The following is a 265,980-nucleotide window of genomic DNA, read 5'->3' on the forward strand; positions in this document are numbered from 1 at the left end:
TCCCATCACTGCAATCAGTGCGATCACTCCCATCACTGCGATCACTCCCATCACTGCGATCACTCCCATCACTGCGATTGCTCCCAACACTGCGATCACTCCCATCACTGCGATCAATCCAATCACTGCGATTACTCCCATCACTGCGATCACTCCCATCACTGCAATCACTCCCATCACTGCGATCACTGCAATCACTTCGATCACTCCCATCACTGCGATCACTCCCATCGCTGCGATCACTCCCATCACTGCGATCACTCCCATCACTGCGATTACTCCCATCACTGCGATCACTCCCATCACTGCGATCACTCCCATCACTGCGATCACTGCAATCACTTCGATCACTCCCATCACTGCGATCACTCCTATCACTGCGATCACTCCCATCACTGCGATCACACCCATCACTGCGATTACTCCCATCACTGCGATCACTCCCATCATTGCGATCACTCCCATCACTGCGATCACTCCCATCTCTGCGATTGCTCCCATCACTGCGATCTCTCCCATCACTGCGATAACTCCCATCACTGCGATCTCTCCCATCACTGCGATCACTGCGATCTCTCCCATCACTGCGATCACTGTGATCTCTCCCATCACTCCCATCACTGCGATCACTCCCATCACTGCGATCACTCCCATCACTGCGATCTCTCCTATCACTGCGATCACTCCCATCACTGCGATCACTCCCAGCACTGCGATTACTCCCATCACTGCGATCACTCCCATCACTGAGATCACTCCCATCACTGCGATCACTCCCATCACTGCGATCACTCACATCACTGCGCTCACTCCCATCACTGCGATCACTGCAATCACTGTGATTTCTCCCAGCACTGCGATCACTCCCATCACTCCCATCACTGCGATCACTCCCATCACTGCGATCACTCCCATCACTGCGATCACTCCCATCACTGCGATCACTCCCATCACTGCGATCTCTCCCATCACTCCCATCACTGCGATCACTCCCATCACTGCGATCACTCCCATCACTCCCATCACTGCGATCACTCCCATCACTGCGATCTGTGCCATCACTGCGATCACTACCATCACTGCGATCTCTCCCATCACTGCGATCACTGCGATCTCTCCCACCACTGCGATCACTGTGATCTCTCCCATCACTCCCATCACTGCGATCACTCCCATCACTCCCATCACTGCGATCACTCCCATCACTGCGATTTCTCCCATCACTGCGATCACTCCCAGCACTGCGATCACTCCCATCACTGCGATTTCTCCCATCACTGCGATCTCTCCCACCACTGCGATCACTGCGATTACTCCCATCAATGTGATCACTCCCATCACTGCGATCACTCCCATCACTGCGATTACTGCGATCACTGTGATCACTGCAATCACTCCCATCACTCCCATCAGTGCGATCACTGCAATCACTGCAATCACTGCGATCACTCCCATCACTCCCATCAGTGCGATCACTCCCATCACTGCGATCACTGCGATCACTCCCATCACTGCGATCACTCCCATCACTGCGATCACTCCCATCACTGCGATCACTCCCAGCACTGCGATTACTCCCATCACTGCGATCACTCCCATCACTGAGATCACTCCCATCACTGCGATCACTCCCATCACTGCGATCACTCACATCACTGCGCTCACTCCCATCACTGCGATCACTGCAATCACTGTGATTTCTCCCAGCACTGCGATCACTCCCATCACTCCCATCACTGCGATCACTCCCATCACTGCGATCACTCCCATCACTGCGATCACTCCCATCACTGCGATCACCCCCATCACTGCGATCTCTCCCATCACTCCCATCACTGCGATCACTCCCATCACTGCGATCACTCCCATCACTCCCATCACTGCGATCACTCCCATCACTGCGATCTGTGCCATCACTGCGATCACTACCATCACTGCGATCTCTCCCATCACTGCGATCACTGCGATCTCTCCCACCACTGCGATCACTGTGATCTCTCCCATCACTCCCATCACTGCGATCACTCCCATCACTCCCATCACTGCGATCACTCCCATCACTGCGATTTCTCCCATCACTGCGATCACTCCCAGCACTGCGATCACTCCCATCACTGCGATTTCTCCCATCACTGCGATCTCTCCCACCACTGCGATCACTGCGATTACTCCCATCAATGTGATCACTCCCATCACTGCGATCACTCCCATCACTGCGATTACTGCGATCACTGTGATCACTGCAATCACTCCCATCACTCCCATCAGTGCGATCACTGCAATCACTGCAATCACTGCGATCACTCCCATCACTCCCATCAGTGCGATCACTCCCATCACTGCGATCACTGCGATCACTCCCATCACTGCGATCACTCCCATCACTGCGATCACTCCCAGCACTGCGATCACTCCCATCACTGCGATCACTCCCATCACTGCGATCACTGCGATCACTCCCATCACTGCGATCACTCCCATCACTGTGATCACTCCCATCACTGCGATCACTCCCATCACTGCGATCACTCCCATCACTGCGATCACTCCCATCACTGCAATCAGTGCGATCACTCCCATCACTGCGATCACTCCCATGACTGCGATCACTCCCATCACTGCGATTGCTCCCAACACTGCGATCACTCCCATCACTGCGATCAATCCCATCACTGCGATTACTCCCATCACTGCGATCACTCCCATCACTGCAATCACTCCCATCACTGCGATCACTGCAATCACTTCGATCACTCCCATCACTGCGATCACTCCCATCACTGCGATCACTCCCATCACTGCGATCACTCCCATCACTGCGATTACTCCCATCACTGCGATCACTCCCATCACTGCGATCACTCCCATCACTGCGATCACTGCAATCACTTCGATCACTCCCATCACTGCGATCACTCCTATCACTGCGATCACTCCCATCACTGCGATCACTCCCATCACTGCGATTACTCCCATCACTGCGATCACTCCCATCATTGCGATCACTCCCATCACTGCGATCACTCCCATCTCTGCGATTGCTCCCATCACTGCGATCTCTCCCATCACTGCGACAACTCCCATCACTGCGATCTCTCCCATCACTGCGATCACTGCGATCTCTCCCATCACTGCGATCACTGTGATCTCTCCCATCACTCCCATCACTGCGATCACTCCCATCACTCCCATCACTGCGATCACTCCCATCACTGCGATCTCTCCTATCACTGCGATCACTCCCATCACTGCGATCACTCCCAGCACTGCGATTACTCCCATCACTGCGATCACTCCCATCACTGCGATCACTCCCATCACTGCGATCACTCCCATCACTGCGATCACTCCCATCACTGCGATCACTCCCATCACTGCGATCACTGTGATTTCTCCCAGCACTGCGATCACTCCCATCACTCCCATCACTGCGATCACTCCCATCACTGCGATCACTCCCATCACTGCGATCACTCCCATCACTGCGATCACTCCCATCACTGCGATCTCTCCCATCACTCCCATCACTGCGATCACTCCCATCACTGCGATCACTCCCATCACTCCCATCACTGCGATCACTCCCATCACTGCGATCTGTGCCATCACTGCGATCACTCCCATCACTGCGATCTCTCCCATCACTGCGATCACTGCGATCTCTCCCACCACTGCGATCACTGTGATCTCTCCCATCACTCCCATCACTGCGATCACTCCCATCACTCCCATCACTGCGATCACTCCCATCACTGCGATTTCTCCCATCACTGCGATCACTCCCAGCACTGCGATCACTCCCATCACTGCGATTTCTCCCATCACTGCGATCTCTCCCACCACTGCGATCACTGCGATTACTCCCATCACTGTGATCACTCCCATCACTGCGATCACTCCCATCACTGCGATTACTGCGATCACTGTGATCACTCCCATCACTGCAATCACTCCCATCACTCCCATCAGTGCGATCACTGCAATCACTGCAATCACTGCGATCACTCCCATCACTCCCATCAGTGCGATCACTCCCATCACTGCGATCACTGCGATCACTCCCATCACTGCGATCACTCCCATCACTGCGATCACTCCCAGCACTGCGATTACTCCCATCACTGCGATCACTCCCATCACTGCGATCACTCCCAGCACTGCGATTACTCCCATCACTGCGATCACTGCGATCACTCCCATCACTGCGATCACTCCCATCACTGTGATCACTCCCATCACTGCGATCACTCCCATCACTGCGATCACTCCCAACACTCCCATCACTGCAATCACTGCGATCACTCCCATCACTGCAATCACTCCCATCACTCCCATCACTGCGATCACTCCCATCACTGCGATCACTCCCATCACTGCGATCACTCCCATCACTGCGATCACTCCCATCACTGCGACCACTCCCATCACTGCAATCACTGCGATCACTCCCATCACTGCGATCACTCCCATCACTGCGATCACTCCCATCACTGCGATCACTCCCATCACTCCCATCACTGCCATCACTCCCATACCTCCCATCACTGCGATCACTCCCATCCCTCCCATCACTGCGATCACTCCCATCACTGCGATCACTCCCATCACTCCCATCACTGCCATCACTCCCATCCCTCCCATCACTGCGATCACTCCCATCACCGCGATCACTCCTATCACTGCGATCACTGCGATCACTGGGATCACTCATAACATTCCCATCACCCCATCACTCCCATCACCCCCATCACTACGATCACCCCCATCACTTCCATCACTCCCATCACTCCCTTCAACCCCATCACTGCGATCACTCCTATCACTGCGATCACTGCGATCACTTCCATAACTCCCATCCCTCCCATCACTCCCATCACTGCGAACACTCCTATCACTGCGATCACTGCGATCACTTCCATAACTCCCATCCCTCCCATCACTGCAAACACTCCTATCACTGCGATCACTCCCATCCCTCCCATCACTGCGAACACTCCTATCACTGCGATCACTCCCATCCCTCCCATCACTGCGATCGCTCCCATCACTCCCATCACCCCCATCACTGCGATCACTCCCTTCTCTCCCATCACTCCCACACTGTGATCACTTCCATCACTCCCATCACTCACATCACTCCCATCACTGCAATCACTCCCGTCACTGCGATCACTCCCATCCCTCCCATCACTGCGATCACTCCCATCACTCCCATCACTCCCATCACTCCCATCACTCCCGTCACTCCCATCACTCCCATCACTGCGATCACTCCCATCACTGCGATTTCTCCCATCACTGCGATCAATCCCAGCACTGCGATCACTCCCATCACTGCGATTTCTCCCATCACTGCGATCTCTCCCACCACTGCGATCACTGCGATTACTCCCATCACTGCGATTACTGCGATCACTGTGATCACTCCCATCACTGCGATCACTCCCATCACTGCGATTACTGCGATCACTGTGATCACTCCCATCACTGCGATCACTCCCATCACTGCGATTACTGCGATCACTGTGATCACTCCCATCACTGCAATCACTCCCATCACTCCCATCAGTGCGATCACTGCAATCACTGCAATCACTGCGATCACTCCCATCACTCCCATCAGTGCGATCACTCCCATCACTGCGATCACTGCGATCACTCCCATCACTGCGATCACTCCCATCACTGCGATCACTCCCAGCACTGCGATCACTCCCATCACTGCGATCACTCCCATCACTGCGATCACTGCGATCACTCCCATCACTGCGATCACTCCCATCACTTTGATCACTCCCATCACTGCGATCACTCCCATCACTGCGATCACTCCCATCACTGCGATCACTCCCATCACTGCAATCATTGCGATCACTCCCATCACTGCGATCACTCCCATCACTGCGATCACTCCCATCACTGCGATTGCTCCCAACACTGCGATCACTCCCATCACTGCGATCAATCCCATCACTGCGATTACTCCCATCACTGCGATCACTCCCATCACTGCAATCACTCCCATCACTGCGATCACTGCAATCACTTCGATCACTCCCATCACTGCGATCACTCCCATCACTGCGATCACTCCCATCACTGCGATCACTCCCATCACTGCGATTACTCCCATCACTGCGATCACTCCCATCACTGCGATCACTGCAATCACTTCGATCACTCCCATCACTGCGATCACTCCTATCACTGCGATCACTCCCATCACTGCGATCACTCCCATCACTGCGATTACTCCCATCACTGCGATCACTCCCATCATTGCGATCACTCCCATCACTGCGATCACTCCCATCTCTGCGATTGCTCCCATCACTGCGATCTCTCCCATCACTGCGATAACTCCCATCACTGCGATCTCTCCCATCACTGCGATCACTGCGATCTCTCCCATCACTGCGATCACTGTGATCTCTCCCATCACTCCCATCACTGCGATCACTCCCATCACTCCCATCACTGCGATCACTCCCATCACTGCGATCTCTCCTATCACTGCGATCACTCCCATCACTGCGATCACTCCCAGCACTGCGATTACTCCCATCACTGCGATCACTCCCATCACTGCGATCACTCCCATCACTGCGATCACTCCCATCACTGCGATCACTCCCATCACTGCGATCACTCCCATCACTGCGATCACTGTGATTTCTCCCAGCACTGCGATCACTCCCATCACTCCCATCACTGCGATCACTCCCATCACTGCGATCACTCCCATCACTGCGATCACTCCCATCACTGCGATCACTCCCATCACTGCGATCTCTCCCATCACTCCCATCACTGCGATCACTCCCATCACTGCGATCACTCCCATCACTCCCATCACTGCGATCACTCCCATCACTGCGATCTGTGCCATCACTGCGATCACTCCCATCACTGCGATCTCTCCCATCACTGCGATCACTGCGATCTCTCCCACCACTGCGATCACTGTGATCTCTCCCATCACTCCCATCACTGCGATCACTCCCATCACTCCCATCACTGCGATCACTCCCATCACTGCGATTTCTCCCATCACTGCGATCACTCCCAGCACTGCGATCACTCCCATCACTGCGATTTCTCCCATCACTGCGATCTCTCCCACCACTGCGATCACTGCGATTACTCCCATCACTGTGATCACTCCCATCACTGCGATCACTCCCATCACTGCGATCACTGTGATCACTCCCATCACTGCAATCACTCCCATCAGTGCGATCACTGCAATCACTGCAATCACTGCGATCACTCCCATCACTCCCATCAGTGCGATCACTCCCATCACTGCGATCACTGCGATCACTCCCATCACTGCGATCACTCCCATCACTGCGATCACTCCCAGCACTGCGATTACTCCCATCACTGCGATCACTCCCATCACTGCGATCACTCCCAGCACTGCGATTACTCCCATCACTGCGATCACTGCGATCACTCCCATCACTGCGATCACTCCCATCACTGTGATCACTCCCATCACTGCGATCACTCCCATCACTGCGATCACTGCGATCACTCCCATCACTGCAATCACTGCGATCACTCCCATCACTGCAATCACTCCCATCACTCCCATCACTGCGATCACTCCCATCACTGCGATCACTCCCATCACTGCGATCACTCCCATCACTGCGATCACTCCCATCACTGCGACCACTCCCATCACTGCAATCACTGCGATCACTCCCATCACTGCGATCACTCCCATCACTGCGATCACTCCCATCACTGCGATCACTCCCATCACTCCCATCACTGCCATCACTCCCATACCTCCCATCACTGCGATCACTCCCATCCCTCCCATCACTGCGATCACTCCCATCACTGCGATCACTGCGATCACTCCCATCACTGCCATCACTCCCATCCCTCCCATCACTGCGATCACTCCCATCACCGCGATCACTCCTATCACTGCGATCACTGCGATCACTGTGATCACTCCCAACATTCCCATCACCCCATCACTCCCATCACCCCCATCACTACGATCACTCCCATCACTTCCATCACTCCCATCACTCCCTTCACCCCCATCACTGCGATCACTCCTATCACTGCGATCACTGCGATCACTTCCATAACTCCCATCCCTCCCATCACTCCCATCACTGCGAACACTCCTATCACTGCGATCACTGCGATCACTTCCATAACTCCCATCCCTCCCATCACTGCAAACACTCCTATCACTGCGATCACTCCCATCCCTCCCATCACTGCGAACACTCCTATCACTGCGATCACTCCCATCCCTCCCATCACTGCGATCGCTCCCATCACTCCCATCACCCCCATCACTGCGATCACTCCCTTCTCTCCCATCACTCCCACACTGTGATCACTTCCATCACTCCCATCACTCACATCACTCCCATCACTGCAATCACTCCCGTCACTGCGATCACTCCCATCCCTCCCATCACTGCGATCACTCCCATCACTCCCATCACTCCCATCACTCCCATCACTCCCGTCACTCCCATCACTCCCACCACTCCCGTCACTGCGATCACTCCCGTCACTCCCATCACTCACATCACTCCCATCACTGCGATCACAGTGGTTACTGCGATTATTCCATCGCTGCAAACACCGTAATTACTGCGATCACCGTGATTACTGCGATCACTCCCAGCACTGCGATTACTCCCATCACTGCGATCACTCCCATCACTGCGATCACTCCCAGCACTGCGATTACTCCCATCACTGCGCTCACTGCGATCACTCCCATCACTGCGATCACTCCCATCTCTGTGATCACTCCCATCACTGCGATCACTCCCATCACTGCGATCACTCCCATCACTCCCATCACTGCAATCACTGCGATCACTCCCATCACTGCAATCACTCCCATCACTCCCATCACTGCGATCACTCCCATCACTGCGATCACTCCCATCACTGCGATCACTCCCATCACTGCGATCACTCCCATCACTGCGACCACTCCCATCACTGCAATCACTGCGATCACTACCATCACTGCAATCACTCCCATCACTGCGATCACTCCCATCACTGCGATCACTCCCATCACTCCCATCACTGCCATCACTCCCATACCTCCCATCACTGCGATCACTCCCATCCCTCCCATCACTGCGATCACTCCCATCACTGCGATCACTCCCATCACTCCCATCACTGCCATCACTCCCATCCCTCCCATCACTGCGATCACTCCTATCACTGCGATCACTGCGATCACTGGGATCACTCCCAACATTCCCATCACCCCATCACTCCCATCACCCCCATCACTACGATCACTCCCATCACTTCCATCACTCCCATCACTCCCTTCACCCCCATCACTGCGATCACTCCTATCACTGCGATCACTGCGATCACTTCCATAACTCCCATCCCTCCCATCACTCCCATCACTGCGAACACTCCTATCACTGCGATCACTGCGATCACTTCCATAACTCCCATCCCTCCCATCACTGCAAACACTCCTATCACTGCGATCACTCCCATCCCTCCCATCACTGCGAACACTCCTATCACTGCGATCACTCCCATCCCTCCCATCACTGCGATCGCTCCCATCACTCCCATCACCCCCATCACAGCGATCACTCCCTTCTCTCCCATCACTCCCACACTGTGATCACTTCCATCACTCCCATCACTCACATCACTCCCATGACTGCAATCACTCCCGTCACTGCGATCACTCCCATCCCTCCCATCACTGCGATCACTCCCATCACTCCCATCACTCCCATCACTCCCGTCACTCCCATCACTCCCACCACTCCCGTCACTGCGATCACTCCCGTCACTCCCATCACTCACATCACTCCCATCACTGCGATCACAGTGGTTACTGCGATTATTCCATCGCTGCAAACACCGTAATTACTGCGATCACCGTGATTACTGCGATTATTCCATCGCTGCAAACACCGTGATTACTGTGATCACCGTGATTACTGCTATTACTCCATCGCTGCGATCACCGTAATTACTGCGAGCGCCGTGATTACTGCGATTACTCCATCGCTGCGATCACCGTGATTACTGTGATCACCGTGATTACTGCGATTTCTCCATCGTTACGATCACCGTAATTACTGCGATCACCATGGTTACTGCGATCACCGTGATTACTGCGATTACTCCATCGCTGCGATCACCATAATTACTGCGATCACCGTGATTACTGCGATTACTCCATCGCTGCGATCACCGTAATTAGTGCGATCACCGTGATTACTGCGATTACTCCATCGCTGCGATTACCGTGATTACTGCGATTACTCCATCGCTGCGATCACCGTAATTACTGCGATCACCGTGATTACTGCGATTACTCCATCGCTGCGATTACCGTGATTACTGTGATCACCGTGATTACTGCGATTTCTCCATCATTACGATCACCGTAATTACTGCGATCACCGTGGTTACTGCGATCACTGTGATTACTGCGATTACTCCATCGCTGCGATCACCATAATTACTGCGATCACCGTGATTACTGCGATTACTCCATCGCTGCGATCACCATAATTACTGCGATTACTCCATCGCTGCGATCACCGTAATTACTGCGATCACCGTGATTACTGCGATTACACCATCGCTGCGATCACCGTGATTACTGCGATTACTCCATCGCTGCGATCACCGTGATTACTGCGATTACTCCATCGCTGCGATTACCGTGATTACTGTGATCACCGTGATTACTGCGATTACTCCATCGTTACGATTACCGTAATTACTGCGATCACCATGATTGCTGTGATCACCGTGATTACTGCGATTACTCCATCGCTGCGATCACCGTAATTACTGCGATCACCGTGATTATTGCGATTACTCCATCGCTGCGATCACCGTAATTACTGCGATTACTCCATCGCTGCGATCACCGTGATTACTACGATCACTGTGATTACTGCGATTACTCCATCGCTGCGATCACCGTGATTACTACGATCACCGTGATTACTGCCATCACCGTGATTACTGCGATCACTCCCATCGCTCCCATCACTGCGATCACTCCTATCACTGCGATCACTGCGATCACTGGGATCATTCCCAACATTCCCATCACCCCATCACTCCCATCACTCCCATCACTCCCATCCCTCCCATCACTCCCGTCACTGCGATCACTCCCATCCCTCCCATCACGCCCATCACTCCCATCATTGCGATCACTCCCATCACTGCGATCACTGCGATCACTGCGATCACTGCGATCACTCCCATCACTGCGATCTCTCCCATCACTCCCATCACTCCCGTCACTGCGATCACTCCCATCACTGCGATCACTGCGATCACTCCCATCACTGCGATCACTGCGATCACTCCCATCCCTCGCATCACTGCGATCACTGCGATCACTCCCATCACTGCGATCACTCCCATCACTGCGATCACTCCCATCACTGCGATCACTGCGATCACTCCCATCACTCCCGTCACTCCCGTCACTGCGATCACTCCCATCACTCCCGTCACTCACATCACTCCCATCACTCCCACACTGTGATCACTCCCATCACTCCCATCACTCCCGTCACTCCCGTCACTGCGATCACTCCCGTCACTGCGATCACTCCCATCACTGCGATCACTCCCATCACTTCCATCACTCCCATCACTCACATCACTCCCATCACTGCGATCACTCCCGTCACTGCGATCACTCCCATCACTACCATCATTCCCGTCACTCCCATCACTGCGATCACTCCCGTCACTGCGATCACTCCCATCACTCCCGTCACTCCCATCACTGCGATCACTCCCATCACTGCGATCACTCCCATCACTCACGTCTCTCCCATCACTGCGATCACTCCAGTCACTCCCATCACCCCCATCACTGCGATCACTCCCATCACTGCGATCACTCCCATCACTGCCATCACTCCCATCACTGCGATCACTGCGATCACTCCCATCACCCCCATCACTGCGATCACTCCCATCACTGCCATCACTCCCATCACTGCCATCACTCCCATCACTGCGATCGCTCCCATCACTCCCATCACCCCCATCACTGCGATCACTCCCATCACTCCCATCACCCCCATCACTGCGATCACTCCCATCACTGCGATCGCTCCCATCCCTCCCATCACCCCCATCACTGCGATCACTCCCATCACTGCGATCACTCCCATCACTGCGATCACTGCGATCTCTCCCATCACTGCGATCACTCCCATCACTGCGATCACACCCAGCACTCCCATCACTGCGATCACTCCCATCACTGCGATCACTCCCATCACTGCGATCACTCCCATCCCTCCCAGCACTCCCATCACTGCGATCACTCCCATCCCTCCCAGCACTCCCATCACTGCGATCACTCCCATCACTGCGATCACTCCCATCACTGCGATCACACCCAGCACTCCCATCACTGCGATCACTCCCATCACGGCGATCACTCCCATCACTCCCATCACTCCCATCACTGCGATCACTCCCATCACTGCGATCACTCCCATCACTGCGATCACTGCGATCACTCCCATCACTGCGATCACTCCCATCACTGCGATCACACCCAGCACTCCCATCACTGCGATCACTCCCATCACTGCGATCACTCCCATCACTGCGATCACTCCCATCCCTCCCATCACTCCCACACAGTGGTCACTTCCATCACTCCCATCACTCACATCACTCCCATCACTGCGATCACTCCCATCACTGCGATCACTCCCATCCCTCCCATCACTCCCATCACTGCGATCACTCCCATCCCTCCCATCACTCCCACACAGTGGTCACTTCCATCACTCCCATCACTCCCATCACTCACATCACTCCCATCACTGCGATCACTCCCATCACTGCGATCACTCCCATCCCTCCCATCACTCCCACACAGTGGTCACTTCCATCACTCCCATCACTCCCATCACTCCCATCACTCCCGTCACTCCCATCACCCCCATCACTCCCATCACTCCCATCACTCCCATCACTCCCATCACCCCCATCACTGCGATCACTCCCATCCCCCCCATCACTCCCACACAGTGGTCACTTCCATCACTCCCATCACTCCCATCACTCCCGTCACTCCCATCACCCCCATCACTCCCATCACTGCGATCACTCCCATCACTGCGATTTCTCCCATCACTGCGATCACTCCCATCACTCCCATCACTCCCACACAGTGGTCACTTCCATCACTCCCATCACTCCCATCACTCCCATCACTCCCATCACTCCCACACAGTGGTCACTTCCATCACTCCCATCACCCCCATCACTCCCATCACTCCCATCACTCCCATCACTCCCATCACCCCCATCACTGCGATCACTCCCGTCACTTCCATCACCCCCATCACTGCGATCACTGCCATCACTCCCATCACTCCCATCACTCCCATCACTCCCATCACTCCCATCACTCCCATCACTCCCATCACTGCGATCACTCCCATCACTGCGATTTCTCCCATCACTGCGATCACTCCCATCACTCCCATCACTCACATCACTCCCATCACTCCCATCACTCCCATCACTCCCATCACTCCCATCACTCCCATCACTCCCATCACTCCCGTCACTCCCATCACCCCCATCACTGCGATCACTCCCATCACTCCCATCACTGCGATCACTCCCATCACTCCCATCACTCCCATCACTCACATCACTCACATCACCCCCATCACTGCGATCACAGTGGTTACTGCGATTATTCCATCGCTGCAAACACCGTAATTACTGCGATTACCGTGATTACTGCGATTATTCCATCGCTGCAAACACCGTGATTACTGTGATCACCATGATTACTGCGATTACTCCATCGCTGCGATCACCGTAATTACTGCGATCACCGTGATTACTGCGATTACTCCATCGCTGCGATCACCGTGATTACTGTGATCACCGTGATTACTGCGATTTCTCCATCATTACAATCACCGTAATTACTGCGATCACCATGGTTACTGCGATCACCGTGATTACTGCGATTACTCCATCGCTGCGATCACCGTAATTACTGCGATCACCGTGATTACTGCGATTACTCCATCGCTGCGATCACCGTAATTACTGCGATCACCGAGATTACTGTGATTACTCCATCACTGCGATCACCGTAATTACTGCGATCACCGTGATTACTGCGATTACTCCATTTGCTGCGATCACCGTGATTACTGCGATCACCGTGATTACTGCGATTACTCCATCGCTGCGATCACCGTAATTACTGCGATCACCGTGATTACTGCGATTACTCCATCACTGCGATTACCGTGATTACTGTGATCACCGTGATTACTGCGATTTCTCCATCATTACGATCACCGTAATTACTGCAATCACCGTGGTTACTGCGATCACTGTGATTACTGCGATTACTCCATCGCTGCGATCACCATAATTACTGCGATCACCGTGATTGCTGCGATTACTCCATCGCTGCGATCACCGTAATTACTGCAATCACCGTGATTACTGCGATTACTCCATCGCTGCGATCACCGTGATTACTGCGATCACTCCTATCACTGCGATCACTGCGATCACTGGGATCACTCCCAACATTCCCATCACCCCATCACTCCCATCACCCCCATCACTACGATCACTCCCATCACTTCCATCACTCCCATCACTCCCTTCACCCCCATCACTGCGATCACTCCTATCACTGCGATCACTGCGATCACTTCCATAACTCCCATCCCTCCCATCACTCCCATCACTGCGAACACTCCTATCACTGCGATCACTGCGATCACTTCCATAACTCCCATCCCTCCCATCACTGCAAACACTCCTATCACTGCGATCACTCCCATCCCTCCCATCACTGCGAACACTCCTATCACTGCGATCACTCCCATCCCTCCCATCACTGCGATCGCTCCCATCACTCCCATCACCCCCATCACTGCGATCACTCCCTTCTCTCCCATCACTCCCACACTGTGATCACTTCCATCACTCCCATCACTCACATCACTCCCATCACTGCAATCACTCCCATCACTGCGATCACTCCCATCACTCCCATCACTCCCATCACTCCCATCACTCCCGTCACTCCCACCATTCCCATCACTCCCGTCACTCCCGTCACTCCCATCACTCCCATCACTCCCATCACTCCCATCACTCCCATCACTCCCATCACTCCCATCACTCCCGTCACTCCCATCACTGCGATCACTCCCATCACTCCCATCACTCCCGTCACTCCCGTCACTCCCATCACTCCCATCACTCCCATCACTGCGATCACTCACATCACTCCCATCACTGCGATCACAGTGGTTACTGCGATTATTCCATCGCTGCAAACACCGTAATTACTGCGATCACCGTGATTACTGCGATTATTCCATCGCTGCAAACACCGTGATTACTGTGATCACCGTGATTACTGCGATTACTCCATCGCTGCGATCACCGTAATTACTGCGAGCGCCGTGATTACTGCGATTACTCCATCGCTGCGATCACCGTGATTACTGTGATCACCGTGATTACTGCGATTTCTCCATCGTTACGATCACCGTAATTACTGCGATCACCATGGTTACTGCGATCACCGTGATTACTGCGATTACTCCATCGCTGCGATCACCGTAATTACTGCGATCACCGTGATTACTGCGATTACTCCATCGCTGCGATCACCGTAATTAGTGCGATCACCGTGATTACTGCGATTACTCCATCGCTGCGATTACCGTGATTACTGCGATTACTCCATCGCTGCGATCACCGTAATTACTGCGATCACCGTGATTACTGCGATTACTCCATCGCTGCGATCACCGTGATTACTGCGATCACCGTGATTACTGCGATTACTCCATCGCTGCGATCACCGTAATTACGGCGATCACCGTGATTACTGCGATTACTCCATCGCTGCGATTACCGTGATTACTGTGATCACCGTGATTACTGCGATTTCTCCATCATTACGATCACCGTAATTACTGCGATCACCGTGGTTACTGCGATCACTGTGATTACTGTGATTACTCCATCGCTGCGATCACCATAATTACTGCGATCACCGTGATTACTGCGATTACTCCATCGCTGCGATCACCATAATTACTGCGATTACTCCATCGCTGCGATCACCGTAATTACTGCGATCACCGTGATTACTGCGATTACACCATCGCTGCGTTCACCGTGATTACTGCGATCACCGTGATTATTGCGATTACTCCATCGCTGCGATCACCGTAATTACTGCGATTACTCCATCGCTGCGATCACCGTGATTACTACGATCACTGTGATTACTGCGATTACTCCATCGCTGCGATCACCGTGATTACTACGATCACCGTGATTACTGCCATCACCGTGATTACTGCGATCACTCCCATCGCTCCCATCACTGCGATCACTCCTATCACTGCGATCACTGCGATCACTGGGATCATTCCCAACATTCCCATCACCCCATCACTCCCATCACTCCCATCACTCCCATCCCTCCCATCACTCCCGTCACTGCGATCACTCCCATCCCTCCCATCACTGCGATCACTCCCATCACTGCGATCACTCCCATCACTGCGATCTCTCCCATCACTCCCATCACTCCCGTCACTGCGATCACTCCCATCACTGCGATCACTGCGATCACTCCCATCACTGCGATCACTGCGATCACTCCCATCCCTCCCATCACTGCGATCACTGCGATCACTGCGATCACTCCCATCACTGCGATCACTGCGATCACTCCCATCACTGCGATCACTCCCATCCCTCCCATCACTGCGATCACTCCCATCACTCCCGTCACTCCCGTCACTGCGATCACTCCCATCACTGCGATCACTGCGATCACTCCCATCACTCCCGTCACTCCCGTCACTGCGATCACTCCCATCACTCCCATCACTCCCACACTGTGATCACTTCCATCACTCCCATCACTCACATCACTCCCATCACTGCGATCACTGCGATCACTCCCATCACTGCGATCACTGCGATCACTCCCATCACTCCCGTCACTCCCGTCACTGCGATCACTCCCATCACTCCCATCACTCCCATCACTGCGATCACTCCCATCCCTCCCATTTCTGCGATCACTCCCATCACTCACATCACTCCCGTCACTGCGATCACTCCCATCACTGCGATCACTGCGATCACTCCCATCACTGCGATCACTGTGATCACTTCCATCACTCCCATCACTCACATCACTCCCATCACTGCGATCACTGCGATCACTCCCATCACTGCGATCACTGCGATCACTGCGATCACTCCCATCACTGCGATCACTGTGATCACTTCCATCACTCCCATCACTCACATCACTCCCATCACTGCGATCACTGCGATCACTCCCATCACTGCGATCACTCCCATCACTCCCATCACTCCCACACTGTGATCACTCCCATCACTCCCATCCCTCCCATTTCTGCGATGACTCCCATCACTCCCGTCACTCCCATCACTCCCATCACTCCTTTCACTCCCATCACTGCGATCGCTCCCATCACTCCCATCACCCCCATCACTGCGATCACTCCCATCACTGCGATCAATCCCATCACTCCCATCACTGCGATCGCTCCCATCACTCCCATCACCCCCATCACTGCGATCACTCCCATCACTCCCATCACTGCGATCGCTCCCATCACTCCCATCACCCCCATCACTGCGCTCACTCCCATCACTCCCATCACTGCGATCACTCCCATCACTGCGATCACTCCCATCACTGCGATCACTCCCATCACTCCCATCACTGCGATCACTCCCATCACTGCGATCACTCCCATCACTCCCATCACTCCCATCACTCCCATCACTCCCATCACTGCGATCACTCCCATCACTGCGATCACTGCGATCACTCCCATCATTGCGATCACTCCCATCACTGCGATCACACCCAGCACTCCCATCACTGCGATCACTCCCATCACTCCCATCACTGCGAGCGCTCCCATCACTCCCATCACCCCCATCACTGCGATCACTCCCATCACTGCGATCACTCCATCACTGCGATCACTCCCATCACTCCCATCACTGCGATCACTCCCATCACTGCGATCACTGCGATCACTCCCATCACTCCCATCACTCCCATCACTCCCATCACTCCCATCACTGCGATCACTCCCATCACTGCGATCACTGCGATCACTCCCATCATTGCGATCACTCCCATCACTGCGATCACACCCAGCACTCCCATCACTGCGATCACTCCCATCACTGCGATCACTCCCATCACTGCGATCACTCCCATCCCTCCCATCACTCCCACACTGTGATCACTTCCATCACTCCCATCACTCCCATCACTGCGATCACTCCCGTCACTGCGATTGCTCCCATCCCTCCCATTTCTGCGATCACTCCCATCACTCCCATCACTCCCATCACTCCCATCACTCCCATCACTCCCATCACTCCCGTCACTCCCGTCACTCCCGTCACTCCCATCACTCCCATCACTCCCATCACTCCCATCACTCCCATCACTCCCATCACTCCCGTCACTCCCATCACTGCGATCACTCCCATCACTCCCATCACTCCCGTCACTCCCGTCACTCCCATCACTCCCATCACTCCCATCACTGCGATCACTCACATCACTCCCATCACTGCGATCACAGTGGTTACTGCGATTATTCCATCGCTGCAAACACCGTAATTACTGCGATCACCGTGATTACTGCGATTATTCCATCGCTGCAAACACCGTGATTACTGTGATCACCGTGATTACTGCGATTACTCCATCGCTGCGATCACCGTAATTACTGCGAGCGCCGTGATTACTGCGATTACTCCATCGCTGCGATCACCGTGATTACTGTGATCACCGTGATTACTGCGATTTCTCCATCGTTACGATCACCGTAATTACTGCGATCACCATGGTTACTGCGATCACCGTGATTACTGCGATTACTCCATCGCTGCGATCACCGTAATTACTGCGATCACCGTGATTACTGCGATTACTCCATCGCTGCGATCACCGTAATTAGTGCGATCACCGTGATTACTGCGATTACTCCATCGCTGCGATTACCGTGATTACTGCGATTACTCCATCGCTGCGATCACCGTAATTACTGCGATCACCGTGATTACTGCGATTACTCCATCGCTGCGATCACCGTGATTACTGCGATCACCGTGATTACTGCGATTACTCCATCGCTGCGATCACCGTAATTACGGCGATCACCGTGATTACTGCGATTACTCCATCGCTGCGATTACCGTGATTACTGTGATCACCGTGATTACTGCGATTTCTCCATCATTACGATCACCGTAATTACTGCGATCACCGTGGTTACTGCGATCACTGTGATTACTGTGATTACTCCATCGCTGCGATCACCATAATTACTGCGATCACCGTGATTACTGCGATTACTCCATCGCTGCGATCACCATAATTACTGCGATTACTCCATCGCTGCGATCACCGTAATTACTGCGATCACCGTGATTACTGCGATTACACCATCGCTGCGATCACCGTGATTACTGCGATTACTCCATCGCTGCGATTACCGTGATTACTGTGATCACCGTGATTACTGCGATTACTCCATCGTTACGATTACCGTAATTACTGCGATCACCATGATTGCTGTGATCACCGTGATTACTGCGATTACTCCATCGCTGCGATCACCGTGCTTACTGCGATCACCGTGATTCCTGCGATTACTCCATCGCTGCGATCACCGTAATTACTGCGATCACCGTGATTATTGCGATTACTCCATCGCTGCGATCACCGTAATTACTGCGATTACTCCATCGCTGCGATCACCGTGATTACTACGATCACTGTGATTACTGCGATTACTCCATCGCTGCGATCACCGTGATTACTACGATCACCGTGATTACTGCCATCACCGTGATTACTGCGATCACTCCCATCGCTCCCATCACTGCGATCACTCCTATCACTGCGATCACTGCGATCACTGGGATCATTCCCAACATTCCCATCACCCCATCACTCCCATCACTCCCATCACTCCCATCCCTCCCATCACTCCCGTCACTGCGATCACTCCCATCCCTCCCATCACTGCGATCACTCCCATCACTGCGATCACTCCCATCACTGCGATCTCTCCCATCACTCCCATCACTCCCGTCACTGCGATCACTCCCATCACTGCGATCACTGCGATCACTCCCATCACTGCGATCACTGCGATCACTCCCATCCCTCCCATCACTGCGATCACTGCGATCACTGCGATCACTCCCATCACTGCGATCACTGCGATCACTCCCATCACTGCGATCACTCCCATCCCTCCCATCACTGCGATCACTCCCATCACTCCCGTCACTCCCGTCACTGCGATCACTCCCATCACTGCGATCACTGCGATCACTCCCATCACTCCCGTCACTCCCGTCACTGCGATCACTCCCATCACTCCCATCACTCCCACACTGTGATCACTTCCATCACTCCCATCACTCACATCACTCCCATCACTGCGATCACTGCGATCACTCCCATCACTGCGATCACTGCGATCACTCCCATCACTCCCGTCACTCCCGTCACTGCGATCACTCCCATCACTCCCATCACTCCCATCACTCCCATCACTGCGATCACTCCCATCCCTCCCATTTCTGCGATCACTCCCATCACTCACATCACTCCCGTCACTCCCGTCACTGCGATCACTCCCATCACTGCGATCACTGCGATCACTCCCATCACTGCGATCACTGTGATCACTTCCATCACTCCCATCACTCACATCACTCCCATCACTGCGATCACTGCGATCACTCCCATCACTGCGATCACTGCGATCACTCCCATCACTGCGATCACTGTGATCACTTCCATCACTCCCATCACTCACATCACTCCCATCACTGCGATCACTGCGATCACTCCCATCACTGCGATCACTCCCATCACTCCCATCACTCCCACACTGTGATCACTCCCATCACTCCCATCCCTCCCATTTCTGCGATGACTCCCATCACTCCCGTCACTCCCATCACTCCCATCACTCCTTTCACTCCCATCACTGCGATCGCTCCCATCACTCCCATCACCCCCATCACTGCGATCACTCCCATCACTGCGATCACTCCCATCACTCCCATCACTGCGATCGCTCCCATCACTCCCATCACCCCCATCACTGCGATCACTCCCATCACTCCCATCACTCCCATCACTGCGATCGCTCCCATCACTCCCATCACCCCCATCACTGCGATCACTCCCATCACTCCCATCACTGCGAGCGCTCCCATCACTCCCATCACCCCCATCACTGCGATCACTCCCATCACTGCGATCACTCCCATCACTGCGATCACTCCCATCACTCCCATCACTGCGATCACTCCCATCACTGCGATCACTCCCATCACTCCCATCACTCCCATCACTCCCATCACTCCCATCACTGCGATCACTCCCATCACTGCGATCACTGCGATCACTCCCATCATTGCGATCACTCCCATCACTGCGATCACACCCAGCACTCCCATCACTGCGATCACTCCCATCACTGCGATCACTCCCATCACTGCGATCACTCCCATCACTGCGATCACTCCCATCCCTCCCATCACTCCCACACTGTGATCACTTCCATCACTCCCATCACTCCCATCACTGCGATCACTCCCGTCACTGCGATTGCTCCCATCCCTCCCATTTCTGCGATCACTCCCATCACTCCCATCACTCCCATCACTCCCATCAATCCCATCACTCCCATCACTCCCGTCACTCCCGTCACTCCCATCACTCCCATCACTCCCATCACTCCCATCACTCCCATCACTCCCATCACTCCCGTCACTCCCGTCACTCCCATCACTGCGATCACTCCCATCACTCCCATCACTCCCGTCACTCCCGTCACTCCCATCACTCCCATCACTCCCATCACTGCGATCACTCACATCACTCCCATCACTGCGATCACAGTGGTTACTGCGATTATTCCATCGCTGCAAACACCGTAATTACTGCGATTACCGTGATTACTGCGATTATTCCATCGCTGCAAACACCGTGATTACTGTGATCACCATGATTACTGCGATTACTCCATCGCTGCGATCACCGTAATTACTGCGATCACCGTGATTACTGCGATTACTCCATCGCTGCGATCACCGTGATTACTGTGATCACCGTGATTACTGCGATTTCTCCATCGTTACAATCACCGTAATTACTGCGATCACCGTGGTTACTGCGATCACCGTGATTACTGCGATTACTCCATCGCTGCGATCACCGTAATTACTGCGATCACCGTGATTACTGCGATTACTCCATCGCTGCGATCACCGTAATTACTGCGATCACCATGATTACTGTGATTACTCCATCACTGCGATCACCGTAATTACTGCGATCACCGTGATTACTGCGATTACTCCATTTGCTGCGATCACCGTGATTACTGCGATCACCGTGATTACTGCGATTACTCCATCGCTGCGATCACCGTAATTACTGCGATCACCGTGATTACTGCGATTACTCCATCACTGCGATTACCGTGATTACTGTGATCACCGTGATTACTGCGATTTCTCCATCATTACGATCACCGTAATTACTGCAATCACCGTGGTTACTGCGATCACTGTGATTACTGCGATTACTCCATCGCTGCGATCACCATAATTACTGCGATCACCGTGATTACTGCGATTACTCCATCGCTGCGATCACCGTAATTACTGCAATCACCGTGATTACTGCGATTACTCCATCGCTGCGATCACCGTGATTACTGCGATTACTCCATCGCTGCGATCACCGTAATTACTGCGATTACTCCATCGCTGCGATTACCGTGATTACTGTGATCACCGTGATTACTGCGATTACTCCATCGCTGCGATCACCGTAATTACTGCAATCACCGTGATTACTGCGATTACTCCATCGCTGCGATCACCGTGATTACTGCGATTACTCCATCGCTGCGATCACCGTAATTACTGCGATTACTCCATCGCTGCGATTACCGTAATTACTGCGATCATCATGATTGCTGTGATCACCGTGATTACTGCGATTACTCCATCGCTGCGATCACCGTGGTTACTGTGATCACCGTGATTACTGCGATTACTCCATCGCTGCGATCACCGTGATTACTGCGATTACTCCATCGCTGCGATCACCGTATTTACTGCGATTACTCCATCGCTGCGATCACCGTGATTACTACGATCACTGTGATTACTGCGATTACTCCATCGCTGCGATCACCATGATTACTGCGATCACCGTGATTACTGCGATTACTCCATCGCTGCGATCACCGTAATTACTGCGATCACCGCGATTACTGCGATTACTCCATCGCTGCGATTACCGTGATTACTGTGATCACCGTGATTACTGCGATTTCTCCATCGTTACGATCACCGTAATTACTGCGATCACCGTGGTTACTGCGATCACTGTGATTACTGCGATTCCTCCATCATTACGATCAACGTGATTACTGTGATCACCATGATTACTGCCATTTCTCCATCGTTACGATCACCGTAATTACTGCGATCACCGTGATTACTGCGATTACTCCATCGCTGCGTTCACCGTGGTTACTGTGATCACCGTGATTACTGCGATTACTCCATCGCTGCGATCACCGTGATTACTGCGATTACTCCATCGCTGCGATCACCGTAATTACTGCGATTACTCCATCGCTGCGATCACCGTAATTACTGCGATTACTCCATCGCTGCGATCACCGTGATTATTGCGATCACCGTGATTACTGCAATTACTCCATCGCTGCGATCACCGTGATTACTGCGATTACTCCATCGCTGCGATCACCGTGATTACTGCGATTACTCCATCGCTGCGATCACCGTGGTTACTGTGATCACCGTGATTACTGCGATTACTCCATCGCTGCGATCACCGTGATTACTGCGATTACTCCATCGCTGCGATCACCGTGATTACTGCGATTACTCCATCGCTGCGATCACCGTGGTTACTGCGATTACTCCATCGCTGCGATCACCGTGGTTACTGCGATTACTCCATCGCTGCGATCACCGTGATTACTGCGATTACTCCATCGCTGCGATCACCGTGATTACTGCGATTACTCCATCGCTGCGATCACCGTGGTTACTGTGATCACCGTGATTACTGCGATTACTCCATCGCTGCGATCACCGTGATTACTGCGATTACTCCATCGCTGCGATCACCGTGATTACTGCGATTACTCCATCGCTGCGATCACCGTGATTATTGCGATCACCGTGATTACTGCGATTACTCCATCGCTGCGATCGCCGTAATTACTGCGATTACTCCATCGCTGCGATCACCGTGATTATTGCGATCACCGTGACCTCTCTCAGCTTTCAGAGAGCAGAGAGAATTGGGCTGATTGTTACTATTGTGTTTTAACAACTTTGCGTCTTGCAGCATATTTAACCAGCCCTGACAGGAAGAGGTGTGTAAACACTGTGTACTTAATGAAACATCACAGCGATATGGAAAGGTGTGATTAAACAGCACTAATATTAACCTGTGCAGATGCGATTGTGTTATTGAGCCAGATAGCAGGTCCAGTGCCTAATCGGCCCATCATTCCTCTGCTGACTCCATCCAATTAGACCCCACTCCTTTCCCCCCAGCCCCGGTAACCTTCCCCCACCCCCTGGTTCTTCCACCAGCCATCATAAATTTGAAGTTGATTGTGGGACAGGAGGAGGGACATTCTGGCCCAGCGTGTGGCTGGGATCTGGAATGCGGTGCCGCGGAGTGCGGAGGAGGGACATTCTGGCCCAGCGTGTGGCTGGGATCTGGAATGCGGTGCCGCGGAGTGCGGAGGAGGGACATTCTGGCCCAGCATGTGGCTGGGATCTGGAATGCGGTGCCGCGGAGTGCGGAGGAGGGACATTCTGGCCCAGCGTGTGGCTGGGATCTGGAATGCGGTGCCGCGGAATGCGGAGGAGGGACATTCTGGCACAGCGTGTGGCTGGGATCTGGAATGCGGTGCCTCGGAGTGTGGAGGAGGCAGATTCCATCGAGACTTTCAATCGCGAATTGGATTATTATCGGAAAGGGAACAATGTGCGGGGAGAAGGTGGGAGAACTGAATAGTCTCATTCGGAGAGCCAGGATGGCATGATTGGCCAAATGGCCTCCTTCTGCACTGTCACTTCCTGGAATCATAGATCAGTACAGCGCAGAAGGAGGCCATTCAGCCCATCAGGTCTGGCCCTTTCCTTCCAGTGCTGCATATACTGATTTACTAACACTGAATTTACCACTTTCAGGAAATAAGGCCATCCAGTTTAGTAAAGTCCCAGATGACCACAGGCTGCTTTCCCCTTTGAGTGGGGGGGCGGGGAGGGGGGGGCTGACTGGTGGTAGTTTAACCCAAGGGTCACCACACCTCTGGTGAGGGACAAGGTTGAGGAGGCGGGACCTTCAGGAATAATCTCAGCCGGGACGGGAATTGAACCCGCGCTGCTGGCCTCGCTCTGCATCACCAACCAGCTGTCTAGCCCACTGAGCTAAACCAGCCCCCAGTTTAATAGTAAATTGTCAAGTACACTGCTCTGTGAAATGTAAATAGTTTATAAAAATAAGCAAGATCTATGCAGGAAAGCATAACATAAGAAGCAACAAATATAGAGAAGTGATATGTGAGAGAGCCTATCAGAGAGGCTGAATTAATTGCTTCACTGAAACGTTTCATCAAAGACATTGGTCTTGGAAGCGAAGCAGAATTATCCTCACACGACAATCACTCGCGGCCATTACAGTTTCATGAATTGACAGTCAGAGCAATCTTCCATTATAATTCTGATAACATTGTCTACACGGTCTAAGTTGGACTCTACTGGACGCCGCGATGTCAGGATCCATCAATGGCACTGAACAAATATCGTCACCGACTACCATGTAATCGGAATAGAGCGGGGAAAGGCAATCTCCAAATACAACCACCTTGCAGCTGCCCACTGTGTCTCCAGGGGTCCCCCCCTCACCTGTGAGTCAGGAGGTCGGGATTCAAATCCATCTCCAGAATGGGACCCAAGCTGACCGTGCAGTGTATTACTGAGGGAGTGCTGTACTATCAGAAGTGCAGCCTTCTAGGTGAGGTGTTCACCTTCTAGATCAGCTGCCTGTTTGGGTGACTGTAAAACGAGACTGATCTCTGCTGTCCTGAAGCCAATAGTTATCCCTCAACCAACATCACAAAAACAGATCATTAACACACTGCCTTTTATGCACAAGTTGCAGTCCACAGTGTTCCTTACATTGCAGTTGTGGCAACACTTCCAAAGCTCTTAATTGGCTGTAAAGGACTTTGTGAAAAGTGGGATAGAAACACAAATCTTCTGTTGATTGAGGAATAAATATTGGTCAAGGGAACACCTTGCTCTTCTTTGAATAGTGTCATGTCTGCGTGGGTTTCCACCGGGTGCCCTGGTTTCCTCCCACAGTCCAAAGATGTGCGGGTTAGGTGAATTGGCCGTGATAAATTGCCCCTTAGTGTCTAAAAAGGTTAGGTGGGGTTGTGGGGTTACTGGGTTACGGGCATAGGGTGGAGGTGTTGACCTTGGGTAGGGTGCTCTTTCCAAGGGCCGGTGCAGACTCGATGGGCCGAATGGCCTCCTTCTGCACTGTAAATTCTATGATTATATGATTCTATGACAGTGGATCATAGCCCCAAATTATGTATGGACATATTGAGCTTTGAAATAAGACGTGTTTTTAAAGAAGGACACACAAGCTAAAAGTGGCTGAGGTGGCAAAGTAGTCACTTGCTGGAGTTCCAATGTGGATTATAGTCAGTCCCAAGAGAGACAATGGAATGCCACACTCTTTTTCAGACTGAGATGTTTCAAAGGAAGATACAGTGCAAAAACTGAACTGTATTCTCCTGCGGAGATAATGGAATTGGATTATCATCTCAGCAGAAACCATCTCATGTGAGTTAAATCCCAGACATGTTTATGTTTTTCTCCTTCCAGGAATACACAAGAAAATGGGTTAAAAACCAACTGAACCTCTGGTCTCTGTGTGCTAGTTTTATGTTCTAGTTCTGCTAGCTCGTCTGTGCTGTGTAGGCCACAGTTGAGGAGCATTGACTAGGTACCCCTTCTGCTTGACGGTAAAAAGTGTCTCCCTGATTATTGGAAGCAAGTCAGCAAAGCCACAGTCAAAAAGGAAGAAGGACTTCTCCTTTTCAGCTAACCTGCAAAACCAAGAATCTGCAACCATGTGTGGTGCGCGCGTGTGTGTGTGATTTTATTAGTTTCTTTCTTCAACTCAAGCAGCATGGCTCCTTTTAATTTAGTTCTCCTTTTAGTTCATTTGGACTGCGAAGAGGTATCCATGAGGGAAGGGATCCTTTTTAAATAAACCTTGTTGTGACCAACCGAGAGGACAGAATAAAGGAAGGGAGCCAGTTGATCCGTCCTCACCCTCCTCATCCAAATGACAACATCTACAACAATGCAGCACTCCCTCAGTGCTATGCCAGAAATAACAGACTAAACTTTACACTCAGAATTTGAGGTTCAGGCTTGCACTCGTCACCTTCCAAAGACAGGAGTATTTCCCACTGCGGTGTGGCTGACAGTCACGTTTAACCTGCTGCAACAATATTGTCAAATCTACCCAATTAAAATGTTGCAAAAGCAATGAAATGAAGTTGAAGTTATTTCCTATCCTGCTGTTCAGAGATAGGTGCGTTCTTTGATGTGTGAAATTTTCCGGTCGCTTAATTAAACCATTTCTTCCTAACATCTCAGACTGCCGGGCTGAGTTATACCCTCGTCAGGGCAGGTCTTGCACTGTCTGAGAGACTGGCCTTTTGCAATTACTGAAACATTCTGCTCCATGTGCTGGTTGCTAACCGACCGGTTCCCCCTTTTGGTGATATATTCACACAAAGGCATCTTTGTTTTGGGAGGATTCCCCCTCTCTGTGAAATGGCTGAAGTTTTAGTTGCTGTGATGTAGAATTCAGACACTCTCTTGGTGCGGCTCCCTGTCTCTGAACCGGTTGTGCTGGGTTCTGGGGTCTGCCCCCCTTCCTAGGGGGCTAGGTCAGCGCGGAGCGGTTTCCGCAGCTCCAGCTGGCGCGGCACGGCTGGCACGAGATGGCGCATGCGCGGGGGGTTCCCGTCTCCGCGCCGGCCCCCGGGCAATATGGCGGAGCCCTGCAGTGGTCCGGCGCGGAGGAATATAGGCCCCCGCGGAACCAGCCCGCCCGCCGATCGGCGGACCCCGATCGCAGAGCAGGCCACCGTGGAGGCCCGCCCCCCCCCCCCAGGGTCGGATCCCCTCGCCCCTCCCACCAGGACGGCCCCCCCGCACACAGAACTTCCAGGTCCCGCCGTATGGGACCATACATGACCCACGGCGGCGGCCACTCGGCCCGTCGGGGCCTGGAGATCGCCGGGGAGGGGGGGCCGGAGATCGCCGGGGAGGGGGGCCGGAGAATCGCCGGGGGAGGGGGGGCCGGAGAATCGCCGGGGGAGGGGGGGCCGGAGAATCGCCGGGGAGGGGGGGGGGGGCGGAGAATCGCCGGGGAGGGGGGGCCGGAGATCGCCGGGGGAGGGGGGGGCGGAGAATCGCCGAGGAAGGGGGGCCGGAGAATCGCCGGGGGAGGGGGGGGCCAGAGAATCGCCGGGGAGGGGGGGGCGGAGAATCGCCGGGGAGGGGGGGCCGGAGATCGCCGGGGGAGGGGGGGGCGGAGAATCGCCGGGGAGGGGGGGCCGGAGAATCGCCGGGGGAGGGGGGGGGGCCGGAGAATCGCCGTGGAGGGGGGGGGCGGAGAATCGCCGGGGAGGGGGGGCCGGAGATCGCCGGGGGAGGGGGGGGCGGAGAATCGCCGGGGAGGGGGGGCCGGAGAATCGCCGGGGGAGGGGGGGGGCCGGAGAATCGCCGGGGGAGGGGGGGCCGGAGAATCGCCGGGGAGGGGGGGGGGCTGGAGAATCGCCGGGGGAGGGGGGGGGCCGGAGAATCGCCGGGGGAGGGGGGGCCGGAGAATCGCCGGGGGAGGGGGGGCCGGAGATCGCCGGGGAGGGGGGGCCGGAGATCGCCGGGGAGGGGGGGCCGGAGAATCGCCGGGGGAGGGGGGGCCGGAGATCGCCAGGGAGGGGGGGCCGGAGATCGCCGGGGAGGGGGGGCCGGAGAATCGCCGGGGGAGGGGGGGCCGGAGATCGCCAGGGAGGGGGGGCCGGAGATCGCCGGGGAGGGGGGGCCGGAGAATCGCCGGGGGAGGGGGGAGGCCCGGAGATCGCCGGGGGAGGGGGGGCCGGAGAATGGCCGGGGAGGGGGGGGGCGAAGAATCGCCGGGGGAGGGGGGGCCGGAGAATCTCCAGGGGAGGGGGGGCCGGAGATCGCCGGGGAGGGGGGGGGGCGAAGAATCGCCGGGGAGGGGGGGCCGGAGAATCGCCAGGGGAGGGGGGGGGGCGGAGAATCGCCAGGGGAGGGGGGGCCGGAGAATCGCCAGGGGAGGGGGGGCCGGAGATCGCCGGGGAGGGGGGGGCGGAGAATGGCCGGGGGGAGGGGGGCGAAGAATCGCCGGGGGAGGGGGGGCCGGAGAATCGCCAGGGGAGGGGGGGGCCGGAGAATCGCCGGGAGACGGGGGGGGCGCTTTCAAAGGCCCTGACCGGTGGGCCCCAATCGCGGGCGGGAGAATCGCTGGGGGGGGGGGGCCGGAGAATGGCCGGGGAGGGGGGGCGAAGAATCGCCGGGGGAGGGGGGGCCGGAGAATCTCCAGGGGAGGGGGGGCCGGAGATCGCCGGGGAGGGGGGGGGGCGAAGAATCGCCGGGGAGGGGGGGCCGGAGAATCGCCAGGGGAGGGGGGGGGGGCGGAGAATCGCCAGGGGAGGGGGGGCCGGAGATCGCCGGGGAGGGGGGGCCGGAGAATGGCCGGGGGGAGGGGGGCGAAGAATCGCCGGGGGAGGGGGGGCCGGAGAATCGCCAGGGGAGGGGGGGGCCGGAGAATCGCCGGGAGACGGGGGGGGCGCTTTCAAAGGCCCTGACCGGTGGGCCCCAATCGCGGGCGGGAGAATCGCTGGGGGGGGGGGGGGCCTCCGCCAGCGGCTGCCGGCCGGCGCGGTGCGATTCCTGCCCCCGCCAAATCCCTGGCACCGGGGAATTCGGCAGCAGGCGGGCTGGGATTCACGCCGCCCCCCGGCGATTCTTTGACCCGGCGGGGGGTCGGAGAATCTGCCCTCTGTGTCCGATTTTGGGTGCGTTTAGTGGGGTGTTCCTCAGAGATTGAAGCGCCGAGAAACACCCACCTACTGAACGCCACTTTGCCGTTTATTTTGGCCTCGGGGAGTTTCTGCCGAGGTCGCACTGAGTCACTTCCTGCTCGCAAGCCCAACAGGAAAGGCTCCTCGCAGATCAGGGGTGGGGACCATTTTGTCTGGCTGCTCCCGACAATCTCATCATTGGCAGTGCCCACCTGGCACCCAAGCACTATGGCACTGCCACCTTGGAACCCTGGCAGTTCCCCTGCCAGTCTGGCAGTGCCACCCCATCTCCTGGCAGTGCTGCTGCCAGAGTGCCTAGGCAGCACTGCCAGTATGCAAGGCTGGCAGGTCCAATGACCCCGGGTGCCAGAGGGAATGCCAGGTTGCCACATGCCCTGTCCCTGACCACCCGGGGTATCTGATGGGCAGCACAGTAGCACAGTGGTTAGCACTGTTGCTTCACAGCTCCAAGGTCCCAGGTTCGATTCCCCGCTGGGTCACTGTCTGGGCGGAGTCTGCGCGTTCTCCCCGTGTCTGTGTGGGTTTCCTCCGGGTGCTCCGGTTTCCTCCCACAAGTCTCGAAAGCCGTGCTGTCAGGTGCATTGGACATTCTGAATTTTCCCTCTGTGTACCCGAACAGGCGCCGGAATGTGGCGACTAGGGGCTTTTCACAGTAACTTCTTGCAGTGTTAATGTAAGCCTACTTGTGACAATAAAGATTATTATTATTATTAATGGCCTGGGAAACCCCCCCCCTCCAGGTGCAAGTTTGTGGAAACCAGTACTAAACGGTGCCCTGGTGAGGGGTCTCCCCGGTGAGGGGTCTCCCTGGTGAGGGGTCTCCCTGGCGAGGGGTCTCCCTGGCGAGGGGTCTCCCTGGTGGGGGTCTCCCTGGTGAGGGGTCTCCCAGGCGAGGGGTCTCCCTGGGGGGGTCTCCATGGCGAGGGGTCTCCCTGGCGAGGGGTCTCTCTTGTTGAGGGGTCTCCCTGGGAGGGGGTCTCCCTGGCGAGGGGTCTCTCTTGTTGAGGGGTCTCCCTGGCGAGGGGTCTCCCCGGTGAGGGGTCTCCCTGGCGAGGGTTCTTCCTGGCGAGGTGTCTCTCTTTTTGGGGGGTCTCCCAGGCGAGGGGTCTCCCAGGCGAGGGGTCTCCCAGGCGAGGGGTCTCCCAGGTGGGGGGTCTCCCTGGCGAGGGGTCTTCCAGGCGAGGGGTCTCTCTTGTTGCGGGGTCTCCATGGCAAGGGGTCTCCCTGGGGGGGGGGTCACCCCGGCAAGGGGTCTCCCCGGTGAGGGGTCTCCCTGGCGAGGGGTTTCTCTTTTTGGGGGGTCTCCCTGGTGGGGGGTCTCCCAGGCGAGGGGTCTCCCGGGCGAGGGGTCTCCCTGGCGGGGGGTCTCCCTGGCGAGGGGTCTCCCGGGCGAGGGGTCTCCCTGGGGTGGTTTCCCTGGTGGGGGGTCATCCTGGCGGGGGTTCTCCCAGGCGAGGGGTCTCCCTGGCGAGGGGTCTCCCTGGCGAGGGGTCTCCCTGGTGGGTGGTCTCCCTGGCGAGGGGTCTCCCCGGTGAGGGGTCTCCCTGGTGGGTGGTCTCCCTGGCGAGGGGTCTCCCTGGTGAGGGGTCTCCCTGGTGAGGGGTCTCCCTGGTGAGGTGTCTCCCAGGCGAGGGGTCTCCCTGGTGAGGTGTCTCCCAGGCGAGGGGTCTCCCTGGTGAGGTGTCTCCCTCGCGAGGGGTCTCCCCGGTGAGGGGTCTCCCTGGTGGGTGGTCTCCCTGGCGAGGGGTCTCCCTGGCGAGGGGTCTCCCCGGCGAGGGGTCTCCCTGGTGAGGGGTCTCCCTGGTGAGGGGTCTCCCTGGTGAGGTGTCTCCCAGGCGAGGTGTCTCCCTCGCGAGGGGTCTCCTAGGTGAGGGGTCTCCCTGGCGAGGGGTCTCCCCGGTGAGGGGTGTCCCTGGTGGGTGGTCTCCCTGGCGAGGGGTCTCCCTGGTGAGGGGTCTCCCTGGTGAGGGGTCTCCCTGGTGAGGCGTCTCCCTGGTGAGGTGTCTCCCAGGCGAGGTGTCTCCCTCGCGAGGGGTCTCCTAGGTGAGGGGTCTCCCTGGCGAGGGGTCTCCCCGGTGAGGGGTGTCCCTGGTGGGTGGTCTCCCTGGCGAGGGGTCTCCCTGGTGAGGGGTCTCCCTGGTGAGGGGTCTCCCTGGCGAGGGGTCTCCCTGGCGAGGGGTCTCCCTGGTGAGGGGTCTCCCTGGTGAGGGGTCTCCCTGGTGAGGTGTCTCCCAGGCGAGGTGTCTCCCTCGCGAGGGGTCTCCTAGGTGAGGGGTCTCCCTGGCGAGGGGTCTCCCCGGTGAGGGGTCTCCCTGGTGGGTGGTCTCCCTGGCGAGGGGTCTCCCTGGTGAGGTGTCTCCCAGGCGAGTGGTCTCCCTGGCGAGTGGTCTCCCTGGCGAGGGGTCTCCCTGGCGAGTGGTCTCCCTGGCGAGGGGTCTCCCTGGCGGGGGTCTCCCTGGCGGGGGTCTCCCTGGCGAGGGGTCTCCCAGGCGAGGTGTCTCCCTCGCGAGGGGTCTCCTAGGTGAGGGGTCTCCCTGGCGAGTGGTCTCCCCGGTGAGGGGTCTCCCTGGCGAGTGGTCTCCCTGGCGGGGGGTCTTCCTGGCGAGTGGTCTCCCTGGCGAGGGGTCTCCCTGGCGAGTGGTCTCCCTGGCGAAGGGTCTCCCTGGCGAGTGGTCTCCCTGGCGACGGGTCTCCCTGGCGGGGGTCTCCCTGGCGGGGGTCTCCCTGGCGAGGGGTCTCCCAGGCGGGGGGTCTCCCAGATGAGGGGTCTCCCAGGTGAGGGGTCTCCCTGGCGGGGGTCTCCCTGGCGAGGGGTCTCCCAGGTGAGGGGTCTCCCTGGCGGGGGTCTCTCTTGTTGAGGGGTCTCCCTGGCGCAGCCATTCAGTCCTGGATGCTGGGAGATTTCTGCAAACGCATATTTAAATGAACTGAGTTCCCCAGTGAGGGCGAGATCCAGATTGCGACATCTCGTAAGACCCCAGCAAATCCCGCTAGGCGTTTTGAGCATTGCAAATCTCAGGCAAGGCCTCCTGCGAGATTCAGCGGCCTTGTCCCTGATGTGTTGGGTACTCTGCTACACAGACGAACCAACACAGTTCCGAATGGTACAACTCAGTTTTATTACTAACATATATTTACAGGGGTAAACTGGTTACTGAGGTTCAATCATAACCCTAGAATCTGTGGACCTATTCCTAATACTATCTTGTAGTGGCACTCAGCACATGGTGGATGTCTGAGTGGCTTGCTATGAGCTCTGTGCCCTCAGCTGTCTCCTGCTGGAATGAGTGGGAAGTGTCGTGTTCCCTGTTTTGTACTGTGTATGCTCTTGCCTGTGATTGGCTGTGGTGTTGTGTGTGTGTTGATTGGTCCGTTGCTCTGTCCATCAGTATGTATGTGCTATGATGTTTACCTGAATATCATGACAGTCCCAACACCAAATTGGGCGCAGCGAATGTGGTGGTATGTATTAGGGGTCATGTGGGACCTGTGAAGCCGAGATGCTATTGGCTGACAGATCCCGGGTCCTGGTTGGATCTGCCGACTTCTGGGTTCGCCCTGAAGGCGGAGTATAAGAACCCAAGCTTCTCCCCGCAGCTTCATTCTATTGCTGAGCTGCTGGGGACAAGCATCGCTTAATAAAGCCTGGATCGACTTCATCACTTCTCGTCTCTCGTAAGTCATTGTGCGCTACAATTTATTAAGCGAGCTTAAAAGACTATGGAGCTCCGGATCGCCCCGGAATGCCTGCGGATCAGCCCCCACGCAGCGAACTCGGCAGCAGTATTCAAACACTGGCAAGCATACTTTGAAGGCTACCTCCGAACGGCCCCCGGCCGGATTACAGAAGACCAGAAAATGCAGGTCCTGCATTCGAGGGTAAGCCCGGAAATTTACCCTCTCATCGAAGACGCAGAGGATTTCCCGACGGCGCTCGCGTTGCTGAAGGACATCTACGTTCGGCCCGTTAACCAGGTCTACGCGCGCCACCAACTCGCGACGAGACGGCAAAGTCCCGGAGAATCGCTAGAGGAATTCTACGCCGCGCTGCTAATTTTGGGACGGGGCTGCAGCTGCCCGCCGGTGAACGCGATCGAACACACGGACATGCTAATTCGTGATGCATTTGTGGCAGGTATGAACTCTCCCCAAATTCGCCAAAGACTTTTAGAAAGAGAGTCGCTAGGACTCTCTGAGGCACGGGCCCTTGCAGCCTCCCTTGATGTGGCCTCGCAAAACGCCCGCGCCTACGGCCCCGACCGCGCGGCAGCCCCTTGGGCTCCGTGGACCCCCGTCGTGACAAACCCCCCCCCCTCGCAAGCTTGCACAGTTAAAGCGCCAGACCATCCCGGGGGGGCCCGCTGCTATTTCTGCGGACAAGCGAAACACCCCCGGCAGCGCTGCCCGGCCCGCGCATCTATTTGTAAAAGCTGCGGCAAAAAGGGCCATTACGCGGCAGTGTGCCGGTCCCGGGGGGTCGCCGCAATCCCCGGAGAAGAACGAGGACAGCACATCCCAAACACCCCCCAACCCCCCCCCCCAGCGCCCATGTGCAACCCGCGGGCGCTGCCATTTTGGGTCCCGGGCACCACGAGGGGAGGATGGGTGCCGCCATCTTGTGACCCCCCAGCCACGTGTGATTCATGGGGGCGGCCATTTTGTCCACCCCCGACCACGTGCGATCCATGGGGGCGGCCATTTTGTCCACCCCCGGCCGCGTGCGATTCATGGACACCACCATCTTGGTTGACAACAAAGGACCCCAGCATCGACGGCTCCGCGGGGTCCGAAGAAGACGCCGTGACACTACTACCACGACTGGCTTCGGTGACACTGGATCAATCGCGGCCCCGGACGCTCCAGACGAAGGCAACAACGGTGCTGGTCAACGGACACGAGACACCATGCCTGATCGACTCCGGGAGCACTGAAAGTTTTATTCACCCAGACACGGTAAGACGCTGTTTTCTGACCATCCATCCAAGCACGCAAAAGATTTCCCTAGCTGCAGGATCCCATTCCGTAGAGATCAAAGGGTTCTGCACCGCAAACCTAACGGTGCAAGGGAGGGAGTTTAAGAACTACAGGCTCTACGTTCTTCCCCAACTCTGCGCGCCCACATTACTGGGATTAGATTTCCAGTGTAACCTGCAGAGCCTAACATTCCAATTCGGCGGCCCAATACCCTCACTCACTATCTGCGGTCTCGCAACTCTCAAGGTTGAACCGCCGTCCTTGTTTGCAAACCTCACCCCGGATTGCAAACCCGTCGCCGCTAGGAGCAGACGGTACAGCGCCCAGGACCGGATATTTATTCGGTCTGAAGTCCAGCGGTTGCTGAAGGAAGGCATAATCCAGGCCAGCAATAGTCCCTGGAGAGCCCAGGTGGTAGTAGTAAAGACCGGGGAGAAGCAAAGGATGGTCGTAGACTATAGTCAGACCATCAACAGGTACACGCAGCTAGATGAGTACCCTCTCCCCCGCATATCCGACATGGTCAATCGGATTGCCCAGTATAAGGTCTTTTCCACCGTGGACCTCAAGTCCGCCTACCACCAGCTCCCCATCTGCCCAGGTGACCGCAAGTACACCGCCTTCGAGGCAGACGGGCATCTATACCACTTCCCAAGGGTCCCATTTGGCGTCACGAACGGGGTCTCGGTCTTCCAACGGGAGATGGACCGAATGGTTGACCAGCACGGGTTGCAGGCCACATTCCCGTATCTCGACAACGTAACCATCTGCGGCCACGATCAGCAGGACCATGACGCCAACCTCCAAAAGCTCCTCCAGACCGCTAACGTCCTGAACCTCACATATAACGAGGAAAAATGCGTTTTTAGCACAAACCGTTTGGCCATCCTGGGATACGTAGTGCGCAATGGAGAAATAGGCCCCGACCCCGAACGCATGCGCCCCCTTATGGAATTTCCCCTCCCCCACTGCTCCAAAGCCCTGAAACGTTGCCTGGGTTTCTTTTCATACTACGCCCAGTGGGTCCCCCAGTATGCAGACAAGGCCCGCCCCCCAATACAGACCACGACCTTCCCCCTGTTGACAGAGGCTCGCCAGGCCTTCAGCCGCATCAAAGCGGATATCGCAAAGGCCACGATGCGCGCCATCGACGAGTCCCTCCCCTTCCAGGTCGAGAGCGACGCATCCGACGCAGCTCTGGCGGCCACCCTTAACCAAGCGGGCAGACCCGTGGCCTTTTTCTCCCGGACCCTCCACGCCTCAGAAATCCGCCACTCCTCAGTGGAAAGGGAAGCCCAAGCCATAGTGGAAGCTGTGCGACATTGGAGGCATTACCTGGCCGGCAGGAGATTCACTCTCCTCACCGACCAACGGTCGGTAGCCTTCATGTTCGATAATGCACAGTGGGGCAAAATTAAGAATGACAAGATCCTAAGGTGGAGGATCGAGCTCTCCACCTTCAACTATGAGATCTTGTATCGTCCCGGAAAGCTGAACGAGCCGTCCGATGCCCTATCCCGCGGCACATGTGCCAACGCACAAATAGACCGCCTTCAAGCCCTCCACGAGTACCTCTGCCACCCGGGGGTCACTCGATTCTACCATTTTGTAAAGTCCCGCAACCTCCCCTACTCTGTAGAGGAGGTCCGTACAGTCAACAGGAACTGCCACATCTGTGCAGAGTGCAAACCGCACTTTTTCAGGCCGGATAGAGCGCACCTAATCAAGGCTTCCCGCCCCTTTGAACGCCTCAGTTTGGATTTCAAAGGGCCCCTCCCCTCCACTGACCGCAACGCATACTTCCTGAACGTGGTGGACAAGTACTCTCGTTTCCCCTTCGCCAGCCCCTGCCCCGACATGACAGTGGCCACAGTCATTAAAGCCCTTGGCACCATATTCACACTGTTCGGTTGCCCCGCGTATATCCATAGCGACAGGGGCTCCTACTTCATGAGTGACGAGCTGCGCCAGTTCCTGCTCAGCAAGGGCATAGCCTCGAGCAGGATGACCAGCTACAACCCCCGGGGTAACGGGTAGGTAGAGAGGGAGAACGGCACGGTCTGGAAGACCGTCCTGCTGGCCCTACGGTCCAGGGATCTCCCAGTTTCCCAGTGGCAGGAGGTCCTCCCGGATGCTCTCCACTCCATCCAGTCGCTGCTGTGTACCACCACTAACCAAACGCCTCATGAGCGCCTCCTTGTCTTCCCTAGGAAGTCCTCCTCCGGAACGTTGCTGCCGACCTGGCTGGCGGCCCCAGGACCCATCTTGCTCCGGAAATATGTGCAGGCGCACAAATTGGACCCGTTGGTCGAGAGGGTTCACCTTCGCCACGCGAACCCGCAATACGCCTACGTGGCGTACCCCAACGGCCGACAGGACACGGTCTCACTGCGGGACCTGGCGCCCGCCGGAAACACACACACACCCCCGACACCGATCATCCCCTCCCTGCCACCGGCGCACCCTGCGACCGCCCCCTTCCCGGGGCGATCGGTCCTCCTCCCGTGCCCGCCCAGGAGTAAAACAGGAACAAACAGCGAAACGCTCCCGGAGACGACAACGCCCGAGCAAGCACCTGCACCACCACCAGGGCTGAGGCGATCGACGAGGAAGACCAGACCGCCCGCTCGTCTCGGGGAATCCGTGTGACACCAAGAATGTTGTTGTAATAAAAAAAACAAAAAAAATTTTTTTTGTTCATATTGCAAACAGTTCTCACAAACTTGTACATAGCCCAGTGTAGGGCTAAAGCTGTAGTAACATTGTCTGAAATTTGTTCCAGGGCCAGCCTTGTAAACCCCTACCACCATGCGAACCACCACCCCGCCGGGTTCCTTTTTAACAAGGGGTGAATGTGGTGGTATGTATTAGGGGTCATGTGGGACCTGTGGAGCCGAGATGCTATTGGCTGACAGATCCCAGGACCTGGTTGGATCTGCCGACTTCTGGCTCCGCCCTGAAGGCGGAGTATAAGAACCCGAGCTTCTCCCCGCAGCTTCATTCTGTTGCTGAGCTGCTGGGGACAAGCATCGCTTAATAAAGCCTGGATCGACTTCATCACTTCTCGTCTCTCGTAAGTCATTGTGCGCTACAGCGCGGCCATTAAATCGCATCCGAGATCCTGTGTCGGGTTCGGGAATGTAGAGCATTTCCCGCTGTGCAGACCAGCGAGGAAGAAATGGCAAATCCTCTGGCCTAACCGCGTTAATTACGCACACGTGTGTTTATGGCGTGTTCTATGATGGGGCTGGCCTGAGGACATGTAGTTTGCCATCCTATCTGGGCGCCATATTGATAAGCCGCCCGCCATCACTGCCCCACCATCGCAGAAAGAAGGTGGACCTGCTGAAAGTGACGATCGATCTCCAGGAGCATTCTGAGGCCGGATGATAGACCTCCCGAGGGACACTGGATCTGGATCTTCTGCCTGTAAAAACTCCCCCTGCCCGCTGTCTTGTTCAGCTGAGTCCCAACGACAGCAAGTCACGTTGTTCCAAATGTTTTCCACGCCGGCGGACAATCAGGGTGGGGTTGCCAGGCCCTCATCTGTACCCCATTAACGGGATGCAAATAATTTTCACGCCAGCCTCGCCTGGTTTTCCGACTCACTATGGTGGGCATCAGGAGAGGATCTCGCTGTAAATTCACGGCAGCTTTGAACCCGCCGGCGGGACCTGTGCAGTATTCCTCCCGCACACTCTGAGGGACAAGCCAGGGAAACAGATATAAGCAACCGCCTTGTCGTCCTTTAGGTTCAGGAAGGGAATTGAGAGAAAAGTCTGGACTGTGCTGCCTGAACGGCCAATGGAAGTACATTCGACAGTAATATCCCAAAAGGAATTGGATAAATACTTGAAAAGAAACTATCTGAAGGGGGACGGGGAAAGAGTAGAGGATCTCGAGCTAATTGGGCTGCTTTTCGTAAAAGATGGCATTGTGGTGATGGGCCAAATGGCCTGCTTCTGATCTGTGTGGTTGGATGGTTCTAAGTAACGTGGCCCAGATTGCTGCCCACATTGAACAAACCAACGCATTGAAATGAATGCAAGAATTTTGTTCAATGTCAACCCACAATGCATCAATATAATTCGAGCCCTTGATTTATGCTACATATTTAGGGGGAAAAATAATATTAAACATATTACTCTGAGTCTGTCAGCATTAACAGACTTTGATTCAGCTGTGATTTATAGCAGGAGTGCTCAAAGGGTTTCAAATATTGGAATATGAAAGCCTTATTTAAAATTGATGGATTCTCTACCTTCTACTTGCCTAATCAGGTGTTCGGAGTTCATTTGTTGTTTTGTCAAACTCCTCGTGATTTATGAGGCATGATATTAGCACTGTTGAAAGTTCTTTTGAATTTCTGCTTTGTAATTTTCCGATCTTCCCCAGGAGCTCGGTAATAGAATTATCATCAGTCCAATTATCCACCTCTGTGTTCTTGACCGATGTAAATCTAAAGCAGTAGCTTTAAGTGTGCAACTGGAGAAGAGCAAGTCATACATTATTAATGCAGGTCCAGGCCACAGAGACTGGCACCGTGTGCACAGAACTTCATGACTCATCTTTGTGTCTGCTCGATCTGAAGACAATTCGACTTCTTGTTGTGAAATGAGATGCTGTCATGTACGGGATATTGGGATTAGCTGATTAGAGAGCGGTGATAATTGCACACCGTTCATTGGTTCGATCCCCCCTACGGAATCAATCAACTTTGCCACCGAAGCACATTGGGTAACATTCTCCTCCCCTAAGCTGGGGCGTTATGTGTACAAGACCCACTCCAGGCGGACACTCCTACAGCAATACTAAGGGAGTGCTCTACTGCTGGAAGCACTTTCAGATGACGATCGCAGGTCCTGTCTGCCACCACAAGTACACTTAATGATTGCATGGAGCTGTTTGGAAGCAGAGTTGGGGAGTTCTTCCCAGTATTCCAGGGTGAAAATTTGTCCTTCAACAAATATCGTTACAAAAAAACAGCGGGTTATCTGGTCGTTAGGACTGTCTGTCTGTGGGAGCTTGCTGTACAGTTGGCCTCTGTGTTTCTTACATTACAACAGTGGCCACACTTCAGAAATATTTCACTGGTTGTAAAGTTCCGCAATGAAAATAGAAAATGCTGCAATCCATGTGGTGTAGGTACACCCACAATGCTGCTAGGGAGGAAGTTCCTGGAATTTGCCCCAGCGGCAGTGAACGAAGAGTGATATATTTCCAAGTCAGGGTGGTGAGTGACTTGGAGGGGAACCTCCAAGTGATGGGGTTCCCAGGTATCTGCTGCCCTTGTCCTTCTAGATGGTAGCAGTTGTGACTTTGGAAGGTGCTGTCTAAGGAACTTTGGTGAGTTCCTCTGGCCCAAGTTTCCGATTCTCCCCATTGTACTAGATCTCCCCAAGTCACTGACTTCAATTTCTTTTAATATGGACAACTGCTCTGGCAGTTTCTCTAGTCGATCTGAAGGGGTTTTCTGCACCTTTGGAGGAGATTGAGGATTTGAGTCCTGTGGGTGATCTCTCAATCACTGCTGGACAGAAACAGAATTTGTAAATGCCTCAGGTGCACCAGTCGTGTTGTCATCTTGCGTCTTTTGAGGAACACAGCATCATAGGTTATCATAGAATTTACAGTGCAGAAGGAGGCCACTCGGCCCATCGAGTCTGCATCGGCTCTTGGAAAGAGCACCCTACCCAAGGTCCATACCGCCACCCTATCCCCATAACCCAGTAACCCCTCCCAACACTAAGGGCAATTTTGGACACTAAGGGCAATTTATCACGGCCAATCCACCTAACCTGCACATCTTTGGACTGTGGGAGGAAACCGGAGCACCCGGAGGAAACCCACACAGACACGGGGAGGATGTGTAGACTCCGCACAGACAGTGACCCAAGCCGGAATCGAACCTGGGACCCTGGAGCTGTGAAGCAATTGTGCTAACCACAATGTCACCGCGCTGCCTCTCTGGTCTGTTCAGTTGAGTAGATGATCACTTTGACTGTGTAGGAGGTTGTTCTGTGTAGAAACCAGCGCCGCCTGTTCCGTTTCATCTGTTTAGATGAGATAGCAGTGTGCATGTGGTGTCTGTTCAACCAGATGTGCACAGCGAGCTTGGTCTGGGATCCAGAGTGGCTCTCCGTTGGCCGAAGGTCTGACACGTTGCGCGCTTTGAGACATTTGTCAAAGTTTTACATCAGGATTGAATGATGCACATTCTCCTTCTCCCGCACCACATCCAAGTCACCAGCTTCATGCGTGTGTGGGAGAGTAGGGAGATGGGTTCTCCATCTGCCTCCCAGGAGGAGCTCAGATGGCACTGAACCGTTTTGGACTGGGGTTGGACAATAGTTCAGCAGTGCTGTGTGTACGTCATTGTTCTTCTGCAGTAATATTTTCACATTCCGCACACCTCTTTCAGTTTCACCATTGGGTAATGAGGGTATCTTGATGAGCTGATCATATGAACAAATCCACATGATGTTGTGACCACTTTATTGTGTTCATTGGCTGAGATTACAAGATCGGGGATTCCATGTGTTGCCAATATCTCCTTCACTCAGAAGTTTAAACCTGCTGTATGCTGGACCTTCATCAATCTGGAGCAGCATTCTACCACCACCAAGAACGTCTTACCCCTGTGGTCCTGATGGAAAGGAAGATGACATCAATGGTTCTCTTGTCACAAAGGCAGACATCTCTTTAGCCCTGGGCATTAAAGGAACCTGCCGATACCCCGATAACAGATCGATTTTCGAAAGGCATCAGGCACAGCCAATCCCATCGATACCGTCCTCCAACCCGGGAATCAGAGACAAATCCATTTTGGTGATGTCGTTGACTTTCCGGTTGTCTATACAGACCGGGTTGTCCCATCCAGCTTAGGGACTAACACGACTGGTAAGCTCCAGCTACTCTTACTCACTCAATGAAATGATTCTCCAACCTGCGTTGGATTTCTGCTTCATTCTGAGCCAATCTCTGTGGGTTCAGTCAATCCGGATGCTGTTTTATTGGGTTGGAGTCACCTACGTCTATATCATGTTCAGTTAGTGTAGTGCGTGCATGTGTCACTACACATCTTTGGGGTAGCCTTGTGAGATCTTTTCAGTGCTCTTCTAAGTATGCAAACTCGGTATCTAACTCTTCTAGTATTTGCTAGTCGTACCACAGGAGGGTCGCTCTGTGAACTGTCGATCTCTTCCTCTGCCTCACTCTTACTATACCCCTCCTTTTCCACTACTTCTACCACCTGACACGCTGGTTCCTTCCTAACGTCTTCCCTACAATGCTACTTGTTCAACATCTTTATGTGACATAATCAGTCCGTTCTACAGTCTGGAATATCTATTGGGGAAGTGACCTCGCTCATCCTCCTAACTACCTGATAGAGCCGCCGAATTTCACTTTCAGAGGTCCCCCCTGCAAAGGCAACAGCACCAGAACCTCATCTCCAGCCTGGAATGGTCTGGACCGGGCATGTTTGCCTGCCCACATTTTCATTCTTGCCCCAGAAACATGTAAAGCTCTCGGGCTACCTGACAAGCTCCTGTGGGGCTTTCCAGAAACGTGGACACGTAATCCAACGCTGAGGATTCATCTTTATATTTCAGAAACCTCTCTTTCATCAACTTTAATGGACCCCGTACGTCACAGCCACGGACCAGTTCAAATGGGCTAAACCCAGTCGATTTGATGGAGAATCCCTGCTGGCAAATAGTAAAAATCCAATCCCTTGCCCCAATCTCTTGGATATTCATGACAATAGACCCTAATCATGGGTTTGAAAGTCTGTTGATGTCCCACCAAAGCTCCCTGAGGTTGTGGGTGACAGGCGGTTGACTTTAATTGCTTGATATCTGAACTATGAATTATGCCCTGGGAAATCTTAGACAAGGTTGGAGCCCTGGGCAGATTGTACTTCTCAGGGTGTAAAACTGCATCAACTTTCCCACAACTACCTTAACTGTAATTGTTCTTGTTTCCGGAAATCGGGTGGTCATATCCATGACCTTAAGAATACCCTCCCTTTGTTTCAGGCAATGATCCAACACAATCTACCAATATCTGACTCAATGATTCTTCGAAAACTGGTATGGGTATTAAAGGTGCTGTTTTTTAAATAAATTTTGAGTACCTAATTATTTTTTTCCAATTAAGGGGCAATTTAGCGTGGCCAATCCACCTACCCTGCATATCTTTGGGTTGTGGGGGCGAAACCCACGCAAGCACGGGGAGAATGCGCAAACTCCACACGGACAGTGACCCAGAGCCGGGATCGAACCCGGGACCTCGGTGCCGTGAGGCAGCAGTGCTAACCCACTGCACCACCGTGCTGCCCACAAAGGTGGTGGTTTAATCACATGTTGTGGTTTATCTATTATCTGACAGTATGACAGGTTGTACATAATTGCACTACCATCCCTATGCAGTCCTGGCCACGGAAAATTGCCTGTTGACTGATGCCCGAGTTTTTTGAATTCTCACACATCCTGCCATTGGTATCTCTTGTTCCGCTCGTAGTATTTCCCTGCGACATTTGAACGATACCACTCTCTGATGAACAACCACCCAATCGGCGTCCACAGGTTAATGAGGATGTCTCCACTTCCTCATCAGAACTCCGTTCTTAATGTAACAGCTGTCTGGAAACCTCCAGCCCCAAGCTCTGTGAGGGCTGACTGTGCTAATCGATGTAACTCCGGGTCTGCCTCCTGGGCCTCAGCTAATGAAGTCCCATTCTCAAGGACAGTTTTGGCTATTCTACCATCCGATGGTAGTGTGACTTCCATCTCTTGTGGTGGACTTTGTTCAGCCATTGTCCTGGTCACCACACACAATGGAAAAACATCTGGAAACCGTTCCTATAACTGTTCTGTCTCCTTATCTTCCCTTGAACTTTCTGTAATCATGGGTGAAGCTACAACAGTCACTCCTGCCAAATCATTTCACAAATATAAGTGTACTCTGTCTACTGGTAACTTCTCAACCACTCCATCAGCCACTGAGCCTGATAATAAATCACACTCCAATCATACTTTATACAATGGAACAGGGATATAATCTCCACTATATTCCCTTCACTAACACCTTGGGTGGGATTCTCCGTTGGCTGAAACCGAAATCGGGAAATATGATTGGGAGGAGAATAGGTTCCGACGGCAAAACTGTGGCGGGCGCCAATTTGACGGCAAATCGCAATTCTCTGTCACCTCGACAGCGCCGTCAATGAGGTCTGGAACGCATTTACAGTAAACACCGTTTGCATATCATTAGAGGGCCTGACCCGGTATCCCCCAGAGCCTACGCGATTCTCCGCCTTCGATGGGCCGAGTTCCCGATGGCCCAGTTCACTCGTGCTTTTACAAATCGTGCGTCTTGGCTGCTGAGGGAGAAGGGGGGGTGCGGAAAGTGCCCAACATCTCCTGGTTCTCACTGGAGCAACAGTCCGCCCTGTGGTATTCTCCACTTTTAATTTCCTTTTCAGAATCCTGTTCATGAACCCCAAAAAGTCCCCTGGGCTTTCCTTGCAACTTCCAACATGCTGAGCAAATGTGTCCCACTTTATTGCAATGGTGACTCTGAGGCTTTTGCCCACTCCATTGAAGGTGCCATTTTATCAAATGCCATGAAGATCGCCTCTTTATCCTTCTCCCCAAATTTAGATAGTGCCTGTATAAACTTAGTAAGAAGTCTTACAACACCAGGTTAAAGTCCAACAGGTTTGTTTCGATGTCACTAGCTTTCGGAGCGCTGCTCCTTCCTCAGGTGAATGAAGAGGTCTGTTCCAGAAACACATATATAGACAAATTCAAAGATGCCAAACAATGCTTGGAATACGAGCATTAGCAGGTGATTAAATCTTTACAGATCCAGAGATGGGGGTAACCCCAGGTTAAAGAGGTGTGAATTGTGTCTTTAACCTGGTGTTATAACACTTCTTACTGTGCTCCCCCCAGTCCAACGCCGGCATCTCCACATCATGTATAAACTTAAGCATACCCCCTTTGACAATGGGTCCTCCAGACTCGAAACATTAGCTCCCTTTTCTCTCCACAGACGCTGTCAGACATAGTGAGATTGTCCAGTATTTTGTCTTTCAGATTCCAGCCTCCGCAGTAATTTGCTTTTATCTCAGCAAATGCCCATTGGATCCGGTTCTCGGGTTAGCCTCCCCTCTCGCTCTGGCAGCTCCCCTTTCATTTCCAGAGCTTTAAGCTGGAACGCTGTTTTCTGCTCCTTCCTCTAATTCCATGTCCATTTTTGTAAATTCCCTCTCAGGCTCGAACCGCAACTGAATCCCCTCCAGCTCGGCTTCCCCATCACAATGAGCCTCTGATGCTACACTACCCGGACCACTTGCTTGTGAGCTCTCCTGTGTTTCTAACAGTCCCGAGCACTCAACTAATACATCGTATATCTCTGCCATCATCGCTTTTACTGGCACCTCTACTTTTAATTCACTTCCAATTCGATTAACTTGTCTTTTCAAAGCCCTTTTAAAGAAACCAAAGGCAGGTCATCCACCTGAAGAAAGGTTTAAGCAGCCACAGTCATCCTATTACGCTATTACAAAACTGGTGCCTCTTTAATATATACTGTACCCCAGATTTCCACTGTCAACCCTTCCAATGATCCCAGGAACCCAGCCGCAGACTATGACACAACGCCCTGGGCTAGCGCGCGGTCAATTCCAGCTCCACTTGACCCAGAGTCGCAACACAGGTGAAATTAGATTTTATTCAAAATACCCGAGGTCCTTGGTTCTGTCCAATTAACTACAGTCACCAGTAACTTTAACACAAGTAACCTTTTATTATGTACGGTATCATAATTAAACTGACAGAAAATATAACTATCAACTATCCCTTCCTAACTTGCCTCACGCTCTCAACACACACACACACACAGACAAACGTCACAGACACACACACACGCACACACAAACGTCACAGACACACGCACACACAAACGTCACAGACACACACACACACACAAACGTCACAGACACACACACACACACACACACACAAACGTCACAGACACACACACACAGACAAACGTCACAGACACACACACACACACACAGACAAACGTCACAGACACACACACACACACCCAGACAAACGCCACAGACACACACACACACAGACAAACGTCACAGACACACACACACACACAGACGTCACAGACACACACACACAGACACAGACAAACGTCACAGACACACACACAGACACAGACAAACGTCACAGACACACACACACACAGACAAACGTCACAGGCACACACACACACACACACAGACAAACGTCACAGACACACACACACACAGACAAACGTCACAGACACACACACACACAGACAAACGTCACAGACACACACAGACACACAGACAAACGTCACAGACACACACACACAGACACAGACAAACGTCACAGACACACACACACACACAGACAAACGTCACAGACACACACACACACAGACAAACGTCACAGACACACACAGACACACACACAGACAAACGTCACAGACACACACACACACAGACAAACGTCACAGACACACACACACACACAGACAAACGTCACAGACACACATACACACACAGACAAACGTCACAGACACACACACACACCCAGACAAATGTCACAGACACACACACACACAGACAAACGTCACAGACACACATACACACACAGACAAACGTCACAGACACACACACACAGACACACAGACAAACGTCACAGACACACACACACACCCAGACAAACGTCACAGACACACACACACAGACACACAGACAAACGTCACAGACACACACACACACACACACCCAGACAAACGTCACAGACACACACACACAGACACACAGACAAACGTCACAGACACACACACACACCCAGACAAACGTCACAGACACACACACACACAGACAAACGTCACAGACACACACAGACACACAGACAAACGTCACAGACACACACACACACACACACACACAAGACAAACGTCACAGACACACACACAGACAAACGTCACAGACACACACACACAGACACACACACACAGACACACACAGACAAACGTCACAGAGGGGAAAGGGTGATGGAAAGGGAAAGAATATAAAAATAAAAATAAAGGATCTTTGATGCACTGGGATGGCTTCCAGTCTTTCTGATGTTCAGGCTTTCGTTTTGGTACTTCTTCCTCCTAGACCTGAGATGGTTTTCTCTGATAAAGTTGTCTACTTTCTCTGCAGACACATCATCATTTCAGGTTCATAGCAAAGGATGTGCCCGGCACTCACTTCTTGTTGAACAATAGAGCAGTTCTTTCACTTCAGCAAGCAGGAGGGAGAGAGCGTTCCTTTCACTTCCAAGGAATAAACACTTCTGCCGCATTCCCTCAGAAAGCGTCCCGCAGGAACCAATCACTGACCATAGTCAGGCAGAACACTACCCCTGACCAACCCACCTGTTGCCAGTTAACCAACTGAACCCATTCCCTCCACAAGCGGTTCCTAAGATCCACCCAATGCTGAAGAGCTTGGCTTCTATAATAATCGTAGTCTTTATTCGTGTCATAAGTGGGCATACTTTAACACTGCAATGAAGTTACTGTGAAAAGCCTCTAGCTCTTCTCTCCCAAACACGAAACCTGTGAACAGTGTCCTGGCAAACAGGCTGTTTCAACTTTGAGTCTTCTGCTCAAGGGCAGAATCCGATGATGTGTCCACGGACCAAGATCATTCAACAAACTAAACGGGAATAAAGGAAACAAACAGAAAGGACTCCAACAATCTTCCTGTTAATGTAAATATATTGTAACTGCTACATTGCTTATCATTTGTTTTAAGTGGAGCAAGAACAACACAGGCCGTGTTTAAAGCTGACATTTTGAAAGCAAAACATCCTGTAAATGATGGACGCGATGCAATGGCCACGGTGCACCAGAAAAGCAGCTCGCCGCGGACAGTGTGGGATCTACCCGGCTCGCAACGCCTCGCGAGTTCCAGCAAGACCTCGTGAGACGTTGCGATGTAAATGCCGCCCATTGAGGGCAGGATCACCTTTTGGCAAATCTGTATATCAGAGCGTGACAGCGAGTCTCACTCTAATGTGCAGACTCCCGAGGTGCCTGAAGCTTGGGGATCTATCCCACTTCGCCTCGCAGACCTGGGGCGAGCCCCGTTCAGTGCTGGTCTCCACAAATGAGGACCAGATGGAACTGCACTTGTGGGGGTCTCAGAGTGGATTGGAGGTCCCCAGCTGCAAGCCCTTCGGACAGTGTGGTGCCCTGGTACTGCCAAGTTGGCATTTTCTGCACGTGTGATTGGGCAAGGGGTGCCCAATGTGGGTATTGGGGGGGTTGCTGTGGAGGGGGTTGCAGGGGGGGACCCCTCCCCTCCCATGGGGGAGGGACCCCTCCCATAGTTTGTTGAGGCTTGGGGGGCCAGAGATCGCTTTGGGGGCCTCAGAGATCGGGACGTGCTGGGAAGCACATGGCTAAATGCACTCGCTAGGGAACTTTGTTTCCTTATGGGAGAAACTCGCCCGATAGTTCCATTGATGCATTTTCATTCAATATTCCAATAATTTCTAAATTATTTAAAATGCACTGGTAAGTGGATTGTTCTCATTTACAAGCTGCACCTATCAATGATGCACTGTCATCTGTCCTGTTAAGTCTTTCATGAAGAACACTGACATGGTTTTTTGGGAGTTGGGGGCTGCACAGTCGACTGGCAACATCAACTGAATATAATCAACACTCTTATTCAGGCAGGGCCTCCCCCATCTATTGGACCATTGCATAATCACACTGCTAGCCCCTGATAATGGGTGTCATTATTCCAACCATCACCGATGCAGGGCTAATGGGTCCAGAATTTCCCAGAACAGATTCATCACCTTTCTCTGAGAGTCAGCCGACTTTATGAACTCAGCAGAATCTCCCCTCAATTCGATGACTCTCTCACGAAGTTCGGTAACACTTCATGGACCTTATCCTTGCGGTATGTTGGGGTGAGTATTTCCTGCCACAGTGGATTAATTTCCCTGATTTAACTTTCCTGCTGCCTTCATCAGGAGAACAAGATGTTAAACAAGGGACGGGATTCTCTGACCCCCCACCCCGCCGGGTCGGAGAATCGCTGGGTGGGTGGCGTGAATCCTGCCCCGCCTCTCTGACGCCGGCGGCCGAATTGGCGCCGGTTTCCGGGTGGGCGCGGGGATTGCGCCGCGCCGGTCGGGGGACGTTGGCAGTGCCCCCCCCCCCCCGGCGATTCTCCGGGCCCCGTTGGGCCGAGCGGCCACCTGTTTTCGGCCAGGTCCCGCCGGCCTGGATTAGACAAGGTCCATACCGGCGGGACCTGGTTTGAGGGTGGCTTGCGGAGTCCTCAGGGGGGTGCGGGGGGATCCGGCCCCGGGGGAGGCTCCCACGGTGGCCTGGCCCGCGATCGGGGCCCAACGATCTGCGGGCGTGCCTGTGCCGTTGGGGGCACTCTTTCCCTCCGCGCCGGCCTGTGTAAGGCTCCGCGATGGCCGGCGCAGAGAAGAAACCCCCTGCGCATGCGCAGGAATCACGCCAGTGGTTATGCGCATGCGCCAGACCACGCTGGCACTCCTATGCATGCGCCAGACCACGCTGGCACTCCTATGCATGCGCCAGAACATGCTGGCGTTCCTCATGCATGCATCGGCCGGCGGAGGCCCTTCGGCGCCGGTTGGCGCGGCCTCGCCCCCGGATATGTGGAGGATTCCGCACCTTCCGGGCGGCCCGACGCAGGAGTGGTCCACGCTACTCTTTGGCGCCGGTACCGCCCGCCCGCCAATTGCGGGAGAATCCCGGCCCAAGATCTCCAATGTTGCAAGCAGTGCTCCCGATCAGCCTGCTCCATACTGTGAGGGCTGTTGCCCAATTTAAAGGACATTCACTTCTCAAGGAATTGAGACACCAATAAGGTCCTGAGGACAACTGTCCCTGAAATAAAACAAATAATGTTTCATCTCGGATTCTAAGTAGGTTCCCTTGAAAGACATCGATCATCAGCATACAATCAAAACTGGATGGTGACTTTTCACAAATTGCACATTAACAATGGAAATGTACTAAAAACATCTTGGGCGAAATTCTCCAACCCGCCCCGCCACATTTCTGCCCCGACCGGCCGGCGGGAGTCTCCGTTACACCGGCTGGTCAATGGGGTTCCCCATTGTGGGGCAGCCCCACGCCGTCGGGAAACCCCCGGGCGCCGGCAAAACGGAGACTCCCACCGGCGGAGAATGATGCCCCAGAATTCACTGTCTGTTTTACTCCAAAGACCAGAAGTATTTAAACATGGAGAAAGGCATTCACGTTATGCTGGTTTTCTTAGTCTTGGAGTCAAACATTTACATGCAATTAGCAAACTCCAAACCTTCTTCAGCCAGAGGAAGACACTTGAACCTTTGGTGATCCCGGATCAGCTATCCATTAAGCGTCAGACCCGGCCTTCGTTTCCAGGAACCGGGAACAAGATGTTTAAGGGTATCTGATATCTCACCAACAGTTAGAACAACCCCAGAGGAATTAACCAGCTGTGCGTTTGCAGTGATGAAACTCAAATGGACATGGCAATATAAGCATGCAATAATTCTGCCTCACTCGAATACGACTTTGTGCATTGTAGGGGGTAAGTCAGTGCCCCGACAGGATGGCGTGCCAGCTGATTCGGCAGGAGCAATGGCACAGGAGGTCAGCTGGTAGGGTACAATGTCACGTCTGGAGAAGATTAACCTACGCTGCCTCCTGATTGCACTCAGCACAGAGTCTGCGCGTTGATGATAATTAGCAGGTACACCAAGCTTGTATTTGTGGGCCAATCCTGCATCGTGATCTCTCGGCCCATTTTCAGGAGCGAGGCAATGTGGTTTTCTTTGTTTCTGGCACTGACGGCCTAGTGGTGGCGTTGCGGTGCTGCCAATGCAGTTATTAACATGAACTGTGTCAGTTAAAGCGCCGAATTCAAAGAAGCGAGAGGTTGAAGTGTTGGGAGGAGTAAGAAAAATGTCTGAATAACAAACTCAATTCCATACACAGTCAGCGCAGCGTCATGTGAAATGGTCAGACATCACATGGTGGCTGCAGACATATTCCAAGCAATCCACAGTCTGTCTGACCGTCACATGTCACTGAGACAAATGGACATTGATTTTTCAATAAGGCAAAAACCCTAAACCACCTTCTCCACAGTGATCCCTTTCCTCAAGAGAGCCCATTTCTCGTTCGTGGTTGGCACTCAATCCATCTCCTGCATTACAGGCATCGCAGCCCAGCGTGAATAAAACACATTACACTGCTGGAAAAACTGATGTTCTTCGTTGGTCAAATGATTGTCAAGAAATATCTTCGTTCTCTGGAAGCGCATAATAAGCTTCTTCATGTGGACAGCTTTCTTTCATTATAACTATCGGACTGCAGTTATGGCCTGATCTCGTTAGGCAGCAGGGCTAGACTCCTGCAGGGTTATCAAAAAATGTGGCTGATTCCGGGCGAGAGGACCCTTCAATGCAGAGTTCAGCACACAATCCTGAATGTCAGTACTCAGGGAATGTTGCACTGGCAGAGGGTCAGTACTGAGGGAGTGCCGCACTGGCAGAGGGTCAGTACAGAGGGAGTGCCGCACTGTCAGAGGGTCAGTACTGAGGGAGTGCTGCACTGTCAGAGGGTCAGCACTGAGGGAGTGCCGCACTGTGAGGGTCAGCACTGAGGGAGTGCTGCACTGTGAGGGTCAGCACTGAGGGAGTGCCGCACTGTCAGAGGGCCAGTACAGAGGGAGTGCTGCACTGTGAGGGTCAGCACTGAGGGAGTGCCGCACTGTCAGAGGGTCAGTACTGAGGGAGTGCCGCACTGTCAGAGGGTCAGTACAGAGGGAGTGCCGCACTGTCAGAGGGTCAGCACTGAGGGAGTGCCGCACTGTGAGGGTCAGCACTGAGGGAGTGCTGCACTGTGAGGGTCAGCACTGAGGGAGTGCCGCACTGTCAGAGGGCCAGTACAGAGGGAGTGCTGCACTGTGAGGGTCAGCACTGAGGGAGTGCCGCACTGTCAGAGGGTCAGTACTGAGGGAGTGCTGCACTGTCAGAGAGTCAGTACTGAGGAAGTGCTGCACTGTCAGAGGGTCAGTACTGAGGGAGTGCCGCACTGTCAGAGTCAGTACTGAGGGAGCGCTGCACTGTCAGAGGGTCAGTACTGAGGGAGTGCCGCACTGTCAGAGGGTCAGCACTGAGGGAGTGCCGCACTGTCAGAGGGTCAGTACTGAGGGAGTGCTGCACTGTCAGAGCGTCAGCACTGAGGGAGTGCCGCACTGTCAGAGGGTCAGTACTGAGGGAGTGCCGCACTGTCAGAGGGTCAGTACAGAGGGAGTGCCGCACTGTCAGAGGGTCAGCACTGAGGGAGTGCCGCACTGTGAGGGTCAGCACTGAGGGAGTGCTGCACTGTGAGGGTCAGCACTGAGGGAGTGCCGCACTGTCAGAGGGCCAGTACAGAGGGAGTGCTGCACTGTGAGGGTCAGCACTGAGGGAGTGCTGCACTGTCAGAGCGTCAGCACTGAGGGAGTGCCGCACTGTCAGAGGATCAGAACTGAGGGAGTGCTGCACTGTCAGAGGGTCAGTACTGAGGGAGTGCCGCACTGTCAGAGGGCCAGTACTGAGGGAGTGCCGCACTGTCAGAGGGCCAGTACTGAGGGAGTGCTGCACTGTCAGAGGGTCAGTCCTGAGGGAGTGCCGCACTGTCACAGGGTCAGTACTGAGGGAGTGCTGCACTGTCAGAGGGTCAGTACTGAGGGAGTGCTGCACTCTCAGAGGGCCGGTACTGCGGGTGTGCTGCACTGTCAGAGGGTCAGCACTGAGGGAGTGCCGCACTGTCAGAGGGTCAGTACTGAGGGAGTGCTGCACTGTCAGAGGGTCAGTACTGATGGAGTGCCGCACTGTCAGAGGGTCAGTCCTGAGGGAGTGCCGCACTGTCAGAGGGTCAGTACTGAGGGAGTGCTGCACTGTCAGAGGGTCAGTACTGAGGGAGTGCTGCACTGTCAGAGGGTCAGTACTGAGGGAGTGCTGCACTCTCAGAGGGCCGGTACTGAGGGAGTGCTGCACTGTCAGAGGGTCAGCACTGAGGGAGTGCCGCACTGTCAGAGGGTCAGTACTGAGGGAGTGCTGCACTGTCAGAGCGTCAGCACTGCGGGAGTGCCGTACTGTCAGAGGGTCAGTACTGAGGGAGTGCTGCACTGTCAGAGCGTCAGCACTGAGTTAGTGCCGCACTGTCAGAGGGTCAGTACTGAGGGAGTGCCGCACTGTCAGAGGGCCAGTACTGAGGGAGTGCTGCACTGTCAGAGGGGCAGTACTGAGGGAGTGCCGCACTGTCAGAGGGCCAGTACTGAGGGAGTGCTGCACTGTCAGAGGGTCAGTACTGAGGGAGTGGTGCACTGTCAGAGGGTCAGTACTGAGGGAGTGCTGCACTGTCAGAGGGTCAGTACTGAGGGAGTGCTGCAGTGTCAGAGGGTCAGTACTGAGGGAGTGCTGCAATGTCAGAGGGTCAGCACTGAGGGAGTGCTGTGCTGTCAGAGGGTCAGTCCTGAGGGAGTGCTGCACTGTCAGAGGGTCAGTACTGAGGGATTGCTGCACTGTCAGAGGGTTAGTACTGAGGGAGTGCTGCACTGTCAGAGGGTCAGCACTGAGGGAGTGCCACACTGTCAGAGGGTCAGTACTGAGGGAGTGCCGCACTGTCGGAGGGTCAGTACTGAGGGAGTGCTGCAATGTCAGAGGGTCAGTTCTGAGGGAGTGCTGCACTGTGAAAGGGTCAGTACTGAGGGGGTGCTGCACTGTCAGAGGGTCAGTACTGAGGGAGTGCTGCACTGTCAGAGGGTCAGCACTGAGGGAGTGCTGCACTGTCAGGGGGTCAGTACCGAGGGAGTGCTCCACTGTCAGAGGGTCAGTACTGATGGAGTGCCGCACTGTCCGAGGGTCAGTACTGAGGGAGTGCTGCACTGTCAGAGGGTCAGTACTGAGGGAGTGCTGCACTGTCAGAGGGTCAGTACTGAGGGAGTGCTGCACTGTCAGAGGGTCAGTACTGAGGGAGTGCTGCACTGTCAGAGGGTCAGTACTGAGGGAGTGGCGCACTGTCAGAGGGTCAGTACTGAGGGAGGGTCGCACTATCAAAGGGTCAGTACTGAGGGAGTGCTGGACTGTCAGAGGGTCAGTACTGAGGGAGTGCTGCACTGTCAGATGATCAGTACTGAGGGAGTGTCGCAGTGTCAGAGAGTCAGCACTGAGGGAGTGCTGCACTGTCAGAGGGTCAGTACTGAGGGAGTGCACACTGTCAGAGGGTCAGTGCTAAGGGAGTGCTGCAGTGTCTGAGGGTCAGTAATGAGGTAGTGTTGCATTGTCAGAGGTTCAGTACTGAGGGAGAGCTGCACTGTCAGAGAGCCAGTACTGAGGGAGTGCTGCACTGTCAGAGAGCCAGTACTGAGGGAGTGCTGCACTGTCAGAGGGTCAGTACTGAGGGAGTGCTGCACTGTCAGAGGGTCAGTACTGAGGGAGTGCTGCACTGTCAGAGGGTCAGTACTGAGGGAGTGCTGCACTGTCAGAGGGTCAGTACTGAGGGAGTGCCACACCATCAGAGTGTCAGTACTGAGGGAGTGTGGCACCATCTGAGGCTCAGTACTGAGGGGCCCTACTCAAGCCCACCCTGGCCCTGGGTCACTGTCCGTGTGGTTTGCACATTCTCCCCATGTCTGCGTGGATTTCACCTCCACAACCCAATGATGTGCAGTTTAGGTGGATTGGCCACGCTAAATTGCCCCTTAATTGGAGAAAAATTATTGGGCACTCTAATTTTTTTTTAAAGTTTCTCTCTGGTTTGAGAGAGTAGAATGGGTAAGAGTAGGTAAATTGGGATGCCAAACGTGAGCTCTGCTGGTGATGGAATAGTTGCACTTCAAGGTATCATTCTCAGTTATAACATTGCAATGTGTAGATATTGCTTAGTCTGTCTCCATTTCAGAATTGGAATTTCACTGTGCAAATCATTTGTTCAATTAGACCGTTAGATCTAGGGTAATGAGGAGGAGAAGTAGTCTGATCGATATTCCACTTATCAAACATATCCAGAAATGGCTTCCCAATAAATTATGGACCGTTATCTGTGATGATCTTTCCAGGCAATCAAATAAACTGAAAATTGCACGACAGTTGGTCTTTATGTATTTTGCAGTTACAGAATAATGGGGTACTTGGGAAAGTAGTCAATGGCAAAATCAGTGTCGTGCACTTGAAGGAGGTTGGATGTGATGTTGGAAAAGGATGGGTAGGGTCTTTGCGTGAAATCGATGGTGCTTTGTGCTGACTTGATAAATGCTCTTGACATGCGTCACATTTCTTGACAATGACTTCAACGTCATCTCTAGCGAGACGTATCGTCTGATCTATGCCATGTGTGAGTGATGCCATTGTTGAAGAACATCAGGTCACAAAGATTCTGGTATGATTACCTGTTTGTCTTTCAAAATGGCTCCCCAGGAGATGCCTGACTTCTCCCTGTGAAGCCAAAATGGTCTCATGTGTTTGTGGCCATCCTTCAATGAGTTTCTGCAGTGAAGATTCTTTCGGCATTTCTTCTTGTAGCAATTCCGTTGCACAAAATATGGTCGGCACAGTAGCACAGTGGTTAGCGCTGTTGCTTCACAGCGCCAGGGGTCCAGCTTCGATTCCCAGCTTGGGTCACTGTCTGTGCGGAGTCTGCACGTTCTCCCCGTGTCTGCGTGGGTTTCTTACGGGTGCTCCGGTTTCCTCCCACAAGTCCCGAAAGACGTGCCTGTTAGGTGAATTGGACGTCCTGAATTCTCCCTCTGTGTACCCGAACAGGCGCCGGAGTGTGGTGACGAGGGCATTTTCACAGTAACTTCATTGCAGTGTTAATGTAAGCCTACTTGTGACAACAATAAAGATTGTTATTATCATTATAAATGTGTCAGATCAATTGATAGACTTGCACTCTCCTGCAAGCGTAATGTTGCAGCTCCCTTGCAACTGCAATTTTGTTGACACATTCTAGATATTTTGATGTTAGGTCATGGACTGAGGCGATAGTAGCTTCTGATGTTGGTCTGACTCATTCCGTGGATTGTCACTAGGGCGAGTTCACAACCTGCAGGTAGATCTGCGATCACTGGGCCTTTAGCCTGCACCATATGGAACATCTGTGGCACCCATCAGGGCTGACTGGACACCGACTCCGAGTTAAATTTTACTATTTGAAACAAACGAAAACACACGTCAGCCCAACAATGTGTTCAAAAAATAAACTGCTGGCTTCCCTCAAAAGTGGAATAGAGAAATGACAAGAGAAGGTTCTAGAAAATAATCACATGCAGATCCTTCCATATGATTGAAATTTTATTGGAACTGATTTTAACATGTAAACCAACTGCAGCTGAGTGCTTCAAGCTTCTGTGAAATGTCTGCCCTTCCCTGCTGGGTTCCTGAGCCACGGTTTTGTAAGTTTTTGAAAGTCTGTCGAATTGATGTCCATTAATGTGTTTCGATGATCTTAGCTGCTCTGGGTACATAGCTCGTAAAGGATTCACTGGAGGATGAGAGCGAGGAGAACGGGTTATCTTCAGAGCAAAGCCTTTGACAATTTGTGATTCACTGTTCACTGAGAAACCCTGAGCCACTCGTGACAGCCCCAGGCACTGGCACACGTTCATTCAGGGCCCCTGGATCTCAATGAGCCGCCAATCTCATTGTCTCTAGTCAAGCTTCTCTTCCCCCTGCAACATTGAGAGCTTGACCTCCTCGATACCCGGGGCTGGGGTGATTGGGGTAAGGTGGGAGGATCTGCACCATTTTGCCTTTCCAACCCAACGTGAGATGATGCACATTGAACTGCAATATAGTGACAGGTTAACGTGGGACACATTGCAACACTGTGGGCATATGTCACTCTGGGAGTGCTGCACTGTCAGAGATGCACCACTCCTTCAATGAGACATTAACCCAGGTCCCGGTATTATGTGGTGCATGTGAAAGATCCCACAGCATTTTGGGAACGAGAGCAGGGGCGATCTTCTCAGTGGGCTGGGCCAACAAGCAACAAAACATATTACCTGTTCATTCCCCATTGCTGTTCTGTGGGATCTTGCTGTGCACATGTTGGCTGCCGCATTTCCCACATTACAAGAGGGACTACACTTCAGAAAGTACTTCATTCCCTGTGAATCCCATCAGAAAATCCGGAAGCAAAGTGTCCGCCTGGACTTTGTGCTCCAGAACCTGGAGTGGGTCTCGAACCCTCAACGTTTGGTTTCAGGTGGATGTCGCCCTGGCGGCTGAGATGCAGGTGACATTTGTAACATTGCACAGTATTTACATCACAGAAACAGGCCATTCAGCCCAACCACCCTGTGCTGGTATCGTTGCTTGACATGAACTTGCTCCTATAATGTTCTTTGATTATGTTTTGAATCTTGACGTGGTAGTGTCAACAAAGAACATTAGACTTTGTTTTACAACAAAACTATTTATTATTGACACTACACTAAATGATTACTACAATGTCTAAGATTAATACAGTTGGAAATAATGGTCTAACACTAACTTACACTAAGATACTACACAGCTACTCTAAAATGCGACTGCTCTCAACTCCTGACTAACACTTATTCTGGAACACATGGGGCAGGATTCCCTGACCCCCCGCCGGGTCATAGGGGCGACGTGAGTCCCGCTCCGCCGCCGGTTTTCTGGAGGGGCGGGGATCGCGGCACGCCGGTCGGGGGCCATTGGCAGTGGCCCACCCCCCCGGCGATTCTCCGGTCCCCGATGGGCTGAGCGGCCACCGGTTTTGGGCCAGTCCCGCCGGCGTGCATTAGGCCAGGTCCGTACCGGCGGGACCTGGCTCTGAGGGCAACCTGCGGAGTCCTCGGGGAGGCGCAAGGGGATCCAGCCCCGGTGTGGGTGTGGGGGGGGGGGGGGCGCACGGTGGCCTGGCCCGTGATCGGGGCCCACCGATCTGCGGCCGGGCCTGTGCCGTGGGGGGACTCTTTCCCTCCGCGCCGGCCTCCGTAAAGCTCCGCCATGGCCGGCGCGGAGAAGAAACCCCCTGCGCATGTGCAGGAAACACGCCAGCGGTTCTGGGAACACGCTGGCGCTCCTGCGCATGTGCAGGAAACACGCCAGCGGTTCTGGGAACACACTGGCGCTCCTGCGCATGTGCAGGAAACACGGCAGCGGTTCTGGGAACACGCTGGCGCTCCTGCGCATGTGCAGGAAACACGGCAGCGGTTCTGGGAACACGCTGGCGCTCCTGCGCATGTGCAGGAAACACGGCAGCGGTTCTGGGAACACGCTGGCGCTCCTGCGCATGCGGCAACTCGCGCAGGCCGGCGGAGGCCCTTCGCCGCCGATTGGCGCGGCGCCAACCACTCCAGCGCCGGCCTAGCCCCCGAAGGTGCGGAGGATTCCGCACCTTCCGGGTGGCCCAACGCCGGAGTGGTCCACGCCGCTCCTTGGCACCGACACGGCCCACCCGCCGGATATCGGAGAATCCCGGCCATGGTGCATCCGGGTCACATGTCTGCATACTCGCATCACCTCCTGGTCACATGCTAGAACTACAACAGTAAAACATACAACTTATAATACACATACACATGATGATCTACTCATATTATATACAGATGATTGTCTACCTATCATCACCCCCCCCCCCCCACCTTTTATCTCATCCTATCAGTAAACCCTCTTGTTCCTTTTCCTCCTCTTGTGACTTCATTCAGCTCCTCCTTAAAATGAAGTTAAGTCCTAATAGAGCGATGGTAGAGTAGAGATGGACAGGCAGAGCCAGCCATAAGAGAAGGATCATTGTTTGCCATCTCAATGTTTTCTTGTTGCAAACAATTACAACATTGGTCACCTGATCAGAAGTTGAAGATATTGGGATTTGGGGATGGGTGGAACCAACTTTAAATTTCCAACTTTGTTACCAGATGACACAGTCCCATTTTCCCATACAAGACTCCTGTTGGACAAAAGCCTCACACTCGCAAGTTTCAGAAAATGTTCAGTTGCGACTGACTGCAGCTTGAACTAACAACATATCTGGCCTTGCATGTCACCTGGGCACAGTGGATCTCACATGGTTTCCACGATGTAAATGCGGCACGGTAGCACAGTGGTTAGCACTGTTGCTTCACAGCGCCAGGGATCCAGGTTTGATTCCAGCTTGGGTCACTGTCTGTGTGGAGTCTGCATGTTCTCCCCGTGTCTGCATGGGTTTCCTCTGGGTGCTCCAGTTTCCTCCCACAGTCCAAAGATGTGCGGGTTAGGTGGAATGGTCATGATAAATTTACCCAGAGTTAGGTGGGATTGCCGGATTGCGGGGATAGGGTGAAGGTGTGGTCTCAGGTCGAGTGCTCTTTCCAAGGGCCGGAGTAGACTCAATGGGCCTCCTCTGCACTGCAAATTCTATGTTCGGAGAGAGCAATTATGCAGCTTTGCTGTTCTTGAGTTGGTCTCAACTACCAATACCCCAGGTTAAAGTGTGCCATTTACAGGCTGTCAAAGTGGGGAAAAAGCTCAATGTTTCTTTCTTTTTCCCAGCCTCTGGGTCTGCACTGTTCAGGAAAAGCCAAGTGCGCAACACTGAGGACAGCAGGTATCCCCTCGTTAGCTGGGTCAATGCGCCAAGGGAACCATACTCTGAGAGATAGTTGTGTTAAACCAATTAAAGTTTTGGTTCGATGAATCACTTGTTCGTTTGTAAATAACAGCCCTGCTAAATGATCAGTTTTGATGAGATCTTTGGAAAATTGTAACTCTCAGAATTTCCTGCTTTTCAAGGCATTATCAACGGCAGCCATGCCTTCAGCTGCCTGGGGCCATAAGCTCTGGTATTCCCTCTGATCTACCATCAATTCACTGCGAGACTATGAGAACGAGTGAACATAAGGCTTTATTATCCAGGAACTTGCCTGCCAGTGTCTGCTGTACAAATGAGTGCCGCCCACAGGTAGCAGGCCTATATATTGCCCCGAGGTTCTAGTACAATACCTGGAAGTAGATCGTATTACCATTTCCTGGCCATAGGTCACAGTACTATGAGGGCAGCACGGTAGCATTGTGGATAGCACAATTGCTTCACAGCTCCAGGGTCCCAGGTTCGATTCCGGCTTTGGTCACTGTCTGTGTGGAGTCTGCACAATCTCCCAGTGCCTGCGTGGGTTTCCTCCGGGTGCTCCGGTTTCCTCCCACAGTCCAAAGATGTGCAGGTTAGGTGGATTGGCCATGATAAATTGCCCTTAGTGTCCAAAATTGCCCTTAGTGTTGGGCGGGGTTACTGGGTTATGGGATTGGGTGGAGGTGTTGACCTTGGGTAGGGTGCTCGTTCCAAGAGCTGGTGCAGACTCGATGGGCCGAATGGCCTCCTTCTGCACTGTACATTCTATGATAATCTATGATACTATACAGACAGCTCATATTCAGGTGAATCCATTCACCACACCCTCCCTAAAGGTCTCCACCTTGCTCTCGCCTCCTTAAAACCCATCTCTTTAGCCAACCCTTTGGTCACCTGACATAATACCTCCTGATGGAGTGGCGGTGTCACATTTGTTTGACAATGCTTCTTTTTTAAAAATAAATTCAGAGTACCTAATTATTTTTTTCCAATTAAGGGGCAATTTAGCGTGGCGATCCACCTAACCTGCACATCTTTGGGTTGTGGGGGTGAGACCCACGCAGTCACGGGGAGAATGTGCAAACTCCACACGGACAGTGACCCGCGGCCATGACCGAACCCAGGGCCTCAGCGCCCTAGGCAGAAGTGCTAACCACTGTGCCACTCTGCCACCCAACTTGACAACGCTTCAGTGAGATATTTGACCAACTTTAAGGTTATATCTAAATGCAAATTCTTGTTGTCTTTTAACGATGGGGTTGTAAGATCCTACGCCAACAGATAATTTGGTAAAACAATCAATGCAGGGCAAGTCACATTAACATGTGCACAGACTCCAGGAGGTGGCCAGATTCAATTTGAAACCAATGGAAGAATATCTGGCCTTTTTCTGGCAGATAACTGTGTCGATGTGTAATTGCTGGCTATGTACACTGGGTGGCACCATGGAGCTGTCTCGATGCCTGAAGCTGCAAACCATTGCTGGGGAAGATTCTGGGGAAGAGATTGTGTGCATGTGTAGCTTCCTTGTTGGACACACTCCTCTCCAAGCGACTTGGGGCAATTTTGCCTCCCTATTTAAAATTGCCGAAACGTCTCCTGGACAAAATAGGCGGCATTCCACACCCACACTGGGAGTGGGACAGAGCAGGACATTGCAGAGGAAGACAAGCTTGTATTTTAGTTGTTCTGTTCATGACCACCAGTCTGGAGGTGTTTTACAGCCAATGAAACCATTGCGAAGGGAAGCCACTGCTGTAATGTCGGAAATGTGGTAGCCGGCACACAGCAAGATCCCACACACAGCCATGCGATGTTGACCAAACAATGTGCTTTAGTGATGTGGGTTTAGGTGTCAGTATTGGCCAGGACGGATGTGGACTGGGGGTTAACTGGCCTGCGCACCTTTGAAATAATGACTTGGGGTCTTCCACGTCCGCCCTGAGCAGGAAAACGAGACCTCGAGGTAATCCCTCATCCAGTACATGGATTGTCAGCCTGGGTCTTTATGCTCAAGAACTGGAGTCGGATTTGAACCCAGAACTTCCTGACTCAGGCCAGGCTGCTGCCACTGGAGCTGGTTACTCTAAAGCGTCTCACTCTGTACCCACATTGGGAGCAGGATTGGGATATAACACTATAAGTGCCAATCTGTCAATCATGTTCATAGCTAGCGCCTATACCTCCTCAGGAAACTAAGGAAATTCCACATGGCCACATTGACTCTTACCAACTTTTACAGATGCACCATAGAAAGCATCCTATCGGGCTGCATCACAGCCTGGTATGGCAACTGCTCGGCCCAGGACCGCAAGAAACTTCAGAGAGTCGTGAACACCGCCCAGTCCATCACACGAACCTGCCTCCCATCCATTGACTCCATCTACACCTCCCGCTGCCTGGGGAAAGATCCCTCCCACCCGGCTTCCTCACTCTTCCAACTTCTTCCATCGGGCAGGAGATACAAAAGTCTGAGAACATGCACGAACAGACTCAAAAACAGCTTCTTCCCCACTGTTGCCAGACTCCTAAATGACCCTCTTATGGACTGACCTCATTAACACTACACCCTGTGTGCTTCATCCGATGCCGGTGTTATGTAGTTATATTGTATACCTTGTGTTGCCCTATTATGTATTTTCTTTCCATGTACTAAATGATCTGTTTGAGCTGCTCGCAGAAAAATACTTTTCACTGTACCTCGGTACACGTGACAATAAACACATCCAATAATGGGACTCCCAGTTGGAAACTTTAACTCCTAAAGGTTAATACCTGAAACAAATGGATGCCTTCATTGCTGTGGTTAGAATGGTGACCAATGAATGAATGCTTCTGCAAATTAGCACATCGGTTGGACCAATCTTGCTTTCTGGATCTGACAATATGTACAATGGTCAGGTGCAGCCCAGTGCCCCAACTTAAGGCACAACTTATATGTGCTCACCCCAAGATCAGTACTTTGCTGCTTGAAACGTATTTTTGCAGTTTATTCGTTGCTAATTTATTTCCTCTGCAGACTGCTTGGGATCAGAGGTAGAAACCGTAATTCAAAATGTCACGTAAAAGCGGGAAGACTGGAACTGTAGCTGGTGTACTTAGAGAAGATGATTGTATCCCAACATTCGTCTGGACTTCAATAAAATACCTACAGGCTGCTTTCACGAGTACCAATTCTGACATAAATTAAAAAGCACTGTGCAATTAACAAAAGTCGCTGCTAACTGTTCACATGTGCCAACAGTCGTTTGAATGGAGTCAGAAAAAATACTTCAGCAAAGGAAATTGCCTGAACGTTGTTTACTTCACAGATGATTTCGGGTCAAAGGGATGATTCATTTCATAAAGATGCAAGTTAAAATTTAGCCCACGTGTCCTAACTCTCTAAATTGAATATCTCATACATAACTCGCCTGAGTGAAAGGTGATGGAAACAGATTCAGTAGCAATTTTCAAAAGGGGATTGCACAAATAATTCAAAAGGAAATCATTGCAGGCAATGGAAGGCGGGGGGGGGGTGCGGAGAGCAGGGGGGGGTTGGGATGACTTGGCCCTCAGAGAGCATGATGAATAAATGGCTCTCTGTATGAGTGGACTCCTCCAGGAACCTATGAGATAACCTCTCCCTTGTTCCAGCTGTTGGGTTATAAGTTGCGGCTTTGGCTCAGGTGGCAACGGTGCAGGTTTTAGCAACCTGCTGTGCCTGACCCCTGGGTGAGAAGGCATCACCCCTGTGCCCCACTGGCAGCGCCAGTCAGTGCCACCACCCACCCTCTCCACAGAATGACCAGCTTATTAAAGCCAAGGCTGACAGGTTCTTGATCTTAACCATTCCATTGAACGGTCCACACAGGACCAGCAGCAAGGGGCCCCCAGGGAACATTAGCCCTAAAGATTCGAATTGCACCAGCTATTGGGACCCATATGTCCCTTTTTAATGTTTGATTTAATTTTCTACGTTTTCGTTTAGTTAAACTGAAGTCCACCCGCAATGTCTTGTTGGGTTCAGAGCTAGGGTTGGATTCCTGGGGGAGGGGTGGTATTTTTATTCAGGATCTTGCAACGTTTAATAAATTTCTCCGAATGGCAGATGTTGTGAGGGAGGGAAATAGAAAGGACGGAAAGATGTGAAAGCTTCATAGCTCTAATAATAAAACCAAAGGCGTCATGAGAAACCTCACATCAGACAGTCAAACTACCGTTTGGAAACACTGCAGTAATAATTACGCTGTGGCACTGTGCAGGGACAGTTAGCGGGCTTGCTTGAGGTGAATTTATTGCCAAATGTATTCAAAGACAGGCTGCTAACCCTTTTATTATTTTCTTTCTGTTTCAAGACCGTGTGATGTTTTGCAAAACTTCAGTACCAGCTCTTCAATCCATTGGGTCGGCCAGATGTTTCAGGAGCTGTGAGCTTGCTGCCTTTACAAGGAGCCACTGTTCACTGTGTGTTTTGATGGAGGTTTAATCTCAATCCAATAAGACGGTACGAGTGCGCGTGGACTCATTTGACCTTGCTGCTGATCAACAATAGGGTGAAACTAGAGATAAGTGTGAGACAGAGGGAGAGGCCCAAACTGTTACAATTGGTTTTGGAACAGGCGATAGCGGAGGAACAAAGAAAGACAAAGGCTGGGTTTCCAACCGGTGAATGACATACCGACTGTCAAAAGAAACTGGGGGAAATCTTGGCGGAAGAGTTTTCTAATTGAGAGAGCGATGAGCGATGTTCTCCGAGAGCTGAGGAGGTTAAGGGGAGATGTAATTGAGACGTTCAAAGTTGATGGAGTTAACACAGAGAGGACGATTACACTGACGGTAAGGGTTGGGAAGCGGAAGGCACAAATTTAAGATTGTTGGTGAAAGATCCAGAAGGGGCAAGAGGGTTTTTTTTTCACACCACGGGCTGTTGTGACCTCTTCCAGGTGCTGCCTGAAAGGGCGATGGACGCAGATTCAATTAGGAACTTTCAAAAAGGAATTGGGTAAATAGTTGAAGAGAAAAGGTTTGCAGGGCTGTGGGGAAAGAGCAGGGGGAGTGGGGCTATGAAAGATGCTTTGGAGGTGAATGGGCACAGAGATTTGGTAGGTTGTGTGCACCGACAGCTCCTTGACAGGTTACCACCCACAGGGGATGGTTCAGACAGCACCCCCACCCTCCGCACCCCCCTCCCCACCCCGTGGCAACAGCTGCCCACCCACCCCCTCCAACCAGGGACATCAGGCACTCCCACCTTGGGAAGGAAGCCAATCACCCACTTTAATTGGCTTCCTCCAGAACTCCCACCCTGTGCCTTTCGGACTCGTGCGGAGTGAGGATCCCAACTCGGTCCCTCTTCCTGAAAATGTTTCAAGAGAAGATTCTGCCCATCGAGCAGCCCCTCCAAGAGATTTCACAATTGGAGAATATTCCATCACACTCCTGACTTGTGCGCTGTCGGCGGTCGACAGGATTATACACCCGGAATTCTGCAGCCATTGGGATTCTCTTTTCCCGCTGGCAGCACACTCCCGCCTCCGAATTTCCTGCGGCGTGGGGGGGCTTCAACGGGAAATCTCATTGACAAGCAGCGGGAAGAGAGAATCCTTGTGCCAGCGAACAGTGCGAGGCCGAGAACCGGCTGGGGGCCGGAGAATCCGCCCATATTCTGCTTTATATCAAGAGTGTGTATTCTGGGATTACATTCAGACTGTGGGCACCATTCTCGTGCCACGTATCGCTCAAGCGAGAGCACAACGTAGCCGGAGAATCCCGGGGCAGAGTCCTCCAACGGGCCACCCAACTGCGTCCACCCGCCAGAGCAATCACCCAAGTCCCGCGAGATGTCAGAGGCGGAGTTCCGCCCAAAAGGGACAGGACTAAAAGGCACACACGGATGTAGGTCTTAAAGCTACTTACGATCTACCTGCCCGGGGTCCACTGGCCTCCGTTGATTATCCAGGCTCCCCAGGGAGGCTACAGACGGGCGCCGATCAGTACTGATCCGCACAAATGGAAGCCAGACGGTACAGCACTCGCGTGAGTCCCCAAGGGGATCTTAAGTGCTGCTCGACCTTGTTAGCGAGGGGCTGGCGAATGCAGTCCCGGTGAATCAGCTGGCGAGCCTTCATTTGCGGCGAGAAGCCCGTGGGTATTTGTTAAGTGGACCAATTAACATTGAATAGCGTTGCCGACCTCATTGGGCCAGGAAGCTTGTGGCAATTCCTGCTCACTACCACACTTAGAAATCTTTCCAGAGAATCATGCCTTAAGTGTCATGGCATAGGGGTGGGAACCTCACCGGCAGAGCAATCAGGCAACTACCTGAAAAAGCCGACACAAATTTACTGAGAACATTTTGGTGGAGAATTGCGCTCCACGGACGTCCGCCGGGTGATCGGAGATTCCGGCCCGAGCTCAGTGGAGTTCTCCATTGTCAGCGTCTCGCCCATCATGTTCTGGTGGCGGGCAGGGCGAAGGAATCCAGCCCCTTGTCTGTACTCTGGGATCACATTAGGACAATGTGTGTACACTGGGATTACATTAGGACAATGTGTATACACTGGGATTACATTAGGACAATGTGTATACACTGGGATTACATTCGGACAATGTGTGTACACTGGGATTACATTAGGACAATGTGTGTACACTGGGATTACATTAGGACAATGTGTGTACACTGGGATTACATTAGGATAATGTGTGTACACTGGGATTACATTAGGACAATGTGTGTACTCTGGGATTTCATTAGGACAATGTGTGTACTCTGGGATTACATTAGGACAATGTGTGTACTCTGGGATTTCATTAGGACAATGTGTGTACTCTGGGATTTCATTAGGACAATGTGTGTACTCTGGGATTTCATTAGGACAATGTGTGTACTCTGGGATTTCATTAGGACAATGTGTGTACTCTGGGATTACATTAGGACAATGTGTGTACTCTGGGATTACATTAGGACAACGTGTATACTCTGGGATTACATTAGGACGATGTGTGTACACCGGGAATATATTAGGACGATGGGTGTACTCTGGGATCACATTAGGACAATGTGTGTACTCTGGGATTACATTAGGACGATGTGTGTACACCGGGAATATATTAGGACGATGTGTGTACTCTGGGATTACAGTAGGACAATGTGTGTTGTTGCTAACTTTCCGTAGGTTCAATTGCTCTGTTTTATTACCTTAGTTCTCGAGTCGCCAGGTATCTTTATGATACCGCCACGATGTTCAAGTCCGAGTAATGATCAATGACCCAATACACCGATTAGTATGATTCAAATCAAAGCACATTTATTATACACAGTAATCGCTACTCATGCACAAATTCTACGTCTAAGCTACTTCTACAACTAACAGGCCTATACTTAACTTCGGACTGGCCCACCAGGTCAGGGGAACAAATGGCGTTTCGTTCGTGTTCTGAGTCTGCGGGATTCGAAGTTGGTACGGATTGGTAGCTAGGAGCGCCTATCTCGTAGCAAGCGTTGAATTAAGACTTACTTCGTTCGGTGGTCACTGCACTGGTCACGGTCAATGTTGGTTCGTGTTACTGGGTGAACTGGGCAGGACGAAGAGGTGAAGAGAGCGATTTGAACTTGGGGCTTAACTCTTATAGTCCCCAGGGGCTTCCCGCCTTTCGGGGCGGACCCTGTACCTGGTCCTAAGTGATTGGACTTTGTCCCAATCGTTTGGTTCGATTTTCTCCAATACTGGAGCGGTTCCCTGATCGATGGGCGGTCCTGAGGTGCTCATTCACCTCCTTTGTATTGGCTCCTGCTGGTGCCGAGGAGTCTGGCTTTGCTTTGTGTGTCCAAAATGTTACTTATTGTTCCCGGGGATTGCTCATCAGTATGTAGATGGCTGCTACATTGTTATGGTGATGGTCGCTGGTATCGATGCTGTCTGGCCTCTTGCAGAGTTTTAATACACAGCAAACCTGCACCTGCCGGTTTCTGTTTTTATTGGCTGACTTTCCCATCAGCCTTTGCCGTTCGCCATTTAAAATCAGGAGTTGGCCAATTTAGGTGACTACAGTGTACACTGGAATTACATTAGGACAATGTGTGTACACTGGGATTACATTAGGACGATGTGTGTATTCTGGGATTACATTAGGGCAATGTGTGTACACTGGGATTACATTAGGACATTGTGTGTATTCTGGGATCACATTAGGACAATGTGTGTACACTGGGATTACATTAGGACATTTTGTGTATTCTGGGATTACATTAGGACAATGGGTGTATTCTGGATTTACATTAGGACAATGTGTGTACACTGGGATTACATTATGACGTGTGTTTACTCTGGGATTACATTAGGACAATGTGTGCACACTGGGATTACATTAGAACAATGTGTGTACTCTGGGATTACATTAGGACAATGTGTGTACTCTGGGATTACATTAGGACAATGTGTGTATACTGGGATTACATTAGGACAATGTGTGTACTCTGGGATTACATTAGGACAATGTGTGTACAGTGGGATTACATTAGGACAATGTGTGTACACTGGTATTACATTAGGACAATGTGTGTACACTGGGATTACATTAGGACAATGTGTGTATTCTCCGATTACATTAGAACAATGTGTGTACTCTGGGATTACATTAGGACAATGTGTGTATTCTGAGATTACATTAGGATAATGTGTGTACTCTGGGATTACATTACAACAATGTGTGTACTCTGGGATTACATTAGGACACTGTGTGTACAGTGGGATTACATTAGGACAATGTGTGTATTCTGCGATTACATTAGGACATTGTGTGTATTCTGGGATTACATTAAGACAATGTGTGTACTCTGGGATTACATTAGGACAAAGTGTGTATTCTGGCATTACATTAGGACAATGTCTGTACACTGGGATTACATTAGGACAATGTGTGTATTCTGGGATTACATTAGGACAATGTGTGTACACTGGGATTACATTAGGACAATGTGTGTACACTGGGATTACATTAGGACAATGTGTGTATTCTGGGATTACATTAGGACAATGTGTGTACACTGGGATTACATTAGGACAATGTGTGTACACTGGGATTACATTGGGACAATGTGTGTACACTGGGATTACATTAGGACAGTGTGTGTACTCAGGGATTACATTAGGACGTGTGTTTACTCTGGGATTACATTAGGATAATGTGTGCACACTGGGATTACATTAGGACAATGTGTGTACTCTGGGATTACATTAGGACAATGTGTGTATACTGGGAATACATTAGGACAATGTGTGTACTCTGGGATTACATTAGGACAATGTGTGTATACTGGGAATACATTAGGTCAATATGTGTACTCTGGGATTACATTACGACAATGTGTGTACACTGGGATTACATTAGGACAATGTGTGTACTCTGGGATTACATTACGACAATGTGTGTACACTTGGATTACATTAGGATATGTGTTTCTTCTGGGATTACATTAGGACAATGTGTGTACACTGGGATTACATTAGGACGTGTGTTTATTCTGGGATTACATTAGGGCAATGTGTGTATACTGGGATTTCATTAGGACAATGTGTGTACACTCCGAATGCAGTACAGAGGGAGTGCTGCACTGTCAGAGGCTGACACTCCGAGTGCAGTACAGAGGGCGAGCTGCACTGTCAGAGGCTGACACTCCGAGTGCAGTCCAGAGGGAGTGCTGCACTGTCAGAGGCTGACACTCCGAGTGCAGAACAGAGGGAGAGCTGCATTGTCAGAGGCTGACACTCCGAGTGCAGTACAGAGGGAGAGCTGCACTGTCAGGCTGACACTCCGAGTGCAGTACAGAGGGAGTGCTGCACTGTCAGGCTGACACTCCGAGTGCAGTACAGAGGGAGTGCTGCACTGTCAGAGGCTGACACTCGGAGTGCAGTAAGAATTGAAAGCCGGGCCCTACCTGCCGTTTTTGGTTGTCCTAAAAGATCCCATGGGCAGGGGAATTGTACCTGGTGTCCTGGGCAATCTCTATCCCCCAACCAAGATCACCAAAATCAGATGATCTTGTGGTTGTATTGCTGTTAATGTGACTTGCTGTGCAAAAATTAACTCCTGTCTCTCCTGCGCACTTAATTGGCTGTAAAGGGCGTTGGGGCATTTCGGGGCCGTTAAAGGTGCTGTAGAAATCCAAGTCATTCTTTCTTCTCTGGAATTCGCTGGTGGTGAGGAACATTTTTAAAAACATCCAAAACAGGAATAAAAATTAAATTCACCACCTTACCCCAGCGTGTTTCATTAGATCAAGAAAGATGAAACAAATAATTATTACTAAACCAGGACAAAAAGAAAACATTTTTTTTAATGTTGACCATATGGGAATTCAATGCGCAGTCACCATTTTAAATGTGCTTTTTATTTCCATTAAGTGAGTATTTTTAGCCAAACAAAGATTTGCAATAGGCAGTGGAGAGAGGGGGCAACGCCTTCACATCAAATTTCACAACTAGACTTCAGATGCAATTAATACGGAGAAAAACATGAAGATTGGATCTATCTTTAGTTGAATAATGAAGTTTATGGGCCAATATGCTAAAGGTGTTTCTTTGTGTTCATTCATGAGATGTGGCAATGCCAGGTGCTGTTGCCAAGTCCCAATTGGTCCTGACCTGGGCCGGGATTCTCCCCTACCCGGCGGGGCGGGGGGTCCCGGCGGGATGGAGTGGTGGGAACCACTCCGGCGTCGGGCCGCCCCAAAGGTGCGGATTTCTCCCCACCCTTAAGGGCCAAGCCGTCACCTTGAGGGGCTCGCCCCGCGCCGGAGAGGTCGGCGCGCCGTCGGCCGGTGGGAAAGGCCGGGGCCGAAAGGACTCCGCCGGGCGGTGGAAGTCCGGCGGGAGCGTCAGCGGCTGCTGACGTCATCCCCGCGCGTGCGCAGGGGGGGGTGGGGTCACTTCCGCATCGGCCATCGCGGAGGCTGTGGCCGAGGTGGAAGGAAAAGAGTGCCCCCACGGCATAGGCCCGCCCGCGGATCGGTGGGCCCCGATCGCAGGCCAGGCCACCGTGGGGGCACCCCCCTGGGGCCAGATCACCCCGCACCCCCCCCCCCAGGACCCCGGAAGCCGCCCGCACCGCCAGTCCCACCGGTAAGGGAGGTGGTTTGATTCATGTCGGCGGGACTGGCATGACAGCAGCGGGACTTCAGCCCATCGCGGGCGGAGGGTCGGAGAATCCCGCCCCAGGTATTTACTAGAATGAAACAAAGAGAAAGATTGGACAGAGTTGGACTGTTTGCAGATTGACTGAAGGTATCAATGGTCCCATCCCAATACAATTCCCCGTGACGACTGCAATGGTGGATTGTCACATGATAGAAACTCCTGAGTACTTGGAAGGTTATAATGCAGAGTCAGGACATTATCCTCAACCACTAATGGGAATGACACGAATGGAAAATAAACCCTCCATCTTAAAAACATTGGGGAGATTTGCTTTCAGTGCTTTGAAAAGGTGCATGAGCTCGCTTCATTGATTGTTGCATCAATGGGAAGGCAACCAGCCCACAGATGTGGGCAATTCTCTCTCTTCCACTTTGCTTCTTTTTGGAAGCAAATGAATTGTACAGCCGCCTGAGAGTGAGAGCAATAGGTGTTGACTATTGCGGTACAGGTTACCTGATGCACCTGGAAGGATCCAGGCATTTAAGGCCTCCAGTGAGCAGTTGGCACATTTGCCCAATTACCTCCTGGTAAGCCTTCTGAGGCACAGGCGGTCCAATAAATCTAAGGAGGTCCTCCTGGTCTGTAAGAGCTGGAGACTATGTACAGAGATAGGGAATGTGTGCCTGACTCGAAAGCTTTTCTGTTATGTTCTTTGTTGTAGCTACAAAGAGAAAGAATCAGAGGTTGCCCATGTTGAGTTTGTATAACATGCTGCAAGGGGGTTATTCACAAGGTGCTGCTCAAACAGGGGACAATGGTGAACTCCACGAAAGCCAGTGAAATGATCCAACGATATCATTGCATAACACCTGACATTGCACCCAGCCAATGGCGTTACTCTGATACATATCACTCCTCCCTCTTTACTCCTTTAGTGACCCTGGCATTTTTACTTAATCAAACACTTTAACACAGATCTGACACATTATATCATAACTAGCCTTCTTATGTTACAGATACATATGTACATTAGTTAGACAATCTCTTGGGTGGATGTCGTTCTTGTTTTTGCAGAACACGATGTTCAGGATCTTTGCTCTCAGGGGTACTGGGAATGTCTTCCTGTACACTGTTCAGTGTTTCACCTGGTGAAACCAACTCAGGAACTGTCTCTGGTTGATTCTGTTGTAACAGATTCGGTCATTTCAGCAGTTGTAGTCCTCAAGTCGAGTATGTCACTGTCCATACTTCACGGTGTAAAGATCTGGTACAGATTCTGTACTCTCATTATGTGCAGACAATAATTGGTCAGCGTGCCAACCCCAAACCCATTCATCCTCAGATTGAACAGTATATGAATTCGGACCTGTTTTGCTGAATACAATTGCTGGAATCTATTTTTCGCCTGAGGTGTAATTAGTTGTGAGGACATGTTTCCCAAAGACCCTTCCAGCCACTTGCATCTAATGTTGTTTCCAGACTATCTCTGAAGTTGGAGGTGAATTAAAAGCTGGCACTGTGTGCGTAGTTACCTTTTGAACATCAGTATAGCTGGGGAGTTTTGTGTTGCTGAATGCGCAGTGTTTCTGTATGTCATTAGAAAGCTATTGACACATTTAAGTAGAGAGCATTTATCCCTCTAAACCTTCACTACATGTTTGAGTGATTGTGGGCGGCACGGTGGTGCAGTGGTTAGCACTGCTGCCTCACGGCGCTGAGGAACCGAGTTCGATCCCAGCCCCGGGTCACTGAATGCACATTCTCCCCGCGTCTGCGCGGGTCTCACCCCCACAACCCAAAAAGATGTGCAGGATAGGTGGATTGCCCCTTAATTGGAAGATAAATGCTTGAGTGATGATGACTGGATTGTAGGGGGCAGGTTTGACATGGTGGGTGCCACACCCCTTTAGGTCGTCCTCGAATTGGGCTGATGTGAACTGAGCACCGTTATTGCTGAAGAGTTGTTCAGGTCGCCCAAATAGTGCAAATACCTCACCAAGCCTTTCTATCGTCTGTTCCATAGATGCCGATTTCATGATGGCAAACTCCGTCACTTCGAATGTCACCAACCACGAATAAAAACATGTGTCCTTCGACAGGTCCCACATAATCAACATGGATTCTTTGCCAAGGCCTGGAAGGCCATTCCCACGGATGCAAAGGATTGCCACGACCCCACCTTCTTCTCTATTTGGGCATCCAACCCTGGCTACCAGAAGTAGCTTCTCCCAACTCCTTCATTCTAACCACACTGGGATGACACTCATACAGCTGTTCCAGGATTCTACTTCATAGACACGGCGGAACGATTACTCTAATATCCCACAACAATACTCCATTTTGTACTGTCAGCTCAAGATGCCTGGTAAGACAGGGTTTAAGGTCTGGATTCTTTCTGTTCCCTGGCGGTAGAGTGCCTTTTTGAATCTTGTCCAACACCTTATCATAGAATGTCCAGTGCAGATTGAGGCCATTCGGCCCATCGAGTCTGCACCGGCCCTTGGAAAGAGCACCCTACCCAAGCCCACACCTCCACGCTATCCCCATAACCCAGTAACCACACCTACCTTTGGACACTAAGGGGTAATATAATGTGGCCAATCCACCTAACCTGCACATCTTTGGACTGTGGGAGGAAACCAGAGCACCCGGAGGAAACCCACCCAGCCAAGCGGAGAAAGTGCAAACTTCACACAGTCACCCAAGGCTGGGATTGAACCCGGGACCCTGGAGCTGTGAGGCAGCCATGCTAACCACTGAGCTACTGAGCCGCCTGTCACCAGATCTGTTCGGGTAAGTTTTCACACCTGTGAAGATGTTACTCGAACATTTTCCACATGAGACAGATAGAATATATTGTTGAAATGTTCATCAGATTCGTGTTTATCTTTTTGGTCTTGTTGATCTAACAATGGCAGTTTATACAAAGTGTCCATGTTCACGCGCTGTTCAGACCTACGATATTCAATGGCATTGAGTGCCGACTTGATTAATGGCAAACATTGTAATCAACTAGCAGCGAGCGAAGGGATACCCTTATGCGGGATACCCTCATGCGGCCCAAATGTGGTTGTTAAGGGACGATGGTTGGTCCATGGAGTAAATCATTGCCAACTAAATAATGGAGGAACCTTTGAATACCCAAAATGATGCTGAGAGCTTCTTTCTCAAGTTGAGCATAGCTGGACTCAGCGCTACTCAACGTCCTGGAAGTAAATGCTATTGATCGCTCTTTGCCTGGAGGCATTATATACGAGAGAACCCCATAGCGTCTTGCATCGCAAGCAAGTTGCAGCCTCAGTTTTGGGTTATAATGGACCAATTACTTTGATTTCTGTATTTTGTTTTGACACTTTGGTAAGCATCCTCATACATACAGCCTTGTGGCTAAATGCAAACCTTCCATAGTAATTTAATAATCCAAGAAAAGACCGAGTCACCTTCTGCAGTGGTGGATCTGTGAAATTATCTTAGGTTCTTTGTGAAGACCGTCTTAGTCAATGATGAGTCCAAAATAGAGAATAGAAGATTTTAAAAATTGGCACTTCTCTTTCTTGACCCTATACAGATTATGCAGTTGCAGCCTCGCGAGAGGAGCTTCCATCATTCAAACCTGTCATCAAAATGTCACCCAGGTAGCACTGCACACCCGATAGCAACTCAAGATTTGATCCCTAGATCGGTGGAAGAGAGTCGGTGCTGACATCCCAAACGGAAGCCTCCGATACTGAAACAGACCCTTGTGTGTTACTGTGGTCAATAACAGTTGAGACTCAATAGCAACGCTCATTTAATAATAATAACCTTTTATTGTCACAAGTATGAAGTTGCTGTGAAAAGCCCCTAGGTAGGCATTTGTAGATCGGCTTGGGAGAGTTCAATTGTGCTAAATATTTTGGCCGCCAGGGGGCCGGCAAAATGATCTTCTTTTAGTGGTAGAGGGAACCGATTAGCCCATCATACAGAGTTTTTAAAATAAATTTAGAGTACCCAATTAATTTTTTTCCAATTAAGGGGCAATTTAGCGTGGCCAATCCACCTAACCGGCACACCTTTGGGTTGTGGGGGCGAAACCCACGCAGACACGGGGAGAATGTGCAAACTCCACACGGACAGTGACCCAGAGCCGGGATCGAACCTGGGACCTCGGCGCCGTGAGGCAGCAGTGCTAACCACTGCTCCTCCATGCCGCTCAACACATATTACAAAGTTGATGGGTGGCACAGTGGTTAGCACTGCTGCCTCACAGCACCAGGGACCTGGGTTCAATTCCGGCCTCGGGTGACTGATTCTTATTAGAAGGTAAAATAAGAGACCCCACCCCTCTTCACAGACATAATCCCTCTTCACAGACATAATCCCTCTTCACAGACATCACCCCCCTTCACAGACATCACCCCCCCTTCACAGACACCACCCCCCCTTCACAAACATCACCCCTACTCCCTCAGTACTGACCCTCTGACAGTGCGGCACTCTCTCAGTACTGACCCTCTGACAGTGCTGCACTCCCTCAGTACTGACCCTCTGACAGTGCAGCACTCCCTCAGTACTGACCCTCTTGACAGTGCAGCGCTCCCTCAGTACTGACCCTCTGACAGTGCGGCACTCCCTCAGTACTGACCCTCCGACAGTGCGGCACTCCCTCAGTACTGACCCTCTGAGAGTGCAGCACTCCCTCAGTACTGACCCTCTGACAGTACGGCGCTCCCTCAGTACTGACCCTCCGACAGTGCAGCACTTCCTCAGTACTGACCCTCTGACAGTGCAGCACTCCCTCAGTACTGACGCTCTGACAGTGCAGCACTCCCTCAGTACTGACCCTCTTGACAGTGCAGCACTCCCTCAGTACTGACCCTCCGACAGTGCAGCACTCCCTCAGTACTGACCCCTGACAGTGCAGCACTCCCTCAGTACTGACCCTCTGACGGTGCAGCGCTCCCTCAGTACTGACCCTCCGACAGTGCAGCACTCCCTCAGTACTGACCCTCTGACAGTGCAGCACTCCCTCAGTACTGACCCTCTGACAGTGCGGCACTCCCTCAGTACTGACCCTCTGACAGTGCGGCACTCCCTCAGTACTGACCCTCTGACAGTGCGGCACTCCCTCAGTACTGACCCTCTGACACTGCGGCACTCCCTCAGTACTGACCCTCTGACAGTGCGGCACTCCCTCAGTACTGACCCTCTGACAGTGCGGCACTCCCTCAGTACTGACCGTCTGACAGAGCGGCACTCCCTCAGTACTGACCCTCCGACAGTGCGGCGCTCCCTCAGTACTGACCCTCTGACAGTGCAGCACTCCCTCAGTACTGACCCTCTGACAGTGCAGCACTTCCTCAGTACAGATCCTCTGACAGTGCACCACGCCCTCAGCACTGACCCTCTGACAGTGCGGCACTCCCTCAGTACTGACCCTCTGACAGTGCAGCACTCCCTCAGTACTGACCGTCTGACAGTGCGGCACTCCCTCACTACTGACCCTCTGACAGTGCAGCACTCCCTCAGTGCTGACCCTCTGACAGTGCAGCACTCCCTCAGTGCTGAACCTGTGACAGTTTGGCACTCCCTCACTACTGACCCTCTGACAGTGCAACACTCCCTCAGTGCTGACCCTCTGACAGTGCGGCACTCCCTCAGTACTGACCCTCTGACAGTGCGGCACTCCCTCAGTACTGACCCTCTGACAGTGCAGCACTCCCTCAGTACTGACCCTCTGACAGTGCGGCACTCCCTCACTACTGACCCTCTGACAGTGCAACACTCCCTCAGTGCTGACCCTCTGACAGTGCGGCACTCCCTCAGTACTGACCCTCTGACAGTGCGGCACTCCCTCAGTACTGACCCTCTGACAGTGCAGCACTCCCTCAGTACTGACCCTCTGACAGTGCGGCACTCCCTCAGTACTGACCCTCTGACAGTGCAGTACTCCCTCAGTACTGACCCTCTGACAGTGCAGCACTCCCTCAGTACTGACCCTCTGACAGTGCAGCACTCCCTCAGTACTGACCCTCTGACAGTGCAACACTCCCACTGACCCCCTGACAGTGCGGCACTCCCTCAGTACTGACCCTCTGACAGTGCGGCACTCCCTCAGTACTGACCCTCTGACAGTGCGGCGCTCCCTCAGTACAGACCCTCTGTCAGTGCGGCGCTCCCTCAGTACAGACCCCCTGACAGTGCGGCACTCCCTCAGTACTGACCCTCTGACAGTGCGGCACTCCCTCAGTACTGACCCTCTGACAGTGCGGCGCTCCCTCAGTACAGACCCTCTTTCAGTGCAATGCTCCCTCAGTACTGACCCTCTGACAGTGCGGCACTCCCTCAGTACCGACCCTCTGACAGTGCAGCACTCCCTCAGTACTGACCCACTGACAGTGCGGCATTCCCTCAGTACTGACCCTCTGACAGTGCGGCACTCCCTCAGTACACACCCTCTGTCAGTGCGGCGCTCCCTCAGCACAGACCCCCTGACAGTGCGGCACTCCCTCAGTACTGACCCTCTGACAGTGCGGCACTCCCTCAGTACTGACCCTCTGACAGTGCGGCGCTCCCTCAGTACAGACCCTCTTTCAGTGCAGCGCTCCCTCAGTACTGACCCTCTGACAGTGCGGCACTCCCTCAGTACCGACCCTCTGACAGTGCAGCACTCCCTCAGTACTGACCCACTGACAGTGCGGTACTCCCTCAGTACTGACCCTGTGACAATGCAGCACTCCCTCAGTACTGACCCTCTGACAGTGCGGCGCTCCCTCAGTACTGACCCTCTGACAGTGCGGCACTCCCTCAGTACTGACCCTCTGACAGTGCGGCACTCCCTCAGTACTGACCCTCTGACAGTGCGCACTCCCTCAGTACTGACCCTCTGACAGTGCGGCACTCCCTCAGTACTGACCCTCTGACAGTGCAGCACTCCCTCAGTACTGACCCTCTGACAGTGTAGCACTTAGAGAAGCAAGGGCTACGTTACAATCTGAAACTTGCGAAATCCTATTCCTATCATATGAGACTAAATACATTTCCTGTTAACGCCTTGAGCCTTTCCCCCAGAATTTCTGTTGACTTTATTTTCGGTGTTGGGGCATGGGCCTGTCTGGAGATGTGGACAGTTGGTCACTTTGGTCACTTTCCCGCAGCATGGAGAGCAGCTCTGGTGTAAAGCACTGCCTCGCTCAGCCAGTTTGAGGGCCGGTTAAGACCAGCCATGAGGGCAGGCCTTCCTCCTGAAGAAATCGCAAGTGAAGCAGCAGGAATCACAACCTGGCAGCTTGATGGCCTTTTGGGCCGAGTGCCTTTATTCCCAAGGTAAACCCAAATATGCCGACTGCCATGGTGGAAATTGCTACCACAATTGCGGGATCAGTCATCCAGACCTTTGCATCACTAAATCCAGCAATATAACCATTGCGCTATTATACTCTCCATGTGTAACAACTTTCATTCAAAAATGTATTACTAATCAGAATATCGGCCGTCAATAGGAATTCAGCAATAAAGCTCAATTAGATCTTTGTTCATCATATGTTATTATGTTTTTAAATGTTCTGAATGAATAAACATGGATGGTTTGACCTAAACAATTTCACCATGTGTTATTGTTTAGCTTGCTTCAGTCTGGATCTCATTTTCCAGGTACAATATCCCATCTGACTGCATGTCCTTGCCTTTTATCAGAGTCATTATTAACCCAGTGGACAGAGCCCTTGATCAGTTCACATACATCAAAATAGATTTAAATTTTCAGGAGGATGAACAGCAATAAATGCAGATGTTCCTCGGGATAACTGAACCCATCCTGCTGGGATGGATTAAATGCAGATGAATGTGACAGGACCTGTATTTAGTTATTGAGTATGGTTGTGGATAGTACAGCACAGAAGATGGCCATTCGACCCATCGAGTCCATGCTAGCTCCTGGTCCAGTTCATCTCACTTTCCTGCTCTTTTCCAAGATCCCTGCAATTCTTTCTTCCTCCAATCCAACGTTCCTCACTGAAGCATCACGCGGGTTCTGGGCCATTCTGCTGATTGTGTCAGCCCTCTTCTCAAATGTTTTGCATCGTGATCGCTTGATGTTAAAAGTTGAGATAAGATCAGGGAGCCACAAAATGCTAACCCCCCCCCCCCCCAATCCAAACACATTCCTCTAGTGAGTCGGAAGTTTAGGATAGGTTCTTTGTGTGCGCCGTGTTGGAAAAGTTAAAAGAAAAAGGTTCTTGCCAAAGAAACGCAGTGTGGGATTAGAATCCTGAATGAAGTGCACCAAGATTCCGAAGAACAGCCCCAACAATTTAGCTCTTCAATTCTGTCTGGGGCACTCTGCAGATGCTGATATCAGTGGCACCTTGATTAAGCACAGAATGGCCTCAGATCCAGGGTTACAGACAAAGTCCATCCAACTCAAATGTGTCATAATATACACCAGTATATCATGGTGCAGACACACACACTGATGGACACACAGCAGGACCAATCAACACACACAACACCGCAGCCAATCACCAGTGAGAGCACACACACTATAAAGATAGGGGGCATCAGAGTTCCCGCTCATTCGAGTAGCAGCTAGCTAGGGGGACAGAGCTCACAGCCTGTAACACAGACATTCACCATGTGCTGAGTGCATCAACTGGTTAGGACAAGGCAAAGGTCTTTAGTTAAAGCTAGTATTGTGTTAACCCACAGTGAGAGTACGTTAAACTGTTAATGACTCAATAATAGTGTTGCACTATTTCAAGTGTTGGTGACGTGTATGTGTTCCACAGATCCAGAGCGCCCAACACAACAAAACGCAAGGATTGTGGACAAAGACTTCGACAGTCCCATCAACATGCTCCCATCACGAGTTACACTTCTTCCACCGAGCTGGGTTTGGTGTTGTGGAAGTCAATTCACAACACCAAACCCAGCTCGGTGGAAGAAGTGTAACTCGTGCTCAAAATGGAACCACTTTGCAGAAGTGCGAAGGTTAAAGAATAGGACTTCACCAGTTCAACAGCGGAGGAGTCTTCCTGAGAGAGATTTAAAACGTACGCGTGCCATCATGTCCAGTAATGGCCCAGGTCAGTTTAAGGAATTCTCAGTCGAGATGGCAGACGCTCTGTGTCACTTATCGATGTTGGTTCAAAGGTACCTGTTCTGAGAAACAAACTTCAACAAACCATCAAACTTCTGATGATGTAATGAATCCGATTTGTCAATGTTCACAGTTCCGGTCACGACAAAAGCACCACCCTAGACAAGTTCATGTTTTATAGAGGTAAATGCAGAAGCTTTATGGGGGCAAACCTTTTCGATAGGCTTATATTCAAACTTGAAGCCACCACTGGAGGGCAGGTGAGCACAATCGATGACACAGACTATCCATACAGGTATATCCATACAGGTATATCCACACAGGTATATCCATACAGGTATATCCACACAGGTATATCCATACAGGTATATCCATACAGGTATATCCACACAGGTATATCCATACAGGTATATCCATACAGGTATATCCATACAGGTATATCCATACAGACTATCCATACAGGTATATCCATACAGGTATATCCATAGTTATATCCATACAGGTATATCCATACAGACTATCCATACAGGTATATCCATACAGACTATCCATACAGGTATATCCATACAGACTATCCATACAGGTATATCCATACAGACTATCCATACAGGTATATCCATACAGACTATCCATACAGGTATACAGATTGGGAAACAGATTTTGGAAAGGTGCAGAAGTCACAGGGTAGTAGTCATGGGTGACTTTAACTTCCCAAATATTGAGTGGAAACTCTTTAGATCAAATAGTTTGGATGGGGTGTGTTTGTGCAGTGTGTCCAGGAAGCTTTTCTAACACAGTATGTAGATTGTCCGACCAGAGGAGGGGCTATATTGGATTTAGTACTTGGTAATGAACCAGGGCAAGTGATAGATTTGTTAGTGGGGGAGCATTTTGGAGATAGTGACCACAATTCTGTGACTTTCACTTTAGTAATGGAGAGGGATAGGTGCGTGCAACAGGGCAAGGTTTACAATTGGGAGAAGGGTAAATACGATGTTGTCAGACAAGAATTGAAGTGCATAAGTTGGGAACATAGGCTGTCAGGGAAGGACACAAGTGAAATGTGGAACTTGTTCAAGGAACAGGTACTACGTGTCCTTGATATGTATGTCCCTGTCAGGCAGGGAAGAGATGGTCGAGTGAGGGAACCATGGTTGACAAGAGAGGTTGAATGTCTTGTTAAGAGGAAAAAGGAGACTTATGAAAAGGAGGCTGAGGAAACAAGGTTCAGACAGGGCATTGGAGGGATACAAGATAGCCAGGAGGGAACTGAAGAAAGGGATTAGGAGAGCTAAGAGAGGGCATGAACAATCTTTGGCGGGTAGGATCAAGGAAAACCCCAAGGCCTTTTACACATATGTGAGAAATATGAGAATGACTAGAGCGAGGGTAGGTCCGATCAAGGACAGTAGCGGGAGATTGTGTATTGAGTCTGAAGAGATAGGAGAGGTCTTGAACGAATACTTTTCTTCTGTATTTACAAATGAGAGGGGCGATATTGTTGGAGAGGACAGCGTGAAACAGACTGGTAACCTCGAGGAAATACTTGTTAGGAAGGAAGATGTGTTGGGCATTTTGAAAAACTTGAGGATAGACTGGTCCCCCGGGCCTGACGGGATATATCCAAGGATTCTATGGGAAGCAAGAGATGAAATTGCAGAGCCGTTGGCAATGATCTTTTCGTCCTCACTGTCAACAGGGGTGGTACCAGAGGATTGGAGAGTGGCGAATGTCGTGCCCCTGTTCAAAAAAGGGACTAGGGATAACCCTGGGAATTACAGGCCAGTTCGTCTTACTTCGGTGGTAGGCAAAGTAATGGAAAGGGTACTGAAGGATAGGATTTCTGAGCATCTGGAAAGACACTGCTTGATTAGGGATAGTCAGCACGGATTTGTGAGGGGTAGGTCTTGCCTTACAAGTCTTATTGAATTCTTTGAGGAGGTGACCAAACATGTGGATGAAGGTAAAGCAGTGGATGTAGTGTACATGGATTTTAGTAAGGCATTTGATAAGGTTCCCCATGGTAGGCTTCTGCAGAAAGTAAGGAGGCATGGGATAGTGGGAAATTTGGCCAGTTGGATAACGAACTGGCTAACCGATAGAAGTCAGAGAGTGGTGGTGGATGGCAAATATTCAGCCTGGATCCCAGTTACCAGTGGCATACCGCAGGGATCAGTTCTGGGTCCTCTGCTGTTTGTGATTTTCATTAATGACTTGGATGAGAGAGTTGAAGGGTGGGTCAGTAAATTTGCAGATGATACGAAGATTGGTGGAGTTGTGGATAGTAAGGAGGGCTGTTGTCGGCTGCAAAGAGACATAGATAGGATGCTGGGCTGAGAAGTGGCAGATGGAGTTTAACCCTGAAAAGTATGAGGTTGTCCATTTTGGAAGGACAAATATGAATGCGGAATACAGGGTTAACGGTAGAGTTCTTGGCAATGTGGAGGAGCAGAGAGATCTTGGGGTCTATGTTCATACATCTTTGAAAGTTGCCACTCAAGTGGATAGAGCTGTGAAGAAGGCCTATGGTGTGCTCACGTTCATTAACAGAGGGATTGAATTTAAGAGCCGTGAGGTGATGATGCAGCTGTACAAAACTTTGGTAAGGCCACATTTGGAGTACTGTGTACAGTTCTGGTCACCTCATTTTAGGAAGGATGTGGGAGCTTTGGAAAAGGTGCAAAGAAGATTTACCAGGATGTTACCTGGAATGGAGAGTAGGTCTTACGAGGAAAGGTTGAGGGTGCTAGGCCTTTTCTCATTAGAACGGAGAAGGATGAGGGGCGACTTGATAGAGGTTTATAAGATGATCAGGGGAATAGATCGAGTAGACAGTCAGAGACTTTTTCCCCGGGTGGAACAAACCATTACAAGGGGACATAAATTTAAGGTGAAAGGTGGAAGATATAGGAGGGATATCAGAGGTAGGTTCTTTACCCAGAGAGTAGTGGGGGCATGGAATGCACTACCTGTGGAAGTAGTTGAGTCGGAAACATTAGGGACCTTCAAGCAGCTATTGGATAGGTACATGGATTACGGTAAAATGGTATAGTGTCGATTTATTTGTTCTTAAGGGCAGCACGGTAGCATTGTGGATAGCACAATTGCTTCACAGCTCCAGGGTCCCAGGTTCGATTCCGGCTTGGGTCACTGTCTGTGCGGAGTCTGCACGTCCTCCCCGTGTCTGCGTGGGTTTCCTCCGGGTGCTCCGGTTTCCTCCCACAGTCCAAAGATGTGCAGGGTAGGTGGATTGGCCATGATAAATTGCCCTTAGTGTCTAAAATTGCCCTTAGTGTTGGGTGGAGGTGTTGAGTTTGGGCGGGGTGCTCTTTCCAAGAGCCGGTGCAGACTCAGGGGGCCGAATGGCCTCCTTCTGCACTGTAAATTCAATGATAATCTATGATTAATCTAGGACAAAGGTTCGGCACAACATCGTGGGCCGAAGGGCCTGTTCTGTGCTGTATTTTCTATATCCATACAGACTATCCATACAGGTATATCCATACAGGTATCCTTCCAGCAAACCTAACTGTATGATAAGTTTTACAACACGCCAATCGAGTGAATTCAGTGCAAAGATTCTGACGAGCTGGTTGTTGCAGGGTTCCAACCTGGATCATTAAGAATGTGGGATTTGGGAGCAGCCGAGATTCCTCGGACACTGTCAGGTCTCAAAGCCACCATCTGCATTTCAGACTTCCATCTTTTTGAGGGGGTTTGAGGCCTCTGGCTCCAGGGACTCCAATGTAAAGTTGTGGGATATTGGAAGAAAGGGTTGTGTAATGACATACAAGGATCACACAAAAGCAATGCGTTGTTTTAGATTTAGTCCTGATGAACAGTGGATTGGTGCTGTCGGGGATGCTGAATTCCAACAGAATTGTCACCCTGCCCGCATCAACACGTCAATCTCACCATTTCCGGAAATGCTTGTGCCAGGGTCACAGGAGCTGGAATAACTAGAAACAGACAGTATCATTGAACAAATCAACCCCTCGCCACGGATATCTACCCTGGTCATTGCACAGCACAAAATCGGTAAACTGAGACTGTGGTCAATAAAGCGATCATTCTGGACAAGTACCCACTTGCTGTGATCCAAGAACTATCAGCATTTCAGGATCCAGCCCTGACTGAGCTGGATATGCAAATGGAGCTGTTCAGGTAGCTCCAGCAGAACATCTCCCAGCTTTTGCTACTTGTGAGGCTGCATTCCATCCTAAGGGACATTCTGTGCTGCTGAGGTCAGCTACTTTCCAACATCACCTCATTGACCGTGAAAGAAACGAAGCAGAACGCGATCGACAATGATCAGCTCTCACCACACAACTTGATGCTCAAAGGACCAATGCACATTCGTGGCATCTGAACTTGCCTAACTGGTGTGCAGAGTGACAGCGGCCGGAGTAAACCCGACACGGGACAGCAAAGTTATTCATGTGCTCCTGACCACATCTAACATGGGAGAGTTGGCATCGATCCTGTTGACATTAATCCTCAGCACTGCCAACTTGTATCACAAATTCGTTCCCAAGTGCACAGATGTCACGGAGCCACTTTGGAAGCCGCTGCGCAATAATGCCCAATGAGAGTGGACAATCGCACAGCAAACACTGTTTGTTATTTAAAGGTTTGGATAGAATCTCCACCAGCCCCTCGTGCCCTGTGCTCGTGAACATTGGCTCATGGATCTGTACACTGATCACCAGGCACTGACTAGATTGCTAACCCACGTCAGGATCTAGTCATTGACCTCTACACACAGATGGTCAGATAGTCTTCACAAGTTGAACATTCAAGGTGCTGCAACTTGCAGGTTTACACAATGACATGTTGATCAGTAACAGCACTGACAGCGTGAGGGACAGTGAAACAAGTTGCAACATTAAAGACAATGGGATCACATGATTTCGCACACAGCTATGAATCTTGTTATGAAGAGGAACTGAAAAGTAAGACGATACCTAAAAATCAAGCGGTCTTCTGAAATAGAAGACAGGTTACAGAGTGTGGAATGAACTCACGTTGTTTGGGGATGACTGTATTGACGTAGAATTCCAGCAATTATCTGGAAAGTTCTACAGCAACACCTTTCCATCTGGTCTGTGAAGGACAGCAGAGTGTTATTCAGGTGAAACACCAATTTGGTGGTCAGCAATAGATCACCACTCAGTGAGAAATCTGTTAATCTGTGTCTCACTTCTCTACGACTGACCCCAGAATCATGGCACTCCTGGTTTGAGAAGTGCCAGTCCTGGGCCCCAACCATCTTCAGCTGCTTCATCAATGATCTTCCCTCCAACATAAGATCATAAGTGGGGATGTTCGCTGATGATTGCACAAGGTTCCAGACTGTGACTCGTCACATACTGAAGCAGTCCATGTCCAAATGCAGCAAGACCAGGACAATATCCAGGCTTGGGTTGACAAGTAGCAAGTAATATTCATGCCACACAAGTGCCAGGCAATGACCATCTCTGACAAGAAATCGCCCCATGACATTCAATGGCATTATCATCACTGAATCCCCCAGTAGCAACATCCATTGACCGAAACTGAACTGGACTAGCAAAATAAATACTGTGGCTACAAAATAAGGTCAGAAGCTAGGAACCCTGCAGTGAATAAATCCCCTCCTGACTCCAAAAAGCCTTGTCCACCATCCACAAAGCATAAGTCAGGGATATGATCGGATACTCTCCCTTGCCTCAGAAAGTGCAGCTCCAACATCATTCGAAGCTCGACACCATTCGGGCAAAGCGATCCGCTTAATTGCACTCCCTCCACAAACATTCACTCCCTCCAACACCAACACACCGTGACAACAGTCCTTCAACAGCACCTTCTAACCCCGTGACCTCTATCATCCATCAGGACAAGAGCAGCACCACCTGGAGGTTCCCCTCCAAGTCACTCATCATCCTGACTTGGAAATATATCGGACGTTCCTTCACTGTCGCTGGGGCAAAATTCTGGATCTCACTCCCTAACAGCACAGTGGGTGTACTAACCACATGGACTGCATCGCTTCATGAAGGTAAGTCATCACCACCTTCTCAAGGGCAATTAGGGACGGACATTAAGAATGCTAACCTAGCCAGCGCTGCCAACACCCCAAGAAAGGATTTTGGGGCTTTTCACAGTAACTTCGTTGAAGACTACTTGTGATAATAAGCCATTATTGTTATTAATTAATTAAACCAAAACCCCTCAGAATCAGTGCTTGATGTTTCGTGATTAGTGGGCGGCAAGGTGGCACAGTGGTTAGCACTGGCGCTTCACAGCTCCAGGGTCCCAGGTTCAATTCCAGCCTCAGGTGACTGTCTGTGCGGAGTCTGCACGTTCTCCCCGTGTGTGCGTGGGTTTCTTCCGGGTGCTCCCGTTTCCTCCCACAGTCCAAAGCCGTGCAGGTTAGGTGGATTGGCCACGCTAAATTTCCCCTTAGCGTCCAAAAGGTTAGGTGGGGTTACTGGGTTACGGGGATAGGGTGGGGGTGTGGGCTTAAATGGGGTGCCCTTTCCAAGGGCCGGTGCAGACTCGCTGGGCTGAATGGCCTCCTTGTGCCCTGTAAATTCTATGATTCTATCTAGATTGCAGACATCCCCATAAATTCTATACCCATCACTTCAGTTATTGACATTCTACACAAGTTGTTTACACAATGGGGTTTGTCGGAGATGATCACTGCAGACAATGGACCAGTTTGTTTCCAGTCCATTCGTAGAGTTTCCAGCAAGTTATGGAATTCGTCACCATCTGACATCGCAATACAATCCGTAACTGAATGGTGGCATTGAACGCCATGACAGGGCGGTAAAGAGCAGTCTGAAAACTAGCACGGCAGAGGGGAAAACATTTAAACAATCCATTCACACCCTCCTTCTCACAAGTCGATCCAGCCCACACTCTATCCTTAAGGACACCAGTAAACCTGTGATAGGTTGTAACCTTTGCATGACACTAACCATTCTTGGGCTGTCACGTCCAACCAATGCGAATGAGAGAGCAAAAGCACAAGAAACCGCAAAGTGATGATGTAAAGAAACAGCTACTTCAACAGACACTGAGGTAAAGACCACGATTGAAGTCGGGAACTGGGTTTACATAAAATGGCCAAGTCACATCCACAAATTTACATCATCTCCATTTGGACCAAAGTAGATCAACGCTTCTCAGTGGGAGTGGGATGCAAGATGCTGGATAGCGAGCAGACCAGGAGAATTTGAAGACTGTAATTATGTGGATACATCAGTGAGCGACTGTGATGTTGACCATCCCCTTCATCAAGTTGATCTTGCAGGACCACTTCTTCCCCTCAGCATAGTCATCAGAGACCGTCATATCTCAAAGACTATTTCTGTATGTTCGTTTTCTCTTGAAAAATGACTCAATGTACAAATGTTTGTTGTTTAGGATGGTTTAGGTTAAAATAACGTCGGCAATTTTACAATGAGGAAATCATGCCGTGTTCAATTGTTTTGTTTGAATATGTGAGTCCGTTTACTATTGATGCTCACTGATTGTGGTCTGGGTGTGGACTCCGAATAAAGTAAACAGAGAAAAAAATGAAAGCTAGAGCTGACACATGGAGTAGACATTTTAAAGCACTGAATAAAACCAATTAAACTCACACACAAACTAAACTAGTGTCATCTCTGCATTAGCCCTTGAGATATGAAATATACAACAGGTTTGGTTATTAAATATTCATTAGGGTTTAAATCAGGGTTCAAACTATTAAATGAATCGCTACAGCATTTCTTGATGTGCGCCAGTCTAATTCCACAAAATGCAAACTTGCATTTGGAGGTAGGGGAGGATGATAGTACTGCTAACTATCATGAAGCAGATTGTCGACACAATAGGATGTTTACATGTACAGTAAATACGTTTATTATGGGTAGACTCAGCACAGTGAACATGCCAGTCAAGCAATGAGGAGATATTCATTGCTTGAGGTTTATACAGTTGAAAGCATTTTATTTCAGCGACTGTCAATAAAAGTTGTGCTGAGGATTATACATTGTAGCTCCGCATGGAGTCACACATCTGGGACAGTCTTTCTGGAATGTATAATAAAAGAAAATAAAAACGCCTTAAATGAACAGTCCTCTTCCTGTGTTAGAATGTCTTCTTTCATATAAATAGACGGAACAAGTCCCATTCTCCACCTGTTCAAGCAGGGACTTCCTGGTTGTTTTATCGAAGTTATCATTTTAACGGCGGCTTGTCGGACCAATCGGTCTCCACCGACCTTTGTAAACATCATCGATGTGCCAAACTCATTCCATTCAGCTCAAACGGGGGGGAAACGACAAAACAAAATGTCTACATAAAACAAAGCTTGTGCACGCTCTGTCTCTCTCTCGCTCGCTCTCTCGTTGCTTGCCGCTGATACGGCCAATAGTAGCAGCACTGCGAAGGTGTGTGGTGTGTACGAGGGTGGAGGGGCTTGATGCACTTTGTAAATAAATGGGTCTGTCCGTTTACTGGTCAGAGTTCTCTGTAGCTTGAAGGACGGCGTACTGTTTGTGATCTCTGGGTCTGGCCCGCTTCCGTTTCCTCTCACCCCTGCCTTTTGCTTTCTTCTGCTTTCGCTCTGCATAAAAGGATGAATGAAAAATAATTAGAAGGGTTAAACTTCCTTGCAGGCAAAATGTGGATCTCCGACCATTTAGTCAAGGTGTTCCTTTCACCTTCCAAACCCGTGACCTCTACCATCCAGAAGGACAAGAGCAGCAGATACCTGGGAACCCCACCACCTGGAGGTTCCCCTCCAAGTCACTCACCACCCTGATGTGGAAATATATCACCGTTTCTTCACTGTCGCTGGGGCAACATCCTGGAACTCCCTCCCTAACAGCACAGTGGGTGTACCTACACCACATGGATTGCAGTGGTTCAAGAAGGCAGCTCACCACCACCTTCTCGAGAGCAATTAGGGATTGGTAATAAATGCTGACCTTGCCTATACTCTGATAATAATTCAATAAAATAATAAATCTTAGCCAAAATACACTCAGAAGAACTTAGCTACAGAGAAATCAGTTCTATTCTAAATACTACAGACTCACTGGATGTTGAAGGTTGACAATCAAAGCCAACTTTCACTTTGGTAGGATACCGGACCAGACCCCAACTTCTGTCAGGATACCGGGTGAAAACCTCAAACAACTTTCTATTTGTAAAACTGGAGGAAAGTATACTTTACCCCAGGAAACTCCGACCAATTGGTACCTTTATGTTAAAACAAACTGAATTTAAACACAGAATTAACCACATTATCAGTACAGAAATAACTTTATAATTATTAAACAATTTTAAACAAAAGAAAAAATGTAACATACTATCTATAACCATTACTAATTCCAATGAAGCAACCCGATCCAGTTCAAATGCCACTTATAAATAAAGTTCAGAAAACAGGTTACTTGCTTAACTGTGCAGATCTTTGGAGAGAAAGACCCTTTTCAGGAATAGCCTGAAAATCCTTCTGTCTGGTCAGACTCTTTTATTCAACATAACAGCATTTGGCAAAACTGCAAACAACAAGCAGACCTGGCTCCTCCCACTAATTACATCATCTGTATCCCACTAAAGGTGTTCCTTCATCGGCCTAGCTAGGACGAGATCCAATCCCTCATAAATTATCTACACTCCAGGGAATCTCCAGCAATCAAAACAATATCCCATTAGCTGCCTGTCTGTAAACAAATGGTTAAAAAATCAATCGTTACCTCACCTTTTATGACTCCTTAATTACAGCTTTAGTAGACACATTGCCTGTATGTATTTTAAACTAGGGTTTTTAATAACTTTACTGCCACGAATATGAAATATGAAATATAATATATATCAATTTCTACATTCATCGCAACTTTCTGATACAACGATCAGCCTATTTAGTGAGAATCAAGCTGCGGCCTTTCAGTCCGAAGTGGCTTAGGAACACATATGTGGTGAAAAGTCGGCCAATCCAATTGGACTAACTTTACGCACAACCAAGGAATGGACCAAATCTGATAACTTTAGCACCAATACTAAATTGCTGATGTAACAACATCACAAGATGTTTCACTTTCTCTGGCCATCTCTTTTTACGTTTCTTTTCTCATTCCGTTCCCCTCCAGCCCCAGGAAGTTATAAACCACAGTTCCAGCCCTTAGGTAAACGGGCAAACCAGATGTGGCAGGTCAGGAGTTAAGTGTCGGCTAAAACAGCGTCAGCGGCACTCGGCACAGCACTGGACTGACCGTTAGCTCCCGGGGTGGCCAATTTGCAGAACATCTTTGTTACAGTAAATCCTGACCCTCAGCTCCCAGCAGTCTGTCGTTCTAATTCTACACCTTGCTCTCACACTGACATCTGCTGCAATGTTGTAATGGAGCTCCACGGAAACGTGAGGAGTAGGCCCTCATCTTCCTGGGATCCTGGAACCCGGAGTTCGCGGATCTGCACCCGGAGATCGCGGATCTGCACCCGGAGCTCGCGGATCTGCACCCGGAGCTCGTGGATCTGCACCCGGAGCTCCCGGATCTGCACCCGGAGTTCGCGGATCTGCAGCCGGAGCTCCTGGATCTGCACCCGGAGTTCGCGGATCTGCACCCGGAGCTCGTGGATCTGCACCCGGAGTCCACGGATCTGCACCCAGAGCTCGTGGATCTGCACCCGGAGCTCGCGGATCTGCACCCGGAGCTCGCGGATCTGCACCCGGAGCTCGCGGATCTGCACCCGGAGCTCGCGGATCTGCACCCGGAGCTCGCGGATCTGCACCCGGAGCTCGCGGATCTGCACCCGGAGCTCCCGGATCTGCACCCGGAGCTCGCGGATCTGCACCCGGAGTTCACGGATCTGCACCCGGAGCTCGCGGATCTGCACCCGGAGCTCGCGGATCTGCACCCGGAGCTCGCGGATCTGCACCCGGAGCTCGCGGATCTGCACCCGGAGCTCCCGGATCTGCACCCGGAGCTCGCGGATCTGCACCCGGAGTTCACGGATCTGCACCCGGAGCTCCCGGACCTGCACCCAGAGCTCGCGGATCTGCACCCGGAGCTCCCGGATCTGCACCCGGAGCTCGCGGATCTGCAACCGGAGTTCACGGATCTGCACCCGGAGCTCGCGGATCTGCACCCGGAGCTCGCGGATCTGCACCCGGAGCTCCCGGATCTGCACCCGGAGCTCCCGGATCTGCACCCGGAGCTCGCGGATCTGCACCCGGAGCTCGCGGATCTGCACCCGGAGCTCGCGGATCTGCACCCGGAGCTCGCGGACCTGCACCCGGAGCTCGCGGACCTGCACACGGAGTTCGCGGATCTGCACCCGGAGCTCGCGGATCTGCACCCGGAGATCGCGGATCTGCACCCGGAGCTCGCGGATCTGCACCCGGAGCTCGCGGATCTGCACCCGGAGCTCCCGGATCTGCACCCGGAGCTCGCGGATCTGCACCCGGAGTTCACGGATCTGCACCCGGAGCTCGCGGATCTGCACCCGGAGTTCACGGATCTGCACCCGGAGCTCGCGGATCTGCACCCGGAGCTCGCGGATCTGCACCCGGAGCTCGCGGATCTGCACCCGGAGCTCGCGGATCTGCACCCGGAGTTCGCGGATCTGCACCCGGAGTTCGCGGATCTGCACCCGGAGCTCGCGGATCTGCACCCGGAGTTCGCGGATCTGCACCCGGAGCTCGCGGATCTCCACCCGGAGTTCGCGGATCTGCACCCGGAGCTCCCGGATCTGCACCCGGAGCTCGCGGATCTGCACCCGGAGTTCGCGGATCTGCACCCGGAGTTCGCGGATCTGCACCCAGAGCTCCCGGATCTGCACCCGGAGCTCGCGGATCTGCACCCGGAGCTCGCGGATCTGCAGCCGGAGGTCGCGGATCTCCACCCGGAGCTCGCAGATCTGCACCCGGAGTTCGCGGATCTGCACCCGGAGTTCGCGGATCTGCACCCGGAGCTCGCGGATCTGCAGCCGGAGCTCGCGGATCTGCACCCGGAGCTCCCGGATCTGCACCCGGAGCTCGCGGATCTGCAGCCGGAGCTCGCGGATCTGCACCCGGAGCTCCCGGACCTGCACCCAGAGATCGCGGATCTGCACCCGGAGCTCGCGGATCTGCACCCGGAGCTCCTGGATCTGCTCCCGGAGCTCCCGGATCTGCACCCGGAGCTCCCGGATCTGCACCCGGAGCTCGCGGATCTGCACCCGGAGCTCCCGGATCTGCACCCGGAGCTCCCGGATCTGCACCCGGAGCTCGCGGATCTGCACACGGAGTTCACGGATCTGCACCCGGAGCTCGCGGATCTGCACCCGGAGCTCACGGATCTACACCCGGAGCTCGCGGATCTGCAGCCGGAGCTCCCGGATCTGCACCCGGAGCTCCTGGATCTGCACCCGGAGTCCACGGATCTGCACCCAGACCCCCCGATCTGCACCCGGAGTCCACGGATCTGCACCCGGAGCTCCTGGATCTGCACCCAGAGCTCGCGGATCTGCACCAGGCGCACAGCGGTCTCTGAATCACGCTTCATGGGCGTGATTCTCCGTAGCCAGCGCCGATTTTGTAATCGGCGATCGGGCGGAGAATCAACTCCGACGCCCAAATCGGGGCCGTGTCGGTTGTGCGCCGGTCAGCCCTGCTCCTCCCACTCCTACATGGTAACATCGTGTCGCGCGCTGCTGCAATGATGTTGGCGTGTCATCGGCAGGCCCTGCCACAATGCTCCGCCCCGATGGGCCGAGTTCCCGACGGCGCGGGACACGTGTGGTCTCAGCGGTCAGGTACCCGGCTTGCCGGCTGCGGACTGTCGTGCACCACCACACTCGGCCAGGATCCATGACGCTGGCCGGGGGGGGGGGGGCTTCCGTGAGGGCTGGGGGAGCTGATGGGGGGGTGGCCATGGGGTGGCCTTGGGGGTCGCGGATGGCGGGTCAGGTCCGCGCACGGCTGGCACCATGTTGTACGGCGCAACCGATGCAGGTCGTCACCGTGCGCATGCACGACCAGAGACCCGGCCAGTGTCCAGCCGTTTTCGGCAGGGGAGCCAGGGATTTCACCCGGCGCCGCTGCTCGCCCATCACCAGTCCCAGAGGGTCAGTGACGATTTGTGCATCGTAAAACAGCTGCGAATTCTCCGTTCAAGCCGACACTTAGCCGCTGGAACGGAAATCCAGCTCCACGTTTCCCCTCAGACAGGCGAGTGAAATTTTTAATTGGGAACAATTTCCCAGGATGTTGTATTTTTTACAGAAAAGTCAGTTCAAAATCGGTCAGCTGAATTACTGACATCGGTTAAATCATCCCATACATGAACCAGCCAGACAGCTTTTCAATCAGACTCAAACCACTGCGTGGACAGGAACAAAGTAGCATCAATGAACCCCACCATCAGTGACACTTATTAGTGTGTTGCATTTAACTTAATATCTGGGAATGAATGCGAGACAGACACAGTCCATTAAAATAACTTTTAAATAGAGATCAGAGACTTCTAGTTTAAGGATGAGGATCCCACTGCACGGTCCCAGTTATTGGACGATTATCTTGATACCGATTTAATGAGCAGTGAAGCGTGGTCCCCACCTTTGAACGAGGAGGAGCTCCCCTTTCGAACGAGGAGGCCTCAGAGAATATGAATACTAACCGTAGCTGGAGAATATGTTTAATAATCAAGGATAAACCCTGCTAAGTTTGCAAATGATACAAAGGTCCGGAGAGGGATTCTCCGACAACCCCCCCCACCGGGCGGGAGAATCGCCTCGGGGGCCTGAGGCAGTGACCCCCCCCCCCGGCGATTCTCCGCTCCGCAATGGGCCGAGTGGGCGCCCGTTTTTGACCAGTCCCGCCGGCATAAATTAGACCTGGTTCTTACTGGCGGGACCTAGCTCTGTGGGCGGCCGGTGGGGTCCTCGGGGGGTCGCGGGGGGATCTGGCCCCTGGGGGTGCCCCCACGATGGCCTGGCCTGCGATCGGGGCCCACCAACCTGTGGGCGGGCCAGTGCCGCGGGGGCAACCTTTCACTCCGCGCCGGCCGCTGTAACGGTCCGCCATGGCCGGCACGGAGAAGAACCCCCTGCGCATGCGCTGTGATCACGCCAGTACACGCTAGCGCTCCAGCGCATGCGGCAACTCCAGCCGGCCGGCGGAGGCCCTTCGCTGCGAGTTGATACGGCGCCAGCCCCGCCGGGGCCGGCCTAGCCCCGGAAGGTGCGGAGGATTCTGCACTTTCCGGGCGGCCCGACGCCAGAGTGGTTCACGCCGCTCCTCGCCGCCGGGACAGCCCGCCCCACCAGGTAGCAGAGAATCCCGGCCCTGGGGCGGGAGTCTCCGATCCGGCGCCGGTTTGGAGAATCGCCGGGGGGGGGGCGCGAATCCCGCGACGCCGCTTCAACGCCAGGCCGCCGATGCTCCGACGCCAGGCCGTGACGCCGGTTGGGGCCACTATGCACACCCCCCCCCCCACCCCCCCCCCCCCCCGCGATTCTCCGCGCTTGACGAGCCGAGTGCCCGCCGACTCCCGCCGGCGTTGTTCGCATGTGGTCCTACCCGGCGGGACCTCGCCGTTTTGTTTGCGGAGACCATCCTGGTTGGGAGGGGGAAGCGGGTATCTGACTCCAGGGGAGGGGGGGGCCTACACAGTGGCCAGGCCCGTGATCGGGGGCTACCGATCGGCGGGCGGGCCTATTCCATGGAGGGGCCTATGTTCCTCCGCGATGGGCCCTGTAAGGCTCCGCCATATTGCCCGGGGGCCGGCGCGGAGATGGCAACCCACGCGCATGCGCGGATCCGCACCGGCCATGCTGGGGCCCATTGGGGGATCGCTGCTCCTAGCGGCCAGATGACGCCGTAGTAAAACGCTCCAGCGTTTACGACGGCGTCAACTCTTAGCCCTATTATCGGAGCATCCCGTCCCTGTAGAAGGATAGGTAGTATTGAGGAAGTAGGCAGGCTGCAGAAGGATTTGGACAGGCTAGGAGAGTGGGCAACGAAGTGGCAGATGGAATACAATGTGGAAAAGTGTGAGGTTATGCACTTTGGAAGGAGAAATGGAGGCATAGACTATTTTCTAAATGGGGAAATGCTTCGGAAATCAGAAGCACAAAGGGACTTGGGAGACCTTGTTCAGGATTCTCTTAAGGTTAACGTGCAGGTTCAGTCGGCAGTTAGGAAGGCAAATGCAATGTTAGCATTCATGTCGAGAGGGCTAGAATACAAGACCAGGGATGCACTTCTGAGGCTGTACAAGGCTCTGGTCAGCCCCATTTGGAGTATTGTGAGTAGTTTTGGGCCCTGTATCTAAGGAAGGATGTGCTGGCCTTGGAAAGGGTCCAGGGGAGGTTCACAAGTATAATCCCTGGAATAAAGAGCTTGTCGTATGAGGAATGGTTGAGGAGTCTGGGTCTGTACTCGGAGTTTAGAAGGATGAGGGAGGATCTCATTGAAATTTATAGGAATCTGCGAGACCTGGATAGAGTGGACGTGGAGAGGATGTTTCCACTAGTCGAAAAAACTAGTACCCGAGGACACAATCTCAGACTAAAGGGACGATCCTTTAAAACAGAGATGAGGAGGAATTTCTTCAGCCAGAGGGTGGTGAATCTGTGGAACTCTTTGCCGCAGAAGGCTGTGGAGGCCAAATCAGAGTGTCTTTAAGACAGAGATAGGTAGGTTCGTGATTAATAAGGAGACCAGCGGTTATGGGGAGAAGGCAGGAGAATGGGCATGATAAAAATATCAGCCATGATTGAATGGCGGAGCAGACTCGATGGGCCGAGTGGCCTAATTCTGCTCCTATGTCTTATGGTTTTAGTTCACATTTCCAGCACCTGCAAGATTTTGCTGTTGTGTTGTAAGGCACAGCACCAAATGATTAAGGATTCATAGACTATTGCGTCAAAACCTACGCTGACTTGTGAAAAGTCAGACTTTAAAAAGACAAGGTACATGGGAATAATTCATCCCTCAAAGGGTGAGTGTTTTATGGGGCCATTAATGGTTTAAAAAAATCACCCCTCGCACCCTCTATTCGAATAGTAATGTATTCAGTTGCTCAATGTTTGATTATGTATGTCTGTTGATTGTTCGCTGTGCTGATAGTCGCGCCTGGCTGTGATTACAGAGAAACTGAACTAAACTGAAGCAACAAAACTGGAACCATGTGCACAAACTTTAAATAAACCCCTGCACACATAGAGGATTGCACATCACCGAGGCACGAAGTACAATTAACATTTACCATAGAGTGACCCATTAACTTGTCTGAAAGGATAGATGCAGGGGCTTAGCACAGAGACACAAGCTTAATGCAAGCTGTTGTAGTAATGTTGGAGCAGGGCTGCCAATTTGCACACAGCAAGATCCAAAGGCCAGGTTTTGTGATGTTGATTGAAGGGTAGATATTGGCCAGGGCCCCAGGGAGAAGTCTCCTGCTTGTCTTAGAAATAGTGTCATGGGATTTATACATACGAGAGCGCAGATGGGTCCTGAGCTTAATCTCACATCCAAGGGACGGCACCTTCGACTCACTCAGTATGAGTGGAGGACAGCTGGATGCTGGGAAGTGACAAATTGGATAAATTGCAAACTTCATGGTAGTGATTTAGGGCCGTAGAGACTGTATCGCTCAGGCCAAGGCTCTGTCACACAGGTCAGAGTGCCAGCAAGATTCAATTCAGTAAGGGCGAGAAACAAGGACATGTGGCATTATGCACAGCAAGCTCCCACAACCAGCAATGTGGTAAATGAGCCAATAGGCTGTTTTAGAAGTTGACCAAGGAAGGAATGGTGGCAACGACACATTCCTGCTCTTTTAATTCTGCCATGGAATCTTTTATATCCACTTGAGAGAAGCCACGGCCTCCATTCCACATCCCCTGAATGACAGCAGGCCCTGCAGTGTAGGTGCTGTAGTCACTGCAGTGGGGCGTGCAGCCACTTGCAAAAAAAGAATATGCTACTCACGGCCACGGCTGCCATCTATCTGCGAACTGCAAGGAAGGATACATTGATCAGCAAGTCTTTATTCCCATGAGGGTCAAATTGACAAACGAGGATCTTGGACAGCACGGTAGCACAGTGGTTAGCACTGTGGCTTCACAGCGCCAGGGTCCCAGGTACGATTCCCCACTGGGTCACTGTCTGTGCGGAGTCTGCACGTTTTCCCCGTGTCTGCGTGGGTTTCCTCCGGGTGTTCCGGTTTCCTCCCACAGTCCAAAGATGTGCAGGTTAGGTGGATTGGCCGTGAGAAATTGCCCGTAGTGTCCAAAAGGTTAGGAGTGGTTATTGGGTTACAGGGATAGGGTGGAAGAGGGCTTAAGTGGGTCAGTGCAGACTCGATGGGCCGAATGGCCTCCTTCTGCCATTCGTTCTATGTCTTCTCTTCTCTCGGTAAAAAAGTGAGCAACTGACACAAATGTGAAAAAGACAATGTTTCCAACTGGGGGGATGACCAAAACTCGGATCTTTTGTGAAACAGCAGCACATTTCTAACTTGCTGCATTGACTGAAAGAACAGTGAGTGGTGTGGGACCCATGTAATCCGGGGCAGCTTCAGTGAGCACGTTTCCATGGCAGTTAAATGAATGGAAGATTTTTCAAGCACATGGGTTCAGGGTGAAGACTGACAACACCAGGTGATTCACAGGATGCTCCCCAATCTCAGAAAGAGAATAAATCTGTTGGTGATTCTTTGTGAGAAAAATTCACCCCTGGGATGAGGCTACCATTGGAACCAGCACCTTCTGCCTACCCCCTAGCCACCCCGAGAAGACAATGATGATCTGCCCAATACAGTGGAGGACTTTGATAGACAACATCAGAGGGCAGTTAACCATGTTAATGTGACTGGAGCAGACTGGGTAAGATTGGCAGGGTTTTCATACCCCTTTCCCCCCACCACCAATCACCTCCCCCCTCTCCCCCCCCAACCCCTCAGCCCCCGTCACCAAAAGGGACATTAGTGAATTAGCTGTATTTAATTAACACCAAAAACACAAGCTGACAAACCATTAATCAACCCACATTGCACAGACTGTAGCAGTCTCCAACCGGTAAGGTTTACAGGAATTCTATGTAACAATGCAACGGAAGCGATATGCCATCAATAAACACATGACGAGTGATGAACGCAACTGAGGCTTTAATACACTAAACAGCAAGCCTCCTGCCTCTGGACCCGAACTGGGTCGGAGGCGGGGACCAGCCACTTTTATACATGAGCCGAGGGGAGGAGCCACAGGCGGAGCCAGCCGGGACAAGCCCAGGCTGTAACAACACAACACAATGCAATACAGTGGTTTACCACAGGAAGCATACACCTTGAGGAATTCAGACAGTGAAATTTCATCTGCTCACCACCTTCCAGAGGTACAGATCCCAGACAGAGAATTGGGCAACTCCTGGAACGTGTAAAAAGGAAATATACGAGATTGCCCAGAATGGAAGCTAATTGCAGTGAACCAGACTTTGGCTTTTTAATATCAAACCAAGCTATTCTGCACAAAGCTGAAATTCACCTCCTTCCCTGAGGATCAGATGAATCTTTTGACAGATGTCAAGGGCCTAGGTTGGGTCGTCAGGCACAAGGGCTAATCTCAATTATCCACATCTGATATTTCATGTTGAGACTGAGCTCAGTGGTACAAGATTCCTGTATCTGAGCACTCGAATGTGATTCATCAATGCACAGAAACAGACCATTGAGCCTCACCTCGCTCTGCCAGTATTTAAGCTCCCCATGATCTTCCTTCTTCCCTACCCCCCATGTGCTCTGATGTATGCATCAACGCCAACCTACCCCTTGTACACACCAATGCTCTCTGCTTCAACCAATCCCTGTGGCAACGAGTTCCACATCCTCACCACATTGAGGTGGAATCTCTCCCAAACTCAACATTGAACCAGTTAGTGGCAATGCTTCACACAACTGTAAACTATTTTAATCTGGGCGCATGGAACATAATTACAGCTCACAAGAGTTTGTTTCACAGCATCGGGTTATTAAAATAACAAATGGAAATTTGATAAACAAAATAAAAATAAATCTATTAATAAGTTTATAGTTTGTTCTGTGCTGTATTTAAACGTTGTTGAAAATTGATGAACTGGTTGAAACAAACGATCCTCACTTTTCCAAGTTGTTCTAATACTCCAAACAACCGTCTCAACACTTTGCTTCAAATTATCGTGCAAAAAAAAAAAAGGTTATAAAGTTAATGTTATAAACTAATCAGACCATCCTCACCCAGGCCTCGCCACGGCCAAGTACAGCGCTTCTGGAGACAAGAACAGGGCATGCAAGTGAAATCCAGTTGATCTGGGGGATCTCAGTGCGCTGCCAGAGGGAACTGAGAATCCGAACAGCCAGAGAATTCTGGCCACGATTCCATCTTAAAAAAGGGCCCAACAAAGTAATTCACTCCAACTTTAAAACCATCCCAAATGCCAAGGTACCAAAGCTTGAAATTGGGGCGAAATGGTGCCAGGGACAAAAAGGGAACAAAACGGCAATTAAAACATCGAGACTGTCACGCCATTCAATCAAATTGTGGCTGGTTTGTATCTTAACTCCATTGACCTGCCTTTGCTCCAGATCCCTCAATTTCCTTAACCCACAAAAAAACACAGGGTTTTCCAAGTGCATTAGCGGGCATAGGAAAAAGTATTCCTCTTGCCAGCCGCAATGGCAGATTTCCTCACCACCATGTGCTTCGAACTGTATTCATTATTCATTTACGGGGAACACGCTGTTTCACAGGTAGGCTGCATCTGATTGGCCAGCCCCGCCAGGGCCTCAGCCATCTCTGGGCACCATGGCGTACACCTTCTCTTCAGCCGAGGCCGGCTCCAGTGTGAAGACACCTTTCCAAAGGTCCACTCCCAGTCAAGGAATCATCTGATTGCACCTTAGTGCCTTTTTCCACATGGCCCTGGTGCACAACTGGGGGTGTGCATGAATGCTCACCGGCAGCGGCAGAGTGTGTCTCTGTCTGCAGTCTTCCCCGCTCGTAACACCCAACGGAGCCCTTGCTCTGCACCCTCTTCCCTTCCCTCACTGCTGTCCGGCCCCTACCTCCCTGTGGCGCCCTTACCCTGCAGCCCAGTAAAAGCCCTTGTGTGGTGGCTGTAGAGACTTTGCCCGTAAGACCCCCCGAAACTGATGCACTGCGGCCTGTGAAGCCTGGATCTGATTCCCATGGCTGCTGCTTGATGCAGGTGTGCAAACTAACCTTGGAGGCCCAGCCACAGTGCTGCGATCCTGCAGGTTAAATCCCTGCTGTACATAGGGCGGGGATCTCGGGCACGTCGCGCCCCGCCGGCAGTGGGACTCTCCGGCAGTCGGCTAATGGGGTTTCCCATGTGGGCATGCCCATCCGCGGGCGTGAGTGTGCTGCCGGAGGGTCCCGCCGACGGAGATTCCAGCTCATGTTGGTTTATTTCCACACCTGGGTGTGTTCTTAGTCCAGCGGGGGGAGGGGGGGGGGAATGATTCTAGCAAAAGGCATCATTATGAGATCTATATTTATGCTAACCACTTTTGCCAGCAAGAGACGTGGCCCACCATCGAAGCGTACAAACGTTTGCTCGGTTCACGTCATCGTAAAACCAGTTTTGGGCCTTCCCCCGAGATTTAGCTCTCGCGCCCGCCCTGACGCCCTGACGCCCTTCCCCAACCGGGAGCAGAAATATCTCAGCCTCAAGTCTCCATCCTGAAAATCTGCAGCCAGGTCAGGCTGACAGAAATCAGGGAACTGCCTTCGCATCGACGCCCTCATCCAGCGCACAAATAAAAAAGAACATTTTCCAAGGACTGGATATTAAAGTGGATTCTAAGTGCTGGATTCGATTTAAGGTTTGACAGGCCATTAACCACAGGATGTTTAAGAATTCTTGCTTGAAATTACGGTAATATTAAAATTTCCAATCAAAAAATTGAAGCTAAGTCCATTCCTCATTGGACTGGTTGCCGAGACCAGTTATGATATCAAAATAAACATTTTACAAGCACTGTGAGCAATAGGGTCTAAATCCAAATAGCAACAATCAGTTTGTAGCAAACTAAAGACTTCAAGCTTCAGGAAGCTTCAGTACAGGGGGAAGTCTCACTTATTCAATATAAATAACGTTCAAAATGAAATCCAACTGAAACATAACACTTTATAAAATAACATTTTAAAATTCAGTATATTTTTCAAAATATATACAATTCCATTAGGAAAGGAATTCTGTTAAGGCAGCCAAGTCTATTTCACTCAGAGTTATTTTTCCTTCAAGGACCATTTCTACTTTGACACATTATTTATTTTACTTCATTCAAACTATTGGATAATTACATTTTTCTTGAAAAATATCACAAAAAATTGACAAACATCAGGAGTGGGCAAGATCCAAAATTGCCAAAATGTGGAATTAAGATCTTAAACATGGCCACAAATTGCCACCATGTTGATAAACTAGCAACGGGCCACAAAAAAAGGTAGCATTTTAAGAGTTAATCGTTCATCGGCGAAGAGACAACTCACCAAAACTCACAACAAAATGATGACTCCGCAGCTGAGGGGGATGTGACACGTCGAGAAAGAGAATTGCTTGCTCCTCCCACGATTCAGACACGCACGCACATCAATCGTCGTCCAAATAAACAGACTCAAGTGTAGTCGTGGCCTTATAAAGGATTAGAACTGCGATCCAGTAAACCCCCCCCCCCCAGCAGCCCCCCCCCCCCCCCCCCCCCCCGGCCCCCCAGCCCCCCTCCCGCATGCTCCTCTTGTGGCACGCACTACAAGGACGATGTGTGCCTGTGTGCCAAATGGATGTTTTTAAGGGTAATACTATCCCTGGCTTTAGTTTCAAATTTTAGCTCACATAGTCCAACAAGAAAGAAAATAGCTTCATCCTTTCGGTCTGCTAATAGACCCCTAGAGTTGCAGAAATGTCTGCACTTTCTAGTGTTACAATAACTCAACACCAATGTGCTTCATGGAATATTTCATTAGTGTTTGGTGTGGAGTTATTAATACTCTCAGTAAGCTTGGGCAGTCATGTCACGCGATTTTTATTTTTTGCAAATCCGACCCATATTCGGCAGTCATATTTTTGGGGAAGGGCGTGTATTAAAGAGAAAGACAGACTGTCGACATTAATGTTACGGGTCAGGAGTTGATATCACACTGGGATTCATAAAAATAAAAGCAGTGTAGGGATCTGTCAAGAGGAAACACTGTCAGGAAACAATAAGGAAATGGATAGAGAGAGAAAGAGAAAAGGCAATACAGTTCTGGGAGTTTAAGGTGGTTGAGAAAGGGAGAAAGAGAGAATGTGCCCAATAGTCGAGCAAAAAGTAAGCAAGAAGCCAGCAGGCACAGCAGGGGAGAGCACATGGATTTGCCTTGCACAACAGCATTGGAAAAATCATTTGCAGCCGTATCGCACGCAATCCATAGCTACGAGACTCAGGAGTAAACTAGAATGGGTTCTGGTAACTTGGAGATTCTGACTACCCCCCCCCCCCCCCCAACAAAGCTTGTCCATCATCTACAGGGCACAAGTCAGGAGTGTGATGGAATACTCTCCACTTGTCTGGGTGAGCGTGGCCCTGATAACATTAGAGCAACTTAACACAACCCAGGACAAAGCAGCCCGCTTAATTTGAACCAACAACTCCATTCGCCACCTTCAATATTCACACCCTCCACCAGCGTTTGCAGTGTATGCATCTACAAGAAGCACTGGAGCAACCTGTCAAGGTTCCTTGAACAGTACCTTCCAAACCTGCGACCTCTACCACTTAGAAAGACTCAACTCGAGCAGCAGATGCTTGAGAATGTCCACCGCTTGGAAATTCCCTTCCGAGGCACACACCTTCCGGAATTATACCGCTATTCCGTCACTGTCGCTAGGTTAAACTTCCTAACAGCACTGTGGATGTATCTGCACCACATGTGTGGTTTCAAGGCAGCCCACCACCACCTCCTCAATAGCAATTAGGGTTGGGCAATGAATGCTGGCCTAGCCAGTGAGGCCCACTGTAGAGAATGAGAAGAGGAAAATAAACTTCCCCCTCTCCATACATGGAAAGGGTCCTCAATACCGTCTTGAGATCACATCCTAGACAATCATATCCATTGCAATATTTTCCAAAATCAATCGTACCGTATGATCGCACAACACTTCAATTTATTACCTACAAGTAGTGGACATTTCACTTACAGCACCCCCCTCAATCCTGTCTGACAGAGAGGAGTTGACATCCCCATGATGGTGACATCACAATAATGTTGACATCACAATAATGGTGACATCACAATACTGGTGACATCACCATGATGGTGAGCAGTGTAGGGATCACCTGATCTCCCAGACTAATGCAAATGGCCATTCCTGCAGGGCCTCCTGTCTTTTGTCTTGGCCACGGCCAGAGATCGCACACTCCATCGAGGCTGGGGCTGAACCCATCGCAGATGATCGGGATGAAGAGGCCCCGACAGCCGCTACAAACAGGAGATAACTTGACCCAAGCACCGACGGAAGCAGAGACACCAACAATTTCAGTAAAGCTGCACCCCAGCCACTCAGTTTGCCACAGCTCTGTGAGGCAGAATCACTTGCACCATCGTGCTTTCTTGAACAGTTTTTCAATATCAGGTCGTGGAGTTGAATAGTGGTGCTCCCACCTTGGAATCTAGGATGTGGCTTCAAGTCTGACTACAGACACTTGGACACAAAATTTTGGCTGACACTCCCACTGCAGCACTGAGGGAGTGCTGCATGGTCAGAGATGCTAAACCGAGGCCTTGTCTGTCCTCTCAGGTAGGAGTAAACAATCCCATGGCCCCATTTTGAAGGAGGACAGGGAGCCTCCCTTGGGCGCAATACCAACATCAGTAAAACTGATTATCTGATCATTTATCGCGTTGCCTTACATTTGCAGGATTCCAATATGTACAAATAGGCTGCTACATTTCCACATTGTAACACTTCAAACATGGTTCATTGGCGGTAAAGAATTTTAGAAAATCCTGAGGTTGTGATTGCAATGTTAGAAATGTTAGTCTATCTTGTGATAGCCTGGCGGAGTCAATGCTCTAACAGTGTGAAGATAGGTGTCTGTGCTGTACTAAAACATTATGGAGAGTATATCTGCACAGCTACGCCTCACACAGACTGCAGTTTTTCTGAATCGGGGGGCACTGTGAGGGAAAGTGAATTTTTGTGCATTAAGATCAGTAACAGCTTGAATTTATGGAGAATTCTAACATGGTAAACATCCAAAGTGCCCCACCTCAGCACGATGAAGCAAATCTGACACTGGACCACGTAAGGGGACAGGTCAGCTGAGGTGGATTTTAAGGCCATTAAGAGAAAGGGTTAGGGAGGGAATCCCAGGGCGTTGACATACACACACAGATACATAGAAGATAGGAGCAGGAGGAGGCCTTTTGGCCCTCCGATCCTGCTCCGCCATTCATCACCATCATGTCTGATCATCCAACTCAATAGCCTAATCCTGCTTTCTCCCCATAGCCTTTGATCCCATTCTCCCCCAGTGCTATATCCAGCCGCCTCTTGAATATATTCAATGTTTCAGCATCAACTACTTCCGGTGGGAATGAATTCCACAGGCTCACCACTCTCTGGGTGAAGAAATGTCTCCTCATCTCTGTCTGAAGCTATTGGTGAACGATTACAAATCAGAGATAGTCAAGAAGCCAGAATGGGCGTCGCAGCGAGATTGCAGAGGATAGTGAGGGTGGAAGAGATTCAAAAACAAACCTGTGGAACAGTGGTTAGCACTGCTGCCTCACAATTCCGACCTTGGGCGAGTGTCTGTGCGGAGTCTGCACGTTCTCCCCGTGTCTGCGTGGGTTTCCTCCGGGTGCTCCGGTTTCCTCCCACAGCCCAAAGACGTGCAGGTTAGGAGTGAATTGGATGTGCTAAATTGCCCCTTAGCGTCCAGGGATGTGCAGGTTAGGTAACGGAGATAGGGAGGGGGGGGGGGGGGAGAACCGGGCTTGGATAGGGTAATGGTTCGGAGAGTCGGTGCAGACTCAATGGGCAGAATAGCCTCCTTCTGCACTGCAGGAGTTCTAAGATTCTTGTATGAACACAATGTTAGAACTGGACTGCAAGAATTAAAATAAAAAGTTAAATAGTAACTGAATTGAAAACGCTTTTTCGAAATGTTGTTAGCTGTTTGTCAGAAACTGTAAAACTCCATGGCTGGTGTTCTTAGCTAGGAAAGTCGTCAGCAGGAGAAACCAATCCTGATAGAGACAGGAATACGTTCATGAAATACCAAAGGAGGCGGCTGCGCTGGAGATAATGAGACAGACTTCACGTGACATTCAGGAGTTCTGCACTGCCTGGGTTCGGCTTGTTACAATTTGATTTTCCATATGTACGGACAGGAAATCAGCACAGCCTTAACCAAACTAAATCACATCCTTCAGGAGCTAGACAAGGCCTCATGCTTTCCATATAAAAACACCTGAAAATCAGAATTTTCTTTCATGACTTGATATGCCGCAGACCCACGGAGGTTAGGAGTTCGGAACAATTAAATAAATTCAATGTGCATCTCTACCACCAATGGATCAAAGCCCAGTCGCTGAACTAATCAACTGGACAAGACAATGTTTCAATCCCCACCTTTGAAAAGATATTGGAATTCCTGAAAATCTGAAAAGCCTTAAGCCATGGTCAGTTAGGGGAATTTCACACAATTGTTGGCCATTCTTTGCCCTAGACTCCATCATTTCAAACAATCAAGCAACTAAATCGACAACTTACGCCCCGGCAGATGTTCACAACCCCCAATGCTCCCACCATCAAGACAGACTTCAGTTCTGGGATTTTCTTCACTGATCCCACCTGCAATCAGTCAGGCTACTGACCCCCCTGACCCCCACTGTCCTTTAGTGACCTTCCTGACCCCCACTGTCCTTTAGTGACCCCCCTGACCCCCACTGTCCTTTAGTGACCTTCCTGACCCCCACTGTCCTTTAGTGACCTTCCTGACCCCCACTGTCCTTTAGTGACCTTCCTGACCCCCACTGTCCTTTAGTGACCACCCTGACCCCAATTGTTCTTTAGTGACCTTCCTGACCCCCACTGTCCTTTAGTGACCTTCCTGACCCCCACTGTCCTTTAGTGACCTTCCTGACCCCCACTGTCCTTTAGTGACCACCCTGACCCCAATTGTTCTTTAGTGACCTTCCTGACCCCCACTGTCCTTTAGTGACCACCCTGACCCCCACTGTCCTTTAGTGACCACCCTGACCCCCACTGTCCTTTAGTGACCTTCCTGACCCCCACTGTCCTTTAGTGACCTTCCTGACCCCCATTGTCCTTTAGTGATGACGCCCTGACCCCAACTGTCCTTTAGTGACCACCCTGACCTCCACTGTCCTTTAGTGACCACCCTGACCCCCATTGTCCTTTAGTGACGACTCCCTGACCCCCATTGTCCTTTAGTGACCACCCTGACCTCCAGTCCTTTAGTGACCACTCCCTGACCCCCATTGTCCTTTAGTGACCACCCTGACCCCCATTGTCCTTTAGTAACCACCCTGACCCCCATTGTCCTTTAGTGACCACCCTGACCTCCACTGTCCTTTAGTGACCACCCTGACCCCCACTGTCCTTTAGTGACCCCCTGACCCCCATTGTCCTTTAGTGACCACTCCCTGACCCTTATTGTCCTTTAGTGACCACCCTGACCTCCAGTGTCCTTTAGTGACCACCCTGACCTCCACTGTCCTTTAGTGACCACCATGACCCCCACTGTCCTTTAGTGACCACCCTGACCTCCACTGTCCTTTAGTGACCACCCTGACCCCCACTGTCCTTTAGTGACCACCCTGACCCCCATCGTCCTTTAGTGACCCCCTGACCCCCATTGTCCTTTAGTGACCACTCCCTGACCCCTATTGTCCTTTAGTGACCATCCTGACCTCCACTGTCATTTAGTGACCACCCTGACCTCTGCTGTCCTTTAGTGACCATGCCCTGACCTCCATTGTCCTTTAGTGACCACCCTGACCCCCATTGTCCTTTAGTGACCACCCTGGCCTCCACTGTCCTTTAGTGACTCCCTGACCCCCATTGTCCTTTAGTGACCACTCCCTGACCCCCATTGTCCTTTAGTGACCACCCTGGCCTCCACTGTCCTTTAGTGACTCCCTGACCCCCATTGTCCTTTAGTGACCACTCCCTGACCCCCATTGTCCTTTAGTGACCACCCTGACCCCCATTGTCCTTTAGTGACCACCCTGACCTCCACTGTCCTTTAGTGACGACTCCCTGACCCCCATTGTCCTTTTGTGACCACCCTGACCCCCATTGTCCTTTAGTGACCACCCTGACCAACCATTGTCCTTTAGTGACCACCCTGACCCCCATTGTCCTTTAGTGACGGCTCCCTGACCCCCATTGTCCTTTAGTGACCACCCTGACCTCCACTGTCCTTTAGTGACGACTCCCTGACCCCCATTGTCCTTTAGTGACCACCCTGACCCCCATTGTCCTTTAGTGACCACCGTGACCCCCATTGTCCTTTAGTGACCACCCTGACCCCCATTGTCCTTTAGTGGCCCCCTGACCCCCATTGTCCTTTAGTGACCACCGTGACCCCCATTGTCCTTTAGTGACCACCCTGACCCCCATTGTCCTCTAGTGGCCCCCTGACCCCCATTGTCCTTTAGTGACCACGCCCTGACCCCCACTGTCCTTTAATGACCACCCCTGACCCCCATTGTCCTTTAGTGACCACTCCCTGACCGCCATTGTCCTTTAGTGACCACCCTGACCTCCACTGTCCTTTAGTGACGACTCCCTGACCCCCATTGTCCTTTTGTGACCACCCTGACCCCCATTGTCCTTTAGTGACCACCCTGACCAACCATTGTCCTTTAGTGACCACCCTGACCCCCATTGTCCTTTAGTGACGGCTCCCTGACCCCCATTGTCCTTTAGTGACCACCCTGACCTCCACTGTCCTTTAGTGACGACTCCCTGACCCCCATTGTCCTTTAGTGACCACCCTGACCCCCATTGTCCTTTAGTGACCACCGTGACCCCCATTGTCCTTTAGTGACCACCCTGACCCCCATTGTCCTTTAGTGGCCCCCTGACCCCCATTGTCCTTTAGTGACCACCGTGACCCCCATTGTCCTTTAGTGACCACCCTGACCCCCATTGTCCTTTAGTGGCCCCCTGACCCCCATTGTCCTTTAGTGACCACGCCCTGACCCCCACTGTCCTTTAATGACCACCCCTGACCCCCATTGTCCTTTAGTGACCACTCCCTGACCGCCATTGTCCTTTAGTGACCACCCTGACCCCCATTGTCCTTTAGTGACCACTCCCTGACCCCCATTGTCTTTAATGGTGACTCCCTGACCCCCACTGTCCTTTAGTGACCATGCCCTGACCCCTACTATCCTTTAGTGACCATGCCCTGACCCCTACTATCCTTTAGTGACCACTCCTTGACCCCCATTGTCCTTTAGTGACCACTCCCTGACCTCCACTGTTCTTTAGTGACTACCTGACCCCCACTGTCCTTTTGTGACCCCCTGACCCCCACTGTCCTTTAGTGATGCCCTGACCCCCACTGTCCTTTAGTGACCATCCTGACCTCCATTGTCCTTTAACATTTTATCTTGATGAATGGTCATTGTTTCATGTACAAGAACTGTAGTCTTAATCAGTGTGCATACTCAGTGAGATTCTTAATTGAAAATGTCTGCCTCAGGAGGCAGCCTCTTGGCATAGTCACATGAGAATGGAAAGCCAATGTGTAAATCAGACTGGTTACATTTCAAAAGGATACAACACTCCCTTTTCAATCACGTGTTGGACAATCTTTCCTTTTACTCTGAGCATGCTGCCCTTTGTCTGCAATTGTTGCACTCTTTTGGTTTGGAATGTCTCTCTGCAAAATATATCCCCTGGTCTGCTCTATCATACATGTGCTCTACCTGTTGTTTCACATCTTCTGCAATTTTCACATGCGTCTATTGCTTTCTTTAGTGTCAGTTTGTCATTGTTCAGTAAGCTTGCTCCCACTGAGGCGTCACTAATGCCTAAGAGCAATCCATCTTTAATCAGGTCATCTTTTAGCTGTCTGAATTCACCTGAATTCCAGCTGCATTACTGTGTGACGTAACTTAAATGATCGTGTTTTCACTCTGAACTCTAGTGTTGAATACATAACATTCATATGTAACTTACACTCAGTGTTCAAAATATGCACACAAGCCTTTCAAAATCTCTGTCATCTTTTTTCTTTGCTTGTCTGTTGACCTGGGCTTAAAATGCCTGCCTCCAGAGGCAGCCGCATGGCACAGTCACATGACTATGGAAGGTCGATGTGTCAATCAAACTGGTTAGATTTCAAAACCCAATAAAGCACTATGGAGAGTTAAGGCCACATACAAAGTTTAACTACATATTCCTGGAAACTACATATAACTTAAATGCAGTGTCAATAGTTCCTGGCATATGGCTTTAGGATTCATCCTTAACAAAAGGAATACAGTGCTTTGCAAATGGTTCAGTCCCACAAAATGAAAACAGAGCAAACTTACAAATAATGTATTGCCGCTGTGTAAAAACCACTTGTACAAAAGGCCACATTGGTTCCACTGACTGTGGGACCTTTCCCCTTAGCCAAGTAAGGTTGAGATATTGGACTAGTGAGTGAACAAATGAGAAAGAAAGTATCAAGATGTTTGCATCATCCCATGTGCTGCCTTGAACTAAAATAGAAGAGTTTACATCAACTGGGCAATCTGACTGCAGACGTCAAATATAGTCCATCCCATCTTGTGTGGCCCAGAGATCATAGACATGGGGCGAGATTCTCCACTCCCGCACCGGTTGGGAGAATCGCCTTGGCCGCCAAAATTTCCCGGGACGCCAGTCCGACGCCCTCCCGCGATTCTCCCAAGCGGCGGGAACGGCCCCGTTGAGTTCCGCGGGCCGCGGGCCGGAGAATCACCGGAGACACCCAAAATGGCGATTCTCCGGCACTCCCGCTATTCTCAGGCCCGGATGGGCCGAGCGGCCAGGCCAAAACGGCGGGTTCCCCCTGGCGCCGTCCACACCTGGTCGCTGCCGTCGGGAACAGCGCGAGAACACTGGGGGGGGCGGCCTGCGGGGGGGGGGGGGGGGGGTTCCTGCACCGGGGGTACCTCAAATGTGGCATGGCCTGCGATCGGTGCCCACCGATCGTCGGGCCGTCCTCTCTGAAGGAGGACCTCCTTCCTTCCGCAGCCCCGCAAGATCCATCCGCCATCTTCTTGCGGGGCGGACTCAGAGAGGACGGCAACCACGCATGCGCGGGTGACGCCAGTTATGCGGCGCCGGCCGCGTCATCTATGCGGCGCTGCCTTTACACGGCGACAAGGCCTGGCGCGGGTAGATGACGCGGCCCCGATCCTAGCCCATTGTTGGGGCCTGAATCGGTCAGGATCGGGGCCGTTTCGCGCCGTCGTGAACCTCGACGGCGTTCACGACGGAGTGGGCACTTTGGCGCGGGAGTGGAGAATCCCACCCCAGGTTTCTCCAAATATGACACAACCGTAATGACCAGTATACCTGACAGGTCACTCTTGCTTTGGCAATGTCCGGGATTCTTACTTCATGAAATATGTAATAAGTATGCAATGAGAGACTGGAGGCATGTTCAGAGTGAGAGAACAGCATGAAATAAAGGTTCAGTCTCTATTGTTTCATGATGTTAACACACAGCTTGCATACACACAGCAAATGGCAACCAGATTTCTGGGAAATGGCTGCACCATTGGCAGCTTGCCGTGTCTTTGGCCATTCTAGACTTCAGGAATTCTTTCCCTGAACCTCTGCAGCTCTCTCTCCTTCTTGAAGAGCTTTCTCAAAACCCGCCTCTTTGAACAGGCCTAGAGTTACCTCTTCCCAATGTCATTTTATTTGTTGCAGAATCCATTTTTGCTTGGCAGCACTCTCGTGAAGCACCTTGTGATGTTTTCCCACATTAAGAGATTCTATATCAATACCAATTATTTCTCCATGGAGTTCTTAAACTTCAATAATGGGTCAATCTGCAAAATCTATTGCCACCTTCCCCACTGACAATATTTTACACTCTCTGTGAATGGTGCAGTAGCCTAAACTGCACTCTGCTTATTGAGAGTCCTCTACGCTGGCAAACCACCCCACCCCGGTAAATGTTGTACAATGCCCATGTTCTGGAAAAGGAACCTGATCTGACCCTTACCAGAGCGTACAGTTTTCTGCACAGCTCATCAACACCAATGTACCATTGACATTGATTGAACTTCCTTGACGAGGAAATATTTGTAAAATTGCTGAAACAGAAGCGAATGATGGTGACAGCACCCCATAGGGGGATACTTAAAAAAAAAAAGAAGTGACATGGGTATGACTACTGATTACTCAGAAATAAGTTATGTAGACCTATGGTTAGGTCCATTAGCAAAATCTGCATTGCATTGGCTTGGCAGAACATGGTATCCAAATATGTGACAAATCTGTTTCCGTGTCCAATTATTCAATTCAGAGTCTATTGAGGAATGAGATAGAGAAGTCCTTCAGTCAGGAGCGAGCGGGCAGGCCACTCTTCATACTTTTCATGTTCCAATTGCGATTGAGCACATCGATCAAGAAATCTAATGTGGCTTTTTTTAAAAACTATCAAGAGATGATTCAGTGGTGAATGTGGCATTTACCCAACTGTTATAACCTGCCTACTTACGATTGGCTGGGGACTAATGACTATCCCACAATCCTATGGGAGTATGAACTTCCCCAATGAGGGGGGCGGAGAAACTCCTAGTATAAATAAGCTGGCCAGTTCAGGAACCAGCAGGAAGGAGAAGGTAGCAAGGGAAGTTACTGCCACTGTTATGTATATATTGTTATAGTAAATAAACGTTATTATTTTGTATCCTTAAAACTCGTGCTGGATTCTTCGTGGCCCTATACAAAACTGGCGATGAAGGTAAAAGTGAATAGCTGTCTACACTGCTGAAGCCACCTCCCTGGATTTTTGTTGGATACAGGTTGGAAGTTGTTTTCTATTATACCATGCCTCTGTACGGACGTTTGGATGTTTTTGATGCTGCGCTGGAACACAATGGATGCGTTACTATTTCCGGGCAAACAATATCACCGAAAACGAGCGCCAGGTGGTCATATTGCTCACCGCCTGCGGGCCGCATACGTTTGGGGTGATTAGGAGCCTTACGTACCCAGCTGCGCCGGACACCAAAACGTTTGACGAACTTGTGAATATAGTGGGGCAACACTTTAACCCAACCCCGTCCACGATAGTCCAGCGTTACCGGTTTAATACCGCTGAGAAGACCCCTGGAGAATCCCTTGCCGATTTTTTATCCAGGCTACGCGGGATTGCGGAGTACTGTGACTATGGTGAGACCTTGTCAGAAATGTTACGCGACCGTTTGGTTTGCGGTATTAACAATGCAGCAACCCAGAGAAAGTTGTTAGCGGAGCCAACATTGACTTTTCAACAGGCAATACAAATAGTCTTGTCCCGAGAGAGCGCAGAGCGAGGAGTACAGGAGCTACAGGGAATGGAAGTGCATGCCTTGGGGCGCAACCCTTTCCGCCCAAAAACGTCCCCCCGCACCCCTGCGGTACCTTGGGCGAGGCAACGACCGGACCGACGCCAGTGGCCGTCGGACATTCCTTCCCGAAGGGAGCCTTCTCCAGAGCCAATGGATGAGGAGCCATGTCCGTGTCAGGCTTGTAGGCGCCGACCCCGTCGCGGACAGCGGTCCTGGGGACGCCAGAGGCGCCGTCGTTCCAACAGAAACTGGGACCAGCCCAGAGGCCGTACCTTCCATGTGGATGAACCTGCGGCGACCACTCCTGAGGACGTGGAGACGGAGGACGACTGCCTGCAGCTGCATTGTGTGGCAGCTCCCCGTGTGGCCCCCATTAAGGTGACAGTACAGGTCAATGGCCACCCGCTTGAGATGGAGTTGGACACTGGCGCAGCGGTCTCCGTGTTCGCCCAGAGGACATTCAACCGCATCAAGCAGGGTATACAGACCCTTACATTAACTGACTCACAGGCCAGGTTGGCCACCTACACGGGGGAACCACTGGACATTGCAGGAACTACAATGACCCCTGTTGTCTATGGACGCCAGGAGGGGCGTTTCCCACTTATCGTAGTGCGTGGCTATGGGCCCAGCCTGTTGGGTCGGGACTGGTTGCGCCATTTGCGGTTGCAATGGCAGCACATCCTCCAAACAGTTTCTGGAGGGTTGACTGAGGTGCTAGGACGATACCCAGAGGTATTCCAGCCTGGTTTGGGGAAAATAAAAGGGGCCGTAGCCCGTATCCAAGTTGAACCAGGAGCCACGCCGCGCTATTTCCGGGCGCACCCAGTGCCTTACGCTTTGCTCGAGTAGGTAGAAGAGGAGCTCACTCGTTTGGAGAGTTTGGGTATTATCAGGCCCGTCCGTTTTGCTGACAGGGCAGCACCAATTGTACCAGTAATGAAGCCAGATGCCACAGTTCGCTTGTGTGGCGACTATAAACTTACAGTGAATACAGTTTCCCGACTCGATCGATACCCAATGCCTCGCATAGAGGATCTCTACGCGAAACTTGCAGGTGGACTCTCATTCACAAAATTAGATATGAGTCACGCCTACCTGCAGTTGGAGCTGGACCATGCCTCCCGACCATATGTAACAATTAACACACACCGGGGCCTGTATGAATATACACGGTTGCCCTTTGGAGTATCCTCTGCCTGCGCAATTTTTCAACGTGTTATGGAGGGCATTTTGAGAGGTTTACCACGTGTGGCTGCCTACCTAGATGACGTGTTGATTACAGGGACGTCGGAGCAAGAGCATTTGGAAAATCTGGAGGCTGTCCTTAAACGCCTTTCGGAGGCTGGAGTCCGTTTACGTCACACAAAGTGCGCATTTCAGGCAAAACAAGTCTACCTAGGTTATCGGGTGGACTGCGAGGGTTTGCACCCCGTCGCAGAGAAGGTGCGTGCAATTCAACATGCCCCCACCCCGACTGACACTTCGCATCTTCGTTCTTTTCTCGGTCTCATAAACTATTACGGGAAGTTCCTCCCCAATCTGGCAACTACGCTGGCCCCCTTACACCTGCTGCTAAAGAAAAATCACACCTGGGTTTGGGGTCAGCCGCAAGAAACCGCTTTCCGGCGGGTAAAGCAACAATTGCCGTCGTCTGGGTTACTAACCCACTATGATCCGGGAAAGCCTTTGTTCGTCACATGTGATGCATCCCCGTATGGTATTGGGGCCGTCCTGTCCCACAAGATGGAGAACGGGGCCGAGCGACCGATAGCTTTCGCCTCCCGCACATTGACTGTAGCGGAGAAGAAGTACGCGCAGGTCGAGAAGGAGGGCCTGGCAGTGGTTTTCGCGGTGAAACGCTTCCACCAGTACGTGTATGGCCGCCATTTCACTATCGTGACTGATCATAAGCCTCTGCTGGGACTCTTCAGCGAGGATAAGCCGATACCGCCCATTGCTTCCGCACGGATCCAGCGCTGGGCTTTGTTGCTTGCTGCATATGAGTATTCTCTGGAGCATAAACCAGGTGGAAAATAGCAAATGCCGACGCACTGAGCCGATTGCCTTTATCGACCGGCCCCATGTCGACCCCCACGACCGGTGAGGTGGTTGCAACCCTAAATTTTATGGACACCTTGCCTGTCACGGCATCACAGATCCGTGAGTGGACCCAGACGGAGCCAGTTTTGTCAAAGGTTCGGCACATAGTCCTGTATAGTGGGCAGCATAGACAGCTCCCAGGCGAGTTGCGGGCATTTTCCTCCAAGTTGTCAGAGTTCAGCGTGGAAGACGGCATCCTCTTGTGGGGGACGCGTGTGATTGTCCCGGAAAAAGGCCAGGAGCTGATATTATCAGACTTGCACAATGGGCATCCGGGCGTGACCAAGATGAAAATGTTGGCCCGGAGTTATGTCTGGTGGCCAGGTCTCGACACCGACATTGAGAAGGTGGCCCAAAACTGCTCCATTTGCCAGGAGCATCAGAAGCTTCCGCCGACCGCGCCCCTACATCACTGGGAATGGCCAGGGCGGCCTTGGGCACGCTTACATGCAGATTTCGCAGGCCCTTTTCAGGGATCCATGTTCCTTCTACTAATTGACGCCCAGTCCAAATGGTTGGAGGTGCATAAGATGCAGGGGACAACGTCCTGCGCAACAATTGAAAAGATGCGTTTATCATTTAGTACGCATGGCTTCCCCGAGGTGCTGGTCACGGATAATGGCACTCCATCCACGAGTGAGGAGTTTGCTAGGTTTACAAAGATGAACGGCATCCGCCATATCCGCACTGTCCCTTACCACCCGGCTTCAAATGGGTTGGCAGAGCGTGCAGTGCAAACATTCAAAAGAGGCCTAAAGAAGCAGTCTTCCGGATCAATGGACATGAGACTGGCTCGCTTTTTGTTTACGTACAGGACCACCCCCCATGCAGTGACTGGGGTAGCTCCCGCAGAACTCCTAATGGGCCGAAGACTTCGCACCCGCTTTAGTATGGTCTTCCCGGACATTGGCGCAAAAGTACGCCGCACACAAGAACGGCAGGGACAGGGATTGTCTCGGCATCGTCCGATCCGGCAGTTTGCGCCCGGTGACCCAGTATTCGTGCGGAATTTTGCTGGTGGTGCCCAATGGGTTCCTGGTGTAATCTTTCGCCAAACGGGCCCTATATCTTACCAAGTGCAAGCCCAGGGTCGTCTCCAGCGAAAACATGTAGACCACGTCCGGTCCAGAATATCATCCCCTCAAAAGATTCCCTGCCCCCGGAGCTCAGTTCAACAGCCGCAAAGACCAGAGACAAGGGAAGGTAGTCCTCAAAATCTTCCACTGGTGCCTCACTCGAAGCCTGCGCAGGTCGTTACGGGACCGAATAGAGATAGAGACGCTGACATGACGGAGGCAGCAGACTCTGACTCCGAGATGGAGACACAGGATGAATCAGAGGGGGAATCCTCGGGTCCACAGGCCGTGGATGTACAACCGCGCCGTTCATCACGGAAGCGCCGGTCTCCGTCTCGTTATACGCCGCCTGATCCAGCGCCGTGTGCAAATGGCGTCCGGCCTGCGGCCAAACGAGTTCGACGCCTTCCTTCGCCAGGGTCTTCGGTGGATTCCTTGGACTTTGGGGGGGTTGGGATGTTATAACCTGCCTACTTACGATTGGCTGGGGACTAATGACTATCCCACAATCCTATGGGAGTATGAACTTCCCCAATGAAGGAGGCGGAGAAACTCCTAGTATAAATAAGCTGGCCAGTTCAGGAACCAGCAGGAAGGAGAAGGTAGCAAGGGAAGTTACTGCTACTGTTATGTATATATTGTTATAGTAAATAAACGTTATTATTTTGTATCCTTAAAACTCGTGCTGGATTCTTCGTGGCCCTTACAAAACCAACCCATGATGTCCTACTCCTTGCATTAATAAATTGGGTCCGAGTGTCTCAATGATTGGAACACAAACCGGGCGTTCAGCCCAGCCAGTCCCTGCTGGCGTTCATGGTCCACCGGAACCTCCTCCCAACCATGCTGCATCTAAACCCATCAAAGTATTCCTCAGCAATAATAATAACTAAAAACAGAAAATGCTGGATAAACCCAGCAGGTCTGGCAGCATCTGTGGAGAGAGAAACAGAGTTAACGTTTCGAGTCTGTGTGACTCATCTTCACGGCTAAAGTGAGGGATAAATGTGATAGATTTTATCCTGTGTAAGAGGGGGTGGAGCAGAGCAGAAGGTCAGAGATTGGTGGGAGTTAGGAGAGTTTGCAACAAAGATGTGTAGGTAATGAGACAGAGGAAGTGTTGATAATCGTGTTAAAGACTATAGCAGGTGCGGATAGTGGCATAAAGGTAAGATAGTAGAATGTGTTACGGGGGAACAAAGGTTAGTGCTCAGTGGAAGCAAAACTGAAGAACAAGTGACAGATGGCCCAGTGGGGGAGAGGGAGAGGGGGTTGCGTTGGGCCAAAACCAATAGCTTTTTTTGGATTAAGAAAGGGGTCAAGCTGGAGACAAAAGGTCACAGTTTAAAGTTGTTGAATTCAATGTTCAGCCCCGAGAGCTTTAATATTCCTCGTCGGTACATGATGTTCTGCTCCTCTAGTTGGCATTGGGCTTCACTAGACGGTCCCTAGCAGGCCAGGGACGGATCTATGGGTACGACAGCAAGATGCTGAGTTGAAATGACAAGCGACAGAAAGGTTGGGGTCGAGCTTGCGGACTGAGCGAAGGTGTTCTGCAAATCAGTCACCCAGTCTGCATTTAGTCACCCCAATGTAAGGGAGACCGCATTGGGAGCAATGAATACAGTGGGCCAGGTTGAAGGAGGTGCAAGAGAAATGTTGCTTCACCTGAAGGGAGTGATATTTTATTGTATTGACTAAAATATTCTTCAATCTGTTTCTGCCTCATCCTTTATCCAGCATCACCTTAATGCATCCACCAGACGTTATTCACCGCATCCATTCCTTTTAGTAGCGAGATTCACATTCTCACTATTTTCATTCAAATGATTGGCTTTAATGACTTTGAATAAAGTGCAGTGGGATGTGAATGAGAATCTGAGCAATGCTTCATTTTGATGGACGTAGAAACGGTGTCAAATTCTACCTTTGCCATCACGAAGAACAAGACTTCAAATTACAAAATATTGTTATCTGTCAGCTGCAATGATCCATAAAGTTTCCACTACGAGCTGAAATCCCGGTCTTGATCCCATACTCAGAATAGGTTAGCAGGGTTAAAATTGTTCAAAAACAGTAGGTCAGGGGTGGCGCAGCGGTTAGCACTGCTGCCTCACGGCGCCGAGGTCCCAGGTTCGATCCCGGCCCTGGGTCACTGTCCGTGTGGAGTTTGCACATTCTCCCCGTGTCTGCGTGGGTCTCACCCCCACATCCCAAAGATGTGCAGGGTAGGTGGATTGGCCAAACTAAATTGCCCCTCAATTGAGAAAAAAAAATTGGGTACTCTAAATTTACAAAAGAAATAGTTCTGTACTCAGTTGCTATTTGCAATTTCTTCTCTGCAAAGTTGGAATCTTTGTCTAATGATTTTAATTCCATTCTCCACGGTTCATTTCTCATAGCAGATTGATTTTTTTAAATGTTAGATGTGTTTTTTTATTCCTCTGACATGTTTATTTTGGAAATAAATCCCGTGTGATGATTCCTCATTATCGCTATGCCAATTCACCCAGGCCCTAGACCACAGAGAATAGCCAGTTCCAGGATTTCATTGTTTGCTGCACTAGAGGATCAAAGACGGTTTCTACTTTCTAATCCAAGCATTTAAAGAATTCTGTAGTTCATATTCTGTTGCTCAATTCTCTCTCCAGCTGCAGTTAAACTGAATGCCACCATCCAATGCCACCGGGTTACACGGTCATCCCCAGTTGTAGTGCTGCGCCACCCTCAACATTGGCACCGGTAGATGTAGCGTGTTCCCTCACCGGCCTCTGCAGTGGCAAACGCTGCCCGTCCCCACCAGCCTGTCCCCGCCATTGGGCCTAGCTCCGGGTGGGGGATTTTCAGCCAACGTACCGGGTCAGTGGGCAAGATTTTCCGTGTCCCTCCCGCTGCGGAGACAGCCGTTCATTGGCCATCGGCCAGCGTCCTCTGGTGCCGCCGTTGTCAACGGGGTTTCCCATTGAATGTCGTGTGTGTCCCGGGGCGGGAAACCCACAGCAGGACTGCAGGATCCCTCCGCCGTTAATGGCAGGAAAATTGCGAACAATAACTTTTCACCAGAACTGGAAAAAGTTAGAGATTTAATTGGTTAAAAGCAATTTGGAAAGGGGGGAGGGGCAGGAGGGTGGGAACGAACAACAAGGAGGACCGGTGTTGTGGTGGGAGGCACGAGAGGTTAAACGACAAATGGGATGATGGTGCAAGGAAAAAGGAGATGGTCATGGGACAAGAAGGATCCAGAGCTGGAACTGGGAAAGAGCAGATTCATCGATAAGAACTGCCGTCTGGGACAGGAGCTACTGCCCAAAATTGTCCAATTCAGTTGTGTGCAGAAGGCTGTGAACTAAAAGAGGGACTGGTGTCTTTCGAGCTGCGTTAAATACGCAAGAGGCCGAGGACTGAGGGGGTAGGAGTGGCTTCGAGATAATGGTCATTATAGTTTTTTTATTCATTTACGGGATGCTGGCTAAGCCATTATTTATTGCCCATCCCTAGTTGCCCTTCAGAAGGTGGTGGTTAGCTGCCTTCTTGAACCGCTGAAGTCCTTGAGGTGTAGATACATCCACTGTGCTATTAGGGAGGGAGTTCCATGGTGAAAGCGCAGCTTTGGTTGCAAGCAGAATCCGGCGTCAGGACTTCACTCGGGAAGAAAGCGAGACTGTGTGGAGCAGCATGGTGTCTTTGGCCTCAGAGAGAGCTTAGTGCTGGCGTGCATTGGATTAGCATCATCCTAAACTTGCAGTGTTGCGGGTGGCGTGGTGACGCAGTGGTTAGCGCTGATGCCTCACGGCTGAGGACCCGGGTTCGATCCCGGCCCGGGGTCACTGTCCGTGTGGAGTTTGCACATTCTCCCCGTGTCTGCGTGGCTCTCACCCCCACAACCCAAAGATGTACAGGGTAGGTGGATTGGCCACACTAAATTTGCCCCTTAACTGGAAAACAATAATTGGGTGCTGTAAATTTATTTTTTAAAACATGCAGTGTTGCTGAAAAGTTAATCACTGGCCAATGGCTCTTTATCCATCAGGGAGGTCCCTCGATGATCGTGAAAGGCTGAGATTCCACTGTAACTACACACTGAATTATTTAGCATTATAAATAGCGCACATCTCTGAGTACAAATAACCCAGCCCGAACGACAAAACAAAAAGCCAGTCATCTCCTGCCGCTCTCTAAAGACAACCTTAAAGTGAGGTTCCAGACTCCGTTTACACAGGCATGCAGTTTATTGCGGGGAATGCTTCACTTTCCGAGTCCCCCTCATCTGGTGTCATCACATCGGGAAAAGGCAGCGGATGTGCCACCAGCCGTTAAAAGCCACAAACCCAAATAGTCATCAGCTGACGGAACATCAATGCACTAAACAACTGGAACAATCCAGTGTCAGAAATACAAACTCAAGCAGATGCACTGGAGTCTTATCCAAGAATGATTGGGTTTACAGGAAAGAATTTGCATAGTTGGGACGTATGTTGGAAACTTGTACACTGCAAGTTTTCACAAACAGCACAGAGGTAAAAAAAAAACACTGTTTCGGCAGAAGGGGTGCTGGATAAGACGCCTGAAGTGGATCGAGCACATAGGTCCCTGAGGCAGAAGCCCAGAGCTGGGGAGCCGCCACGGGCGGTGATCGTGAGGCTCCACAAATTTGTGGAGAAAGAGACGGTTTTGCGATGGGCCAGGGAGAGAGCGTACCTGTGACTGGGAGGGGAACAAGGCCCGGGTTTATCAGGATATCGGAGCCGAGTTAGCAAAGCGGCGGGCAGGGTTCAACAAGGCCAAGGCGGTGCTGTACCGGCCGCAGATCAGGTTTGGGGTGCTCTACCCGGCAAAATTATGGTTGACGTTCAGAGGCCGGTGTCATAATATACACCAGTATATCATGGTACAGACACACACACTGATGGACACACAGCAAGACCAATCAACACAAACACCGCAGCCAATCACCAGTTAGAGCACGCTCACGAAAAAGACAGAGGGCATCAGAGATCCCGCTCATTGGGGATGTAGCGTCCTAGAAGGACAGAGCTTACAGCTTACAGCACAGATCTTCACCAAGTGCTGAGTGCATAGACTGGTTAGGACAGGCATAGGTCTTTAGTTTAATCTAACATCGTGTTAACCCACAGTGAGAGTATGTTCAACAGTTTCTAACTTAATAAAATAGTGTTGCACTATTTTAAGTGTCGGTGGCCTGTATGTGTTCCACGGATCCAGAGCACCCAACACAACAGCCGGGAGTATTATTTTGAGACCCTAGAAGCGGCCAAAGACTTCTTTAAGGAGCATAAACTAGGGGAGAACTGAGTGGACAATGCTTGGGAACCGGGGTGCAGGCACTTTGTAATGGTTGGGAGCATGTTTGAAGTGGGAGTAGGGATTGGGGTATTTTCGTCTTTGTTTGGGGGGGGGTTGCTGTTTACTGTTGGGATTGTAAGGGGTTGAAGGGGTGAAAAGTTTATGGGGGATGGATGTTCCCATCCCCCCCTCCCCCGTTTTATGGGACTGTTTGTGGTTAACATTTGTTTGTTTGCTTTTGGAGAAGGCTGCCTGGATTCGGGGGAAGACTTTGCTTGAATGAGGGAGGGTAAGGCCAGCAGGAGGCCTTCCTCCTTGAGCTGAGGAGTGGAGCAGGGGAAGGGGAAGGTCATTGGGTGGTGCCTTTGGGCAGGGGCAGCTGCGCTAGCAGGTGATGCTGGTGAACAGAAGTGAGGTGGTGGGGGAGAAAGGCGAGAGGGGTGGCCGGGGGAGGGGGGGGGGGAAGGCGGGTGGGGGGAGAGGGGAAAGGGGGGAGGTTGTTGCGATGTGCCATAGGGTGAGAGATGGCATGGTCAGGGGCGGAGAAAGAGGCCACCTGGGATGGGCTAGTTATAGGGTGGAATTAAGGCTGCAGGAGTTAAGTGGTGAAGGTGACAAACGGTTGAGGGGATTGGAGGCGTGTCCGGTAAGGCTGGTAACGTGGAACGTCCGGGGACTGAATGGCCCGGTTAAAGGGTCGCGGTTGGTCACGCATCTCAGGAGTTTGAAAGCGGGGGTTGTCTTTTTGCAGGAGACACACCTCCATGTGAAGGACCAGGTTAGGTTAAGGAAGGGGTGGGTTGGGCAGGTTTTTTACTCGGGGTTTGATTTGAAATTGAGTGGCGTGGCGATTTTAATGAACAGATAAATGGGATTTGAGAGTGCGAAGGAGGTGAGGGATATGGGTGGGAGATATGTGATTGTGAATGGGATATTGGAAGGGGCACCAGTAGTGTTGGTAAACGTGTACGTCCCAAATTGGGATGATGTGGGTTTTATGAGGAGGTTGCTGGCAGCGATCCTGGATTTGGCCATGTACCAGTTGATCATGGGAGGAGATTTTAACTGTGTCCTGGAGCCGAGGGTGGATAGATCGAGCCCCAGGTCGATGGGTAGGGTACGAATGGCAAGGGAGCTGGGAGGGGAGGCAGGGGGGGGGGGGAGGGGGGGGGGGGGGGGGGGTTTATGGAGAGGATGGGTATGGTGGATCCATGGCGCTTTCAGAACCCAGGGGGAAGGGAGTATTCCTTCTTTTCACACATCTATAAGGTGTATTCGAGGATTGATTACTTTGTAGTGAGTCGGGAGATTTTGGTTGGGGTGAAGGGGGCAGAGTATGTGGGGATAGTTATCGCGCACCATGCGCCCCACTGGCTGGAGATTCGGTTCAGATCGGGACAAGAGCAGAGGCCGGGGTGGAGGTTTGACTCAGGGTTGTTGGCGGATGGAGGTTTCTGTGATAAGGTGCGGGTGGCGGTTAAGGAATATGTGGAGTTGAATCAGAATGGGGAGGTGTCGGCGGACAGTTTTTGGGAAGCACTGAAGGTGGTGGTCCGGGGGGAAATTATTTTGTTTAAGGCTCATACGGATAGGGAGGAGCATGACTGTGTCATGAGCGAGATGGTGGGGGTGGACAAGGAATATTGGAGGGTGCCAGGCCACCATGGGGGCCCCCCCTGGGTTGGATCCCCACCCGGGTTGGATCCCCACCCCACCTCCCCGAGGACCACACCAGCCGACTTACTGCCAGATCCCGCCGTGTGGGACCATGTCCAATCCACGCCGACGGGACTGGCCAGCAATGGACCAGGGCCCAGAGAATTCCCGGGGGGGGGGGGGGCACTGCCAATTACCCCCGACCGGCGTGGCGTGAACCCCGCCCCCGCACGAAAACTGGCGGCAGAGAATACGGCAGCCGACGTCAGGACGTCAGGATTCGCGCCCCCCCCCCCCCCCCCCCCCCCCCCCCCCCCCGGGGGATTCTCCGACCCGGCGGAGGGTCAGAGTATCCCGCCCCAGATATCCAGCAGGATGTGCTGACATTGGTGATGACTCATCTTGATGGACTTGGCTGGAGGCCAATGAGATGTTTACCTTTCTGGGTTCTTAGCTGTTAATCTATGCTGATTGGCGTTGATCGTTCTGGAATGTTCTGTCAAGGAGAGGAAGGCTTCATCTGGTTTTTAATTTTGCTTTGAACTCAGAGCCGAAGGAGGCTCTTTTGAATTTCTCTCGCCCTAAAAAGGGTAAATCTCTCTCAAACGCCCAATTAAAGTCCTCAGCCAAGCTGGTAGACATAGTGTGACTGGACTGGACACCAAGTAAGAATAAGATCCAAGCTGAGAGCTGGGTGTGAGGGGAGACAAGGAATCTTAAGGATCCAATCCAGCCATTAACTGAAAGCAGGGTCAGTTGTTAAAAAACCCTTCTTGCAATCTCATGTGGAGAACTCTGTTTTTTCTTCCGAAAGGCTGTTAGTCATTCTGGTGGAGTTGGAAACAGAACGAAATTAAACAGACCTGAGGTGGATCCTTCAAGTGAAGGCCTAGGTCAATAAGAGAGTAAGTGACTCCCAAGAGGGAATCCCACAGTCTGGGGATTCAAACTGAATGTTGCAGCCAGAAGATCCCTGTTAGCCATCCAACCGATCGTTCTCAATAACTCCGCGTCCTGGAAGGGCAGTGAGCTGAAAAAACAGCTTCAATGTCCGAAGCAAGGACGCTCATCTTCCATCTCACTTTAATTCTCTTTTATCCTCCCCCCCCCCACTGCATGTGTACGTCTTGTGTGTGTTTAGGTAGAGGATAGGAGGGTAAAAGGGAGGGAGTAGATGATTAGTAAGCCGTTATTCTATTATAAGTATTGCATGCCTTATCTCTATTGTTGTTGTGTTTCATGTACAGATCTGGTGCCTGTAAGTCATGGAGGCAGTCGAGGGCCAAAGATCTCAGAAACCTTATATGAATTATTGGTTAATTCATTTGTGTTGGGCCTGTGGGGCTGTAATTGACCATGCACTTGCCCAGGGTGTCGTTACAAGTCGGATTTAAACCTGCAACTTTTTGACTCAAGAGGAGAAGGTGCTGGCCACAAAAAGGGCAGTCAGCAGCCACCAGCCAGGCCAGGAGACATCAAAGAGAAATGAATACTTGGATTATCTCTGTTGAAGATGCTTATCCATTTATTCAATTTGCCTACTTGCTGGGACCAGTCAAAGTCAGCATGATCCTCACCAGATGTAGCATTGCCCGTTCGTTGGCAATCGCATGAAGAATTAATCTTTGCTCACTTTACTTCACAAAGCTGATGGATTGTACTTCAGTGAACATAACAGACTGCTGGCACAGTTAGGTTTTTGGTGTGAGGTAAAACAGGTTGATGCTTCATTCAGGAATTCACAGGTAAAATTAGTGCGGCAAAGGCAACAATGTACAGTCAGATTTTCACTCCTTGCTCTCTTTTCAAAACACAAATAGGGAATTAAAATCAACTGATCATAAAAACCTGACAAACGCATTGGAAAAATTGAACTGGCAAGCTCTCAAATAATTAAAACGCATCCAAGATTAGTGTTTTATAAATAAAGGACGAAGCATTCCTCGATAATTCCAGTGTGGTTATTTCAGAGTCACAATAGGAAAACTGGGAATTTATGGATTTTTCTGGAGTGTGCACACCGTTAATTTATCCTTTCCCTATATCCTTCAGATCGAAGTACTTTTACCCTGCAAATTGTCAGGAATGTGAGTTGATACTGCCGTTGTGAGGGTAATGGAACATCTGAGAGCTCAGGAACAGAGCAGATGAGCAGTCTCTCTATCTCATAAGAACATAAGAACTAGGAGCAGGAGTAGGCCATCTGGCCCCTCGAGCCTGCTCCACCATTGAATGAGATCATGGCTGATCTTTTGTGGACTCAGCTCCACTTTCCGGCCCGAACACCATAACCCTTAATCCCTTTATTCTTCAAAAAACTATCTATCTTTATCTTAAAAACATTTAATGAAGGAGCCTCTACTGCTTCACTGGGCAAGGAATTCCATAGATTCACAACCCTTTGGGTGAAGAAGTTCCTCCTAAACTCAGTCCTAAATCTACTTCCCCTTATTCTGAGGCTATGCCCCCTAGTTCTGCTTTCACCCGCCAGTGGAAACAACCTGCCCGCATCTATTCTATCTATTCCCTTCATAATTGTATATGTTTCTATAAGATTCCCCCCTCATCCTTCTAAATTCCAACGCGTACAGTCCCAGTCTACTCAACCTCTCCTCACAATCCAACCCCTTCAGCTCTGGGATTACCATAGTGAATCTCCTCTGCACACCCTCCAGTGCCAGTACGTCCTTTCTCAAGTAAGGAGACCAAAACTGAACACAATACTCCAGGTGTGGCCTTACTAACACCTTATACAATTGCAGCATAACCTCTCTAGTCTTAAACTCCATCCCTCTAGCAATGAAGGACAAAATTCCATTTGCCTTCTTAATCACCTGTTGCAGCTGTAAACCAATGTTTTGCGACTCATGCACTAGCACACCCAGGTCTCTCTGCACAGCGGCATGTTTTAGTATTTTATCATTTAAATAATAATCCCTTTTGCTGTTATTCCTACCAAAATGAATAACCTCACATTTGTCAACATTGTATTCCATCTGCCAGCCCCTAGCCCATTCACCTAACCTATTCAAATCCCTCTGCAGACTTCCGGTATCCTCTGCACTTTTTGCTTAACCAATGGTGGATTGGCTATGATAAATTGCCCTTAGTGTTGGGTGGGGTTACTGGGTTATGGGGATAGGGTGGAGGTGTTGACCTTGGGTCGGGTACTCTTTCCAAGAGCCGGTGCAGACTCGATGGGCCAAATGGCCTCCTTCTGCACTGTAAATTCTATGATCTATGATCAATGATCTATGATCTATGAAACCGGAAGTCTGGGGCCCCATCCAGATGCCATTTTGATTGAGCCACCTGTTTGGCAGTGGGGACCCAACAGCCAGGCTAATGATCGTGCTGCAGGATGGGAATGGTGTGGTCATGTGCAACAGCAGGGAAGGAGAACAGTTAGTTTTGGAGTCTTTGAGAAAACATTCCTTCACTTTGCCCACAAGCAGTGCTGCAAAAGGAAGTTATCATTGCCACAAAGCTGCCCTCATCTCCCTTTAGCTGCTGAACTTTTCAATGCCTGGGATACGCAACCAGCTGGGCTAAATACAGGACGTAAAAGATCTTTATATTATTTAAATTACTAGTCCCATCTCCAGAGAGAAGATTGGCTGCCCCTCCCCCAATCCCAACTCTCTTAAAACTGGAAGTGGGCAAGTTGGAGCCTGGAGGTCAGAGCGGCAGGGTAGCACAGTGGTTAGCACTGTTGCTTCTTAGACCCAGGGTCCCGGGTTTGATTCCCGGTTCGGGTCACTGTCTGTTCAGAGTCTGGATGTTCTCCCCGTGTCTGCGTGGGTTTCCTCCGGGTGCTCCAGTTTCCTCCCACAGTCCAAAGATGTGCAGGTTAGGTGGATTGGCCACGCTAAATTGCCCCTAAGTGTCCAAAAGGTTAGGTGGGGCTACTGGGTTACGGGGGTAGGGTGCAGGTGTGGGCTTGGGTAGGGTGCTCTTTCCAAGGGCCGGTGCAGACTCGATGGGCCGAATGGCCTCCTTCTGCACTGTAAATTCTATGATTTGGGATTTTTAAAATCAACAGCTCATCCATCCCAAAGTTGCCCACTTTAGGGAAGGAAATTGTCCTTTCAGGAGTGTTAAGAAAGATTGAATTGAGAGGAAAAAGAGAATAGAAAATGGGAACATCTAAAATTTAAATTATTTTCAAAATCTGCAAGATCAATGCATCTACCGGGGGAATGCGACCAAACATTATAAAATAATATTCCAAAGAAGAGTCATATTGGACTCGAAGCCTCTCTCTCTTCAAATGCTGCCAGATCTGCTGCGTTTTTCCAGAATCTGTGGTAATGTGCTTTTATCCCAGTTTAAAATGCTCCCCTCTCTGGACCAGGAAGGTCGACTGGCATGCATGGTCATAGATCATAGAATGTACAGTGCAGAAGGAGGCCATTCGGCCCATTGAGTCTGTACCGGCCCTTGGAAAAAGCACCCTAATTAAACCCATGCCTCCACCCTATCCCCGTAACCCAGTAACCCCACCTAACCTTTTGGACGCTAAGGGGCAATTTAGCACGGCCAATGCACCCAACCTGCACATCATTGGACTGTGGGAGGAAACCGGAGGGCCCGGAGGAAACCCACGCAGACACGGGGAGAACGTGCAGACTCCACACAGACAGTGACCCGAGGTGGGAATTGAACCTGGGACCCTGGCGCTGTGAGGCAGCAGTGCTAACCACAGGTTCTAGACATTCAGAATCTGCAATCAGGGGAGTGTTGCAATTTTTGATGTGATTTGTACTTTGGCAGGCAAACTAATTCTAAGAAACAGGAAATAGCAACCCTCAGCTAGAATAAGAACATTTAAACATTCAATAAATGACAAGAATTAATGTCTTTCTCACCATGCCTGAAAGTCTGGTTGCAATCATCATGTCATGATACAGGACAGAAGGAGACCATTCAGCATTTGTGCCAGGTCTCTGCTACAATTATCCAGTTAATCCCCTGCCTCGGCCCTGTAAACATCTCCAGTATTCAGCAAATTCCCTTTCGAAAGTTCCGATTGAATCTACTTTCAGGCAGCACATTCCGGATCCAAACTTGCTGCCTCTCTAGTTCCTGTGCCACTTATCCAAAATCCTCTAGTCACTGATCCAGCTGATAATGGATACACTTTCTTTTCATTTACTCGATCAAACCCTGCATAGATTTTTGAGCACCTTTATTCAATCTCCCGTGTCCTTCTCTACTCTCAGTAGAACAATCCCGGCCTCTCAGGTCCCTCCACATCACCAAAGTTCTTGGTACCATTCTGGTAAATCCCTTCAATGCTGCCTCCAGAGCCTTGGCAATCCTTCCCGAAGTGGCTGCTCAGAATTGGCCCCCGCACTCCAGCGGAGACCGAACCAACTTTTCTGGTTTAACAATGTTGAGTCTCAATCCTGTCGAGGCAGCTAGCTGCACCTGACCATTTGGCTGCAAACGCAGTCCGCCCCCACATGCCAGAAACAACACGCTCCACCCCCACCCCAATCTTACTTCTAACCTCCACCAGGAGGTACAGCAAACACGGGCTTGTAAGGAGTAGACCACCTTATTCCATACCTAACTGGAAGTTCCCAAAATAGACGCACGAGCCTGAAATCAGACAGCCGACAATTGCAACTTCTACAGCAGATTTGACAATTTCCAACTGAGTCAACATCACTAGTTTTGCAGTTTCCTGAAATGGCAGCTGACCAAATTAGACCCAAACAACAGAATAGCAGCTTATGCCCTTACCTCTTCTGGTGTAAGAGCTGCATTAAATTTATATTTATAGCTCATTGAACTAATGAATAAAATGTCTATATAGCCCCCATTTAGAACCTCTCGTTTTATCCAACAAGGTTAGAATATGGTCCAGTATGTTGCCAAGTCTGAAGTCTTTGCCCAGTTGTGTACGGATTAAAAACATCATAGTGCATGAAACAAAACAGCTTGCAAAGTTGATTAAAACATCAAAGAGTCATTAAAGATTAGAAATTTATAAATGTTGATTAGTGGACTTGTAATTAGAAATGAGAGGGTGCCTAATTATCAGTGTGTGTATTAACCATGTCAAAGTCAACATTGATCTAGATTGGCTATTATTAGCAATGGAATGTTGTTTTTCCAAACAGTCTAGAACGACTGGGCTAAGATTTTTCCATTAACGCCACTGGTATAAACCTTCCATCAAGTCATACTTGCAACACAGCGATAGTAACAGGATGCCTATACCTGCCTATAATTCAAGAATTCACAAAGTCGGCCTTTTAAGATGAGGGCGTTTTTATTATTTTACAGGAAGTGGGCATCAGTGGCGAGTCCAGCATTCATTATCCATCCCTAATGATGCGACCATCAATTCACACGAGACGATTAGTAGAAGTGAACAGTGGTTTTAATAAGCTAGATCTGTGCCTGCCTGCGACTGCCTACAGGCTACAGATCTATATACCACCGCCGAGGAGGTGGAGCCACAGGCGGAGCCCACAAGGGCATCAACATAATACAATACAATACAGTGGTGAATTGTAGCAGCAATACGTTCACCACACCTAATTGCCCTTGAGAAGGTAGTGGTTAGCCGTCTTCTTGAACCGCTGCAGCCCATGTGGTGTAGGTACACCCACCGTGCTGTTAGGGAGGGAGTTCCAGGATTTTGCCCCAGCGACAGTGAAGATACGGCCGATGTATTTCCAAGTCAGGGTGGTGAGTGCCTTGGAGGGGGACCTCCAGGTGGTGGTGTTCCCAGGTACCTGTTGCTCTTGTTCTCCTAGGTGGGAGTGGTGGTGGTGCTGTCAAAGGATCCTTGGTGAGTTGCTGCAGTGCACCTTGTAGACGGTACGCACTATTACCTCTGTACACCGGTGGTAAAGGGAGTGAATGTTTGTGGGCGTTAACAATCAAGTGGATTGCTGTGTCCTGGATGGTTTTGTTCGTGAGGCAAGTGGAGAGTATTCCATCACACTCCTGACCCTTTTAGATGGTGGACAGGCTTTGGGGAGTCAGGAGGTGAGTTACACACTGCAGGATAGCCACAGTATTTATATGGCTGGGACCAGTTCAGTTTCGGGTCAATGATAACCCCCAGGATGTTGGCTGTGGGGGATTTAGGGATGGTAAAGCCATTGCAAAGGGGAGATGGTGGGATACTCTCTTTTTGGAGGGAGCTGATCATTGCCTGACACTTGTGTAGTGCAAATGTTACTTGTCACTTGTCAGCCCGAGCGCTGATATTGTTGCCAATGACACGTAACTACCCTCCGAAGTGGCCCAGAAAGTCATTCAGTCACATCTACTACAATCAGTGATTCAACTCAGGGCCTTCTCACCACTTGCCCGGGGCAATAAATGCCAGTCTTGCCAGTGATGCCCACGTGTTAAAAAATATGTAGAGAGTGTGATTAAATGTAAGTAAATCAAAATTGCAACATGTGCATAAACAGACAAATACTTACACCTGACTGCCGCCGGAAAGGTACTCCGTCTTGTGGTCACCCCATCTTAATGCCTCAGCCGCAAAGGTGCTGTGTACACGCTAACCAAACATCCAGAGTGTGAGTGGGTTTGCTATAATTCCTCCTGCAGAGCAGTAGATGTTGGGCGGGATTCTCCGATTGCCGATGCCAACATCGCATTCGCCGATTGGCCGGAGAATCCTGTTTGAAGCTGAAATCAGGGGCGGCGCCTGTTTTTGGAGGCTTCGCCCCCTCCAAAACGGCGTCATGGGTGAGTACGCCGCACACCGTTGGGACGGCCTCAGGATGTCATACCCCGAGGCTCCGCCCTCGATGGGCCGACTTCCCGATGGCGTGCATCACTTGTGGTCTGAGGTTTCATTAACCTCGCGTGGGGGCTGCGGACTGTGTCCAGTGCCGTCACAGCGCGGGGGGGGGGGCTGGCCAAGGGGGCTCCGGCGGGTGCTGGGGAAACTGGTTGCGGGTGGCCCGTGGGTGGTGAAGGGCGTTACAGGGGGGCACCATCTGAAAGGCCGGGTCCGCGCGTGGCCGGCGCCATGTTGTGCGGCGCGACCGCTGCAGGTCACCGCCGTGCACGTGTGCGGACACGGACCCGGCAATTCTCTCCGTATCTGTAAGGAAAGCCGGGGGTCTTACGTGGCGCGACGGCTAGCCCCCCACCAGGCCGAGCATCGGTGCGGGGGTCAGCTCCGACATTTTGGTCGTAATACACGACATAGCCTCAAATGCAGAGAATCCAGCCCGGAGATTCACAGATTTGGTCGGCACAGTTATTTTTAAAAAAGAGGTAAGACAGTGGAGCATTCCTGCAGCACCAGAGAAAGGAAATCAGATCTGATGTGTAGCAGAAGGATCTGGTACATTAAAGGGTTAACCTGGGACTGAGTACAGTACCGCCCACTGGTGACCTAGAGCATAGGCCAGTAATGTAGAGCTAGGGGGCAACATGCAAGGACAAGCCATGGGGTGCTCTCCGTATCTGTACCCTCCTCTGTAAATATGTACGCATTTCAGAAATGTTAATAAGTGTTCTTGGTAACCAGTACAAGACTCTTAATAGCGTCTAAGTGGCACACAGCACAGGTGACGACAACCTAACAAAGCCATTGTGACAGGGATTCCGAGCGGCATTGCGGAGCTGTGGGTTGGAGGTTTGGTCTGGAGGTGGCAGTGCAAGACTGTGGGCCACGATCTGGGAAGTGGGACTGAGCTGAATGGCTACTTGTCAGCCAGCACAGAGCGATGCTCTGATTGGCTCCTGCCTCGCTGTAACATTTCAACCTTTCAAGTGAATAGGACAAATGGAATCCCTGATCTCATTTAAAGCGATGATGTGGAGATGCCGGCGTTGGACTGGAGTGAGCACAGTACGAAGTCTTACAACACCAGGTTAAAGTCCAACAGGTTTGTTTCAAACACGAGCTTTCGGAGTGCAGCTCCTTCCTCATGTGACTGAAGAGGTAGGTTCCAGAAACACATATATAGACAAAGTCAAAGATGCCAGACAATGCTTTGAATGCGAGCATTTGCAGGTAATTAAGTCTTTACAGATCCAGAGAGAGGGGTAAGTGTGAATTGTCTCAAAACAGAACAGTTGGTAGGATTTTGCAAGCCCAGGCCAGATGGTGGGGGATGAATGTAATGCGACATGAATCCCAGGTCCCGGTTGAGGCCACACTCATGTGTGCGGAACTTGGCTATAAGTTTCTGCTCGGCGATTCTGCGTTGTCGCGGGTCCTGAAGGCCGCCTTGGAGAACGCTTACCCGGAGATCAGAGGCTGAATGCCCTTGACTGCCGAAGTGTTCCCCGACTGGAAGGGAACATTCCTGCCTGGTGATTGTTGCGCGATGTCTGCTCTGAAAGCTGGTGATTTGAAACAAACCTGTTGGACTTTAACCTGGTGTTGTAACACTTCTTAATGTGCTCATTAAAAGCGCGCAAAGCGGTTAGTGTGCACAGAGGAGACCGGAGTCTGAGGATTCCAGTATTAGAACGAATGAACGGGGAGGATGGAGACGCAGCAGATAGGTCTTTGCAACAGGTACATGTTGAGTGGGAGGGTCGGCCACAGGCCAATGTTGAAGCAGAGTCCATTCAAATTCCAGGGAGCCAGCAGGGAAGCAGTGTGGAAGGAACAGGAGCAGGAGTTCCAAGGCCTGTGACAGTTCTGGAACATTCTGCAATTGTATGGATTAGTGACAAGAGCTGAAAAGGTTGAACAAGCAGTAAATTGACCAAGGTCTGGAGGACTTTAGCCAGAGCTAACTGTGTGAAGACAGCAGATCTTTAGCAAGCAGCGCTCCGGAGACTCCAAAAGCATTCATTACTATCACTGCCCGCAATGCAGGCAGGCCACAGACGCGTGGGCTAACCAACCGCAGAGCAACACAACTTCTGCAAGTATCGCCTAAATTACATGGATAGACAGCTAAAGTACGTGGTAAGTCTCCTGCTTAAAAAGGCATGTTAAAGGGCTGTGGCAATTGAGGAAAAGGTTTAACTGGAGGTTAGAAATGTAAATGGCTAGCGATTTACTCTGCTCAAGCTTTCATTATTCTCCCTTCCTCCTTGATCTGCTCATTTTATGTAGTCACCATGTGGAAGACTCAATCCAATCTTTGTGAAGCTGCAACATATGGACTCCACTCCCACAGCAGATGAAAGACTCTTTGCAATGATTCCAACATTTTTGTGTTTATGTTGCTTACGTTTGCATCTATCAGTGGCACATCATGCACGATGCAGGTGAGATCGCCCATACACCCCAAAGCTCCGGATTTATGCATTCATTGAAACTTTTTAGCAGAAAACTTAATTTGGCTTCAGCACCCATTCAGGATGTGCAGCGGGTGAGGGGGAGGCTGATGTACGTTGGTTACTAACCACAACTCAGATGTCCTGTCACAGGGCAGACTCAAATTGTGTCAAGTACAGAAACTAATTGATTCTGACGTTTCCCTGACTTGAGGGGAGAAGTGCGAGATTTGCATTAAGAACACACAGAGCGAATCCACAGTACATGGCACTGCCTTGGCAGCTGTAATCTCGGCTGAAGGGTTATCGGGCGGAATTTCTTGATTCCCCCCCCCCAGGAGTAAGCTCGGCGGGAAGGGCAGAGTGTAGCCCGTCGCTGAGCTGCCAGCTTCACCCGCCAAATTGCCTGACATTGGGAAATGGAAAGTGAAGGGGTAGGCCCCACCGACAACAAATCATGGACCACAGGGGAACCCTCCCTCCGGCCCCCCCACCACGAAACCCCCGGCACCTCCCCCACGGAACCCCCCCCCCGGAAGGGGGCATGACCCTCTCTCCCGAGGGCAGTGTGGCTCCAGCGGGGGCTGTTCGGCAGCTGCGTGTGGTGGCGAATCTGGCGTGATTCAAATTGGGGTGAATGGACAATCTAACATGGGGGGGGGGGGAGGGAGAAGCATGCTGAAACAGCTGATATGCCTATTCGATTAGATGTAAATGCCGGACCCCGACTTTTAAAGTTTGGGTGGGGGGGGGCAATCGAATGTGGAAATCCCGCCAGTTTCAAAGCCATTTTGGGTCTCCCACTCGATTCTCCATCCCCCAAAGAATAGTGATGGACAATCGCCCCGCCCCAGTATCTTTTTGTGAGCGTGTGTAACAGGCTACAGGGAGGCGCAAGGAAGTTAGGAATCTCCACAGGCAGGGAGCTGGATTCTCCGCCCCGCCACTTTTCTGCCTCGACCGACTGGCGGAATTCTCCGTCACGCCGGCCGGACAATGGGGGTTCCCATTGCGTCCACCCCTACCCGTCGGGAAACCCGCTGGTGTGAGTGCGCTGCCGGCGAAGCGGAGGGTCCCGGCGAGGGAGGGTCCCGGCGAGGGAGGGTCCCGGCGAGGGAGAGTCCCGGCGAGGGAGGGTCCCGGCGAGGGAGGGTCCCCGCGAGGGAGGGTCCCGGCGAGGGAGGGTCCCGGCGAGGGAGGGTCCCGCCCGTGATATCAGTTACAATATGATACCTCACAACACAGCTGAAAGCAATAGCGCTCACTCACCATGGGTAAATTGAAATTTCAAAAGTTCTACTCTTGAAGCGTGACAAAGTTTCACCGGTACTTTCCAAACCAGGAAAAATGGAGGCGAAATCTATTGCATTTCTACAGCAACTTTCACCAGCAGAAGATGTCAAAGAACAAAGAAAAGTACAGCACAGGAACAGGCCCTTCGGCCCTCCAAGCCCGTGCCGACCATGCTGCCCAACTAAACTACAATCTTCTACACTTCCTGGGTCCGTATCCCTCTATTCCCATCCTATTCATGTATTTGTCAAGATGCCCCTTAAATGTCACTATCGTCCCTGTTCCACCACGTCCTCCGGTAGCGAGTTCCAGGCACCCACTACCCTCTGTGTAAAAAACGTGCCTCGTACATCTACTCTAAACCTTGCCCCTCGCACCTTAAACCTATGCCCCCTAGTAATTGACCCCTCTACCCTGGGGAAAAGCCTCTGACTATCCACTCTGTCTATGCCCCTCATAATTTTGTAGGCCTCCATCAGGTCGCCCCTCAACCTCCGTTGTTCCAGTGAGAACAAACCGAGTTTATTCAACCGCTCCTCATAGCTAATGCTCTCCATACCAGGCAACATCCTGGTAAATCTCTTCTGCACCCTCTCTAAAGCCTCCACATCCTTCTGGTAGTGTGGCGACCAGAATTCAACACTATACTCCAAGTGTGGCCTAACTAAGGTTCTATACAGCTGCAACATGACTTGCAAATTCTTATACTCAATGCCCTGGCCAATGAAGACAAGCATGCCGTATGCCTTCTTGACTACCTTCGCCCGTGTTGCCCCTTTCAGTGACCTGTGGACCTGTACACCTAGATCTCTCTGACTTTCAATACTCTTGAGGGTTCTACCATTCACTGTATATTCCCTACCTGCATTAGACCTTCCAAAATGCATTACCTCACTTTTGTCCGGATTAAACTCCATCTGCCATCTCTCCGCCCAAGTCTCCAAACAATCTAAATCCTGCTGTATCCTCTGACAGTCCTCGTCGCTATCCGCAATTCCACCAACCTTTGTGTTGTCTGCAAACTTACTAATCAGACCAGTTACATTTTCCTCCAAATCATTTATATATACTACAAACAGTAAAGGTACCAGAATTGATCCCTGCGGAACACCACTGGTCACAGCCCTCCAATTAGAAAAGCATCCTTCCATTGCTACTCTCTGCCTTCTATGACCTAGCCAGTTCTGTATTCCCCTTGCCAGCTCACCCCTGATCCCGTGTGACTTCACCTTTTGTACTAGTCTACCATGAGGGACCTTGTCAAATGGCCTTACTGAAGTCCATATAGACAACATCCACTGCCCTACCTGCATCAATCACCTTTGTGACCTCTTCGAAAAACTCTATCAAGTTCGTGAGACACGACCTCCCCTTCACAAAACCATGCTGCCTCTCACTAATATGTCCATTTGCTTCCAAATGGGAGTAGATCCTATCTCGAAGAATTCTCTCCAGTAATTTCCCTACCACTGACGTAAGGCTCACCAGCCTGTAGTTCCCTGGATTATCCTTGCTACCCTTCTTAAACAGAGGAACAACATTGGCTATTCTCCAGTCCTCCGGGACATCCCCTGAAGACAGTGAGGATCCAAAGATTTCTGTCAAGGCCTCAGCAATTTCCTCTCCAGCCTCCTTCAGTATTCCAAAATGTTTTCCATTCGCTCAATATTTCTGAGCCATGGTCACAGCATAAAAGGCAGCAGTCAATGTGCACACTGCAAGATCCCAGAACAGCAATGTAATAATGACTGGGCAATCAGTTATATAGGCGTTGTGGAGGGATCAATATTGGCCCAGGAGACTTGTTTGAATTTCCCTTCAAAAGTGCGATGTGATTTTTTTTACATCCACCTGATGGGGGTCTTGGATTCGACACCTCCTTGAAACGACAGCAGTACCCCCTCGGCAGACTGAAGTTTAGAGAGTGGGCCCGTTTGCCTCACAACCTCCTGACCCCGAGGCGAACCACAGCTGGCAAGGTACTTCAGCAGATACTTCTCCAACATCTGGGGCGGGATTCTCCCAAATCCCCGCGATGGGCCCGACGGCGGCGTAACAAAATGGCGCGTACACTCCGGCGTCGGGCCGACCGGAAGTTGCGGACTCGGCCACACCTCCGGGGGTTAGGCCGGTGCTGGACGGGTTGGCGCAGCGCTAGCCGGCGGCAGAGGGCCGGCGTGGTTCCGCGCATGCGCGGGGGGGTGTCTTCCCCGCGCCGGCCATGGCGGAGCCCGACAGGGGCCGGCGCGGAAAGAAGGAGTGCCCCCACGGCACAGGCCCGCCCGCAGATCGGTGGGCCCCGAACGCGGACCAGGCCACCGTGGGGACCCCACCCGGGGCCACATCCCCCTCCCCCGAGGACCCCACCAGCTGGCCTACCAGCCAGGTCCCGCCGTGTGGGACCATGTTTAATCCACGCCAGCGGGACTGGCCAGAAACCGACGGCCGCTCGGCCCACCTGGGCCAGGAAAATTGCCGGGGGGGGGGCCGCTGCCAACGGCCCCCGACCAGCATGGCGTGATCCCCGCCTGAAAACAATCGCCGGAGTATACGGCAGCCGCGTCGGAGCAGCGCGGCGGATTCACGTCACCCCCCGGTGATTCTCCGACCCGGCGGGGGGGTCAGAGAATCCTGCACCTGGTTCTTGGAGTTGTTGTGACAGCCACTTGTGATTAAATTGAGCTGGAATTTTTGACATGCAGCAGGTTTTCACATTTTAAAGCTTAGCGCCCAGGGAATTCTGAACAGACAATCTGTACTAGCCAGCATCAGAATCTGTGTTGCTAGGGAAAGAGTGAAAGCTGGTATGGTTCAGGGACTAGGCTGGCCACGTTCATTCACAAATGCATCCCACAGCTACACCAATCTGACATGTCCTTCCCCAAGTCAAGTTTAGTCGGACAGTTATTCTCAAAACAATGTGCAAAAATAAAAGTGTTGAAAATAGTCCGATGAATGGGCCTGGAATGTCGATCGGGACACATCTGCAACGTAGTCATGAAAACCATTACGTCAAACTAAAGACACTCTTAATTCAATGTGGTTCAGCCTTCCTGCGAATCGGTCACATTGTGGAATTATCTGGGCCACATGTCATCATTCCGAGGCGGAATTATCAAATTAAGTTGGGTCATCAGATGAAGGGAATACTGCAGCACGATTGTTTGCCGAGGATTCCAAGCTCGTTTCTGCAATGTCCTGGATTGCAGATGTCCAGGGGCTGGTTTAGCACACAGGGCTAAATCGCTGGCTTTTAAAGCAGGCCCAGGCAGGCCAGCAGCACGGTTCAATTCCCGTACCAGCCTCCCCGAACAGTCGCCGGAATGTGGCGACTAGGGGCTTTTCACAGTAACTTCATTTGAAGCCTACTTGTGACAATAAGCGATTTTCATTTCATTTTTCATTAGACAGGGATTAAAATCGAAAACTAGAATTTGCCTGCTGACTGCATCCAATAGTCATTCAATTCACACACTCACAGAAACACGTGCAAGCACACACATACCACACGCACACACATACCACACGCACACACACCACACGCACACACACACACACACGCCACACACACATGCCACACACACATGCACGCCACACGCACACGCACACACCACACGTGCACACACAAACGCCACATGCGCGCATACACACTACATACACACACACACGCACACACCACACACGCCACACACACATGTACACGCGCACACCACATGCGCACACCACATGCACACACACGCACCACACGCACACATTCACTCACACACACACCACACATACACTCACAAACTCACACACACTCACCACACAGACACAGCTAGTAAGAGAGCGGTTCAAGGTGGGGCAGTGAAGATTTGGCTGCTTAAACCTTTTCAAAACCGAAACAAATTCTCCGCCCAGCGTTAAACATCAGAAAACACAGGCTGGTTTCCTTTCCAGATACAATACACCTCCAAGGGGCCAGTGAGTCATCTAATTCAAAACACATACTGAAGTGTGAATCTAATACTTGCTCAAAAGATCCAGCGTTATATGGTTACTGTGTACCATTCTGATACAGCTTCGAACTAAAAATGCCGGTATTATTTCTCCTGTATTTCTGGAGAGATGTCGCTGGAGAGCGTTATGTGTCAGATCTTTGACAATATTCCCATCAAATGAACTTCTATTTGTGCAAAGTCTTCAAATTCTATCCGGATAAATGACCACCAACTCCAGGTGATAACTTTCTGCTTTTCAGTTTTTATAAATTCCTATCCTGCTTTTCAAATCCCTCCAAGATCTCATTCCACCCTCTCTCTGTAACCTCCTCCAGCCCCATAGCTCCCCCGAGATCTCTTCACTCCTCAAAGTCTGACCTCATCCCCAATTTTAATCGCTCGACCATTGGAGCCTGCAGCTCCCACAGCACAAACCCCCGGGTTCCTCCCTTCCTCAGAACCTCTTTGTCTCACCAAACCTTTGCTCAATATCACATATTGCTGGATGGAGATAGAGGGAATGTGAGATCTGAGGGAGAGAGAGGGTGTGAAAGAGCAGAGGCACTGTGCGTGCGAGAGCAGAGGGAGAGAGCGCAAGCGTGAGAGTAGTAGGAGAGTGGATGCGAAGGCAGAGGGAGAGTGGATGCGAGGGCAGAGGGAGAGAGTGCTTGTGAGAGCAGAGGGAGAGCAAGCAAGTGCAGAGGGAGAGAGTGTGCATGCGAGGTGGAGGGAGAGAGAGCGTAGGAGCAGAGCGAGAGTATGTGTGGAAGAGCAGAGGGAAAGATAGCGCACGTGAGAGTAAAGGGAGAGTGTGCGCAGGAGAGCAGAGGGAGTGTGTGCATGCGAGAACAGAGGAGGGAGAGAGAACGTGCTTGAGAGTAGAGGGAGAGAGAGAGAGAACGCAAGAGCAGAGGGAGGGAGAGAGCACGCAAGACCGGAGACAGAGAGAGCATGTTCGCGAGCGGAGGGAGAGAGAATGCGCTTGAACAGGAGGAGGGAGAGAGAGCGCGCTTGAGAGCAGAGAGACAGAGAGAGCGCGTGAGTAGAGGGAGAGAGAGCGCGTGAGCAGAGGGCGAGAGAGAGCACGTGAGCAGAGGGAGAGAGAGCACGTGAGCAGAGGGAGAGAGAGAGAGAGCGTGTGAGCAGAGGGAGAGAGAGAACGCGTGAGCAGAGGGAGAGAGAGAGAGCACGTGAGTAGAGGGAGAGAAAGAGAGCACGTGAGCAGAGGGAGAGAGAGAGCGATTGAGCAGAGTGGGAGAGAGAGCGCGTGAGCAGAGGGAGAGAGAGAGAGAGAGCAGAGGGAGAGAGAGAGAGCGCGTGAGCAGAGGGAGAGAGAGTGCGTGAGCAGAGGGAGAGTGTGTGAGCAGAGAGCGTGATTATGAGCAGAGGGAGAGTGAGTGTGTGTGAGTAGAGGGAGGGAGTGTGTGTGAGCAGAGGGAGTGGGTGTGAGCAGAGGGAGAGTGTGTGTGAGCAGAGAAAGAGTGAGTGTGAGCAGAGGGAGAGTGAGCGTGTGTGAGCAGAGGGAGAATGATTGTGTGTGAGCAGAGGGAGAGTGAGTGTGAGCAGAGGGAGAGTGTGTGTGAGCAGAGGGAGAAAGTGTGTGTGAGTAGAGGGAGGGAGTGTGAGCAGAGGGAGAGTGAGTGTGTGTGAGCAGAGGGAGGGCGTGTGAGCAGAGGGAGAGTGACTGTGAGCAGAGGGAGGGAGTGTGTGTGAGCAGAGGGAGAGTGTGTGTGTGAGCAGAGGGAGGGAGAGGGAGTGTGAGCAGAGGGAGAGTGAGTGTGAGCAGAGGGAGAGAGTGTGTGTGAGCCGAGTGAGGGAGTGTGTGTGAGCAGAGGGAGGGAGGGAGTGTGAGCAGAGGGAGTGTGTGTGAGCAGAGGGAGAGTGAGTGTGTGTGGGCAGAGGGAGGGAGTGGGTGTGAGCAGAGGGAGGGAGAGGGAGTGTGAGCAGAGGGAGAGTGAGTGTGAGCAGAGGGAGAGAGTGTGTGTGAGCAGAGGGAGAGAGTGTGTGTGAGCAGAGGGAGGGAGTGTGTGAGAGCAGAGGGAGAGTGAGTGTGAGCAGAGGGAGAATGATTGTGTGTGAGCAGAGGGAGAGTGAGTGTGAGCAGAGGGAGAGTGTGTGTGAGCAGAGGGAGAGAGTGTGTGTGAGTAGAGGGAGGGTGTGTGAGCAGAGGGAGAGTGAGTGTGTGTGAGCAGAGGGAGGGCGTGTGAGCAGAGGGAGAGTGACTGTGAGCAGAGGGAGGGAGTGTGTGTGAGCAGAGGGAGAGTGTGTGTGTGAGCAGAGGGAGGGAGAGGGAGTGTGAGCAGAGGGAGAGTGAGTGTGAGCAGAGGGAGTGTGTGTGAGCAGAGGGAGAGTGAGTGTGTGTGGGCAGAGGGAGGGAGTGGGTGTGAGCAGAGGGAGGGAGAGGGAGTGTGAGCAGAGGGAGTGTGTGTGAGCAGAGGGAGAGTGAGTGTGTGTGGGCAGAGGGAGGGAGTGGGTGTGAGCAGAGGGAGGGAGAGGGAGTGTGAGCAGAGGGAGAGTGAGTGTGAGCAGAGGGAGAGAGTGTGTGTGAGCAGAGGGAGAGAGTGTGTGTGAGCAGAGGGAGGGAGTGTGTGAGAGCAGAGGGAGAGTGAGTGTGAGCAGAGGGAGAGAGTGTGTGTGAGCAGAGTGAGGGAGTGTGTGTGAGCAGAGGGAGGGAGGGAGTGTGAGCAGAGGGAGGGAGTGTGTGTGAGCAGAGGGAGAGTGAGTGTGTGTGGGCAGAGGGAGGGAGTGGGTGTGAGGAGAGGGAGGGAGAGCGTGTGTGAGCAGAGGGAGAGTGAGTGTGAGCAGAGGGAGGGAGTGGGTGTGAGCAGAGCAAGAGTGAGTGTGAGCAGAGGGAGGGAGGGTGTGTGTGTGAGCAGAGGGAGAGGGAGTGTGAGCAGAGGGAGGGAGAGCCCAATTGTGAGTGAGTCAGGTGGGGGTGAAATCAGTTAAGGAGTTATTTACTGTTGCAATATTTTCTGAATTATCTTTGAAGGGGTGTTAAGAGATCCAATGTTTATTTAAGATGTTAAGTTGAGTTCATGGAATAAACATTGTTTTGTGTTTAAAAACCCCCATGTCCATAATTGTAATCCCACACCTAGGGAACAAGCCGTGTGCTCGAAAAAGCAACAAATCCATTTAAGGGTGAGGTTGGTTGAACTCCATGATACATTTTGGGGTTCTGAAAACGCCTTGCCCAAAACAAGTGGGGGAGTGTGTGTGAGCAGAGGGAAGGAGTGAGTGTGAGCAGAGGGAGGGAGAGCACAATTGTGAGTGAGTCAGGTGGGGGTGAAATCAGGTAAGGAGAAAAAACACATTGACGATTTTATTGCCATTAATGCTGTTGAATATCAGCTGGCTTCGCTGCTCAATTTTGTTTTCTCGAAAAGGTGAATCAAAGAGGAATTTCGGGAAAGTGACCATTTCCTCCCTGACTTTGGTTTAAAAAGGATCTTGTTTAGAAAGTTGGTCTTGTTTGACAACAGTGTAAGGAGATAATCACAAAGGAGCTCTCAGTACAAATACTGCCGATTTAACAAGGCTTTGTTCATCTTGGGTAAAGGGGTTTGAAATATTACACTTCTTTTTGGTCCTCAAGTGTATTAAATAATTTCGGCTATATCCGCTTTCAGAAGTAACGTCTGATCTAAAATGTGAATCAAAGAGTTTGTCAGACTGTTCCCCAAACTACTCCATTAGATCAAACACAGTGACGTCTGAAACTGGCTGCTGTTAACCAATTGTGGGCGCGATTCTCCGGAAAGATTTCTAAGTGCTGTAGTGAGCGGGAATTGCCGCGAGCCTCCTGGCACTCGGCTCAGCGAGGCCGGTAACGCTATTCAATGTTAATTGGTCCACTTAACGAGGCCTCACGGGCTTCTCGTCGCAAATGCTGGCTCGCCAGCTGATTCGCCAGCACCGCGCTCACCAGCCCCCCGCTAACAAGGTCGGGCAGCACTTAAGCTGCACTTGCTCAGCCAACCCCAGCCAGCTCGCAACAGTGGCACCGAGAGGCCAGCCCCAAGATGCGGGGACACTGACCTGGGGGGGCTCAGAGACGCAGAGGAGGCCAGGAGCGATGTCCTGTTCTCCTGAGGGCCCCTGAGGGTCAACCATAGGGCAGCCAGGCTGCCTGGGACGAGGTGGTGACGGCTGTGAGCGCCAGGAGTGTGATTAGGAGGACTGGCCTCCAGTGCTGAAAAAGGTCAACGGCCTCCACGGGGCAGCACGAGCGAGTAAACACCAACGCCCCCCCCTCCCCCCGAGACCTCTCCATGAGACCCCCTTCCCTCCCACCACCCCCTCTCCATTCAACCCTAACCAAACCCTTTCTTCACGCCCCCCCCCCCCCTCCCCACCACTGTGGAGCATGTGTGTGGCTAACGATGCCTTCTCTGTATCTCCTCAGGAAAAGCTCTCCCACAATCGTCGGGAAAGGGCCAGGAATGACGGTGGTGTGCCGGACATAAGAATCCTCACCGACCTTTGATAAATTTGTATTTGAAAGAGAGGCAGATCGAGAAAACTTTACCGCAGTCGTTAAAAAGTTTGATGAACATTGTGCCCCGAAGAGGAATGAAACATTTGAAAGGTACATTTTCAGAACACGCGCAGAGCAGGCAGCTGAGTCGTTCGACAGTTTCCTCACAGATTTAAAATTAAAGCCTCAGACTTGTCATTTTGCCACATCTCAGTCAGCAATGATCAGGGATCAAATTGCATTTGGCATAAAAAAACGATAAAGTGCGGAACATCTTTTGAGGGAGATGAGCTCCTGCTCGAAGATGCAATAAAAAGTTGCCATGCCAGAGAGTTAGCTGTGCAGCAAATCAACAGGTTAAACATGAGAAGTTTAGGCGCGTAAATCGAGGATGAAGCCGACACCATAAACGTTGTGCTGCATCCTAAAGGAAAACGTGGTCTCAACAGCGGCGGCCATTTTAAGTGATTGGCAGATGCCACCATTTTGTGTAAGCGGTGTGGAAACAAGCATTTGCAAAGGTAATGCCCCGCCTTTGGGGAAATCTATGCAAAGTGTAACGGCAAAAACCACTTTCCTAAACAGTGTTTTTCTAGCAAGAAAGTCGAAGTGCAAAATCTATAAATGCCATTGGCGAAATTAATTTAGAAGCTAGATTCTTCACAGGTGTTATCTCCAATGAAGACAGGCCCAACATAGCCAAGCAAAATAAAAAGTCTTCGAAGAAAACAGAAGCGATGATCATGAAGTTTCGATCATAAATTAAGATAACTGGACAGTGCCTTTACTAATCAATCAGACTCGACACAGGAGCGAGAGCCAATCTTATCAGCATCTCGGATATTGAAGCGATGAGAATGAAACCCAAGATTTTGAACAGGCCGGTATTTTTACGATATTACAATGGCCAACGAATTAATACCCCAGGCGTGTGTGAGCTTGAAGTTCAAGTCAAAGATAGAATACATAGAGTGAAATTTTCAATTATAGCCAGAGATCGTGAATTGCTACTGGGTGTGCAAACTTTTGAAACACTTGAATTAGTCAAAAGAGTATACAGCGCTAACTGTGTTTTGACTGCGCTCAGTGTGTTGGTGGACTCAATAGGATAAGCATTTCCAGAAATGTTTCAAGGCTTCAGTGTCTTGCCATTTACTGACCGAATTCAACTGAAGGATAATGCACAATCTTTAATACATGCTCGAAGGCGATTACCAGCACCAATAAAGGATCAGCTGTAAGCTGAACTTGATAGAATAATGAATATGGGGGTAAATTCAATGGCGTGCGTAAGGAATGCAATAACGATTTAAGAATCTGCATGGATCCTAAATGCCAATATTAAGCAAGAACACTATCCAATACCAAAATGTGAAGAAATTACGAGCAAAATCTATGTTCGATGTTCTATGAAATGTCAGGTGCGAAGTGTTTCAGTAAACCGGATGCATTCCAGGGTTTTTGGCAACACAAATTGGATGAAGAGAGTACAAAGTATTGTATGTTTAACACTCCATTTGGGCGCTTCTGTTTGTCATAATATACACGCAGGTATATGATGGTGCACAGACAGGCAGTGACTGACACACAGGATGACCAGTGAACACACAGAACACAGCAGCCAATCACCAGAAAGGACACAACCACTATAAAGCCAGAGGGCACTAGTTTTCCCGCTCTCTTGGGATCCAGCTTCTGAGACAGTCAGAGCCTGTGAGCAACAACTAGAACATACACCATGTGGTAGTAAGATAGTCTGGTCAGGTTAGCCTCAGGTCTCCAGTCAAGTCAGCATAGTGTCAACCCACAGTTAAAGTATGTATGATAGTTAAGAGTTCAATAAAATCGAGTTGCATTTCTTCAAGTGTTGGAAGCCTGTCTCTCTCACTGCTGCAGTAAACGCAGTCCTCGCAGACCCAGCATACCCAACACATCACTGTTTTCTTCGAATGCCTTTTAGGATAATATCCGCATCTGAAATCTTTCACAGGACAACGGAACACATTGTGGAAGGTATTCAAGGAGTTGGTGTGCATGTTGACAATATTATAGTATCGGGTTCTACGAAGGAAGAACACAACGACAGACTCATCGAAGTACTACAGGGTGTTCAGAAGCATTGGCTCAGGTTGAACAAAGCCAAGCGCCAATTTGGCGTTAAAGAAATCACTTTTCTGGGGGACAAGTTGTCTGCTCAAGGCATACAACCCGATCAAGTGAAGATGCGGGAAAGAAGAATATGCCACGCCCGTCAGGCAAGAAAGGAGTTCTCAGGATATTAACATTACAGGCAAATTTATCCCAAATTTGTCCGCCAAGACAACATGCTGGGAGAAGTTAGAAAGAAGGCTAATATTTTTGAATGGTCAGAGGGGTATGAGCAAGAATGGCTTACTCTGAAGACAGCTCTGACAACAGCTCCAGCGCTAACATTTTTTGACCCGACCAAAAAAACGGGAATCTCGACTGTCGATTCTGAGTGTTGATACGCTTAAATTGAGATGGAATGTCTCGGACTAGTTAATGGCTTGGAGGAGTTTCACAGCTGTATGTATGGCCTACCAACCTTTCTGGTCCAAACAGATCACAGACCATTAGTAGTCATTGTCAGTATAAATTTAAGTGAGATGTCACCCCGCATCCAGAGAATGATGATGAAGCTCCAGCGGTACGAATTTGATCTCATTTACATTCAGGCAAGCACATCGTAGTTGCAGATGCGCTATGAATAGCTACAGTTGTGCTGGAAGAAAACCATTGACGAAGATGTGCAAGTGCATTTCTATCTGTTAACAGAGACACTGCCGGTGTCTGATAAAATAATCAAAGCTAATAATCGAGGAAATCAAAAAGGATGAAGTTCTGCAGATGATAATCAAGAATCTCAACGAGGGAAGGCCAAAAGGGTCGTGCTCAAAGCATCGCAGTATTCAAGCGGAACTAAGTGTAGCCAATGGATTTCTACTGAGGCAACAAAGAATAATAATACCACAGTGTCTGTGAGCTGGAATTTGACAAAAAATTCATGAGGGCTACCTCAGATTTGCAAAGTGTGAAAGAATGGCACGAGACGCGGTATATTGGCCAGGGATCAACAAGGACATTCAAAGGATGGTAGATGAGTGCGCAACATGTCAAAAATTCCAACATAGACAAATGAAGGAACCGATGGAGATGGGCGTCATAGTAACACTTCCATGGCAGAACGCAGGGATAGACATTGACTACTTCCCAAACTTTCTTGAAGAGACACAGTTACCCAGCTCGTCAGCCAGGTGCGTCATCACGCATATGAAGGCTATCTATCGTCATGACATCCACAGGCTGTCAGTGACAATAGTCCATCTTTCAGTTGTCAGGAATGAAGGGAATTTGCGCAGAAGTACGATTTCAAACATATCACATCCAGTTCTTTATACCCACAGTCAAATGGATAGGCAGAGAAAGGTGTACAAATTGTGAATCAGTTACTAAATAAATCAATGGACAGCCAGGATGATCCTTATATGGAATTGCTCAGTTAGCGAGCATCACCGTTGAACATAGAACATACAGTGCAGAAGGAGACCATTCGGCCCATCGAGTCTGCACCGACCCACCTGAGCCCTCACTTCCACCCTATACCCGTAACTCAATAACCCCTCCTAACCTTTCTGGACACTAAGGGGTAATTTAGCATGGCCAAATCCACCTAACCTGCACATCTTTGGAGGAAACCGGAGCACCCGGAGGAAACCCACGCAGACACGGGAAGAACGTGCAGACTCCGCACAGACAGTGACCCAGTGGGGAATCAAACTTGGGACCCTGGTGCTGTGAAGCCACAGTGCTACCATGCTGCCCACAAATGGTTGAGCAATGGTTTATCACTGTCTCAGTTATTGATGAATCAGAAGATAAGAACAACGTTGCCATATCTTTCGAATCAGCCAGCCAGTCGTAAACTAGCAAATCAACTGAAGTCTCAGAACAAGAAGCAGAGGAGATACTCTGACAGGTCAACCAGGTATCTACAACCTTCAGAACGAAATGACACAGTCAGGGTGGAAGATGCTGATGGCTGGCGAAATGTGCGAAAGTTTTGCAAAAGAGAGGTCCAAAGTCATATACAGTCATCACAGAACAAGGACAAGTACTCGGGAGGAGCAGGAGAGTTTTGTTAGAGATTCAACAACCTGTTATTCACTGTCAGCAGATGATGGATGTTTCTGTCTAACCAAACCAACACAACCTGAACAAGAAGAAAGTGAACAATCTGAAGATGGACACAGTAAGGTAATTCCACCAGAAACAGCATCAGTACCACTCGAATGCCCACCAGATTCAACGAATCAACAACAGCTTAGAAGGTCCACCAGACAACGAAAGAAGCCAGACAGACTGAATCTGTAATGGACACTGAAAGTGTAAATTATTAGAATTGTTATGTTATGCATATCATTTGTATGATATTTGGTTTAAATGATGTATGTTAATTTTGTTAAACTCTAAAGGATGCAATGATATGCATAAGCAATTCTGTATGTTAACATGTCAGACCTCCAACCAGCAGGTGGCAGTAGAGATGTTACCAGGATGTTGCCTGGAGTGGAGAGTAGGTCTTACGAGGAAAGGTTGAGGGTGCTAGGCCTTTTCTCATTAGAACGGAGAAGGATGAGGGGCGACTTGATAGAGGTTTATAAGATGATCAGGGGACTAGATAGGGGAGTAGACAGTCAGAGACTTTTTCCCCGGGTGGAACAAACCATTACAAGGGGACATAAATTTAAGGTGAAAGGTGGAAGATATAGGAGGGATATCAGAGGTAGGTTCTTTACCCAGAGAGTAGTGGGGGCATGGAATGCACTGCCTGTGGAAGTAGTTGAGTCGGAAACATTAGGGACCTTCAAGCAGCTATTGGATAGGTACATGGATTACGGTAAAATGATATAGTGTAGATTTATTTGTTCTTAAGGGCAGCACGGTAGCATTGTGGATAGCACAATTGCTTCACAGCTCCAGGGTCCCAGGTTCGATTCCGGCTTGGGTCACTGTCTGTGCGGAGTCTGCACGTCCTCCCCGTGTCTGCGTGGGTTTCCTCCGGGTGCTCCGGTTTCCTCCCACAGTCCAAAGATGTGCAGGTTAGGTGGATTGGCCATGATAAATTGCCCTTAGTGTCCAAAATTGCCCTTGGTGTTGGGTGGAGGTGTTGAGTTTGGGTAGGGTGCTCTTTCCAAGAGCCGGTGCAGACTCAAAGGGCCGAATGGCCTCCTTCTGCACTGTAAATTCAATGATAATCTATGATTAATCTAAGACAAAGGTTCGGCACAACATCGTGGGCCGAAGGGCCTGTTCTGTGCTGTATTTTCTATGTTCTATGTTCTATGTACCACGTGATACTGCAGCCTCGGGGAGTCTGGGGTTAGGAACCGTTGTGGATAGTTGTGTTTTGTGTTAGCTCTCATATGCTAGTTATCAACAGTTCATAGTTTAGCAGTAGTAGTATTATTGCCTTTCCCACGTTATTGTAATTTAATAAATCTTTAACTAGTCACAAACTAGACATTCTCTGGTGCAGTGACTCAATCATTACAATGCACTAGAAGGTAACAGTCTCTGGGAGAGAAATTCAGACTTCTCCATAGGATCCCTACAGTGCAGAAGGAGGCCACTCGGCCCATCGACTCTGCACCGTCCCTCCAAAAGAGGTGGATTGGCTATTCTAAATTTCCCTTAGTGTCCAAAATCTTAGGTGAGGTTACTGGGTTACGGGGATAAAGAGGGAAAGGGTGGAGGTGTGGGGCTTAAGTAGGGTGCTCTTTTCAAGGGCCGGTGCAGACTTGATGGGCTGAATGGGCCTAAACTAAAGTCTTCTACACTTCCTGGGTGATGCACGATCAATAGCCTCAGAAACGGGATTGGAGACAAATGAAGGCTTTAATACGCTAGATATTTCCCCCAGCAGCACAGGTACAGAAGAAAGCTGCTGGGGCGGCACGGGCTCTTATACCCCGCCTTGCAGGGCGGAGCTAACATACAAGCTTAACCAATGGGAACAAGTACATTCTCCACCAATGGTATTCCGGCATTACTAGGTACCGTAATCCTCCTAACACAGACTACCACACTGGGTCCGTATCCCTCTATCCCCATCCTATTCATGTATTTGTCAAGATGCCCCTTAAATGTCACTATCGTCCCTGCTTTCTCCACCACCTCCTCCGGCAGCGAGTTCCAGGCACCCACTACCCTCTGTGTAAAAAACTTGCCTCGTACATCTCCGCTAAATCTTGCCCCTCACACCTTAAACCTATGCCCCCTAGTAATTGACCCCTCTACCCTGGGAAAAAGCCTCTGACTATCCACTCTGTCTATGCCCCTCATAATTTTGTAGACCTCTATCAGGTCGTCCCTCAATCTCCGTCGTTCCAGTTCTCTGATTTTCAATACTCTTGAGGGTTCTACCATTCACTGTATATTCCCTACCTGCATTAGACCTTCCAAAATGCATTACCTCACTTTTGTCCGGATTAAACTCCATCTGCCATCTCTCCGCCCAAGTCTCCAAACGATCTAAATCTGACAGTCCTCATCGCTATCCGCAATTCCACCAACCTTTGTGTCGTCTGCAAACTTACTAATCAGACCAGTTACATTTTCCTCCAAATCATTTATATATACCACAAACAGCAAAGATCCCAGCACTGATCGCTGCAGAACACCACTAGTCACAGCCCTCCAATTAGAAAAGCATCCTTCCATTGCTACCCTCTGCCTTCTATGACCTAGCCAGTTCTGTATCCATCTTGCCAGCTCACCCCTGATCCCGTGTGACTTCACCTTTTGTACCAGTCTATCATGAAAGACCTAGTCAAAGGCCTTACTGAAGTCCATATAGACAACATCCACTGCCCTACCTGCATCAATTATCTGTGTGACCTCTTCGAAAAACAATCAAGTTAGTGAGACACGACCTCCCCTTCACAAAACCATGCTGCCTCTCGCTAATACGTCCATTTGCTTCCAAATGGGAGTAGATCCTGTCTCAAAGAATTCTCTCCAGTAATTTCCCTACCACTGACGTAAGGCTCACCGGCCTGTAGTTCCCTGGATTATCCTTGCAACCCTTCTTAAACAAAGGAATATTGGCTATTCTCCAGTCCTCTGGGACATCACCTGAAGACAGTGAGGATCCAAAGATTTCTGTCAGGGCCTCAGCAATTTCCTCTCTAGCCTCCTTCAGTATTCTTGGGTAGATCCCATCAGGCCCTGGGGACATATCTACCTTAATATTTTTCAAGAAGCCCAACACCTCGTCTTTTGGGATCTCAATGTGACCCAGGCTATCTACACACCCTTCTCCAGACTCAACATCCACCAATTCCTTCTCTTTGGTGAATACTGATGCAAAGTATTCATTTAGTACCTCGCCCATTTCCTCTGGCTCCACACATAGATTCCCTTGCCTATCCTTCAGTGGGCCAACCCTTTCCCTGGCTACCCTCTAGCTTTTTATGTACCTGTAGAAAGCCTTGGGATTTTCCTTAACCCTATTTGCCAATGACTTTTCGTGACCCCTTCTAGCCCTCCTGACTCCTTGCTTAAGTTCCTTCCTACTTTCCTTGTATTCCACACAGGCTTTGTCTGTTCCCAGCCTTCTAACCCTGACAAATGCCTTCTTTTTCTTTTTGATGAGGCCTAAAATATCTCTCGTTATCCAAGGTTCCCGAAATTTGACGTATTTATCCTTCTTCCACACAGGAACATGCTGGTCCTGAATTCCTTTCAACTGACATTTGAAAGTCCCCCACATGTCAGATGTTGATTTACCCTCAAACATCCGCTCCCAATCTAGGTTCTGCAGTTCCCGCCTAATATTGTTATAATTAGCCTTCCCCCAATTTAGCACATTCACCCTAGGACCACTCTTATCCTTGTCCACCAGCACTTTAAAACTTACTGAGTTGTGGCCACTGTTCCCGAAATGCTCCCCTACTGAAACTTCTACCACCTGGCCGGGCTCATTCCCCAATACCAAGTCCAGTACAGCCCCTTTCCTAGTTGGACTATCTACATATTGTTTTAAGAAGCCCTCCTGGATGCTCCTTACAAACTCCGCCCCGTCTAAGCCCCTGGCACTAAGTGAGTCCCAGTCAATATTGGGGAAGTTGAAGTCTCCCATCACAACAGCCCTGTTGTTTTTACTCGTTTCCAAAATCTGTCTACCTATCTGCTCCTCTATCTCCCGCTGGCTGTTGGGAGGCCTGTAGTAAACCCCCAACATTGTGACTGCACCCTTCTTATTCCTGATGTCTACCCATATAGCTGCGCTGCCCTCTGAAGTATCCTCCCGTAGTACAGTTGTGATATTCTCCCTAACCAGTAGCGCAACTCCGCCACCCCTTTTACATTCCCCTCTATCCCGCCTGAAACATCTAAATCCTGGAACGTTTCGCTGCCAATCCTGTCCTTCCCTCAACCAGGTCTCTGTAATGGCAACAACATCATAGTTCCAAGTACTAATCCAAGCTCTAAGTTCATCTGCCTTACCCGTAATACTTCTTGCATTAAAACATATGCACTTCAGGCCACCAGACCCACTGTTTTCAGCATCATCTCCCTGTCTGCTCTTCCTCAGAGCCATACAGGCCCTATTCCCTAGTTCTCCCTCAATGCTCTCACCTATTGCTCCCGTGCCCACCCCCCTGCCATACTAGCTTAAACCCTCCTGTGTGACACTAGCAAACCTCGCGGCCAGGATATTTATGCCTCTCCAGTTTAGATGCAACCCGTCCTTCTTATACAGGTCACACCTGCCCCAGAAGAGCTCCCAGTGGTCCAGATAACGGAAACCCTCCCTCCTACACCAGCTGTTTAGCCACGTGTTTAGCTGCTCTATCTTCCTATTTCTAGCCTCACTGGCACGTGGCACAGGGAGTAATCCCGAGATTACAACCCTAGAGGTCCTGTCTTTTAACTTTCTGCCTAGCTCCCTGAACTCCTGCTGCAGGACCTCATGCCCCTTCCTGCCTATGTCGTTAGGACCAATATGTACAACGACCTCTGCCTGTTTGCCCTCCCCCTTCAGGATGCCCGTTACCTGTTCTGAGACCCTGGCACCAGGGTGGCAACATACCATCCTGGGGTCTCTTTTACGTCCACAGAAGCGCTTATCTGTGCCCCTGACTATAGAGTCCCCTATGACTATTGCTCTTCTGCGCTTTGACCCTCCCTGCTGAACATCAGAGCCAGCCGTGGTGCCACTGCTCTGGCTGCTGCTGTTTTCCCCTGATAGGCTATTCCCCCCAACAGTATCCAAAGGGGTATACCTGTTCGAGAGGGGGACAACCACAGGGGATTCCTGCACTAACTGCCTGCCCCTTCTGGTGGTCACCCACCCTCCATGGAAATGTTCAGCCTGGAGTCCAGTTACTAGTGGTGTACCACAAGGATCTGTTTTGGGGCCACTGCTGTTTGTCATTTTTATAAATGACCTTGAGGAGGGCGTAGAAGGATGGGTGAGTAAATTTGCAGATGACATGAAAGTCGGTGGAGTTGTGGACAGTGTAGAAGGATGTTACAAGTTACAGAGGGACACAGATAAGCTGCATAGCTGGGCTGAGAGGTGGCAAATGGAGTTCAATGCAGAAAAGTGTGAGGCGATTCATTTTGGAAGGAATAACTGGAAGACAGAGTACTGGGCTAATGGTAAGATTCTTGGCAGTGTGGATGAGCAGAGAGATCTCGGTGTCCATGTACATAGATCCCTGAAAGTTGCCACCCAGGTTGAGAGGGTTGTTAAGAAGGCGTACGGTGCGTTAGCTTTTATTGATCGAGGGATTGAGTTTCGGAGCCATGAGGTCATGTTGCAGCTGTACAAAACTCTGGTGCGGCCGCATTTGGAGTATTGCGTGCAATTCTGGTCGCCACATTACAGGAAGGATGTGAAAGCATTGGAAAGGGTGCAGAGGAGATTTACCAGAATGTTGCCTGGTATGGAGGGAAGATCTTATGAGGAAAGGCTGAGGGACTTGAGGCTGTTTTCGTTAGAGAGAAGAAGGTTAAGAGGTGACTTAATTGAGGCATACAAGATGATCAGAGGATTAGATAGGGTGGACAGTGAGAGCCTTTTTCCTCGGATGGTGATGTTTACCACGAGGGGACATAGCTTTAAATTGAGGGGAGATAGATATAGGACAGATGTCAGAGGTAGGTTCTTACTCAGAGAGTAATAAGGGTGTGGAATGCCCTGCCTGCAACAGTAGTGGACTCGCCAACACCAAAGGCATTCAAATGGTCATTGGATAGACATATGGACGATAAGGGAATAGTGTAGATGGGCTTTAGAGTGGTTTCACAGGTCGGCGCAACATCGAGGGCCGAAGGGCATGTACTGCGCTGTAATGTTCTATGTTCTATTTCTCTGCCTGCATCTTGGGTGTGACCACATTTATATAACTGCGATCTATGACGCTTTCCGCCACCTGCATGCTCCTAAGTGAATCCAACTGCTGCTCCAACCGAACCATGCGGTCTGTGAGGAGCTCCAGTTGGGTACACTTTCTGCAGATGAAGCCATCCGGGACGCTAGAAGCCTCCTGGACCTGCCACATCTCACAGTCAGAGCACTGCCCCCCTCTAACTGACATTGCATCAATTAATTAGTAAATTAATTTTTTTTTAAAATCAAACCACAGTTTGATCATTCACTGGTTAAATCTATACACAGCTTACACTATTTTCCAATGGCCTTTTCCTTTAAACCCCCAGCGCCAATGGTCCACACAGCAGGCACTTGTTTTGGCTACATTTCAAGATGATGACAAATGATTTCAAATCATTTCCAAATGGTGTAATGGATGATGTGATCTGCAGGAGGGGTGCCATATATTCCCCACTGGACGTGTTAGAGAGGGGGAGGGAGGGAAGGAACAGGAAAGGAGAGAGGGGGAGGGAATGGGAAAAGATAGAGGGGGAGGGAGGGAAGGAACAGGAAAGGAGGGAGGGAAGCAGCGGGAAAGGATGGGGAGGGAGGGAGAGGGGGGGTAAGAGAGGAGAGAGAGTGGGATACTTGGATTTGGACAAGAGTTGGTGTGGAGATGTACCTAGTGGTGGCTGTAGGCAGATGGAGTATGTTTTTTTCAAATGTCTGGGATGTTTTTTCAAATCAGGAATATGGCATCTTGCTCAGTATTCCTGCAAATGCAGAAACAGCACCAAGACTGCTTTCAGCTTCAAGGTAAGAAAATTCCGTTTACAAAGTGGGTAGCAACAGAAACAAACTCAAGGCAATTCCACACTCAAAGTACAATTAAAGGGGAAGAATTTGCATTTCTAACAACCTCTCTGACCTAGTAAAACATCGCAAGACATTTTCCAATCAAATACTAAACCAAGCCCCCAGCTGCTCCCCCAGGTGAATGTAAATCACGACGCCACTTCAAGACGAACAGGAGGATTCTCCCCAGCGTCCTGCTCAATATTTATCCCTCCACCAACATCTGGGAATGATCACAATCAGTATGTTGGATCTTACTGTGCGCAAATTGGCAGTCAGGTTTCCTACAACAGTGACTGGCTACACATCAAAAACGTTTCATTGGACGCGAAGCACTTCCTGTGGTTGTGAAAGGCGCTATAGAAATGAAAGTCTTTTCTTTGTGAAGTCGGTGAAATTGGGAATCAGGAGCAGTGACAATTTCAATATGTTTGTGCAGTCACACCATCGCCACGAGCACACAGTTCATTAACTCTTTATTTAAATCCCATATCGTTCTCCAGGTCTGTGCTCGCCTGGTCTGTGCAAAACAAACTGATGTTCAGAAACTCTTACGAAACACCCGCCAGTCAATGTTCAACTGACGGCAGGTACACATGTGCCCCGCCAGTCACTTCTGCACATTGGGGAGATACACGTAGTAGTTGGGATCTCTCTCACTCTCTGTAATCAATAACGGAAAGCAGAGAACATTACTTCCAAATGCCAGGGGTTGAACAAATTTCATGTTTATTTGTCAACTGCTTTCCTTAGCATGTGCCTAGGACAATGAAGTAGTTTAGGGGTTTTACTCGATTCCAGCCACCTAAGATTCCCATGAACTAAGCCCCCACATTGAACTATGCCCGGCCAGCGAGCACCAAGGACAAAGATCACAGATTCCACCTGAAGGCGGCCAGCACTGTAAGGAAACAACTGAAAATCAACCAACCAAGACCTACTTCCCAGTCACCACATTCTAAATCCACATGGACAACACCTAGGGGCTGATTTAGCACAGGGCTAAATCGCTGGCTTTGAAAGCAGACCAAGACAGGCCGGCAGCACGGTTCAATTCCCGTAACAGCCTCCCCGAACAGGTGCCGGAATTTGACGACTAGGGGCTTTTCACAGTAACTTCATTTGAAGCCGACTTGTGACAATAAGCGATTTTCATTTCATTTCACAGCAAGAGACAAAGCACAAAAAATGAAGACGCCCAGTGACTCTCTCAGCGTATCTTTACACTGAGTCTTTGCAAAGTTGCAGGATAAATACACAAAGTGATTTTTAAAATTAATTCATTCAAAGGACGTTGCGTGCCACTGACTAAAACCACAATTTATTGCCCATCCCTAATTCAGAAGGTGGAGGTGAGCTGCTTTCTTGAACCGCTGCTGTACATGAGGTGTAGGTACATCCACAGTGCTGTCAGAGAGAGAATTCCGGGATTTTGACCCACCGACAGTGAAGGATTTTGACCCAGCAACGGCCGATATATTTCCAGGCTGGTGAGTGGCTTGGAGCGGCACCTGCAGGTTGTGGGGTTCCCAGGTATCTGCTGCTCTTGGCCTTCTAGATGTTGGTGGTCGTGGGTTTGGAAGGTGCTGCCTAAGGAACCTTGGTGAGTTCCTGCAGTGCATCTTGTAGATGGTACACACGGCTGCTACTGTGGTGGAGGGTTTGAATGTTTGTGGAAGGGGAGCAATCAAGCGGGGCTGCTTTGTTCTGGATGGTGTTGAGCTTCTTGAGTGTTGTTGGAGCTGCACTCGCCCAGGCAAGTGGAGAGTATTCCATTACACTCCTGACTTGTGCCTTGTAGATGGTGGACAGGCTTTTGGGAGTCAGGAGGTGAGTTACTCGCTGCAGTGTTCCCAGCTTCTGACCTGCTCTGGTAGCCACAGTACATGTCTGGGTCCAGTTCAGTTTCTGATCAATGGTAACCCCCAGGATGTTGACAGTGGGAGATTCAGCGATGGTAATGCCATTGACTGTCGAGGGGTGGTGGATGGTGCTCAGCACTCTGCACAATTATTGCCACTAAATTGTCAGGCATCACACCATATGAAAGATTTGTAGATTTTCGGTGAGAGTGTCTTACCTCCTGGACAGTGCCGTTTTGCCATTTTACACCTCCGGGATTCTGCAATAGTTGGACAAGGTATCGTGTCCTTTGCTGGCTTTTTCACAATCTGTCGTGTCCTGGTTTCGAGGCCCCATTTGTAGCCACATGTCTTGTTGTTTTTTATACACGTTCCCCAATTGCTCCATGGTCCAACCTCACAGTCATCTGAACTCGCAACACAAACAAACATAATTAAGGATTGAATATAGTTAAAGCAAACACAACTGTGCACAAATATCAGTTAGACAGCAATGCACCTCAGCTCATTAATCTGCAACCATGTGAGAACGCAAAGGTAGTGCCTGCGTGATCTGTTACAGATGCTCAATCTGCCTGCTGCAACGTTTTCTGACGAATTATCTGTCCAAATGGCAGCATCAGACAGAATATGAATCCAAGTGTATGTCACAATCACAGTGTGGACTAATGATCTGATTTCGGCAAGTCGGCAACACACATTTACTCTCTCTCACACACACACGCGCACAAATCACAAGAAAACACAATTCAATTTATCAATCTGGACACGCGGTATTAATAATCTCAAACGGAACCAACTGCTTGAAACATACACCACCCCCTCTCAAGGGGTGTTACATAAAATCACTTACCCACACATTCCATGTGCTCCTGACATAGTACAAATCCTTCAGGGCATTCTTCAAAACATCGACCTTTGTGTAAGTAGAAGCCAGCTTTGCACTTTGTACAAAAGTCTTTGCTGAAACATGTATCACAATTGTCTATTTTACATCCTGGAAGTTAAAAGAAGCAAAGGGAAAATAAACTTGTTAGAAAGCACGCTTGCAAATCTCACTGCAACATTTGAGTTTTCACAATGTGAAGGTTCCCTGCAGACAATCTGAAGGAAAAGACTCACCAGGTATTGAAATGGGAAGCAGCTGCAGTCAGCTGTCATCTCCTGCACATTTCCAATCAAATATAATTCATTTTGTATTAGGAGTTGTGCACTTGCTGCTACATCATATTAAACGCTCACAAGGCAAGGCTGGAATTCTTTACAACCAATGGCAATTTAAAACCATCAAAGTAAAGATGGGTATTGCAATTTACATGTTTAAAAAAACTCCACGAGGTAATTTCCAGATTCAACAATTAGCATTTATATAGCATCTTCAAAATGTAAGATCCAATCTCCTCACAGGTGCATTATCCAGCCAAACTGGCATTGAATCACTCGTGCTGATATCAGCTCAGGTGCATGACCAAAGGCTTGGTGAAAGAATAAGGTTTGAAAGCAGGAGAAAATTATAGAGAGGAGAGGGGAGGGGGGATGGGGGGGGGGGGGGGGGCAAAAGAGGGGTTTGGGGTGGGACTTCCAGAGCACAGGATCCAGACCGCTAAGGGCACGGCTGGCAGTGAAGAAACGATAGAAGGCACAAGAGGCCAGGATTGGAGGAGCGCAGAGACCGGGGGTTAGTATCAGGTTACAGAGATAAGGAGCAGTGAGGCCATGGAGGAGCTTGATCACAAGGGTGAGAATTTCTTTAGAAGGCATCTGGGAGACTGGGAGCAATGTAGGTCAGCGTGACAGGATAGTGGAATTTGGTGAACGCAGTACTTCCTCAAGCACTAGTTCCGTTCTCCAACTTAGACAACAATGAAAGCTAATCCAAGTGGACTGACTGACTCCCAAAAAAAGGGTGGTTGCAGCTGAGCTATTATTATTCCTAACTATTACTATTATTAACTATTATTTTCTGGACTGCTGGCAGCTTTATAATATAATAATAATCTTTAGTGTCACAAGTAGGCTTACATTAACACTACAATGAAGTTACTGTGAAAAGCCCCTAGTCCACACATTCCGGCACCTGTTCAGGTACACAGAGGGAGAATTCAGAATGTCCAAATTACCTAACTTCACCCCCATCCACCATCAATGTTGTCAGTCCTTTTGCTTCTACCCTCCCCAAGATACAGAAGGTGTTCAGTCCTAATCTTTTCCTGCCTGATTGTACTGCCTTTCCTCGGAGACCAATCCCTACCTATCTACACATCCATGATTCCGTCTCTAACAATTTCTGATTTCTCAGTCCTATCAGCTCCCAGTCCCCAGCACAATCCTTTCTCTGAACTTTCTGCTTATTCCTTCAGCAATGACTCAGTCTCTCGCCTTAACTTGGCTGAATTCATCATCGAGAAGCTACCATTCTCGCCAAGCTATTGGTTACCTCTCCCCACGTCTCCTTCCTGGTGTCAATTCCTTTACCGGTGAGTTTCTTGAGATGTTCCATGGGATGTTTTAGGACATGACAGGCACCTTTTGAATGTTTGTTGGTATTGCTGAGAAAGCCAAGGGACAGACAGGGAAACAGCAGTGAGAGAGAGTGAGCACATGCAAGGGACTGTATCGAAGACAGAGAATTCCACAAGGGAGGAGTAGAGATGATGCAGCGCATCACAACAAAACCCTGCAGCTACAAGTAATGAGGGCACCACAAGGCAGGATGTAACATTATTACCATCCCAGACCAGACCCCAACAGTGGTTAAGATGCTGGGCCAAAGCCCAATATTTTATTTTATTTTGTAAGACTATGCCGAAAGATTTCTCTCCAGAAGTGATTTCACAAATAAATAGGGATTTGGTGTTTTAAAACAAAACTTTCTTATTAACACAATATTAAACTCTTTAACCTCAAACCCCAAAATAGCTTACAATTACCCCTTAAACAATACTACTCAACACAGTAAATACAATACTCTTAATTACTATCCCTATTCCCAATTAAACAACAAGAAAGGAAAAACATACAGCTCCCAATCCATCCCACATCCGAATGGTACAGATTAATGCTCTCTAGTAAAGATTTGGCTGCTGTTAGAACCCCTGCAGACTCTGGCTGGATGTCTTCAAAAAGCTGTTTCAACTGGTTTGTTGCAGTTTCCCCCTTGTACTCAGACAACTCTGCGCTACTTTAAATACTATTACTCCTTTTTAACTATCCTACTGGGAGCAAAAGACTTTACATGTGGTCTAAAACTCATCCAGATTTGAACTCAACTCAAAAAGCTTTCTCAAATGTCTGAATGCCATAGCTCCACCCAGCAATGATGTCATCTCCCCAAGCTGAAACCAAATTAACTCTCCAGGCTGAAAATACATTAATTCCCCAAGGACCTTCCCCAGTCAAACCACAGTACATGATCCCAGGCTGAAAACACATTTCTCTGGTCAATTTCACCTCTGGGTTCCAAAAAGCTTTCTGATTTTGCAAAACAGGGTTCTTTTTAAAAACATGACTCCTGCAGCCAAACACACTGTAACCCAGGTTGTTAATCCTTAAATCGCCAAATGTTTGTAATCCAATATAAAATCCTGCATTCGTCACAATGTACAACAGAAAAGTGGCAAGGGAAGAAACCGAACAATGGACTGGAATTGTTTTGTTTTTTTAAAGGACCATAACACAAAGGCAGCTGCAGAAATACGGGAAGCCATTCATCGCAACCCTCATCAATTCACAGGAAGGTACTAGAATCATTGAGCAGGGAAAACAATTCTCAAATCATTTTTGTAAATGGATCATTAAAGATATAGGCCGGGATTCTCCAACACTGCGGCAGGTCGGAGAATCCCTGGGGGGAGGCGCGAATTGCGTCCCGATGCCGGCTGCCCTATTCTCTGGCGCCGTTTTCTGGGGGCCGGCGGGATTCCCGCCACGCCGGTCGGGGGCTGTTGACAGTGCCCCCCCCCCCCCAGCGATTCTCTGGGCCCCGATGTGGCCATCAAGTTTTGCCCAGTCCCGCCAGCGTCAATTACTCACCTCACACACGGCGGGACCTGGCAGGTGAGTGTGTGGGACAGTCCAGAGAGAGGGGGGGATCCGACCCCGGAGGGGGCCCCCACGGTGGCCTGGCCCGCGATCGGGGCCTACCGATCGACGGGCGGGCTGGTTCCGTGGGGGCCTTCTTTCCTCCATGCCGGGCCCCTGTAGGGCTCCGGCATATTGTCCGGGGGCCGGCGCGGAGAAGGGAACCCCCGCGCATGCGCAGAAATACGCCGGCTGTTCTGCACATTTGCAGAAATACGCCGGCCGGACCGCACATACGCAAACTCTTTGGCACAGGCTGGAGCTGTGGGAACCACTCCGGCGTCAACCTAGCCCCCGAGAAAGTGGAGAATCCCTCACTTTCAGGGGGCTGTTGACGACGGAGAGGTTGGTGCTGTTTTCACGCCGGCATGAAGACATAGCCCCATTATTTCAGAATCCCGCCCATATTCTTTCTCACCATGACACTTTGTACAGATTGATGGCAAGAAGGGGCGGCACTGTGGCGCAGTGGTTATCACTGCTGCCTCGCGGCCCCGAGGACCCGGGTTCGATCCCAGCCCCGGGTCACTGTCTGTGAGGAGTTTGCACATTCTCCCCGTGTCTGCGTGGGTCTCACCCCCACAACCCAAAGATGTGCAGGGTAGGTGGATTGGCCACGCTAAATTGCCCCTTAATTGGAAAAAAAAAGTATTGGGCACTTTGAATTTAAAAGAATAGATTGATGGCAAGAGCCACAGATATGACAAATGGATTTCCTTTCCACACTATTGTTCATCACCTCCAACAGCCCAGTCATTCCCAGGCCATTAGTGAAGTGTAGTCACCGTTGAAAATGTAGCAAGTGCAGCAGCCAAATGTCACACAGCAAGATCCCACTAATGTCAATGGGCTAATGACGAGTTGATCAGTTTTGGTTAAGGGATACATTTTGGTCAGTATATCAGGGAGAATTCTCAGATCTTCAAATAATGCACCAAATCTGAGGGCAGACAGGAGGCGCAATCTAACCAAACAATATCAGAGTCAATTCTGGGTGGGATTAGCGGGGCTGTTCCCAGCTCTTCAAACGCTATGAACAGCCTAGCTATCTAACGGAACTCGGTTGCTATTTCGGGCGCCAGCGGGGAGTTCCAACGAGCGGAGTTCCTCAGTGGAGGGAGAGATCGGGGGCCATATATAAAAGGCACCCTGACCTCTCAACCCCCACCCCTCCCGAAGCAACCCCCAGACACTCCCCCCATGCCCTAACTCATCTCTAAGGGGGTCCCCACATCACACGGGCAGGGCACCCCAGTCATGATCCCCGGCGCAGGCAAAATGCCAGCCTGGCACCTTGACACAGCCATCCTGGCACACTGGCAGTGCCCTTTCCAGCCTGACAGTGCTTCTTGGGCACCCTGGTAGTGCCAGGTTGGCACTTAGGTGCCACTGCAAGGGTGGCAATGCCATGGCGCCAGGCTGGCAGTGCTAAGGTGCGCAGGTGCCACCAACAGTGATAGGGTGCCACCCTGCCCGTAGGCTGACAACCTGGGGCCTCCGATCCCCTGGGAGACTCCCCCAAGTGCCGTTCCGCCTGGACCCCGCTTGTGGGGACCAGTGCTGAACGGCGTGCCATGGGAGTGTCCCTTTAAGAAATGTTTTTGTCTTATCACATGGCTTCAGTGATGTCATTGTGTAGGTGGAGCTGGGCTGTGGCTCTAAGCTCGCTTTAAGTTTGGAGTGGTTTTGAACTGCGCAGGATGAAATAAGTGTCTCTCTACCTTCATTTTAAAAGCTGTTTTCAGACTGCTTGATAACTTGAAAGAGATAATTGCTTTCTGGAAGGAATTCAAATCTGCTGTTTGGAAAGGGGAACAGAGTATCAATAACAAGCCTTATACCAGTGAGAATGCCGTCTGCTGGGCCACAGGAAATGGGTTTCTGGTTTTACTTGGATTTTGTTATTGAATTGGAACAGTTAAGGGGGAATTCATTAAGGGTTATACATAGATTACTGTCGCTGTGTGGGGGTATTTATGTTTGTAGTTGATAAAAATTCTTACTGTGTCTGTTTATACAAATGTTAACTAAATTCGTAGAATAAAGCTTGATTTTTGCTTAAAATTTCCGAAGAAGTCTGGTGACTAACCCCTGAAAGGCAGGCTCTTGTGCTCACCGTAACCAAAATCAATAAACAGTTAGAGGTCAGGGGAACTCCAGAATATACTTTGGAGTTTTCTAAACCCTGGCCCTTGACAGGCATCAGGCTGGGGTCTCCATTTTGATTTCATTAAATGCCAGGAGGTTTTAAGCTCTGGATTTCCTTCCCTAACCTCTGTCCTCGAAGCCAAACCTTTCATCACCTGTGTTAATGCCTTCTTTAAATGGCTGTCAAAATGTTCTCTCCTAATTTATCCTAAGAATAAGAGGCGCTAGGTAAATGCAAGTTGGAGTAGTTTTTAAAAGTTAACTTTTAACTTTGAAACTGCACAATTATCTGCTCCAAGAGACACAGTGAAATGATCGGTATGCTGAATTCGGAGAATGGTGCAGAAATCCGCATTTCATCCACGGGATAGCTCTGTTCAGAGTTTTTGAATCGGGTATTTGGCACCATAATAGATGCGAAGGTTTTTGGCGCAGGCTCGGACGGCCAATGGGCCTCTTCCAGCGCTGAACTTCTCTTTGTTCTTCAAAACCAACTTCAAAGCCAAGATTGCAGCAAATCTCCAGGAAGGTGAGGGATTGGGTTGAACAAACACACAAAGTAAATCCAGGAAAACTGCACTTTAACAAGTGTTTTCAATGTAGAACTCAGTGAGAATATATAACTTGTGAAGCAGCCCACAGAATTACAAAGCTATCGGAGAAAAATACTCGCCCCAGGATATAATCCTGCCAACAATAAAACGCAAATTGCTGTAACGTTTCTCCAACTCAACACTCCTTCAGCTTAATGGTAAAACCTCTGCTGTGTGCAGCAAATGTCTGGGCAGCTTTACAACTTCAGACTGTGTGTGAAATATTCAAGATCAGTTGTGGCAGCTGATGGATTAAATCTCAAAAATCTCTTTCTCGAGATGTCTCCCTGATTTGCCTGAAAAGACGCTCTCCCCTCGCATCCTCTTCAGTAATCCGTCCACTTCATTGCTGCCAGGAACTTCTGTCCACCCTCAATGTTTATGTCATAAAGACTCAACACTACACGATGGTGAGTGAGCACTCCGACTGCGAGCTCGACAGTAACATGTTGCTTAAACACCAATTAGATTCTAAAGTGGGGTTAAACCTGGTTTTAATTTATTCCCAATTTCAAATCTGTATTTTTTTCTCCCCCCCAAGGGCTTTTTAAAGCTGGTCTCAAAAATCTGGGTAATTTCACCAAAGAGGAATACATTTTGGACACGATTTAATGGGGGGGAAAGAGTCCCGCTTTGGGTGCGCTTAGCGGAGTGTTTCTCAATGCTTGCAGTGCCAAGAACCCCACCAAGGCTGCACTTGGACTCAGGTCCTGCACTAACGAGCTCAGTGTAGAGTTGGGTGTTCTGATGTACAGATGAACCAACACGGTTGTATTTGGTACAACGCTGTTTTATTTCAACTTGTTATTTACAGTTCTGCCTTGATACTCTGCACGTGGTGACTCCCTGTGTGTGATGTTAATCAGGTCCTGTCCTTGTCCTGGTCTCCAGATCTACTGGCCACCAGGTGTCGTGTTTCTTCTCTTATACTGTCTCTGTCCTTGTCTATGATTGGTTGTCGTGTTGTGTGTGCTGATTTGTCTGTTGGTGTGTCTATCATGATGTGTGTGTTTGAATATCATGACATCCCCCCTGTTTTACAAAATTATGTGCCTACGTGGTTATAAATACAAATGTGTCGTGAGTGCATCTAAAAGTGTGTGTGCGTGATATTTACAGCAGGTGCATGTGGCGTAACTATATACATGGGGCGATGTCGGGTGTGTCATGCTAACGAGGTTGTACCATAACAAAACAGGAAGACAAAAAACTTTGAAGTGTGGTCCGGTCAAACTATATCTGGAATGATAAAACAGTAACATGTTACAATACAATAGTGTTTCAACTTTAACGTGTGAACAGTCTCATAAGTCCAATCTAGTAGGTGTTCGACGAATTTGGGTTGACCGTCAGGGTGGCACTCCATTCATCAGCCGGATTGATGGTGTTGACGCGGTTCACATCAATGACTGAAACCCGGAAGGCACCTTGGTCATCTGTGCCATTTGGCTGGATGTCCTGATGTACGGGCTGGACGGTCCTGACGTGTCTGCGATGTTGTCGGAGATGTGTAGGATCCATCGGTTGAACCGCTCGACAGTAGGCAGCGTAGTGGCCCATCTTGCCACATCGTAGGCATTGTCAGTTTTTAGCAGGACATTGCCCTTTTAAATGTACAGCTCCACAGTTGCTGCACGTCATGACGTCACGGCGTTCGTTACGCCACTGCGCATGCGCAGTTCGGTCTTGCATCGGGCGCGCCTGCGCAGTGCGTCCCTCGATGCTGCCGTTGGTTTTGGCGCGCACAAGCGCGGGAGACCGCGAAAAGCGCGGGAAACGGACGCCCTCGTCCGGGCCGCGGGCCGGGAGATAATCAATTGCCTGGATGCGTTCGGCCTCGTGGGCAGCCTGGCTTGCCGATTCGACGGCTAGGGACCCCCTCCGTGCCGATTCGGTCGCCTGAAATTGGGCAAAACGGCTGGTTGCATTTTCATGGAGGACACAAGCTTCCACTGCAGACCCTAAGGTCAGGCCTTTAATTTTAAGAAGCTGCTGGCGTAGGCCACTGGAGGCAACGCCAAAAACAATCTGGTCCCAGATCATGGACTCTGAGGTGGTGCCGTAACCGCAGGACTGCGCGAGTATGCGGAGGTGCGTCAGAAAGGGTTGAAAGAGCTCATCCTTACCTTGCAGGCGTTGCTGAAAGATATACCTTTCAAAACTTTCATTTACCTCAACGTTGAAGTGCTGGTCGAGCTTGAGGAGGACCGTGTCATATTTGGATTGGTTCTCGCCTTCCGCGAACACCAGTGAGTTGAATACATTGATGGTGTGCTGACCTGCGGTGGTGAGGAGCATCGCAATCTTTGTTTCGTCCGAGGCACTCTGTTTCTCGTTGGCTCGCATGTACAGTTCAAATCGCCGCTTGAAAAGCTTCCAATTGGTGCCAAGGTTCCCAGCGACTTGCAACGGCTGCGGTTTGTTGGTGATATCCATATCTCAAGATGGCAGGTTTGCCGGCAGGTATCGATCCACTCCTGTACCATGTAGTGTTGGGTGTTCTGATGTACAGATGAACCAACACGGTTGTATTTGGTACAACGCTGTTTTATTTCAACTTGTTATTTACAGTTCTGCTTTGATACTCTGCACGTGGTGACTCCCTGTGTGTGATGTTAATCAGGTCCTGTCCTTGTCCTGGCCACCAGGTGTCGTGTTTCTTCTCTTATACTGTCTCTTTCCTTGTCTATGATTGGTTGTCGTGTTGTGTGTGCTGATTTGTCTGTTGGTGTGTCTATCATGATGTGTGTGTTTGAATATCATGACACTCAGCTCATTTAGAAATGGCGCCCCTATCTCTTAACGGCCCATCACAGCCTCCGGATCACGCCCCCCCCCCCCGTCCCAACTTACCAATTGGGGGTGATCGAGCCCCCCGCACCATACCTCATAAGAGCAGAGCACCCCAGGCCCGATCCCTGACATGGACAATGTGCCGCCTGGGCATCATTGGACTGCCAGCCTGGCACCCTGGCAGTGCTCCTGCTGGTCTGACAGTGCTGCCTCAGCACCCTGGCATTGCCTGGGTGGCACCCAGGGGTGCCCAGATGGCACTGCAAGGGTGCCAGGCTGGCAGTGCCCAGTTGGCATTATGGGTGCCAGGGTACCACCCTGCCCAGAACCCAACCATCTGGGGCCCTCAATTGCCTGGGAGACCCCTCGATATACCATACCAGCTGGTCCACATTTGTAGAGACCAGTAAGAAACAGTGCCCAGTTTAGGGCCCCGAGGTGAGGCCTTGGGTAACTCCGGCATATACAGATTCAAGTGACTACTCACTTGGACATGCAAATCTGGTTCACGCCCAGTGAAGGTGAGATTCAGATCGCGACACCTTGTGAGATCCCGATAGATCTTGCAAGGTGTAACAAGCGTCGTAAATCTCGTGAGAAGCCTCTCGCGAGATTTGCTGACCACATCTCACCCCAAGTCAGACACGATGAGGCCATTAGATCTCGTCCTTTATTTTCAATGTTGTTGAAATTTAAAATAAGCAACAGATTTTTAAAGTCTGTAATCTATACCGTTACAACTAGGTTAGGGGGCAGTAACCTTTTTGTTTAAAGTCGACAAAGTTCGAAATCCCCAAGAGAATAAAAACACCCAAATTCCACAGTTTTAAACAAAGTAAACTTTACTAAACTAAGTTACCAATCTATCTGACACTCTAATATTCAGAATTAAGATGGGGGTAAATATGAAGTAAACAGTAAACTGTGGTCAAATACACCTCATTGCACATTTAATGGCAGATGTGACCAAGACAGATCCCATGGATTTCTCATCCACCCAGATGCCAGTGACCACTGTGAATCACAAAATCACATTAAAGCACTCTCGCCCTCAAGAGGGATTAACATTCAAACATTTAGCCCCTCAAAAAATGCCTCGATTCGGACTGCCACAATGATTGCTCACCTCCGAATGGTTCAATAACTGCATTCCATGATAATCATAAAGCTGCACTTCTGCCTCCAGTTACCAGCACAATTCCAACACAATTCCAACTCTGTCACAGACTCTCTGCTTCACTATGCTGGCACCACGCTTAGTTTTCTCCAATCTCCAGTGCCCCAACTGTACAAAGCTATGAATGGCTCCCAGAGCTTCCTCTGGAGTCCTAACCCACTTCAGTAGAGGAACCAATGACCCTCCATCACCTTCTCAGCTTCCCAAGACTTCTCTGAGCTCGAACTGCCTGGAATCTGCCAACAGTTCTGGGGCTTCTCCAGGCCTCAAACCATAGGAGGTCCAAACTGCCACCAACCCTCTCTCCCAGCCAACACAGATAAATGGTAAACTGGAGAACCTTCTCAAGCTCAACCCATCCCCATGATGGTGCAGCCTTCAGGGTTGACTTTTAAACTAATCTAGCTCGAACTCCCAAAACAGCTCTCTTCTTTGCAAGCAGTGTGGACCCCATCTCTCCAGCCTCCAGCTAAGTAAACCCGCTTGCTGTTTTCGCATCTTACCTTTCCAGCTGTTAACCCTTCAAGTGAACATGGTTCCAACCTACTAAGAAATAGATTTCGAGCTGCTTTAAGTTCCATTCATCCTATTTTCTACAATTAAATTATTAATCTTCCCAGAGTTTAAAAATGACCTCTGAAATATTAACATACTTGGGGGTTTTTTAAACAAAAGAAAACAAAGAGTTTATGCTTATTATTGCTGCTCCAGCTACCAGGATGTTATGTTAGGTATCAGGAATGTTGTGGGTTCAAATTCCAGGGACAGGGACGTACAAATCTAGGCTGACTCTCCAATGCAGGACTGAGGGAGTGCTGCACTCTCTGAGGTGCTGTCTTTAGGATGTGATGTTAAACTGAGGCCTTGTCCACCCTCTCAGATGGATGTAAAAGATTCCAGAGCATCATTTTGAAGAGGAGGAGGGGAGTTCTACCTGGTGTCCTGGCCAATATGTATTCTCTCAATCAACATCACAAAATCCGACTAACTGCTCATTATCACATTGCCATCGGCGGAATCTGGCTGTGTGGAAACTGACGTGGCGTTTTCTGCACCACAACAGGGACTGTATTTCAAAATTATTTCTCTGGCTGTAAGGCGCTATAGAAATGCACAGAGTGGTAAGAATAGAAATTTACCAAAGCTTTGTTCTATCTCTTTGTTTTGTTTTGTGGTGTGAGACATCAGAACTGTCCATGTAACAATCCCGGCATGCGTGGTCACATCCACACGTCAGATTTGGGGGGAGGGAATGATTTTAATCTGTCCCCTCAGAATTCTAGGGGTGTCTTTCACGTGCATTTCAGTAAAACATTTCCAGTTTGGCGTGGAGGGGGCTGGGAGTGGAGGAAAGACAAGCATCAAAAGTCAAGAGTGGTCACAAAACGTTCTGGCACGAGATTAAGACAGTATAATTTGGCAAAAAAAAATATTTTCAATAGAATTTAAATGAATCATTTATTAGCCAAGTGAGTTAGTTGTTTGGAATGGGGGAGAGAGAGCAGACAAAGTGAGATTAAGGAGCGGACATGGGAGGCAGAACCAGGGTGACTTATTTTGTTTCTTAACCCTCATGGAAGCAATACGGAGAATGTGCGGAAACGTGGAGTCAAGACTATGATAGTGTTGATCGGACTTGATAGGGCTTGTGATCCTGCGTGGGCGAGAGAGAGATAAAGAGAAGAGAGAGAGAGAGAAAAAGAGAGAGAGGGAGGGAATGAGTGACACACATCGGGGGAAAACAAACACAGAAAAAGGAGGAAAATAAATCTGGAACATTCCTTTCAATTCCTTCAGGTGATTTAAACCAGTCCTCGAGATTACATGGCAGCAAAAGCTGAAAACTGACTACAGTATAATTCTAAAGAGGGCTGCGGCCTTTGTAAAACACCAGAAAACTTCAAAACACATCACACAACAAGATAAATCACATCGATAAAACACACAGCATAACGCATGCCCATCAGAACAAGATATTTCATCCCTTAATTCATCAGAGAAAGGAAACTGACAAATACCTTCACAAAGTTAACTCGCTGAAGCCTGGCAGCATCCATCAACTCGCCAAAATCTGGACATCTCAGATCAAAATATCAAAGCAGCTATTAATGGAGAAAATAAATCTGAATTTGCAGACTCAATTCCTCGTATAATGATCACTGGATCTTTTTAAATGCTTCGCCAAAGACTCTCCGAAAGGGATGGGGACGCATTAAAAATGAGATGATTGAGCTGGAATGTTTCGCTCGTCGCAGATGCTGCCTGGCCGACTGAGCTTTATCCATATATTTATATATTTCAGATTTCCAGCATCTGAAATAGTTCCTTCCTGAATAAAAAGCTCCATTTATGTTGTACAAATTTAATGTGATGGGTAGCAATCAGCACCACCCCCCCCCCCCCCCCCGGCCCCCCCCCCCCTCCTTACCACTGACCCCCAGGTAAAATACTGCAAAGTGGGACCTACTTGCACATCTGTTCATTTCAGGGGCACGGACCCCGTAATACCCCGATGGGCAGGAGTGCAGGCACTCTCCATACTGACGCATCCCTTGCCTTCGAAGGAAGAAGAATAGTTTCTGTTGGCAGCTCAGACACCCATTGTCTTTCGAACACAACAGGCAGCCCTTGCAGATTGGGTATGGCCCAGAGTTTGCTGTAGAAAAAGATAAACAGAATCACAGAATGGTCAGGGTGTGCAAGAAGATGCCATTCAGGCCCCCCCCCCCCCCACCCATGTCCTTGCCAGCCCTCTGCATGAGCAACTCAGCTGGTCCCTCTTCCCCCAACATTTTCCCCTCGGCCTGTAAAGTTCGTCCCCCAAAGGTTAATAATCCCGATTCCCTTTTGAAAGTCATGATTGACTCTGCCTCCACCAAACTCGCAGGCGGCGCACTCCCGACCCTAACCACTTGTCGTGCACAAACGGATACTACATCGACGCAAAACTTAACATAGCCAAACAAATGCCACAAGATTCCATTTTGGGCCGGCGAAAACCGACCTGTGTCCCAAATGCCCAACCAGAGACCATACAACAGAGGAAAGGGCAGCACGGTGGCGCAGTGGTTAGCACTGCTGCCTCACGGCACCGAGGTCCCAGGTTCGATCCCGGCCCCGGGTCACTGTCCGTGTGGAGTTTGCACATTCTCCCCGTGTTTGCGTGGGGTTCGCCCCCACAACCCATAGATGTGCAGGGTAGGTGGATTGGCCACGCTAAATTCCCCTTAATTGGAAAAAATCAATTGGGTACTGTAAATTTATTTTTTAAAATACAACAGAGGAAAGAGGAGCTCTTGCTTGTTTGAATCACTGCGCAGCAACAACTCCTCCATCCATTTCCTGCGTTCACAAGGTCATATATTGTTTTAACATCAGCCGTTACTGCATGTCGTCGCTAATTGGTCAATGTGCGGGTATGATTTGCCAGGCTTGGCCATGGTTGGAATGCAGAGAGAGAAAGCGAATGCATCTGGCCAATGTTAAACAGCAGCACGACTCCAGATCTACCACAGGTTAGTGCATTGACTCAGATCGACTCTTCGCATTTGCAAAGATATGGGACTACTGGAGGAGAACACAGAGGAAATGTCCGAGGAGGTGATCACAATTACCATAAGACCATAAGACATAGGAGCAGAATTAGGCCACTCGGCCCATCAAGTCTGCTCCGCCATTCCACCATGGCTGATATTTTCTCAGCCCCATTCTCCTGCCTTCTCCCCATAAATAAGACCATAATTGAGAGGATACAATTCTCAGGAAGGGCGGGGCTCATTTCTCTTGTGGAAGGGAGGCAGTGGTGCAGTGGTATTGACACTGGGCTTGTAATCCAGACACCCAGGGTAATGCGCTGGGTATCCAGGTTCGAATCCCGCCACTGCAGATGGTGACATTTGGATTCAATAAAAATCTGGAATTAAGAGCCTATTAATGACCAGGAAACCATTGTCGATTGTCGTAAAAACCCATCTGGTTCACTAGTGTCCTTTAGGGAAAGGAAATCTGCCGTCCTTACCCGGTCTGGCCTACATGTGCCTCCAGACCCACAGCAACGTGGTTGACTCTTAGATGTCTTCTGAAATGGTGGAGCAAACCACTCAGTTCAAGGGCAATTAGGAATGGGCAATAAAGACTGGCCCGGCCAGTGGGGCCGGTTTAGCTCAGTTGGCCGGAGAGCTAGTTTGTGATGCAGAGCGAGGCCAGCCGCGCGGGTTCAATTCCCCGAACCGCCTGAGGTTATTCATGAAGGCCCCGCCTTCTCAAACCTGCTCCTCAGGTTAAACCACCACCCGTCAGCTCTCCCCCCCCTCAAAGGGGGAAAGCAGCCTAGGGTCATCTGGGACTCACAACCGTACTCACTTTTGGTGTGTCGTCACCGTTATAATTTAGGAAACCCACTTGTGCACAGCAAGCTCCCACAGACAACAAAGTGTTAATGATCAGATCATTTTGTGATGTTAATTGAGGAATAAATTTATACTGGGAAGAATGCTTCAGCTCTTCTTTCAATAATGTCACAACATGTTTTACGTTCACCCAAGAGGGCAGGCAGGGCCTCGGTCAACTTGTTATCCAAATACCAGCACCTCCGGCAGTGCAGCACACCGAGTGTGGCAGTGCTGTGTCAATGGGGAATATATACTAAGATCTCTGAGTGGGTCTTATTGCGTTAGCTGTCAAGTGCTTTGTACAAAAACAAATTTAAAAGCATCCCTTGCGGATTCAAATTGAAGGATTTACATCGCAGATAACAATGAAATCATCAGTTTAAATATCCAAACTGAAATGAATCACCAACTACTTTGCCACCGAATAAAGGAACTCGAATCACATTCCCTTTGCCAGGGAACATCTTTGAAAAATATTCGAGAGAACTGCCAATTTAGACTGGTCCACAGGAGCCACAGGATGACGGGAACAAATAAGCTGAAGAGGACAAGGAGAGCAACAGGGATAGCCTAAAAAACTCCAGGTGAATCACAGAATGATTCGGCCTTTGGAAAGAGCACCCCACCCAAGCCCACACCTCCACCCTATCCCCGTAACCCCTCCTAACCTTTTTTAGACACTAAGGGCAATTTATCGCGGCCAATCCACCTAACCTGCAGATCTTTGGACTGTGGGAGGAAACCGGAGCGCCCGGAGGAAACCCACGCACACACGGGGAGGACGTGCAGACTCCGCACAGACAGTGACCCAAGCCGGGAATCGCACCTGGGACCCTGGAGCTGTGAAGCAACAGTGCTAACCACTGTGCTACCGTGGTCAGCACAATGAGCAGTATCGAACAACCTACAGCACTGCCATTGGCTAAGAATCTGAGGGAAACGCTTCAGCAAAGGAAGCTAACTGGATTTAATTCTGCTGTCGGTATTTCTGTACCCATTAGAAATAAACAAGCTGGCAAATTCCTCACCGAGCGGCTCACAAGAGTTATGCACAGAAAGAGGCCATTCAATCCATCTTGTGCACGCCGGCAGAAAAAAAAGAGGAAAAAACTAGCCGCCCACTTTAATCCCACCTTCCAGCACCTGGTCCTTGATAAATCAAGAAACTAGTGCGTACCCGTGAGGTAGGAGTGCAAGGCAAGAGTTGGTATTTGCACACGCTGGTTTGGAGCAAGACACTGGAGTGTGGGTATTGTTACTGATTGGGCGAGGGAACCTTTCCTCCGCACTTTGCCTGAAAAAAGTTCTCCAACATGCATTATCTGTGAGGAATGATAATAATAATCTTTATTATCACAAGTAGGCTTGCATTAACACCGCAATGAAGTTACTGTGAAAATCCCCTAGTCGCCACAATCCGGCGCCTGTTCGGGTACACTGAGGGAGAATTCAGAATGTCCAATTCACCTAACCGCATGTTTTTCGGGACTTGTGGGAGGAAACCGGAGCACCCGGAGGAAACCCACGCAGACACGGGGAGAACGTGCAGACTCCGCACAGTGACCCAAGCCGTGAATCGAACCTGGAAGCAGTAGTGCTAACCACTGTGCGACAGTGCCACCTATGTTTTGACTTCGTTTTTTACCTTTTCACAACTGGTGTTTCAAAAGAAAATAGTCCCTTCATTACAATCAAGCCGATGTATTTGACAAGGTAGCATCTGGACAAACAGTTTGCTGGTTCGCTTCAGTCTGACTTGTGGTTGATCATTCCCAATTAACTGAAGCAAACATAGCCAATCAGAAGGTTAACTCTGTGTCTCGGGCAGGAAAGCATTTTTTTCTACTATTGAATCGCCATTATCTCGAAGCAGCAAGCTTACATCTCAGATCAACTGTCCAAAATGTTACATCTGCTTTGTATCTGATTAGGAACCTTGTTGCAATACATACACTGCTGTTTGTACAAAATGTTAAATCTTTCCTTCAATCCCCATAAAACACAGCAAAAGTGACCCCCAATTCAGCAAAAATGGGAATGATTTAGGCATCAAGATATCCAGTCACACTTTAAACCCAATCATTTCATTTCTTTCTTTTTAAAAACCTGTCCATTTTTCTTGAGAACACATCAAAAGCTGTTGCTTGGATCTCTGCAATTCTCAAAGCCGAAAGCAGAATCATACATTCCTGAAAACAAGTTGAGATAAAAAGAAGCGTAAATCAAACAAAATTTGATACTGCGCCATGTTCAGGAGATATGTGTACAGGTGACCAAAAGCTGGGTCAGAGACGTGGGTTTTAAGGAGATTCCTAAAAAGGAGGTTGGAGAGTTTTATGGGGGGGATTCCAGAGTTAAGGGCCCCAGACAACTGAAAAAGCAGCCAGCAGGGGTGGATCAGAGTGAGGGATGCACCAGGCTAGGTGAGTACAAAAACCAGAGTCTAAGATGGCAACAATTCAAGTTCAAACATGACATCTATTATCTTAAATGTTTGTGCAAAGCAGACAGTGAAAATTAGATCTCTTGGTAATAGCGATTCTCGGACAGAGGAACAAATGTATTTGAAGATTAAACCATCTGTACAAACCTGCAATAAAGGGCGTGATTCTCCGAGCCCCGCGCCGGGACGGAGAATCGGCGCAACCGCGCCACACCGCCCTGACACCGGAGCATGATTCTCCGAGGTGCGGAGAATCGGCAGCATTTGCGACGGTCGCGTGCCGCTATCCGTGGCCGGGCCCCCGATTCTCCGGCCCGGATGGGACGAGCGGCCGCGCGGAAACGGCAGAGACCCGCCGGCGGCGTTCACCCCTGGTCGCTGCCGGCGGGAGCTCTGCGCCAAGGGTCAGGGGGCGGCCTGTGGGACAGGGAGAAGCGCTCCTTCACCGGGGGGGGGGGGGGGGGGGCCTCCAATGGAGTCTGGCACGCGATCGGGGCTCACCGATCGGCAGGCCGCCCTCTCGCTCGCCCCCCCCCCCGGGCATGCTTTGTTCTGCTTCCGGCCCCAGAGCCCCTGCGCCATGTTGCGTTGGGGCCGGAGCGTTGAAGAAGTCCCCCACGCATGCGCGGGTTGGCGCGGCGCCCATTTGGCGCTGGGGGAGGGTGGCTGGAGCGGCGTGAACCGCTCCAGCGCCGTGCTGGCCCCCTGTGGGGGGCAGAGTCGGTCGACCCCGCGCCCGTTTCGCACCGTCAACGCGACGGCGTTCACCACGGCGCGAACACTCAGTCTCCATTTTGGAGAATCGCCCCCTTTGTCAGGCACCATTGTTTTTAGGTGAAAAAACTTCAGACTTTTTGCCCTCAGCACTGGTTCCTGAACCCTGGCTGCTCTGTGATTACTGCTGACAAACCCCCCCCCCCCAACATCATTCATTCAAAAGAAAGCGGCAAATTGCAAAACAGCTCCACCTTCAATAATAACAATCTTTATCATCAACGCTACAATGAAGTTACTGTGAAAAGCCCCTAGTCATCGGCACCTGCTCGAGTACACTGAGGGAGAATTCAGAATGTCCAATTCACCTAACAGCACGTCTTAGCGGTTATGTCACAGGACTGGTGCTCAAATCCCAGCATTCCCACAACAGCCGAGGATTTAAATCTAGTTCCTTTCTTAATTAACCTGGAACATCTGGTTTCGGCTGCACCTTCATGTGTACATTGTGATGACCGGTACACAGGAAGCGCTGTGTGGGTAGCGCAGGAGTTCCTCCCCGGCATGGCCACACCCCCAGCATGAGAGCGCTGCTGGAGAACTCTGAAGTAAACCATTAACCCAGCCACTTTACATCTAGTATCAGAAAGGGCGACCATGGAATTACTGGATTGTGATCAACAGTCAGATTAGCTACATTCTACGGCGAAGGAAATCTGCCGTCCTTACTTGCTCTGGTCCATACGTGACTCCAGACCCACAGCAATATGGCTCATTCACAACTACCCGCTAATATCGCCAAAAAAGCCACCCAGTTGCTACAGAACCGTGACAAAAAAGTCGAAGAAGAATTCAACTGGACACACCACCTGACATTGAAAAATGACAAATGGGTCCCAAGACGGCAGGTAATTTTTCCCCAACAAAATATTAAAGCTACATCAGATTGAGGCACCAAATACCGAGAAAGAGGAAGCAAGTTTGAAGAGCAGTGTGGCATCTCTGGGAATTCCAGCATAAATGTTTGAAATGCGATTTCGTTCATTGTATTGAAACGGTAAACATCAAGTAAATTCTAAACTCGCTGCAGGCGGGCTGGATTTCAATGGCAACCAGGAACTTAGAACAATACTTCATTCAGTATTCTGAGCAGCTCCTACATACTTCCACTCTGCCTGCGATCCCAGGAGAATTCCCGCACTCCTGCACTCCCGTCACGTGACCCTTTTAAGTAGCCACATCGTCTCGTGAACACTCGGTCGACCCTCACTGATTTAAACAAGGTCTAAATAGTTTATAAAGAAATTACAAGAACACGTTATTTCCCCAAATGTAAATTTATCTTGTAAATACAGAGGGTTAAGCCAGACTTAATGGAGTCATTATTGTTCCAACTCAACAACAGAAAATGCTGGACAATCTCAGCAGGTCTAACAGCCTCTGTGGAGGGAGAGCGGAGCTGACGTTTTGAGTCTGGGTGACTCTGTGTCAAGGCTTTGAGAAGGAGTCATCCAGACTCAAGGGGGCTAAAGGCGGACAAGTCGCCAGGACCAGATGAACTACATGCTCGGGTTTTAATAGAAGTGGCCAGTTAAAGTCCAGGAGCATACGGGAAGATGTGACTTCCTTGTTCAAAAAGAGAGAAAGGCAGAGGGCAGGGAACAACAGGCCAGTTGGTTTAACAACTATCATTGGCAAGATGCTGGAGTCAATAATCAAAGAGAAAATAGCTAATCATTTAGGAAAGCTGAATATAATCAAACCTCATCAACATGGCTTTATGAAAGATATATCATGTTTGACAAATTTGCTTGAATTCTTTGAAGATGTAATAGGGAGAATAGATAGAGGGGAACCTGTAGATGTAGGACGCGATCGAATGGCCTCATCACACCCGACGCGCCAAGACCTTTAAATCTCGTGAGCGGTCCTCACTGGGCGCAATCCAGATTAAAATATTTAAATGAGCCATTACACTCATTTAAATATGTCTGCACCCGATTCTCCCAAGGTCTGGGCACTAACTCCCATGCCTGGGAGACCTTGCCATGGCATTGTTTAGTACTGGAGCACACAAACCTGGGCTAGGCATGGTGGCACTTGGGGGCATGGGGTATCCCAGGCCATTGGAGGCCCCAGGGTGGTTGGGCACTCCTGCTGGCATCTGGACACCTTGGCACTGCCAGGGTGCATGGGTGGCACGGTCAGACTGGCAGGGCGCAGGCCAGGGGATGCCCTGCCCTGAAAAGGTGGGATGAGGGGAGGCTAGAGGATCTCCTGTGAAATAAATTGGGGCAATGGGGGTGGTCCGGAGGCTGGTGTCTGGTGTCCGAGAGGGGGGTCGAGAGATCAGAGCGGCATTTAAAGACAGGTATTACAGTACCTGATAGGCTAAAGCACCATTGGTGGAAACTGTATGCTTTCTATTGGTTAGAGTGTATGATAGCTCCGCCCTGATAGGTGGGGTATAAGAACCCGTGCCGCCCCAGCAGCCTTCACTCTGTACCTGAGCTGCTGGGGGAAACATCAAGCTTATTAAAGCCTTCAGTTGGACTACAACCTCGCTTTAGTGGTCATTGATTGTGCATCAAAGATGGCGCCCCAATCTCTTCCTCCATGGGCGAGCTCAGTTTGTCTGTGTAGGAAACTAAGATAAGTGTAGCTTCAGCAGGGCGTTCATCACCGAGGCCCAAAAAAACCGACAGAGTCCCGTTTGATATCAGGGTCATTCTCAATGCGGAAAATGCCAAGACGCACCCCACTATACGTGCCCAAAATGGGACTCTGTTTTTTTTGCACGTTAAATCATGCCTGTAGTGTATTTAGATTTCCAAAAGGCATTTGACAAGGTGCAGCAGAAGAGGCTGGTGCATAAAGTAAAAGCCCATGGAATTGGGGAAGAGTGTTAGCATGGATTAAAAACTGGCTGTCACATCAAAAACACAGACATATGGGGAGGGAGGGTGGCCAGAGTTAGAAAGGTGCTACTACAGAGGCGTAGGCAGGCAGGGGGGTTGGGTCTTCCGAACCTGATGTATTACTACTGGGCGGCGAATGTGGAGAAGGTGCGGAGCTGGGTCAGAGGGGTTGATTCCCAGTGGGTCAGAATGGAGGAGAGTTTGTGCAGGGGGTCGGGATTGAAAGCACTAGCAACAGCGCCGCTCCCGATAGCCCCGGGGAAATACTCAGGGAGTCCGGTAATAATAGCTTCATTGAGAATTTGGAGGCAGTTTCGCCAACACTTCGGGTTGGGGGCAGGGTCAAGGGAAATGCCGATTCGGGGGAACCACAGATTTGAGCCAGGGAAGTGGGATGGAAATTTTCAGAAATGGGAGGAGAAGGGGATTAAGACACTGAAAGATTTGTTTCTTAGGGTCGGTTTGCAGGATTGAAGGAGCTGGAAGCAAAGTATGGGGTGGAGCAGGGGGAAATGTTTAGATACATTCAGGTTCGGGATTTTGCCAGAAAGGAAATACAGTGCTTCCCGGTGGAGCCGGCCTCCACATTGCTGGAGGAGGTGCTGACGACAGGGACACTGGAGAAGGGGGTAGTGTCAGCGGTTTACGGAGCTATTTTGGAAGAGGAGAAGGCACCACTGGAAGGGATCAAAGCAAAGTGGGAGGAAGAGTTGGGAGAGGATATGGAGGAGGGGTTCTGGTGTGAGGTGCTCCGGAGAGTGAATGCCGCTACCTCGTGCGTGAGGTTGGGGCAGATATAGCTGAAGATGGTATACAGAGCACACCTCACGAGGGCGAGGATGAGCCGATTCTTTGAAAGAGTAGGAGATATGTGTGAACGTTGCGGGGGGGGGGGGGGCCCCGTTAATCAAGTTCATATGTTTTGGTCCTGTCCAAAGCTAGAGGATTACTGGAAGGAGGTTTTTAGGGTAATTTCTAAAGTGGTGCACGTGAAACTGGACCGGGGCCCCCGGGAGGCCATATTCGGGGTGTCGGACCAGCCAGTGTTAGAAACGGGAGCGGAGGCAGATGTAGCCTTCGCCTCATTGATCGCCCGAAGGCGGATCCTGATGGGTTGGAGAGCAGTCTCTCCACCCTGTGCCCTGGCGTGGCGGGGGGATCTGTTGGAATTCTTGACTCTTGAGAAGGTTAAGTTTGAACTGAGGGGAAGCGCGGAAGGGTTCTACAATTCATGGGCATTATTCATTATGCACTTTCAAGAACTGGATAACATCGAACATTAGTTGGGGGGGTGGGTGGGAGGGTTGGGGGAAGGGGGTGATGGGTGTTAATGGTGGCTATGGGTGATTCCTGATTCCTTTCTGTCATTTGTTTGTGTGAACATGTGGGCGAATGTTTGGGGTTTGGTGGGAGGATGGGACTGTTGTTATTGATATGGGGATTGACATATTTGTTACTGATTGTTGTTTACTGTTGGTGGGTGTAAATTTGGGAGAAAATGTGAAAAAGGAGAATAAAAATATATTTTTTTAAAACAAAAAAAAGAGTTGGAATAAATGGATCCTTTGCAGAGTGGAAAGATGCAGCTAGTGCAGTACTGCAGGGGTCAGTTCTTGGCCTGCAATTGTTCACTATTTACATGAATGACCTGGAGGAAGGAACAGAACGTAAAGTTTCCAAATTTGTCGATGAGACGAAAATAGGTGGAAGAGCGTGTTGTGATGAGGATATTGTGATCCTGCAACGGGACAGATAGATTGGTTGACTGGGCAAAAACCTGGCAAATGGAGTTTAATGTGGGGAAGTGCGAGGTCATGTACTTCGGTGGGAGGAATCAAAAGGCAGATTGAAAATGAAATCAAATACCCCCGGGAAATGCCTTTAGATATATGCAGGTGAGGGCTTTTGTGAGGCGACAGGTGAGGGAATTCCCATTGCTCCCGGCACAAGAAGTTCAAGATAGGGTGATCTCGGGTGTATGGGTCGGGGAGGGCAAGGTTTCGGCAATACACCAGGAGTTGAAAGAAGAGGGGGAAGCGCTGGTAGAAGAGTTGAAGGGTAAATGGGAGGAGGAGCTGGGGGAGGAGATCGAGGAAGGTCTGTGGGCTGATGCCCTAGGTAGGGTTAATTCCTCCTCCTCGTGTGCCAGGCTCAGCCTGATACAATTTAAGGTGGTCCACAGAGCGCACTTGACGGGGGCGAGGTTGAATAGGTTCTTTGGGGTAGAGGACAGATGTGGAAGGTGCTCAGGGAACCCAGCGAACCATGTCCATATGTTTTGGTCATGCCCGGCACTGGAGGGGTTCTGGAGAGGAGTGGTGGGAGCAATATCTCAGGTGGTGAAAGTCCGGGTCAAGCCAAGCTGGGGGCTAGCACTATTTGGAGTAGTGGACGAACCGGGAGTGCAGGGGGCGAAAGAGGCCGGCATTCTGGCCTTTGCGTCCCTAGTAGCCCGGCGAAGGATCTTGCTAATGTGGAAGGAGGCAAAGCTCCCCAGCCTGGAGGCCTGGATAAATGATATGGCTGGGTTCATAAAGTTGGAAAGGATTAAGTTCGCCTTGAGAGGGTCTGCGCAGGGGTTCTACAGGCGGTGGCAACCGTTCCTAGACTATCTCACGGAGCGTTAGAGGAAGGTCGGTCAGCAGCAACCTTAGGGGGGGGGTGGGTGGAGGGGACGTCCTGGGGGGGGGGGGGGGGGGACTGCCTGGGAGGGTGGATGAGCAAGAGATAACATGAAGGGTTGGGGAAACTGGCACGTACGGGTGAGGGCCAGTGTACAAAACTGTGTAAATATATCATTTTGCCATGTATACATCTTGCTCTGCGCGATTTCTCGTTTTTTTTTGTTACGGGGGGAGGGGGGTTATTGTTTGTAAGGGAGAAAAATTGTGTTAAAAAACTTTAATATATTTTTTTTTTAAAAAGAAAATGAAATCAAATGAAAATTGCTTATTGCCACAAGTAGGCTTCGAATGAAGTTACTGTGAAAAGACCCTAGTCGCCACATTCCGGCACCTGTTCGGGGAGGCTGGTACGGGAATTGAACCGTGCTGCTGGCCTGCCTGGGTCTGCTTTCAAAGCCAGCGATTTAGCCCTGTGCTAAACCAGCCCCTAAACTCTCTCCATTCAGATTGTTATCTGAATGGAAACTGTAGCTGAGTGACATACAGAAGGATCTAGGTGTTCTAGCGCATGAATCACAAAAATCTAGCAGGCAGGCACAACTAATAATAATCCTAATTAATGTCACAAGTAGGCTTACATTAAGCCATGAAGTTACTGTGAAAATCCAAAAAAGACAAACGGCATTTTGCTCTTTATTACAAAGGAGTTGGAGTTTTAAATAGGGAGGTTTTGTGCAATTGTACAGGGTGTTGGTGAGGCGTCACCTGGAGCACTGCGTACAGGTTGGTTCCTTACCTAAAAAAGGAAAGAATAACATTGGAGGCAGTGCAAAGGAGATTCACCAGGCTAATTCCTGGGATAAGAGGGTTTTCCTAGCAAGAGAGACTAAATAGTCTGGGTCTGTATCCCTTGGAGATTAGAAGAGTGAGGGGTGACCTTGTTCAAACATATAAGATCCTGAGGGGGGTTGACAGGGTAGATGGTGAGATGTTTTCACTATTAGGAGAGTGTCGAACAAGGGGACAGAGCTACAAGATAAAGGGCCTGTTATTTAAAACTGAGGTGCGGAGAAATTGCTTCTGGCAGAGGGTGGCGAATCACTGGAGTTCTCTGCCCCGAAGGCTGGATCGTTAGGAGTAGCCCCACGAGGAGGAATTGAGGAGTAGCTCCATATTCCCTGGAGCTAAGAAGAACGAGAGGTGATTTAATTGAAATATTCAAATTTCTCAAGGGGCTGGACAGGTTGAGCCTGGGACCATGCTTTCCCAGGCTGGCGAATCCAGAACGCAGTCTCAGAATAAGGGGTCGACCGTTTCAGGATTGAGATGAGGGGAAATTTCTTCACTCATTGGGTTGTGAATCTTTGGAATTCTACCTCAGTGAGCTCCTCAAATCTATTGACCTCGAAGGGAACTGAAGGATGTTGAGATAATGCAGCCGGGTGGAGCTCAGATCGGCAATCGGCCAATGATCTTATTGAACAGCAGCGCAGGCTTGCTGGCAGAATGGCCTCAATCCTTTCCCTTTTGAATGCTCCCGAATCCCAAAGCAGCACTCGCTCTCAGATTGTCAATGACAGCCTCAGACACACACAGACTCGAGGAACTGCCCATTCACATCCATCTGGATTCAGTGAAAAATGGTAATTTTCCGACACCCAATAAATGGAATAGGTTTCAGCCAGGAGCAGACTTTGTAATGCTTGAGGTTTGAAAAAAGAATCAAATCAGTAGAGGAAACAACTTGGTTGTCAGAGATACCAAAACTAACTGCTGATATCAAATCACAGTGCAATCCTTTCGATTATTGCATTATGTAATTCCCAACATAGAGAATCTCCGGCATCAACTGGAAGAGTCTGGAAAAATACTATGGGCGGGATTCTCCAACCCCACGCCGGGTCGGAGAATCGCCGGGGGCTGGCGTGAATCCCGCCCCTGCCGTGTCCCAAAGTCTCCGCCACCAGAGATTCGGCGGGGGCGGGAATCGCGCCGCGCCTATCGGCGGGCCCACCCCCGCCGATTCTCCGGCCCGCGATGGGCCGAAGTCCCGCTGCTGGAATGCCAGTCCCGCCAGCGTGGATTAAACCACCTTTTGAATGGCGGGACAAGGCGGCGCGGGCTGGCTCCGGGGTCCTGGGGTGATCTGGCCCCGGGGGGGGGGGGGTGCCCCCACGGTGGCCTGGCCCACCAATCCGCGGGCGGGCCGGTACCCTGGGGGGACTGTTTTTCTTCCGCCTTCGCCATGGTCTTCACTATGGCAAAGGCGGAAGAGACCCCCTCCCCTGCGCATGCGTGGGGATGACGTCAGCAGCCGCTGACGCTCCCGCGCATGCGTCGCCCGGCGAAGACCTTTCGGCCCCGGCTGGTGTGGCGCCAAAGGCCTTTCCCGCCAGTCGGCTGGAGCGCAAACCACTCCGACGCGGGCCTAGACCCTCAAGGTGAGGGTTTGGCCCCTAAAGGTGCAGAGACTTACGCACCTTTGGGGCGGCCCGACGCCGGAGTGGTTCCCACCACTCCATCCCGCCGGAACCCCCCGCCCCGCCGGGTAGGGGAGAATCCCGCCCAAAGTGTCAAACATTTAAGGAATAAATCAGACTGGGGCAATGAGAACAAGGCTGTAGACCAGGGCTCCTGTTTACAAGGTGGCAGCTCTCAATTTACTGAAAACAATAGCAAGTACTTCTGCAATCTTACACGCTGGATACTTTTAGAAAGCAAAGCCAAAAATTCAGGCAACAAGAATCCACATTTTTAAAAATGCTAACTGTTTATTTGGGTCAAATAAATATAATTATTTCTCAATTTAAAAAAATGTACTGACATCACATCCCAAAGCACCTCATAACCAATTAAGTACTTTAATTTCTGCTGTAACTCAGAAATGCAGCAAACCAACAGTCACCTCACACAAGCAATGGGATTAAGGCCAATTTTATATGGTTTTGATGGTGTTCTAGATTCTCCAGACAGAGGATCCATCGTCCCAGCCGCTACCTGGTCACGCCCCAGAATTCTGGATGTTCCAATGAGGTCGCCGCTCATTCTTCCAAACTCCAGGGAATATAGATCGGGTTCTACTCAGTCTCTCCTCAATGGATGTACCACATCCTAGGAGCAGTCCAGTGAACCTTCATGGCACTCCCTCTCGGGCAAGTATTTGTTGTCTCACCACTGGTGGCAGCGATCTACCCATGGGCACAGCCTCTGCTTGTTTTTCCACTCCTCGTGCTCTTCTGCATTTCTTATTTCCGTTGTCTAACATCATTCTCTTCCTCCCTCTTGATCTGCATCCCTCTAATTTTCCTTCAAGCACCTCCTTCAGAAAGTTCTCATGCTTTTGAGTCTGACCAAACTCTTTCCTTGATGATATTCACCATCAACCTTACCTCCTCCTCCCTCCTGAGAACTGCTTCGTTTTCTCTTGTGTTCTCTCCCACTGATGCGCTCCATCCTCTCCAGAGCCACCTTTCACAACGTTGGAAGCTCACTTTGTTGAAGGGGGTGGTCTTTAAGGTGAGACGTTGAGGACGATTCTATGGCCGCGTTGCGCCCGATCCAAATCCTGCTGTCGGGAGTGTGGTGATGTGCATCAATGTAAATGCATGTAGGCTAGCTAGACACTAGAGGGAGCACCAAAGACATCACACACACACACTCAACCAATAGATCAAGTAGATAGGACACGACCAATAGACATTCACGATACACAAGGAGGTGACACGACCACAGGAGGGCATTACACCAACCCATATATAAAGGACACCACACACATGATCTGTCTCTTTCCAGTGGAGACAGTCAGTGAGTAGAGACACAGGGTTGATTCAATATTACACCCACCACGTGGATTGCAGCAACTGGTTAGTCAGTCTGGGTGGCTATAGCAGGATTAGCAGTATGTTGAACCAGAGTAATAGAAGTGTAAATAGTTTAATAAACGTGTTGAAGTTATCTCCACGTCTGAACCTTCCTTTGTCAAGTGCACCACAAGGAAGCCGCTTATGCGTCACCGACAACATAACAAATCATGGTACCAGCAGTGAACTGTTTCAATCCAGATAGCCATACCTCAGCGTACAGTGACAACCAGCAACGATACCCAGGCAAGATGTTTGAGATCCGGGTTCCGCAGCAGATCCAGTGCCACGGCGATCTCCGCGAAAATGGCGGGCATTCCAGCAAATGTTTGAAATCTTCCTGGTGGCAGCTGAACTAGAAGAAGTGGCCAATCCTGAAAAGACAGAGCTTCTCCTCACCATAGCCGGTGCCAGAGCAGAAGGAATCTTTAAAAAATTCAAGTTCTCCAAAGGGCAAAACAGGAGTGACTTCCAGGCAGTCCTGGACAAATTCAGCAAATACTGTGAGGAAAACACACTCCAACCAGCAAGAAAAGGTAAGAGAAGAGCCAGTACTCACCTTGAGGCCGAGATCCCGGAGCAGAGAACAATTTTGGTCGGCAGCCATCTTTCTACAGGGACTGCACTTGCGCAGTTGCGCGAGAAGCGCGCAGAACGGGAAGGTCCGTTTGCGCACTTGCGAGACGCCGCGCATGCGCAATCACAAAAGCAGCCATCGGTAAAGGAACAGCGATCTGCGCATGCGCAATCGCTTCCTACGCGCTACGTCACGCACGTCATGACGTCAGAGGCCCCGGTCCATGCCCATTTAAAGGGGAAACGTCCCAAATCAAAGAAGAAATCTTTTAAAACCGTAAAACAACCTTCCTTCACCTGGAATGACTGCATAATGCCTCAAATTGAACCAGGAAATGAAATTAACCTCCGAAGAACCCTGCAACAAGCCGTTACCTACTCCCAACTGATGATTCCGACCTTGAATACTTCGATACCGACCTTTACATTTTCTCTGGACCTCGCGAGCCCAATGCCAGCTCCGACGCAAACAGTGATGATATGGTCCTTGAAGAATACGACTCGGATGAACCTTTCACCTTGGGAGGCTACCCCAGTACCCAATCCGAACCGCAACTAGATGTGTTGCACATTGGCGACCCCCGTATTGAATCCGACGCAGACGCGGATTCGTTCATCGGATTTGAGGATCTTCAGCCCAGCATCTACGACATCCCGACTCGTGAGTGCAGGGTTATGCTGCAGCCTGAAGCCAAGAGACAGAGACCAGTACAAGCCCACAGAGAGCGGCCTGCTGCCCCACAGAGCGTGGTCCACGCACCGCTCAGGGTTCCCAACTCTACGAAAGAAGACATGCAAGACTCCACACCGCAGTCCTTGCATGAACAAGAAGTGACTCCAGTGTCACAAGCCTCCACAGCGAGCTCGTGGACAGCCTCCATGATAGAAGAAACGCAAGACTCCAGGGCGCAGTCCTTGCAGGAACAAGACCATGAGGGTCTAGCAACCTCCTCTGACCAACTAGCGGCAGACGATGCAAGTCTGCCATGCTCAAATAAACAGCAAGAAGACTATGACAGTCTACCACGCTCCAGTGCACAGCAGGACGACCATGACGGTCTATCATGCTACAGTGAAGAACAAAGCGACGATGACAGTCCAAGCCCAAATGAAGGACAACAGCAAGACAATGACAGTCCACCCACTCTGACAATTTACCCAACCCAAGTGAACAACAAGCAGCTACTGAGGATCTACCCACGGTATGTGAGACGAGTGACGACAGCATCCCACTTCCCATGCAAGATGTGCAAAGTGACAGACCTCAGCTTGTGTGTACAGAGGCACTCGATGATCACTGTGAGACCACTGGTGACTCCGGTGACACCACGATACTTCCACCCTCATTCGCTCGAACCTCTCCACAAGTCAATGCATTTCTGCATGTTCCGACTCCAGACGTGCAGTTTCAAGAAATCTCAGCTGACTCCAGTGAACCTGCTAAGACTCCAGACGGGGAGCATCAACAAACCAACACTGACTCAGTTAAAACAGACCAGACTCCAGATGGGGAGCAACCAAATGCCGACTCTGATTCACGTAAGCCGGACTTTACTCCAGACAGGGAGTGCCGCAACCTCAGTGATGGCACGCTCAGGGTGACAGCAGATGCTACAACGACAGGTGATGGATCACTTAACAATTACACTGGGTCAGTAATAACAAGCAGCGGCTACAGTCCAAGAGGAATACACCAATATTCACCACAGCTATATTCACAGATCATTTCCACACCAGCAGTGCAGCCAATGACAGCTCATGCTGGACAAACCCAGTATTCAGGCATGCAGCAGCCAGCAGTCTATGCAGCATATTCTCAAACAGGCCAGCACTACGGATTGCCCACTAATGGAATCAAGACCGAAGGAGGACTACCGCCAGCGCAATCTGCACTACAGACTGGATGCCTTAGTTACAGCCCAGGATTTGCTGCACCCCAGCCTGGCCAGACGGCATATTCCTATCAGATGCAAGGTTCTAGTTTCACACCATCACCAGGTATTTATGCGAGCAGCAATTCTGTTTCCAATTCGACGAGCTTCAGCGGTTCTCAGCAGGATCTCCCTTCCTGCACAGCACGTGGCCAGAACCAGTATGTACAGTCTTATCCAACTTCAACATATGGCACATCCATGACCTCGAATGATACTGTTGATGGTACCTCTTCAACGTCAACGCCTTATCAGTTACAAGATGCCATCCGACAGCACCATCACAAACATCTAAAAAAGAAAGGGACTCCAAATCAGACAGCGAAGTGATTGGACCACTTCTTGGTTCCTGTGGCACAGGGACGTTGATGGCGTTCATAACCAAGAGAGACATTTAACCATGATGATTGATGGTTTTTGGGACTCACACGAATGATTTGGACTTATTGTTTAATCATTGTTCCCATGACTTGCATGCACCTTAACCCAACTACCTGTTTTTTGTTCAATTTTCTTAAAGTGTACAGGAAATATGTAACATATAAAAAAGGGGGGATGTGGTGATATGCATCAATGTAAATGCATGTAGGCTAGTTAGACACTAGAGGGAGCACCAAAGACATCACACACACACACTCAACCAATAGATCAAGTAGATAGGACACGACCAATAGACATTCACGATACACAAGGAGGTGACACGACCACAGGGGGGCATTACACCAACCCATATATAAAGGACACCACACACATGATCTGCCTCTTTCCAGTGTAGACAGTCAGTGAGTACAGACACAGGGTTGATTCAATATTACACCCACCACGTGGATTGCAGCAACTGGTTAGTCAGTCTGGGTAGCTTAGTAGGATTAGTAGTAGTGTCGACCCCGAGTAATAGAAGTGTAAATAGTTTAATAAATGTGTTGAAGTTATCTCCACGTCTGAACCTTCCTTTGTCAAGTGCACCACAAGGAAGCCGCTTATGTTACACCTACAGCATAACAAATCTGGGAGACTAGTGGGAGAGTTCCTCAACGGGGTTTGCACTGGGAGCCAAACAGTGCCCGATGCTCCCGGCCCACTGCAGCCAACATAACCTGGTTCAGCCCTCCCGGTAGTGATCTAGATTAGCACATTTAAATTGGCGGGTCCAACACAGTTGGAGAATCGACCCCTCAGTCATTTTTGGGGAGAATTCTGTCAATTATAAACAGAAATATCTGAAGTGGATGTCAATGGTCCTGTGGTATGACTGTAAAAGAAGAACTGGAGAGCTTCCCAATATTTATCCCTCAACCAAAAATCACTTCAAAAACATCTGGTCATTATCACATTACTGTTTGTGGGATCTTGCTGTGTGTAATTTTGGCTGCTGCCCTTCAATGTAACAGCGACTAAAGTACTCTATTGGCTGCAAAGCGATTTTGGATGTCGAGTTTGCGAAAGGCCGACTGAAATACAAGTCCCTGTTATTCTTTACAGCAACCAGTTCCAATGACCAACTCTCCTTGCGAGTATATGGGTAGTTACAGGTATTCTGGTCACTAATCTACAACAAGTTACATTTATACAGCACCTTTAACATATTGAAACGCCCTTTACCCTCCTGAGGGGGTATTGACAGGCTGGATGTAGAGAGGATGTCTCTGCTTGTCAGACAATCTAGAACTAGGGGTCACTGTTTAAAAATAAGGGGTCACTTACAGATGAGGCGAAATATTTTGAGTGTCTGAGTCTCTGGAACTCTCTTCCCCAAAGGGCAGTGGAAGCTGAATCTTTGAATATTTTTAAGGCAGTTATAAAGATTCTTGATGAACAAGGTGGGGTGAAAGGTTATCGGGGGGTGGGCAGGAATGTGGGGTCGAGGTTCCAGTCAGATCAGCCATGACCTTATTGAATGGCGGAACAAGCTCGAAGGGCCGAGTGGCCTAATCCTGCTCTTGATTCGTATGTTCACGTGTAAGCTGCTTCACAGACGCGTCAACAAACAAAATAAGACACTCAGCCACATAAGGAGATATAAGTAAGGTAACCAAAAACCTGGTCAAGGGGGATGATTCAGGAAATGTCTTAGCAGCAGGAAAGTGGTGCGGAGAGATGGAGAGGTGTAGGGAAGGAGTTCCGGAGCTTGGGCCCAGCCATGCACGCTGAGGCACTAATGAGACGGATTTCATAAAATGCCAGAATCAGTGGAGCGCAGATATCACGGGGGCTAATAAATTCAATAAATGAAAATATAAAGCATGCCATTAAATAGGACAGAGTATTGAAATGAGACAGACGAGCATTAAGAAGGAAAGGACACAATCAAACCCAGATCTAAGCTCTGATGAAACGTTGAGAACAATCAAACGGCCTTGTCGTGTAATGGCACTTTGGGGGGGGGGGGGGGGGGGGGGGAGGTGGTCTCCCAGGCAATTGAGAAAACAAAACCCAGCCAACGTGGCTTACATAAACAACACCCCAACAACAACTCCCCACCAACCTAGCCCCACCTTACCTAATCCCCATTTTTAACACCACCCCCCCCCCCCCCCCCCCCCCCCCCCCGCCCTTACCAAAGAAGTCGATAAACGGCTGCCATCTCCGGGAAAACCCTAGCATCGATCCCCTCAGGGCAAAATTGATCTTCTCAAGCCCGCCCAGCCATGTCACTAACCCACAGCCCCGACCTTCGGGGGTTCCGAGTCCCTCCATGCTAACAAGCTTTGTCTCCGGGCTACCAGGGAGGCAAAGGCCAAGCCGTCGGCCTCTCACCCCCTGGACTCCCGGGTCTTCTGACACACCAAGAATCGCCACCTCTGGACCCGGGACCACCCTTACCTTTAGTACGTCCGACATGACATCGGCAAGCCCCTGCCAGAAACTCCCAAGCTCCGGACATGCCGAAAACATGTGGACATGATTCACAGGCCAACCATGCACACTGCTTTGGCCAATTCAACAAAAAACATAAATGGTTAATCACTGGCAAGATTTTTAAAAGTCCTTCTCGGAATCAGGAAGGATATTAAAAGATTGCAGTTTCTATTAAATCACTGTTAACTTCATTTTCTTATTACAATGAATCAATATTTCTCATCACTGTCTCCCACAGGAGATATTCTGTGGTTCTAGGAGGAGAGCTGGGACCTAAAATGATCAAACACACTATCAATTTACATGAACATCCATGGAGTACATTTTGAAATGTAGCAGAGGGGAGCTAAACTCAAGCAAGCTTTAATATCTGCTTTAATACAGGCCACCCTAGATAACGCTAAATCATCCCAAGTCAAGATTTTGATCAAGATGTCTGTGGTACAGTCCCTGTGCCCACACCTCCATCCAGCCCCCGGATCGAGGTTTATTGTATTAGGATGAAACCTCCGCCCCAGTCAACGGCAGGCTTCCCCGATTGTCCAATTTCAATATAATTAAACTTCTGCGAGCACAGATACCTCACAACCTTGCAACTGATCAGCTGGCTGCAAATCCAAAGCTTAAATACTCTCAAAACACTCAATCAACAGAGTAAAAACAAAGTTGGATTCTAGCCGCACAACTATTCTTGGAACAAGTTGAAATAGATTTTTATTTCAGCCACCTTCTAGTCTCAATCCAAAATGCCCTTGAAGCTGAAACTGAGTTGCATTTGGGGAGGGTTAAAAAAAAGTTTATCAAAAAGTCCAAGACAGCCCTGACATTTGAGGAGTTATTTCCGACAATATATTTCACATTCTCTGCACGGATTCCCATTACATGAAGCAAATATTCTGCATGGCCATGGCTATTTACAGACGACTTAGTCACAACATTTATATCTCACATACTAATTTCCTCAGCGACTTCAATGCAACAACACATTAAGCTGACTCTCTGACAGTGCGGCACTCCCTCAGTACTGACCCTCTGACAGTGCAGCACTCCCTCAGTACTGACCCTCTGACAGTGCGGCACTCCCTCAGTACTGACCCTCTGACAGTGCAGCACTCCCTCAGTACTGACCCTCTGACAGTGCAGCACTCCCTCAGTACTGACCCTCTGACAGTGCAGCACTCCCTCAGTACTGACCCTCTGACAGTGCAGCACTCCCTCAGTACTGACCCTCTGACAGTGCAGCACTCCCTCAGTACTGAACCTCTGACAGTGCGGCACTCCCTCAGTACTGACCCTCTGACAGTGCAGCACTCCCTCAGTACTGACCCTCTGACAGTGCAGCACTCCCTCAGTACTGACCCTCTGACAGTGCAGCACTCCCTCAGTACTGGCCCTCCGACAGTGCAGCACTCCCTCAGTACTGACCCTCTGACAGTGCAGCACTCCCTCAGTACTGACCCTCTGACAGTGCAGCACTCCCTCAGTACCGACCCTCTGACAGTGCAGCGCTCCCTCAGTACTGAACCTCTGACAGTGCGGCACTCCCTCAGTACTGACCCTCTGACAGTGCAGCACTCCCTCAGTACTGACCCTCTGACAGTGCAGCACTCCCTCAGTACTGACCCTCTGACAGTGCAGCACTCCCTCAGTACTGGCCCTCCGACAGTGCAGCACTCCCTCAGTACTGACCCTCTGACAGTGCAGCACTCCCTCAGTACTGACCCTCTGACAGTGCAGCACTCCCTCAGTACCGACCCTCTGACAGTGCAGCGCTCCCTCAGTACTGACCCTCTGACAGTGCAGCACTCCCTCAGTACTGGCCCTCCGACAGTGCAGCACTCCCTCAGTACTGACCCTCTGACAGTGCAGCACTCCCTCAGTACTGACCCTCTGACAGTGCAGCACGCCCTCAGTACTGACCCTCTGACATAGCCATGAATAGCTCCAGGATAAAATGTCACCAGAGACACCACCACAGTCGACAATAGACGTGACCCCTGTCATGGTCAGAAGAGGATGGCATTTAATTAAACCATGGTTGATCTGTATCTCAACTCCATCTTCTCACTTTTGTTCCATATTCATCAACAGCCCAACAAAACTATTAACCTTCGTCTGACAAATTTCAACTGACCCTCAGCATTACAGCCTTTCTTTTGTGTTGAGGAGAGAGACTGAATTCCAAATTTCCGCCACTCTAATCACCACTCTTTGTGCAAAGAAATGCTTCCTGATTCCCGGCTTGGGTCACTGTCTGTGCGGAGTCTGCACATCCTCCCCGTGTGTGCGTGGGTTTCCTCCGGGTGCTCCGGTTTCCTCCCACAGTCCAAAGATGTGCAGGTTAGGTGGATTGGCCATGATAAAATTGCCCTTAGTGACCAAAATTGCCCTTAGTGTTGGGTGGGGTTACTGGGTTATGGGGATAGGGTGGGGGTATGGGCTTGTGTAGGGTGCTCTTTCCAAGAGCCGGTGCAGACTCGATGGGCCGAATGGCCTCCGTCTGCACTGTAAATTCTATTCAATGAAATAAAATGCTCAAAGAAATTCCAGCTAATTAGTCTCACTATATTTTTTAATTAAATCATGGAGAGTTGTAATTTTGGCTGACAGTTTACCATGTCGCAAATCTATTAAATTACAAAATAGTCATTATTCCCTCCGTACCTCCTCCCCAGTTATTCCACCAGCCTCACAACAGGTCCACATGCTTAAAACCAAAGGAGCTCGAGCCTCTCGCTATTCAAACCCTGAATTGTCATCTTCATTTACCATTCATGTTTCATCAATGACGCAATTTGAATGAAAGCCGGCATTACAAAGTCAGGAGATCAGAATCTCAGAATCTATGCAGGTAGTATGAAGTTGTCAGTTGTGTCAATGATAACATCTTCATTGCATTTTCTCATTCATAAGGGGAATCACAGAATTGTTACGATGCAGAATGTGAATGAAAGACGCCGATATCGTAATCGGCGATCCGGCAGAGAATCCCCTCCGACGCACAAATCAGGGGCGGTGCCGGTTAGACGCCATCTTTCAAGACTCCGCCCCCTCTGAAATGACATCATCGCGCCGCACACCGTTGGCGCGTCATTGGAAGGCCCCCCCCCCCAGCAATGTTCCGCCCCCGATGGGCCGAGTTCCCGACTGCGCGGTGGACGTGTGGTCTGGAACCTGCCGTGGCGGCTGCTGGTTGTGGGGGGGGTGGGGGGTGCTTCAGCAAGGGCTGGGGGGGACTGGTGGGACATGGCCAGGGGGTGGCCTGTGCGGCCCTATTTTGTGAGATGGGCCTGCGCACGGCCGGCGCCATGTTTTACACGCGACCGCTGCAGATTGTCGCCGTGCGCGGCCACGGACCCGGCCATTTTCCGCCCATTTTTGGCACGGAAGCCGGGAATTTCACCCGCCGTTGCTGCTAGCCCCTCACCGGTCCTGGAATCGATGAAGGTTCAGCGGCGATTTTGGGATCGCAAAACGCCCGCAAATTCTCGGTTTCGGCCGGCACTTAGCCGCTGGAACGGAGAATCCAGCCCTGGATGTTTCTGGAAACACTCAGCAGGTCAGTGTGGGGTGAATGGCCCTATTTAGGTTCAGATGTGCATCAGAATTCCAAACAAGTGTCCACCACACCCAAACCACAAATGTGCCGATTACCTCCGCAGGTGAGGATTTACCTGCTGTCTGTTTCCAACAGTGTCTGGTTGACATTCAGTTGGTGGTTTCTCTTAATCAGCATTGTCAAAGACCCAGTTCCTCAATGGTTACATCAAAGTATAATTTTGCTGCTCATTGTCGGCAATTTCATAGAAGATAGATCATAGAATTTACAGTGCAGAAGGAGGCCATTCGGCCCATCGAGTCTGCACCGGCTCTTGGAAAGAGCACCCTACCCAAGGTCAACACCACCACCCTATCCCCATAACCCAGCAACCCCACCCAACACTAAGGGCAATTTTGGACATAAGGGCAATTTATCATGGCCAATCCACCTAACCTGCACATCTTTGGACTGTGGGAGGAAACCGGAGGAAACCCACGCACACACGGGGAGGACGTGCAGACTCCGCACAGACAGTGACCCAAGCTGGAATCGAACCTGGGACCCTGGAGCTGTGAAGCAATGATGCTATCCACAAGGCTACCGTGCTGCCCCTTTTGATCTAATAATCCGGAGAATAAGACCAAAGCTGCAAGATGCTTTTATATAAATAATTTGCTTTGTTTCATGATGTTGGTTGTACTAGCGATTCCAAGGACTGCGCGGATAAATCACTCTAATTCCTCCCCGTCACCGGCTGAAAGGCATCGACACTGTCAGTATAGATAACAACAAGATAAGCTTGGTAAGTGCGACTCATCACTCCATAAGATTAGGTTAGCAGTGAGGTGAATCACAGTGAATAACGCAAAAAGCACCATGAGAACTAATACAGTACAAATGCTCACTCATTATTTGTATTTTCCAACCACGAAAATATCACCTTCGTTGGAAAGCTCACACAACAACCTGCATTGTAAACCCAGCCACCATTTCCATTCTGAAGAACACGAGAACATAAGAACTGGGAGCAGGAATCGGCAATTCAGCCCCTCGAGCCCACTCCGCCATTAAATACCATTACGGCTGACCCCATCCTGGCCTCAACTCTACTTTCCCGCCCGTTCTCCACAACCCTTCAGCCCATCGCTAATTAAAAATCTGTCTCTTTAAATTTACTCAATGTCCCGGCATCCACTGCATTCTGAATTAGTGAATTCCACAGACTCACAACGCTTTGAGAGAATTGTCATAATATGCTCCCATGCACATCATGAGGTAAAAGCAGGCAGTGACAGACACCCAGGTGAGCCAATCAACATACAGAACACGACCAATCACCAGACAGAACACCAGAGGGGGGCCTCCAACTATAAAACACACGAGGTATCAGCACTCCGCCTCTTTCCACTGGTGACAACTGTAGTGACAGTCAGGGTGTACATATCAGACAGCACCTTCTACATGTGGATCAGAGCTAGCCTGGTCTAAATAGTTAGAGTTAGTTTACTTAGAGTAGTAGTAGAGTCAACCCACCGCCAGCTGTGTGCATTGTTACAGAAGTTCAATAAATCGTATTGAACCAACGCCTACATTTGGTGTATGCTTTGTAATCTATCTGCATCGTGTTGCAGTCCGTGTTACCCCAGGGTGAATAACACGACAAGAAGTAGTTACTTCTTATTTCTGTTTTAAATCTGTTGTCCCTTATCCTAAAACTACGACCTCTCGATCTAGAATGCTCCACAAGAGGAATCCTCCACTCTGTGTCTACTTTGTCAATACTTTATATTATCTTATGCACCCCAATTAGATCTCCCCTCATTCTTCCAAACACGAGAGAGAATCGGCCTAAACTGGTCAATCTCTCTTCATACGACAAACCCCTCATCTCTGGAATCAATCGAGTGAGCCTCCTCTGAACTGCCTCCAAAGCAACTACATCCGTCCTCAAATAAGGGGACCCAAACTGTGCACAGTCCTCCAGGTGCAGTCTACAAGATGCCTTGTACAGTTGCAGCAACATTTCCCTACTTTTATACTCTATCGCTTTAGCTAGAAAGGTCAAAATCCCAATTGCCTTCCTTATTACCGGCTGTACCTGAATGCTAGTTTTCTGTGATCCATGCACAAAGACACCCAGATCCCTCTGTACTGAAGGACTCTGAAGTTTTTCTCCATTTAGATAATAAGTTGCCGTTATATTTTCCGACCAAAATGTTTAACCAGCTGCCAAATTTTGGGCCACTCACCGAACCTATTTCTTATTTCTTCATTGCAACTTACTATTCCACCTATTCTCGTGCCATCTGCAAATTTGACTATAGATCCTTCTATACCTACATCCAAGTCATTCATATAGATTGGAAATAGTTGGGGCCCGAGGACCGAACCCTGTAGCACCCCACTAGTTACATCTTGCCAACTAGAAAAAGGTCCTTTCATCCTGACTCTCTGCTTTCTGTCAGTTAGCCAGTCTTTATTCATTATAAATTATCCCTAAACCCATGCTATCTTACCTTGTGTATTAACCTTTTGTGAGGCACCTTATCAAATACCTTCCAGAAGTCCAGATACTAACTACATCTACAAGATCCCCATTGTCCACTTGGCTTGTTACATCTTTGAAGAACTCTAGAAAATTAATCAAACACGATTTACCCTTCCTAAAACCATGCTGACTCTGATGGATTGCCAAATAATGATAGTTAACAGAAAGAAAGACCAAATGGAGGTTTTATCAAGTTCAATGTTGGGTTCTTTGCTGATTTTTACACTTAAATACAAGCCCAGGAGCTCAAATCAGCTAGGGTTCGCCATTAACTAGTATCCATGTGACAGCGGTTTATATTCAGAAGTGAGGCTCAATAAGAAAGGGTTTTCTGATCAGCAATGATGAGATTATAGTTACCCCTTCATGTCGAGGCAGTCCCCCCAATTAATGGAATTACTGGGAAACTCACATAAACTGATTCAGTTGAAGTCGGAGGGGTATCTGTCAGGTTCCATATTTAAACACGGTCAGGAATTTTTTTTTAAAGGATCAGAGAATCAAGCAGGGCAATTTAAAATTAGAGTTAGAAAGAAAATAAAGCAACTTCCTTTTAGAAAAGATTATCTTGTACATCGAGAGCAAACGAGGCTGGTGGGAGGGAGGTGTAAAGGCCAATAACCAACGGTTACCAATAAGAGTAGGTTCAATCACTGAGCCCTTTCACAGTTACATTAAAAAAGTAGAGGAACATCAGCAGATGCTTGAATAGGAAAAGATCCCAAGTATAAACTCCAGATCAAGTTAAGTGTCAGCAAAGCTGATCCTGGTCAGGTGGTCGTGTTTATATTCAAACACAGTCAGTTCATCTCCTCAAATATTTTTCTTATTTGCCCTTAAAGCCCCAATGTTTAAGTAGCACAGACTAATATTATTTCACTAAATAAGACTCGGATTACACCAGGCAAAAGGCACTGTGACCCCCTGGGGGAAATGTCATTTATTTGTTATTGGCCATTAAAGAGACAGCGATTTACATGACGAATTGAACAAAGCCTGTTCAAAGCATGAAAGGAATCTTGAAAAAGCTCAGCTGTCAAAGCACGTTGAGACTTTACCGTTACATTCATGCATGAGAGTTATTTCCCGATCACACACCGACAACAACCCACTCGAAATACGTACATCAACACATCCAACGTGAGTAATTTAAAAGTCCGCAGTGCAACTTCAGCACAGCTGACCAGACGAGAGCCTAGTGATTAAAAGTGACTCTCACAGTGATTGGGGGAGAAAGAGCAGTATTATTTTCTGGCAAGTTTGTCTCCATGCTCCAGGGACCATCTCAGGACAAGGGCGACCGAGTGAGAAAGCGGAAGGATACAACAGACTGGCATTCCCACAGCACCTTCCACAACCTCAGAACATAGCAAAGCACTGCTGTAATGGACGAAACGCAACAGGCAATGTGCGCACAGCACAATCTCACAAACAGCAATGTGATGATGACTAGATGATCATAGAATCCTTACAGTGCAGAAGAAGACCATTCGGCCCATCGAGTCTGCACCAACCCTCTCTGAACGAGCACCCTACCCAGGCTCCCTGGAGCTGTGAGGCAGCAGTGCTAACCACTGTGCCACCGTGCTGCCCTGTTTTATTTGGTTGATGGATAAATATTGACCAGGGCACCAGGAGAACAGCCTTGCTCTTCAAATAGTTGCTGTTGGATCTTTCCACATCCACTTGTCCAAAAAGCACCTCCAACAGCACCCCCTCAGTATGACACTCGGCTGGGAACCTCCGGGTATGACGTTGAGGTGGAAGCCGCGTGTTTGGTGGCTCCTGCCAGAGCTGTCTTTTTTAGCCCCTTTGCACCCAGTTTTGGGGAAATTCTGTCTGTGAGAAGCTGTGGGAAGGTTTGGGGCATTTACAGAATGTCAAAAACTGGAAAGAAGAATGCAGGGAAAAAGGCAGCGAGGGAAGGCCCACCGCTGACCGATGGGAGGGGTGCAGCAGGAGGAAAGATGGCGGGAGAGAGCCCATCGGGTGGGGCCACGCCCATCACGGTGGAGAAGATGACGGAGGTGATGGCTAGAGAGTTTCAGTGTTGTTTTCAAAGCGTTTTGAAAGGCATCGGACGGAGATGACGGCCTCGCTTCAGGAGTGGGTGGGTGAGACCCTGAACCCAGTGAGAGAGGAGCTGATGAGAACTTTGACGGCGGTGTGGGAGCAAGAGGAGAAAATGAAAGGGGTGGAGGAGGCCGAATATCCTTAGTTTCCTGAGGAAGTATAGGCGCTGTTGTGCTTTCTTGGTGGTAGCGTCGACATGGGAGGACCAGGACAGATTTTTGGAGATGGGCACCCCTAGGAATTTGAAACTGCTAACCATCTCCACCTCGGCCCCGTTGATGCTGACAGGGGTGTGTACAGTACTTTGCTTCCTGAAGTCAATGACCAGGGGCGGGATTCTCTGCAATCAGCGCGATGTCCGCCGAGCGGCGCCAAAAATGGCGCGAATCAGTCCGGCATCGCGCCACCCCAAAGGTGCGGATGTCTCCGCATCTTGGGGGACCGCGCCAGACTGATTTCCGCCCCGCCAGCTGGCGCGGAAATGACTTTGCCGTGCGGCGCATGCGCGGGAGCATTAGTGGCCGCTCACGGCATCCCCGCGCATGCGCAGTGGAGGGAGTCTCTTCCGCCTCCGCCATGGTGGAGACCGTGGCGGAGGCGGAAGGAAAAGAGTGCCCCCACGGCACAGGCCCGCCCACGGATCGGTGGGCCCCGATCGCGGGCCAGGCCACCGTGCGGGCACCCACCGGGGCCAGATCGCCCCGCGCCCCCCCCAGGACCCCGGAGCCCGCCCGCGCCGCCTTGTCCCGCCGGTAAGAGAGGTGGTTTAATCCACGCCGGCGGAACAGGCATTCTAGCAGCGGGACTTCGGCCCATCGCGGGCCGGAGAATCACCAGGGGGGGCCTGCCAACTGGCGCGGCGCTATTCCCACCCCCGCCGAATATCCGGTGCCGGAGAATTCGGCAACCGGCGGGGGGGCGAGATTCACGCCAGCCCCCGGCGATTCTCCAACCCGGTGGGGGGTCGGAGAATCCCGCTCCAGCTCTTTAGTTTTGCTGGCATTGAGGGAGAGATGTTGATAAGTTGTTAACCAAAACTCGCTTAAACAACCACATCTCTTCCCTCAAGTGATCTTTTGTTCCTTTGACATCTTGCATATTTAATCTTCCTTGCCCTCTAACCCATCCCAGACTTTCCTGTTTTGCTCCACCTGACCACATACCTCCTTTCCAACAACAGTTAGCACTGCTACCTCTCAGCACCAGGGACCCGGGTGGCACAGTGGCACAGCGGTTAGCACTGCTGCCTCTCAGCGGCAGGGACCCGGGTGGGACAGTGACACAGTGGTTAGCACTGCTGCCTCACGGCGCCAGGGGCCCAGGTGGCACAGTGACACAGCGGTTAGCACTGCTGCCTCACGGCGCCAGGGACCCAGGTGGCACAGTGTCACAGTGGTTAGCACTGCTGCCTCACGGCGCCAGGGACCCGGGTGTCACAGTGGCACAGCGGTTACCAATGCTCCATAGGGGTCAATTCCGGCCTCGGGTGTCTGTGCGGAGTGTGCACGTCCTCCCCGTGTGTGCGTGGGTTTCCTCCGGGTGCTCCGGTTTCCTCCCGCAGTCCAAAGATGTGCAGGTTAGGTGGATTAGCCACGCTCAATTGTCACTCTCTTCAGTTCTGAAGAGTTGTACGGACCCAACCCGTTAACTCTGTTTCGCTCTCGCTGCCAGACCTGTTGAGTTTATCCAGCATTTTGCTTTTATGTCAGTTTGTTTTGATGTGTAGTTATTGTAATTTAGGGCAGCACGGTAGCATTGTGGATAGCACAATTGCTTCACAGCTCCAAGGTCCCAGGTTCGATTCCAGCTTGGGTCGCTGTCTGTGCGGAGTCTGCACATCCTCCCAGTGTGTGCGTGGGTTTCCTCCGGGTGCTCCGGTTTCCTCCCACAGTCCAAAGATGTGCAGGTTAGGTGGATTGGCCGTGATAAATTGCCCTTAGTGTCCAAAATTGCCCTTAGTGTTGGGTGGGGTTACTGGGTTATGGGGATAGGGTGGAGGTGTTGACCTTGGGTCGGGTGCTCTTTCCAAGAGCTGGTGCAGACTCGATGGGCTGAATGGCCTCCTTCTGCACTGTAAATTCTATGATAATGGAGGAAATAAAAGTGCAACACTCAAATGTTGACCTCTGTACAAAAGAATCAAACTGTTCACTTAACACATACAAACCTTGAATAAATAGGACAGTTTGCTCACATTACTGTTTAAAATGATAATGGGGAACATATACCACCTATCACACTTTTCAGGTGCTGTTCATTCCATGGTTCAGGTCCCATTAAGATCTCAACAAGTATCTTTCCAAATTTTAAAAATGCAGCCAAGAGACCACAAATTTATCAGAGACCACGACTGACCAACCTCTACTGTAAAGCTTCAACCTTGAGCGTCACACCCACTCAAAAAGGTTCACCCACCGATACGCCCAAATTGCCAGGGTAACAAAAGGGAAACAAGAAGACATGTCAAAGAGAGGGCATGTCAGCCTCTCCGAGGTGATGTAATGGGATGGTCTCACATACCCACGTTCTCCAAAGGGGACTTAGCATCTCATCTTCCCATCAGGAATCGCTGACATATTTAACTTCCCAAACTCTCACAATGTTTTACTCATGCAATATCGTCCAAGTATGCAAAACTGTAACAATTTCAAAGTATTAACACATGTTAACGCAAAGACAAGCAAGACAGTTTGTTTGAGCCTTTGTCTACTTGTTTAAGTAACAAAGCAAGCGCAGATATGTCCGAGTTGATAGTTTAAGCGTGTTTCTCCCGACTCACAGTTACTTACTGCAAATCCTACCACATACTAGTGCAATCTGAACATCTCGCAGTGATTTGCAATGTTACCCAGAATTAAGAAGGATTTTAGGATTTGGGAATTAGGTTTACAACTCGGGTCTTGGGAGAGCAACTGAGATTAGAACGAAAACATACCATTGTAACAAGAAGCTGCGAAACTCTACTTCATATCAGTTTCTGATAAACCCCTTTGAACTTTTTTTTTTTGGCGAGAGCTTTCTCACAGACCAACATTTGTAATGATAAAAACCTGCAGAGTTCAAAGTTGGGATAACGAGATGCCTTGTCAAGCCAGGGTCGGTACCGGCTAGATCCTGGTACAAAAACAGAGTGAGCCAGACCCAGGTTACAGAGCACCACCACCACTGGGGCCAGAACACTAGGGTGTTGCATTGTGGGGTTACTGGAGTAATATTCCAGAAATAACAGTTCAAATCTCATCATAGCAGTTGGTAAAATTTAAATTACAAAAATAAATCTGGAGTAAAATACCAGTCTCATTCAAAATGATCATAAAAGCCCATCTGGTTCACTAATGTCCTTTAGGGAAAGGAAATCTGCCGTCCTTACCCGGTCTGGCCTACACGTGACTCCAGACCCACAGCTTGACTCTTTACTGCTCTCTGGAATGGTCCAGCAAGACACTCGGTTTAATCAAACCACGAATGAAATTGTGACCGAGGTCAATTAGATATCCACAATAAAAGCTGGCCTAGCCAGAAACACCAACGTCCTGTTAACAATTTTAAAAAGCTTCATTTCACTGCCCAGAATAAAACAGAAGGTGCTGGATAGTGGTGGCTCTGCTCTATAACCTGGATCGTGCTCACTTTTGTTTTGTACCAGGATCTAGCCGGTACCCTGCCTTGCCAAGGCACTTGTTGGCCCCGCTTTGTGTTCTGCAGGTTTTTATCATGACTAATGTTGGTCTGTCAGAAACTCCAGCTTCTGTGGAGCGAGAGAGAGAGAGACAAAGTTAACGTTTTGAGTCTGTACGTCCCCTCTGTTCATCATTCCACTTCCTCTTATACTGCTTCCAGGAGAGTCTCTGCCCTTTCTATCTTCTACCCAGAACAGCAAGGACCGTGCTGCCAGTTAGAGGGTCTACCTCATTTCTGCCTGCACGTGGATATTAGGCATCATTGGAAAGAGCATAAAGACACAAAGCAAAACAGGAACCGTCACAACGGCCCTGCCCAAAAATAAACCATTCATCTATTTCGTAAGAGTGAAGTGAACGAGAAGACAATTCATAGCCAATAATTAATTTGTAACTCTGCAGCCTCACCCATTTACAAAATATAATCTCCTTTGGTCAAGAATGTAGACTACAGTGAGGTGCAATCTGCTCCCCACGTTTTGGTTAAACAGCAGATAGTGGAGTCCATGGTGGTGCCGAGCTCCACATTGCCTCGGGAGCTCGGCCACGAGCTCCAAGCTTGAGAGTGTCATGTGAGAGTACCTTTAAGAAATGGGTGTTTATAAAATAGCTGTAGTGGGTGTACCTTTAAGAAATGGGTGTTTATCAGTGATGTCAGAGAGTGGGTGGAGCTGGGCTATCTGTCTGCTTTTACTTTTGCTTTGGTCTGTCTGCTACAGGATGTGCTTTAGTTTCGTTTTGAGAGTTTGATAACTGCAGGAAAAGCAAGGAGCTGTATAAGGATCTCGCTGCAATCTAAAGACTGTCTCCAGATCATTTGGGTGATTTCAAAGTGATAACTACTCTCAGTAGAGAATTTAAGCCTGAGGCGGGATTCTCCTGCAACTGGCCCGACGCCGGTGCCAAGAGCGGCACGAACCACTCCTCTGCACTTCCGGGGGCTAGGCCAGCGGCGGGGGGGTTGGCGCCGCGCCAACCGGTGCCGAAGGGTCAGCGCGAGTTGGCGCATGTGCAGAACCGCCGGCGTGGTTCCACGCATGCGCAGACCGGCCTGCGTGTTTCCTGCGCATGCGCAGACCAGCCTGCGTGTTTCCTGCGCATGCGCAGACCGGCCTGCGTGTTTCCTGCGCATGCGCAAGTGGGTTCTTCTCCACGCCGGCCATGGCGGAGCCCTACAGAGGCCGGCGCGGAAGGAAAGAGTGTCCCCACGGAACAGTCCCGCCCGCTGATCGGTGGGCCCCGATCGGGGGCCAGGCCACCGTGGGCGCCCCCCCCACCCCGGGGACATATACCCCCGTGCCCCCGCCCCCCCCCCCCCCCGAGATCTCACGTAGCCGGCCTACAAGCCAGGTCCCACCGTGATGGACCATGTCTATTTCACGCTAGCGGGACTGGCCAGGAAACTACGGCCACTCAGCCCATCGGAGCCCAGAGAATTGCTGGGGGTGCTGCTGCCAATGGCCCCCGACCGGCGTAAACCCCGCCCCCGCCCAAAAACCGGCCCCGGAGAATACGGCAGCCGGCGTCGGAGTGGTGGGATTCGCGCCACCCCCCAGGGATTCCCCGACCTGGCGGGGGGTCGGAGAATCCCGCCCCTGATCTCTGTGTTAAAAAGGGTCTTGTCTTATGGATGTTGCAAGGACAGATTAAGGGTTACTTATAGAATATTATATCTGTGGGATGATCGGTGTTGATAGTTGTTAAGATGTTTACTGTGGGTTTATAAAGTGTTAACTGGATTCATAAATAAACATTGTTTTAATTTTAAAATACTTTAGCTCTCTGTTGCACCACACCTGTAGAGTGGGCCGTGTGTTCCCCATAACCACAATCTATTAAAAGTTATGGGTCAGGCGAACTCCATGATACACTTTGGGGTTCTCTAAGCCCTGGCCCATAACAAGGGAATGACCGATCACACGGAGAGACACATTGCAGCGTTACTCGGAGAGTATGCAAGAGCTATGTGACTGTCTGCAAAAGGTGCCGGTTTTTGCAAGGCTCACTCAGCAGCCTGGAGTGCCCACTTAGAGTACAAACGCTGACATCCACAAACTACAGAGGAGCTGTGCAACAGGATGTGCGCAATGCCTACGGGAATAGACGGCTGCTCCTCCCCAGCAACCAGCCCCACCCAATCCACCTGGACCAACCTGGGGCTGTGGAGGTTGGAGAGGAGGGTGAAGGTTCTCAGAGAATCTCCCCAGCCCCTCCACAGAATCCTTCCCTGCTCTGCGAGTGACAGTGAGAACAGAATCCCCTGCGGAGGGCGCAGTGTGACGGAGACCCTCGATGGATACCTGCACGATGAGGCTGGTCACCGGGCTGCTGATTGCCATTTGGGCTGAGCCAATTAGCCTGCCTCCAACTCCTCTGAGGCAACAAGGGGGGCACTTTGTCGGAGCGTCCATGAGGGCACCATCCCGCCTCAATCACTAATGCTCACCATGGTGACACTTTTCTGTTCAGTACTAACATTGGTAAAAATGCCTCAGCCCGCTTGCACACTGATAACCTCAATGAAAATGTTCAGAGAATGAAAGTGGTTCTCACCATGGACACTGAAGACTGCATGCCCCATCTCTCATTGGCAGCATCAGGAGCAGGGTGTGCCCATACACAGGCAGCAGTGCAAGCATGTCTCCCCCTCCAGACCGTCAGATAAGGCAGTCGTTCACCAAGGCTGATGTACTGAGCTGCCCCTCGTAGCGTTACTTGTCCAATAATTGTGAATCAATAACCAGATTCAAAGATCAGCGTGTGCATTTCAATCCCGATCGCTGCATCGAGGGCAAGGAATATTCTACTACCATGGAAGCTCCACATGTCGAGATACTGTGTATGCTCCAAGGAAACACACTCATGTGTTCTCCCCAACTCTTTGGAAGCCTCTATCTCCCGATAGCAGAGCTTGTGGTTTCGCAGGGAGCCGATGTTCCTGGCTGCATCACATGCTGCAGACGTCACACATTCCTGATACTGGACACCACTGGTGGCTGGGTAATTTGGAAGATAATTAAAGGAGGTGTTCTAACAGTTATGGTCTCACCCTGCACAATGTGCATTTGCTGAAATCCTGTTAGCCCATGTAATCACAGCATCGCCCCCAATGACATCACGCCCCTCCGCAATGACATCACACCACTTTCCTAATGGCATCACACCCCACCCCAATGACATCACACCCTCCCCAATGACATTGCACCAAATCCCAATGACATCAAGCCCTCCACCAATTACATAACACCCTCCGTCAATGACATTATGCCCCTCTTCAATGATATCACGCCCCTTCGCCATGATATCACCCCCACCCCCCATTGACATCACATCCCTCCCCAATAACATCGTGCCTCTCCCCAATGACAACACACCCGTCCCCACTTACATCGCACCCTCCCCAATAACATCGCAACCTCCCCAATGACATCACATCCCTCCCCAATGACATTACACCCCCAAATGACATCACACCACTCTGCCAATCACATCCCACCCTCCCCAATGACATCATGCCCCTTCGCAATTACATCACACCCCTCTCCCCAATGACATCACATCCCTCCCCAATAATATCATGCACCTCCCCCAATGACATCAGGCCCCCTCCCCAATGACACGCACTCTCCCCCAATGACAACACAACCATCCCCACTTACATTGCACCCTCCCCAATAACATCACACCCTCCCCAATGACATCGCACCCTCCCCCAATAACATCGCAACCTCCCAAATGACATCACACCCTCCCCAATGACATTGCACCCTTCCCAATGACATCACATCCCTCCCCAATGACATTACACCCCCAAATGACATCACACCACTCTGCCAATCACATCACACCCTCCCCAATGACATCATGCCCCTTCGCAATTACATTACACAACCGTCCCCACTTATATTGCACCTTCCCCAATAACATCACACCCTCCCCAATGACATCGCACCCTCCCCCAATAACATCGCAACCACCCAAATGACATCACACCTCCCCAATGACGTCAGGCCCCCTCCCATTGACACGCAGTCTCCCCCAATGACAACACAACTGTCCCCACTTATATTGCACCCTCCCCAATAACATCACTCCCTCCCCAATGACATCACACCACTCTCCCAATGACATCACACTCCCCAATGACATCACACCACTCCCTCAATGACATCACACCCCTCCCCAATGACAACACAGCCCTCTCCCTCATAACATTGCACCATCCCTGATGACATTATCTCCGTCCCCAATTAAATCTCACCCTCCCCAATGACATCACATTCTTCCCAATTACATTTCACTCTGCCCAATGGCATCACAACCCTCCCCAAAGACATCATGCCCCTCCCCAATGACATCACACCCATCTCCCAATGACATCACACTCTCCCCAATGACATCTCCCCCTCCCCAATGACAACACACCCTTCCCAATTACATTGCACACTCCCCCAATTACATCATACCAATTACATTGCACCAGCCCCCAATGACATCATACCCTCCCAAAGAAATCACACCCTCTGGTAATGACATCACACCATCCGTCAATGGCATAACAGCCTCCGTCAGTGACATCACACCACTCTCCCAATGACATAACACCCTCCGTCAATGACATTACGCCCCTCTTCAATGACATCACACCCTTTCCCAATGACATCATGCGCACCCCCATTGACATCACATACCTCCCAATAAGATTGTGCCTCTCCCATAATGACATCACACCCTCCCCAATGACAACACAGCCCTCTCCCTAATTTTAAAAAATATATATATTTATTCAAATTTTCAACGATTTTCAACAAAACGCTCCAACCAGAAAAAAAATAATAACGCGCAAAACAAACAAAAATTACACATGAGATTTCCAACAAAATACAATAACCCCCATTTAACAAATAAACACGTAAGGAAAAAACACCCCACTCTAACCTAAACAAAACAGAAAAACCAAACGCCACCCCCCCCCCCCCCCACAGGGTTGCTGCTGACCTCCTCCTAACGCTCCGCGAGAAAGTCTAGGAACGGTTGCCAGTGCCTGGAGAACCCCTGCACAGACCCTCACAAGGCAAACTTTATCCTCTCCAGCTTGATGAATCCTGCCATATCGTTAATCCAAGCTTCCACACTGGGGGGCTTCGCATCCCTCCACATTAGTAGGATCCTTCTCCGGGCTACCAGGGACGCAAAGGCCAGAACTCCGGCCTCTTTCCGCTCCTGCACTCCCGGATCGTCCGATACCCCAAATAGTGCTATCCCCCAGCTCGGCTTGACCCGGGTGTTCACCATTTTGGACATAGTCCTCGCAAAGCCCCTCCAGAACCCCTCCAGCACCGGGCATGTCCAGAACATGTGGGCGTGATTTGCTGGGCTCCCCGAGCACCTCACACACCTGTCCTCCATCCCAAAAAACCTACTCATCCTCGCCCCTGTCATATGCGCCCTATGGACAACTTTGAACTGTATTAGGCTGAGCCTGGCGCAAGAGGAGGAAGAATTAACCCTACTCAGGGCATCAGCCCACAGATCTTCATCCAGCTCTTCCCCAAGCTCCTCCTCCCACTTGCCCTTTAACTCCTCCACCGAAGCCTCCTCCGCCTCCTGCAGTTCCTGATAGATCGCCGAGACCTTGCCTTCTCAGACCCATACACCCAAAATCACCCTGTCCCGAATCCTTCGTGCTGGGAGCAGCGGAAATTCCTTCACATGCCATCTCACAAATGCCCTCACTTGCATGTACCTAAAAGCATTCCCGGGAGGTAACCCAAATTTCTCCTCTAGCGCCCCTAGGCTCGCAAAAGTCCCATCGATGAATAGGTGACCCACAATCGCGCTGACTGCAGCATTCCAAACTTCACCCCCTTCCGATGGAGCACCGCCTTGGCCCGATTAAAACCAGCTGTCTTCTTAGCCACCTCCGCACTCCAGTCCTGATAGATTCGGATCTCCGTATTCTCCCACCTGCTGCTCCGCTCTTTCTTGGCCCATCTCAGGACACACTCCCTGACCATAAAGTGGTGGAACCTCACCACTACAGCCCTTGGCGGCTCGTTGGCTTTGGGTCTCCTTGCCAGGACTCGTTGAGCCCCATCCAGCTCCAGGGGCCTCGGGAAAGTTCCCGCGCCCATCAGCGTGTTGAGCATTGTAGCTACATATGCCGCAGTGTCGGACCCCTCCCCTCCTTCAGGAAGACCCAGAATCCGAAGATTCTTCCTCCTCGACCTGTTCTCCAGGTCCTCACACTTCTCCTGCCATTTCTTGTGTACGGCCTCGTGCGCCTCCACCTTCACTGCCAGGCCCCACATCTCGTCCTCGTTCTCCGAGGCCTTCTGCCGCACCTCTCGAATCGCCGCCCCTTGTGCCTTCTGGGTCTCCACCAGCTTTTCGATCGACGCCTTCACTGGCGCCAGCATTTCTGCTCTCAGCTCCGCAAAGCAGTTTTTAAGGAACTCTTTCTGCTCACGCGACCACTGCGCCCACGCTGCTTGATCTCCACCCGCCGCCATCCTGCTTTTCCTCCCCCTTTCGCTTCGCTGCTCCAAAACCACTTTTTTGGTCACTCCACTCCTGGTCCACTCCATACAGTGCTGGGGGAACCTACGATCACCTTCCCACACTGGGAACCGTCGTACAAGTGCCGCTGGGGCTCCTCAAAAGGGCCCGAAAGTCCGTTCTTGGCGGGAGCTGCCGAACGTGCGACCTACCTAGGCATAGCCGCAACTGGAAGTCAGCCCTCTCCCTAATAACATTACACCATCCCTAATGATATTACCTCCGTCCCCAATTACATCTCACCCTCGCCCAAATACATTGCACCCTCCCCCAATGACATAACATCCTCTCCCAATGACATCATGCCCCTCTCCAATGATGTCACACCCCTCCGCAATGACATCACACCCCTCCCCCCAATGTTCCTTTGCATTGGTGTTTTTCTCAGTGTGTTGGTGATGTTTATGTTGGCAGTTAGTTGGGCACAATGTCAACTTACACACAGACACCTTTATGCTCCTTACACTTTCTAAAACTACAAGCACAAAATCATCGATACGAGAGGACGGCAAAGGCTCTGAAGGTGGCTGATTTCACTATTACTGAGTTCTGAAAATATAATTGCTTAAGAGGGGCTTAATCTACACAGCATCGCCACACTGTACACAATCACTACTGTCTTTATTAGAATTTAATACCCTGATTGTATCCAGAATTTTTTGTCACAATTCATGTGCTACCAAATTATTCAAAGAGTAACTGCAATGAGAGAGTTATGGGACCAAGGGCTGAACTTTAATCGAGCAAAAGTTTGGCTTGGATGGAAGTTTAAAGTTTGAAAGATTATGGGCCGGGATTTTCCGTTTCAGAAACTAAGTGTTGACACCAACCCAGAATCCGTGGACTTTTACAACAGAAAAACCGGCGCCACACGTGGACCGATTCCGCTCCCGGTGAGGGGCAGCACCGGGGCCACATGGAACACAATCCACTCCAATCAGAAACGGTGCGGGATTCGCCAGGTCCGTGATCGACCCTCGGGAGGCTGACAAGCTGCAGCCGCACACACACATTACACTCCCCACACACCCTCCTCCCAGCCGCACACACACATTACACTCCCCACACACACTCATCCCAGCCGCACACACACATTACACTCCCCACACACACTCATCCCAGCCTCGCACACACATTACACTCCCCACACACACTCATCCCAGCCGCACACACACATTACACTCCCCACACACACTCATCCCAGCCGCACATACACATTACACTCCCCACACACACTCATCCCAGCCGCACACACACATTACACTCCCCACACACACTCATCCCAGCCACACACACACATTACACTCCACACACGCACTCATCCCAGCCGCACACACACATTACACTCCCCACACACACTCATCCCAGCCGCACACACACATTACACTCCCCACACACACTCATCCCAGCCGCACACACTCATTACACTCCCCACACACACTCATCCCAGCCGCACACACACATTACACTCCCCACACACCCTCCTCCCAGCCGCACACACACATTACACTCCCTACACACACTCATCCCAGCCGCACACACACATTACACTCCCCACACACTCATCCCAGCCGCACACACATTACACTCCCCACACACACTCATCCCAGCCTCACACACACATTACACTCCCCACACACACTCATCCCAGCCGCACACACACATTACACTCCCCACACACCCTCCTCCCAGCCGCACACACACATTACACTCCCTACACACACTCATCCCAGCCGCACACACACATTACACTCCCCACACACTCATCCCAGCCGCACACACATTACACTCCCCACACACACTCATCCCAGCCTCACACACACATTACACTCCCCACACACACTCATCCCAGCCGCACACACACATTACACTCCCCACACACACTCATCCCAGCCGCACGCACACATTACACTCCCCACACACACTCATCCCAGCCGCACACACATATTACACTCCCCACACACGCTCATCCCAGCCGCACACACACATTACACTCCCCACACACACTCATCCCAGCCGCACACACACATTACACTCCCCACACACACTCATCCCAGCCTCGCACACACATTACACTCCCCACACACACTCATCCCAGCCGCACACACACATTACACTCCCCACACACACTCATCCCAGCCGCACACACACATTACACTCCCCACACACACTCATCCCAGCCGCACACACACATTACACTCCCCACACACACTCATCCCAGCCGCACACACACATTACACTCCCCACACACACTCATCCCAGCCTCGCACACACACATTACACTCCCCACACACACTCATCCCAGCCTCGCACACACACATTACACTCCCCACACACACTCATCCCAGCAGCACACACACATTACACTCCCCACACACACTCATCCCAGCCGCACACACACATTACACTCCCCACACACACTCATCCCAGCCGCACACACACATTACACTCCCCACACACACTCATCCCAGCCTCGCACACACACATTACACTCCCCACACACACTCATCCCAGCCTCGCACACACACATTACACTCCCCACACACACTCATCCCAGCCACACACACACATTACACTCCCCACACACACTCATCCCAGCCTCGCACACACACATTACACTCCCCACACACACTCATCCCAGCCTCGCACACACACATTACACTCCCCACACACACTCACCCAGCCGCACACACACATTACACTCCCCACACACACTCATCCCAGCCACACACACACATTACACTCCCCACACACACTCATCCCAGCCTCACACACACATTACACTCCCCACACACACTCATCCCAGCCGCACACAATCATTACACTACCCACACACACTCATACCAGCCGCACGCACACATTACACTCCCCACACACACTCATCCCAGCCGCACACACATATTACACTCCCCACACACACTCATCCCAGCCGCACACACACATTACACTCCCCACACACACTCATCCCAGCCGCACACACACATTACACTCCCCACACACACTCATCCCAGCCGCACACACATTACACTCCCCACACACACTCATCCCAGCCGCACACACACATTACACTCCCCACACACACTCATCCCAGCTGCACACACACATTACACTCCCCACACACACTCACCCCAGCCGCACACACACATTACACTCCCCACGCACACTCATCCCAGCTGCACACACACATTACACTCCCCACACACACTCATCCCAGCCTCACACACACATTACACTCCCCACACACACTCATCCCAGCCGCACACACACATTACACTTCCCACACACACTCATCCCAGCCTCACACACACATTACACTCCCCACACACACTCATCCCAGCCGCACACACACATTACACTCCCCACACACACTCATCCCAGCCTCGCACACACATTACACTCCCCACACACACTCATCCCAGCCGCACACACACATTACACTCCCCACACACACTCATCCCAGCCGCACACACACATTACACTCCCCACACACACTCATCCCAGCCGCACACACACATTACACTCCCCACACACACTCATCCCAGCCGCACACACACATTACACTCCCCACACACACTCATCCCAGCCTCGCACACACACATTACACTCCCCACACACACTCATCCCAGCCGCACACACACATTACACTCCCCACACACACTCATCCCAGCCGCACACACACATTACACTCCCCACACACACTCATCCCAGCCGCACACACACATTACACTCCCCACACACACTCATCCCAGCCGCACACACACATTACACTCCCCACACACACTCATCCCAGCCGCACACACACATTACACTCCCCACACACACTCATCCCAGCCTCGCACACACACATTACACTCCCCACACACACTCATCCCAGCCGCACACACACATTACACTCCCCACACACACTCATCCCAGCTGCACACACACATTACACTCCCCACACACACTCACCCCAGCCGCACACACACATTACACTCCCCACGCACACTCATCCCAGCTGCACACACACATTACACTCCCCACACACACTCATCCCAGCCTCACACACACATTACACTCCCCACACACACTCATCCCAGCCGCACACACACATTACACTTCCCACACACACTCATCCCAGCCTCACACACACATTACACTCCCCACACACACTCATCCCAGCCGCACACACACATTACACTCCCCACGCACACTCATCCCAGCCGCCCACACACATTACACTCCCCACGCACACTCATCCCAGCCGCACACACACATTACACTCCCCACACACACTCATCCCAGCCTCACACACACATTACACTCCCCACACACACTCATCCCAGCCGCACACACGCATTACACTCCCCACGCACACTCATCCCAGCCGCACACACACATTACACTCCCCACGCACACTCATCCCAGCCGCACACACACATTACACTCCCCACACACACTCATCCCAGCCAACAAGATGACACTGGTTGTGCTGGAGAGCGCCCGCCCCGCTGATGGGTCGGCTGGGGCACCCGGAGGGGTGGCCTTGGGGGGGGGGGGGGGGGGGGGGGGGGGGGTGGCATACGATCTGTGACCCTAAGTTCATAGCGGGCCGCCTTGCCGGCTGCGGCAATGGTGCTCCGTGCCCGTCCACCCCGACGCCACAGCCCACCTCCTGGCCACCCCCATTACTCCCCTCGGCCCTGGCTGCCCCCCCAGCCAGCGACACGACTGGCAGCACACAATGGTGATGTTGGACACTGTCCGTGCCCCCTCTCTCTCCCTCAGCAGCCACAACGCCGGTTTCACGATTTTTATAAGCACCAGTGAACCGCGGGGTCGGGAACTCGGCCCATCGAAGGCGGAGAACCGCGGAGACCCGGAGAATACCGGGCCGGGCCCGCTAATGACATCCAAACGGCGTTTACTGTGCATTGTTCTGGAACGCATTGACGCCGCTGTCAAGGTGATGGAGATTTGCGATTTGGCGTCAAATCGGCACCCGCCGCAATTTCGGCACCAGAACCGATTCTCCGACCAATCGCTTTCCCGATTTTGCCGTCGGCCAACGGAGAATCCCGTCCATGTGACCTCACCCAAACCTGGCCTGGGGATCAAGTGGCCCCTGTTCTCCGCAACAACCTCACCCGGCTGCTGGCTCAGGCTGCCTAGCTATGGCCTCACTTGCCCAGCTCTCCTCAGCCCTGGCCCGGGGCTCGAGCTGTCCTGCCGCTCCCCTCGATGACCAGGGCCTCCCATCTCACTGCGCTCAACAACCTTGCCTCGCTACTAGGTGCCCGACAATGGCATTCCCTTCACTGCACCGGCTCGAGATCGACAGACCTACTGCTCCTCTCGCAAAAACACAGGAGATCCCCCTCTCCCTGTTGCCTCTCTCCCTCTGTGTGACCTCTGCCCCTCCCTCCGAGTGACCTCTGCCCCTCCCTCCGAGTGACCTCTGCCCCTCCCTCCGAGTGACCTCTGCCCCTCCCTCCGAGTGACCTCTGCCTCTCCCTCCGAGTGACCTCTCCCTCTCCCTCTGAGTGACCCCTCCCTCTCCCTCTCCCTCCGAGTGACCACTCCCTGCTGCCTCGCCCTCCGAGTGACCTCTGCCTCTCCCTCCGAGTGACCGCTGCCTCTCCCTCCGAGTGACCTCTCCCTCTCCCTCCGAGTGACCCCTCCCTCTCCCTCTGAGTGACCCCTCCCTCTTCCTCTCCCTCCGAGTGACCTCTCCCTGCTGCCTCGCCCTCCGAGTGACCTCTGCCTCTCCCTCCGAGTGACCTCTCCCTCTCCCTCTGAGTGACCCCTCCCTCTCCCTCTCCCTCCGAGTGACCTCTCCCTGCTGCCTCGCCCTCCGAGTGACCTCTGCCTCTCCCTCCGAGTGACCGCTGCCTCTCCCTCCGAGTGGCCTCTGCCTCTCCCTCCGTGTGACCTCTCCCTCTCCCTCCGAGTGGCCTCTCCCTCTCCCTCTGAGTGACCTCTCCCTCTCCCTCTCCCTCTCCCTCGGAGTGACCTCTCCCTGCTGCCTCTCCCTCCGAGTGACCTCTGCCCCTCCCTCTCCCTCCGAGTGACCTCTGCCTCTCCCTCTCTCTCCGAGTGACCGAACCGTTCCGGCTCAGTGTTTCCCCGGTCTGAGGGGACTCGGCCTAACAGAGTATGATGCCGCTCAGCATTGCCTGCTGATAGGCTCAACAACGAGCCAATCAGAAAATGCAGAGCTATGAGGTTCTGACTGGTGCCCGAGAACTGCCCACAGACACCTTCCAGCATACCCCGTCTTTGTCATGATATGCAGGCGCACACACACACACACACACACACATCATAGAATTTACAGTGCAGAAGGAGGCCATTCGGCCCATCAAGTCTGCACCAGCTCTTGGAAAGAGCACCCTACCCAAGGTCAACACCTCCACCCTATCCCCATAACCCAGTAACCCCACCCAACACTAAGGGCAATTTTGGACACTAAGGGCAATTTTGGACACTAAGGGCAATTTATCATGACCAATCCACCTAACCTGCCCATCTTTGGACTGTGGGAGGAAACCTGAGCACCCGGAGGAAACCCACGCAGACACGGGGAGGATATGCAGACTCCGCACAGACAGTGACCCAAGCCGGGAATCGAACCTGGGACCCTGGAGCTGTGAATCAATTGTGCTATCCACAATGCTACCGTGCTGCATAATGATATACAGACAAGCAGCTAATGGACACAGAGAACAGGAGATGACCAATGAGCAGGCAGGACACTCAGGGGTGGGATCTCACTATAAAAGGCACGAGGCAATCACACTCCGCCTCTTTCCACTGATGAACATCTACAGAGTGAGTCAGGGTGTATGTACAGTATCACACCTCCAGCACGTGGCTAAGAGTTAGTCTGGTTCAGTCAGGCAGAGTAACCACACTTAGGTTAGCAGAGAGTCAAACTCATAGAGAACTGTGCTAACTGTGCTACTGGTTCAATAAGCCTGATTGGACTAACTTCAAAGTCTGGAGTATCTTTTTGATCTAAGCTGCATCCAGTTGCAGCCAGTGTTAGACCAGCGTACCTAACACGACACTCTTCATTCCTGTCACATTGGTCAGTGCCCTGTGCAGAGGCCTGGTGCATTTCAGTGTAAGTCTGCCTCTGTCTGGCTGTGATTATGTTGAATGGCTCCGGGTGAGAACAGCCCCTCCCAGCTGGGGGACAGTGGAGTGATGTTGGGGGAGGATGGGGTGGTGGCCATTCAGAAAGGCAGGGCGAGAGGGCCGAGGAGGGAAAGGTCCCCTTTGTCACAGACACAGACTGGATGTTGTTGTGACTTCGATCAGAGCTGTTTTGGTACCGGGACAGGGGCAGGAACCTGATTGGAGGGATTCAAACACAGAGTCGTGTAAAAGAATTTGGGATGTGAGAACACACTCAGGGAGTCTGGAATGGTGGGAGAGGCGGGAGGTGGGATGGTAGTTTGCATGGACAGAGGGTCACGGATTGTGTTCTATGAGGAAGGGTCACAACAGAGTTTAAAGGAGGGAGGGTGGGGGAAGGCGGGGGAAGGTGGGCCCTGGCCCTTGAAGACCCCGGCCCCTCAAGATCCCAGCCTGTGATGACCCCGGCCCCTGAAGACCCCGGCCCGTGAAGACCCCAGCCCCTGAAGAGAGAAAGCTGTTGGATTAACATGGGGGCCAGGAGGGGGAAGCTGGATTGGTGGGAAGGGGGCCCAGCGAGGAGAGGGGGTGAGGGGGTGTGGGGGGGGGAGAGAAACCTGGGGAAGGTGGGAGCTCAGGACTGGGGAGCAAAGGAATGAATGAAACTTAAAACATCTGACCACCGAGTCAGACCTCAAACACACATCTTAGCGAGTTTGAAAGAATCATTTCTGAAAGTTTGCTCTGCAATATGGTGGAACAGGAAGTGATGAGCTTCAGATGCACACACACACTCACACTCACTATCACAGACACACACACTCACTATCACAGACACACACACTCACTATCACAGACACACACACTCACTATCACAGACACAGACACACAAGCCGACACACACACACACACTCACACACACTCACTATCACAGACACACACACTCACTATCACAGACACACACACTCACTATCACAGACACAGACACACAAGCCGACACACACTCACACACACTCACTATCACAGAAACTCACTATCACAGACACACACACTCACTATCACAGACACACACACTCACTATCACAGACACACACAGACACAGACACACAAGCTGACACACACACACACACACTCACACACACTCACTATCACAGAAACTCACTATCATAGACACACACACTCACTATCACAGACACACACAATCACAGACAGACACACAAGCTGACTCACACACACTATCACAGACACACACACACACTCACTCACACATCCTCACTGTGACACACACACACATGCAATCACAGATGCAGACACACAGACACTGACTCACACACACACACACACACAGACACACAAACACTCACGACACACACTCACCAGCACACGCATACACAGACACTCACAGAGATACACACTCACAGACACACACACAAACTCACTCACACACAGGCACACTCACACACAGAGTCACACATGCATACACAGACTCAGATACACACACATACACATGTCTCTGAGAATGCGCTCACACTTACTACAAGGTCAGTATTTGCTGCAAACACAAGTTCATATTATCGCAGTCTGACACCCAGAATCTGGAATCAAGCCCAAAAAGACAGGGGGAAGCAGTTTGACCCACAGGCCATTTGCACAATCAACGTCAGCGCCAATTCACAATCTGATACTCAATTTGCCCACCACAAATTTAGCAATGGCGTCAAGCCAGGAATTACTTTCTGCCAAAGCTGAACATGACAGCATAAAACTCACTTCGACTTGAAACAATATTTTTACAAGACGCACAACTGCCAAGTTAGCAATGCGGTTCCAGTTTCTAGCTCTCAATTCCTGTCCAAATGTGCGAGATTGAAGTGGGTGATGCACAGCAGCAAGCGAGAGGGAGAGAGTTCCATCACAATGGCTTCAGTGGCACGCCAAAAACAAAGCTCTTTTTCCCAGCGTAACAATTTCTGCCCAGGCCCGGATCCCACAGCGTGTAGAGGAGGGTAGAGGGTGTTACAACAAAACACAATAGCAGACCGATGATAACAGTGGGTGTCCTGCTGTGTCAGCTCGATTATTAACAGAAGTTGGAAAATGTGCAACTGTAGAATATCCACATTGGACTGGGGGGGTCCTCGAAGGGTTAGAGAAAGGCAGAGAGATCAGCATTGGGCTCAGACTTACATATGGAATTTATTGCCATTTTGTATGTGTAGTGCAAGATAATTATTCTGCCCCCAAGATAAAGCCCCTACCACCAGAGCCCCCCCTCCCCCCCGCCCCAACCAAGGTAACCGACTGCTGCTGTCATAGTGAAACTTTGGCTATTTTTAGCTGCACCTACCCAGGGTGCACCTACCCCCTGACCCGCTCCCTGTAGGTAGTGGATAGGCTTTGGGGAGTCAGGTGGTAAGATCTTCCTCGTAGAATTCCCAGCCTTTGACCTGCTCTTGTAGTCACAGTATATATATATATATGGCTAGTCCAGTTTGGTTTCTAGTCAATGGTACCACAGCAGCCCCCCCCCCCCCCCACCTCCAGGATATTCAAGGGGGTCAAGGGGACAGAGGGAGGAGGGGGAGGTAGAGTTTCAGCAATGGTAATGTCATTGAATGTCCAGGGAGGGTGGGTGAATTCTCTTGTCAGAAGAGATGGTCACTGCCTGGCACGAATGTAACTTGCCACTTAGCAACCCGAGCCCAAATGTTGTCTAGGTCTTGCTTCATGGGGGACATGGACAGTTTCAAGATCTAAGGAGCCATGAGTGGTGTTCAACAATCAGCAGCAAACATCTTCACTTCTACCTTATGATGGAAGGGAGGCCATTGGTGAAGCTGCTGAAGATGGCTGGGCCTAGGACTCTACCCTGCGGAACTCCAGCAGTGATGTCCTGGAGCTGAGATGATTGACCTCCAACCACCACAACCATCTTCCTTTGTGCCGGGTGTGACTCCAACCAGCAGAGAGTTTTCCCCTGATTCCCATTGGCTCCAGTTTTGAAGTTGGCCATGCTAAACTGCCCCTTAATCAGAATGTATCTACGACAAGTAGATTGGTGAGGACAAGGTCGTGGAAGATTTTCCCTCTTGTTGATTTCCTCCCCACGTGTCACAATCCCGGTCTGGCAGTTATGTCCTATAGGACTTTGCCAACATGGTACTAACGAGCCACTCTTGGTGGTCCCCACCCAGAGTACATTCTGTGCCCTTTGCTACAAGCACTGATTCGTCAGCTAAGGGAAGTGAGGGGTGGCATGTGGCAGGGGTTTTCCTGATCTACATGATGGCATGGGACCACTGTGCCATCCCGGAGTGAGTCTGTCCTGTCGGATATACCCAGGAACAATGTCTGGGAATTGTCTGGAAGGTGTGATTCTGTGAGTGTGACTCTGTCAGGCTATTGATTGACTAGTGCGTGGGACAGCTCTCCCGATGTTGGAGCAAAACCCCAAATGTTACCAAGGAGGACTTTGCGGGGTTGACTGGGCTGTGGGGGGCCAGGTCGATGCTGGGTCACCTGCTCGGCTTCGTTTTGATCTGTGGAATTATTTACCGCAGAGAGCTGTAGAGGCTGGGTCATTAAGTATGTTCAAGGCTGAGATAGACAGAGTTTTAAGCAGTCAGGGAATCGAGGGTTATGTGGATAAGACGGGAAAGTAGAGTTGAGGATTATCACATCAGATTAGTCACGATCTCACTGAATGGCGGAGCAGACTCGATGGGCCGAATGGCCTAATTCTGCTCCTACATCTTATGGCCTTTTGATATAACTAAGTGGTTTGTTTAGCCAGAGTCAACCACAGGGTCACATAGAATAGAATCATGGAATTTACAGTGCAGAAGGAGGCCATTCGCCCTATCTGACCTGCACCGGCCCTTGGAAAGAGCACCCTACCCACGCCCACACGTCCGCCCTATCCCCGTAACCCAGTAACCCCACTTAACATGTAGGCCAGACCAGGTGAGGAATACAGATTTCCGCCCCTATTAGTGAACCAGGTGGATTTTTAAAATTCTAGATTCATGAAAGAATTTAAATTGCACCAGCTGCCATAGGGGAGTTTGAACCCATGTCCTTAAGAGCATTAGCCTAGGCCTCTGAACAACCAGTCCAATGGCATTCCCACTATGCCACTCACAGTATCACCATCTCCCCGACCAGGGGAAAGACAACTTCAATGGCGTAAGATTGCATAGGGACAAACAAATTGGCTGGAAAAACAGTGGCTGAACAAATTAAATGAAAATCGCTTATTGTCACAAGTAGGCTTCAAATGAAGTTACTGTGAAAAGCCCCTAGTCGCCACATTCTGGCCCCTGTGCGGGGAGGCTGGTACGGGAATTGAACCGTGCTGCTGGCCTGCCTGGGTCTGCTTTAAAAGCCAGCGATTTAGCCCTGTGCTAAACAGCCCCTAAACAAGGGGCTACCTTCAAAGAAGAGATGATTAGGGCACAGTCAAGGAATATTCCCTTGAAAGGGAAAGGTAGAACAAACGAATCCCGCCCTCCCGAGATGACAGAATAGAAATAGAAATTAAGGTAGAGAAGACTGGATAAAAGGAAATTACTGCAGATGCTGGAATCTGGAACCAAAAGAGAAAATGCTGGAAAATCTCAGCAGGTCTGGCAGCATCTGTAGGGAGAGAAAAGAGCCAACGTTTCGAGCCCTTTCGGGAAAATCGCGCCCTCAGGAACAGGGAATTCCGCCCACGCTCTCTCTATTTGAGACAGAATATTTAATTCCAAAATCTTTCTTCAATGCAGGTCTCTGGTCAGTCAGTGGACAGATGTAAAGATCAGGTGACCTGGAGAGTAGCTGAGCTTCTGGAAGAAACAAGGTATCTTCACCCTCATGATACCCACCATCCTGTCTGACTGGTTCAAGGTGATGTGTGAAGCAGGGGTGACTCCCAGACAGGTCCACCGGCAACACTTGCAAAAAGGTAATGGCTGCACCAAATCCTGGGAACGTTGGGCACTAACAATGCCATCTACATAAGATATGGAGCTTGGAGATGCAATATTGATCTGCCTGGCATCCCATAGCTTCCTCACAAGGGTGTCTCAGGACACACAAGGGACCAATGTAAAATAATCACTCACGCTCAAATTCCTCACAGTCTCACCCTGACCTGAGTATTCACCTCCTCCAACCACTCGTTGCTCTTTCAGCTCTGGCCTCTCCCACTCCTTTCACTCCACCATCAACAGATCCTACAGCCAAGCAGACCCCAATTTTTCTCTCAATAGTAACAGTCTCCAGGCTACCAGGGAAGCAAAGGCCAGAACATCTGCCTCTTTCTCCGTTTAAAAAAGGACCGCGGAATAAAGATGGGGAGACACTGAAACACAAACAGGAATCTAGGGAGGACTGTCATCTTCACCGTCTGCCCCCTCCTAGCCAGTGACAATGGGAGCGCGTCCTACCTCCGAAGATCGTCCTTCATTTGGTCTGCTAGTCAGGTCAGATTTAGTTTGTGCAGCCGTTCCCATTCTCACGCCACTTGGATGCCTAGATACCTGGGGTGGGATTCTCCACTCCCGCGCTGAAGTGCCCACGCCGCCGTGAATGCCATCGAGGTTCACGACGGCGCGAAACGGCCCCGATCCCGACCGATTCAGGGCCCGATAATGGGCTAGGAGCGGGGCCGCATCATTTACGCGCGCCAGGCCTTGTTGCCATGTAAAGGCGGCGCCGCATACATGACGCAGCCGGCACCGCATAACTGGCGTCACCCGCGCATGCGTGGTTGCCGTCCTCTCCGAGTCCGCCCCGCAAGAAGATGGCAGACGGATCTTGTGGGGCCGCGGAAGAAAGGAGGTTCTCCTTCAGAGAGGACGGCCCGACGATCGGTGGGCACCGATCGCGGGCCACACCCCATTTCAGGCCCCCCCCTGTGTAGGTTCCCCCCTCCCCCCCCCGCAGGCCGCCCCCCCCAGCGTTCCCGCGCTGTTCCCGCCGGCAGTGACCAGGTGTGGACGGCGCCGGGGGGAACCCGCCGTTTTGGGCTGGCCGCTCAGCCCATCCGGGCCTGAGAATAGCAGGGGTGCCGGAGAATCGCCATTTTGGGTGTCTCGGGCGATTCTCCGGCCTGCGCCGCGCAGAACTCGACGAGGCCGTTCTCGCCGCTTGGGAGAATCGCGGGAGGGCGTCGGACCGGCGTCGCGGGAAAATTCGGCGACCCAGGCGATTATCCCAACCGGCGCGGGAGTGGAGAATCCCGCCCACCTAAAGCTTCCCCCGACCACTCTAAACGGCATCTCCCCAATCGCCTCTCCTGCCCCCTCGCCTGGAGCACAAACATCTCACTTTTCCCCATATTTAGTTTATACCCCTGAAAACCGGCCAAATTCCCCCAGAATCCTCATAATTGCTTCCATCCCCTCTAATGGGTCCGATACATACAGGAGCAGGTCGTCTGCGTAAAGCAAGACTCTGTGTTTCACTCCCCCCCGGACCAGCCCTTTCCAGCCCCTTGAGGTTCTGAGCAATTGCCAACGGCGCTATGGCTAACGCGAACAACAGTGGGGAGAGGGGGTCATCCCTGTCTCGTCCCCCGATGCAGCCTAAAATAGTCCAAAGTTGTCCTATTCGTCCGTACGCTCGCCACAGGAGCCTGATACAGCAACCTGACCCAGTCAATAAAGCCCCGCCCAAATCCGAACCGTCCCAGTACCTCCCACAGATAGTCCCATTCTACCCAATCAAAGGCTTTCTCTGCGTCCATTGCGATCACTACCTCCACCTCCCTACCTTCCGGGGGCATCATGATCACATTTAACAACCTTCTTACATTGGCCACCAACTGCCTACCCTTAACAAGCCCCGTCTGGCCCTCCCCAGTAACGTCCGGAACACAATCCTCAACCCTAGAGGACAAGATTTTGGCCATCAGTTTGGCATCCACATTCAACAGGGATATCGGCCTGTAGGACCCACACAGCTCCGGGTCCTTGACCCGCTCCAGGATCAATGAAATCATGGCCTGTGACATCATCGGAGGAAGCACCCCACACTCCCTTGCCTTATCGAATGTCCTCATCAACAGCGGCCCAAATATCCCTGAGAACCTTTTATAGAACTCCACTGGGTACCCATCCGGCCCCGGGACTTTACCCGACTGCATGGTCTTCAGACCCTCCGCTATCTCTTCCAATCCGATCGGGGCCCCCAGCCCTTCTTCAAGCTCCCCGTCCACCTTTGGGAAATTCAGCCCCTCCAAGAAGTGCCTCATCTTCTCCGGCCCCATTGGGGGTTCTGACGCATACAGCCTACTATAGAAATCCCGAAACGCCTTATTCACCCCTACTGAATCACCAACCAGGTTCCCGTCAGCATCCTTTACTTTCCCTATCTCCCTGGCTGCCTCCCTCTTTCTACGTTGCTGCGCGAGCATTCTACTGGCCTTCTCTCCATACTCATAGATCGCCCCCCTCGCCTTTCTCAGCTGCTGCACCGCCCTCCCTGTGGTTAACAAGCCGAACTCCGCCTCTAGCCTCCGCCATTCCCTAAAAGCCCTGTCTCTGGGGTCTCTGCATACCTCCTACCAATCTGTAGTATCTCCTTTACCAGTCGGTCCGTCTCTGCCCTGTCCACCTTCTCCCTATGGTCGCGTATCGAGATCAGCTCCCCTCTGACCACCGCCTTCAGTGCTTCCCAGACCACCGCTGCTGAAATTTCCCCCGTGTCGTTGACCTGCAGGTAGCTCTGAATACATTTCCTCAGCCGCTCGCACCCCTTCGTCAGCCAAAAGTCCCACATCCAACCTCCAGTGCGGGCGCTGGTTACTGTCTTTACTAACCTGCAGGTCAACCCAGTGTGGAGCATGGTCTGAGATTGTGATCGCCGAGTACCCCGTGTCCACCACCCCTGCCAGTACGGCCCTGCTCAAAATAAAGAAATTAATCCGGGAGTACACTTTATGCACGTGTGAGTAGAAGGAGAACTCCTTCACCCTCGGCTGCCCAAATCTCCATGGATCCACCCCCCCCCATCAGCTCCATGAACACCTTTAGCTCCTTTCCCATTGCTGGCACCCTGCCCGTCTTTGAGCTTGACCGGTCCAAGCCAGGGTCAATAACTGTATTGAAGTCCCCTCCCATGACCAACCTGTGCGAGTCCAGGTCCGGTATCTTCCCCAGCAACCCCTTTATAAACTCCACATCATCCCAATTTGGCGCATACACATTTACTAATAACCACCTGCACCCCCTCCAGCTTCCCACTGACTATAATGTACTGACCTCCCACATCCGTAACTATTCTTCCCGCCTCAAACGCCACTCACTTATTAATCAGGATCACGACCCCTCGAGTCTTCGAGTCCAGCCCCGAGTGAAAAACCTGTCCGACCCATCTTTTCCTTAATCTAATCTGGTCAGCTACACTAAGGTGCGTCTCCTGTAGCATTATCACGTCCGCCTTCAATCCTCTCAAGTGTGCGAACACGTGTGCCCTCTTGACCAGCCTATTGAGCCCTCGTACATTCCAGGTGATCAGCCTAGTTGGGGGGGGGGGCTCATCGCACCCCTCCTTCGCCGATCAGCCATCACCTTTCTTGGGCCAGTCTCCAGCCCGCCCCCCACGCCTCCATGGCCCGCCCCCAGGCAGCCTCCACCCCCGACCTCCTCTCTGTCCCTCAGCAAAAGTCCCTCCCTTGTCAGCAGAACATTCCCCCCCCCTCCCTCCCCAGTAACAGCACCATGTAAATCAACCCCTTCGGTAAGCCGAACATCTGCTCACCCCCCACTGCGCTTCCGTGAGCTAGCCCACCCAGCTAGCTTGGTGGCCCCTGCCCCTGGCACCAGACATTCTCCCACCTATTGTTCCCCCCTCCCCGCTCATACACACATATTCAAACAAAAAACCAGTCCCAACCCTATAGCCCTGGAAAATTACGATAAACAAAGAAAAGATCGAACCGAAGATCCAACATCTAACAAACCCACCTCCATCCACATCAGTGCGAATGTAAACTTTAACTCAGCTCTGCAAGTGGCCCCAAATCAATACAGAAGGCATTACAAATAACGTCCAACAAACAAAAAACAAGAAACTTTTTAAAATGTGAACGTTGCAGCAAAGTTTAAAGTCCTCAGTCCGCCGCCAGTCCTTTCCTTCTTGCGAAGTCCATCGCTTCCTCAGGCGACTCGAAATAAAAATGTTGCTCCTCATACGTGACTCAGAGACAGGCCGGATGCAGCAGTCCAAACTTCACCTTTTTCTTAAAAAGGGTCGACTTTATCCGATTGAACCTCGCTCTTCTCGTGGCCACCTCCACACTCAGATCCTGATCGATCCGCAAGATACTGTTCTCCCATTTACACCTCCGTGTCTGCCTGGCCCACCGTAAAATACACTCCTTGTCCAAGTACCTGTGGAATCTCACCACGATTGCCCTCTGGGGGTCCCCCACTCGCGGCTTCCTCACGATGCTCTGTGAGCCCTGTCCACCTCCAAGGGTCGGGAGAACGTCCCATCCCCCAGCAGCTTCTCAAACCTGCCCACTATGTATGCCCCAAACGTCCGCTCCTTCGGACCCCTCCGGGAGATCGACAATTCTCAGGTTCTGCCGGCGGGACCTATTCTCTAGGTCCTCCATCTTCTCCAGGAGCCTTTTCTGCTGGTCTTTCAGCATCCCCACCTCCAACTCCACCGCAGTTTGATGTTCCTCCTGCTCAGCCAGCGCCTTCTCTACTTTCTGGATCGCCCGATCTTGGGCGTCCAATCTAAGCTCCAGCCGCGCAATTGATTCTTTAATCAGGTCCAAGCAGTCCCCTTTCTGCTTGGCGAAGTCGTCCTGGATAAACTGCATCAGCTGCTCCGTTGACCGCTGGGTCGACAAGCCAGGACTCCGGTCCTCCGCCATGCTGTCTCCAGCTGCAGCGTCCGCCCAAGCCTCCTCTGTTCGTCTGTTTCTTCCTTTGCGAGCACTTCTAGTCCACCTCTCCATGCACCGATGTGGGAATCCAATCAACAATTATCTCTACCATCAATTTTTCAAATCAAGTCTGGTAAAAAATCGGGGGGAAAGGTCCAAAGGTCCGACCCGAGCGGGAGCCACCAAATGTGAGACCTTCTCCTTCATAGCCGCCACTGGAAGCCGAACCATATACCTTCTTAACAACGCTATTGACTGCATTTCCAAAAGTACCACATTGACCGTAAGGTGCTTTGGGACATCCTAAGGTCCAGTAAGGTGTTGTGGAAAAGTCTCTCCTTATTGAGTTTGGGAGCCAAATCTAGAAGTGTACTGGGAAAGAACTGGGAAGGAGCCTTAGAACAACAGCCGGGAGAGAAACTCATTCTTGGCAACTGTCTCCAAGCCACAGACTTTCTTCATCCCTCCCCCTCGCCTCCTCCCACACAGAGTAGTAACTCAAAGAAATGAAAGTTCAAAGCTCACTGTGGCATTTTGAGAATTTGAATCTGGAAGCTGGTCTCAGTAAAAGTGGCCATGAAGTTATTGGACTGTCACAAAACCCCAAGGGGTTCACAAATACCCTTTCGGGGACAAAATCCAATATCCTTTGTCAGTCTGGGTCTGCCTGACTCCCGTCATTCACAAACATGAGTGACTCGAAACTGCTCTCTGAAGTGGTCTAGTCAACCATCCCATTCTATTTAACACTCACCACCGTCTTCTCAAAGCAACCAAGAGTTGTCAATAAGTAATTAACCTTGCAAATGATGCCCCCATCAATTATTTTAATTAAAATCAGGGATTTGGCACAAACTTTATTCACTAACCCATAATCTTCTGGGGATGGATGCAAAGCAGTGTTCATTTCTGTTTATTGAACTGGTTCCTCAAGGCCTTCTATCACTATTCCATTTTCAAATGTCCTGCACAGATGGGGCTTTGTCACGGCCGGTTCTGTCGGACACCAGTCCCTATAATAGTCCCATCAATTTGTTGGGACTGCTGCCGTCTAGACATTCATTTGCCCATGACAAACCATTCTGAACGTGTTTAAAGACAATCTTCAGGCAGTTGAAAAGTGATTGAATATTTGTATGACTATATACTCTTAGGGCCGAGCATAACTTGCCAAACCTGCTGCATTGGTCAAACACTAACTCCATAGGTCACTGCCTCACAATCTTATCAGGACTTGGAAAGACTCTAGTTTCACTTCACAGACCCCCCCTTCCCTTTCCAATGACCTGAAGGGAAGGGAAAAGATTTGCATTTATATAGAACCCAAGGACATGTCAGCTCACTTTACAGCCCCCCAGATAGTGTAGTATCGGCAATGTTGAAATGTGAGAAATGCAGCAGTTAATTTGCTCACAGGAAGCTCCCACAAACAGCAATGTGATAATGTCCAGATCATCTGCGTTTTCAGTGATGTTGGCTTTGATATGACGCTTGGCCAGGTCACCAGGGAGTCACTTTGGACACTAACCAGCTGCTCAGTGCTGCACTGGATGTGGCAGTCTGAATCATGTACTCAAGTCTCTCGTGTGGGACTCGAAACCACAGCTTTGTGACCCCAGAGTGAGTCCTACTGATCACAATAAATCCAACCACTAGAGGGAAAAAAAGTTATTCAAAATAGTTAGCATGTTGTTAAATATACACAAATTTCAAACCAATTAGGACCCAATATTTGATCCACTGCAAACTCCTTAATTTAAAATCTTGAAAAAACTATTTTACATTTGGATGTCAGATTGGCAAAGTAAATCAGAGTCCATGTTGAGACGTGCTACCACTGGAATCTTTTTAAAAAGGTGTATAATTTGTCCTAATTGCATTAAAGTTTCAGACTAGCATTGGAGTGGTCACACGGACGTTTATTGTACAAGAAACACTGCCTCCTACAGGCAATCTCCTGAAGTACTCTGATTAGTACCATTTATTTAAAAAGGACAGAACCTTGACCTCGGATTTTAAAATATTTTCTACAAGATGCAATCAATCTGGCATAAAAAATGTTCGACTACTGGATTTAAGTTTAATATAACCGATGAGCAGGTGGAAATGTTACAGTCCATTTGTGAATTGTTTGCTGACAAATCCGCGGGCTATTTAATTTCAGTCTGTGCTACACACTTATCAAAAGGGTAGGTGATTTATCGACAACTGAAGTATAACTTCAGTTTCACCCTTTTGGGGATCAAACTATGGGAAGTGTATAAGCTGGAACGGAATGCTCGTTAAACCACTGCACTTCATTCATGTAATCTGTCCAGCCACATTACATTTAGCAAAACAGCTTCACAGAAGAATATCCCCACTGAGTGTGTTTAAAATTATCACTTAGAGAGTCACACTAGTTGTCTTTGAATCAAAGTCTCACACAATCTCCCTCATTCTTCCAATATTAACGTCTTCATCAATGCAACACAGCTCAGAGGATTCCCAATAAATCACCGCACTTTCTCCCCTCCACAGAATTGTACACCATAGAGTTGTACACCATAGAGTTGTACACCATAGAACTGTACATCATAGTGTTGTACACCATAGAGTTGTACACCATAGAGTTGTACACCATAGAGTTGTACACCATAGAACTGTACATCATAGTGTTGTACACCATAGAGTTGTACACCATAGAGTTGTACACCATAGAACTGTACATCATAGTGTTGTACACCATAGAGTTGTACACCATAGAGTTGTACACCATAGAACTGTACATCATAGTGTTGTACACCATAGAGTTGTACACCATAGAGTTGTACATCATAGAGTTGTACACCATAGAGTTGCACACCATAGAATTGTACATCATACAGTTGTACACCATAGAGTTGTACACCATAGAGTTGTACATCATAGAGTTGTACACCATAGAGTTGTACACCATAGAGTTGTACACCATAGAATTGTACACCATACAGTTGTACACCATAGAGTTGTACATCATAGAGTTGTACACCATAGAGTTGTACACCATAGAGTTGTACATCATAGAGTTGTACAGCATAGAGTTGTACACCATAGAGTTGCACACCATAGAATTGTACATCATACAGTTGTACACCATAGAGTTGTACACCATAGAGTTGTACACCATAGAGTTGTACACCATAGAGTTGTACACCATAGAGTTGTACACCATAGAATTGTACACCATACAGTTGTACACCATAGAGTTGTACATCATAGAGTTGTACACCATAGAGTTGTACACCATAGAGTTGTACATCATAGAGTTGTACAGCATAGAGTTGTACACCATAGAGTTGCACACCATAGAATTGTACATCATACAGTTGTACACCATAGAGTTGTACACCATAGAGTTGTACACCATAGAGTTGTACACCATAGAGTTGTACATCATAGTGTTGTACATCATAGAGTTGTACACCATAGAATTGTACATCATACAGTTGTACACCATAGAGTTGTACACCATAGAGTTGTACACCATAGAACTGTACATCATAGTGTTGTACACCATAGAGTTGTACACCATAGAGTTGTACACCATAGAACTGTACATCATAGTGTTGTACACCATAGAGTTGTACACCATAGAGTTGTACACCATAGAACTGTACATCATAGTGTTGTACACCATAGAGTTGTACACCATAGAGTTGTACATCATAGAGTTGTACACCATAGAGTTGCACACCATAGAATTGTACATCATACAGTTGTACACCATAGAGTTGTACACCATAGAGTTGTACATCATAGAGTTGTACACCATAGAGTTGTACACCATAGAGTTGTACACCATAGAGTTGTACACCATAGAGTTGTACATCATAGTGTTGTACATCATAGAGTTGTACACCATAGAATTGTACATCATACAGTTGTACACCATAGAGTTGTACACCATAGAGTTGTACACCATAGAACTGTACATCATAGTGTTGTACACCATAGAGTTGTACACCATAGAGTTGTACATCATAGAGTTGTACACCATAGAGTTGCACACCATAGAATTGTACATCATACAGTTGTACACCATAGAGTTGTACACCATAGAGTTGTACACCATAGAGTTGTACACCATAGAGTTGTACACCATAGAGTTGTACATCATAGTGTTGTACATCATAGAGTTGTACACCATAGAGTTGTACACCATAGAATTGTACACCATAGAGTTGTACATCATAGTGTTGTACACCATAGAGTTGTACACCATAGAGTTGTACACCATAGAGTTGTACATCATAGTGTTGTACACCATAGAGTTGTACACCATAGAGTTGTACACCATAGAGTTGTACACCATACAGTTGTACACCATAGAGTTGTACACCATAGAGTTGTACACCATAGAACTGTACATCATAGTGTTGTACACCATAGAGTTGTACACCATAGAGTTGTACATCATAGAGTTGTACACCATAGAGTTGTACACCATAGAATTGTACACCATACAGTTGTACACCATAGAGTTGTACACCATAGAGTTGTACACCATAGAACTGTACATCATAGTGTTGTACACCATAGAGTTGTACACCATAGAGTTGTACATCATAGAGTTGTACACCATAGAGTTGTACTCCATAGAGTTGTACATCATACAGTTGTACACCATAGTGTTGTACTCCATAGAGTTGTACACCATAGAGTTGTACACCATAGAACTGTACACCATAGTGTTGTACACCATAGAGTTGTACACCATAGAGTTGTACACCATAGAGTTGTACACCATAGAGTTGTACACCATAGAGTTGTACACCATAGAGTTGTACACCATAGAGTTGTACATCATACAGTTGTACACCATAGTGTTGTACACCATAGAGTTGTACACCATAGAGTTGTACACCATAGAGTTGTACACCATAGAGTTGTACATCATACAGTTGTACACCATAGAGTTGTACACCATAGAGTTGTACATCATACAGTTGTACACCATAGTGTTGTACACCATAGAGTTGTACACCATAGAGTTGTACACCATAGAGTTGTACATCATACAGTTGTACACCATACAGTTGTACACCATAGAGTTGTACACCATAGAGTTGTATACCAGAGTTGTATATCGTAAAGTTGTGCCTTGAATTCTGCTGCAATTATCCAGCTTAACGTGAGGAGTGTAAAATTAAAGTTTTACTTTCCAGCTGGTATAAGGCATTAAAAGAAAAAGAGAAATGCACAGTTTTGATAAATAACTTTTTTGAAATCTCTATTCATTTTGAAGCCTTTGGTTCAGGATTCATTAAAACACAGCTTAACATTACACCATCTACTCACACAACCACTGGAGAGATTGGAGTTCATAACCATACATCATCCAGAAAGAAGGAATGCGGGAATGAGCAACTCTGGACAAACACCAAATGGGTAACTATTGTAACCACAATCTTGCCCCAATGTGCTCAAAACTTCCTCTACAATTTTACACTGCTTGCTCCTTCGCTTTAGAAACTATTTTCAATACCATCAGCTTCACAATGAATACTCTTCTCTGCACCAGTTCCAGCCCAGGGAACTCCCTGGATCACACTAGCTGGGCTGAAATCTAACCAGAGGCCAACAGTCTGGACATATCATCCTGTCACCTGTCCTTTACTCTTCTGACTGTATTCCATTGACTGCAATGGTCAGACATGCTCCGCACTGGATGTACCATCACAAGCCCCTCCCACACCCCGGCCCCTGGAGGGCAGAGCACTCAATCCCACCCCCAGAGGCACAACACTCAATCCCCCCACCCCCGGCCCCCAGAGGACACAGCACCAGCCCTTCCTTCCCATACATAATCCATTTTACCAACCATTATTCTAGAGTGGAGGATCCAGTTCACACCTGTCTCTCTCAGTTCCAATCACTCACCCCCTTGCCAAAGTTTTCCAAACTTGAATATGCTCAAAGACTGCCCATCCAGAACTCTCAACTCCAGCTTCACAAATTCTTCGACTGAAGAAATCTCAATCCTGACACTTATTTAAATGGTTGACCCCCTTATTCTGAAACCATTGACCCTCGTTCCAATCTCTGCAGCCAAGCGGGAAGGTCCTGCCGGAATCTACCCCGTCAAACGTTCTAATCTGTTTCAATCAGATCTCCCCTCTTCCAAACTCCAGAGAATACAGGTTCATTCTACTCAACCTCTCAAGGCAATCCTGCCATTGCAAGGAACAGTGTGGGGAGCCTGTGCTGCACCCTCTCAGACAGGTCTAACCTTCCTTAGGCAACAAGTCCAAATCTCCAGGTGCCGTCTCAAAGTGCACCTCCAGAAAGAGACTTCCTCCCTCTAAACCCCTTCGCAATAAAGAGAAACATACATCGGGCTGGATCCTCAGCTGGCAGCATTCCCCATTGCGCCGGCATTGCATCCTTCGCTCGGGAATTTCCCGAGGGTGTGGGAGTGCCTGCAATGGGAAACCCCATTGGCCGGCTGGCGGGATGGAGAATCCCGCCCAATTTGTCTTCTGGATCACTTGTTAACTTTCCGGTGATTCGTGTACACAGACACCTGCCTCCTTCTGAATCCTGATATTCCCATTGTCCCACCCCATCTTTATAAACTCTGACGTTTCTATTCTTCCTGCCAAAGTGTCATTGGAACTTTCCAGATGAATCCTTAATCAAAGTCCCCGTCTACCCACCCCAGGAGGAAAGGAGAGGTTCCGCAGTACTGTAATAAAAAGAGCAGGTGAGTTACCCCCACGTCCTGGTCAATATTTAACCCTCCACCAACATCACAAACAGATTATCTGGGGCATTATCAGATTGCTGCGTGTGGGATCTTGCTGTGCATAAATTGACTGCCGCCTTTCCTCCATTACATCAGTGACTACACTTCAAAGTTATTTCATTGGCTGTGAAACACTTTGGGACATCCGGAAGATGTGACAGGAGCTATGGAAATGAAGGAGCTGCAGAAATACAACTCTTCCCAAATGGATCATTTCACATTGTACTCAATCTGCTACATTCCCGTCCAATTGGTCGCTTTTCCTCATGTTACTCCCCACACTTCAGCAGCAGGATTCCCCGTGGGCGGGATGCCCCGCCCCGCCAGCAGCGCACCCACGCCCGCACGTTTCCAAAAGCGGGGGGGGTGCCGACAATGGGAAACCCCATTGGCCGGCTGTGGGAATGGAGAATCCCGCTGAGACGGGGCCGCGCCGCTCCGGAAAACGGGCCTGGCGGGAGGGAGCATCCCGACCCCATGTCCCACGACTAGATTTTCTTTATGCTGGGTGAGATACAAACTCTGAAGCGTTACCACTTTCTTAACGGGCAGTTTACATTTCAAGCCATGAATTGTATTGTGCTGGAACGTTTTACTGAGCGACCTAGTTCAGCTTGTGGCCTGTTCAGGGTGAGCCATGCACCTTCCAGGAAACATTCGATCGAATCCATAGAATTCCTGCAATGCAGAAGGAGGCCATTCAACCCATCAACACAGCACTGACCCTCTGAAACAGCACCCCACCGAGGTCCACACCCCCACCCTATTCCCGTAACCCCACCTAACCTGCACATATTTGGACTGTGGGAGGAAACCGGAGCACCCGGAGGAAACCCACGCACACACGGGGAGAACGTGCAGACTCCGCACAGACAGTGACTCAAGCCAGGAATCGAACCCGGGTCCCTGGCACTTTGAGGCAGCAGTGCTAACCACTGTGCCACCGGCATTGGCGTAGGGTAAGAAACACGACCTCCATTGCACACCACTCCCCCAACCCCCACCTCTTCTGTTCTCAGGTGCCAAACACTTACCCTCCCCCGATATGCAACAGCCAGCGAGCAGTCCGAATATGCCAATGAAAGGTACTAATTAGGCACCATTTAAATTTGACAGCACCAAGCGGAAAACGACCCTTTCCAGTATCCCACACCGGCCGCCACTCCAACCTTTGGATTTTAATGTCCAGCTCATCATCTCCAGGCCATTGTCATAGACACAGCCACCCATCTGCCTGTACAACACACTGTACATCTCCACACTCAGATACCTTGGGCGAAATTCTCCCCCAACGGCGCGATGTCCGCCGACTGGGGCCCAAATCGGCGCCAATCAGACGGGCATCGCGCCGCCCCAAAGGTGCGGAATTCTCCGCATATTTGGCGGCCTAGCCCCTCAATGTCGGGGCTAGGCCGGTGCCGGAGGGATTTCCGCCCCGCCAGCTGGCGGAAATGGCGTTTGCTGCACCGCCAGCTGGCGCAGAAATGGGGCGCATGCGCGGGAGCGTCAGCGGCCGCTGTCAGATTCCCGCGCATGCGCAGTGGGGAGAGTCACTTCCGCCTCCGCCATGGTGGAGGCCGTGGCGGAGGCGGAAGGGAAAGAGTGCCCCCAGGGCACAGGCCCGCTCGCGGATCGGTGGGCCCCGATCGCGGGCCAGGCCACCGTGGGGGCACCCCCCCGGGGTCAGATCGCCCCGCGCCCCCCCCCCCCAGGGCCCCGGAGCCCGCCCGCGCAGCCTTGTCCCGCCGGTAAATACCAGCTTTGATTTACGCCGGCGGGACAGGCAATTTCTGGTCTGGGCGGGACTTCGGCCCATGCGGGCCGGAGAATTGAGCGGGGGGTCCCGCCAACCGGCGCGGCCCGATTCCTGCCCCCGCCCAATCTCCGGTACCGGAGACTTCAGTGGGGGCGGGGGCGGGATTCACGGCGGCCAACGGCCATTCTCCGACCCGGCGGGGGGTCAGAGAATGACGCCCCATAACTTCATTTCATACAACCCATGCCCACATCAGACTTGTTAATTGAGCCAATCATACACTGGTACAGTTGAATTTGAAGGTCTATTGGCAGACCAGTCATACTGCCCATCGCCCAACAGGCCCCAGTAAGACGGCCTTGCACTGGAGAGTGGTTGAGTGATATTTAATTGGATAAGAAGTTGAGACAGGACATTCTCTCCTATGGAAAATGGTTGCCATCAGTTCAGTTAAATACTTGGACATCTCGCTGGGCTTTACAATCTACTAAACAAGAACATCTGAGACTATTATAGGAGCTCCTGATCACATAGCCACAGCGTCGCTAAGACCGTCTATTTCCACCTTGGTGACACTTCCTGACTTCACCCCTGCCTCAATACACCTGCTGTTCAAACTCTCACTCATTCCTTTGTTACCTCTGGGCTTGAACATCCCAACGTAGTCCTGGGCTGCCTTCCACCACAAACTTCCAAATCTCTGAGGCTGGTACCCGAACTTGCACCAGATCCCAGTGAACGGTCATGCCGGTGCTCCCTGACCCACACTGCCTCCCAACCAGATCGTGCTTCAAACTTACCCATTCTTATCCTGGTTTTTAAACCCCTTCCTTATCTCACCCCTCCTCACCTTATCACGTCATCTCTGCCAGCCCTAAGCTGCAGAATGTTCTCAAAACTTCTGCATCTTCACCTTAAACCTGAACCTTTTCAATGACGTATTGGTCACTTGTCCCAGTAATTCATCCAAATACGCCAGGTTCCAGACCCCAGGCCCTACAGCAGGAGCAGTGGGCAGGAGACCCCAGGTTCCAGACCCCAGGCCCTACAGCAGGAGCAGTGGGCAGGAGACCCCCTCTGGGTGCACAGCTACCTCAGACTGATGTACGGAGGAAGACACTTTGTAAAGAAATGTTGCCCAACTCTCAGATGCTGGAGAGCTGCCTTAGACCATCGGGCCATTTAATTCTACCGTTGGGCTGAATAGGCCAGTTGAGGGTTGTGAACATTGAGTGTAGATCTGGATCAGATTTATATCAGACCAGCTGAGGACAACAGGTTTCTTAGTTAATCAGCTTTATATGACAATCTGAATGCGATTATGTCCGCTGTCCGTCCCCCCGTATCCCCACCCCCCGTACCCTCACTCCCCCACCGCCCGTACCCCCACTTCCCCCCCCCCCCATACCCCCACTCCACCCCGTATCCCCACTCCCCCCCCGGACCCCCACTCCCCCCCCCGGACCCCCACTCCCACCCCCCCCGGACCCCCACTCCCCCCCGTACCCCCACTCCCACCCCCGTACCCCCACTCCCCCCCTGCAATCCCTCCCCCCCCACACTGCTGTGTCCCCCCCACACTCCCTCCCCACACACTGCTGTGTGTCCTCCACACTCCCTCCCCCCCACACTGCTGTGCCCCCCCACACTCCCTTCCCCCCACACTGCTGTGTCCCCCACACTCCCTCCCCGCCCCCACACTGCTGTGTGTCCCCCACACTCCCTCCCCCCGACACTCCCTCCCCCCCACACTGTTGTGCCCCCCCACACTCCCTTCCCCCCCACACTGCTGTGTACCCCCCACACTCCCTTCCCCCCCACACTGCTGTGTCCCCCCCACACTCCCTCCCCCCCCACACTGGTGTGACCCCCCACACTTCCTCCCCCCCACACTGCTGTGTCCCCCCCACACTCCCTCCCCCCACACTGCTGTGCCCTCCCACACTCCCTCCCCCCACACTGCTGTGCCACCCCCACACTCCCTCCCCCACCACACTGCTGTGTCCCCCCCACACTCCCTCCCCCCCACACTGCTGTGTCCCCCCCACACTCCCTCCCCCCCGCACTGCTGTGTCCCTCCCCCCACACTCCCTCACCCACACTCCCTCCCCCCCACACTCCCTCCCCCCCACACTGCTGTGTGTCCCCCCCACACTCCCTCCCCTCACACTGCTGTGCCCCCCCCACACTCCCTCCCCCCACACTGCTGTGTCCCCCCCACACTCCCTCCCCCCACATTGCTGTGTCCCCCCCACACTCCCTCCCCTCACACTGCTGTCCCCCCCACACTCCCTCCCCCATGCTGTGTCCCCCCCACACTCCCTCCCCCCCTCACACTGCTGTTTCCCCCCACACTCCCTCCCCCCCACACTTCCTCCCCCCCCACATTGCTGTGTCCCCCCCACACTCCCTCCCCTCACACTGCTGTGCCCCCCCCCACACTCCCTCCCCCCACACTGCTGTCCCCCCCCCACACTCCCTCCCCCCACATTGCTGTGTCCCCCCCACACTCCCTCCCCCCACATTGCTGTGTCCCCCCCACACTCCCTCCCCTCACACTGCTGTCCCCCTCACACTTCCTCCCCCCCACACTGCTGTGCACGCCCCCACACTCCCTCCCTCCCCCCCACATTGCTGTCCCCCCCCCCCACACTCCCTCCCCTCACACTGCTGTCCCCCCCCACACTCCCTCCTCCAACACTCCCACTCCCCACACTGCTGTGCCCCCCCCCCCCACAATCCTTTGCAGCTCGGGTCAGACAGCTCCAGGAACTGGAATCATTGTCAGATTCTGAAAATGACAATGCCGACCCGACCTACTTGCTCTTTCCCTTGGTTTCTGTTTCTGATGAACACTTCCCCAAAACCATTGCCCCGACCCTCCCAAATCCCTGTCCAAAACCACCGCCTTCGACCCTCACTGCCCCAGCCCACCATCCCACACGTCCCGTGTCTGCGTGGGTTTCCTCCGGGTGCTCCGGTTTCCTCCCACAGTCCAAAGATGTGCAGGTTAGGTGGATTGGCCAGGATAAAATTGCCCTTAGTGTTCAAAATGGTTAGGTTGGGTCACGGCGATAGGGCGGGGGAGTGGGCCAGGGTAGGGGGCTCTTTCAGAGGGTCGATGCAGACTCGACGAGCCGAACGGCCTCCTTCTATACTGCAGGAATTCTAGATTCTATGAGTCGATGTCAGAGTCCCACAGACACACACACACAGTCAGAGTCTCACAGACACACACACACAGTCAGAGTCTCACAGACACACACACAGAGTCTCCCACACACACACACACACACACACAGTCAGAGTCTCCCACACACACACACACAGTCAGAGACTCCCACACACACAGAGTCAGAGACTCACAGACACACACACACAGTCAAAGTCTCACACAGACACACACACACACAGTCAGTCTCACAGACACACACACACAGTCAGAGTCTCACACAGACACACACAGTCAGAGTCTCACAGACACACACACACACAGTCAGAGTCTCACACAGACACACACACACAGTCAGAGTCTCCCCCACACACACACAGTCAGAGTCTCCCACACACACAGTCAGAGTCTCACAGACACACACACACAGTCAGAGTCTCACACAGACACACACGCACAGTCAGAGTCTCCCACGCACACAGTCAGAGTCTCACACAGACACACACACAGTCAGAGTCTCACACAGACACACACACAGTCAGAGTCTCACGCAGACACACACACACAGTCAGAGTCTCACACAGACACACACACACACAGTCAGAGTCTCACACAGACACACACACACAGAGTCTCACAGACACACACACAGTCAGAGTCTCACACAGACACACACACACACAGTCAGAGACTCACAGACACACACACACAGTCAGAGTCCCACACAGGCACACAGTCAGAGTCTCACAGACACACACACAGTCAGAGACTCACACAGACACACACACACAGTCAGAGACTCACAGACACACACAGTCAGAGTCCCACACAGACACACACACAGTCAGAGACTCACAGACACACACACACAGTCCGAGTCCCACACAGACACACAGTCAGAGTCTCACACAGACACACACACAGTCAGAGTCTCACACAGACACACACACACAGTCAGAGTCTCACAGACACACACACAGTCAGAGTCTTACACAGACACACACACAGTCAGAGTCTCACAGACACACACAGTCAGAGTCTCAGACAGACAGACACACACAGTCAGAGTCTCACAGGCACACACACAGTCAGAGTCCCACAAAGACACACACACAGTCAGAGTCTCACAGACACACACACAGTCAGAGTCTTACACAGACACACACACAGTCAGAGTCTCACAGACACACACAGTCAGAGTCTCAGACAGACACACACACACCCAGTCCGAGTCCCACACAGACACACACACAGTCAGAGTCTCCCACGCACACAGTCAGAGTCTCACACAGACACACACACAGTCAGAGTCTCACACAGACACACACACAGTCAGAGTCTCAGACAGACACACACACACAGTCAGAGTCTCACACAGACACACACACAGTCAGAGTCTCCCACGCACACAGTCAGAGTCTCACACAGACACACACACAGTCAGAGTCTCACACAGACACACACACAGTCAGAGTCTCACACAGACACACACACACAGTCAGATTCTCACACAGACACACACACACAGTCAGAGTCTCACACAGACACACACAGTCAGAGTCTCACAGACACACACACACAGTCAGACTCTCACACAGACACACACACACAGTCAGTGTCTCACAGACACACACACAGTCAGAGTCTCACACAGACACACACACACAGTCAGAGACTCACAGAAACACACACACAGTCAGAGTCTCACACAGACACACACACAGTCAGATTCCCACACAGACACACACACAGTCAGAGTCTCACACAGACACACACACACAGTCAGAGTCTCACAGACACACACACACTGTCATAGTCTCACACAGACACACACACAGTCAGAGTCTCACAGACACACACACACTGTCAGAGTCTCACACAGACACACACACACAGTCAGAGTCTCACACACACACACACACACACAGTCAGAGTCTCACAGACACACACACATAGTCAGAGTCCCACCCAGACATACAGTCAGAGTCTCACAGACACACACACACAGTCAGAGACTCACAGACACACACACACAGTCACAGTCCCACACAGACACACACACATTCAGCGATTCACAGACACACACACACACACAGTCAGAGACTCACAGACACACACACAGTCAGAGTCCCACACAAACACACAGTCAGAGTCTCACACAGACACACACACAGTCAGAGTCTCACACAGACACACACACAGTCAGAGTCTCACACAGACACACACACACAGTCAGAGACTCACACAGACACACACACAGTCAGAGACTCACACACACACACAGTCAGAGTCCCAGACAGACACACACACATACAGTCAGAGTCTCACAGACACACACACAGTCAGAGACCCACACAGACACACACACAGTCAGAGTCTCACAGACACACACACACAGTCAGAGTCTCACACAGACACACACACACACAGTCAGAGTCTCACAGACACACACACACAGTCAGAGACTCACAGACACACATACACAGTCAGAGTCTCACACAGACACACACACAGTCAGAATTCCCACACAGACACACATACAGTCAGAGTCTCACACAGACACACACACACAGTCAGAGTCTCACACAGACACACACACACAGTCAGAGTCTCACACAGACACACACACACACAGTCAGAGTCTCACAGACACACACACAGTCAGAGTCCCACACAGACACACACACACAGTCAGAGTCTCACACAGACACATGCACAGTCAGAGTCTCACACAGACACACACACAGTCAGAGACTCACAGACACACACAGTCAGAGTCCCACACAGACACACAGTCAGAGTCTCACAGACACACACCGTCAGAATCACACAATCACACTCACACAGTCAGAATCACATTCGCGCAGTCAGAGTCACACTCGCACAGTCAGAATCACACTCACAAAGTCAGAATCACACTCACAAAGTCAGAATCACACTCACACAGTCAGAATCACACTCACAAAGTCAGAGTCACACACACAGTGTCAGAATCACACTCGCATAGTCAGAATCACACTCACGCAGAGTCACACACAAACAGTCAGAATCACACTCACACAGTCAGAGTCACACACAGTCAGAATCACACAGTCAGAATCATACTCACACAGTCAGAGTCACACTTACACAGTCAGAATCACACTCATGCTGTAAGAGTCACACTCGTGCAGTCAGAATCATATTCAGAGTCTCACACACACACAGTCTGAATCATAGTCACAGTCAGAGTCACACACACAGTCAGAATCATACTCACAAAGTCAGAGTCATACACACACAGTCAGAATCACACTCACAGACAGAGTCACACACACAGTCAGAATCACACACACACAGTCAGAGTTACACACATGCAGTCAGAATCACACACAGCCAGAATCACACTCACGCAGTCAGAATCACACTCACGCAGTCAGAATCACACTCACACAGTCTGAATCACACTTGCGTAGTCAGAGTCACAGTCACACTCACGCAGTCAAAATCACACTCACGCAGTCAGAATGACACACACAGTCAGAATCACACACGCGCAGTCAGAGTTACACTCACACAGTCAGAATCACATTCACGCAGTCAGAGTCACACTCACAGTCAGAATCACACTTGCACAGTCAGAATCACACTCACATAGTCAGAATCACACTCACAAAGTCAGAATCACACTCACAAAGTCAGAATCAGACTCACACAGTCAGAATCACACTCACACAGTCAGAATCACACTCACACAGTCAGAATCACACTCACACAGTCAGAATCACACTCACATAGTCAGAATCACACTCACAAAGTCAGAATCACACTCACAAAGTCAGAGTCAGACACACACAGTCAGAATCACACTCACAAAGTCAGAATCACACTCAGTCAGAATCACACTCACAAAGTCAGAGTCATACACACAGTCTGAATCTCACTCACACAGTCAGAATCACACTCACACAGTCAGAATCACACTCACAAAGTCAGAATCACACTCACAAAGTCAGAGTCAGACACACACAGTCAGAATCATACTCACAAAGTCAGAATCACACTCAGTCAGAATCACACTCACAAAGTCAGAGTCATACACACAGTCTGAATCTCACTCACACAGTCAGAGTCACACACACAGAGTCAGAATCACACTCGTGTAGTCAGAATCACACTCACGCAGAGTCACACACAAACAGTCAGAATCACTCTCACACAGTCAGAGTCACACACAGTCAGAATCACACAGTCAGAATCATACTCACAGTCAGGTCACACTTACACAGTCAGAATCACACTCATGCAGTCAGAGTCACACTCGTGTAGTCAGAATCATACTCAGTCAGTGTCACACTCACACACAGTCAGAATCATACACCCACAGTCAGAATCACACTCACACAGACAGAGTCACACACACACAGTCAGAGTCACACACACGCAGTGAGAATCACACACAGTCAGAATCACACTCACGCAGTTAGAATCACACTCATGCAGTCCGAATCACGCTCACATAGTTAGAATCACACTCACATAGTCAGAATCACACTCACAAAGTCAGAATCACACTCACAAAGTCAGAATCACACTCACAAAGTCAGAGTCATACACACACAGTCTGAATCACACTCACACAGTCAGAGTCACACACACAGTCAGAATCACACTCGCATAGTCAGAAACACACTCACGCAGAGTCACACACACACAGTCAGAATCACACTCACACAGTCAGAGTCACACACAGTCAGAATCACACTCACACAGTCAGAATCATACTCACACAGTCAGAGTCACACTTACACAGTCAGAATCACACTCGTGCAGTCAGAGTCACACTCGTGCAGTCAGAATCATACTCAGTCAGAGTCACACTCACACACAGTCAGAATCATACTCACACAGTCAGAGTCATATACACACAGTCAGAATCATACTCACACAGTCAGAATCATACTCACACAGTCAGAGTCACACACACACAGTCTGAATCACACTCACGCAGTCAGAGTCACACACAGAGTCAGAATCACACTCACAAAGTCAGAGTCATACACACAGTCTGAATCACACTCACACAGTCAGAGTCATACACACTCAGTCAGAATCACACTCACACAGTCAGAGTCACACACACGCAGTCAGAATCATACTCACACAGTCAGAGTCACACACACACAGTCAGAATCACACTCACAAAGTCAGAGTCATACACAAACAGTCTGAATCACACACAGTCAGAATCACACTCACACAGTCAGAGTCACACACACAGAGTCACACACACACACAGAGTCACACACACACTCACACTCAGTCTCTCATACACACACGCACAGACACACACACAGGCTCACACACACACAGTCAGAGTTACACACACAGACACACCCACACAGTCAGAATCTGACAAAGTGCTGCACAGTGAAGTGAGGGGGGGGGGAAGAGAGGTTTGGGGGGAGGGGGGGTGATGTCGCGGGACAGTGGGTGGTGATTTTGGGGGGTTGAAGCTTTCTATCTGAGTGAAGTCTGTTCCTCACTCTGACCCACTTCAACCCAAGGACACACACACACACAATCCTCTTATACACACACACACAATCCTCTTATACACACACACACACACAATCCTCTTATACACACACACACACAATCCTCACACACACACACAATCCTCACACACACACAATCCTCACACACATACACAACCTCACACATACACACAAAATCCTCACACACACACAATGCTCACATGCACACAATCCTCACACTCACACACACAATCCTCACACACAATCCTCACACACACACAATCCTCATACACACACACACAATCCTCACACACAATCCTCACACACACAATGCTCACATATACACACAATCCTCACATACACACAATCCTCACATGCACACAATCCTCACACTCACACAATCCTCACACACAATCCTCACACACACACAATCCTCATACACACACACAATCCTCACACACACACACAATCCTCACACAGACACACACACACAATCCACACACACAATCCTCACACACACACAATCCACACACACACACAATCCACACACACAATCCTCACACACACACAATCCACACACAATCCTCACACACACACAATCCACACACATAATCCTCACACACACACAATCCTCACACACACAATCCACACACGCACACACAATCCTCACACACACACAATCCTCACACACACACACAACCTCACACATACACACAAAATCCTCACACACACACAATGCTCACACACACCCACACACACAATTTTCACACATACACACTCCTCAGACACAATCCTCAGACACAATCCTCACACACACAAACCTCACACACACACACACAATCCTCACACACACACAAAATCCTCACACACACACACAATGCTCACACACACCCACACACACAATTCTCACATACACACGCCTCAGACACAATCCTCAGACAAAATCCTCACACACACTATCCTCACACACAAAATCCTCACACACACTATCCTCACACACAAAATCCTCACACACACACAATGCTCACACACACCCACACACACAATCCTCACACACTCACCAACACACACACAACCCACACACACCCACACACCCAATCCTCACACACACACAATCCTCACGTGCACACAATCCTCACACACACACACCCAATCCTCACCCGGATTCCTTTAGGAACAAACACGCTTTTTGATTTATAATCGCCGAACTTTGTTGAAGAGAAAGTTGCCCATGTTTGGGGTGAGGCTGGCTTTGCATTGGGTGCCCCCGGTGTCGGCACTCACCTCTCCTGCTCCTCCTGCCCCGGGAGCTGCCGCTCTCCACGCTCTCCACACAATTCAGCAGCACCAGCGCCACTGGGAAAAGTCGAAAATGCATCTGTGCAGTGGGATCGGACTGTGCACCGCGGGCTCGCTCTCTCTGCGCTCCAAGGAGGGTCCAAATCAGAACGGCAGCAATAACTGTGAGGAGGGGTGCGGAGGGCGAAGGGGGGAAGTGGGAGAGGGGGGAAGAGGGTGTGAGGATGGAGAGGGGGTGAGGGGAGTGAGGGGCTGAGGAGGGTGGTGAGGGGGTGAAGGGGGAGAGGGAGTGAGGGGGAGAGGGGGAGGAGGGGGAGAGGGGGAGGAGGGGGAGGGGGTGAGGAGGGTGAGGAGGTGAAGGGGAGAGGGGGTGAGGGGGAGGGAGTGAGGGGGGTGAGGGGGAGGGGGTGAAGAGGGTGACGGGGTGAGGAGGGGGGTGAGGGGGGAGGGTAGGTGAGGGGGAGAGGGGATGGGAGGGTGAGGGGGGAGAGGGGGGAGGGGGAGGGGGGGAGGGGGAGGGGGAGAGGGGGTGAGGAGGGTGAGGAGGTGAAGGGGAGAGGGGGTGAGGGGGAGGGAGTGAGGGGGTGAGGGGGAGGAGGGGGAGGGGGTGAAGAGGGGGAGGGGGTGAAGAGGGTGACGGGGTGAGGAGGGGGGTGAGGGGGAGGGTAGGTGAGGGGGAGAGGGGATGGGAGGGTGAGGGGGGAGAGGGGGTGCGGAGGGTGAGGGGTGAAGGCGGAGAGGGCAGTTTCCACAGCACCAGCTCCGCTGGCCAGAAGGGTAGAGACAGGGATAGAGATAGAGAGAGAGACAGGGTCAGGGACAGAAACAGGGACAGAGACAGAGACAGAGCGAGGCACAGAGATAGAGACAGAGACAGAGATCGAGAAATGGACACAGATAGGGACAGGGAAGGGACAGGAACAGAGGCAGAGACAGAGTCAGGAGTGGGGACAGAGTGTGAGACAGGGACAGAGACGGGAGCAGGGTTCACCCTCACACAGGGCAGCTGGGAGTCAGCAATCTGCGCACTTGCCACCTCCACATCTTCAGAGCGACAGGAGCTCAATCAGCCTCTAGACAAGGAAACAAGATTCAGTAATCACATTGAAACACACACACACCCAAACTCTCACTGAGCATGGCCAGCAAACCCCAAGCAGCAGGCACATCATTAACAGACTGCTTCCAGGGGCACGGCTCACCCACCTCCCCAGCAGAGACCCCCTCAACAAATCAATCCATCAAACAAAACCCCTCCCCACCCCACACACTGTTGCACCGAAGCAGATAGTTGGGGTGGGATTAAATCACACATTGAAAAAAAGAAAACGACAGGAGGGGGGGGGGGAGGAAATGTTAAAAATCTATTGCAATTGGGTCAATAAATCAGTGAATTGAGTTACCTGGGGGTTGGGTGGAGGGGGTGGGGGTGAGATACACCTTCTCAATGCTGCTCACATCAGCCAGTATAGATGAGGCGTGGGTGACAGATACAAGGACATGATGCCATGGATTCTGAAGTTGCTCTAATTGCTGCCTCGGTGTCTCCACTTGCCGATCTGTCAGGCACCCGGCTGCAATCCCACAGCCACCTTCACACTGCACAACATGAGAATCTCTCTGACCCTCCCTCTTGTAACCGCTCCACGGATGACGCTGGGAACTGTGGCAGCAGCTCGGACAAGTGGGGGGAGAGTGAGAGAGAGAAAAGCTCCTCTTTTTATTTCACAAGGTGCAAAATGGACTGAGGACTTCCAGGGGGTGCTGTGCTCCCGTCTCACACCAACTCCTCTCAGACATTCCCTTCGCTGTCCGCGGGGTCCTACCGCCTGGAGGATTCCCAGATCCTCTCTCACACACACAGCAACCAGTCCCATCTTCATTCCTGTCTCCCAAAGCCACCTTCTCAAATCCTGCACTTCCACAGGGGGCACAGAACCATCACAGATTAACCCCCTCACCCCCACCAGCCAACCAACTTTTTAAAGTTATTCACCTTGAAGCAGGCAGAGTTAGAAACTTGTGGGCCCAGCATCATTGTCACCCACAATACATATAATTAAATAAAAACCTATTTAAAATTGATCTGTACATAACTTCTGTCATGAACAAATCTGGAACCGTGTGTACACGGATCATGTTGAGATTAATCTGGGACTGCGTTCAGAGACCCAGTGAAGTGAAATGAAAATCGCTTATTGTCACAAGTAGGCTTCAAATGAAGTTACTGTGAAAAACCCCTAGTCGCCACATTCCGGCGCCTGTTATGGGAATCGAACCGTGCTGCTGGCCTGCCTTGGTCTGCTTTCAAAGCCAGCGATTTAGCCCTGTGCTAAACAGCCCCTCAACAAATTAAACAATTAAAACAAAGGCTTGTGCTCCGAAACTTTCCGAGCCCCTAGCCGAGCTGTTCCAGTACAGCTACAACACTGGCATCCCCAGCAATGTGGAAAGTTGCCCAGGTGTGTCCAGTTCACAAGAAACAGAACAAATCCCACCCAGCCAATTACCGCCCTATCAGTCTACTCTCCATCATGGGCAGCACAGTAGCACACGTGGATAGCACTGTGGCTTCACAGCGTCAGGGTCCCAGGTTCGATTCCCCGCTGGGTCACTGTCTGTGCGGAGTCTGCACTTTCTGCGTGGGTTTCCTCCGGGTGCTCCGGTTTCCGCCCACAGTCCAAAGACGTGCAGGTTAGGTGGATTGGCCATGCTAAATTGCCTTTATTGACCAAAAAAGTTAGGAGGGGTTATGGGGATAGGGTGGAAGTGAGGGCTTAAGTGGGTCAGTGCAGACTCGATTGGCCGAAAGGCACTGTATCTTCTATGTATCTATGTATTATCAGCAAAGTGATGGAAGGGGTTGTACATCGGTGTCACTTACTCAGCAATAACCTGCTCACGGATGCTCAGTTTGGGTTTCACTTTGGTCACTCAGCTCCTGGCCTCACTACAGCCTTGCTTTATATATGCAACTGACCTCGAGAGGTGAGAGTTGCTGCCTTGACATCAAGATGACATTTGACCAGATGTGGCTTCAAGGAGTCCGAGCTAAACTGGAGTCAGTGGGAATCGGGGGGGAAACTCTCCGCTGATTGGAGTCATTCCCGGCACAAAGGGAGATGGTTGTGGTGGTTGGAGGTCAATCATCTCAGCTCCAGGACATCACTGCAGGAGTTCCTCAGGGTCGTGTCCTCGGCCCAACCATCTTCAGCTGCTTCATCAATGACCTCCCTTCCATCATAAGGTCAGAAGTGGGGATGTTCGCTGTTGATTGCCTGAGGTTCAGCACCATTTGTGACTCTTGAGATACTGAAGCAGTCCATGTGTAAATGCAGCAAGACCTGGACAATACTGCAGCTTGATAAGCAGATTACAGTCACAGAGTTTTACAGCACAGGAAGAGGCCTTTCAGACCATCATATCTGTGCTGGCCATCAAGCACCTGTCTACTCTAATTCCATTTTCCAGCACTCGGTCCGTAGCCTTGTATGCGATGGCACTTCAATCGCTCATCTAAATACTTCTTAAATGTTGTGAGGGTTCCTGCCTCTACCACCCTTTCAGGCAGTGAGTTCCAGATTCCCACCCCCCACTGGGTGAAAAGCGTTTCCTCAAATCCCCCCTAAATCGTGCCCCATTATCCTAAATCTGTGCCCCTGGTTATTGGCCCCTCTACCAAGGGGAGAGGTTTCTTCCTATCTACCCTTTCTATATCCCTCATAGTTTTATACACCTGTCATGGGACAGTACCTTTAAGAAATGGGTGTTTATTACTGCAGTGATGTCTCAGAGTGGGTGGAGCTGGGCTGTCTGTCAGCTTTTTACTTTCGTTTTAGGCTGTTTGCTGCAGGGTGTGTTTTAGTTTCGTTTTCAGTGTTGGAGCTGAAGCCAGACAGAGCAGGTATACTGTTGATCTCTCTGCCATGAAAAGACTATCTCTTGATCATTTGGTGAATTCAGAATTATAAATGTTCTCAGTAGTGAATGTAAACCTAATGTGCTTCTGGTAAAAGGTGTTTTAAGTCTTATGGATGTTAAAAGGAAAGCTTTATGGATTACTTAGTGTTGTATTCTTTGGCAGTTGTATTTGAATTAATGGTTCCTAAGATGTTCACTGTATGTTTTAAAAAGGTTAACTTGAGTTCATAGAATAAACATTGTTTTGCTTTAAAAAATACTTTTCCATTTCACACCTGTAGAGTGTGCCGTGTGCTCCCCATACCACAATCTATCTATCTCAGGATTGCTACCAGTGCCACGAGCTAGTCAGAGTAAGAATGTCAGGATAGAGAGGATGAATGCGTGGCTCGAGAGATGGTGCAAGAGGGAGGGATTCAAATTCCTGGGACATTGGAACCGGTTCTGGGGGAGGGGGGACCAGTACAAACCGGAGGGTCTGCACCTGGGCAGGACTGGAACCGATGTCCTAGGGGGGTGTTTGAAAGAGCTGTTGGGGAGAGTTTAAGTTAATGTGGCAGGGGGATGGGAACCGATGCAGGAAGTTGGAAGGTAGTAAAACAGGGACTGAAATAAAAGGCAGTAAGGGGGAAAGTGTAAGGCAGAGAAGCCATTGTCAAAAATCAAAAAGGGCAACAGTACAAGGTACAGTGACTGAGGGGAGCTCAGTGACTAGGACCAGGCATACTAAAAGGAATAAAACGGGAAGTGAAAACATTAATGGTAAGCGACGCGGCAGGTTGTTACATGAAGATATGGGTTCAACGACAAGGAAAATTAGGAGAAAGGTTAAGAGGAAATATAACTTAGGAGAGGTTACTGATCGAGGTGTTAAGATTCAGAACAGAGGTAAAAAAACCAACATAAGTGTACTTTACCTGAATGCTCGTAGTATTCGGAATAAGGTAAATGAGTTGATGGCGCAAATCATCGTGAATGACTATGATTTAGTGGCCATTACTGAAACATGGTTAAAGGATGGTCACGACTGGGAGTTAAATATCCATGGGTATCAAACTTTTCGGAAGGACAGAGTGGATGGTAAGAGAGGTGGTGTAGCTCTGTTATTTAAGGATGACATCCGGGCAACAGTAAGGGGTGACATCTGTGCTATGGAGGATAAGGTTGAATTCATTTGGGTGGAAATCAGGAATAGTAAGGCGAAAAAGTCACTGATAGGAGTAATCTATAGGCCACAAAATAGTAACATTATGGTGGGGCAAGCAATAAACAAAGAAATAACTGATGCATGTAGAAATGGTACAGCAGTTATCATGGGGGATTTTAATCTACATGTCGATTGGTTTAACCAGGTCGGTCAAGGCAGCCTTGAGGAGGAGTTTATAGAATGTATCCGCGATAGTTTCCTAGAACAGTATGTAATGGAACCTACAAGGGAACAAGTGGTCCTAGATCTGGTCTTGTGTAATGAGGCAGGATTGATTCAGGATCTCATAGTTAGGGATCCTCTCGGAAGGAGCGGTCACAATATGGTGGAATTTAAAATACAGATGGAGGGTGAGAAGGTAAAATCAAGCACTAGTGTTTTGTGCTTAAACAAAGGAGATTACAATGGGATGAGAGAAGAACTAGCTAAGGTAGACTGGGAGCAAAGACTTTATGGTGAAACAGTTGAGGAACAGTGGAGAACCTTCCAAGTGGTTTTTCACAGTGCTCAGCAAAGGTTTATACCAACAAAAAGGAAGGATGGTAAAAAGAGGGAAAATCGACCGTGGATATCTAAGGAAATAAGGGAGAGTATCAAATTGAAGGAAAAAACATACAAAGTAGCAAAGATCAGTGGGAGACTAGAGGACTGGGAAATCTTTAGGGGGCACCAGAAAGCTACTAAAAAAGCTATAAAGAAGAGTAAGATAGATTATGAGAGTAAACTTGCTCAGAATATAAAAACAGATAGTAAAAGTATCTACAAATATATAAAACAAAAAAGAGTGGCTAAGGTAAATATTGGTCCTTTAGAGGATGAGAGGGGAGATTTAATAATGGGAGATGAGGAAATGGCTGAGGAACTGAACAGGTTTTTTGGGTTGGTCTTCACAGTGGAAGACACAAATAACATGCCAGTGACTGATGGAAATGAGGCTATAACAGGTGAGGACCTTGAGTGGATTGTTATCACCAAGGAGGTAGTGATGGGCAAGCTAATGGGGCTAAAGGTAGACAAGTCTCCTGGACCTGATGGAATGTATCCCAGAGTGCTAAAAGAGATGGCTAGGGAAATTGCAAATGCACTCGTGATAATTTACCAAAATTCACTAGACTCTGGGGTGGTCCCGGCGGATTGGAAATTAACAAACGTGACACCACTGTTTAAAAAAGGAGGTAGGGAGAAAGCGGGTAATTATAGGCCAGTGAGCTTAACTTCGGTAGTAGGGAAGATGCTGGAATCTATCATCAAGGAAGAAATAGCGAGGCATCTGGATGGAAATTGTCCCATTGGGCAGACGCAGCATGGGTTCATAAAGGGCAGGTTATGCCTAACTAATTTAGTGGAATTTTTTGAGGACATTAACAGTGCGGCAGATAACGGGGAGCCAATGGATGTGGTATATCTGGATTTCCAGAAAGCCTTTGACAAGGTGCCACACAAAAGGTTGCTGCATAAGATAAAGATGCACGGCATTAAGGGGAAAGTAGTAGCATGGATAGAGGATTGGTTAATTAATAGAAAGCAAAGAGTGGGGATTAATGGGTGTTTCTCTGGTTGGCAATCAGTAGCTAGTGGTGTCCCTCAGGGATCAATGTTGGGCCCACAACTGTTCACAATTTACATAGATGATTTGGAGTTGGGGACCAAGGGCAATGTGTCCAAGTTTGCAGACGACACTAAGATAAGTGGTAAAGCAAAAAGTGCAGAGGATACTGGAAGTCTGCAGAGGGATTTGGATAGGCTAAGTGAAAGGGCTAGGGTCTGGCAGATGGAATACAATGTTGACAAATGTGAGGTTATCCATTTTGGTAGGAATAACAGCAAAAGGGATTATTATTTAAATGATAAAATATTAAAACATGCTGCTGTGCAGAGAGACTTGGGCGTGCTAGTGCATGAGTCGCAAAAAGTTGGTTTACAGGTGCAACAGGTGATTAAGAAGGCAAATGGAATTTTGTCCTTCATTGCTAGAGGGATGGAGTTTAAGACTAGGGAGGTTCTGCTGCAATTGTATAAGGTGTTAGTGAGGCCACACCTGGAGTATTGTGTTCAGTTTTAACATAGAACATAGAAAATACAGCACAGAACAGGCTCTTCGGCCCACGATGTTGTGCCGAACCTTTGTCCTAGATTAATTGGTCTCCTTACTTGAGAAAGGACGTACTGGCACTGGAGGGTGTGCAGAGGAGATTCACTAGGTTAATCCCAGAGCTGAAGGGGTTGGATTATGAGGAGAGGTTGAGTAGACTGGGACTGTACTCGTTGGAATTTAGAAGGATGAGGGGGGATCTTATAGAAACATATAAGATTATGAAGGGAATAGATAGGATAGATGCGGGCAGGTTGTTTCCACTGGTCGGTGAAAGCAGAACTAGGGGGCATAGCCTCAAAATAAGGGGAAGTAGATTTAGGACTGAGTTTAGGAGAAGCTTCTTCACCCAAAGGGTTGTGAATCTATGAAATTCCTTGCCCAGTGAAGCAGTAGAGGCTCCTTCATTAAATGTTTTTAAGATAAAGATAGATAGTTTTTTGAAGAATAGAGGGATTAAGGGTTATGGTGTTCGGGCCGGAAAGTGGAGCTGAGTCCACAAAAGATCAGCCATGATCTCATTGAATGGTGGAGCAGGCTCGAGGGGCCAGATGGCCTCTCCTGCTCCTAGTTCTTATGTTCTTATTAAACATTGTGGATCAGGTAAACTCTTGATACACTTTGGAGTTCTCTAAACATTGGCCCATAACAAATTGGGGGCTCGAGGGGGATAAAAGTCTATATATTGGATTGGCTTTGTGAACTTAAAAACAGTGAGGGGTGAGCATATTGTGGTTGTTTTTCAGGTGTGGTATTTCAGTTTAAGTGGGGAGTGTGGTGTGGACAATGGCACTTTCAGAGGCTCTGAAGTTTTTGGGGGTGGAGACAGTCACAGGCAGTACCTTGCGGACAGAGACTAAAAGCAGACTGTTAGATTTGGCAAAAACATTGCAGCTAACATTACCTGACAAAATGCGAAAAGACGAGGTAATTATGGCGGTGGTTAAGCATTTAAAGTTGCCTGAGATACAGTTTGACTCATTGGAAATGGCAAAAATTCTGTCACAAATTAAACAAATGGAACATGAGAAAGAATTAAACCAGCTTGAATACGAAAGAGAGTAAAAAGAAAGAGAGAGTGGAAAAAGAGAGAGAAAGGGATAGAGAGGAAAAAGAAAGAGAGAGAGAGGAAAAAGAAAAGGAGAGAGAAGAAAGGAGAAAAGAAAGAATAGCCCTAGCAGAACAAAAAGAAAGGGAAAGGGAGATACAGATCAGGGAAAAAGATAAAGAGAGAGAGTTTGAACTTCAGAAAATGGCCATGAAACATGACAGTCAGTTAAAATTGACAGACGTAAAGTGAAACATACAGTTGGATGATAATGATGAGGATCGTGAGAAAGAGGGTCAAAGTCGAAGGCTTGGTGGGAATCTATTTAAATATGTCCAAGCATTGCCAAGGTTTGACGAGAAGGAGGTTGAAGCCTTTTTCATTTCGTTTGAGAAGGTAGTTAAACAAATGAAATGGCCACAGGACATGTGGGTATTACTGATTCAAACAAAGCTAGTAGGTCTCCATTATCTCATCAAGACATCATTTTTATGGTAATAACACTCTGGTATACACTCAGTGAACAGTTTGCATCACTACCGGAGGAGGTATCTGGGGCATATGAGGAGGTGAAAAATATCCATCTTGGGTGCATATGAACCTGAAGCCTACCGACAAAGGTTTAGAAATTTAAGGAAAGAATTTGGTCAAACATACATGGAGTTTGAAAGGCTCAAACAGAGCAATTTTGATAGGTGGATAAGGGCTTTGAAAATAGACCAAACGTATGAAGCTCTCAGAGAAATTATACTTTTGGAGGAGTTCAAAAATTCAATTCCTGATGTAGTGAGAACTCATGTGGAAGAGCAGAGGGTTAAAACTGCGCGGTTAGCAGCAGAAATGGCAGATGGTTATGAAATAGTTCATAAATCAAAGCTTGGTTTCCGACATCAGTTTCAGCCTGTGAGGGATAGAAACTGGGGACATGAGAAATACTCAAGTGGTAAAAGTAAAGGTGATCTGATGGGAGACAATAAGGAGAGTGTACCTCAGAGTAAAAAAGAAATCCAGGAGGGTGGAAGAGACATGAAAAGTTTCAAATGTTTCCACTGTAATAAACTAGGCCATGTAAAGTCACAGTGTTGGTGGTTGAAGAAAAGCACTGGGAAGGCTGATGTGGTAAAACAGGATAAGACAGTGGGGTTTGTTAGAGTGGGAAAGGAAAGCCCAAGGGAAGCGAAAGAGGTGCAAAAGATTGTACAGCCTGTTCAAGAGGTGATTGATAAGAAGGTGCCAGATGTCTTTAAAGAATTTACTTGTGTGGGTAAAGTTTACTCATGTGTATCAGGAAGAGCAGGTAAAGAAGTCACAATTTTAAGAGATACAGGGGCTAGTCAATCTTTAATGATAAGAGATGAGGAGTTATGTAGTTTGGGAAGAATGTTGCCAGAAAAGGTGGTAATATGTGGAATTCAGGGTGAGAGGAGTAGTGTTCAATTATATAAGGTAAGGTTGGAAAGTCCAGTGAAGAGTGGTGAAGTGGCAGTAGGTGTAATAGATAAACTATCTTGTCCAGGAATACAGTTTATCTTGGGTAATGATATAGCGATTGCAGGTGGGAGTGATGACTATTGTGGTTGATAAGCCAGTGGAAAATCAGACAACTGAAGTGTTGAAGGACGAATATCCTGGGATTTTTCCGGATTGTGTAGTAACAAGGTCGCAAAGTCATAGGTTAAGACAAGAGGAGAAATCAAAGAGTGAAGATGAAGTTGAAGTGCAATTATCAGAAACGATTTTTGATCAGATGGTTGAAAAAGAGCAAGAACAGGTGGAGGATGAGGCGGATATTTTTAGTTTAGGAAAATTGGCGGAGTTACAACAAAAAGATGTAGAAATAAAACGGATGTATCAGAAAGCATATACGGAAGAGGAATCTGAGAGTATACCAGAGTGTTATACAAGGGTCCTAATTGATTGCGTAGGACCACTTGCGAAAATGAAAAGTGGGAATCAATATCTTTTGTCTATAATGGATGTGTCTACTAGGTTTCCAGAGGCCATTCCAGTACGTAATATTACAGCTAAAAAGATTGTGGAGGAATCACTTAAATTCTTTACTAGATCTGGACTACCCACAGAAATGCAATCGGATGAAGGATCAAATTTTACCTCAAAGTTATTCAAAGAAGTTATGGATAGCTTAGGAATAAAACAATTTAAATCAACTGCGTACCATCCGGAATCGCAGGGAGCATTAGAAAGGTGGCATCAGACATTAAAGACAATGTTGAGGGCGTATTGTCACGATTATCCAGAGGATTGGGATAAAGGAATCCCATTCGTACTGTTTGCAATTAGGGATGCACCTAATGAGTCTACCAAATTTAGTCCTTTTGATCTAATTTTTGGTCATGAGGTATGAGGACCACTTAAATTGATTAAGGAAAGATTGGTGGGTGAGAAATCGGAACTTACATTATTGGATAACATGTCAAATTTTAGGGAACGATTAAATAGAGCAGGTGAATTGGCTAGACAACATTTGAAAGTTGCACAAAATGTGATGAAACGGGTAGCGGACAAGAAATCCAAAGTTTGTAGTTTTGCCAGTAGGGATAAAGTTTTAGTGTTGTTACCAGTGGTAGGGGAGCCTTTAAAAGCTAGGTTTTGTGGATCTTATCAGATTGAAAGGAAATTAAGTGAGGTGAATTATGTGGTAAAAACACCAGATAGAAGGAAGACTCACCGAGTGTGTCATGTGAATATGCTTGATGCACGATCAATGACCACTAAAGCGAGGTTGTAGTCCAACTGAAGGCTTTAATAAGCTAGATGTTTCTCCCAGCAGCTCAGGTACAGAATGAAGGCTTCTGGGGTGGCGCTATCACACGTTCTAACCAATAGAAAGCATACAGTTTCCACTAATGGTGCTTTAGCCTATCAGGCACCGTAATACCTATAATACCACATTCACCCCCTGTTAAAAAAGAGTCCGGTGGAGGTGGTGGCCTGAAACTAAAAAAACATGGCAACGTGGTATAATTAGTTATGGAGGTACCATAATACCTCCGTACAGTGTTTAGTAACTATTTACAATTCTGATAGTTATGTACATTTGATGGTTGAAATTTACAGTTTACAATTAAAATGAAGCAATCAGTCGATCGGGGGCCCTGGTCGTCATCTGTGATCGTCGGATCTTCGGTGGTGACTCCGGTGGAGGCTCAGGTGTCTGTGACTCCGGGAGCGTGGCTTCGATCTCCATGGCAGCTTTGGCACCCCTAGACGGCGCTGGTGGGGAAAACAGTTGACCTGGGAAGGGAGAGCCTGCGGGGGCGTCGGTGGATGGGGGGGCCTAGACGGGGCCGGCAGAAGGACCAATCCTCCTGTAAGGTGCACTGGTGGGAGGGAGGGGGGGACTGGTGGCTGAGGTGTGCGCGGGGCTCCGGCGGGCGCCAGGTCTCGTAGGGAGACCGTATCTTGTCGGCCATCGGGGTACGCCACGTAGGCGTACTGGGGGCTAGCGTGGAGAGGATGGACCCTCTCGACCAACGGGTCCGACTTGTGCGCCCGCACGTGTTTTCAGAGCAGGATGGGTCCGGGTGCTGCCAACCAGGTCGGTAGCGAGGTCCCAGAGGAGGACTTCCTGGGGAAGACAAGGAGACGTTCGTGAGGTGTTTGGTTGGTTGTGGTACAAAGCAGTGACCGGATGGAGTGGAGGGCACCCGGGAGGACTTCCTGCCAGCGGGAGACTGGGAGGTTCCTGGACCGTAGGGCCAGTAGGACGGTCTTCCAGACCGTTCCGTTCTCCCTCTCTACCTGTCCGTTACCCCGGGGGTTGTAACTGGTCGTCCTGCTCGAGGCGATGCCCTTGCTGAGCAGGAATTGACACAGTTCGTCGCTCATAAAGGAGGACCCCCTATCACTGTGTATGTAAGCGGGGAACCCGAACAGTGCAAAGATGCTATGGAGGGCCTTGATGACGGTGGTAGCCCATCTTACCCTACAATGATAGTAAAAGTTTCTTTAAATACATTAAAAACAAACGGGAGGCAAAAGTAGACATTGGGCCGTTCCAAAATGACGCTGATAATCTAGTGATGGGAGACAAGGAAATAGCTGAGGAACTAAATAAGTACTTTGTGTCAGTCTTCACAGTAGAAGACATGAGGAATATCCCACCAATTCCGGAGAGTCAGGGGGCAGAGTTGAATATGGTAGCCATCACAAAGGAGAAAGTGCTAGAGAAACTAAGAGGTCTAAAAATTGATAAATCTCCGGGCCCAGGTGGGCTACATCCTAGAGTTCTAAAGGAGATAGCTGAAGAAATAGTGGAGGCGTTAGTTATGATCTTTCAAAAGTCACTGGAGTCAGGGAAAGTCCCAGAGGATTGGAAAATCGCTGTTGTAACCCCCCTGTTCAAGAAGGGAACAAGACAAAAGATGGAAAATTATAGGCCAATTAGCCTAACCTCGGTTGTTGGCAAGGTTCTAGAATCCATCGTTAAGGATGAGATTTCTAAATTCTTGGAAATGCAGGGTCGGATTAGGACAAGTCAGCATGGATTTAGTAAGGGAAGGTTGTGCCTGACAAACCTGTTAGAGTTCTTTGAAGAGATAACAAATAGGTTAGATCAAGGAGAGCCAATGGATGTTAACTATCTTGACTTCCAAAAGGCCTTTGATATGGTGCCTCACGGGAGACTGCTGAGTAAAATAAGGGCCCATGGTATTCGAGGCAAGGTACTAACATGGATTGACGATTGGCTGTCAGGCAGAAGGCAGAGAGTTGGGATAAAAGGTTCTTTTTCGGAATGGCAACCGGTGACGAGTGGTGTCCCTCAGGGTTCAGTGTTGGGGCCACAGCTATTCTCTTTATGTATTAACGATCTAGACGACAGGACTGGGGGCATTCTGGCTAAGTTTGCTGATGATACAAAGATAGGTGATGGGGCAGGTAGTATTGAGGAGGTGGGGAGGCTGCAGAAAGATTTGGACAGTTTAGGAGAGTGGTCCAAGAAATGGCTGATGAAATTTAACGTGGGCAAGTGCGAGGTCTTGCACTTTGGAAAAAAGAATAGGGGCATGGACTCTTTTCTAAATGGTGACAAAATTCATAATGCTGAAGTGCAAAGGGCCTTGGGAGTCCTAGTCCAGGATTCTCTAAAGGTAAACTTGCAGGTTGAGTCCGTAATTAAGAAAGCAAATGCAATGTTGTCATTTATCTCAAGAGGCTTGGAATATAAAAGCAGGGATGTACTTCTGAAGCTTTATAAAGCACTAGTTAGGCCCGATTTAGAATACTGTGAGCAATTTTGGGCCCCACACCTCAGGAAGGACATACTGGCACTGGAGCGGGTCCAGCGGAGATTCACACGGATGATCCCAGGAATGGTAGGCCTAACATACGATGAATGTCTGAGGATCCTGGGATTATATTCATTGGAGTTTAGGAGGTTGAGGGGAGATCTAATAGAAACTTACAAGATAATGAATGGCTTAGATAGCGTGGACGTAGGGAAGTTGTTTCCATTAGCAGGGGAGACTAGGACCCGGGGGCACAGCCTTAGAATAAAAGGGAGTCACTTTAGAACAGAGATGAGGAGAAATTTCTTCAGCCACAGAGTGGTGGGTCTGTGGAATTCATTGCCACAGAGGGCGGTGGAGGCCGGGACGTTGAGTGTCTTTAAGACAGAAGTTGATAAATTCTTGATTTCTCGAGGAATTAAGGGCTATGGAGAGAGAGCGGGTAAATGGAGTTGAAATCAGCCATGATTGAATGGTGGAGTGGACTCGAAGGGCCGAATGGCCTTACTTCCGCTCCTATGTCTTATGGTCATAGGGCCGCCAAACGTGAAGGTCAGACTTTGAAAGTTACACTGGAAGTCTAAACCCAGGAGTGTAGCCGCGCGGAGGACGTAGAGACGGAAATTTTTGAACTCCCTTCCCTGGACTGTGAGGTTTGCTGCACAAAACCCTTTATCTCCACTGAGTGGGAACCGGAAGCCAGGGAGCTTTTTTTGATTAATGGGGTGGATGAGGAGAGAACAGCGCCTTACCGTGTCAGGGTTATGAAGCTCTCCGTGCTCCCTGAGCCGATTAGGCAGGATGTCTCGTGCCCGTTGATAAATACAGTCGTTGTAGCAGTTGAGAGTGTTCAAGGCCGAGGCTGATCTAGAGTCGCCGAGGCTAATCGCAGCAGTTGAGAGTTCTCTTTGGGCAGTGCGTGGTCAGCCGAGTTAGGGTCCTGGGGGTTCATCCAAGATGGCGGCTCCCATTGGTCGTACATGGTTGGGGGTGCACAAAATGGCAGCGCCCATCCCTCCAACGCCGCGTCTGCGGAACAAGATGGCAGCGCCTGGAGTCTGCACATGGCCCTGGAATATGAAGGTGGCGGCGACTGCTGACCGCACGGGGCCCGTGGAGAAGTTTGTGCTTGCAGTCCGCATTCGCCGCCGGAGACCGCGGCAACCGCACGGGCCTGGCATACCCCCACGAAATGGCCCTTTTTGCCGCATCCCTTGCAGGTGGATGCGCGGGCCGGGCAGCGCTAGCGGGGGTGCTTGGCCTGTCCGCAAAAGTAGCAGCGGGGTCCCTCGGGGTTGCCAGGCCGTCTTGCAGCGCAGGCCTGTGGGGCAATGGGGGAAGTCTTGGGGTCGGGCGCGGAGGGGTTCCACGCTGCCCAGGGGGCTGCTGCGCAGTCGGGAACGTAAGCGCGGGCGTTCCTGGAGGCCACGTCCAGGGAGCCTGCAAGGGCCCGTGCCTCCCTGAGACCCAGGGTGCCCTTTTCTAACAGACACTGGCGGATTTGTGAAGGTAGCATACCTGCCACGAAAGCGTCCCGGACTAAGAGTTACATGTGTTCGCTCGCCAAAACTTGCGGGCAGCTGCAGCTTCTTCCCAACCCCAGGAGTGCACGGTAGAATTCTTCCAGCAATTCCCCAGGGATTTGTCGCCTTGTTGCAAGAAGGTGCCGGGCGTAGACCTGGATTACCGGGTGAATATAGTGTCCTTTTAGCAGCTCTATTGCCGCATCAAAGTCTTCCGTTTCCTCGATGAGGGTGTAAATCTCCGGGCTCACCCTTGAGTGCAGGACGTGCAGTTTCTGCTCTCCCGTGGGTGCGTTTTCGGCCGTCCCGAGATACCCTTTAAAGCACGCCAGCCAGTGCTTAAAGATTGCCGCTGAGTTCGCCGCGTGGGGGCTAAGTTGCAGACACTCCGGCTTGATTCGGAGCTCCATCCTTTCTTCTTAAAAAACTAGCTTATTAAATTGATGCGCGATCAATGACCACTAAAGCAAGGTTGTAGTCCAACCGAAGGCTTTAATAAGCTTGATGATTCCCCCAACAGCTTAGGTACAGAATGAAGGCTGCTGGGGCGGCACGGGTTCTTATACCCCGCCTAGCAGGGCGGAGCTATCATACATTCTAACCAACAGAAAGCATACAGTTTCCACCAATGGTGCTTTAGCCTATCAGGCACCGTAATACCTATAATACCACAATGCTTAAAAGGTACTTTGAAAGGGAAGGAGAGAAAAAGGAGGAGGTATTTATGATTTTAACTCAAAGTGACAAACCAAATCCAGATGACTTGGAATTTGACATACCTCAAATTAAATTGGAAAACGAGGATGTTCTTTAAAATTGGGATAAATTGTTGAGTTACCTTCCAGAGGAAAAACGAAATGACCTGAAAGAGTTATTGATATTACATGGGCAAGTTTGTGGAGATAAATTGGGAAGTACTAAAATGGCTATACATGATGTAGATGTGGGAAATGCTGTTCCAATCAAACAACATCCATATAGACTTAACCCTTTAAAATTGGCACATGTTAACAAAGAGATTGAGAGTATGCTTAAAATGGCATAATTGAAGTGGGTTGCAGCCAATGGAGCTCCCCTATAGTGATGGTACCAAAACCAGACGGTACCCAACGGTTGTGTGTGGACTATAGAAAGGTTAATGCAGTTACAACAACGGACTCTTATCCTATCCCACATTTGGAGGATTGCATTGAGAAAGTGGGACAATCAGCTTTTATTTCCAAACTGGATTTACTTAAAGTTACTGGCAGGTGCCTTTATCCGAAAGGGCGAAGGAGATTTCAGCTTTTGTGACTCCAGATGGTATATACCAATTCAAATTTATGCCATTTGACATGAAAAACGCCCCAGCCACATTTCAACAGTTAACTAACAAAGTTGTTTCAGGATTACCCAATTGTGCGGTATACATCGACGATCTGGTAATTTTCAGTCAGACATGGACAGAACATTTGAAACATCTGATGGAGTTATTCGATCGCCTTCAGGAGGCAGGTCTGGTGATAAACCGAGCCAAAAATGAATTTGGAAAAGCCCATGTCACTTTCCTTGACAGGGTTGAATGGTCACACGGGATGTGAAACCAACAGTTATTGAGGAGTTTTCAATACCCTCAAGACAAAGGGAAATAATGCGATTTCTTGGCATGAGTGGATTTGATCGAACATTTGTGCAAATGTTTTGTAGTGTGATTGCTCCACTGATAGACTTGCTTAAGAAACGTCGAAAATTTCAAGGGACAGCGGACTTTCAACAGGCATTTGACTGCCTGAAAGCTGTGATAACCAACGCTCTTGTGTTGGAGAATTACAAGGGACTCTGTGATCAGATTGAACTAAAGTATCTGACTTTAAAGAGAAATGCCGAGGCGTAGAGAAATGGACAGATCGACCAGAGACCTTCTTGTTCAAAGAGACTGTCAATCGAGAAGGATTTCAGTTGGAGGAAGAAGAGAAAAAAAATGTACTACATTATTATACCTGTTTGCGTGTGTTGTTTTTTGAAACGAAAAAGTATATTTACTGTGTGCATTTCTTAAAGGATAGTGAAAAGGTGAAAAATGAAACCATCTTGAAGTTGATGGATTATTTTTTTTCTTGGAGGGAGGTGTCATGAGAATGTCGCTTAAAGAAATATTTGGCTGCTCATATCACTGCAGTGATGTCAGAGTGTGTGTGGAGCTGGACTGGCTGTCAGCTTTTTACTTTTGTTTTAGGCTGTTTGCTGACGGGTGTGTTTTAGTTTGTTCTCTCGAGCAGATCGCAGTGGCAATATCTCGAGCCCTGGAACGGGCAGGCTCCAAGTCCTCAGTGTTGGCTTTTCCTAGCACTGTGTTCCCATTCCTGTGGCCGAACGCACTTTCTCTGGCAATGAAAGGAAGAACTAAAGGGTCGCACACAGCTCCCGTGCGTGTGTCGTACCTCTTCCGCTGAAGCCAGGCCAAGCAGGTGTACTGTTGATCTCTCTGCCATGAAAAGACTATTTCTTGATCATTTGGTGAATTCAGAATTATAAATGTTTTCAGTAGTGACTTTAACCTGATGTGCTTCTGTTAAAGGTTTTGTTTTTAAGTCCAGCCCAGGCAACATCCTGGTGAATGTCCTCTGCCCCTCTCCAGTGCAATCACATCCTTCCGATAATGCGGCGACCAGACTGTATACAGTACTCTAACTGGGGCTAAATGAGCATTTTATACAGCTCCATCATGACCTTGCAGCTCTTATACTCTACTTTGACTAATAGCCAAGTTTCCCATCTGCCGTCTTTCTTTTTTAACATATTTTTAAAAAACTTTTAAAAATATTAGTACCCAATTAATTTTTTCCAATTAAGGGGCAATTTAGCGTGCCCAATCCTATCACAGTTTTGGGTTGTGTGGGGGCGAAACCCACACAAACACGGGGAGAATGTGCAAACTCCACATGGACAGTGACCCAGAGCCGGGATCGAACCTGGGACCTCGGCGCCATGAGGCAGCAGGGCTAACCACTGTGCCACCATGCTGCTCCCCCCCCCCCCTCCCCATCTGCCTTCTCAACCACCTATGTACCTGTACGGCTGCCTTCAGGGATCTTTGGACATGCTCCCCAAGGTGCCTCTGATCTTCGGTACTTCCTAGTCTTCTACCATTCATTGTATATTTCCCTTCCTTGTTGTTCTCCGAAGTAACATTCATGCCACACAAGTGCCAGGCAATGACCATCTCCAACAAGAGAGAATCGAACAATCTCCCCTTGACATTTAATGGCTTTTCCAATGCTGAATCTCCCACTGTCAACATCCTGGGGGTTACCATTGATCAGAAACTGAACTGGACCCAGACATATTAATACTGTGGCTACAAGAGCAGGTCAGAGGCTGGGAATCCCGCGGCGAGTAACTCACCTCCTGACTCAGTCGGAACCATTGATGAAGCAACTTAACTTTGATCATCACCAAATATGTCAGATCGTACATGGCCTGGGTTCCAATATGAAGACTGACATTGACGATATCTCTGCCATTCTCCTCAATTCTTCAGACTTACTCCTATTCTGTGATGTCTCCTTCATTCTCTAATGAACAGTGTCTTCCCCTCGGAAGTTTGGTTGCGTTCAAACTATTCTTCAATCTGCAGCTCTGTACCTCATATATTGGTCATTAATTACTGAAACTTTCAAGTTACCCATTATCTACCCAGAGTGCGGTGGATGCTGGGACAGTGAGTAAATTTAAGGAGGAGTTTGACGGGTTTTTAATCGGTTATGGGTTGAAGGGTTCTGGAGAACGGGCAGGACGGTGGAGTTAAGGCCAGGATGAGATCAGCCAGGATAGAATGGCGGAGCAGACTCGATGGGCTGAATGGCCTAATTCTGCTCCTGTATCTTATGAAGTTATGAATCTTATAAGTTCTGGTTCAATCCATGATTGTGCATTTTTCTATGAGGCTGTTGAAAAGGAGTTCTGTTATCTATAAACACAGCTCACTCCAACCCTCTGAACAGCTATCAGTCTTTGGCTTGGCCAACCACAAAGTGCATGATGGAATTTTGTACCATCCACCTTGGAATAGGTTCACATTATCCAAGTAGCAAGGGACCAGGAACTATGTAGGGGCAACCGGATTTGAGTCCGTGCAGGCGCATAGATCCTTAAAGCTAAGAATCAGGCGAATGCAACTAGGATGGAATACAAAGGGAAGGATGCAATGTATCCATTTTACAGAGCTTTCAATGGACCCAATCTGGCGTAACTGTATTCAATTTTGGACACTGTGCCTTGGAGATGATACATTTGCATTGGAAGGAGTGCGTGTGGGTGGCATGGTAGCACAGTGGTTAGCACTGTTGCTTCACAGCGCCAGGGTCCCAGGTTCAATTCACGGCTTGGGTCACTGACTGTGCGGAGTCTGCAGGTTCTCCCCGTGTCTGCGTGGGTTTCCTCCGGGTGCTCCGGTTTCCTCCCACAGGTCCCGAAAGACGTGCTGTTAGGTAATTTGGATATTCTGAATTCTCCCTCTGTGTACCCGAACAGGTGCCGGAATGTGGCGACTGGAGGTTTTCACAGTAACTTAATGTAAGCCTACTTGTGACACTAATAAAGATTATCATTATCAAGTGGGTTCACTGGAATGTTTCAGGGGTTAAATTATGAGGACTGATTGCATAAACCGGGCTGGCATTTCCTTGACATTAGGTGGATGCGGGGTGGTCTGATTCAGAGATTTGATAGGGTCAAGGCAGGGAAATTATTTGCTTTGCTGCGGGAATCCAGAATAATTCCAAAATCTGAGGCAGGTCGTCCAGGCAGGATGTCAGGAAGCACATCCTGGAAAAAAGGGGGAGTGCAAGCATGGAGCCCTCGCTCCTGAAAGATTGTGAGTGCTGACAGTCAACTGGAGCCTTCAGGCACGAGATCAATAGGTTCATGTTGGGTAAAGACATCTTGGAACATATGCAACCGACTAAATGGAGTTGGAATACAGATCAACTGTGATCTACGGTAATGGTAACACAGGCTTGGGGGGCTGAATGGCCTCATCCTTGTCTTATGTTCCTTGAAATCCAAGCCAAATTAATTGGCATCACCAGTTTACTTTCTCAGCATTTTCCATCTGTATTCTATCAACATCTCTTTCCATGTTTGCACTGGCTTCTCCTCTGCTGATCATGATTTACCTCCTTAACCCAGTAGAGATAAGACCTGAATGCCGTTATGTTAAATTGTGAAGTCTCAGGCCCAGATCTACAAAAAGTCAGCATTGACATTTGCAATTAATGTAATAATTTATAACCTGTTCAGTTTTTGCGTGTATGCCTGCTCACTGACAACACTGCTGCAAGAATTAGCTCAGCTATGCAGAGAATGCTGGATGGTTACTTTAGAACGAATGAGGCTGACTAGGTGGTCTATTAAACTCAAATGCCGGATTTATACTGAAATGTCAACACACTCCAGGGAATGGACACTTGGTGTTTCCATACAAACCAATGCTGGATAAATCCAAAGGATTCCACAGAATACAAACACTTAATCTGAGGAACGCTCTCTCGCTCTCTCTCTCTGACAGTCACATTGCCTGAACTGTATATTTTGTATGTCAACAGTGGAAAGCAGGTTTGACCATCTCTTGATGAATTAGGACCAATCGCTGGGCTGTGGAAAATACATGATTACCCACGCACTAATCCACTAGTCCTTCTGTACTCTCAGGGGACCAAGTATCAACTTATCACAGCTAGGTTCTGTGGTCGCGTCTCTTTTGTCTTGCGTTTGGGATCTAGATGGGGTTTCTCTCTTGTTTGCATGCTAACCTAAGAATGCCACAACAGGCTCTTATTGATAAGTTTTATTTACAGATCTAGAAACATCTCAGTAACTGCACACCAGGTTGTATTTCTGCTGCCCACCAGGTCGCCGTCGCTTCGTCATGTGACGGGTGTATCATCGTTACGTCAGCAGTTACAGCAGTATCGGCTGCTCTTGGTGTTAACCCTTTACTCGACGCTATCCCCCAAAACACAGAATGGTCACTTACTTCTAAAAATAGCAAATTCTCAGGCCCTGAAATCAAGAGCATAAAAAACTTATATTGAACTTTCCACCAGATGTCTCAAAGTGCTTTACGTTCAATGAAGTGTTTTTGAAGTGTAGTCACTGTTGTAATGTGGGAAATGCATCAGCTAATTTGTGCACAGCAAGATCCCACACACAGCAATGCAATAACGACCAACTTTTTTTTGCGGTGTTGATTGAGGGATAAATATTGGCTAAGACACTGGGAAGACCCCCCCCCCCACATTCTTAATCCACCCCCCCCCCCACTTGCAAAATAATGCCACTGCACCCAAGTAGAGCCTGAGTTTAATATCTAATCTGGAAGGCAGTGCAGCACTCCCTCAGTACTGCCCCGGAATATCTGATTGATTTTTTTGCTCAGGTCCTGGAGTGGGATTTGAACCCAGCACCTTGTGGTTCAGAGGCAGGAGTGCTGCCAACAGAGATACAGCTGACACGGGGAGTTGGGGGGTGGGGGGGGGGGGGGGGGGGGGTGGCTCTGGATGTGGAGAAAGCGTTTGATCGTGTGGAGTGGAGCTATTTATTTGCGGTATTGGAGAGGTTTGGGATTGGGCCTGAGTTTGTGGCGTGGGTTCAGTTGCTGTAGAGGGAACCAAGGGCGAGTGTGAGTGTGAATGAGGTGGATTCGGGGTACTTTCCGTTACATAGGGGGGCGAGGCAGGGGTGCCCCATGTCCCCCCTCCTGTTTGTGCTGGCGATAGAGCGCTTAGCCATAGTGCTGAGGTGCTGGGATAAATGGAAGGGGATAGTGAGGGGGGGGAGCATAGGGTGCCCCTGTATGCTGATGATCTGTTGTTTATCTCTAACCCGGGGGACATAATGGGGCTGCTTTGGAGATTTGGGGCTTTACAGGCTATAAGTTTAAATTTGGAAAAGAGTGAATGTTTTGTGGCGTCTTCTCCAGGGGATGGGGTAGGTTTGGGGAGGATGCCATTTCAGGTGGCAACAACCCACTTTAGGTATTTGGGAATGTGGGTGGGTCGGGATTGGGCCCGGCTCTGTAAATTGAATTTTACGAGCCTGGGGGGTAAGGTCAAGCCGGATTTATTGAGCTGGGACAGTCTTCCCCTGTCGTTGGCAGGCCGGGTGCAAGTGGCTGAGATGAACATTCTGCCACAGTTTTTATTTCAGTGCCTACCAGTCTTTTTGCCGAAACCTTTTTTCTACGGGGGTGGAATGGTTGTCTGGGCAGGTTAGTTGGCAAGGATTAGGAGGACGGTGCTTCAGAGAGGGCAGCAGTCAGGGCGCCTGGCCCTTCCGACCCTGATGTATTGTTATTGGGTGGTGAACGCGGAGAAGGTGCGGGGCTTGAGCAGGGAGCCGGAGGCTTTGTGGGTGAGGATGGAGGCGGGTTCTTATAAGGGGCCAGGGTTGGGGGCGCCAGTGCCGCTTCCATTTGCCCGAAGGAAACATTCGGGTAGTCCAGTGATGATGGCCAGGTTGAAGATATGGAGGCAATTTCGGCAGCACTTTAGGTTGAGGGCGGGGTCGAAGTTGATGCCGATCCGCGGGAACCACGGGTTTGAGCCAGGGAGGGTGGATGGGAGGTTTTGGGGATGGGAGGAGCGAGGGGTGATGGAAACGAAGGACCTATTTCTAGAAGGGCGGTTTGCAAGTTTGGAGGAGTTTGGGGAGAAGTTTGGGATCCTGCGGGAGGAGGTTTTCAGGTATATGCAGGTGTGGGATTTCGGGAATGGTCTTTCTGATTGTTCCGGTGGCATCACCCTCCTCATTGTTGGAGGGGGTGCTGTCGGTGATCGAGGTGGGGGGGGTGACAGTCATCTCGGTG

At 50.3% G+C, this 265,980-nt stretch overlaps 1 protein-coding gene and 1 long non-coding RNA gene across 3 annotated transcripts; one reads left to right on the forward strand and one right to left on the reverse strand.

The window, feature by feature from the left end:
• Positions 1-88,117: 88,117 nt before the first annotated feature.
• Positions 88,118-243,358, reverse strand: rspo2 (R-spondin 2). Of its 2 annotated transcripts, none has more exons than XM_072466875.1 (5): positions 243,080-243,358; positions 169,335-169,523; positions 156,930-157,073; positions 156,295-156,483; positions 88,118-88,851 (listed from the first exon to the last, which is right to left on the reverse strand). In XM_072466875.1, the coding sequence occupies exons 1-5, from the start codon at positions 243,171-243,173 to the stop codon at positions 88,739-88,741; spliced, it is 729 nt and encodes a 242-aa protein (XP_072322976.1). In that variant the 5' UTR covers positions 243,174-243,358; the 3' UTR covers positions 88,118-88,738. The 2 variants fall into 2 exon arrangements, with proteins under 2 accessions (XP_072322976.1, XP_072322977.1); XM_072466876.1 differs by lacking the exon at positions 243,080-243,358 and adding an exon at positions 203,579-203,831.
• On the forward strand, positions 103,626-124,927 carry LOC140385973 (uncharacterized). The gene is made up of 2 exons (XR_011933496.1): positions 103,626-104,055; positions 124,225-124,927. It is a non-coding gene; the product is annotated as an uncharacterized lncRNA (long non-coding RNA).
• Positions 243,359-265,980: the final 22,622 nt, after the last annotated feature.

Source organism: Scyliorhinus torazame, chromosome 11 (assembly GCF_047496885.1).
Source record: "Scyliorhinus torazame isolate Kashiwa2021f chromosome 11, sScyTor2.1, whole genome shotgun sequence".
In the NCBI taxonomy this organism is placed as follows: Eukaryota; Metazoa; Chordata; class Chondrichthyes; order Carcharhiniformes; family Scyliorhinidae; genus Scyliorhinus; species Scyliorhinus torazame.

Bases quoted from the DNA above. Each gene is read 5' to 3' on its own strand.
- rspo2 (XM_072466875.1), bottom strand. From the start codon at position 243,173: ATGCATTTTCGACTTTTCCCAGTGGCGCTGGTGCTGCTGAATTGTGTG. The intron at 169,524-243,079 runs GTGAGTGCCGAC...CTTTTTCTACAG, and splicing joins GGGCAGGAGGAGCAGGAGAG to CAAACTCTGGGCCATACCCA. The intron at 88,852-156,294 runs GTAAGACACTCT...CCTTTTATGCAG, and splicing joins AAAACGGCACTGTCCAGGAG to AGCGAAAGCAGAAGAAAGCA.